Raw genomic sequence first — 236,272 nt, forward strand, 5'->3', positions numbered from 1 at the left:
CACCACTGTCTGCACCATTGTCCTGTCCGAAGCAGTAATGCTTCCAAACCAGACAATAATGCCATATGATAGGATGCTCTCAATCATCCCTCTATAGAAAGCGGTAAGGGCAGGGAAAGGAAGATGTGCTTTTCTCATGCAAAGCCCGTTTCACCAGTGTCTTGCTGTTGAGCAACCAAACTTGTCCTGATTGGACAACCATTTATCTAGAGTAGTATAAGGCAGGGGTCTTCAAACTTGGCCCTTTTATGGCTTGTGGACTTCAACTCCCAGAATTCCTCAGCCAGCTTGAAGTCCACAAGTCATAAAAGGGCCAAGTTTGAAGACCCCTGGTACAAGGACTCTTGTTCAAGCAGGAGTTAGAAGATCCCTTAGGTCCCTTGCAACCCTTTTATTCTATGTTCTGTGATCTTGCTTACAGCTTATAACACCTGGTTGTAATTTTATTAAAGGCTAAGACAACCTGGTTGCAATATTCAGGTCAAACACTGGATGGCAGCAAAGCGATATCGAAACGGGTCGTGCTGCAATTTAATACTTGTCCAGATTTGTGCTGCTCGTATCCGCTCGGGCTATTTGCTTTTGCATCTTTCCCTTATTGCCAAGTTATTCTCATGCGAAGCGCCTGAAGCCACTTAACATAGAGTCTCCGAGGCAACAGCGGCTGGTACGCATAACACCCGGGGACTTGAAGGTCCTCCGTGGCGCCTTAAAACCAGCGAATTAAACTACAATTCCCATGAGCCTCTCACCCTAATCGATTTGAAGGAGGCGGGACCTTCAAGTCGCGGGGTTTCCAAGGGAATTTACCAGATGCCGGTGGAGCGATGACGCAGCTCTGCTTTCTTGCCCATCCTGTCGAATGATGAGGCGGTTTTATGCTAAGGCTGCCTAGGAGACGTGCCGCTGCGAGCAGGGCGGGGAAGAACAGCTATGGGCTGGGGAGAAGTTGAGGAGGAGGTGGGAGTACGACTCACTCGCCTTCTGGTGCAGTCGCTTGCTTGCTTGCCTGCCTGCCTGCCTGCCTCTTGCCTGCCTCCCTCCTCCTTTTCAGGATTCCTGGTTCATAGCCGTTGCTCCTGCTCTTGACAGGTGACTGTCAAATCACGGTCTGTGGGGTGGTTGCTCGGGAGAAACCCGCCTCGGCTTGATAATGTTAATAATAATAGCAGGGATAGTTAATCTGCCATGTTATTATCGGCACCAGTGTTGCTTTGCACAGCAATTGTACAAAATTGCTTGAAATCCTTTCCCCTATTCTCTGGAAAGGCTCTATAATTTTAAACGCATTTCTAGTTTATCCTGAACTAAACGGTTGTACAAGGGAGAGAAGTGGCCATACCCAGGGAGCTAATTTGGTGAGTCAGGAGGGCACAGCAAATCACCAGAAATAAGAATTTTATTATCACTATTTTTATTGCTAGGGAGATGGAGAGATACTACTTCGACAGCCAAGGGTGATGTGGACAGTGATGGGGGAAGGGTATTATTTGCTTTGCTATTCTGCTTGGAAAAGGGTTAATCCCAAGTCCCTCTCAGTGAATCTTACTCTCAAGCAAATATATAATGGGGAAGGAGACAGAGCATACATATACAAAAACTTGGTATGGTATGGTGGAACTTGACAGACATTTTCTCTCCTTTTCATAATATCTGACATAGACCAACTCTATACAACAAGACTAGAGAAAATCCCCCTTCATACCATATTTAGTTTGTGAAACTGAAAAAAAAATAGATTATGGCCACTAGCTCAGACAGCTTTCAGAGAAGATTACTCTTCTCCATAATGAAGGTGTTTGGTGTTTTTTTTTTTAAAAAATCAGACCAGATACTAGAGAGCTACAGCTGGGAAGAGCTAACGCTAACCCTTACTGCTCTACTTCTGGGCTTCCTGGAGAGCATGAAGTCAATAGCCTGTGGGTTTCTGTTAGACATCACATAAAGAAAAAAAATGGGTTTTGAACAAGGATAAGTATGGAACAATATTTATTTGTGGGTATTCCAGTTTCACAGGTGCTTAGGTTGTGCCTTTTATTCGATTTTAGTGGGCAAACAGTTGATTCAGGAATTGACAAAGGGGGGGGGACCTCGTTTTTACAAATTGAATTTATGCTCAAAATCTAGGAGCCTTACCCTCTAGACAGGGATAAATGTTAGAATATAGCCAGACTAAACCATTTCACATTAAATTCACCCAATATTTATTGATTCCTCTCAAGCTTCAATTATAGTATTACAGTCCTCAGACTATGGCAATAATGTGTACCACAGAGAGACTTTTAAAATGTTTAGAGTATTTCACTTGCATTAGTTCATCAAATTTCTTTCATCAATCTTGTAAAGATATTCAGTGCTGTTTTTCCTGCATAATATGTTGATATACATGAAGCTGTGGAGGGGCATTGCTCTCCTAAGGCCATTGAATAATTTCACGATTAAAATTATATTTGAATGGAAGACTTTGTTTGGCAAATAATTTTCTTCTAAACCTGGACTTTCATCCTATTCGTAAAACAAAACCCATTAATCCAAATTGATTTATTTAGTATAGGATTGTATTGACTATCAATAATAAAGAGAAAAGCCTCTGAGCAAATGCAGACTATGTGCTCATTATCACTGTATTTTCGTGTTGCAATTTGTCTCACTTTTCTACCTGGAAAGATTTCAAGCAGTAAAAGGGAAGTCTGCCAAAGCACTTTAAGCAATAAAATTTGAATTGCAGTATTGAAGAGTTGAGTTTATCTCCATCCTATAACAATTGATTATAATCTAAAGAGGAATCCTATACTGTATTTTATCTTGTGGGGGATACCAATGGGAGCCCACGTATCTGAGTTTAATTATGCATTGTTGTAGTTTACTTTGCAATTATCAGAACATAAAATATATCATTGAACTGTGTGGCAGTTTTCTGAAATGTATATTGAGTCTGTAAATCAGTCTAACAGCATTTGTACACATTCTTGTTGAACTCACTAGAACTTACCCCAACATTTATAAGTTGCAATCTGAGTCAAAAGGTATCCCAATTTTCATCCTTTGTATAAAGATGCATCTTACATCTGTTTGACTCATGGCACTTACATCACTGTATTAAGATATATAAAACAGTCAAAAGGAGTTAAAAGACTTAAGATCTGTGAGAAATTCATAACTTTCACTCTGGGACTGATATCTGTTCACAGCTATACTTCATCTGCTACTGCAAAATAAGAGTCTTGGCATTGAGGAAACCTGTTTTTGATATGTTGCCAGAGTATAACATCACTACTATTCCTCAGAAACTCCCAAAGGGATTTTTTCAGTGTGAAATTCAGTCAAATTACCTTGACTTCCCTTTAAATGCAGGAAGTTATTAAGCTCTTTTTTTCCCTTTGTGGCTAAAAAAAATATTTAAGAGTAGGTTCTCTTCCAGCTGCCTATTTTTCTGGTATGTCTGCCCAATATTAAATAACTGATCTTGTGTTTCTCAGATTTTGGGACTCAAGTTTCTTCTCTGTGGGTGTTTAATTGATTGCTTCTTTGCTTGTATAATTTATATCTAATGTCTCTGTTAAAAATGTTTGATGTTCATTACAGATTATTACTTAAAAGTTATATATTAAAATGAACAAAGTCTTTTCTTACTTCAAAAGAAAAGTAGGATTCAGTTCCCCACACTGGGCTCTCACTTTTATTACTGTTTTTTACCTTTGCACTGGAATAGAGAAGTGCAGAAAGCAGTAGTGATGCAGCTGGGGAAAATTTAAAATAGGCAGTGCATCTTACAGAGATGCCCATGCAGAATTGTGTATGTGGTCCTGGATTCCCCCTCCCCCTCCCAATATCCTTCTATTTTTGTCCTTTGATACAAATAATGAGTTTGTGAGGTATAATTTTATTGGTAGAGTGGATGTACAGTAAAATGAGGACAGAGAAAAAAATTACCTCATGTTGTGAAAAGAATGGGAAAAGCAAAATAATATATTGCTTTGATTTATAATGCATAGCCTTACAAAGGTTAATATACTAGTTTTATTTAAAAGGTAACTATTTAATGTTTCCTATTATTATATTTATGTTCTTCCTTTATTTTGTACAATTCAAGGCATTGCTTCTGCCTCCTATTTTCTCCATAACAACAGTCCTGTAAGGTGCATTGGTCTGAGAAAAACGCAGTTGCTCAAAGTCTCCCAGTCAGCTTTCATGCCTATGATTGATTGATTATGTGCCATTGAGTTAATTTCAACTCCTAGCAACCAATAAATCATCTTCAATTTCATGCCTAAGGAAAGACTAAAACTCACAGTTCCCAGTTTCTAATCCAGCATTTCAACCATTACACCAGATTCGCTCAAACTGTTATCTGTACAGTATTACAGTATTTTTTTAAATAGCAAATTATAAGACAAATGTATCTAGATATCATATATATATATATATATAAACATCTTTCTTTTTCCTTCCAGAAATATCTTGTCTTTACACTGAGTTGCAAATCTGTAGAAGACTACTTTCTTCATTACCCAGTCACAGAATGTGCTGAGATTTTTTTTTAAAAAAGAGCTATTTTTTATATCAGCTGCACTTTTTCCACAGTTGAGAACTATAACCATGTTTGAAAGGCAGTGACTTACTTTATTCAAGAGACTTAAAAAACATAATGAGATCCACAGCACCAGCGTTTTGCACTTGATGCAGAGAGGCTCATGCCTTCCGCCTTCCGTTGTATTTGATTTAGAATTTGCCTCAATGCTTGTGCTCCCCCCTCCAAGTTTTCTGGGTTGCAAAACTGGGAAAGCAGCAACGGCTGCTCATCATTGGCTGTAGAAGATTATGGTGGCAGCTCAGCACTAGGAATCCAGCTGCAGCAGAGCAGGACTCGATGCATTTTCACTAAAAAAATCCTTAGTATCAGGAAGGGCAGCTGAATGATTTGGCAGCTGAGCAAAAGTTGAGATCATTTTTAAAAAGGAAACAGGAAAAGCAAGAACGTGGGGCTGGGGGCAATAATTCCAGGGTTTTTTTCTCTGCTTCTAGGGAGGGGGGTTGATTATCATGGCAGATCGGACAGCTCCTAGATGCCGACTCCATCTGGAGTGGGTATATGGGTATAGGGGTCATCAGTGTCGCAACAACCTGTACTACACAGCAGGCAAAGAAGTGGTTTACTTTGTGGCTGGAGTCGGCGTGGTTTATAACACCAGAGAGCATACACAGAAATTTTTCTTGGGGCACAACGATGACATTATCAGGTAAGAAACGGGTGCAATGAGGAGGGAATGTTTGATTAAACAGCTATCCCCAACTTTACATGACTTAGCATACCTCTTTCATTTTTGAAAAAATGAATATGTCAAAATATGTATACAGGAGTGCTGCATGCACTTGGGTCCTACTTAGTTTTTTATTTATTTGTATTTATAACCCAAGATTTTGAAAGAAATTATATCCTAAAACTCAGATCTGGAGCTCATTCTTTGAAAAACTAAGGCAGTTTTTCAGATAGCTCATTATTATCTTCATTATCACCCCAATTATAATAGCTAAAACCTAAATAGGGTATATGTATGGGAGATGTAGGTTACATATGATATACAGTACCTACCGTATAATGTCTGGTATTCCAATAAAAGCAGCTTTTACTCTGATACTATAATTTTAGTATATGCTTATGTTTACTACAAAATACAACTTGTTCTCAGCTATGTGCTATATGTTCAGGATTCTGATATCAGTTGCATTTTGAAGGGGAGAGGAACTTATAATGTGATGCTATACAAAATGACTGAGAAGTAAATCCTAGAGTTCAGTGGAATTTATTTCCAAGAACGTGGCTACAATATTATAGCCACAATATCAGACAGCAGGAGCATAACACACCTTATTTTAAAGAAGAAACATACAAAAGTGAATTTTCCAGATTACCTGTTTTCTGTTTAAAACAACATACTTTATGATACTTTTCATTAATTTGGAAATAGAAATTATTCTGAAACTGGCTGCTGTGTTTTATAAAAGTAATGTCAAAAAACAGGTTCCTTTCTCAATCTGCTAATTTATGATGTTTAAGTATTATATGGTAGCTGTTTTACTTTAATTTTTTGATTAAAATTAATATCCTGTCTTAATTGTGCAGGCCTCTCTGCAAATCTATCATATAAATATATACAAATATTATATAATATTTAATTTATATAAACATGTATATGACATGATTTTATTTGCAACATACATTTGTTCCTTAATATGTTTTATCTAGCTTTGGTGAAATATAACATCAAATGCTGGAAATCTTATTGGGGAAAATGATACTTTCTGTACATTTCTTCTAACCATGGGGTAATACTTATGTTGTAGTTAAAAAATAGCTTCACCCAACTTTGTATGTCATGTTTCTTTATTATTTGTAATTCAGTCCTCAGGATATTTACTTGGATGTAGGTGCTGTTGAAATCTTTGAGATATATTTTCAGTTAAGCCAGATCAGGTTTGATTTTTTTCAGCCAAAAAATGGGACCTAATGTTTAATTGCAATTACTCTAAATTAACTAATTATTTGTGCCTTACTAAAAGGGAATTGATAGTGCACAAAGCTGAAGTTACAGCTGCTACTTCTGTAATAATATATCATGGCTTTTCATATTGGCTAAAAAAACCATTGGTACATTTTAACTCCTCTTTCTGGCACAGTGCATAATTGTACTTATATTCGGTGGTCGGAATGATTGCTCCCCCCCCCCATGATCACATGGTTGCATTTTGGGCACTTGGTAACCAGCCAACACTTAACACTTAATTTGCAGTGTCCTTTGACCATGATTTATGACATTTTTGCTGGATTTATGCCATTTTACTTACAGTTTCCAGCAAAAATCACTCTTCCTTAACAATGGGTTCACTTAATGATGGCTGTGTTCACTTAACTACCCTGTAATTGCAGGCTCAATTACAGAATAGGTTGAGGACTACCTGTAGGGGCTTTTCAAAAATAAAGATTTAAATGTGCTTTCGTCTGCTCCCTGTTCAGATATTAAGCTCCATGTGTTTAAAATTATATAGAAGCAAAGTATAGTCTGTGCATGTTTAGCTAGCTTGCTATCATGTACACGTGCATTCAGGAAGTATTCAGACCCCCTTCAATTTTGTCAATTTTGTTATGCTGCAGCCTGATTCTACAGTTGTTCAAATTCATTTTTTTCTCATTAATCTACACTCAGTACCCCATAACGACAAAATGAAAACAGAATTTTAGAAATGTCTATAAGTTTATTAAAAAGAAAAACCAGAAACAGCTGGGAATAGTGATCACATGTCCCTAGAACCATTGTAAATACCTGCTGCTTGCCAAGCACCCAAATTTTGACCACATGTCTGTGGGGATGAATAAAGTAAGAAAAAGAAGGTGTAGAGGCAGATTGATATAGGAAAGTAGAAGCCATTCAGTTTTAATTAAATGTAATTCAAAACAAAGAACAACAACTTTTACCTTTACTATTTATCAGTATAATTTGAGATGTCAGATCAAACAATCACAAATCCTTATGCTTTTCCTGTTCAATAACAGGTCAGTATGTGGTATTTCAAGAATTGTGATCTAGAATTGGCTGAACTGTTATATGTCAGAAACCTGGTAGAATGGAGCAGAGTTGTCTGGGCTCAGCTTCTGTCTCACAGGAACACAGTAATTTAAACATATCATCAGAGAAAAGATATACGGCATAATTTCCTTCATGAGTAGATGTGAAAAAAATCTGGGAAAAACCCTTGGAAGTCTTGATGACTAAGAAATCCTGAACAATGTCAGTCAAAAGAGCCATAGTATGAATGTTGGAATTTCTCAAGATCAAGAACCTACATCTGAAAACATGTGTGTCAGTTTGGTCACTGATCCTGTTGCAAAGTGCATTAGGCAATACTCCCCCAGAATCACTTGACCATTGAGAATAAGGTGAATAAAACTAGCAAAGTAGCAAACTCCCAGACAGGAGCTGGAAATGGAATCTTTATAGATTATACCATATATCTTTTCTCTGATGATATGTTTAAACTAAGCAATATTTTTTTTAAAATGATGATTTCATGGAATTTATTAAGAGGAATAATAATGTAATGATGACAGAATTACTCTTGGATACCCTCGAAACAAATATGCTGCATTGGAGTGAGACTTGTCAAACAAGAGTATGACAGAATCTTTTGTCTCCCATTTTGAAGAATTAAGAGTCCTTGAGCAAACTAAACCCAGCAGCTTCTCCTCTTTAAGCAGCTGCTGTTAGTGTTTACCACAAAAGACTGCCGGAACAAATTCTTAAAAATGAGAGTGCCACAGGTTGTCTACCTAGACAGCGTTAACCAACTGCATTGACTATAGTTTCAGTTCTTGAATATTCAACAGCAATTAAATAAGTGAATTCTTTGAACAAGCTTTTTGATGCATTCATCTGGTCTTTTCATGCAAAAATAGCAGGGATTGTGCAGTACAGAACTCTGGATTTCAACATGAGCAAAACTACAGAACATGATCTTAATATTAAATTTAACAAAACAATCAATAAGTCTTCCTCGCAGCACAAGAGAGATAAAGAAGATAAAGAGAACCTCATCCTACAAACTACCCAAATTTATGACACATTACTTTTCATGTTTTTCAATAGTGGCTGGCAGGGCTTGAAGAAAGCAGCCCGTATTTCTTTCTGCCAACTATTCTAGTGCTATTATTACTTGATTGATTTATTGGAAACATGCAATAATTTTTTTCAGCACACATCAATTTCAAACCAAATAGACCCTCCTCTTTCCTTTACCTCTTGTTAACACCTTACATTGTATTTAATTCATGTTTTTCTTGCCACACAAATTTAGATATATCCTTTTGCCATTGTTTAAATAGTGCATTGGTTGTGTAGAGCTGGTATTGTCTGAAACAAAAACATTATTTAAGATAAGACATTTATTTTTGTCACAAAAATTCTCCTCAGCAGTTTCAGTGTATGTGCTCCTATCTTAATATGTCTTTTTCATTCCATGTCTTAACATAGATATTTTTAAAAACATACAATTCGTGTTTGTGATAGTGATACTCAGATATTTTACCTCCTTCTCAGTCTTAAAATAATGTTCAAATATTTAAATGTTCAAATTATTTTATTTCAAATTTTCAAATCATCAGTTCTGTTTGATCTTCTAATTTCATATTTTTGTTAACATCTTCATCTATTTATTAAACTTTAAAGCTGCTGGTACATTAAATTCTCTTAATATTTCAATTCGCCTTAAAGAGTTTTCAAGAACCAACACCAAGTCATCTGCAAAAGCCATTACCTTATGAGTTTCCTTTTAAAATTTACTCCCATAGTCCTCTCATCTTGTCTTATATCTGTATTGAATATTTCAAAAGCCTAAATAAAGAGAGGTGACAGTGGGCATCTCTGTCTTGTTCCTTCTTGTATTTGAATGGGTTTTTATGTTCTGATTAAAAATTATTTTTGTTTTCTGTAAAATGCAGGTTGATCTTACCCATTATGTCAAGTTCTGTCCAAAATTCATATCGTCCAAAATTTTGAATTACAAAGCCCAGTTCAAATTGTCAAAGACATTCCCTACATCTAAGAAAATCAATACTGCTTGTTTCTATAGTTCCAAAATTTCTGAGCACTAAATCGCCTGCAACAGTTCATAACTAAAATATAATCTTGTTATTAAAGTTCTCCCATTGTATCTGAAAGTGCTTCTAGAAAGAAGAGTGAAAGAAATGAAAAGTGGATTGCTAAAAGACACTTGTAATGAGTAGGCCAAATGTGTTTTGAAAATCTCCTCAGTGGCCTTAGAGATATCCTGTCAGCTGTCTTTCCCTAGAATAATGTTACATTTATTTTGCATTCCTTTATGGTGTTAAAATTACTTTTCAACTACTACTAGAATCTGTTTATCCAATGAGTAATATTATGCTCTGGATAAAAGTAAAGGCTTTAAAGAGAACATCTCCTTTTACCTACACATTAGACTGTTATTTTCTTCTATAGAACCTAGTTATGTAAAACAGATTGCAATGGATAGCTTTTTCAATAATAGGAAGTTATACAATTGTACATTATTTTCCTGAGATACTTTTACTAAACACAGATGCACATGGTTATAAATAGGTTTTTGTCAATGAGCTAATGTTGCCTACTTAGCAAGGGAAGTTTAATCACCATAATGCTCCATTGCATCCTTTTTGTTTTCTTCACAAGCTCCATAAGTTACTTCCACCTAATAATATCATATCATCCTTGTGTTTTTCTTTGGAGACTTTTAAATCTTTCATAATCTAGTGTACTTTCCTGGCAAGCTTGTCAAATCTACTTATATATTTCCTAAAATAGATATCTCCAAAGTGATGCCTTCCAGATATGTTTAACAATATGTCTTAATGTCTCATGTTTTGACAGATCTGGATGGATAATGTTCATAAGGGGGCTTTTGCTGGCTATCATAACTTTCTTAGAGGGAAATGAGTGTGGATACGCTCACTAGTATAGTATTTTTGTGTTTATTGGCAATCAGAATGAAATCAGGAAAAGGAAATGCTTGTCTCATCCTTTAAGGTTGCAGACTAATGAAAGGATTTAAATTGATGGCAGATCATTTATCACTCTTTTGACCAATTTCTAATTGAACTAATTCTGAACTAAATCTAATATAAATAATCCCTTCCTCTCCTATATCTCTGTCAACTAAAGAGTTTTTTGCAAATAGGTAAACCAAAGAGAAATATTTCTGGACTCATACAATAATATAAAATGCATGGTCTAAAATTATTAAGTGTTTTTCAATCTGCATTTCATTATACATGTTTCATATCTAAAGAATCAAAGTCTCCAATTCAACTTATTAGTATTTTCCAGTTCTGCAAAATGTAACATTGAAAGGTACACTTATATATATCCTGTCTTACTTAAGATGGTACTTAAGCATCCAACATTTTTCATGACCTTATGTGCTATAACTGCATAATAGGAACTTAGTATTATGAGTTCATGTATATAGTTATTTCATAGGGAGAATCTTCTACTCCATACAATATCCAAAACTTGTTATTTGTATCAATGTTGAAAGTATATGCCAGATTAATGCTAACAAAGTATCTATATTGAAGAGATACACTTTAAGTTTGGCAAAAAAAGAAAACTTTTCTGGATCAATATGATTTAAGTAACATCCTATTTTTCATAACCACACAATAGCTCAATAGTTAAGATGCTGGGCTTGTCATCTTGAAAGCCATCAGCCCGGGTTCCCAAGCATCATGCAATGGGAAGAGCACCCATCTATGCCTAGTTCCTGCCTACCTACCAGTTAGCAGCTATGCCTAGCAACCCACCTAATGTGTGAAAGAAGAAAAAAAGTTCATATTTTCCATGTTGTTTTGTATATCTCTCTTAGTCTCCCTATACTCACCTTTTTTCTTAGCCCCAAAGGTCTAACTCCTGAAATATTTTTAATAGGAGAATGGAAGAGTTGCATCAGCAACAGTTGCATCAGCAACAGTTGCATTAGCAACATCCACCCCAAAATACATACTATTTAGAGCTGTGTGAATGATGGCCTAGTGATACAGGAACCTAATCCTAACAATCAATGGAGTGTCAGGAAACACAACAAAATAAGCTAATTCTACTTTATTGTAGGGCTATATTAACAGAAGGGACACGGTGGCTCAGTGGGTTAGGATGCTGAGCTTGTCGATCAGAAGATTGGCAGTTTGGCGGGTCGAATCCCGAGTGCCATGTAGCAGAGTGAGCGCCTGTTACTCATCCCAGTTTCTGCCAACCTAGCAGTTTGAAAGCACGTAAAAATGCAAGTAGAAAAATAGGGACCACTACAGTGGGAAGGTAGCAGTGTTCCGTGTGCCTTTGGCGTCTAGTCATGCCGGCCACATGACCACGGAGACGTCCTCGGACAAGCGCTGGCTCTTCAGCTTTGAAACGGAGATGAGCACCGGCCCCTAGAGTTGGAAACGACTAGCACACATGTGCGGGGGAACCTTTACCTTTACCTTTACCTTATATTAACAGAATTTTGCAAGTCTGAAAGTGCAAATCTACGGTCTCTTTTTACTGCCTGATAACTTAGGGGATATCCTTTCTATGTTTCTTTCCCCTTTATTCAGCTGCAGATTCCCCCTCCCTTTATGTGATCATTCTGTAAAGAGCAACTTTTCCCCTCCTTTTCCAAGGTCATTCCCACATACAGGTGACAGATGTCACAGGCAGATTGTCCTCACATATTGGCCATTAACTATAATTTAAAAAATTAAGATATAGTAAATCCTTTAGCTGACAGCTGAAATGGATTAGATAGCACCAGTGTGTGCTGAAAATGGACCAATCATCTGTCTATTCCATATCCAGAGTAAGGTTGGCTGGTAATTCTAAAAAGAAATGAGCAGTTTATAATAATAGGATTTGCAGGATGATGAATGAGACCAAGGGAAGACTCCCAAAGCATTCAAGGGTACTACCCAGGAGAAGTGCAAAAGAGGAAAAGTGAATTTAAAATGGCTGTTGTAGAAGTAAAACCATGCTACTTTAAAACAAAAAGTTAAATGATGCATTAAGACATAGTTTATTCCCTCAGAGCTGATAGAGATTGGGAAGTTACAAAATGCTGAAAGTCTGTAGAAGTTGCAAAAGAAGGTCAGAAGAATACAGTTCAAGAGATTGACATTTTCCATACTTGCTTACATACTGTGTAAAAAAACTGATTGAATTCAATTGTTTTAAAAATTTTGGTTGCCACCCCACCATAACATGGAGAAAATTCTGATAAGGATATTTTTCCATGTCAGTAAGAATATGTAGTTTTGTTTGTAACTCTGAGAATATAAGGATCTGAAGGAACAATCTCTGTCAGAGGTCAAGATTTGATTTAAAGTGGCCCTAATTAAACATAGATTCCATATTGACCTTAGTCAAATTTAAGAACTTTTCTAGCAGCAAATTATGTTTTCAAATCATTCTACCATAAAATTAGGCAAAAATTAGGCATTATTAGGCAATCCAGAATGTTGGAGTTGAGATGTTAAATGTATGAACATTGGAAGTCCACGCCCAGCCATACAGAAATAGGACAAACTGTCCTTCTTGACTGTTTGGGGAACAGTTGTTAGGTTTATCAATCTGAGAACTGGCTTTCTCAATTGTTATTATTTATTTATTTATTTATTTTAATCCCATTTATATCCCGCCCTTCTCCGAAGACTCAGGGCGGCTTACAATTTAAGCACAAACCAATGTGCTTAGCAATAGCCTTCATTCTATGTATATGCCTGCTTATTAGGGCTTTCCCCCCCCAAGCGGCATTATTACAAAGTCAGCTTATTGCCCCCAACAATCTGGGTCCTCATTTTATCTACCTCGGAAGGATGGAAGGCTGAGTCAACCTTGAGCCTGGTGGGACTCGAACCTGCACTAATTGCAGGCAGCTGGTGTTACGATTTAGGCTTGCAGATTAATTGATGGAAGAAGGAATACTAAGACACTCAGTCTGGTAGTTTAGAACCCTGAATAAAAAAGAAACAAATAAACATGCTATTGACTTATTATTGACTTTATAGTTACTTTAACATTTGTCTCAGATACTGATTTTAAATATTCAGTTATATTAATTAGAATTGACTTATTGCAGCAGCATGTTTTGTTATATAGTATTGGAATAGAATTGTTAATCATCAGATTTCAAAATAACTTCGCATTCTTGCTGTCCTCATAAAACCAGCCTGGACTCTTGAGGGGAAAAACTTTAATTGATTTATTTTTAATACTTAGATTCTCACATATTCTCAAGAAATAACTATTTTAATAGGTGATAACTTAATATTGTTCAGATGAACGTAATATAATAAGTGTGATTGTACGTTTCCTTTGATGGAAATATATATTGACGGACATTTTAAAGAATAGAATAGGATAGGATAGGATAGGATAGGATAGAATAGAATAGAATAGAATAGAATAGAATAGAATAGAATAGAATAGAATAGAATAGAATAGAATAGAATAGAATATCTTTATTGTCATTGTGTATCTCACAACAAAAGTAAGTACTGCCCACAGTGCACACTACACACAAGTAAAAACCACAAGTAGAAATATACATTATATACACACATCCTTCACATTCTATTCACCATTGCGCTGCCCCTAATATTGCACTTCAGTGTTGCACTATACAGTAGTATTTAATATGGTTACAGCTCTGGGATAAAAACTATTTTTCAGCCTATTTGCCTTTGTTTTTATTATCCTGTACTGTCTGCCAGATGGTAATAGTTCAAAAAAAAAGAATGTCTGGGATGAGATGAGTCTTTAAGAATGTTTTGAGCTTTCCTAAAACAGGAACTGTACAGTTCATCCGGGGGGGGGCAGGAGGAGAGGGTAGCCAATAATCCTCTGGACGATGGTAATGACCCTCTGGAGCGCTTTTCTATCTGCTACTGTGCAGTTGGCAAACCAAACACAAATGCAATAGGCTAGAATGCTCTGTATGGAGCAACGGTAGAAGGTCACCAGCAGTTTTTCATTCAGTTGTTGTTTCCTGAGAAGTCTCAAGAAATATAATCTCTGCTGGGCCTTCATGAGCATTCCAGGTCAAGTCCTCCTTTATGATAAGTTATTCACGATAAATTGATTACTGTTGTCTTTTCATTTGAAAATGCACACTTAAAAGGAAAGTGTTATTTTTAGGAAAAGAGCACTACTTTTCTCAATGAAATATGAATTGTGTTTTCACATATAGCTCTTTGTAAGTAACATATGGAAATAGAAAATTAATAGACTCAAAGATTTCTATTCATAAAACTGCTTTTGGATTTTTTTTGTCCTGCTGTCAAGTGAGTCTACTCTATAAGATATTGTTTAAAATTTCCATGAATTTCACTTTCAACATAACTTTACAAGTATAATTTTCACATCCTATGACACTGAATAGCATTATTCAATAAGCATTGACATTTTGAAGGACTTTTGTGCATAATAAGCACGCATTTACATCCATGTTTTTACTTTGTAATTTATTGTGAGAATAAAAATATAAGGAAGTACCTGAACAATACTTTTGATTTGTACAGTGTGTCAGTTCAGAAATATCATTGTATAAAAGCCATATAGGGTAGATACACCTTCAATGTCATTAAACATCATTTGAAAAACATGTATGAAGCAGTCGGAGATCATTAAATGATGGAAAAATAGAAGGCTTGAATAGAACTTTGGGAATTACAAGATCTTATTAAATACCTCAGTCATATAAGTCATGTGGAGACATATATTCCACTTATTATAAATAAGTAGGGATAGAGCACAAACCAGATCAGAACCCAGTTTGCACTTAAAGGTAAAGTAAATGTTCCCCCGCACATGCGTGCTAGTCGTTTCCAACTCTAGGGGTTCAGTAATCTTTTGCAAATGAAATATCAGTTGGAACTCATTCATTAAAAGGCAGAAAAAATGCTTTGCATGCATATGAACAGAAAATGAGTTTATATAGTAGCAGAATAATTGTAAAAGCATCCCTGAACATCTGTACATTAATATATGCACTCTGTAATAACCAAAATTGTGATAACAAACTCTTGAAATCTATTCCAGCCTAGCTTTGCATCCTGATAAAACACTTGTTGCTACAGGACAAGTTGGCAAGGACCCTTATATCTGCATCTGGGATTCCTACAATATACAGGCTGTCTCTGTCTTAAAAGATGCACATACCCATGGAATTGCATGCTTGGCTTTTGATTCAGATGGTCAGGTGTGTATCTATTGAATTTATATTTTTGTTGTATTTAATGCTCTAGTAGAGTGGAGCCAAAATATCAATTTTCCTGTTGTATTTTGGAGCTTCTCTTCTTATAAAATGAGTGCGTGACTATTTTCTGCTAATCCTTTTGGAAGAGAAATATTTATAAAATGTTTGTGTTACAGCATACTTAAACTTATGCAATAGCAACAAGATAACCTAAAATAATCTACATTTAAATTTGTTTTCCTGATAAGAGGGGTTAAGAACATAAAAAGAAGCTTGTAATACAGATTAGATGTAAAATTCAAAGAAGAATTTATCTTTTCCAATATACTATTAGAACGAGATTAGTGTAAGGCTTAACCAAATGGTATAATCATGTGATTCACTTGATGTCACATTTCAGAAATAAACACATTTCAGAAATAAAGCAATCAGATTCCAATCCCAACAAAATAATCAGTCAGGATCAGACACAAAGAAAGAACCAATCAGAGAGCAGCCCTCACCAACCTACACAAATAGGAAACCAGTTCATCTAAAGACCAATAAAAACAGCAACCCAATTAGTCCTTCCTTAGCTGCCACTTTATCTTTAAATATACTGGTGAAATTTTAGGAACTTTGGTGTCTAGCCTATGGTCACTAAACCCTGAAGCTCAATATTGCCCACCAGTAAAATATTTTAAAATTTCACCTGTATTAATTTTGCATCATTAGTGGTTGGTGACATTTTCAACATTCTAAAAGTATCAGCACTGAATACTTGGTGAAAATTCGACCCGACAGTGGTAGCAGGGAAAAAACAGCAATATATTCTAGAATCTAAGTTCATTTTAAGTGCCTCTGTCTCACAGCTGAATGTAATGTAAGAGAGAGAGACTGCTCTTTGAAGCCCTGATTCTAGCATTACTGACCTAGTTAGACCAATGGTTTGATTCAGCTAAAGAATCTTCTACCAGAAATAAAAAATAGTTTCCCAAGTGGTAAGTGACATATTCAACTGCCCATTTTTTGAAAAAGAGAAATTATCTTTCTGCATGAGAGAACCAGTTGTCTCTTTTTGGTTTACAAACTTGTGGTAAAGATTGCTTTGGTGGATGACTTATTTTAAGACATTTACCTTTTATATCAGCAAAGCAAGATGTATTATGTCTGTTGCCATGGGTATCTAAAATATGAAATTAACAAAAGGAAGATGCCATAGATTGTTCTGAAACACATTAAATTCAATTTGCAAACTTATTTGGGAGGAAGGAGTATTTGACTATGTTGGGTGGTGAAACCTATGCTGCATTTGAATCTTTTAGCATTCTCTATACAACCCTTTCAGCATCCCTTTTCAACCCCTTTATGCGTTGATGTATTGTAGAAAGTTACTCCTGAACTCATCTTCATTTAAAAACTGTTATGTATTATTTTTCCTAAGCGTTTATCTTCAGTGGGATTGGATGCCAAAAACACAGTCTGCATTTGGGATTGGAAGAAAGGAAAACTACTGGCATCAGCTACTGGCCACTCAGATAGGGTAATCAGCTAATGAATTTCCCATATATTTCTCTTGTAATGTATGAGTGTGCCTTTTTTTTGTATTAGGAATACAAATTAGCTTGTAAAAGTCTTTATGGGAAATGGTATTATTTCATATAATGGAGGGCTAATTTAACAGCTAGGATTTTTCTCTGGATTATGTCACTGAGAATTTAATATAATTTGGGAGTGATTTGTTGCTGCTGCTGCTGCTGCTGCTTCTGTTATTTTACTGAAAACAGTTGGCTAGGCTACTAATTTGATTGTAAAAGGTTAATGTCCCATCCTTTCTTAGTTTGATTCACTTTTTGGTTTCATACATTTTACTTCCAAGTTTTTACCAGCCTATTGGAAGAAAAATATGGTATATGATATGGATATATGGATTCCACCATCTCTTTTTTGCTCCATGGAGTTAAAGAAACTTGGAATTTTGTGATCAAGTGAATAGAATAGGGAAAGTTAAACTTCCCTCTCTGAGCACCTCTTCTTTGACCTTGTAGCTGTTTGAACTGAAGGGTGATCCCAACAATAATGAAATTGCGGTGAAAATTTTTACTCATGCAGTATATCTATTCCATAAATGGTGATTAAACAATTGTACATTTTCATGGGCATTTGTTGTCATATCCAACATACCAGGCTTCCTTCACATAAAGTGTCACTTAGAACAGAAAGAGAAAACTTGAGAGCCACTTAGGTGTAGTTGTGAAGGCAAAAGACTAGAAACCAGGGGCCTGAATTCTATTCCTACCTTGGGTACAAAGCCAGTTGGGTAACCTTGGGCCACCTGCTTTCTCTCAGCCCAGCCACTTCTGAAAAACTTTGCCAAGGACATGGGTAGGCAGTGAGAATCAGACACAATTGAATGGAAATAAAAACACATTGTGAGAGTTCAATATTTTAATATCACACATGGTTCCATGCATTAATGTGTGAGGTTTATGAGGGTGAGATTTCAAAAATCTTAGCAGTTTTGGACCACTTGAGAGTTTTAACCTATTTTTTATTGCATCTGTGCTATTGCAAAAAGGGCACAATATTATCTATGTTTGGAAAGATTTATTGATTGATAATTTCTCTGAAAGTCAGCTTGTCCATTACTATTGGTTTCTTCCTGTATACATATTGCTGAAGGAGTTCTTTGCAAAAATTCCTTTCATGAGACTCCCATTATATCAGTGGCTTTTTGGTTTTCTGTGGTGATTATTTTAGGAAATTAAAATGGAATTTTGAAGCAGTCCCCAGCAACTGTTTGATAATGTTACAGACTAAAGTTGCACCCAGTTCTGAATAATTCTGCTATCAATTTAAATTATGCAGAGCACAAATAATTGTATAATTTTCTAGGTGGATCAATTAAATAGTAATAGGTATGTGAGAAAAATACTGTAAAATCAGTTTTTTCAAGACGATATCTATACAGCAAGGATGTGATATAATAAATACAATCTTTTATAACAATACTGTTTTTTAAAAAAATCTCATCTAGTACCTTTCAGCCTGTATTATTTGGTATTTATTAATATTTCCAATTTTTTCTTATAATTGTTAACATTCCCATTATATATATAAATACTGTAAATTAAAGGCAAACATATATAATGAACCTTGTAAGGTGTTTGTTTTGCTGACTGTTTTTCAAATGCATTTGTCTTCTATAAAAAAAGAAGAGCTATGATGTAACTATTAACAGTCTTGATAATAGAGATATAGAACTTTTTTGAAATTGTATGAGAGAAATAGGCATTTCTAGGATTTAATGCATTTTATTTTTAATTTAGTGTAGCAGTTTTGAATGTGTTTTGACAGATTTTTGATATTTCCTGGGATCCATATCAACCTAACCGAGTGGCTAGCTGCGGAGTGAAACATATCAAGGTAACATAACATATCAAGGTAAATTGGTTTTGATGCTTTGCATTATCAGTGGAGAAAAATGTTATATTTACCAGACACATTTTCCCTTACTAACTTCTTTTAAGTTATAAATATTACATAGCCAGTGCAAGGTAGTAGGCAAATTCTTAACACATAGAGTTACTGTTGAGAGGAATAAGTTATCAAGATAAGTAGAAGGGACACATGATAAGAGTTTCAAATATGTGTAGCCTCACCCCCCATGTTTTTAATCAAAATAGATTTATTTAGAACAGGGGAAAACAAGTAAAAGTTGCTGAAATACAGTACAAGCTAACTATGCTATTGGGAATTATAATGTGGTGTCAACCTACAAACTCCTTATTTAGAATAAAGTTTTCCTAAATTAGACTCTTAAATGTAATATGCACATCATGGATTAAAAACAAAACTAAAAAGTTCCATATCTTATTTGAATTCTTGTTTAGCTCTTTCATTTTAATATGCATATTAGAAATAAAATGCACATACATACTCATGTAGACTGATAAAGAGATTTAAGTTCTTAAATAGGTATAAATAGATGATGAGATCGTAAGAGGACAATTTATAAAGACATACCGCATATATTTACATCAAAATGTCTTTTTCCATTTCATTTTGTTCTTTGTATACTTTCCTTTTTAAATTGAATTATTTTCAAATTAAAGAAAATTTAAATTAAAAACTCCTGTTTAATTTTGGCATTCTTTTTATTTAATTAAAAAAAATCCAAAATGTCTCATATACAAAAATATATAAATAAATCTGTCAGTTGGCTCTTCACCAAACAGCTCTTTTTTCAGTTCTGAAGATATTTAGCTCCAGATAAATGACATGATTTTTTAAAAGTTCAATAAATTTGCGAGTATCTAACACCTTATATATGTTTGTGTGTACGCCTAGTAGTTGTCACATGTAAAATTTTCCATACCAAAGACACCAAGCCTTTTTCTATATTGAAAAAAATGCCTATTTTTTCTGTTGGGAAAGGCTTTGTTCTTTAGATTGGGGAAGAAATTTGTTTCCCTTTCTTTTATACAGTATAGGCTACTCTTAATAAATAGTAAGTAGATGGACAAATATATTGGATAAGTAAAATCAATAATGAAATGATGCTCAAGGTAGCTTTCATTGTAAGATTTGCAAAAAGCTGTAGAAGAGAATGCAATCAAGCTCAGAGAACACCAAGGACTCCACATTTGCAAAATATCTGAATCAGAAAAATACAACAAAAGCTAGCAAATCAGAGCCAAAGTTTAACACAATTTAAAAGACCTGGTTTTGTTTACTAATGAAATAATTAAAAGCAAAGCTAACAAAAGAAGATATTGTTGGAAAATAAATTGTTGCATTCATTATCTTATTGCATCTTCTCATTTTATTGACTACCAGGATTAGCAGACAGACATTAAAGCAGTATTTCTCACTTTAAAATGTGTGGACTTCAGTCCACAGAATTCCTCAGCCAGTCCACACATCTTAAAATTGCCCAGTTTGAGGAACAGTGATTTAAAGTTAGGGTAGGGATTTCCTTTTTGGCTTTCCCTTGTTTGATATTAATTTGTTATATTTGTCATTGCTAAGCCTAGTATTCCCAAGGTGGTGGTCACTTCCAGTTCGTGCTCCTCAATCCCATAGCTTGTCTCCCTATTTTACAGTAGCAGAAAGAATGCAATGGAAGAGTTTGGCAGATTACATGGCTTTGTAATCCTTTACTTAAAATACAGCTAGATCATATGCTTTTCTAATCCCATTTTCTAATAAATAGTCTTTTTTTAAATATAAACATCTATCTCCAGAAATCTTTCTTTGTATTGCTGTACTATTATTTCTGATGTATGCATATTCTGCTGTTTAAAGCTATTTTCGCATCAAGTTAAACCTCAGAGTGAAATTTAAAAGTATGAATAATTTGTGTGTGTGTGTGTGTGTGTGTGTGTAAGAGAGAGAGGGAGAGTAGAGAGAGAATGTGAGTGTGTGCTGGTAGGTCTTCAAAAGAGGCAGATTGGTTTAGACAGGATGGCTAATTGTGATCCAGGTGTAGTTTCAGTTGAATTATACAAACTACAGAAAATGGGTCAGTTTGAGTGAAGATGCTGGTGCTTGATATATTTGGAATGAATCATGAGAAATAGAATTCTCCAAAAAAGAACACAATGGGATATATACCTCTAACTAAAAGTTCCAAAGGTACTTTTTCAAAAGGCACCTGGATTTTGTTTTTCCTTGAAGACATTTTCCTTAAACAGAGAGAACCGCTGATTTGAAAAAGGGGTCAAAGAGGACATCTACATTAAGATGGAACAGCTCTCTCTCTCTTAATTGGTGGGGGGAGGAATACAACACCACCTATCTTCTATTTACAACACAATCCTTTCAACAGCTCCAAGAAGATTCCACACCCATTTGCATTATTCAGGTGACCCTGAGGGCACAGATAAACCTCCAGGTAGCCTCAAAGACTTTCAGAAAGAGTGTTAATGACCAGATGACTGCAAAGAATATAAATCCTTTCATCCTCCGCCATTCAGTCAGAACTGAAGAAGCTTCTTGGATGACAAGTGAAATGTCTTCAAGGAAAAACGAAGTCCAGTTGCCTTTTGAAAAAGCATTTTTGAGACAACCAAGAACTGGATGACTAAGAATCTCCATAGACATCTAACTAAAAGTGAAATTTTATTTCTACCTTATTAAAATAAAGTAACTCTACAATCAGAGGTGTCCATAGAAGAGGTACATCACAAAATAAACCTTGCATTTGTGTATATGACAGATGAACAGAGTTTGTATAATGATGATGCAATGCTGATTTTAGAAATTGATGTATCATTTAATAAAGTTTAAAATATTAAGTCTTGTCCCTCTAAATCTAAATGTATTGAGGTTCTCAAGTAAAAGGCTAGACAGCCATTTGTCTTGGATGGTATAAAGATCTATACCTTGAGGAGGGGTTTGGACTGGAAGACTTCCAAGATGCCTTCCAACTCTAAAATTCTGACTTTATTAAAGCAAATGCAATTATAGCCACTAATTTACCAGTCACAGAAAACAATCAAAGTCTCTAAATTTCATCCACAGTGACCTTTGGTTTGGGAGCAATGGATACTGTCAAAGGAGACAAGGCATATCATCTGATATTTCCCTTTAATGTTTGATATTTGGACAACCACACTAGCAAATCAAAGAGCCCAGTCTGTTCCTTCTGTGCTGAAGGCACCCCCCAAAAAAATTCAACCTCAAATTACTACTCCACTGACACTGAAGTTAGTGGAAGAAATTGTACAAGGGGCTAGGAAGACATTCCAGGACCATTAAAGTACAATGGATCCACATGTGCTTTCACTATAATTGGAAATCTCTGATGAAAGCAGAAGGATGATCTATACAATTATGGGAAATGGTCCAATAAACTTGGCGTTCAACCTTTTATGAAGCCCATGTGGAGGAGGAAGATTCGATTGAAAATTAAACATGATTTTCAACTGTAAAGGGAAAGGCCTTGATTTCCACAATGCTGGCATGAAGTTCTGGCAAGAGCCGGATAATCCTTGATTTTAGAGAATGCTGGGTGCCTTTGGAATGGGGGAGAGCTGGGAAGCATGTAGCTACAGGCATGGATGTTTTTTAATTTTTTATTGTTGTGAGCCACCCTGAGTCCTTGGGGAGAAGGGCGGCATAATAAATCTAAATCTAAATGCAGACAGGCTGAAACTGCAACAGCTCAGTTATTGATAAAAACACATTTAATATAACATGGAAGGGTATTGCTCCAGAGTGGCATTTGTCTTTTATTTTAACATCCAATTGCAAATGATGAATAGAGGAGAGGAGGTGATTTTCATCTAATAACTGAAATGGAATGTTCCAAAAGATCTCTTATAAATTGTGTATTTCTGTCAGAAAGGAGATTAGGCAAGTCATGATTTCATAAATTTTGTTGAATAAACAGATCAGTTGCTTCAGAAGTAGAGGGGAAGCCATGACTAAAATGAAATAAATCCTCATAGCGGAAAAAAGTAAATTACAACCTGAATGTCAATTACAGTAGGTCTTTGACATGTAATAGGACAGTTATATAGTCCATGAAAAATCTGTCCCAAGGTTACTTGGGGAACAAGAATGTGTATGGGGGCGAGGTAATTCAATTTACTTGGTGGTGGCTTGATGACAACTGGTATAGCAAAAAAGTAGATAAGGCAAACTTTTCTAGATGCAAAAGAGAGTTGGGGGGAGGGCTATAAGGTTGAGGTCAGGTTAGGATGTTCTGTGGATTGGTCAATTCACAAAGTTGGCCCTATCAAGATTTAAGCTTAGCTACATTATGCTTGCTGTTGGAGGTATAGACAGATCATCTCCAAAGAGGTTACATCTTTGTGTTAGATAGACAGTGTTCGAAGACTTTTGTGTGGAAGGGGTCTATATGTTGTTTATAGTGCATTATGCTGGCCTCAAAGTACCTTATATATGTTTTCTATAAAGTGCTGAGTATAGGGTAGAATCAAGAATTTGTAATCCTTTGCCTCCTGCTCTGGGCGTGATTCTCATTAAAGGGCCCATACTGCAGATTTTATCACAAATAAAGGATTTATTAAAATACATTGATCCTTTAAGGCATTGTGGATTGCAGTTGGAAAGACTTCATTCAGTACTAGGATTATAGGAGGAATAAGAGATTACTAATATCCTTCTGTAAATTTCAACTTGCATTGGTTATTTCTAAAAACAAATTATTTTATTATTATTTAAGTTAATACATAATTATCTTGATTTATTTCCTTTTCTTTTTTGTCATTATTTTAAAAGCAATGAAAACATTTCACATCAACATTTTATCATATGATTTTATGTTAGCATCATGTACTCTAAGTACTTGTTCTACGCACTTTAAATCCTTTTGAATCTTTTGATAATGTAAACCATACATTTAAGGAGTTAAATGTAAATACCATAAACAACATAATCAGGGACCTAAACCATGTAAACTGCTAGGGGTTTTTCATACATCTTAAAGATATGATTCAGACACATATTGCAAATGCTGAAGGTACTCTGTTTGTCATTTTGTAGTTTTGGACACTGTGCGGAAATGCCTTGACTGCCAAAAGAGGAATATTTGGCAAAACAGGAGACTTGCAAACTATCCTTTGTTTGTCTTGTGCAAAAGATGATGTTACATTCTCTGGTGCTTTAAATGGAGACGTCTATGTCTGGAAAGGGCTCACCTTAGTACGCACAATCCAAGGAGCTCATGGTGTAAGTTACCACTTATATGCTACTGTACAAAAAGTAGGTTATTAACAGGTATGTTTCCTATTTTACTTTAGGACACACAACCAGTTCTCAAATGAGTTATATGCTGGTTGATTACTGGACTTGCCTAAAGTGTGAGTTGGACAGCTATATAAATTTGTTTGGTATATAAGTAATAACTAAATAAACTGCATCATACTTGCAGAAGCAATTCTTTGTTATTGATTTTGCTGTTCTCAGTAACATCTTGGCAGACATAAAAATATTTTGCAAGGACAAAAATAACTCATCAAATTTTAATTCATTTGATTTAAGAGTATGTTATACCATAACAATTTTGTGAACAGAAAAATAGTCTTGTACTATGATGTGGCAATAGCAAGGAATCTCAAATTCTAGTGAAGCATGCCAGGATATGTGATTTAGTTAGTGTTATTGTTTGGAGGAAGTTGAGCTTGTGAGTTTCATTAAAACATAATATAAGAAATATCTCAGGTAACATGAATAAGTACGGAACTCAATACTCATTATCACTAATCTGTCTATCATATAAGCTATGTCTCTGCAACAATACTTGAATCAATTAATTTCATGGTTACGTTATTTAAGGTGCAATGCCATGAATACAAGTAATTATTTTACTCACTTAACTACAGTAATTGGGTCCTGCAATTCTGTAGCTAAGTGATGCAGTTATAAAGTAGAAAATCCTGTGTCTTTACAATGGCAGCTGCAGCAGCTCCAGTACTGTTGTTAGGTGAATCCCACATGGTTGTAGCATCCTACAATCACATGATTGCCATTTGCTATCTTGTATGGCTTCCCCATTGACTTTGCTTGTTGAAGCCAACTGTGAAGGTCATAAGTGGTGATCTTCTGACTGCAGGATGCTGTGACCGTTGTAGCTGTAAGCCAGTTTCCATGTGCCTGAATTGTGTTCACATGACTACAGGGTCGCTGTGAAGGGCATAAGTGGTGAAGAAATAGTGAGTCACTAAATCAATGGTGTTGAATGAGGACTACCCATAGTGTGCCATGAGCATTTCTTAGTGAGGTGTACATATTTGGCATTCTAACATTTGTAATAGGAAATGATCAAAATAGAACTTTATGATTAACAAATATTTATTGCTTGTTCCAAAGATAAATCTTTTTCTATGCTGATGAAATGAATTCAATATTGCCTTGATTATCTTGGCAATTATTTTTTTTCTTCAGTTAGTTTACTGTGTTTAGGGTTCAACCAGTCATTTATGCAAGGAGCATCATAACTGCTTTAATCGTTCTTGTAAGCTTATCCATTTAATTTCTTCAACATATATATACACTATTGATAAACTCTATAATATGCTTGTATCTTTATGTTAATTGTATCTAAATATCTAAACCAATGTCTGTTTTACCTTTACACAAGATTAGGATGTGTCTGTCTCTGTGTGTGTGTGGGTGGGTGGGTGGGTGGTGTGTCTGTATGTGTGGTGTGTGTATACGTATATATGTCATGAAAACTGTTGCAACTGACCTAGATCTTAGCAATGACAAATAGAAATATGAAGTGCATGCATCATAGAAATAGGCTGATCAAGAAAAGTGTGCTAGAGTGGTAGATATGAACTCAAATTATAGAATTGTCACACAGTACTATTATTTTAATATGATTCAGTAGCGCACAAATGACTATATGCTTAATCTGGTTTTGCTGCCTAATATCTCTTGGCAAGGAAAAACATATTTCTGGTAGGCTGGTTTTGCTTTGTTTGTTTGTGTATGATGAAATGACTAAATCATCTGATTATATAAATGTTTGGAATCTCATAGGAAAAAACATTGTGATGTAATTCTGTTTGACAAGCAGTCCATTTTAACACTTTGCAAACAGCATTATCCTATGAAACAAATTTAAACCCAATTGTTTTATTGTGCAGGCTGGAATTTTTAGTATGTATGGATGTGAGGAAGGTTTTGCAACTGGTGGGAGAGATGGCTGCATTCGACTGTGGGATATTGATTTCAAGCCAATAACTAAAATTGATCTCAGGGAGACTGAGCAAGGATATAAAGGTAATAGTATTTTTTATTAAGGTTTTGCTCTTAATTTGTACAAATATTTTATTTGTAAATTGTTTGGTATAAAATAGGTATTCTAGAAAAATGTTTTTATACTTGTAGAATGTTTACTATGACCATAAGGAATTAACAGAACCAATGCATGTTTGGAGTAGATGAAACGGGTTCAGTGAAGTGCAGTTCACAATACTTGGAGAGATTGGCTGACAGAGGGGCACATCACAGGGTTGGTGATAGAAGGGACCTTGTCCCTCCTGACAGTGGCCTTAGGCCACATCTTCTTCCTGCCTTGGCACAACTTCTGACTATGTGTTACATAGTACTTGATGATACTATCATTCAATTTCCTGGCAAAGGGAACGCTTTAATGTCCAACTTCGTTTTGGTCTCAAGACTCTTTTGTCAGCAAGGATGGAGTTGAGGGGAACCCTTTGGGTAAAGCAAACAATTTTCTTCCTTCCATCACTCTTTTGAATCTTGAGTCTTGCAGTCAGTATATTCCCTCCTGCTTGTCTCCTTGAGCATCTGGGATAGGTAGACTGAGTGAATGTGGAATTTTGTCTTTATTAGGTGAATGGCTGAATGAGTGTACTATGCCTGAGTGAATGAGGATTTCAATTTGTCCATTTGCTATAGTATTATACCAGTTTGCTATTAAGTTACAATTATGTTACAATAGCAGTTTGTTGAATATTGCTACAGTAGCATTGGGAGGTAGTAGCATAAATGCATATTTGGGTTTACAAGGCATAGTTCTGGAGACTAATATTAGTATGGATGTGGACTTCCGGTTTTGCATCATAGTGATGTGGCCAAGGGATTGTGGAGCTCCACACCCCATGGCTGGTTTCGCCCTGCCTCGGGACCCTAAATGGATCTAATGTCACCCCGGAAAGGCAGCGAAGAAGGAGGGACACCCCAATGATCGCAGAATGATGGCAATCGATCCGTTTGATCCGGAGAAGCCCTCCAACCCAACAGGAGAAGGGCTAGCTGCACTCCAGTGACTAGCCCAAGCTACTGGCATCCGAAGTCCAAAAGTTGTAACTAAGAACAACTGTGAACAACATGTTGGAGTTGGGTGAGATTATCAGTCTTCTTTGTTTTGAAACTGATTTCCTGGAAAAGATCCCCAAGAAGCAAAAAATCCTTCGAAAGTGAAAAGGAAGGGGACTATAATCCTACTCTTCCATGGAAGGAAGTGGCAATTTAATTTTTATGGGGGACAGAAATACATTGAAATTAATTAATGTAAAGCTATAATTTGGATAAAACTGAAAATTATGGAAATTGTTAAGATTTTCTACTTAAAAGAATATTGATGGAATTACAAGAAAATAATTGTTTCGTATTAAAAGCAGGCAAATAAACAGACACTGACATCTAGTGATGGAAGAGAGTATAGAATTATAGCTGCCCTGTCTCAGAAACTGGCAAGATGTCCAGAAAGAGAGTACTTTTATCCCTTTGATCCTCAAGGACTCTTAGCCAAACAGAGAACAGCTGGAAATAGAAGAAAGAAAACACACTGGGCTATCCATTGCAGAATGAGAAATACAATTGTTTATGAAAACTGCTGACCTTCTTGGATTATAAATACTTACTGAGCTGTGATATTTAAGTTTAAAAATAGTCTGTAGAGAGAAAAACTTTGACCTTTTGGCTATTCTCCTAGAGGGGAAATTACTGGATTGTTTTTAAATGACTGAACATTTTGGATTATTTATAAAGATAAAAGATATATAAGACTATAGTGTTTGGAATTTAAGACTGGTTGGTTTGATGAAAATGGAGGTTGCATATACAACTAAAAGTGGTAAGAAACCACATGCAATATTCTTTTCTAAAATCCTCAGTCTGGAATATCAGAGATCTGCAGGAGAAATACTTCAAAATAAGACAAATATTTTTCAGGAAGAAATGTATGCTATGTTACAACTAATTCAAACAACAATGGCTTTAAATCATAATGAAATTAAAAATAACTTTGATGATATAAATGAACACATTTTTGACCTAAGCTCACAATTAAAAAATTCTCAGAAAATGGTGATAAAGAATGAACAAACAAATCAGATAATAGAACAAAAACTAGAGGAAAGTGATTCAAAGATGAAGGCTACAAATGAAGAAAACCACAACTTAACACAGACAAAGAAAAATTTACAAGATTTTGCTATAATATTGGAAATGGAAAAGACATTTCATTTTTCAGAACATCAAAACAAACCTGAAGACAAGAAAGAAGATTTGACAAAATGAATAATAGAGTTGTCAGGAGAACCACTAGAGTCTGGGAGACAAAAAATGGAAAGAGAAATTGAGGGAGAAGAAAAGTGGAAGCTTCTTTACGAGTATAAATGGGCAAAACTCCCCCTCAAAAACACCTTACTCAATTTGTCTTTCCCATTCTTAAGAACACCTATAAAAATTACAGGAAAAATTATATAGCAAGCTGAACACACTGACTTGGAAAGCTGCTAGGCAAGAGAAGAAGGCAAGAGCCAGACTCAAGAGACATGATTTGACTTACCAGATGGAGTACTACATGACTAAACACTTGTTTGATTATGGTTAAAAGAATACCGTATTTTCCGGCGTATAAGACGACTTTTTAACCCATGAAAATCATCTCAAAAGTTGGGGGGTCGTCTTATACGCCCAGTCGTCTTATACGCCGGAAAATAGTACATAAATCAATCGAGCACCCCCGTTCTTGCAAAGCAACTTCAAGCCTCCTTAGTCCAGTCCCCCCTCCAACATGACTCTCCCTTCCCACTCCCAAGAGCCTCTCAGCCCCTTCCCCTCCCCCTTGCAAACTCCAGACTCCGTGAGCTCTTGCGTCTATTCCAAAGGGTGGGTGGAAGGAAAAGCCCCTTTCGGCTCCGGCTTGGCTGCAAGTCAGCGAGCCCGGGAAGGCACGCCCTCCCCTCTCACTGTGGAGGAAGCAGGGAAGGCTGGCGTCTGGCTCCTAAGGAGTCCTTGGGGATGCTGCCTCAAGAGGGAAGAGCGTCGGGCGGGAGCCGGCAGGGCAGTCCTGCACACGCGCGCACTCCCCGGCTGCTAAGGAGCGCTCCTTAGCAGCCGGGGATTGTGCGCGTGTGCAGGACTGCCCTGCCGGCTCCCGCCCGACGCCGGACGGCTCCGCCGATGCTGCTTCAAGAGGGAAGAGCGTGAGGCACCTGCCATGGCTCCCCGAGGACTCCTTAGGAGCCGGGGAGCGTGCGCGTGCGCAGGACTGCCCTGCCGGCTCCCTCCAGACGCCAGCCTGCCCTGCTTCCTCCACAGTGAGAGGGGAAGGTGTGCCTTCCCGGGCTCGCTGATTTTCCAGCGTATAAGACGAAAAATCTTGAAAATCATCTCAAAAGTTGGGGGGTCGTCTTATACGCCCAGTCGTCTTATACGCCGGAAAATACGGTAGTTAAATTTTGGATACAAATGGGTTCTGTAGTAAGAGAGATGTTTATGTTTTAAAGCTTCTAGGAAACACTGAGCAAGAAATAGGCTACTGCACAATGTTGGTGCAGCGTAGCTTATTTGTTGTAAGTGGCATGTATTTGAGGGGACTGCTAGTAAATGAGTTAAGATTAATATCTGAAGCATACACTCTCAGCTAGTGTTTAAGAGCATTTAGAAGATTGTAAGAGTTTCTTTCCCATATGTCTTGAGGGCCCTCAACCAAAGCCAATAGGTATCAATATGGCTGTAGACCTTTCCATTAATGTCCTTCAGTTTTTTGCCCCTTCTTATTAAAAAAGGGGATTTCTTATTTTTTTAAAAAAACTCTAATTGGAAGCTAGTAGAAAGAAGAATGCTAAATGAAGAGCCATGTTTTCTTTATTTTCAATAATATTTTGGATATATTCTTTGATACTAATATAAAGCAAGACAGTGGATCATTCTGAAATATTGAAGAGTTGTTTTTTTTAAAAAAAATATATAGATTAGATAAAAATAGGAGATAAGGATAACATCCTCAAGTGCATCCCACCCCAGTTCCTGCCATATTTTCCTTTGCTAACAACCCATCTCAATGTTCCTGCCTGTCCTGTGCGCTCCCCTCTCCAGTCCAGTCCAATGTTACCCACTGTTCCTTCCTCCCAGACTATAGTACAGCGTAACCAATCATCTAACCATTCACTCAGTCCACACACACAATCCACTCAATAATCCACCCTACCCCACAAGGAACTCTGCCACCTTTTTGGACCCATTTTCCCTAGGTCTCTGCAGAGAAGGAACACCAGGCCTCACAGCTCACTCTCCAAAATGGGGAAGGTCTCACACTTCAAAAGGTAAAGAAGGCCAAGGAAATACAATCGTCCCAGGCCCAAGCAGGATCCCAGTCAGGCATCTCCATTCGGGGAGAAAAGAAGATGCCATCAACATCCCCAAAGTGGGGACCGGAAAATTAACAAAGTATCTTCCAAACCTGCATGGCCAGGCATAGGCCAATAGTCTTCAGCTCCATTTCAGAAATAACTGTTTGGATCTGAACAATCCAAAGAAATCATACATCCACAAGCCAAGTATTCTGGGGAGACACCAAGGCATATGTGGTCATCTACTGCAGGGCTTTTCAACCTTTTCACCCATTGTACCACTTTTAGGATATGGCAACATCCAAGTACCACCAGTCGCCTAGCAAGGTGTCAAAAACTTGATGACTAAAAAAAAAAAGGAAAAACGTGATGAAGTACAGGTAGTCCTCGACTTACAACAGTTCACCTAGTGACTGTTCGAAGTTACAATGACACTGAAAAAAAGTGCCCCCCAAGCCACAGACGAGCAATACATCTTGCTCGGCTGTGGCGCTCTTCCTCCAGTCCGAGGTTTTCATTGTTGTGAGCATTTCTGTTGAGGATTGGCAGTGTGGGTGGGGTGGGGGTGTGTTTGGTTTTTATTCCCCCCATCTGCTGGGTGGTTGCAGCAGGTTTTGGTCACTTCACATGACCCTGGGACACTGAGACTGTCATAAATATGAATCAGTTGCCAAGCATCTGAATGTAAATCACAAGACCCTGGAGATGCTGCAACATTCCAGCTGATCGACGGTTCTTCTGGGCTCAGAAGCGCCAGGATCAGTGTTGCTTTCCATCTGGAGCCTGATGCTGATACTGGCGCTTCCACTGAGCCCTGACAGCCCCGAAGAAGCGTTGATCCTGGCGCTTCCGCTGAGCCCTGACAGCCCTGCAGTTTCAGCCATCTCTTGCTCATGCTTGTGCAGTGCTGCCACCGGTTCAGCTCATTCCCCTCTCCCGCTACCACTTTTCTGGAATGGTCGCGTACCACCTGCCAGGTGCCAATGTACCACAGGTGGTACCCATACCACTGATTGAAAAGCCCTGGAATCTACTGTGTTTGCTCCATACAACAAAGACCAACGTATGTATGTACTTCTCTAACATTCACCCATGTGCTTTATTGGGACACATATTTGATTATCTATTGGGTAGTGTCTAATGTTCAGTATCTTGATCAAAATTTAGTCACAGCATGTATTTGTTATGAGATATAGATTCTGCAACCATTTCATGTTATATATACTTTGACATGGTCAGAAGAGTGAGAGAAAATTGACATGTTATATAGAAAGACCTCCTTTTTCCTTCAGAAGGCTAAGCAGATTATATTTTCATCATTTATTTATAAATGTCAATAACACCTAATGTGTCTGTACAATAGCACATCTTCCAAAGGGCAAAATGGATTCCTATTAGCGGAATAGTGGAGATAGTGGAAGTTTATTTCAAAAAGATATTCTTATGAGAGATTTATTAAATCAATGCCATTTTTATTGCTACGTCTGTATATAAAAGATGCTAAAAAAGCATAGACATTCAAAGAAACATGGAGATACATAACCTGTAAACCATTTATTCAAACTGGCTAATTAAACAGGATTATATTTGTGGGGTATATTGTACTAGAACTCTTTGGGTTCTTTTTATATCAAAAAAAGGGAAATAAGTGGGAAAGAGGAAACCTCCACCTCCCAACTTTTGAATTCATCTGTTCCATCCCTGCATATTCTTTGGATTATAAGTATAGTTGTCTACACATATACATTTTGTATAAAAGGTAAAGGTAAAGGTTCCCCCGCACATGCGTGCTAGTCGTTTCCGACTCTAGGGGCCGGTGCTCATCTCCGTTTCCAAGCCGAAGAGCCAGCGCTTGTCCAAGGACGTCTCCGTGGTCATGTGGCCGGCATGACTAGACGCCAAAGGCGCACGGAACGCTGTTACCTTCCCACCGTAGTGGTCCCTATTTTTCTACTTGCATTTTTACGTGCTTTCGAACTGCTAGGTTGGCAGAAGCTGGGACGAGTAACAGGCGCTCACTCTGCTACGCAGTATACATACACATAAATTGTATAAGCCACATTCCTAATTTTCTACTGCTAGACCACATATTTTTTTCTGAATTTTGGTAGCACTTTTTCGGACTAACAAATATTATTAAAATGCATAAGCTTTTATGAGCTACAGCTCACTTCATCAATGGCTAAATCAGTGTTGTATTTAAATTGAGGGAAAGCAGGAGAAAATAAGGTTTTGTCCAGATGAGTGGGATAGATGACAAGATTATCAAGTAACAATTGTAATGTATTGAAAACCCATTCTGTTTCCTGAGATCTTCTTTATTAGATCTTCTCTGAACTCTATATGAACATAGCAACTTCTCACTTCATTGTGCTAACAAAATCTGTTTGTTTCACCAAAATGGGTACTCATAATGAAGAGCCCTGGAAAGTTGCAATGCTCCCATATTACTTTTTTTTTGAGTCCTAATGTCAACTTTATGTCAATTTATTGTGCAAAATTTATTCCATTTGTCCAATGTAGAATCCAGAGGGATATTGCAGGCAGATGATGGTATATATTACTTTAGAGGAAAAGCATGCAAAAGCGCCTTTATGTGAAGTAGTTGGCGCCTATGATGGTACTGTTGGTATAAAGGTAGGAGCAAAGGAGACATCTAGATTTATTGCATATGTTAGCATAATTCTCCTGTTGCATCTTGTTGCTTGTAAATATCTGTTTCAGATTAGGTGGTTGTCTGTATCTAAGTATGGGCCTGCCATCTAGTGCCTAAAATGTAATGTAATTGTCCAGTATGTCCAGTCATCAATGGTGTGTTGATAAATGTGTATCAACCAGCTCTGCCAGCTCCATTGCTGTCACTGTACTGCACCATGAGCTACCAAACAATTGTTTGACATGCTAGGTGGTCTAGTCTCAAGCTTCTTGTAAAACTCCAGAAAATTTAACATTTGGCTTTTGCATGTTGACATGAGCTAGATCTAGCATATCACCCACTGTAGCATATTAATAATATATTGGTGTATAGCTCACATGATATGCACATACAACCTAGATTGTTAGTAATATAACTAAAGGAAACCGTGTTATTTATAAGTGATGTGCAGAAATATCAATGAAGGCAGATTTTTATTCATTTATTTATAATATTCTTACCCAATTCCCACTTTATTGTTTTTAATAATACATTTCCCAGAGCACAGAAACAATAACATATAGCAATGTTAAAATATTCTATTTAAGAAATATTAATTTTTTTACAAAACAGTGATAGAAAATAGCCAACATATTTTATCTCTTTTAAAGGTAACATGTGGAATTATAACTATTATTCTTCATTTTCAATATTTTTATAGTTCATAACTCAAAAATTCAAGGCAGATCACCACTATGCAAAGTACCTCAATCTTTATTATGGCTGTAAAATTTTGCAGATCTCCTCCATCTCTATAACTTCAGCAAAGCTTGGCCACCTCCAGGACGGTTTTCTCATGCCTTCTACACTTTCCCACTTGATTACCACTGCCCCCTTCAGTTTATAGGGGAATTGTCCCTGATCTGAGAACTACTTTGTATAATCAGAATCAACTCTTGAGTCTTAGAAATCTTCATTCTGGAATTTTTTTCATATGCTGCATGAATGAATGAATGAACCTTTATTGTCAAAGTACAACCATGTATACATTGAGATTGGCTGTGCCTCCCTTCGTGCCCCCACCCCCAACTCACAGTGACACAAACCCTCCATCTTATTACACCATGTGAGCTAATTGCACAACACACCGGCCTCGCAAGTCAATCATGCATAAAGTTTATAAAATTATCTCCCATTCAAAAGCCTAACAGCCCATGGATAAAAGCTGTTCCTCAGCCTGTTGGTATGGCTGGCTATACTCCTATATCTCCTATCCAATGGTAGGAGAGTAAAGAGATACCGTCCAGGGTGTGAGTCATCCCTGAGAATTTTCCTCACTCTTCCGAGGCAGCGAGCCCTGGCGATGTCATCCAGTAGTGTCAGGGGACAGCTCACAATGTCTTGTGCTGTGCTCAGCACCCTCTGTAATGCTTTCCTATCTGCGGCTATCAGACCAGCATACCAAACCACAATACAGTACAAGAGGACTCTCTCTATAATAGACCGATAAAAGAGGGTCATTAGCCGTTGTTCTACCCTGTTCTTCTGCAAGACCCTGAGAAAGTGAAGTCTCTGTTGGGTCTTTCTGGCCACCTGGGTTGTATTAACTTTCCAGGTACGATCTTCACAGAAGTAGACTCCCAGAAATTTAAAGGAGGAAACCTATCTGCATTAGCAGATATTTCCCAGAACATAATCTGTTGGTTTTGTAGCATAATTTGAATAGGTCTTATGTACTCTATCTTTCACACATGTTCACATATTCTTACATGGTACAGGTTATGTGTATGTGTTCATACATACCCATGCACACACATGTATCTGTTCATATATATGCACTTGGTTCTCAGTCCATGGAACAGAAACATTGTCTTCAGGCCTAAGTTAAGAAACCAACTCCTATTACTCTTGTGACCATTCTGGAAGCAATTTACAACTATGAGAACCAAAATATTGATAGTTACACTTTTGGATTGCTTCAAGGTGTGTATTTTTTATCTTTCTTCTGTCTTTTTCTGAGAAGGCTTTATTAGAATTTGATCTTAGAACTTATTAACTTATGAACTTATTAACTAATTCTCCGTGTAATACAAAAATTCATAGTTTTAGTAAAATATATTAAAATTGAGAGGGTTTTGCCTATTTTGTATGTCTACATATCTGTTTTTATATTTTAGGAGGCAGCTTGATATAATGAAACAGATTGCAAACCTGCCAGCAATAAGAATTAACACTTCTGTAGTATTTGTCCATATGCACTGTTAACATAGTTATTAATACTGTAACCAAGATACAGAAATGAGCACCTGCTTCATTATTACATAGAGATAATCAGCTATAATTCTTCTTCAGGAAAAAAAATGTTGTCTATGTATAAATAAGTATTTGCTGCTATAGAAACTGAAGATTGAAAAAATGTTATGAAAAGCTATAGACAACTGCATATTATTACATTTTAAATGTAATAAAATCATTGACTGCTGAAACAGTTACACATTTTCTAACATGAATGAGGTAGCCAGAAAACTGCTACAGCTCAGAGTAGACCTGTATCATCTACTCTGACTATCAACCAATTTCCAGGTTCAAGGCTTTTCCATTGGTTGCTACCTGATCCTTTAAATCTGGGATGTTTTATATCCAAAGAATGAATTCTGCCATCCAAACAGAATAAGATTCTTTCCCCAAAGTCCAATATAATCCATCAAGTTTGTTTTTTAACATCAGACGTCTACAAAACGAATAGGCAAATCATATTGAATCAGAAAATTAGCACTAGGTATTGTCTATGTCAGTTTGATTAGACTATCTATTATGTCCTTCTGGGTAATGTCTGATAGCCCTTCAAGTCTTCTTTCTTTGTTTTGTAGATGTCTGATGTTAAAAAACAAATTTGATGGGTTATGTTGGACAGTTTTCTGGCTACCTCATTGGTGTTAGAAAATGTGTAACTGTATCAGCAGTCAATGAATTTATTACATTTAAAAGGTAATTATCAAAATCTCCCTATTACTGACTTTAAAAGTATAGGATAACACAGTACATGCATATATACCATATAAACAAGCAAGAATGAACTTGAGTTAGCATGTCATGAGTAATGATTACCTTGAACAAATAGTTAAAGAGGACATGAGGTGGAAAGATTGTTTACTATCATATTATTCCTGCTACCAACTTTCATAAAAACCCATGCTCCAAAGAGGAAAGAGTGGAACAACAGTATCCATGGTGAATGTCAAAATTTTGCAAGATAGTGGGTCACTTGCAAGGTAATAATAATAATAATAATAATAATAATAATAATAATAATAATAATAATAATGATGATGATGATGATGATGATGATGATGATGAAGAAGAAGAAGAAGAAGAAGAAGAAGAAGAAGAAGAAGAAGAAGAAGAAGAAGAAGAAGAAGAAGAAGAAGAAGAAGAAGAAGAAGAAGAAGAAGAAGAAGTTGGAAGGGACCTTGGAGGTCATCTAGTCCAACCCCCTGCTCAGGCAGGAAACCCTATACCATTTCAGACAAATGGCTGGCCAGTCTCTTCTTAAAAACTTCCAGTGTTGGAGCATTCACAGCTTCTGGAGGCAGGTTGTTCCACTGGTTAGTTGTTCTAACTCAGGAAGTTTCTTCTTAGTTCTAGGTTGCTTCTCTCCTTGACTAGTTTCCATCCGTTGCTTCTTGTCCTGCTTTCAGGTGCTTTGGAGAATAGCTCAACTTCCTCTTCTTTGTGGCAGCCTCTGAGATATTGGAACACATGTCACCCCTCACCCTTCTCTTCATTAAACTACTGTACACATACCCAATTCCAGCAACCGTTCCCTATATGTTTTAGCCTCCAGTCCCCCAATCATCTTTGCTGCTCTTCTGTGTACTCTTTCTAGAGTCTCGACATCTTTTTTACATCGTGGTGACCAAAACTGGATGCAGTATTCCAGGTGTGGCCTTACCAAGGTATTGTAAAGTGGTATTAGTACTTCACATGATCTTGATTCTATCCCTCTGTTAATGCAGCCTAGCACTGTGTTGGCTTTTTGCAATGTTAATAACATTTTGCAATGTTAATAACAATAACAATAATAGAGTTGGAAGTGAGGTCTTCTAGTCCAACCATCTGCTCAGGCAAGAAACCCTATACCATTTCAGACAAATGGTTGTCCAATCTCTTCTTAAAAATTTCCAGTGTTGGAGCATTCACAATTTTTGGAGGCAGGTTGTTCCACTGGTTAATTGTTCTAACTGTCAGGAAATTTCTCCTTAGTTCTAGGTTGCTTCTTTCTTTGTTTAGTTTCCATCCATTGCTTCTTGTCTGGCCTTCAGGTGCTTTGGAGAATAGCTTGACTCTCTCTTCTTTGTGGCAACCCCTGAGATATTGGAACACTGCTATCATGTCACCCCTAATCCTTCTCTTCATTAAACTAGACATACCCAATTCCAGCAACCATTCCTTATATGTTTTAGCCTCCAGTCCCCTAATCATCTTTGTTACTCTTCTCTGTACTCTTTCTAGAGTCTTAACATCTTTTTTACATACTGGATGCAGTATTCCAAGTGTGGCCTTACCAAGGCATTATAAAGTCTTATTAACATTTCACATGATCTTGATTCTATCCCTCTTTAATGCAGCCTAACACTGTGTTGGCTTTTTAAGCAGCTGCAGCACACTGCTGGCTCATATTTAAATGATTGTCCACTAGGACTCCCCTTCATGGATTACTGCCTTGTCGTGGTGAAGGGGCTTGCGTAATTCAATGAAGCTATGAGCTATGCCGTGCAGGGCCACCCAAGACGGAAAGGTCATAGCAGAGAGTTCTGACAAAACGTGATCCACTGGAGAAGGAAATGGCAAACCACTCCAGTATCTTTGCCATGAAAACCCTATGGACAGTACCAAAAGGCAAAACGATATGACGCTGGAAGATGAGCCCCTCAGGTCGGAAGGCGTCCAATATGCTACTGGGGAAGAGCAGAGGGCTAGTACTAGTAGCGCCAGAAAGAATGAAGCGACTGGGCCAAAGCCGAAAGGACGCTCAGCTGTGGATGTGTCTGGTGGTGAAAGGAAAGTCCGATGCTGTAAAGATTTTTTCTCCATAGGAACCTGGAATGTAAGATCCATGAATCAAGGAAAGCTGGACGTGGTCAAACAAGAGATGACAAGACTAAACATCGACATCTTAGGTATCAGCGAACTAAATGGACAGGAATGGGTGAATTTAATTCAGATGACCATCAGGTATACTACTGCGGGCAAGAATCCCTCAGAAGAAATGGAGTAGCCTTCATAGTCAATAAAAGAGTAGGAAAAGCAATACTGGGATACAATCCTCAAAATGACAGAATGATCTCAGTTCGAATCCAAGGCAAACCATTCAATATCACAGTAGTTCAAGTCTATGCCCCAACCACCGGTGCTGAAGAGGATGAAATTGACCAGTTCTATGAAGCTCTACAGCACCTTATAGAATTAACACCAAAAAATGATGTCCTTATCATCATGGGGGATTGGAATGCTAAAGTAGGAAGCCAAAAGATAACTGGAATAACAGGCAAGTTTGGCCTTGGAGTACAAAATGAAGCAGGGCACAGGCTAATAGAATTTTGTCAAGAGAATACGATGGTCATAGCAAACACTCTTTTCCAACAACCCAAGAGACAGCTCTACACATGGACATCACCAGACGGTCAACACAGAAATCAGATTGACTATATGCTCTGCAGCCAAAGATGGAGAAGCTCTATACAGTCAGTAAAAACAAGACCAGGAGCTGACTGTGGCTCAGACCATGAGCTTCTTGTTGCAAAGTTTAGGCTTACATTAAAGAAAGTAGGGGAAAGCACTAGGCCAGTCAGGTATGAATTAAATCATATCCCTGTTCAATATACAGTAGAGGTGACAAATAAATTTAAGGAATTAGATCTGATAGACAGAGTGCCTGAAGAACTATGGACAGAGGTTCGCAACATTGTACAACAGGTAGCAACCAAAATCATCCCAAAGAAAAAGAAATGCAAGAAAGCAAAATGGCTGTCTGAGGAAGCTTTGCAAATAGCTGCGGAAAGGAGGGAAGCGAAAGGCAAGGGAGAAAAAGAAAGATATGCCCAATTAAATGCAGAATTCCAGAGAATAGCTAGAAGAGATAAGAATGCCTTCTTAAATGAACAATGCAAAGAAATAGAAGAAAACAATAGAATAGGGAGGACCAGAGATCTTTTCAAGAAAATTGGAGAGATGAAAGGAACGTTTAATGCAAAAATGGGCATGATAAAGGACCAAAATGGCAGGGACCTAACAGAGGCAGAAGAGATTAAGAAGAGGTGGCAAAATTACACAGAAGAACTATACAAAAGAATGAGCTTAACGTCCCTGATAATCACAATGAGGTGGTCACTGACCTCGAGCCAGACATCCTAGAATGTGAAGTGAAGTGGGCCTTAGAAAAGCTGAGCAACAACAAAGCTAGTGGAGGTGACAGTATTCCAGCTGAGCTATTCAAAATCTTAAAAGACGATGCAGTAAAAGTGCTACACACAATTTGCCAGCAAATTTGGAAAACTCAACAGTGGCCACAGGATTGGAAAAGATCAGTTTACATTCCAATTCCAAAGAAAGGCAGTGCCAAAGAATGTTCAAACTATCGCACCATTGCACTCATTTCTCATGCTAGTAAAGTTATGCTTAAAATCCTACAAGCTAGACTCCAGCAGTATGTGGATCGAGAACTACCAGAAGTACAGGCAGGATTTCGAAGAGGCAGAGGAACTAGAGATCAAATTGCCAACATACGCTGGATCATGGAGAAAGCTAGAGAGTTCCAGAAAAACATCTACTTCTGCTTCATTGACTATGCTAAAGCCTTTGATTGTGTGGATCATAACAAACTGTGGCAAGTTCTTAAAGAGATGGGAGTACCAGAACATCTTATTTGTCTCTTGAGAAACCTATATGCGGGCCAAGAAGCAACAGTGAGAACTGGACACGGAACCACTGATTGGTTCCAAATTGGGAAAGGAGTCCGGCAAGGCTGTATACTGTCGCCTTGCCTATTTAACTTATATGCAGAGCACATCATGAGAAAGGCAGGGCTAGATGAATCAAAAGTTGGAATTAAGATTGCTGGAAGAAATATCAACAACCTAAGATATGCAGATGATACCACTCTAATGGCAGAAAGTGAAGAGGAACTGAAGAGTCTCTTGTTGCGAGTGAAGAAGAAGAGTGCAAACGTTGGGTTGAAACTAAACATTAAGAAAACCAAGATCATGGCATCCGGCCCTCTCAATTCCTGGCAAATAGATGGGGAAGAAATGGAGGTAGTGACAGATTTTATTTTCCTGGGCTCCAAGATCACTGCAGATGGGGACTGTAGTCAAGAAATTAAAAGACGCTTGCTCCTAGGGAGGAAAGCCATGGCAAATCTAGACAGCACACTAAAAAGCAGAGACATCACCCTGTCAACAAAAGTGCGTATAGTCAAGGCTATGGTCTTCCCAGTTGCAATGTATGGCAGTGAAAGTTGGACCATAAGAAAGGCTGAGCGCCAAAGAATTGAGGCCTTTGAACTCTGGTGCTGGAGAAGACTCCTGCGAGTCCCTTGGACTACAAGGCGATCAAACCAGTCAGTCCTAGAGGAGATCAACCCTGACTGCTCTTTAGAAGGCCAGATCCTGAAGCTAAAACTCAGATACTTTGGCCACCTAATGAGGAGGAAGGGCTCACTGGAGAAGAGCCTAATGCTGGGAAAGTTTGAGGGCAATAGAAGAAGGGGACGACAGAGAATGAGGTGGCTGGATGGAGTCACTGAAGCAGTAGGCGTGAGCTTAAATGGACTCCAGAAGATGGTAGAGGACAGGAAAGCCTGGAGGAACATTGTCCATAGGGTCGTGGTGGGTCGGACACGACTTCGCAACTAACAACAACAAACCACTAGGACTCCAAGATCCCTCTCACAGTTACTATTATCGAGCAAGGTACCATTTGGTTTTTCTTGCCTAAATCTAAAACCTTATTTTTTCATCATTGAATTTCATTTTGTTAGATAGCACCCAATGTTTAAGTCTGTCAAATTCTGTATCTTAAACCTATCTTCTGGAGTGTTGGCTATTCCTGCCAACCTGGGGTCATCTGCAAATTTGAGGAATTCCCTCTCTATCCCCTCATCCAATTCATTGATAAAGATGTTGAAGAACACTGGGCCCAGAACAGAGCCCTGGGGCACCCGACTGCACACTTCCCTCCATGTAGATGCAGTTCTATTGAGGACCACACGCTATGTATGGCCGGTCAGCCAGCTACAAATCTATCTGGTGGTGATGCTGTCTAACCCACATTTTATCAAGTAGTAGGTTGTGGTCTACTTTATCAAATGCCTTGTTGAAGTCCAAGTAAATTATATCCACATCATTCCTGGTCCACTAATTTGGTCACCTGGTCAAAGAATGCAATAAGATTTGTCTGGCATGATCTGTTTTTGACAAACCTATGTTGGCTTTTGGTTATGACTTTGCCTCTAGGTGTTTGCTGATTCGTTGCTTGATTATCTTTTCCAGAATCTTCCCAGGTATTGAGGTCAGGCTGATAGGTCTGTAGTTTCCTGGATCTATTTTTTTCCATTTTTTGAAGATGGGAACTACATCAGCTCTTTTCCAGTTCTCTGGTAGTTCCCCAGTGCTCCAGGATCTTTCTTTTTGTACAAGTTTTATTATTTTTTTAATTTTACATTCAGATATTTGTGAAGCAATACGGTGGTTGGGTACAAAAGTAAACAATTGCAAATAACAAATTATTTGTAAATAGCTCAAGTTGCATCAACAAAGATTCCCTCTCTGATTCCCTTAGTTATGACATAATCAAATTAATTGAATTAATGCATTTCTAAGAATTTTCAATATATTTTCACTTATACATATCCATATCCTGTTTGTAAGTTTTACCTAATTGCAATAGAATATCCTGGAATAGCCTATGATATATAAAACAAAAAACAAAAAACTTAATTTTTGGGTAACCCACATTTCCCTATTTCAATAAAAAGTAATTATCCTGTGTACAGAACTTACATTATTCATTTCAATACATTCTTATTTTTACAAGTAAATTCTATTTGTCATCTTAATAATTCACCAATTATTAGAAAAATATATTTTGTTATATCCTTCCAAATTATATAATACAAATCAATTCTAATAGCCAACTTTCCTTTCCCCTAAACACCTAAGAGTTAAATATAGTCAATTTATATCTATATCATTACAACAAATATATTCTATATGTCATCTTAATAGTTCATCAATTATTAAAATAATGTCTTTTATTATATCATTCCAGATTCTATAATATAGTTCAGAGTTATGTTCTAATAGCTTAATTTTGTTTTCTCTTAACAATCTAAAACCTGTTTCCCGACACTCCCATGTTACACCTCTGCTCCGCGAGCTGCATTGGCTTCCAGTTGTCTTCCGGGTGAGATTCAAGGTGTTGGTAATGACCTACAAAGCCCTACATGGCATGGGTCCGGAATACCTTGGGGAGCACCTGCGGCCGGCATCAACTTCCCTCTGCCCAGTGTGCTCCCACAGAGAGGGCCTCCTCAGGATGCCACCGGTCAAAGAATGCTGACTGGTGGCCCCCAGGGGGAGGGCGTTCTCTGTGGGCACACCGGATTTATGGAACCATCTTCCGGTTGAGCTCCGGATGGCGCCTAACCTCCGCTCCTTCCGGCGCGATCTAAAAACTTACCTCTTCGAACAAGCTGGCCTGGCCTGATGGGATGGGGTTGGGTTTTATTAATGTGTTTTAACCTACTTTTTAATGTGTTTTAACTTATTGTAAGAGTTGTGGGCATTTTGTTTAATCTCTTTTAATTTTTGTATTTTGTCTTTTAACTTGTACTGCCCTGTTCACCGCCCTGAGTCCTTCGGGAGAAGGGCGGTATACAAATAAAATTAATAATAATAATAATAATAATAATAATAATAATAATAATAATAATAATAATAATAATAATAATAATAATAAAAAATATAAAATCAGTTTATATTTTTTAAGGATTCCCCTTAGCCCATTAAAAGAAATTTGTTAAGCTATATTCTTACAAATCCCAAGAAAGAGACAAGTCTAATTTTTTAAATCTAACTCTCGCCTTCTTTTTGTGCCAATCAGGCTTCCATATTGGTGCCTTTAGATTCTCAGATGTGTCTCCCTTTCTTCCTACACACATTGTTTGAATCCAGGGAGACCATCCAAATATCAGTTTTGCAAAGAAAATGTCCCCTTTGTAATCATTGAAGTGTTGCTTTAATAGCTCAGTTTTTGATGTTTGGTGTAATGTAATTGTCATTAGTTCAGTCTGGTCTTTTTCTTCTTCTGATTCCATTTGGCTTAGGTTAAAAGTAGTAACTGATGTTATGGTTAACATTTGATTGGCTGGGTCCTCAACTTACTGTATTTGAAGGCCTTTAATATCTTCCCTCTTAATGTTGCTTTCTTCGGGTACTATTGTTTTTTGAGTTGTAGGTTTTATAGTTGAGGTTGAGGTTTGGGCTTCAAAGTTTTCTGTAAATTGTATTTGTTGTTCTTTAAAGTCTCCTATTTTAATGTTAGTTTCCACTTCTTCTGTTTGTTTTTGGATTGTCAATTCATCATTTAAGGTCAAAGTTTGATTTGGTAGCTTTAAGCTGTCAGATTTATCTTGCAGTTTGGCTTTGATTTGCTCAGTCATTGCCAAGATTGTATCAAGTATCAGTTTGTAGTTAAGTGGTGGGATATATTCTTCCATTTCGTTGTTGTTTACAGATGAGTCTTTCATGGAGGCTATTTTAATAAGAGTCAATGATTGACCACCTCCAGTATTCCTAAAGATTGTTTTCAGTGCCAGGTGTTCCCAATTCTTATCTTTGAAGATAATATCAAGGAAAGCTCTGTTATTCAGTCAGCTCTCACAATAAAAAAAGGTTTACTTGCTATACCACGTTTCACCACAAGATGTCATCAATAGCATATAGAATAAGATGTAAAGTCATTTTCCAAATTAATAGAAATCTTTTGTTCAATTCATTTCCCCCACCCCCTTAATTCATAGCTTAAGCAGGAAATAGGGTGGTAGGTCCCCACAAAAATAGAAGCTTTTTAATAAGTACAAATAAGATTGCTTAATTTCTTTGCTTAGCCATTTGATTTTTTTTTAAGGCTTTAAGGCTTTAAAATTTATTCCCCAAGTATGCAGTCACCGGTCTCTCAAAATAGGGTTAGGAAATTTTTGGAAAAGTCCCACAGGAAGGTAGTTAGGGGAATAAGAAAGGTAAGGTCTCATCCAGGTCCTCCAGATTGCTTCGTTGTGCTAGATGGTGCTTTGGGCTTTCGGCAGGGAACAGCTTAATGATCGGCCATTTTGATGACCGATCTCTTCTTCTTTGGGCCAAAGGAGCTGCTCCGGATTCAAGTGGAGGGCTTCTGCCCTTCCGCAATCACAAGGAGGGCCTCCTCACGGTGGTCACCCCTCCAGGGCGACTTTCAACCCTTTTCAGGGTCCTCCAAGGAAGAAAGATCAGACGGCAGGCAGAGAGCTCTTCCTGCATGTCCACAAGCGCCGCGTACGCAAACCGGAAGCCCCCAGTGCTCCAGGATCTTTGAAAGATATAATGTGTTATGTCTACCTTCTTGTAGATTTTGGCAGTCCTCTGCAGATACTGCTGCATATCTGGCTGCCCTGATATCAACTCCCTGAAAAACTAGAGTGAAGTATTATGATTTAAATGCCATTCTAGAGTTCACATCTGGTGACTGTTTCTCTCTGAAGAGTGCTTAGAATTGAGTGTCTGCTATCCCATGACTGTCTGCCCATATGGATGGACCCACTGTTCTTTCCAATCTCTACCAATAGGCAAACAAATCTCTCTGAGTCCATCCATTTAGTCTTATTATTTTTGCTTAATATCTTTTTATGTGATTTTTAAATTACTTGTGAAGTACTTACCAATTATTGAGTAAGAATTTGCTAAAGACATGGTTCTGCTAAAGTGAAGCCTTTTGTTTCCTATTGCATTCCAAAGAAGACAAATTACAGACATGTTTAAATCTTCTACTGAAAAATAATAGGGCTTCACAATGTTTAAGCTGGATTGTGTCCACTACAGATAATTATTCATTAATATACAAAGATTATTCTATCCTTTTTCAGGTTTATCTATTCGAAGTGTGTGTTGGAAAGCAGATCGACTTCTAGCAGGAACACAAGACAGTGAAATATTTGAAATTATTGTGAGAGAAAGAGACAAGCCAATGCTCATCATGCAAGGTCACTGTGAAGGCGAGCTCTGGGCTCTGGCAGTCCATCCCAAAAAGCCATTAGTTGTTACTGGCAGTGATGATCGATCTGTGCGGTAAGGCAACAGCGTTTATCCCTAATGTTTCACCACAGCTGTGTTGGGAAATCCTCATGGCTTTGAAGATCATAATAAGGTAAAGGTAAAGGTTCCCCCGCACATGCATGGTAGTCGTTTCCGACTCTAGGAGCAGGTGCTCATCTCCGTTTCAAAGCCGAAGAGCCAGCGCTTGTCTGAGGACGTCTCCGTGGTCATGTGGCCGGCATGACTAGACGCCAAAGGCGCACGGAACGCTGTTACCTTCCCACCGGAGTGGTCCCTATTTTTCTACTTGCATTTTTACGTGCTTTCAAACTGCTAGGTTGGCAGAAGCTGGGACGAGTAACAGGCGCTCACTCTGTTATGCGGCACTCAGGATTCAATCTGCCAAACTGCCGACCTTCTGATCAACAAGCTCAGCATCCTAACCCACTGAGCCACCATGTCCCTTTAAGATCATAATGCTGGTGATCAATTAATTTGCAGAACAAAATAATCAACTAAATGTTTTATGTATGTTTTTTATTTATATATTATTTATTCCAGCATTTATATTCCAGTTTATAGCCAAAGAATCGGTACTTAAAGTGCAATAAATTTGTTAGCTAAATGAAAACCCAGCAATACACCAAGTAGTGTTAAAATATGTGAGATAGCTGTGAAAATTATTTTAGTTCTAATAATTTTTCTCAGAGCTACACTTGAGTTTTAAGCATCCTGAAACATCAGTACAGTAAAATTTCTAGCATCCTTTCTTGTCTAAGTGAGATTACTAAATACTTTTTTTGTGAGAGGTGGATTCATCATTATAAATGTTCAGTAAAGAAATACAAGGCGCGGGTGTCTGAATTGAAATTGCATCAACAATATATGATTTTCTTTCCAAAAATGGTTAATATAAAAAAATCTTAATTTCTGTTCAATAGAGTGAAAAATGATCCCAAAGAAAGTAGCCTTTCCAACTTTCTTGGACTAGGATTAAAATGGTTTTAATGAAACAGACAGGCAATGTAATTTGGCAATTAAAGGAATGGCATCAAGGAGATACAACCAGTCTCCCTTATATAGGAAAATTCATTGATTGACTTTGAATCTTTCTTTCTCTCTCTCCCTCTCTCCCTTCCTCCCCTCTCTTTCCCCAAACCTACCTCACATAATTGCTGTTGTGAGGAAAATTGGAGGTAGCATTCTATATGTTGCCTTGAGCTCCTGAACATAGGTGGGATATAAATCAACAAATAAATACAAATAGAATAATTAATGTGATTAATAATTAAGATACCGGTACTGTTTAGTGCCATTTTCAAATCTGATAAACATCCCCTGTACCTCTTCATTCCAGTTATTAATAAAAATATTGAAAAATCGAATCACATGGTAATGAGATGATATTTCATTCCATTCACATGTTGAACTACAAACCACCCTGTCCCTTTTTACTCTAATCTGTTCTGTGAGCCAGATAAGCAGAAAACAGAATGGGAGAGATGCACATAAAGTTTGGAGTAATGTCTCTCTGGCCAGAAAAACAATACATAAATGCCACATTGTAGTGATAAACAGACTTCTTTATCTTTTCTTTCTTGTGAAGCTTATGGAGTCTTGCTGATCATGCTTTGATTGCCCGATGCAATATGGAAGAAGCTGTGCGGAGTGTATCTTTCAATCCTGATGGATCTCAGCTGGCTCTGGGAATGAAAGATGGCTCTTTTATTGTTCTGAGAGTAAGGTGGGCTTGGCTCTTGCCTTAAAAAAATAATTCAGACCAAATCTGAAATGTATTAATGCAATTTTTGAGAATTCTTGTACATGTTGGCCTGAGTAAGACACAATAGTCTTGAGGATAAGTTTTCTAAAACAAATTACCTGGGTCTAGCACAATATATAAATCTAGCCATTGTGATCTGTATACAGTATTCATCACTTAGAGTTTATAGTAAACCAATGCAATTTTTCTAAATTATAACTTAATTTTAAATTAGAACAAAACCAGCTAACATGGTGAGTAAACCTAATCTTTATAACTGTATATATCTTTTTGCATCCCTAGCTTAGGTGCTTTAATTCTAGCTTATTAAATCATGGTTTTCTGTGACCAGATCTGATTTGTTAGTGGTACCTAAACTACATTTCAATTCTGGCAGTATAAGGAACTGTTTTAGCAAATTTATTTTTCTAAAAACTATATTCTTAAGAAAAAGAGAAAAAGGATATCTTTTTCCCATCTGAATTGGGCTGCTTTGGATTTCTGGGGAAGAAATGGCAGACTGAAGAGAACTCTGTAAAAAGTGGAGCCAATGACTGTGGGGAAATGAAGAGACAGCAGGTAAACCAGCTGGTTCATAATTCTTCTCCAGACAAAGAGAGAACTTGAGATCTCCCACAAGTAATCCAGACAGCTGCTCTTCACAAGGAGACCAAAAAGACATCGGTCTGCAGTGGGTTTAGCATTCTGGGGAATAGCTACTGTAACTTGCTCAGTCAAGAACTTTGAAAGGACTCTGGATTTGCATACTTCCTTTTCTAATCACTTTGGAAATTGCTTATTAATTGCTTTTCAACTATTAGGAATCTTTAGATCAACAACTTTTATAGCACTGGATTTTTTCCCCCAATCCTTAGTGAAGTTTTAATGGTAAGTTTAAAAACTTAAAAAAAAGAATCCTTCCCATAGGAAAATGCTTTTGATTTAAATTCTTTTTAAAAGATGTAAGATAAGACTTTAAAAATTGGAGACTAGAGAAAGATTATAATTAAAAGAGAAGAAAGCTCAAGCTAAACAATTATAAAATGAAGCAAATTATTTTAACATTGGTCCTATTTTTTTAACCAACTTTTAAGAATTTATTTTTAAAAAAATGTAAACATGGAATGATCCTATAGAACCAACAATAATAAAAAATGCCCACACTGTAGTAAGAGCCAGTACTTCATTTTTTATACTCGTTCCAGGGCTTCTAGCATAATGATGCTGTTTCCTCGTATTACCACCATCCCTATATTGTTCTGTTGTCTGACAGATGCCATTTCCACATACTCGTCTATCACCAAATTCATGAATGACTCAAAATCAATATCCCTTGAACATGCTGACCTCCATTTAGTTTTAATGATAGCTCCTTGTCCATAACTTCTTCAACTCTGGCTGGTGCACTTTGCTCATCCTTCCTTTTCCAAGCCGATCGCCTCGCAAAGCGTCTGTCGCTTGTCTCTGCTGTGGTCAGACATCACAACGGCACTCACTTCTCTCCTTAACATTGGTCCTATTAAAGGATAATTTTGAACAATGCAACCAGAATTTAATTTTCAAAGTGTCTACTTCTATAAATAGACTGTGTTTTAAAACATTATAGAAGAGGAACAAGTTTCACTGGACAATATCAAAACTGATTTTAAAGTGGACTTTAAACAGACAGTCTACAAGAACGATATGGAAAAAGATATTACATTGGACATATAAAATAAAAGGAATATATTATCAGGCACAAAGAATCAAGACCATACCTCAAGTTCCAATTAAGATTTATTGTTCAAATCTGTTCACAAGAATCCAGCCACCTAATGTTCATCACTAGATTAGCCCCAGACAAGAGTTAGTGGAATTCGGGGAAGGGGGTTATACTTGGGAACATTTGTGGACATGATTCTAGGCTGAGTCCTCTTGATTCCTCCCCCAAGCTCTGCATCTTTCTCTCCTACAAATATACAAATAACAGACCTGGATAATTTTCCTATATTGGATTTCTGTAAAAGGTTTGTTAACATTGAAAGATGTGAGAAAGGACAAAATAAAAATAAAAGGAAATCAGGCTCTACAACATTATTTGATGGGAGTAAATATCGAGATTTTAAATGTAGAAGAGAGGAAAATAAAGTTGGCTGATTTGATCAAAGTTAAAATAAATATGTTATCTCTGTTAAGAGAGTGCATAACTGGGCATTGCTGATACAGTGGCCAGGTTCTTTTTCTCTTTAATGATATATTCTTTATTTCTAAACTAATTACTGTACATAGTGAGGCTTATATATTGCTCTGATCCAGCAGAATTCTGTACAGGCAATATAGTATAGAAGGAAACCATGCTTGCTAATTCATTTGGAACAGCAATCCCTCTTGAACATTTTGGATTGTCTTTTAGCTTCTAACTTTACTGTTAAGTAATTATCTTATTTACCAGCTAAATAATTTTTCTGATGTATGATGGCAGATATTCATTCTAAGCAACAGTATGCCAAAGATTAAGATGGGTTATTTGTAAAACATAAAACTGTAAAATTCAAAGGGAGTGGCATGCAAAACAAAATCAGTGCTGTCTCTTTTTGAGATTGGGGGGGAAAAGTTTGAAAATATAATTTTAGATATTAATTTGAAACACTATTGTGTTCAAGTGACTTATTCCTGTGTGTGTTTGTGTGTGTGTGTGTGTGTGTGTGTGTGTGTATTTCCTGCTGCCAATCTTGTATTCATTTATAAGAAAACCAGTTGAATTTAGTGGGTTGTTTCTGAATAGACATAATATTTTGCTGCAAGGCTACTATTCTATACAATACTTTTGAAGAACAAATTCTGTTGAGCTTAATAGGACTTCTTAACTATATCTGTATTGGATTGCCCTTCAAGAGCATGATTGTGCAATACAGAATCTGTGTAGATAATACACATACTATCATCTTACCATTTTTCATTTGCACACCCACTGCTAACAATGTTTTCAATACTCTTTGCAGAGATATGACAGAAGTTGTTCATATCAAAGATCGGAAAGAAGTGATTCATGAAATGAAGTTTTCACCAGATGGCTGCTATCTTGCAGTAGGTTCTAATGATGGTCAGGTAGATATCTATGCAGTTGCTCAGCGGTATAAGAAAACTGGAGAATGCAACAAATCTTCTAGTTTTATCACTCATATTGACTGGTCTCTAGACAGTAAATTCTTGCAAACAAATGATGGTGCAGGAGCACGCTTCTTCTACAGGATGCCATGTAAGTAAATATTTCTTCATTACATGCATTTAATCTTAATGAGCAGTGCATAAAATTTTTGATCAATATGCTCCAGGGATAGGACTGTGTGATGAATTAAAATAAGCACTATTCCCCATTAACTTATCTATCTATCATCTATCTAGTGAAGGAACTTAGACCAGAGCATGGGGGAACATAAATATCCCTTTAACCTCCTTAGATGAACAGTAGTATATATATATGAAGTAAATACAAGATTTAAAAAATTAGCCAAAATAATTAGCTAAAACTCATCAGTTTCACTATGAATTTTGAATTTTCTTAATTTTAAAGTTGTAGATTATTATGTTTAAAATTATGCTAAAGTTTACATCATTGCATATTGATACAGTAAATAAATACAATAACACTATTACTAAAGTTAGAAATAATCACTGAATTCCTTCTTTTTGAAATTTATTGGAACTGGTGGCCATGACAATGGAAAATAATTTGACTATCAAGACTGGACTAGCTAATATTAGAATTTAGAATAATTCAGTGTCAAGTAATAAGTATTACATTTCTCTATACAATCGCGTCTTTTGATACCATCGACCATGGTATCTTGCTGCGACATCTTGCGGGGTTGGGAGTGGGAGGCACCGTTTTACGGTGGTTCTCCTCCTACCTCTCGGGCTGCTTGCAGACGGTGTTGACAGGAGGGCAGAGGTCAACCCATAGGCCCCTTAATTGTGGGGTGCCTCAGGGGTCGGTGCTCTCGCCCCTCCTGTTCAACATCTATATGAAGCCGCTGGGTGAGATCATCTGTGGTTTTGGGGTGAGGTATCATCAATATGCCGATGATACCCAGCTCTTTATCTCCACCCCGAACCAAGCCAGTGATGCCCTCGACGTGATGTCCCGTTGCCTGGAAGCGGTACGGATTTGGATGGGGAAGAACAGGCTCCAGCTCAACCCGGCCAAGACTGAGTGGCTTTACGTACCGGCATCTCGACTTGTCCAAGAGGTTCCATCTTTGGTTATGGGAGGAGAGGTGTTGCCTCCCGTTGATAGGGCGCGCAATTTAGGCGTCCTCCTGGACTCACAACTCAGTTTTGAAGATCATATTGGAGTGGCCAGGGGGGCATTTGCCCAGGTTCGCCTGGTGCGTCAGTTGCGCCCCTATCTGGACCGAGATGCCCTACGTACGGTCACTCATGCACTCGTTACCTCTCGGATAAATTACTGCAATGCTCTCTACATGGGGCTGCCCTTGAATACCACCCGGAGGCTTCAGCTGGTGCAGAATGCAGCCACGCGGGTAGTGATGGGAGCATCCCGATACTCCCATATTACACCCCTCCTGCGTGAGCTGCATTGGCTACCAGTTGTCTTCCGGGCGAGATTTAAGGTGCTGGTACTTACCTTTAAAGCCCTACATGGCTTAGGCCCGGGATACTTGCAGGACCGTCTGCTACCGGGGACGACTTCCCATCGCCCAGTGCGCTCACACAGAGAGGGCCTCCTCAGGGTGCCGTCGGCCAGACAATGTCGGCTGGCGACCCCCAGGGGGAGGGCCTTCTCTGTGGGAGCGCCAGCCCTTTGGAACCAACTTCCCCTTGAGCTTCGGATGGCCCCGGACCTCCGGTCCTTTTGCCGCGACCTCAAAACTTTTCTCTTCCATCAGGCTGACCTGGATTGATGATGGGTTTTTAAATATGTTTTAATTTTTAAGTGTAGTTAATTTATTTTGGGGCTGTTATTTAATTCTTTTTAATTTTTGTATTGTTTTTTATTGTTGTAAGCCGCCCTGAGTCCTTCGGGAGATAGGGCGGCATATAAGTCCCAAAAATAAATAAATAATAAATGTAATAATACAATACAATGAAACTTCATTTTAAAGCATCATTTATTATTTGTGCAATGATATCATTATGCAAATGGAAATTTCTGTAATTTCCTTAATGTTTCATTACACCAATAAGAGAAATCAGCATGAATATAACAAAATTAAGATAAAACTAGCATAAATATAACTGCCTCATCTGAATTACATTTGATATAATGGAGTTTAACTTGTATCCAAAGTCTGCTAAAATGGGCAACTTACAATATTTAAAATGCATAATTTAATAGACATGATTATCCAGACAAAATTGAACCAGTAACTTTCAAAGGAACAACTGGGCTCCACGTACACCCTCAACCCCAGAATTTAAGAGACTTCTGGAACACCTAGAGAATGAGAACCACAAGTATCTCTGGTAGGATGCTGTGTTAGAGAACAAAAGGCCATGACAGAGAAGGCACACTTCCTCAGGTGCACAAGATCATAATTTTTGCAGAAGGAACACGGAATGCACCAAGCATACCATATGGAATAATAGGAAACAGGAATAACAGGAAACAGACTATCCTACAAATAACTAGGTTTTATGCCATTAAAGACTTTATAGGTTTTAATCAGCATCTTGAACTGCAGCCAGAAGCCAACCAATAACTAATGCAGCTTGTGCAGTAGCAATGACTCATGAGCATAGTGAGGAGTTGCTGTTATTGCATGCATTCTTGCTTTTTAAACCAACTGTAGCTAAATAATAACAATAACAATAATTATTGGAAGGGACCTTGGGGGTCTTCTATTCCAACCCACTGCTCATGCAGGAAACCCTATACCATTTCAGACAATTGTTGTCCAATCTCTTCTTAAAAACTTCCGGTGTTCCAGAGCATTCACAACTTCTGGAGGCAGGTTGTTCCACTGATTAATTGCTCTCTGTCAGGAAATTTCTCCTTAGTTCTAGGTTGCTTCTCTCCTTGATTAGTTTCCATCCATTGCTTCTTGTCCTGCCTTCAGGTGCTTTGGAGAATAGCTTGACTCCCTCTTCTTTGTGGCAACCCCTGAGATATTGGAACACTGCTATCATGTCATCCCTAGTCCTTCTCTTCATTAAACTAGACCAGGGGTCAGCAACCTGAAACAGTGAAAGAGCCACTCAGAACTAGTTCCCTCACAAAAGGAAAAACTGGGAGCCGCAAAAAATGTGTGTGCATGTGCGTACATGCGCGCATGCGCAGAACAGGGTTTGACTGAAGAGTGGAGCCAAGGCGAGATATGCACCTACCCTGCATATTTGAATTGATTGGTTGAACTTTTTTAGTCCCACTTTTTTTTTTGGACTGCACATGGCAGAGGACTGGGAGCCGCAGGAGATGGCTGAAAGAGCCCCATGCGGCTCCAGAGCTGCGGGTTGCAGACCTGTGAACTAGACATACCCAATTCCAGTAGCCGTTCCTTATATGTTTTAGCCTCCAGTCCCCTAATCATCTTTGTTACTCTTCTCTGTACCCTTTCTAGAGTTTCAACATCTTTTTATATCATGGTGACCAAAACTGGATGTAATATTACAATTGTGGCCTTACAAGTGGTACTAACACTTCATGTGATCTTGATTCTGTCCCTCTGTTAATGCAGCCTGGCACTGTGTTGGCTTTTTGGCAGCTGCAACACACTGCTGGCTCATATTTAAATGATTGTCCACTAGGACTCTGAGATCCCTCTCACAGTTACTACTATTGAGCAAGTACCACCTATACTGCTATTCATCTATAGAGGGTATTCAAGACCAGTCCCATGTAGAATGTATTGTCATAGTTCACTTGTGAGGTGAGTAGCAGATAAATAATCATCTGAAGAGCCTCCTTGTTGAGGAAAGGGCACAACTGACAAGGTGAAACTGCATAAAGACCCTCCTGATCACAGCTATCATCTGCTCTTCATGCAATAGGTATGAGTCCAGTAGGACCTCCAAGTTGCACACTAGTCCATCCCACTCCAAAGATGAAAACATCCTCAACCCAGAGGCTCCAATCAGACATACAACTCAATCTCTTTGGGATCCTAGCTGAAGTGTTTCTTCCTATTCAGGCCTCCAACTTCACTTATACAGCCCAAGATTGAAATGCACAATTGATTATTAATAATACTGAAATCTGAATTAATGTCACCCAGCAGATCTATGTAGAAGTTAAAAAGTGGTTTGGTGGTGAAAGCATTAAATACTGAGGTACCCCATGTGAGTAGATGCAATTTCCTTCCTCTTGTCAACACAGACTGGGACTGACCATTGAGGAAGGAGGTGAACCACTGCAACTACTACAAATATATTGTATTTATTTATTAATCAAATATATATAGCCTCCCATCTCTGGGACTCTGGATTACTTGTATTGTACAGTGTGTGTGTGTGTGTGTATTTTACAGTGTGTATATATATACACACATTTAAAAATAGAAAAGTCAGCAATAGAAATAGAGATATTCAAAACTAAACATATATACAAATATTGAGTGGGGAGAGAAAGAAAGAAAGAAAGAGAGAACATCAAAAGGGGTGGAACCAACCTAATGTCCAGAAGGAAGGGAGAATGTTCTGTAAGATGGATACTGCAACAAAGAAGGAGATTTTTTTTAAAATCCCATTTATATCCTGCCCTTCTCCGAAGACTCAGGGCGGCTTACACTCTAAGCACAAATCAAATGTTTAGCAATAGCCTTCATTCTATGTATATGCCTGCTTATTAGGGCTTTTCCCCCCCCCCAGCGACATTATTACAAAGTCAGCTTATTGCCCCCAACAATCTGGGTCCTCATTTTATCTATCTCAGAAGGATGGAAGGCTGAGTCAACCTTTAATGTTATATGCATTTTAAAGAGATTGCATGTTATATATGTTTATTATGATTGTTTTATCCATACACTGTCACACAAGAGACACACAGATATGTAACACTCTAATAAATGGATAAATAAATTTTAGAATTACTGTTGTCTGATTATTACCTAAGTAATGGAAAGGGGATAATGCCAACCATTTCATAAGATCAATTCATTCCTTGAATTCCTAAACTGACCCATTTCACTTTAGTTATATAATAATAGGGAAATAATAAAATGTATTATTTTCAATCAAGAAAAGAACCATCATATTTAAACTTCCCCATGGATTGCCTGTTACTGAACATGGAAATGAGGATGCATAAGGCAAAACTTAAAAGATCTGTAAAAATAAATGTTGGACATCAAAACAACATACAGAAATAAATTAAAATTAATTTATTATAAAAATTAATTTTATTGTATTGTAAATCAAATGATTTGTTGTTACAAATACTGTATGGGGGGAAGATGGGAGAGAATTCATCTGCAAGTGAAAGATGATGAAATGTAATATCTAATAAAATTCCTTTTCCAGACTCACTGAGATCTTTTTTAATCAAATCTGATCTAAAAAACAAAATCCCCATTCTGGGTTTTATTTATATACCAAAGGCAGATTGTATAAGATTTTTGATACAGCAGTTTCTTTTTTCTCACAATAGTAATAGTGGTTACCAAGAGGTTCTCATTGTCTCACGATTGCTAAGACAGAGGCTTTTCTGCATTATAGACTTTGACCCAACTCAGTGTAGTTGGACTTTATCTGCTTCCCTGTGACTTCTTGATACAGATTTTTTTTAAAAAGAAGAGATTGGATAACCATTTCTCTGAATTGGTACAGGGCTTCCTGCTTGAGCAAGGGGTTGGACTAGAAGACCTCTAAGATCCCTTCCAATTCTGTTACTCTATTCTGTTCAGATTCAGCTCATTTTTCTCATGACATACTTTGTCTCTACTTTTTATTTTTTCATTGTCCAATGGTACAGGTGAAGTCTATAAAATTTGTTAGCCTTGTCACTAATTATCTTGGAGAGAAGTCAGGCATCATCTTTATTTGTAGTAGCTTGAAACAATCACTTGTGAAAGGGACCACCAATAGGTTCAACAAATTTATGTGGATTTGTTGTGCATTTAAAGATGAACAGATAGCCTTCCAACTCAGCAATGGCAAAAGGCCCAAGAGAAAAAATAATTTCTGATAAGAAATTGGAAAAGTATTAAATTTTGTGTTTAGCTGCTCCTGAAACAATATAATTAAATAACTTATTAATTTAAATTTATTTCAGCTGGAAAACATTTGGCAAACAAAGATGAGATCAAAGGAATTTGTTGGGCTTCATGGACCTGTGTAATAGGATCAGAAGTAAATGGAATCCGGACAAAGTACAGTGATGTTACAGATATTAACTCTGTAGATGGGAATTATAATAATACAGTTTTAGTGACTGGAGATGATTTTGGATTAGTTAAATTATTCAGATTTCCATGTCTTAAGAAAGGTAAGACATTGTGTCATGCATATATAAAGTCTTGCTTTATTTGTATTATGGATTATTTGATTTTTCCCCCAGTGGTTGAGATATATTCCTTTAATTTATTTAAACTTTTTATTAAAATAATGAGATGAGATAACAAATAAAAATGCTCAATCTCTAATATTACAAGAACAAGCAGAAAATTACCAGGAATCCTTTCTTTTTCATTTTAAAAATGTTAGTAAATATTTAGAAGCACATTCTAGAAAAATAAAAAAGAAATGAACTAGGAAAAAAACTGCAAGCAATACAAAACTAAGCAAAAAATTGAGGTAACTTTCAATTAATGCTATAAATGAAATTGAATAGTCAATAATAAAAGAAACAGGTGTAATAACTATCAAAAGCCAAAATGAATAATTTAGACCAATCTTCCAAATGACTCACTACTGTGTTTCCCCCCAAAAAAGACCCAACTGGAAAATAATCCCTAGCATGATTTTTCAGGACACTCGTATTATAAGCCCCACCCCAAAAATAAGCCCCAGTTAAGATTGTCAGCCAGACGGATGCATTTAGTACCGTATTTCCCCCAAAATAAGACCTAACCAGAAAATAAGCCCTAATGCATCTTTTGGAGCAAAAATTAATATAAGTCCTGGTCTTATTTTCAGGGAAACATGGTATTTGAATGATAAAGACATTGACTGGTTTTTACTGGTTATATAATTGTATAAAAAAGATAATGAGAGGGGGTTTTGAAAAAAAATATTCTGTCTTTTTAGACATTGGGTTAGTTCATCACATGCCTTAGTGGGTCTGTTGGAATAAAAAATAGAGTTTCCACCTAAGTGTTTGCTATAAGTAACATCAGAAGGCACCCCTTTAGAAATTGGGTAGGTTGCATCTGAGGAACAGGCCATTTTCAGTAGTTGTATTATGGTTTTGGAGCAGCCTTCTCCAGTTGCCTTACCCTTTTTTTAATAGTCAAGCAAATGAAGATTGCCTTCTCATTTTTCTGATATTGTTATTGTTTAATAGCGGGTTCTTTGACGCAGGAATGAAGACGAGGTAACTGAGTACAGGGAAACTCATATTTTATTTCGTGCAGAATCTGTACTGGCAAATGGCTGCAACTAGCCGCAATATATAGTCTAGCCCACAGGTCTGCAACCCGCGGCTCCGGAGCCACATGCGGCTCTTTCAGCCGTCTCCTGCGGCTCCCAGTCCTCTGCCATGTGCAGTCCCCCCCAAAAAAAGTGGGACTAAAAAAGTTCAAACAATCAATTCAAATATGCAGGGTAGGTGCATATCTTGCCTTGGCTCCACTCTTCAGTCAAACCCTGTTCTGCGCATGCGCGCATGTACGCACATGCGCACACATTTTTTGCGGCTCCCAGTTTTTCCTTTTGTGAGGGAACCGGTTCCGAGTGGCTCTTTCACTGTTTCAGGTTGCTGACCCCTGGTCTAGCCCCTAGGCGGCAGCCAATAGATTTGAAGCAACCATTGCTGCCTAGGGAGCACTGGAGACTTGTAGTCTGGGTTGCTGGAGAGCCGTTAGCTGCTGCAGCAACCCACGTGCTATTACTAATGAGCCCAGTACATAACAGTTATATTCTCACTTATATAGTTAGTTTTATCTGACAGAGACCATTATTCAGTTTATTCTTATCAATCTGCAAGATGGAACTGAAAGAAAAACAGGGAAAGAATTGTTCAATTCAGATAAAAATAGTATTCCCTCAAGGCTCCAGAAATACTGAATAGCAATATTCTGTCTTAGCTTTGTGGCAGTTGGATCTCCATTAGGTGACATAAAATGGTAGATTCTGCTTCAGTAGAAAAATGTACTCGAAATTTATTTATTTTTTATATCCCACTTATTATTTTTTCAAATAACTCAAGGCGGTGAATATATCCACTACACTTTCCTCCTTCTATTTTCCCCACAACCCTGTGCAGTGATTTGGGCTGAAAGAGAGAGTGACTGGCCCAAAGTCACCTAACTGACTTGCATGGCTAAGGTGGGACTTGAACTCATGATCTGCTTTCTAGCCTGGTGCCTTAACCACTAACCAAACTCTTTACATTCATGAACTTTATCTTGCAGGATATTTTGTTACTCATGTTTTTATAATTTTAATAATTTTTAATTTGAGTTTATGAAGGCTTATTTCAAATTTTATAAATTACATCTTGTTGGGAATCAATTATTTTATAAATACCAGGATGTGAAAAACTAAGATGATATATACAGTAGCATCTTGGAAAATGACTGTACAAGTCCTTGCAAGGCTGAAATAAGAGCTTTGTATTTAGTACATTACAAGAATCCTTGTGGCTGCCTCACGTAGCAATTTTTTGAAGTTATGAAAATATAGAACAGCTTTGTAACCAAAGCTTGCATTTACGAGTGTCACAGCATTCCATGGTGATATGATCACCATTTGCATACTTTGCAATCTGCTTGTGACAAGCAGAGTTAATGGAGAACCTATAGGTTGCAGTAATGTGGTTTTTCCATTTAACAACCATGGTGCTTAGAGATAGAGTTGCCAGTTCCAATTGTAGTTACTAAGCAAAGACTACCTCTAGAATAGGTCACAGGATTGGAAAAAATCAGTTTACATTCCAATTCCAAAGAAAGGCAGTGCCAAAGAATGTTCAAACTATCGCACCATTGCACTCATTTCACATGCTAGTAAAGTTATGCTTAAAATCCTACAAGCTAGACTCCAGAAGTATGTGGATCGAGAACTACCAGAAGTACAGGCAGGATTTCGAAGAGGCAGAGGAACTAGAGATCAAATTGCCAACATACGCTGGATCATGGAGAAAGCTAGGGAGTTCCAGAAAAACATCTACTTCTGCTTCATTGACTATGCTAAAGCATTTGATTGTGTGGCTCACAACAAACTGTGGCAAGTTCTTAAAGAGATGGGAGTACCAGACCATCTTATTTATCTCTTGAGAAACCCATATGCGGGCCAAGAAGCAACAGTGAGAACTGGACACGGAACCACTGATTGGTTCAGAATTGGAAAGGAGTCCGGCAAGGCTGTATACTGTCACCCTGCCTATTTAACTTATATGCAGAGCACATCATGAGAAAGGCAGGGCTAGACAAATCAAAAGTTGGAATTAAGATTGCCGGGAGAAATATCAACAACCTAAGATATGCAGATGATATGACTCTAATGACAGAAAGTGAAGAGCAACTAAAGAGCCTCTTATTGCGGGTGAAGGAGAGTGCAAAAGTTGGCTTAAAACTTAACATTAAGAAAACCAAGATCATGGCATCCGACCCTCTCAATTCCTGGCAAATAGATGGGGAAGAAATGGAGGTAGTGACAGATTTTATTTTCCTGGGCTCCAAGATCACCGCAGATGTGGACTGCAGCCAAGAACTTAAAAGACGCTTGCTCCTCGGGAGGAAAGCCATCGCAAATCTAGACAGCACACTAAAAAGCAGAGACATCACCCTGCCAACAAAAGTGCGTGTAGTCAAGGCTATGGTCTTCCCAGTTGCAATGTATGGATGTGAAAGGTGGACCAGAAGAAAGGCTGAGCGCCAAAGAATTGAGGCCTTTGAATTATGGTGCTGGAGAAGACTCCTGCGAGTCCCTTGGACTGCAAGGTGATCAAACCAGCCAGTCCTAGAGAAGATCAACCCTGACTGCTCTTTAGAAGGCCAGATCCTGAAGTTGAAACTCAAATACTTTGGCCACCTAATGAGAAGGAAGGACTCACTGGAGAAGAGCCTAATGCTGGGAAAGATTGAGGGCAATAGAAGAAGGGGACGACAGAGAATGAGGTGGCTGGATGGAGTCACTGAAGCAGTAGGCGTGAGCTTAAATGGACTCCAGAAGATGGTAGAGGACAGGAAGGCCTGGAGGATCGTTGTCCATGGGGTCGCAATGCATTGGACACAGCTTCGCAACTAACAACAACAACAAAGCAAAGATTACCTGTAGAATAATAATAATGATCCTTATAGTATTTTTGAATTAGTATTGATCTAAATCTGTTGTTCAACAAATGAAGAAGGATTAAGTAACATAGGTGACTAAATATGTATTTTACCCAAACTACTAACTATTGGGAAATAAAGAACATTTCTGTATATATGGATCGGTTGCATCATGTTTTGAAATTTCATGCAGAACATAGTTAAAAAGTGATTTTATAAAATTTGCAATATCTTTTGTGCACATCTGTGTATGTGTTGTGTGTGTCTTGCTTCTGTATGGCGACTTTTTAGACAGATTTGGTTTCAATTATCTTTATTTTTTAATTTTAGGTGCAAAATTCAGAAAATATGTTGGCCATTCTGCTCATGTTACAAATGTCCGCTGGTCACATGACTTCCAATGGGTAATCAGTACGGGAGGTGCAGATCATTCTGTTTTTCAATGGCGGTTTATTCCAGAAGGTGTAACAACTGGAATCCTTGAAGCAGCCCGTATAGGTAAGATTTTCAGAATTTTGAAATAAGATTGAACTAAAAGGTCCTAATTTCCTTAAATTGAAATTTTTAATCATTAATCCTCCAGAATACAGGTAGTCCTTGACTTACAACCATAATTAAATCCACAATTTCTATTGCTAAGCGAGACAGTTGTTAAGAGTTTTTCCCCACTTTATGACCTTACTTGTCACAGTTGTTAAGTGAGTCGCTGCAGTTGTTAAGTGAGTAGCATGATTGTTAAGCTAATCTGCCCCCCCCAATTGACTTTGCTTGTCAGAAGGTCAGACAAGGTGATCACATGCAGGGGCACAGCAACTGTCATAAATATGAATCAGTTGCCAACTGTCCGAATTTTGATCACGTGACCATGGCGGTTGCTGCAATGATCATGAGTATGAAAAATGGTCGTAAGTCACTTTTTCAGTGCCGTGGTAACATTGAACGGTCACTAAATGAACTGTTTTAAGTCAAGGACTACCTGTACTCAAGTCTAACATGTACATTGCCTTTTATTTTAATCTCTACTCCCAACTTGGAAAGTTATGGAAAGGTTCACTGAAAAGAAAATGTGCTTATTTAATGTTGCGCTTTGTTTTCATTTTTGGCTTAGTTCTGTATACTTCACTGTCAAGTCAGAAACGTTCACTATGTCCAAGGTCATTTGAAAATGTTTTAACATGTCAGAACTGAGATTTTACATATCTTTCCAGGCACTGAGAATTATTTTTAAAGAATTACTAAATAATTAATATTATTTCACCCATTCTGCAGAATGTGGCATAGATTCCTACAGTGAAGAATCAGATTCTGATTTATCTGATGTGCCAGAATTAGATTCAGATATTGAGCAAGAAGCTCAAATCAATTATGTTCGACAGGTGAGTAACATTGCAGTATCATATCATTAGATCAGGAACAGTTGAAATACTAAAAATAAATATCTGGAAAAAATACAGCTGTTGATTCAGTGACATCTGTAGGGAAGATAAAATAGCCAAGATGGTATTTACACTATTGTAATTGAAGTCTTGTCTTTTTTAAGTGCATGCATCATCCATACCAAAAATATAGGGCTTTGATTATGATGCTACATCCTCCAACTTGTTTCCATTGTTTTCACACATAAACATACACTCGGACACTATGGTTACAGGGCAGATTCTTACTGCCCCCTCCTGTGCACATTTGTTCAGCATTGTCAATGGGCAGAGAAATATGTTAAATAAATGCATTCTATGTAATTTAAATCAGGAGTTCCCAACCTTTTTGGTTCCAGAGAACGGCAGAGGCTTTGGCAGTTTCAGTGGCAGGTGGGATGTTTTTGCATGTGCAACCTAAATCCCACACATGCACAAATGAAGCAATCCATGATCCAGGGGTTGGGGAACCCTGATTTAAATAATTATTTAAATTATTTGATAAGGACTGTTGCAACATATTTGTGTTAATTAGATGTTGGGACATCTTTTTTAATGTAAATAAAGGATAAACATGTATCAAGAAATCAGATAGGAATCGTGGTCCTTTATCAGTGAAAAGCTCAAATTATTTGAACAAAGTTCCTAGAAGGAAGCAAAAGTGATCTTAAGGTTAATTATAATCCAATTATTCACAATGATCCTAAATGCCTTTTTCCCAGTATATTTGGTGAACTAGAAATATATTGTTTGAACATCCCCTGCTGCATATTTTATGTAAAAAGTTTTGAAGGATATAAGAAAATATATAGATAATGTTTATCAATAATAATAATAATAATGATGATGATAATGATGATAATAATAATAATAATAATAAAGTTGGAAGGGACCTTGGAGGTCATCTAGTTCAACCCCCTGCTCAGGCAGGAAACCCTATACCATTTCAGACAAATGGCTGTCCAGTCTTTTCTTAAAAACTTCCAGTGTTGGAGCATTCACAGCTTCTGGAGGCAGGTTGTTCCACTGGTTAATTGTTCTAACTGCCAGGAAGTTTCTCCTTAGTTCTAGGTTGCTTCTCTCCTTGACTAGTTTCCATCCATTGCTTCTTGTCCTGCTTTCAGGTGCTTTGGAGAATAGCTTGACTCCCTCTTCTTCGTGGCAACCCCTGAGATATTGGAATACTGTTATCATGTCACCCCTCACCCTTCTCTTCGTTAAACTAGGCATACCCAATTCCAGCAACTGTTCCTTATGTTTTAGCCTCCAGTCCCCTAATCATGTTTGTTGCTCTTCTCTGTACTCTTTCTAGAGTCTCGACATCTTTTTTACATCGTGGTGACCAAAACTGGATGCAGTATTCCAAGTTATTCTTATGCACATTTTTGTGTGTAGTTTTGTCTAGCTATGTTTCATTTTTTATTTTTTTCCTTTTTTGGAGTTTGTATTTTAATGTTTCACAGAAAATAAAAAATTGAAAAAAATAACCCAATTTCTTCTTTTGTCTCTAACTATATGCTTGATACAAGACAAGAGCTTCAACTTTTTATTTTGTTTTGTTTTGTTTTTTTCTCCCTAGCTAAACATTTGGGTTACAAGTTTCATTAAATAGTTTCAAGCGGAAACTGGTTTTTATATTAATGAAAATTTAGTGTCTGTACATGACCCTTTGGAAATCACAGCGTTGTTGCTTGGAAGAGGACTTCTTTGATATACAAATGACACTATTCCCCAAAAGCTGTCCACTCCATAAAAACCTCTTGTTCCCCTTCTCCAGAATTCTAAGGGATAGGTTCACTATTTGCAGAAATAATAATAATAATAATAATAATAATAATAATAATAATTATTATTATTATTATTATTATTATTATTATTATTATTATTATTATTATTATTATTATTATAATTATAATTATAATTATAATTTTATTTATATACCGCCCTTCTCCCGAAGGACTCAGGGCGGTGAACAGGGCAAATATATAAAAATACAAAAATACAAAAGTTAAAAAAGAATTAAATACAATGCCCAAACTAAAACAGTAAATACATATATTAAAAAACAACAATAAAATCCCAAACCCATCCCCCATCAGGCCAGGCCGGCTTGTTCGAATAAGTGCGTCTTCAGATCGCGTCGGAAGGAGCGAAGGTCGGGCGCCATATAGATTATTGCTTACCATTTCCAATTAGAAAATTATAGAATTATTTTTTCAAACAAGCTGATTACATAGTATAGCAGCCTTCGCCAATTTGGGCAAATTCTATCCTAGAAATATTAGACTACAACACAATACAGGATGAGAATTATGAAAATTGTCATCTAATACTTTTCAGTCATTAGAGTAGAAAAAGATATGATACAGGACAATGACATAGATCTTTCAAATTACCAGCAATGATACCAGCAAACAATAAGAAGCAATTTGAATTACTTATTATGAGCTTATAATTAAAAAGTAATTTTTCTTTCTTTTTTGCAGGTTTACAAAGAAGATCTACCTCAACTGAAACAGCAACGTAAAGAGAAAAGCCACTCAGTGCCCTTCCTTAAGAGAGAGAGAGCTCCTGATGACAGTTTAAAGCTGCAATTTATACACGGGTATAATAAATTTTCAACAGTACCTTTTTTGGTAGTTTGGTAGTTTACAGAAAGAAAGAGATAACCCATTCTTAAACAAAAATAGCCTTTAGATTTAAAGTCTATGCCTGGAGTTAAGAGATGAAATGAGTAACATGAGACACTCTGATTCTTACATTGGAGAAAGCTATTTAGTAATCAAGGATAGAGAGCTTCAGGGCTGAAAACAGAGCAGCCACAAATGCATTAACTCAAAAAGGAGGGAGGAAGAGTGCCAGGATTTGAACCTACAGAGCACTGTATATCAGGCAGGTTTTCTGCATGCTGATTCATGCAGATCTTCGTTGTGGATAAGGCTTCCTAATTCTCTATAATAACATTAAAAAGGTAAAGGTTCCCCGCACATGCGTGCTAGTCGTTTCCGACTCTAGGGGCCGGTGCTCATCTCCGTTTCAAAGCCGAAGAGCCAGCGCTTGTCTGAGGACGTCTCCGTGGTCATGTGGCCGGCATGACTAGACGCCAAAGGCGCACGGAACGCTGTTACCTTCCCACCGTAGTGGTCCCTATTTTTCTACTTGCATTTTTACGTGCTTTTGAACTGCTAGGTTGGCAGAAGCTGGGACGAGTAACAGGAGCTCACTCTGTTACGCGGCACTCGGGATTCGACCCGCCAAACTGCCGACCATCTGATCGACAAGCTCAGCGTCCTAACCCACTGAGCCACCACGTCCCTATATAATAACATTACCTATGTAATTTTTGTGCCTGCTTGGGAATGCAGGACTGAGAGAAAGATGGATATATTATGCCAGCTGTAAAACCTTGTTGATAATTATCAATCAAGGAATACTGATTTTCTGTTCAGATCTCTGCCTTTGGTTATGGCTTTCCTCCTTCCTCTTTCTTACACAACACCAAATCTGCTGTTGACTTTGAAATAAAGGTAAGTATGACTGCAACACAGTGTTAACATCTGAAATGGTGTAGTCTCCTGTTTGAGCAGTTGGTTGGACTAGAAGACCTCCAAGGTCCCTTTCAGCTATATTCTGATTAAAATTGAAGAGTTAATCTGTTAACACAGTGTTCATCTGTTGTGTTATTAGCCAACTACTGTACATATTTTCCCCAATACCCTTTTCGTTCACTCTCCAGCAATGTATATTTCCTTAGAATGTTTTTTACAAGGCTGTATTTGAGGTTCTCCCTTTAAGATTTGTTTCTCATTTTAATGAAATGATTGTCATAATCCTTCCAAGTTTGATAATTTCCCTTATGCAAAAGGACTGTATCATTCTCAGTACAAAGTTGTTACTATTTGGTCATTGACCACTGTTTATTTCTTTTATTTCTGGGATTTATTTATCACCTCTGTCAGCTAGGATATTAGATAGTATCTAACATCTAAAACTGATAAAGCAAATCTCAGGCATATTGAAATTGAAATCAAAGTTCGAACACCCGGATAAGGTAAAAACTAAAGCAGTTTTAATAAAATCGAGCTTTCATTGGCCAACTGCCAACATCGTCAGGATAGAATTGCTGGAGAGGTGAAATTACATTTATATCATTGGCGGTTTTGCGCTCCACTCATGGAGTGCATCACTGGTCTGTTTGTCCATCAGCTGTATTATCTCGAACTGCTTTTCACTCGTTCTCGTGGAGTGCAATTGCCTCTGGGTGCTCGCTGTCAGTGGGAAATCGCTGTCTGTTCTTCTGGTCGTGATCAATGCCCTTGTCATTGTGCGTGTCCTCATGCCAAACGTCCTTGGGGATTGTTCCTCCCCCTTCTTGCTTTTTGTGATGCAGTGTTGCTGTGTGACTGTGCGATCTTGATCTTGGTTCAGTGGTATACTCCGTGAGTGTTCGCGTTGTCTGCACCGTTCCTCTTCCTAACTCCTAAGGGCTTAGTATGCAGAGAGGAGTTCTATATGACGGTTAATTGAGGAACGGTCCGAAAACCAGGCCTCTTTAAATAATCGGCCGCCCTTGGTGTTGTCTTGGGCAATCACCTCAGTCCCCACCAAATCAAAGGTATGGTTGTGTGTAACCATGCGTGCCCACACCTGCGAATGTTGTTCCTGTCTTTTAACTGCAAGCTCGTGTTCATGTATCCTAGTCCCCAACTGTTTTGCTGTCTCCCCAATATAATTACAGTGACAGTTCTCACATGGCATCTTGATTGGGGAGTGTATCCTTTGGATGCATGACACGAAGGAAACCTCTTGTGGATTCTGTAGAATGCCAACTTGCGGTCTGCTGTTTTCAACACCGAACCATACATGAGCTAATTAACAACCATCATAGGATTAGCGCCATGACAACAAGAGTTCACGATTGCCAGTACAGTGAGCACCCAGAGGCAATCGCACTCCACAAAAACGTGTGCAAAGCAGTTTGAGTTAATACAGTCAATGGAAACAAACAGACTAGTGTTGCGCTCCATGAGTGGAGCGCAAAAGCGCCAATGATATAAATGTAGTTTCACCTCTCCAGCAATTCTATCCTGATGACGTTGGCAGTTGGCCAACGAAAGCTCGATTTTATTAAAACTGCTTTGGTTTTTACCTTATCCCGGTGTTCGAACTTTTGTTTCTATCTATCTATCTATCTATCTATCTATCTATCTATCTATCTATCTATCTATCTATCTAGATATATACATTTTAATACAAATAATACAGTTAATACATTTTAATACAAATAATGCAGACTTCATATTAACTTCATATTATTTAAATATAAACTTAAATAAATTCTGTTTTTTTTAATACTATTCAAACACCAAGTATGTCACTCTGCTACTTTGAGCTTATATCATAATATAAAATAGTTTATATCCTAATATATGGAGCATCATCCCTGCAAAGAAAAGATCGATCATCATTTGATAGACATTGAAGTTATGGTTTTGCCATCAGATCTGGGAATGCCAGAGTGATATAGAGTGCATTAAGTGGTTGTTTGATTGTTGTCAGCAAGGGGATGAGGGTTTATTGGGTTTTGTATCTGAGGTTATACTTCTGCAAGCTGCTTGGAGTCACTGTGAGTGAATTGGCTGTATAATTTCTAGATAGATAGATAGATAGATAGATAGATAGATAGATAGATAGATAGATAGATAGATAGATGATAGATAGATATTTTTATTTTTTTATTTTATTTTAATTCCATTTATATCCCGCCCTTCTCCGAAGACTCAGGGCGGCTTACAAGCTTAGCAGTAGCCTTCATTCTATGTATATGCCTGCTTATTAGGGCTTTCACACACACACCCCAAGCGGCATTATTACAAAGTCAGCTTATTGCCCCCAACAATGTGGGTCCTCATTTTACCTACCTCGGAAGGATGGAAGGCTGAGTCAACCTTGAGCCTGGTGGGATGCGAAGCTGCACTAATTGCAGGCAGCTGGTGTTACTTAAGGAGGCATTAGCCCACTGCTCCACCAAGGCTCTGATATTGATTAGAAATAAGCCCTTTTAATTTCAGCAAAATATGATTCAGTATAAATGATAACACTAGGATCACAGTACATGTTCCTTTGCTTCCTCAACTAACAAGATTCTTGTTGACTTATTTACCTGTTGATTTTTTTCTACTGATTTCAGTTATAGAGGCTATGATTGTCGAAACAATTTATTCTACACTCAGACTGGAGAAGTGGTTTATCATATTGCTGCTGTTGCTGTGGTGTATAATAGACAGCAGCACACCCAAAGACTATATCTTGGTCATGATGATGACATTCTCAGCCTTGCCATCCATCCTATGAAAGATTATGTTGCTACTGGACAAGTGAGTATGTAAGAAACATGATCACTGGCAAATTAATGTTAAAAATACAGATTTTCTCACTTACAGGATTCAATCCAGGAAACGGAATGTTTGGCACATATTTATAACAATCCAAATTTTGTGGACTGTAGTTCAATTAGTTAGATTAATAATGGGTTTCCAAGCAATTCACTTAACCTTGGGAGGGGTTGTAAACAAAGACTGAAGAATAATGAATGCCAAAAATACAGAATGCAGAAATACAAAACAGTATTCACAAATTGCACTGTGTTATTTTCCGGTTGTGATGTGTTGTTGATAATTTGTAGCTACCAGTTTTGCCCTCCTCCCTATTCCTCTCTGGAGTGAATACATCCAGAATCAAAAGAATTCCTAAATTAAATTTTCCAGTTGTGAATCGCTACATAGTGAGATAGACTATGGATTTTATAGCCTATATTGTCATAAGCATATTCGTATTTAAATAGTGTGAGATTGATAAAATAATATGAGGAAACTAAACATGTTCAAAATAGGTTTCATAAATTTTTTAGAACTCATATAAAGTCTCTTTTCAATCACATTCAATTGCAATAGATATATCCATGTATATTTTTTAAAAAGAATGCAGATGTGATTTGGCATTATTTCTTAAGCTATAGCACTGGGATTTTCTTATCGTTTTATATCCCAAGACTAACTTTGTTTTGTCAGAGATAACATAGCTATGACATACATTTTAAAAAATGTTCAAATTATTTAGTATATGTTCTGATTCAAATGAACTCAAAAATGTTTTGAAGATTTTTGTGGTAGTGAGAAAATTCAACCATGTAATAGGGAAAATATAATTTCTGTAGTTTCAATAAATGAAAAAATAGGAAATTTTTGAAATAAAATAAAATAAAATAAAAGACAGTAATGCAGTTCAAAGAAACTTAAAATCTATGGCTGGCCCGATACATACTCAATTTGGTTATAAAAAGATAGGCAGTAAATTTGGATATTGCCTTCAGCAGCATTGGTGATGTCAAGTACTTTTTCTATGTTTTTCTTAGATAAAATTAAGGTTGGGAAATTAAGTAGAAATTTCCAACTCTAATTTTCATTCTTAGAGCCCCCCCCCCCAAAAAAAGAAGAAGATCTGAATTGCCATTTTTCAGATTGATTTTGGATTCTGCTTCAACTTTGGAGGTCATGGAAGGTAATCAGGAGGGTTTGCTCTTTGTAGCTTCCCAATTCTATTCTAACCCTTAAAATCTTTTTCTGAAAGCAAAAATATAAATGCTGATTTTCACACCAATTTCAGTCTCAAGCTGTTTTCAGAGACAGTGAAAACACATTTATTTCTGGAAAAAGAAAAATTATGCATTCAAAATTCCATGGCAAAATGGCTGGATTTTGGCACTATAGTATCAGGGAGCCAGGATGCTACAACAGGCTGATACCATTCAAGTATATCTGGGGAAGAATATATAGGCAATCAGAAAACCCTTTGTACTGTATATGCACAACTATTGATAAAGAATTGATTTAAAGGAGTTACCTTTACAAATCTAGAAGCACTAACTGTTTGCTAAGAAAGATTTGCTTTTTTAGAGGTTTCATTCCCAAACCATTTGGGATTTTTGAAGATAACTTTGGATTGATATATATTGATATAATTCAATATGGTTGAATCAGTGTATTGTGATACCATTCTATTGCACCAACTGCAGTTATGGCAATCTATTCCTCATTGAAAAAGACACCTATCAACTATTTATTTATAGTCTCAGACTAATAAAAATATAATACAAAATTGTAAATATAAAAATATCCCCATTTTCACCACGTGGCGCCCTGTTTCCACTGCATAGTGCCCCATTTTCACCGTGCGGCACCCTGTTTGCATAGCGATGGGACATGCGCGGGTGGGGGTGAGTGCACGCACATGTGTGCATGTGTGTGCACTGGGTAGCTGTCCTGCGGCCCGGTGGCCAGCAGGCCATGGCCCGGTAGTGGGCCATGGCTCACAGATTGAGGACCCCTGTGATAAAATACTGTTAGGATGAGCAAAGCTATCTCAGTCATGAGATCAGATCTGTATTTAGATAGAAGTAGATTTAAACAATTTGCTTTAACCCAAAATATCTAATATCATATCTATGCCCCCTTGGTTCAGAGAAGATATTAGCAATTATGTAGCAGTTTTCTGAATCTCCTATAACCAAAGAAAACCTATTGAGAAGAAATATCCTAGTCATTTCTTCCAAGCAGCCACTATCACTATCACCTAGATATATCCATACAGAGTTACTAAGATACTGGTGGCATCTAGATATCAGCTCTCATTTTATTTGTTTTATAAATTTTAGCCCTTTGGTAAATCAAATAATTAATTGAGCCCAAGTATGACTTCTACGGAAATATTTTATATTTGATTGAACATAATAGATTGAAGGAATAAAACAGAAGGGAATCCAGATGACAGCTCTTAGAATGGAAAAAGTGCATTAAATTAGAAAAGGCAGTCAGCAAGGTGAGTAGCAAACTTCAGTCAGGCCCCTAGAAATCAAATCAAACAACTTGTAAGAAACATCAAATTAAAGAAACTAGAACTTTGTTTATGAAATGAGACCTTTGTTTATAGAAACTAGACCTTTGTTTCTTTATGATTAAAGAAACTAGACCTTTATGAACAAAAGCTCTTTTGACTGAAAGTACTTATTGCATTGGGTTTTTATTTAATGGCAACTGAAATAATTGCTCTCATTTAGGTTGGGAGAGATGCTGCTATTCACATTTGGGATATACAGATGCTCAAATGTTTGTCACTGCTAAGAGGCCAGCATCAAACGGGAATATGTGCACTTGACTTTTCAGGTAAGCTGCTATGTAATGAATGTTGCTTTAGAATGAGAAATAATGTTGTTTAATCATATGGTAACTCAAATAATTTTTGTCCATAAAAGATCATATCCCTCTCCTCTCATCTTCCAAGATAGCATTCCAAAATATTCAAAGTAAAACTTTTTTCTGAACTAGGAAGCAGAATCTTTTCCTTCAAATGCATGAAGCTACTCTAGCTTCCCAGACAAATTCTACCTAGTAACCATGCAGCAAGGCTGCTTGTGATCTGTCCAGAGATCACATTTTTTTTATTTAAAACTATGGGTCCCCCCCTGATTTTCACTTATAGGAAGCATTCAGTTCTATTAAGTAGGGTTAAGCCTCTGTCACAAAACATAACAAGACAATCACTTTCCCACATATCAAGCTCACAACTGTGGGATTCTTAACTTCATATCTGTGGGCACCATTCCTTGACTTGATTTCTCACCTAAACTTCATGTGTGTGTCTGTGTATATGAATGAGCAGAACTGGCAATGGCAGCCATAATGTTTTCATTATGCTCTCCAATTATGAAAAAAATGGGGCTCTCTGTCATAGGCAACTGTTAAGTCCTTTTCTACAATAATTATAGTTAGGAGAAGAAGGAGGAAGAAATAAGTATAAATTAAGTCATTGTGAAAGTTTGATTATTGTAGAACATCCAACTTGCTTATTCCTGGCACCATAACATAGAAATTTGCAATGAATATTACATTTGTCACATTTCATTTCAAGATATCTCATGATGTACTATGAATTGGTTTTGTACAGCTGATGGGAAATGCTTAGCTTCAATTGGATTAGATGACAATCATACCATTGTACTGTGGGACTGGAAAAAAGGAGAAAAGATGGCAGTAACCAGGTAAGAATACTATCATATTGCATCCATTGTTGTACATATTTTATATAATGTAAATATTCTATGATGCTGTTCCAGGAGTTTTTAAAAAAAAACATATTGTTGACCAATATAGAAAGAGAGATGATGATGATTACATCAATTATTCCAATTATGCCTTTGTAGCAGTTCTTCCTCCCGTCCTTCAAAACCATTCCCTTTTCCCTCAGCAGGCGTCAAGAAAACAAAATGCATTTGTTCATCTAGCCAAGAAAGTCTTACATTTATGACAACTTTTTATGACAATTTCTGTACTTATTATATGTTATTGTTGTTAGCCGCCCTGAGTCCTTCGGGAGATAGGGCGGGATATAAGTCCCATTAATAAATAAATAAATAAATAAATAAATAAATAAATAAATAAATAAATAAATAAATTTTTCAAATGGTTGTAGTTTTCCTGTGCTGTTACTGTACCTTTTGTGCTTCAGTTCAGCATACCTCTTAATCAGTGTTTAACCTATAGCATTAGAAGTGTCCATCCAGATATCAATTATTTTAAAAAAATAGTCTTAAATGGTTCTGCAGAGAAAATACTTAGATTTTGGGAGACTGAACTGAATCACAAAGCACAAATCTAGCAACTGGAAATGGCCGCTTATTCTCCTAGTTCTCCTACAATGGCTGTACTATAGGTAACACCTACCATTTGCTCATACAGTACTAGAAATGTAAATGATGAACAACTTTGCAACTGTTTACTGCCCATTTTATATGTAGCACTAAATTGTGTAATAAATAGCTTCTAACAGCACTGCATTCATTAATAGGTTTTCAGCAATAATTGTATAGAGAAAAATACCAGAATATCTGTGTGTCAGAAATTATAGGGTCTTTAAACCTTTCAGTGATTATGGAACTGATCTGTGATATACTGTGGTTCCCTTCCTTATGCATCTCATCGAAATCTGCCCCTATTGTTTGGGGGACTAATTGAAAGAATCTAAGTCACAGTACAAGGAGAAACTGAGCAAACTGAGACATAATGAAAATTATTGTGCCCTTTCTTATAGTGTACAACTGTAACATGGAATCTAAATTACTATGACATTCAAAAATTACTTTGCTGTTTCTTGAGTCAAAATCATTTAAATCAAACTATTCTACACATGTGTTCTTTTGTTGAATTCAGTGGTGTATTAAAGGGGAAGACTATTCTCTGAAAATATTTGCCATGCAGTTTTTGTGATATAAATGGATCTGCAAATCATTTTTTCTTTCTGTTAAATCACTTTTGTGCCCCAGGTTTATCTTTTTTTCACCCTAATTTTGAATAAGCGTTTCCTTGGCATTCTTTGATTTCATTCACTTTTGGAAGCTTAATAGTTTACCTAGTAATTGCATGCACGAACAAAGCATTTGGGGAAAACTGGGTCATGTATTTCACTGGTTTTCTAATGGATGTGTTCTCTTTTTAGGAAGTAGCATTTTTTTTATATAAGTCTGTGGCAGTTTCTGATTTTTTTATTCTATTCTAATATGCAGTATAGGAGGCTGTCTTTTAACTGAGACTGCTTACATTTTTAATAGTTTCTTATTTATTGCCTGATGGGTTAAAATGATACTTAGGTCTCTTAAATAATGTGTCCTATGTCACATTTCTGATAATATGTCTTGACCTTATTCAAATAGACCTATATATTTGTACCTTACAAGTTATTTATTAATGGATTTCTATTGTTGGTGTGATATATAAAATTAGATTCCCTAGCTTTTCACTTGTTTGGGAATCTCTATTCCTCTGATGTTTAGATGCATTTAGGATATCAGCCAGAGACATTCCAAGCACTGGCTGTTATAGCTTCTCACCTCCAAAATAGTTGGCTAACAATTGCATCCAATGAGTATATTAAAAAACTTTTTTAATCAAATCACAAAATCAGATAAGGTCATATAAATATAAACTCTACAATATTAAGTATGATAAAATTAGTCCATCATAATAAAATTGAAGGTATACTCAATACATTCTTATAAAGATTTAATCCAGTTTGTGTAGTTTGGACAGTGGTGGGATTCAAATATGTGAACAACCGGTTCTCTGTGTGGATGCCGCTTCCAGAAGTCCATTCTGGGCCTGGGCAACAAAAAATTAGCTACCAGATCTGCGGAAGTGGTGCGAACTGGCTGAATCCCCCCAATATAATTGGACCTCTTTGCAAATAAGCAATAAATTATTCAAAAGAATTGCAATGAATCAGTCCATGATTAGTTTCCTAATTCCTGTTCAACATGCAGATTAAGATTTTGTTAAAATTAATTGGATATGAGAGCATGAATTGCAATTGAGCACTCCTTCACTGAACTACATCTCTACTAACACATCAGTATGTAACTATGTACTTTCCCATTTACTAATTTTATTACTTAGATAAAAATACCAAGACTGGATAGATTTAACTAAGGAATGATACCTTCAAAAATTTACTACACAATTAAAATAAAACTGATTCGTTTATATGAGAATCTTACTGGATTTGACGAGGATCTTGGAGTCCTAGTGGACAATCACTTAAATATGAGCCAACAGTGTGCTGCAGCTGCCAAGAAACCCAACACAGTGCTAGGCTGCATTAACAGAGGAGTAGAATCAAGATCACGTGAAGATAGGGTTAAGATACAGGAGGATCTGGACAGACTCGAACACTGGGCACTATCTAACAAAATGAAATTCAATTGTGAAAAAAGTAAGGTTCTACATTTAGGCAGGAAAAATCAAATGCACAGGTATAGTATAGGTGGTACCTTGCTCAATAATAGTAACTGTGAGAGAGATCTCGAAGTCCTAGTGGACAATCACTTAAATATGAGCCAGCAGTGAGCTGCAGCTGCCAAAAAAGCCAACACAGTGCTAGGCTGCATTAACAGAGGGATAGAATCAAGATCACGTGAAGTACTAATACCACTTTACAATGCCTTGGTAAGGCCACACCTAGAATACTGCATCCAGTTTTGGTCACCACGATGTAAAAAAGATGTCGAGACTCTAGAAAGAGTACAGAGAAGAGCAACAAAGATGATTGGGGGACTGGAGGCTAAAACATATAGGGAACGGTTGCTGGAATTGGGTATGTGTAGTTTAATGAAGAGAAGGGTGATGGGTGACATGATAGCAGTGTTCCAATATCTCAGGGGCTGCCACAAAGAAGAGGGAGTCAAGCTATTCTCCAAAGCTCCTGAAAGCAGGACAAGAGGCAATGGATGGAAACTAGTCAAGGAGAGAAGCAACCTAGAACTAAGGAGAAACTTCCTGACAGTTAGAACAATTAACCAGTGGAACAACCTGCCTCCAGAGGTGGTGAATGCTCCAACACTGGAGGTTTTTAAGAAGAGACTGGACAGCCATTTGCCTGAAATGGTATAGGGTTTCCTGCCTGAGCAGGGGGTTGGACTAGATGACCTCCAAGGTCCCTTCTAACATCATCATCATCATCATTATTATTATTATTATTATTATTATTATTATTATTATTATTATTATTTCCAAGGTCGCTTCCAACAACAACATCAGCATCATCATCATCATCATCATCATCATCATTATTATTATTATTATTATTATTATTATTATTATTATTATTATCATTATCATTATTATTATTATATTGATAATATTAAGAGAAACCTCTGTTAATTCTATTGTTTGTTAAAAATGCTAATGGTGATAGAACCATTTGAACTTTTTAACCCCCACAATTAGTCAAAACAGCTTTTAATTTATAGTTTTAAAATCCTTCTGTATCAAAATCATCAATAATATATAAGTGAAAATACTAAATGTCTTCTCTATTTTGTTCAGTAATAGCACTGTAAGACATGGTTACTACTGTTAAAGGATCCACATCCTCTTTTTAAAAAAGTAGGATGTTACTGTTACAATAGTACAAAAAATCTATTCATTTATTCTTTATTTTTTAATGTGATGCAGGGGTCATAAAGATAAGCTCTTTGTAGTGAAGTGCAACCCTCATCGTGCTGATAAACTGGTGACTGTTGGAATAAAGCACATCAAATTTTGGCAACAAACAGGTAGTAGAATTTATCTTATTTCTTCACCAAAAAGTTGATTCAGATAGTTTAGTTTCATTACAGACACAGCAAAATTTTCCTATGAGTATTCTGTTTTTTACCACTCTTGCTTGAAGACTTACATACTTGTTGTACAACTAAATGTCTTGTTGATGTTTTGATTTATGGTGAGGGCTTGAATCTTTCAGGAGCAAAAAAATGGGGGAAAAGGAAAAATTAGTGGGATATGAAGGAAATTTTTAGTAGCCCTTGATTCTATTCCTACTGGAGGATTGGATGTGGCAATCCAATAGTAAAGTTAGGGTTAGGGTTAGTAAATGCATCTAGAATTGCTTTGAAATGAGATGGGTGGCAAATAAATTTAATAATAATAAAGTTTATTTATAATTTAAATTAATAATTAGAGATAGACAGACAGACAGTTGGAGAATCGGTTTGGTCTAGTGATCAAGGCACCAGGCTTGAAAGCAGAAGACCATGAGTTCAAGCCCCCCCTTTAGCTATGAAGGCCAGCTAAGTGACTTTTGGACAGTTCTGTCTGCAGCCCAACCCACTTTACAAGGTTGTCATGGGGAAAACAGAAGGAGGAAATTGTGTTGAATATATTCACCACCTGGAATTATATGTAAAAATCACAAAAATGCCCTGGAAGCATGACATCAGATTTTGGCAGTCCATTTCCTGTGATGCAAATTTTAGTGATTTTTTTCTCTAAAAAATAAGAGCCCTGTAATAATGTTTATGCTGAATTAATTTATTTTGTCTTTGGAAAAACCCAGACACCCTGAACCATAAATCATCCTTCATTTTGAAGATGTGATCATATTATTGTCGTATCCTCTGCAGCTCAGAAAAACCAAAAACATTATAAAAAAATAAGTAATGCCTCCCCCCAGTAATGGATGGTATAATTATACTTGGCAATTTCCCACATATTCTGCCTATCAATTTAACATTGTTTCCTTCAAAATATGCAATTCAAACATACTAGGATTTTCTTTGTCTTCCCCCCCCACACACACACACACTTTTTGTTTTACCCTATCGGTTTTTAGTAATAGATAATTGAAATTTATATAGTCCTTGATAACAATCCTTATTGATCTATCATGACTATCCAGGTGGTGGTTTTACCTCAAAATGTGGCAAGTTTGGAAATATCGGGAAACAGGAAACCATGATGAGTATTTCGTATGGAAAGATAGAAGATCTCGTTTTCTCTGGATCTGCAACTGGAGATATTTACATCTGGAAAGATGTTTTGTTGGTTAAGACAGTAAAATCTCACGATGGGCCTGTATTTGCTATGCATGCTTTAGATAAGGTAAAAATTGTCTTGTCGTGCAACTCTGTAAATCAGCTGCATCTTTTCATGGGATTGTGCAGCTATTTCCAGCTACTGCAGTGTTAGCTCAGGAAACAAAATATTTGGTTTAAGGAGTTGCACACAGGTATTCTGTATGTTCTAAAGCAGAGGTCCCCAACCTTTGGGGCACCAGAGACCGGTTCCATGGAGAAATGTTTTTGCATGTACCAGAGAATGCGTGGTTTTGTGTGCTGGCTGCATCCCATGGATGGGGCTTTGCTTGTTTGTGCGGACCAGTTGCTAGCATGTCACGGCCCAGTACCAGTCTACGGACCAGGGGTTGGGAACCTCTGCTCTAAAGTATCATTTTACCTACAAAACTAAAGTGCCACAGAGCTTAAGTATGCATACATAGTTTGTGTAAATTTTGGCTTTAAATATCCCAGAATGATATTTGAATTGGATAAGTGCTATAAATTTCTCATCCTTGTTTCTAGTAAGACAATTTAGGATAGATGGGTTACTCAGTTGTTGCATTTGGAACTAAATAAATGCTCCTTTGAACATGAAAATAGTAATCTTAATTAATGTAGCCACTAGACACAATGTATTACCTATTATTTTACCTATTTTTTCATTCTTTCAATATTTGATATTCAGATTGAATACCATAGCCAAAAGATCATCATTCATAGACAGGAGGCAAATATCAGCAAGCTTGGGGAGACAAGATTAGCAGAAGCATATGAATAAATGTGTTTCGTTTTGTAATTCAGTGACATTCATTTTTTTGCCACCTAACTTTATATTGTCAATGCATTAAGAAGATTTATAAATCTGTTTCTGTACAGGGCTTTGTGACAGGTGGGAAGGATGGCGTTGTGGCACTTTGGGATGATACATTTGAGAGATGCTTGAAGACATATGCCATCAAAAGAGCAGCTCTCTCACCTGGGTCTAAAGGTATAACTACTCTAAGTTACAATAGGCAGGAATAAAGACTGCTTATAATAAAACATAAAGAGACATTGCAAAATTCTAGTAAATCTGTAATAACTCTTTCAAGGCCACCAGTTTTGCACTGTTCTATGAAAGGTAAGAAGTCCACGGAAATTATGCTATAGCTTTTTGACATAAGTAATGTCATGAAAATAAAGAGCAAGAGGTAACAAGGAATTAAAGGCAGGAGGTGAAAGAAAAGAAATCTAATTAAATCTAATTTATAGTAACACTATTATACCTCTTCCTACCTTTCTATTCCTGTAAATTATATATGCTTCCTGTGTATACATATGCTGCATTAGTTTCTTTAAATATTATGAAAACTTCATCAACTTCTTCCAACAATTTCCTTGGCCTTCCTCTTCCTCTTGAACCACTCATTCTTTTCTTCATATATTTGTTTTGCAATTTAGTCCTCGTTCATTCTCATTATAAAATCAAACAACCTAAAGATACTTCTTTTTGCACTCGTCTTTCATTTTTTGTTCAATCAATGTTTATTAAGAATTCATTTATTCTTGAAACAATCTCTTCTTATTTGTCTGGAACAGTGTTTGGCAGAATTCTGACTGAAAGGATACAAGAGGTTATAAAGGACTAAAATTTGAGAAATGCAATTCAACTTTAGCTAACTTGGGAGTATGATGGCCAGATTTTTGATCCTCAACAGGTTGTTAAGATATATATGAATGGAACAAAGAAATTGTACTGTATGCCTACTGATGTAAAGAGTAGAGGTAGTCCTCAACTTACAACAGTTCGTTTAGTGACCATTCAATGTTACAACGGCACTGAAAAATGTTAATTTTTCATAGTTACGACCTCTGCAGCATCCCCATGATCATGTGAACAAAATTCAGATGCTTGGCAACTGGTTCATGACCGTTGCAGTGTCCCAGGATCATGTGATCACCTTTGCAACCTTCTGACAAGGCAAAGCCAATGGGGAAGCCAGATTCACTTAACAACTAGATTACTAACTTATCAACTGCAGTGATTCACTTAACTACTGTGGCAAGAAGGGTCATAAAATGGGGCAAAACTCGCTTAACAAATGTCTCACTTAACAACAGAAATTTTGGACTGAATTGTGGTTGTAAGTAAAGGACTACCTATATACAAGATAGTGAGTTAATGTTTATGGAATGTTTTGTATGTATATATGATACCAGTGATATATAAAGGCACTAAAGCATGAGAGAATAAGTGCAATGCTTAGCAAATGGGTCAAAACTGAGGTTATATGAGGTTTAATGTAGTTACATATAAATGTGACATTAGAGGTGTGTTAATTACAGATATCAATATGTAGGCACTTTTGTATACATGATTATCATATTGTTAGATGAGAACCTAAATAGTTTTCATGATTTGCAAAGAATGTTAGATTGATGGGATTTTTTTCTTTTTGTTGTTAGTATTGGATGTTTATTAGACTGTTTTTTTTCTTTTTTTCCTTTTCTTTATTTTGTAGTTTATCTTTGGTGATATAAAATAAATAAACATGTTTAAAAATGTTAGATTGATGAGGTAATCAGAAATATGTATCTGAAAATTGAGGTATCAAAGACAAAAGTTGTTTTGCTTGACATAGAAAATAGAATAAACGATTGCAAGTTATAATCACTGAATTAATGCAGAGTTCCCTAACCTTTCAGGGTTGGTGGCCCAGAGTGGGAGGGGGGGAAAGAAGGGATGGTTTTTTGGGGGGGTTGAATGCATGTTCTCCGATTGCTCATGCAAGTGGGGCTATGAGCACTCACACAAGTGGAGCTACAACCGCCCATGCAAGTGGGTCCACGAACACCTGCAGTGCTCACAGCAACCCACAGTGCTTGCGCAACAATGCTCATGGTGACACTCATGCAAGTGGAGCCGTGAATGCTTGCAACACTCACAGTGACACACAAGTGGGGCTGTGTGCATATGCGCATTGGCCACCCATTTGTGCTGCCTGGTGGCCAATGGGCCACAGCCCAGTAGTACGCCACGGCCTACAGGTTGGGGGGCCCTGAATTAATGTACTTAATTATTTACTTAATAATGTGAATTTAGAATAGAATTGTTCTGAACCAGCCCTCTTCTCACAACCCCTAATTAAAAGAAGAGTCTGGAAAGCGTCCAAGGCTAAAAGGCTTCTGCCAAGATTTAATTACGCAGTTAACAAAAACACAAGAGCTTGTCTTCTCAAGCGGAAAAGTTGCTTTCAGCAACCAGCCCCTCCCCAAACACTTCTTTTATAGAGAGCTCAGGGCGTGGTCTCTCTGTGCCTCCTCCCGAGGAGTCCCATAGTCTTTCTTTGTTTGTCCCTGCTCGTCTGCCTCCTGCGTCGGGCGTCCTTGAACAGGGCCAGCTGTGGGTCATCATCCTCCGCACTCTCGGGCTCACACAGCTGAGAAGAGGTCCCCGGCTGAGGACTCTGCAAAGCCTCCAAATCATCATCAGCCGGTTCGTTTCCCTCCTCCCCCACATCTGAGTCCTCCGATACATCGGAGCCGGCTGTCGGACCCACAGGCTGGCCCTGAGTCACAACAAGAATAAAGCTGGAAGGGACCTTGGAGGTCTTCTAGTCCAGCCACCTGCTCAAGCAGGAGAACCTATACCATCTCAGACAAGTGACAGTCTAGCCTCTTCTTAAAAATTTCCAGTGATGGAGCACCCACTATTTCTGGAGGCAAGCTATTCCACTGGTTAATTGTCCTCACTGTCAGGAAGTTTCTCTTTAATTCCAGGTTGCTTCTCTCATTGAAAATGAAGAAATGATTGAGGAAATTTAAAACATAAGCATTTGTAGAAAGATAGTGAGTAGAAGGTGGTTTCATGTGAAGAATAAAAGTATAAAAATTGCTATGTATGAAATCATTTTGTCTACTTTCATAGATGTGTGTGTGTATACACACACACACACACGTATATATATCAATATAAAATGAACACAGTATGAGATATTTAAGAAGTGCAGATGGGAAAACAAAAAAAGATAATTTGAAGAATGAATGAGTGTTGAACCATATTTTTATTATTTGATTAGTAATTAGTACACTTTCTTGAAATATAAGATTTATTGTTTTGGGATATGAATATTCTGTAACATAGTGGTGATTAGTATATTTGTCCTGTTTATAACAAAACAAATATATGAAAAGTCAATAGGAAGAGAAAAACTAAAAACTCATGATTGGATAGAGTTAATGAGATTCCCCCAAAAAAGAGTAGTGAGAAGTTGTTTTAAAAACAGTATTCAAACCAGAACATTGTAGAAACAAGGATGATTTCCATGTTAGAGACATATGAAGAAATATAATGAATGATATTGTTATAAATTAGATTTAGCCATATTTCCTTTTTCTCTTTTCTTTCTTATGCCTTTAATATTGTGGCTTACTATTTCTTACCCTTTTTCCGCCCTTTTCATATTGATGCTTATCGTGAAAGGCAATAGCATAATGAGTATTTATGTAAGTATGCAATATATTCATTTTATGTAAACTTTCATGGAGATAACTTGTAGTGCAAAACTGCAGCAATACAATCAAATAAATTCATGCTATCATATGGAACTTCATTGCTGCATAATATATTAAGGCCTTCAATTTAATATATTACTAATAATTTATGCTCAAACTTAAATTTTAGACATTAATGTACCTGGAAAAAATAAATAATGTAGTTCCACATTGTATGAACTCCTAAAAGAGAAAGAAACACCATTCCCATTTGACCATGGTGCTGTGTGATGGCTTTGGGACTGGCAATATCTTTCAACTCAGCTTAAATCTATAAGTTATTGTGGGGATAAAATAAGGTGGTCTACTGCGTTCACTGGAGCTATCACTAAGAAAACTTGGACTCTAAGTACAATAATCGCTTTTTAAATGTATTGATTTATTTTATTTATATAGCTAACAGAAACAATAAAAATCATGGAAACCATCAGAAAAATGCCTTAGCTCTCCCTCCCTCCAAAAGCAAGATATTCCTCGCACCCAACAAACAACTTTTCTGAATTCCAACCACACGCTACCCCAATGCTTGTGGGAAAAGTCAGATCCTCAAGGTTTTTCAGGAGTGTTATGTACAGGGCTCATTAGTAAGACCACGTGGGTTGCTGGAGCAGCTAACGGCTCTCCAGCAACCCAGACTACAAGTCTCCAGTTCCCCCCCTCAAGGTCAGCTAGCAAGCTACGCTAGCGACCTCGTGCTCAGTGGACCCATTCCCTGAGCCTGGGAAGCAGGATTCTGAAGGAAATGCAGGAACCAGCAAGAAAGAATGCTGAAGGTCGGGAAACTTCAAGAATTCGACGTGAAACACCCGGAGGAATGGCCATCATATTTATCCCAGGTAGAAAACTATCTCAGGGCAAATCAGATCGTGGAAGAACGACTGAAGGCCGCAACGCTACTCTGCGTGTGCGGCCCCGCAACGTTTGATTTGGCCGACAACCTTTTCGCGCTGACTCCAATTGAAGCAGTCTCCTACGCAGACCTCAAAAAGAAGCTAACCAGACAATTCCAGCCCAAGATGTCTGAAATGGCTTGGTGGTTCAGGTTCGACCAAAGAGTGCAGCAACCTGGTGAATCAGCTTCTGAGTTCATAGCGGGCCTGAGGCAGGCAGCATGCCTTTGCAGATTTTCAAATTTAGAAGAGCGACTACGAGACCAGCTCGTCTGCGGCCTACGGGACCAAACGCTTCAGCAGAGACTCTTTGCTAGACCAAACGTAACATTTTCTGAAGCACAAGACAAAGTGATGGCCAACGAAGCCGCGGGGGCGCAGTTCAAACAGAACAGCCTGCCAAAACGACAAAGTTTGAAGAAACGGTCCACCTTGAGGACGCCAAACGCACCGTGGAATCTTCCGAGGAAGAAGAGCCCGAAATCAACAGACTCCAAAAGCAACCCAACGTGCAACACTGCAACAGCTTGCAGCGTGAGAACAATTACAAGGCAGTTCTTTTACCGAGATGTAAGGGGTGCGGCAGCAACCATGTTCATGCCGATTGCAGATTCTGATCAGCCTCGTGCAAAGTTTGCAGAAGGACAGGCCACATCGCAGTGGTTTGCAGAGCCCACCTGAGAGACCGGCCACCCAAATATCAGTCGGAAGAACCGTCTAGGAGAGGTACTGGGGCCCAGGGTCCAGGTAGTGTGGGGGTTTTCAGAAGCCGTAGAAGCGTGTGCCGCACCGGGGCTCGACGTCCCCTCAAACCTAAACTTGGTAGAGCTACAAGGAGTTCCATGTAAGATGGAATTGGACTCTGACTCTGCAGTCTCAATTATTTCTCAAGACACTTTTAACTTCATGTGTAGGCGCAGTAACAATTGGGCCAAACTAAGGCCCTCAGATATAATCCTAACCAACTTTCAAAATGTGCAAGTTAAAGTTAAGGGAGAAGCCACTTTGACGGTAAAATTTAAGGGGTTTCTTGGGCACCTGGATGTCATTGTAGTAGGGTGCCAAAGAACGAGTCTCATTGGACTCGATTGGTTTGATGCCTTAGGTGTTCAGATTACTGGCATAAACCAGACAGAAACCGCAAACCTCGCATCAGTATGTGAGGACTCTGCAGATGTTTTTGATTCAGCCCTAGGAACATACACAGGCCCGCCTATCTCATTTAAGCTAGATCCCAATGTAGTTCCAATCAGGGTTAAGCCTCACAGGGTCCCCTTTGCCTTAAAACATAAAATTGATTCTGAAATCGATACACTTGTTGAACAGGGCGTGTTACAGCCTGTTGATGGTGGGGAGTGGGAAACTCCTATAGTCACTCCACTTAAAGCAAATGGGGAAATTCGCATTTGCGCTGACTATAAATGTGCACTAAATAAGGCCCTCAAGCAACACGCTTACCCAGTCCCAGTGGTCACATTTTAGCCTCCTTGCAAGGGGGTACTATTTTTGCTAAACTTGATTTAGCACAGGCCTATCAGCAATTGCTGGTTGATGAGGCCACAGCTGCGGCTCAGATGATCGTGACTCACAAGGGGGCTTTCAAAGTTAAACGCTTACAGTTTGGAGTCAGTTTTGCACCTGGCATTTTCCAGGAAATCATGGAGTGCACACTTAAGGGTATTCAGGGCGTCTGCCCTTATTTTGATGATGTTCTTATTGCAGGGGAATCCCCAGAAGTGTTATCCAGTAGGCTCAGGGCTGTTTTGCAGAGGCTTCGCAAAGCAGGCCTCAAATTAAAAAAGAGCAAGTGTAGTATTGGGGTTCCTTCAACAGAATTCCTGGGTTTCCAAATTGATGCTAATGGCATTCACCCTGCTGATTCTGAAGTGAAGGCCATTAAAATGGCTCCTAGGCCCAAATCCAAAGGAGAGCTACAAGCATTCTTGGGCCTCCTAAACTTCTATCACACATTTCTACCTCATAAGGCCGCACTAGCAGAGCCCCTCCACAGGCTTCTAGATAAGAAAGCTCCATGGAAATGGACTAACTTACATGAAAAAAGTTTCCAGGATTTAAAAGCATTATTGTCAGAAAAGTCCACTGTAACTCACTACAAAGAGTCTAAACCAGTATGTCTTGCATGTGATGCAACTCCCTATGAGATGGGGGCAGTTTTAAGTCTGTAGAAAAAAAATGGAAGTGTAGAAAAAAAATGGAACACAGGTTCCTATAGCATTTTACTCAAGGACATTGTCTTCTGCTGAGCGCAGCTATGCTCAGATTGACAAAGAAGCCCTAGCCATCGTTGCTGGAATAAAAAAAATCCATGACTATTTATATAGCAGGGACTTCACGGTCTTTACAGACCACAAACCTCTGTTGGGACTTTTCACAACAGACAAACAAACCCCCCACATACTTTCTCCAAGAATGCTGAGATGGTCTATTTTTCTATCTGTATACAATTTTAAATTGATTCACAAACCGGGCAAAGAAATGGGCCATGCTGATGGCCTCAGCAGACTACCACTGCCACTAATGATACCAGATCCAGCTCCAGCTGCTAAATACTGTCCATACAGGACATACCTGAATTTCCCCTCCATGCAGGGGACATCGCTGCTGAAACTGCCACAGATAAAATACTTAGTAGAGTATTGTCATGGGTATACACGGGCTGGTTGGATAAAAGCCCAGGTTCTGAATTTCAGAACTATTTTGTCAGAAGGTATGAGTTATCTGCCCACAAGGGGTGCATTTTTTGGGGAAACAGAGTCATAATTCCCACTTCACTAAGAGACAGGGTTTTACAGTCATTACATGAAGGCCATCCAGGCATTGTCAGAATGAAAGCTTTAGCTAGAAGCTACCTTTGGTGGCCTGGCCTTGATAAGGACATTGAGGAACAAGTCCATGGTTGTTATACATGCCAGCAATCTAGGCCTGAAATGCCACAGGCTCCAATTCACAGGTGGGAGGAAACATACACTCCTTGGTCTAGGATTCACATAGACTACGCTGGGCCCTTTCAGGGACAGTTCTTCCTTATAGTAGTGGATAGCCATTCCAAATGGCTGGAAGTAATTCCAGTTCCTAACATGACTACTGCTAGGACCATCCAGGTGCTGAGAAAACTCTTTGCCACACGTGGGCTGCCAGATGTCTTAATTTCAGACAATGGGGCCCAATTCACTGCTGCTGAATTTCAGGCCTTTCTTAGAGCTAATCTCATCAGACATGCAACGTTTGCGCCTTTTCATCCGTCTTCTAATGGTCAAGCTGAACGCATGGTGAGGACAATGAAGGAAGCACTCAAGCGCATTGTCACAGGTGACTGGCATCACAGATTGGCAGATTTTCTACTCTGCCAGCATTCCACGCCCTACACTGCTACAGGCAAAAGTCCTGCAGAACTACGTTGGGGGAGGCGTTTGATCACTAAACTAGACAGGTTGCATCCAGATAGAGTGGCAGCAGAAGCCTCTCGACCAAAACCCCCGAGGGGGCTGCACATGGGCGATTGGGTTTGGGCCAGGAACTATGGTCATGGGAATCTGTGGGTTCCTGGTCAAATTACCAAAGCATCCGGACCCCTGTCTTATGAAGTGGGGTTGGAGGGAGAGTGAGTTGTCAGACAGCACATTGATCAGCTCAGGAAATGGTTTCCAGAACGGCCACTAAGTGAGGACTGCATCTTAAGTCCCTCCCAAGGTCCTCAAACTTGCAGCCAAGCCAGCCCTCACATGGACTCTCAGGACTTTTCCTTCATAACTAAGGTGGAACCAGAGGGAGAAGTGGGGAGTCCTGGAATGCAACATGGATCCCCTGATGGAGCAAGCCATCTGAACTTCAGCAACCGCTGTGCCTACTCTGCTGACCAGTCTGACTCTAGGGTGAGCCAATCTGGAGAGGCCAGCCAGAGAGCATCTAATCCCCCTGACTCAGGAGCACAAAGGGACACAAGTCTACCCAGCCCACTGGGTAAGCTGGTAGACCACAAGGTGATTGGAACTCCGAGATGTTCCACTAGGGCACACAAGCCTCCTTCATATCTTGCTGATTACGTTGTAAAATAAAGAGCTATAATATTGTTTTATTGCTGTATGCCACTATACTACAGAAACTAGTGCTATGTTGTAACTGTCTAAGTGTGCTATTCATGAAGCCTATTCATTCAGACGTTGTTTAATAACGTTGAACCTATATGGTTTTTTTTGTTCTATTACTTTTATTTTAGTGTGTTTTGATAATCAGTCTTGATAATTGCATTGAGACTAACTTGTGTTAATATTGTCCAATCTAAGAGGGGAGGGGTGTTATGTACTGGGCTCATTAGTAAGACCACATGGGTTGCTGGAGCAGCTAACGGCTCTCAAGCAACCCAGACTACAAGTCTCCAGCACTATAATTGGCTATCCCTAGGCAGCAATAGGGACGCGGTGGCTCAGTGGGTTGAGACGCTGAGCTTGTCGATCAGAAGGTCGGCAGTTTGGTGGGTCGAATCCCGAGTGCCGTGTAACAGAGTGAGCACCTGTTACTCGTCCCAGCTTCTGCCAACCTAGCAGTTCAAAAGCACGTAAAAATGCAAGTAGAAAAATAGGGAGCACTATGGTGGGAAGGTAACAGTGTTCCGTGCGCCTTTGGCGTCTAGTCATGCTGGCCACATGACCATGGAGACATCTTCGGACAAGCGCTGGCTCTTCAGCTTTGAAACAGAGATGAGCACCGGCGCCTAGAGTCGGAAACGACTAGCATGCATGTGCGGGGAAACCTTTACCTTTACCTTTTTAGGTGGCAATGGTTGTTTCAAACCTATTGGCTGCCACCTAGGGGCTAAACTATATATTGCAGTTAGTTGCAGCCATTTGCTCAGTACAGATACTGCACGAAATAAACCATGAGTTCCCTGTACTCAGTTACCTCGTCTTCATTCCTATGCCAAAGAACCCGCTATTTAACAAGGAGATTAGCTGGTTAGGGTCCTGCCAGATCTCAGAAGGAAGGTTATTTCAAAGGGCAGGGGCCACTACCAAAAAGGCACACTATTTAGATCTTGCTAGATGGCAACATTTAAGGAAAGGAACCTGAAACACATCCATCCTGTTGGATGTGGTGTAGCAGGCAGATACCCTCGGAGACAGGTGGTCCTGCAAATATTTTGTGTGCTTTATCTGGAATAGGGCTTTCAAAATGACCACAGGGCTCAGGTAGAAATGTGTGCAGAATATTTCCTCAGATACTTCAGATTCAAACCATTAAAAGTTTTACAAATTAGTACAGGACTTAGAACTAAGCCTGGCACCAAGTAGAGTCAGTAAGAAGTAATGCTAACATAATATAATCACAATGCCTAGTTCTAATAAATAGGCCAGCTGCTGTATTTTGTACTGTCTGAAGTTTATGAACTATCTTAAGACATTCCTCAATACACAGTAATAATATGTGTATGTGGCCCAAGTCTTATGTTATTATATGAATTTCTTTCAAAATGTTTAACAAAAGATAATCTAAATCAAGATAAATTCTAGCAAATGAGAAGCTCTATTAAAGTTTAGAAAATTAAATGAAAGTAGGTCTATTTATTTTTCTTTCTTTCAGGGTTGCTGCTGGAAGATAATCCATCAATCCGTGCAATCATTTTAGGACATGGACATATACTGGTGGGAACAAAAAATGGAGAGATTCTTGAAATTGATAAAACTGGTCCCATGACTCTACTTGTGCAGGTATAATTGCTTATTTTATGTACCAAAAGCTATATCAAAGAGCATAACCAGCATGTCTACATTTGCTCTTAATTTAATTCATTTGCTACTTAATTTCATTGTAGCCTTCTGTACTTTTTTTGCAGTTCAGTTAATTTAACAAAGAAGCTATTCAGGATGTTATTGGATTGGATATTGTTTATGTATATTGACAAGTAAACTAATTAATTGCTGTGTCAGGAATGCAGAGAAAAATCAGAACCAGTGCAGAAATATAGAAAATAGGTGTATGAATTATGACAGCCTTAAAGAATGTACAAACACATATAAAAATATATACAGGAGCAGTGGTATTTTTTAAGAGTAGCAAAATGCTGTCTAGAAATCAGTCTTAGGTTGGAATTGGAAACAGTTGCACAGCATCTGCTTTTCTTTAGGAATATTTTCCCTATTTATAAACAGGGCCATATGGAAGGAGAGGTCTGGGGTCTGGCAGCACATCCCCACTTGCCCGTCTGTGCAACAGTGAGTGATGATAAAACTCTAAGGATCTGGGAGCTTTCCTCCCAACATCGTATGCTGGCAGTGCGAAAACTTAAAAAAGGTAACAACTGTTCTTATGTATAGTGTCTTGTTTATGAGGGATTTTTAATATCAGGTATACATAATCAGTTAAGCCAAATATAACCATTTGCATGATTAGTAGTCCACCAGAAATTTAGCTGAGCTCCTGATTTTATTGTACGTATAGGTTTGTATTCCTGTACATGCCTGGAAAATTATATGTCGCTTAATAGTTCAAATTTGTGCAAACCTCTGCAATTTGTATGAATTACAATAAGGAGGATTTGACTTGAAACCAGTAATAAACCCAATTATCATTAAACCTCTCCTTCAAAATGTGAAGATGGAGACATGTTCCTATCATACATCTGGATTGTTAATTAGCATTGAACATTGTATTCAAGTACAATTCCTATCTTACTCAGTACGAATGGCCATTGTTCATGACTGTAAAGATGGGAATTGTAATATTTGTAATATTTAGAACCAACAGATTTGAGAAGTCTGAATTACATCACCAATTACTATTTTTCCTTACGAAATGTTTATCTTGACTATCCAAATTAAGAGAGACTGTCTTATAATCAGAAAACTAGAATATTACATTGTGAGCACTGTTTGATCTTCAATAGAGCTACTAGATACTACAGTGATACCTTGGTATTTAACTGCTTTGAAACTCATCGAATATGGTACTTAACACATTTTAACATAAACATTTTGTTCCGGTACTCATCGTTTGTTTGGTACTCAATGCACAAGGTAAACATGTCAGTGTCAACTTCCTTATTACTCACTACATTATTTCTTATGGAAAAAATTGTTTAGTACTCATGGTTTTTTATATTCATCGCACCTCTCATAACCAATTAATGGTGGGTACCAAGGTGGCAGGTAGATCTGCACATATCTTTTTTATATTTTCCTTCACTTAATCAGCATTTATTTCTGGTTATGGTGTGAAACTGCTGTGAAGCTAGAGGGTTTTTTATTATTTTATATTTGAGACATTATGATTTTGTTTCCCCATTTGTGGGAAATGACCCCTCCTCCTGACTTCTGAGCTTTAGGTAATGTAAGAAAAATCCTAGCTTCTGTGTGATGCTAATTCATGTAAAACCAGCAATTTTGTCAATTTTCCCTTCTCTTGGACTTCTGGAGTGGTATGGCAAATTGAAGATGGTTTCAAAAAAGCAGAGCTATGACAAAGATCAAAGAGTAGTCAGGTTCTTGGGACCTCTACAGATAAAGAGATCATCAATATGTGCTCCAGATGGTTGCTCCTTACAAGGAAACTTCAGGACAGTGGTTCTCTGCACGTTTGAGTGATGGGAGATGATAAAATCAGCAGTCTTGTTCATAACCATGGCAGAGCTATTTAAGAGACACTAAGTTTTCAAACTTCACTTTTTAATTACTTTTGGAAATTGCCTACTAACTATTTTAAATCTATTAGAGAACTTTGAATTTGAAAAAACTTCATTGGGTAAGTTTATCTTCAGCTCTGAACAAAAGAAAAGATAATTATATGCTTAAGGATTTAAAGAATTTGAAACAACAAAAAACTAAATAAGATTTTGATCTAAGAAAGTTATAAATGGAATAATGGTCCAGATAACTTTGTAAAATTGACTTTTACCATAAGATTTTGGGGTTAACTATAAAAAAATAAACAACAAATTGTGAGGAATAGACTTATTTTGGCTATCCTGCTTTTTGCAAGTCATAACAAAAGATAACAAAAGAGAAGTTATGACATTAGAGGGGACTAAAGATTTTAAGCAGAAGACAAAAATACAAGTTTAGTCTTAATGTCAGTTAATACTGAACTTACAAAACAAAACAAACTATTATAATGTCACAAATACTAAAAGACATCATTGAAAAATGGACTCAAAAATTAGTAACTATAATATTAACACTGTCAGTAATGCTGCCTGCTTCTATGGATAGACTGTGTAAAAGCTGTTAATGAAGGAATGACAGATGTGGAAAAATTTATCTGACAAGACAAACTACAGAATGTGGAATAACAAATGACACACCAAAAGAATGCTTTGGAAAAGGATATTTTAATAGATAAACAGTACTGAAGAAAGTGGGTGAAATTTTAAAAAGTATATGAGTAATACAAATGATAAACCACAATGATGGAAACCACAAGTATGACCTGGAAAAAGTTTTTTTTTATTAAAGCTACAAAAGAGGCTTGTTAAAGCATTGAAGAAATATGTGCAAATGAAATAAAATAGAAGTGAAGAGAAATCAAATCCTGCAATATTATGTACGTTCATCATTTTGATTTACCTATAAAGTAATAAAGGAGGGATACAAATCTAATAAATATTTGAATGGATTAAAGATTTAAGACTGTTAGAAGTAAAAGAATTTAAACTTGGTTTATTTGATCAAGGTAAAATAAGACATTTTTGCCAAGTTCTAGCAAACTTTTATGGACTTGGTCACCACGATGTAGAAAAGATGTTGAGACTACAGAGAAGAGCAACAAAGATGATTAGGGGACTGGAGGCTAAAACATACAAGGAACAGTTGCTAGAATTGGGTATGTCTAGTTTAATGAAGAGAAGGACGAGAGGGGGACATGATATCAGAGTTCCAATATCTCAGGGGTTGCTACAAAGAAGAGGGAGTCAAGCTATTCTCCAAAGTGCCTGAAGGCAGGACAAGAAGCAATGGATGGAAACTAACCAAAGAGAGAAGCAACCTAGAACTAAGGAAAAACTTCCTGACAATTAATCAGTGGAACAACCTGCCTCCATAAACTGTGAATGCTCCAACACTGGAAATCTTAAGCCATTTGCCTGAAATGGTATAGGGTTTCCTGCCTGAGCAGGGAGTTGGACTAGATGACCTCCAAGGTCCCTTCCAACTTCTTCTTCTTCTTCTTCTTCTTCTTCTTCTTCTTCTTCTTCTTCTTCTTCTTCTTCTTCTTCTTCTTCTTCTTCTTCTTCTTCTTCTTCTTCTTCGTATTATTATTATTATTATTATTATTAGTAGTAGTATTAGTATTAGTATTAGTATTAGTATTAGTATTAGTATTAGTATTAGTATTAGTATCTGTCCAACTTTGTTATTAATGACCTGAGATACCATTTGTCACCATGGGAAAGCAGATACCAATAGATACCAATAGAAGCTACTAGACGCTAGATGATCAATCGTTCTAATACATTGAGAAACAGGAAGGAGACTAGGGTTTGCTTATAAATAAGGAATGGGATATGGGATGGAGAAATATTTGTTTAACTTTATGTTTTATACTTGTGATGAATTTTGGAAATCATTTATTTTTATATTTTTCTTCTTATTCTTTATTCTTTATTATTTCTTTGTTTTTTCTTTTTTCCCTGCATTTTTATTTTATTTTTATTTTCTTCTCCTTCTCTAATTTAGTTTTTATTAGTTTTTACTATTGCAATTAAAATTCTTAATAACAATTATATTTTTAAAAAATGTCCCCCCTTTTTTTTAGCATGGGAACTTGACTATGACTCCATCACCACCGCCATTTGTGTGGGGTGGGATTGAGGAGCTCTTTGTTGCCCCAAAATTTCACTCCCTGATCTCTAAGATTTAGCCACAGACTTTCTCTGAACTTTTTTAGGTGGACGATGCTGTGCCTTCTCCCCTGATGGGAAAGCCTTGGCAGTTGGATTGAATGATGGAAGCTTTCTGGTAGTGAATGCTGATACTTTGGAAGATATGCTTTCTTTCCATCACAGAAAAGAAATGATCTCTGACATCAAGTTTTCTCGAGGTCAAAGTGAATTTTTTATTATTATTTTAAGATTCTTTAAAATGGAAATATTGAGGGGGTGGGCAAGGGATATTTATAAGCATTAATATACCACATATACTATATATGTTTGTATGTGAGGTTAAATTTGCTTTCTAAAAGATATGTCAACCTATGATAAGACATTATTTCATGATACAGAGAAACTAAGCAAGCTTAAACAGCCATCTCTTACTCCATTAGCACGCGGGCAATCAACTCCCATTCTATAGTCCCAAAGGATCCATAGATTACAGTACCAAAATTTGGTAGCAGTGTAATGTAGCAAACTTTCACTGTAGTGTAGCAAAACAGGTATGTTACAACCCTGCGGTCATGGTTCCGATGAATAAGACAAATCAAACATTTGTCTTCATTTTGTAATTAAAACTGCTTACCTTGACCTGAACATTTAAAAAGTATAAAGTATGCCCCTTGCATCATCCATAGGCTTAAAAATACTGTTTTTTTTAAAAAAATTAAATGAGTCTCAAGTGAAAAAAAAAGAAAAGAAAAAGACCTATTTCCATTTCTTAAACTATTTTCAGGCAATTTATGGACCTTCAGATGATGTTAACATCATCTTTTGTCGCCCCAGCTTTACTAAGGCTGAAGGATGCTGGGAACTGTAATTCAGCACCATACACAAAGCCCACTTTCTAATATACTCATTTTTCAAATGAGGCTCTTTCTACAACTTCACCTATTTCTATCACAACATTTCTATCATAACATCACCACATATAGAAAAAAAATTAATTCTTTTTTTCTGCACCAGCCCCTATCGCTAAAGACCCTCCACCTGAGACCCGGCAGGCCCTCACTCTCTTAAATTTTCAGAAGGCCTTAGAAAACTGGCTTTCTCCCAGGCTTTGGGATAGGGTGGGTTACAGCCCAGTATCAGAAAGGGTTGTTTTGGGGCAGCAGAAGTAGTTTCTTTTGGATGCTGGTTTTTATTGATTTGTAGATTCTCATTAGCATTGCTGTGAGCAGCCCAGAGTTATGGCACATGAAATAAATGTCTTTATCAGTCTCATAAGTAAATAAATATTGACAGACCTGAGGGAAACTGAGAGTTATAATAAAACTTGAAGAGTAAAAAAATTATCATTGGTTTCTTTACTACAAGCTATACTCCATTACTTAGGCTTCTTTAACAATTTTTCCCTCAATGTGTTTTTGTCTTTTATAATGACAGTTTCTATCTCCCACTGTCATATTTCCTTCTAATTTAAGCAGACATACAATGTTGTAAGGAAGGCATAATAGCAGCAATGAATCTTATAACTTGGGTCTCTAGAGCAAGAGATGTGACTGTGGTACTAAACTGATCTATTAGAGTCTCTCCATCTGCTTGCTGCTTTTTTCCATAATATCTGATCTCAATTCCATAGAGATGTTTTGATGTATTCCTTGCAAATGTCTGGATTTACTTGAATATATTTTTCAGATTCAGGAAAATACCTGGCGGTGGCTTCCCACGATAACTTTGTAGATATTTACAATGTACTTACCAGCAAAAGAGTTGGAATCTGCAAAGGAGCATCTAGCTATATCACACACATAGATTGGGATTCAAGAGGTAAAACACAGCAAAACAAAACATTTTATTTATTACTGGTCTCTTTGTGATTGATAAGACTCTGAAACATTGTAGAAGATTGTGCATTTTCCTTGACTAGTGATGAGAAATAGAAAAGAGTAGTTCTATGACAGTTTTAAAATCTAAAACTGTAAAAATGCTCATCTATATTTCAGCTTATAGTAATCAGACTAGAGTTCTGTGGATTGTTTATTCTAAACAGAAGGCTATAATTAATAAAAAAAATTGGATGAGTATGTCAAGATTCCAACTGATGATCCCAACGAAGTAAGCACAGCTGAGACATTCCAACCTCTAATACAAAACTTTATTCAGCACACCATTTCAGCACAGATGAATAGAAAACCAGCTCTGGCTAATTGGCACCAAAATCAGTATATTAAAAGTATAAAGTCTCCCTCCCTCTCCAACAGTGCAGATCACATTATCCAATTATGTGTCAGACAATTATCATGAGAGAGTTTCTTCAGGCCTCAGTAAACAGCTCTTGCATGACTTTGGTTCTCATGGCTTGGCAGTTCAATGTCTGAAGCCTGCATTCCATTCTTCCCCCCTCTCCCCCAACGTCTGTAGGCAAGCTAAGAAGCAGTGATAGATGAAAGCAACATAAGCATTCTTCTCAGCTTGACAGACTATTTATTAAAATAATACAAGATAAAGACTGTACTCCTTATTTCCCAAAACTATGAAATAGGCTTGGCTTTGCCAGTTAATTAGTCAACTCTTGAATACCTTGTGTTCATCAGGCTTATAACTTCTCTCTTTTTAAAAACAACTGATTTTCCAACTCAGTTGGAAAAGCAATTATTTTTTTCCCCTATAAGCAATTATTTTATCCCTGTTAGTAAGGAAAATCTTTCAAATGCAAAACTGCTCTGAAAATATGAAGTGCAGATTCTTTAGGTCTCAATAGGACAGCAATTATCAGTTGTTTGTTGAGTTGGATGGTTATAGAAATCAAATAAATAAGTAAATAGCTAGACAGGCAGGCAGGCATTATAAATATGTGTCTTCTGCTATAAATTTGCAGTACTCCCTCACCCTCCTGTTTTTGCTTAAAATGTAGAATGAAGCAAGGAGCATTGTCCATTGTTCTAAAAATGTTACTTTTAGTGTTACCATTATCCCCTCTTGCTGACAGTCTTTAGCATCATAAGCCTTCAGTAGATAGCTTGTAGCCAAAAGTAAGTAAAAGTTCTCCTTCTGTGTCAGAAAAATCTGTTGAGTCTAATTTCTGTAAACTCCTTCATGTTCAAGGGAAGCTACTACAAGTCAATTCTGGTGCCAAAGAACAATTCTTCTTTGAAGCTCCAAGAGGAAAGAGGCATATAATAAGATCCACAGAGGTAGGGAAAAATGAAATGAATTTCTGTATTTTACGTGTTATTTCACTACTGTCTGTTAGAAAAAGAGTGGTCTAATGTGCAGTTTGTTTTCTGCTTGGTATACTTTCTTAAGTCTGATAAAGGCTCTGTTTCATTCAATAACCCAACATATTTACATAAATACTGTATAGGTTTTTGTAGAGATGGGCTAAAGAACTCTTCCTCTTTTTTATCATAATGCATTCATTTTATATCAACATGACTTTCTTCCTGCTAAGCATAATTGCATTAATCTGTAATTATCATTCAAGGCAGGGGCAGTATTTTAGCTTGGTAAGTGCAGTTGAATATTGAAAGCATGCTGTAGGAATTCTCACTAAATGGCTACCATAGATAAGGGTCAATTTACAAAAATAACTAGACAATTATTTTTAACTCAGATGATAAAGAGCACCCTGCAAGTACTTCTTGTCTAATTTGTGGAAAAAATATCAATATTTCCTTATCACATGGAGATAAGCATTCGATGTACTATCAAGATATGTGGACAATCATATTATGAAGCAGGGAATCTAAAACTCATATTGGGCTGTTCTCCTGTTAACTGGAGATCAGTTGTTTGTGCAGTTGACAAGATATTGGGGGAAAAATAGTTCCATAAAGTGTGCTTGCAATTTATAATGTTGGATTTTTAAAAAAAATGTTTGATTCCAGATTGAAAAGATTGAATGGGATACCTGGACATGTGTTCTTGGTCCTACTTGTGAAGGAATTTGGCCAATGCATAGTGATGTCACTGTTATCAACGCAGCTTCCCTTACTAAAGATAATGCTCTCTTAGCTACAGGGGATGACTTTGGGTTTGTAAAACTCTTCAGATATCCAGTAAAGGTAATTGAAATATTTTTCAAAAGTGACAATGAAAGAATTATGTATACCAAGGAAAAATAGAAAATAGGAATTTTATACATTTGGGATTGCTCAATTAAACTTGATGGCTTTTATCTAAAGTATCTGTAAGGAAGAGCTAATACATGTACTCCAAGACAAAAATTTTAAAAAGGCAGTTTAATGGACAGAAGCATTCCGGTAATATGTTTTTAGTAGGAGTTGAGAATCTGGGTGAAGGGTTTGTTTCTTCATTTGGTTTTCAAAAACATGTGAGAGGATCTCCTTGAGTATCAAAAAATCAGTTTGGGCTATATTTATTTATTTGGCTTGATGCTGCCCAACTCCAACTGACATGGATGGCTGAAACTAAAAAGAAGGCAAATAACTGATTTGGATTTTGCAGGAATTCCTATAGCATTATATGTAGTAATCAGTTTACAACCATTTGCTTAATGATGTTTCAAATTACTGAGAGTTTTAGAAAGGGTGCTTGATAGCCCATAAAGCACATCTGACGGTCACAAAATTTCACACCACCACCATCCTGTGGACATGTGATTGCAATCTGGAGGTTTGGCAACCTGCTCACACAAGTGCATTATGATCATGTGATCACACTTGCAATACTCTCTGTCACCTTTTCCAGACAGTCAATAGGGAAACCAGCAGGGTTGGCTGCAAGTTGGGGCTGTCTGCTGAGAAGACTCTTCTTGAAGGATTTCAGCTTCATACCTGCTTGGATTTCGGCACCCTCTTAAATTTCTTAGAAACAGAATGCATGGGCCCATATCAGGAAAAAGAGACTGCTGACCATATGATGTGCCTATGTTACAGGGTCAGCATGCCAAGTTGGGTCATAGTTCCCATGTCACCAATGTCCGGTGGTTACATAATGATTCTGTGCTATTGACAGTGGGTGGTGCTGACACCGCCCTGATGATCTGGACTCGAGAATTTGTTGGAACCCAGGAAAGCAAGCTAGTTGACAGTGAGGAATCAGATACAGATGCAGAAGAAGATGGAGGTAACGACCCTTGCTTTTATCTATAAAAATCATTCTGTACAGGAGGCCTGCTGAATAACTACAGTATTTTTGTACTTTGGGCAAAATTCCATTAATCTATTAGAACTGATTCATACATTTCTGTATACAATAGAACCTGATGTAGTAGATATATATAGTCCTATTTACAAATGGCTGCTACAGTGTGCATGGCAGTCTGAAAACATCATTTTACTTGAAAGTGGATTAGCTTTCCAGCATGCTTTCCTACTATGTCAGGGAAAGCTATGTGCAGCCCGAAGATATTCCTACAAATAAATATTATGTTACAGGCCAATGTTTCAAACATGACAGCTTCATGTTGAATTTTATTTATTAAATACATGTTTTTAAATGAGTGAGATTGAGAGAGCTGGCAAGTACAAAGAAACGTAACAAGTTCTAGTGATATCAGCAGACAAAATATTGTCTATCTCAGCACCACAGAGTTGGCATTGGGGAATACAGAAGAAGATCTTATTTACAAGGAGCATATCATTTTCCTCCAAATTTCTCCATATTTGGGAATATCCCAGGTTATTTCAAAACGTTTAAATAATTTTTCAAATGCCTCACATAAGTAATGAGTTTCATTACACTGTAATTTTCCACTTTCTTTAAATACATTTACATATTACTTGTTGCTGGAAATGTAAAAGGATGTTATCTTAAAAGCAAATAAGATCATGGAAACAAATTAATTTATATATATATATATATATATATATATATATATATATATATATATATATATATATATATATATGTATGTATGTATGTATGTATGTATGTATGTATATATATATATATATATATATATATATATATATATATATATATATATATATATGTATATATATATATATATATATATATATATATATATATATATATATATATATATGTATGTATATATATATATGAAGAACTAATTTTTCTTATATAGATAGTATATACAAAATAACTCTATAAAGCAAGGGTTTTTTTAAGAAATCACTTTTTCTGCAAGTGTAATATTTTAAAGCTGTCAAAACACTGGCTCAGGATACCATAATCCATATTTAACTAATTCATATATAATTACCACATTGAAAAATTGAAAGTTCTTAAACAAGTATTATTATTATTCTGCAGTGCCTGGAGGCTGTTAGGGGCTGGATGGGGAGCAATGGGTTGAAAGTGAACCCCCCAGCAAGGGGGGTTTGGGGCTCTGGGTTTGGGGTTTTTTGGCCCATGGAGAATTGCCACCTTTGGTCTTGGATGGGGTGGCACTGCCCCAAACAGACTTTGTGCATAATCTGGGTGTACTCCTGAACTCACAACTCCTGCTCAAAGAGCAGGTGGCAGTCGTGGCCAGGAGGGCCTTTGCACAACTGCAGAATGTGCACCAGTTACACCTTTTCCTGGACCAGCAATCCTTCTCAAAGTCACTCATGCCCTAGTCACCTCCCTTCTTGACTATTGCAACATGCTAAACATAGGGCAGAGGGACGCGGTGGCTTAAGAGGGACGCGGTGGCTCAGTGGGTTAGGACGCTGAGCTTGTCGATCAGAAGGTCGGCAGTTTGGCGGGTCGAATCCCGAGTGCCGCGTAGCAGAGTGAGCGCCTGTTACTCGTCCCAGCTTCTGCCAACCTAGCAGTTCGAAAGCACGTAAAAACACAAGTAGAAAAATAGGGACCACTCCGGTGGGAAGGTAACAGCGTTCCGTGCGCCTTTGGCGTCTAGTCATGCCGGCCACATGACCATGGAGATGTCCTCGGACAAGTGCTGGCTCTTTGGCTTTGAAACGGAGATGAGCACCGGCCCCTAGAGTTGGAAACGACTAGCATGCGTGTGCGGGGGAACCTTTACCTTTAAACATAGGGCTGAACCTGAAGAGCATCTGGAAGCTCCAGTTTGTGCAAAATGCAGCAACCCGCATGTTTTTGTGCATATCTTGGTGTGCGTATGTGTCACCTCTCCTGCGGGAACCGCATTGGTTGCCAATTTGCTTCCAGGTGTAATTCAAGGTGCTGGTTGTCATGTTTAAAGCTCTTCATGGCTTTATTTGAGGGACCATCTCTTGTCAGTCACATCTACCTGACCCACTAGAGTGGGGAAGCAAGGAATGTTGCAGGTCGTGTCCCCTAAGGAGATACATGTGGTGGGATCCAGAAGAAGGGCCTTCTCCATGGTGGCTCCCTCTCTCTGGAACATTGTTCCCCCAGAGATTAGACTGGCCCCCACTCTAACTCTCTTTCAGAAAGTGCGGAAGACCTGGTTCTGCCAGCAGGCCTGGGGAACCCAGAGCAGGATGGAGCCAATTGAATGGCTAGTATGAATGTGTGTTGTCACTGGTGTGTGTGTGTTATTACTTTGTTATTTTTTATTATTATTATTTGTATTTCTTTTATATGGTGTTTTTATATCCATGTAAGCCGCCTTGAGTCGCCATGTGCTAGTATGCGGCAATATAATATAAATTTTCTAAATAAAATAAATAAATGATCTATTTCACACTTATCAAAGGTTATGACAGTGATGTTGCACGAGAAAAAGCAATTGATTACACTACAAAAATCTATGCAGTGAGCATCCGAGAGATGGAAGGCACAAAGCCACACCAACAATTAAAGGAAGTTTCAGTAGAAGAAAGGTATGTTATGGGGAATGTCTCCTTGGGTGCAACGAGTCAACAAGTGCATTTGGGAAAAAGATACACACTTCAGGAAACACCTTTGAGTCAGTGTTGAGCAAATGCCTGAACTAGCCCCTGTAATCTTGGCAAGATTTCAGGAGTAGTTTGCCATTGCCTGCTTCTTAGAACTGAGAACATGTGAGTGACCCAAGATCACCCAGCTGGCTAATATGGCTGAGGCAGGTCTAGAATTCACAGTTTTTAGCTAGTTGTCTTGACCACTACTATTCCATTTAATAGTCTTCAGAAAACCTGTACTAATGCTTCCACAATACTCTGAATCAGAGTTCATTTCTCTTCCCAAGTATTTCAAGAGAGTATGTTCAGAGTGCTAAACTGCAACCTCCAGTTTTCAAAAAAATCTCTATGCATCTATTTTATATTTTATAATGAATTGTTGATCCTGAAATACATGGCTGATCTGTTCGCTTGAAGTCAGTACAATAGCCAGTTGTCTTTTGGGGTAATTTACCTAACTTTAAATCTATAGTGTTACTTTACCTCAATATTGTTAGGCAATATTATTAATATTTAGGTGAAAGAAAATAGCTTCTGGTGACAACTTTAAGAGTACTAATATAACAAATGTTAAAAAAACTGGAAAAAAACATTTCCTCTGTAAATGATTGGCATTTCTAATGTTACATTTACACTCTTGTTTTTAACCTTTTACATTATATTGTAGATCTTTTCCTCAGCTCATGAGGGTTACAGCTAACACTTTGTAGGATTGTGAGAATTTGTTCTGAAGTATTCTTTTAACAATTCAAGGGCCCCAAAATTCTAGCATTGGTTCTGTAGCAACCTGTTTGCTTGTGCTTTCTACTCCACCTGGAATTCTCTTTGTTTTAGCAGGACAGGGAGGGCAGAGGTAAAAACAGACATGTCTTTGAATTTAAACCGATCACTCCTCCTCAAAAAAAGCAAATCTTAGTTATCCTTAAAAGTATATGTTTCAAGGATGACAAAGATTGTTTCAAACCATATTTGAAATGAATATTATAAATGTTAACATTTTAACAAAAATCAGTGAAGAAGGAATATGCTGTCTGCTTTGAGTAGGCTGCAAGAGTTGACAGTGAAATTAGAGAGATGTAATTGGATTGTGAAATGGCTGTCCTTTCAACTGTATGTGAAGATTGCATCTGTGCCTGATCATCTGCAAAACAAAACGTTGCAAAAGGATACCTCACAAATTTAGCTTGAATTATTCGTGAATGTGTTTCGTATAGTTCTGATTGAAATGATAGAAAAGGCAATAATGAGTAAAATTTGGGAAGTACAGCATTGCATTAGCCAGGCATAATACAAAAACCAGGGGATTTTTTTCAGTTAATCACAAGAAATGTATAATGTGTGATTAATTTATGGAAAAAGTTTATTTTATTTTATTTTTTTTTTGCTTTAGAGCAAATATGTGATAAAGGAAATACTGTATGCGGGACTATGGAACATTTTACATGTATATGGAGCTCCTTGTTGCTGAATGAAATAAGTACAAGATTGAAATAAAGGCACTGAGATTAACTGTTTCACAGATGTTTGAACATTGAGTAGGAGCTAAGACAAAGATACACAGGCAGTCCTTGTTTAGCAACTACCTTGTTTAGAGACTCCACACAGTTACAATACTGAAAAAAATTACAACCAATCCTTGCATTTACAAACTTCATAGTTCTTTAAAGCAAATGGAAGCTGAAGTAGGATTGTAAGCAGAGTTACAGTTTCATTTAGCAATCACTTTACTTAATAACTAAGTTGCCAGTCTTAATTATGGTCGCTAAACGAGGACTACCTATATGATGTACCCTTACTTATTTAATTTATTCATAGGTAAATGTAAAAGAAATACTTGTGATAATGTTACACATATATTGTTTGGAATTATTAAAATGCATGTCCTTTGTTATGCATACAATGCCATTTATTGGTTGAGATCCTGATTCATTTGCACCGAATGTCAGATTGTATTACGCAATGAGCAGTTCAGATCTGAAAATTATTGCATTAAACATCAAGGTAGTTGTGCTTGACAATGAAAATGCAATGAATAATTGCAAGTCATGCAAGTAGGTCAATTTATGTAGTTTGGTGGATAGTTTCTTAAAGGTGGGGAATGGATGGAGAAAATGTAAGATATGGAGGATGTGGTCTGTTACAAAGAATGGATGTTTGTTGAAAAATATGAAAATGGTTATGTATGGGAAAGCGTCCACTTTGTTAAATGGAAATTTAGTGAAAATTGCACATCAGGAGAAACGTAAAAACACTAGTAATTGATAGTTTAAGAAGAAGGGATTGACTTATTCTCCAAAACACCAGCGGGCAGGGCAAGAAGTAATGGGTGGAAGCTTGTTAAAGAGAGATTCAACCTAGCAAGAGAAACTTTTGACAGTGAGAACAATTAATGAATGGAATAGTTTGCCTCCCAGAGTTGTAAGTGCTCCATCACTGAAGGTTTTCAAAACTGGACTGACAACAATTTGATCAAAATGGTATAAGGTCTCCTGCCTTGAGCAGGGGATTGATCTCTATGTTTTTAATTATTTTTGTTTACCATTGCCTACTTTTTATGGCATTTGCATAATGTGAGATCATACAATAGATGAGTTTTCCTTCTGATAAGTGTTTAGTTATTGGCCATACTCACTACAGTAAACAAGAACCAAGAATGCTCATTTCATGCTCTCATAACTCCAAATCTGCATTCCAGCCTAAAATAATGGCGACCTGGTGCTACAAATGCAGTAAACAAAGTACAGCAATTTATTCTTCAGTTTCTTTTGATTCTTTGTTACCTGATAAACATCATTTCACAATAATTGTCTGCCAAGGCAGACTTGGCAAGACAAAAGTAACTAAAAGCAAAAAAGTAAGCCATTTTATTTCTGGTATATGCAAACTGAGACTATTTCATGTATGCTCACTCAAGAAACAATGGTTAAAGTAAACCACTGGTAAATATTTAATTGAATTGAATTTATTCAATTTGATATGGTTGCTATTGGAAGAATTTCTTCACTATTGTTTTTTGCTCAGGTCAAAACACCAAAAGTCTTTATCCAGAGTTCAAAATATAATTAGCATCCAAGGCAAAAGTGTTAAGTGCAGCCAGCCCCTTGCAAGGGTGCAAAGTCATTTTATAGTCAGATGTAAACAGCTAATCTGTGGGTATTTAGTTCCAGAATTTTCAAACTGTAGTCTGTATTCTGGATACTTTATAGAACTTTGTCTTCTCCAGGATTGTTTATGCAAAATAGTAATTCATTCCAGTGTCAAGTAAAAATACATTTTTATGGATTGAGGTTTTATTGAAAGTATACTTGAATTGCTTAATTCTGAATTTTTATGTAATGTTTTGTCGCTCTGAGTTGCAGGAGATGTATGCACAAATATGCACCATTTACACTTGGCAAGGAACAACACATTTCTAAGACTTTATTACAGACTGCACATGCTGATTTAAACCTGTTTTCATGATGTGTTGTTGTGTGCCCTAGCTGAGATTCCAGATTAATTCCACACAACACCACTGTTGCTTACGGCATAAATGTATTTCAACTTTACCTCCTCTAGAAGTAAAATCCAATTATGAACTGGAAAGACTTAAGTAAAGGAGATATAATTACACCAAAGGATCTGAATGCTAGCTGAATTGTGAAAATATTTTTTCAAAAGGTACATCAAGCAAGTGATGTATCTTAAGATGATTGTAACTGGGGCAAAAGTTCAATAAGCATAATGGTTCAGCAGAAATTTGAATTCAAAATTTTCTCATTCAGATACAGCACTGTGACCAGTACTCCAGCTTTCTCCAGTCTGGTTCCCACATCTAATAAGCCACAGTATAGTGCACGGGTCTGCAACCCGCGGCTCCGGAGCCGCATGCGGCTCTTTCAGCCATCTCCTGCGGCTCCCAGTCCTCTGCCATGTGCAGTCACCCCCCCCAAAAAAGTGGAAGTAAAGACGTTCAACCAATCAATTCAAATATGCAGGGTAGGTGCATATCTTGCCTTGTCTCCACTCTTCAGTCAAACCCTGTTCTGCGCATGCACGTATGTACGCGCATGCACACACATTTTTTGCAGCTCCTAGTTTTTCCTTTTGTGAGGGAACCGGTTCTGAGTGGCTCTTTCACTGTTTCAGGTTGCTGACCCCTGGTATAGTGGGATGGTTTCTGATTTCTTTGTTACTATGTATCCAAATATGTTTCATATTTTTTTCTGTTAAGGATGTCCTCTTCCAATAACAATTCCTTACATCCCTTATCTGATATGACACATGTATTGTCAGGCTGGGTCTAGGCACAGATTATAAGCTATGAAATAATGTACATTTATTTAAGATAATTAACAGCTGTTTTTCTCTCCTTTCCCCATCCTTGTTGTTTTTCTTCTTTCCCTCTTTTTTTGGCCTGTATCTCCATTCTCTCCATTCTCTGTTTTTTCTTCCTTTTTTCTTGTTCTTATTGGTTCTCGGCCCCTTGCTTTTCCATGTAATTTAGGAAAAGGGCATTTATCAGAGGAGCCACAGGAACTATCTTGTGTTGTGGGAATCCTAAGAAAAGTGCTCCCACACTGTGGGGTAATTTGATCAGTGGAGGGACTATCTCAGAGAATTCAGGACAATTGTAAGCCATATAATCTTATGTTTGGCAAATTTGAATGAATTGGGTCTTGGATGAGAAGGAGTGCTTTGCACTGGACTTCAGTTCTTTTAACCCAAGCACGCTAGAATGGTGATAGTGCTTCTGGTGTCTATAGCTGTTTCATATTATTAAAATGTGAACATTGCAGATGCCTGCATTCTGTCTTTTACTAACACCTGAATTATATGCTATGCCTGCAGCATCTGTTTGTTTGATCTGCATGACTGAACGGATGAGTGATTTGTATCACAATTAATATAATAAGGACCTTTAAACAGAATGTTAAATATATCAGCAAAATACAAGTCTTTTTCTCCCATCTCCCTGAAAGCATGACTGCAGTGAATTTTTATTTTTTGGCAAGTGTGCCGTAAATCTGTACCTCTCAGAATACTGTATATGTAACCCTACTCAGTGCTTTGGCATGGTTTTGCCTCTAACCAATTGTTCTGGGAAGCCAGGAATTTTGAGAAACACCCAAGTGCATTATTGCCAGCTCCTACTGTAAATCTTCCTGTTTCGTTTCAGGAGCGATCCAGATTGTCTATATTTGGTTCATTTGTAAAATGCACGGTAATCACATTATCATCAGAGACTATACAATGCTCTGTTGTGTTGCCTGAAGATAAAAGGGCTATCCCACTTTTTGATATCTTTTCTGCTGTTTCTGATCCTAGCCCCTAATTTATTGGCTGATCTGTCAAAGTGATTCCTACTTTATTACTTTGCCTCACAGCTTGAATGCTGAAGGTGGACTGAACTGTGCAGAGTTGTTTCATTTGCATATGAATTCTACATGCAGAAGATGCTTTCATGGGAGATCTTATTTTTTTCCATGTTTCCAGACTAATCTACTTTGTAGATATTCACAAGTTGTCTACCCTTTTTTGAAATGAATTTGCACTGGAGAAAGAATTCCACTCCAAAACAAATATTTGACCAGCTATTTTCCTCTGTGAATATCCTGATTGATAGTGCAGCAATATGGGTCTGCTCACTTGATGCTTTCTAGAAAGGAATGTTAATCTAGTGTAGGTACAAACTTTGGTAATAGCCTTTTCCTGCCATGACCTTCAAAAGATAACAATCCATGTTATATTAATTGTCCTGTTCTATTGTTAGGAAGAGTAAGATGCATCAAACTGCAGGTCAAAGAACACCTGTCTTTTGTCTGTTTATCTTCATTTTAATATGAAGTTCTCCTTCTTTCAGTAATCCTTTCAGTAATTACCTGGTGCAGAACAGAGATGTGTTGGATATACACTCCTTTTGACATATGGAATAAACACAAGGCACATTAGGATCTTTCAGTCTCACCATTCACTGTGTAGATATTGAGAGCACTGAAGATATTTTTCAACACCATAACAGGAAGAAAGACAAAATATCTGAGGAAGGACAGCTGATTGTTGCTGGGTGTTTTAGATGAATGTAGAAGGAAAAAGAGATGGGTAGCAAACAAGTCAAATAGAGAGACAGACGGACAGATGGACAAAAGGACAAACAAGTTAAGGGAAAGATTATAAAAACAATAATTCCCGGCAGGTTAGAGGTTGCTGCTGGGTGGGGGAGGGAGCAAGTGGTTGGAAAATGGTTACAGGATGTTGAAAATGAGGCAGTGCTGGAACTTCCGCTGGCGGCGCGGCGCTGAAGACAGCCTCCCCTGGCTGCCCGCAGCTCAGCTGTTTGTTTTTTCGCCCGAAACAGCGCCGATCAGCTGTTCGGGCGAAATTGAAGCCCCCTCCTCGGGAGAAGAGGAGGGGGTGAGGCCCCAGGTAGGGGTAGAGTTCTCCGAGGCCGCCTGAGCTTCGAGCTTGGGCGGCTGAAGGATTGAACTCCCCCGAAGCCTGGGTTGCTCCCAGCTGGCCGTCGTCTCTGCTCCGAACTTCCTGGAGCAGAGCCAGGCGTCTGCGAACCATCCCTGCCTGAAGAAAGGACTATGATTTAAAGGAGCAGGCAGAGCGGTACAAGAGGAAAAGGTGAAGAGGACTATTTTACTGTACTCTCTAACTTGTTGGACTTTTTAAACTTTAATTGAAAGTGCGTCATAATTGAGGATTAAAAGATGGCGGCTAAACCTCCCTCTAAAACTCTTCGGAGTGGAGGATCCTCGCCGGTGCAACAATCATCACTACAGGCATTGCACCCTCCTGAAGTGCTGACATCGAAGGATTTGCGAGATGCCTTGGATAAACATGCCCAGGTACTTTTGGAATCAATTAATCAATCAATTGCTGATAAATTTGCACAGATGGAGGAGAAATTGGAGAAATTTGAGGAAAGAATGGAAGAGAGGATGGAACAGAAGTACAGCGTGATGAAGGTAGACATTTTGACTTCAGTGCATAAAGTGGCGGAATGTGTGGAAGATTTAGATGAAAAAGTGGATGATTTGGCTCAAAGGAATGCTATACTAGAAGTAAAAGCACGGGAGAATGAAATTGAAAGAGGCAAGTTGGAAAGGGAGTTAAGCCATGCCCAATATTACCAGATGCAGTTTGCTGTCAGAATTAGAGGCTTAAAAGAGAATGTTAAAGAAGATTTAAAGCAGCTGATCTCTGAGGCTCTCGAAGGGGTATTGAACCAGCCAGCATCTGAAATAAGAGCAGCTATGGATAAAGTGTTTCGGGTGAATTCATGGATTGCCAGACAGAGAAAGTTGCCTAGAGATGTGGTGGTTTATTTTGCAAAAAGAGAAATTAGAGATCAAGTTATACAAGCTGCCTATGATGCTAAGGTTGTGATTGCTGAACAAGAAGTCTTGGTTTTAAAAGAAATTCCTCCAAGGATTTTAAGGGGAAGAAAGGACTATACATTTCTTGTGCAAGAGCTCAAGCAAAGAGATATAAGGTTCAGATGGGAGATTCCAGAGGGGCTGATGGTGATGTATGAAGGTAAAAGGTATAGGCTGATTACTGTGAAACAAGCACGTGATTTCTACAATAATGTCTTAAAAGCAACCCCATTAACGCTCCTGGAAGCTGGAAAGGGATCTGGAGAAGAAGAACAACAAGAGGAGGAAACAGAGGAAAATGGTGCTGGAGGAGATCAAGCTACAATCTCTTTGGATGATCCTAGAGAGCAAAGAGTGACGCGTGCTGCTTTAAAACGAGCAAAGAAAATAAAAGAACAAGATCAGCAAAAGTCTTCAGATTCTTCACATCGCATTCATAGCCAAGCTGTGGGAGGAGCACGGCCTAAAGTAACCAGTCCTATCAAAGCTGTGGTCCAAGAGCTTCTTGAGGATATACATGGCAACTAAATTTTTAACCTGGAATGTTAATGGACTAAACTCACCGCAGAAGAGGAAGAAAGTTTTTCAATATTTAAAACAATTTAAGATAGATGTTATATGCCTGCAAGAAACGCATATTAGAGTTTTGGATCAAAAGTATTTATTGAACTCGAGGCTGGGTACGCAATTTGTTGCTTCTGCAGAGAATAAGAAAAATGGAGTGGTTGTTTATGTTAAAAGTGCCTTAACAGCGGACCTAATTGAAGCAGATAAGCATGGAAGATATGTTATGATCGAGCTGTTGTTTGAAGGTAAAAAGACGCTTTTAGTTGGATTATATGCTCCAAACCAACAACAAGCTGACTTTTTTAGTTTACTTCATACAAAGCTTACCCAGTTGGATTATAAATCCTTTATTTTTATGGGGGACTGGAATGGAGTTATGGATGTACAGTTGGATAAGGCTGGAGCCTTTAAACGCATTCCAAGTCACGCTAGACTGCCTAAATCTTTTTTTGAAATGAAGGATGACCTGGAATTGCGAGATATTTGGCGTGAGAGACATTTGCGGGAGAAGGATTATACATTTTATTCTGATAGACACCAATCTTTTTCGAGGATTGATTTTATTTTGTTGACTAATGATCTTCTTTTGAGAACTAAAAAGGTGAAAATCTGCGCAAGAATTATCTCTGATCACAGTCCAGTGTGGTTGGAGATTGATAAGGAAAGAGGAGATAGACGCTCATGGCGCGTAAATGAGAATTTGTTTAGAAATCAGAGAAATGTGGAAGAATGCAAACAGCGGATGAAGGATTTTTTTGAGATGAATATGAATAAGGGTACCTCTATGGATATGGTTTGGGATGCTAGCAAGGCCTATATGAGAGGGGTGTTGATATATATGAATAATAGACATAGACGTGCAGTGGAAACTAGAAGGAAAGAACTGGAGAATGAAATAAAGGAAAAAGAAAAGGCTTTGATTTTGAACCCAGAGGAGGTGAAGATCAAGGAGGCTATTAGACTGTTACGAGGACAATTTGATAAATTAATGGCTGATCAAGTGGCGACCAATCTGCGGTTTGCTAGGCATAATACTTTTTGCAATGCTAATAAGCCAGGCAGATGGTTGGCTTATAGACTGAGGAAAAAACAAAGGGCATCTAATATAGATAAGATTGAGCATAAAGGTAGGGTTGTGTATCAACAGAATCTTATTAAGGATGCCTTTGTGGATTTTTATTCGAAATTATATACTAAAGAGGACATTAATGCAAAAGATATTGATACGTATTTGGAGAAGGCTAGCATCCCGGTTCTTACGCAAGTACAAAAAGAGGGGATTAACCAACTGATTACAGAAGAAGAAATTTTTACAGCTATTAAGGAATTGAAGGTGGATAAAGCACCAGGCACTGATGGCTTGACTGCGGCCTATTATAAAAACTTACAATTAGAGATGATAAAACCGTTAAAGGAACTGTTCCAGACAATCCAGAGGGGGGGAAAGGTGCCCCCGTCTTGGAGAACAGCTTTTATCTCTTTGATTCCGAAGGAAGACCAGGATGCTACTTTAGTTAAAAATTACAGACCGATATCGCTTTTAAATACAGATTATAAGATATTTGCTAAGGTTTTGGCTAATAGACTGATGAGGGTTCTGCAACAGGTGATTCATGGGGACCAAACGGGGTTTATTAGTGGAAGACAAATGAAAACTAATGTGAGACATATAGTTGATGTGTTAGAGTTTTTGGAAAGGCACAACCAGATCTCTGCTGCGCTAATCTTTTTAGATGCTGAAAAGGCTTTTGATCAATTGAACTGGCAATTTTTGTTGAAAGTTTTAGACAAAATGGATTTTGGGGAAAAATTTTTACAACCGATTAGGGCATTATACCAAAAACAAACTGCCCGAATTATAGTTAACAATAGTTTGACAACAGTATGTAATATTGAGAAGGGCACAAGGCAAGGGTGTCCGCTATCGCCCTTGTTATTTATATTAACATTAGAGATATTATTGGTTAAGATTCGGAATTCGGAAAAAATTAAGGGGATACAAGTTAGAGATCAGGATTACAGATTGAGAGCATTTGCAGATGATCTGGTTGTTACAGTGACCCAGCCAGAGAACTCTGTTGTGGACCTGATGGAGATAATAACACAATATGGGAAGGTTTCTGGATTTAAAGTAAATATACAGAAAACTAAAATTTTGGCTAGAAATATGACAGTTTCGCAGAAGGCTCTCCTAGAAGGATTAACTGGATTTGAGATTGTTAAAAGGGTTAAATATTTGGGGGTGATTTTGTCGCCCTCTAATACAAAGCTATATAAAAATAATTATGAAAAGTTATGGGGGAAAATTCAAAAAGAACTGGAGAGTTGGGAAAAATTGCAATTGTCTTTGTTGGGACGGATTGCAGCAGTGAAAATGAATGTCCTGCCCAAATTTTTATTCTTATTTCAAATGATACCGATTCTTAAGAAAGACTCTAACTTGGAGGAATGGCAGCGTGGTATCAATAAATTTGTGTGGGCAGGGAAAAAGCCACGAGTTAAACTTAAGATTATGCAGGATACTCGTGAGAGAGGTGGCCTTAAAATGCCTAATTTTAAATTATATTATGAAGCTGCTGCACTAGTAGGAATAAGTGATTGGATTAATTTGACACAATCGAGGTTATTAAATCTTGAGGGCCATGATCTGTTGTTTGGCTGGCATGCATATTTGTTGTATGATAAGAAGGTAGATACTGTGTTTAGGATGCATATTTTAAGACAGGCATTGCTGAGAGTTCGGAAGAAGTATAGACATAAGTTAAGCAGCAAGATACCATTGTGGGCAATCCCAAAACACGCAATAGAAAATATACATGCTGGTTTCAAACATGATGAGACTACTTACAAGGAAATTTTAAGTTTGGAAAGGAATATTTGGTGCTTGAAATCATATAGTTTCTTGCGAGAAGAGAAGGTTGTTCAGACTTGGTTTCAATATATTCAGTTACAGGCCAGGTGGAAAGAAGACCAAAAAAATGGATTTGCAACGACTGATGAAAATTTGATAAAGCAAATTAGAAATCAAGGACCAGCACATATTAAACGGATATATCTTGCATTGATAGAGATCGATTCAGAAACAGAGCTTGTTAAGGATTGTATGATAAAATGGGCCCAAAACATTCAGGAAGTTATTACAATGGACACGTGGGAAAAGATCTGGGTGAGGAATGTAAAATTCACTCAAGCTCAAAGTTTAAGAGAGAACTTTTACAAAATGTTTTATAGATGGCATCTAGATCCTAAAAAGCTTGCAAGTATGTATCCGAATTATCAGCCTAAATGTTGGAGGTGTGGTGATGAAGAGGCAACATATTTTCACATATGGTGGACATGTAAAAAGGTCAAGGCTTTTTGGATAAAAGTCTGGTGGAATATGCAGAAGATTTTTAAACGGAGGATAAAGTTTTGTCCGCAATTTTTTTTGTTGGGAATAATTGTTGACGCTACAGTTGTGGACTCTAAGTTGATGTTGAATTTAGTTACGGCAGCAAGACTTTTGATAGGTCAATATTGGAAGAAAGAGGAACTGCCGACTATACAAGAGTGGATTTTAAAGGTTTCCGACTTGGCAGAGATGGCGAAGATTTCGGCCTATTTGAAAGATTACTCGCAAGAACATTATATTATGGAATGGAGAAAATGGATTGAGTTTATCCAGAATAAGTATAGGGTCAAGAAGTTTTATCTAGCATTTGAATAAGTCTTCTTTCGTTTTCTTTTTTCTTTTTTTATTTTGTCTTCTATATATATTTAATAATGTTAAGTTTTGTTTGATCCTATATAAGTTAGAGAGTGATGGATTTTAGAATTTATAGTTGTTAGTATATGGTTGTTTATGATTGCTTTTTTATATATATATACCTTGTATTTAGCTCTGGGAAGTCCGGGGGGGGGGAGGGGGGTTGGGGGGAGGTGGGGGGGGAGGAGGGAGGGGGGGAGGGGGGGGAAGGGGGGAGGTAGGGAGGGGAGGAGGGAGGGGGAAGGGGGTTTCTTAAAGGAAAACTGTATTTTTAAAACTTTTCAATAAAAAAAAAAAAAAAAGAAAATGAGGCAGTGCTGAAGCAGCAGCAGCCCAGCAGTGCTGAAGCAGGCACGACTTACCCAAATTTTAATTCCCTCAGGAGCAATGGATCCTGGCATTCTGTAGGTTAGCATATTTGAGGTACCTGTGTTAACAAAGTTTTGCTTTGATCCTAAAGATTGTTTCTGTTGTACCAGAAAAAAAATTGATTAACCCCTTGCCAGAAAAAAGGGCTGGGAGTAAGAGGTATCAAGACAAGGATGGAGATGAGAGATGGGTTGTTTAAGGTTTGTTAAATCACTTCAGAGTCACGAGCAGAATCTCAGAAATGTTGTATTGTGAAAAATTTCAACTCTCCAGTTGAGGTTCATGGCACTGTCTTAAGTTAGTTATATTAGCAACATAAAGAAGTAGGACCTTACAACCTAAAATAAAAAATAGAAACAGTCAGAAATAAAAACTTATATGAACGAAGGCAAATATACCGTACATATCCCAGGATAATGTTACAGGATTATCTATTGCTAAACATTCTGAAGAGAGTGAAGTTCCCTGAGGATGGACTCCAGCATGAGTCCAAAAGCTTGGAAGACTAAATCTCTGGTCCTGGTGACAACTCAAATTGGACTCTGCACAAACCTATACTTTCAAGGATAACAAAGTTGTCTTTTTTTCTTCTGACACATTATCAGTGTTGTTGAAAAAGCAGTACCAGTGGTGGGATTCAAATATGTGAACAAGCGGTTGTTCTCTGTGTGGATGCCACTTCCGGAAGTCCATTCTGGGCCTGGGCAACAAAAAATTGGCTACCGGTTCTGCCGAACTGGGGCAAGCTGGCTGAATCTCACCACTGAGCAGTACCATTCCTCTGGGGAGGGATCTTTAGGTTCAAGATATATCTGAGGGCTTCCTACAGCTTTGTCACATGATTGGTGTGGACTAAGGCAGGCTGCAAGAAATCATAAAGCAGCTATCTAAGGCTCATTCCTAGAGAAAATAATTCTTCTATCTTCTATTGGAATACTAAAACCAGTGTTGAACAGTTTGTTTGATCAGGTTGTTTTTCAAACACATTATAGTTTTACTGTAGCCAGAAAAGTATTAATGTATTTGCAGTTTTGTAACCTGGGTCTGTCTGGAGATTCTGAAGAGTGTACAGTAAAATCATAGTTAAATTATAAACAAGCATTCTGTTTTGCCATCTACAAAAGCAAGGCATATTCATATGTTGGGTAATAAATGTTATCCAACATCTATTTCTATATCAGTTCATAAGCATCTTCTCCATTAAAAAGTTTCTTTTCTTTAAGTCTTCCTAAAAATATTTTACGTAATGTTAGCATTCAGGAAAAATAATCACAGTCTACAGTAATTAGGATGATAGAATTTGGGGTTTTGTTTTGTTTAGATGACTTGATTAGAATGTTGTTTCATGTTCTGTCCTTGTCTAATAAAGTCACTCCCCTAGGGGATTATAAGGAGATACGATCTTCCCATCTTGCATAATTTAAGTTGTCAGGCCCTCATACCAGGCTATATACTGTAGTCACTGAATCTACATTCTCATATGTGAGAGATGCCTTCTCAAGTTCAGTTACAGATTTTCCCACCTCCTCTCTCTTCTGGATGTAAAACAATTTGGAACATTTGGGGGAAGTGATTGGTTTACTCTATGCTGCACTGGTCATACCACACTTGCAATATTGTTTGAATATTATGTCAAACACAATTAGACAACATTTTTGGCTGGCAATAGTTTTGGAATTTTGGGAGCATGTGATAAGCATATTTCCAGAGTAATTGCCATAGGAGACCTGCCTGTTCACAATCAGTGAATATTGATTTCATAAATAGAAGCTGGTTCTCAGTGTGCAGTTAATCATTCCTGTAAATGCATTTCTGCAAATAAAAATGCAATAATTCCTACAAGACATTCCTGCAAATAAATATGACACTACAGATTGTTGTTTGGTCTGCAGCTTGCCAATTTTCTCTTAACTTATTATTTTTAGTTAGAAGAGTCAACAAGTAGAACAGAGATACTCAAGGCTGTATCTGGTGAATATACCTTTCTCTCCAGGCATTCCAATGTGAAATCTGTACATCTCTTGAAATATGTTTGGTGAATTTATGAAGTCATGGTACATAACCTATCCCCACAAACAACAATCTTCTTCAGTTCAGATGGCAGTTTGAATTAATCTGCTTTTCTGCTTATTTGTGTTGAATTTGAAGCATAATGATACATGGATGAAGTAAGCATTTTTTTAAAAAATAAACTATACCTAATATCAGCATACATTAATTTCACTTTTTATTTTCTGTTAAATTGAATGATGGCTACTAGGATGGATTATTTGAAATGGGATTAATCACATTCATGGAGGAAGAGTTTAATACATTAGTTACAATGATTAGGAAGTATATTTCCTCCAATGCCAGATTCAGTAGCAAGCATCCTTCTGAATTTTAGTTGCTAGGGAAACAACCAGGAACTCATTGTTAAATATATGTCCTTCTTTGTGGAATTTCTGAAGAAATATGGCTTGCTATTGCAGAAATATATAGGCTTGTAATATGGTCCAGGCTTCTTCTATGATGTTTATTCACAAATTATTATCTCTGTAATATAGAGAATGAAGTAGCTTGCAGAAGATTCTTTATCATTTTGAGTGGTATTTTTGTACACATAGTATTTTAAGGAAATTAATGGAATAAGCTTCTCTTATAATTTGTATCACTGCAGTGTTCATCCTGAGGAGAACTCTCATCTTTACAGCTCAGTAGAGTTGTAGTGATCCTGGCTTAGCTGGAGTAGTGTGTATGCTAAGGGTTTTTTCACCATTCTGCTTCTATATGCTAGGAACAGACGCAAATGTTGGTCAAATGAAAATGAATAAGCTGAACATAACAAATCATCATCACACAAGTAGCCAGTGTTAGCAGCAGATCATTCCTGATATTTGTGCTTAATGCTTGGGCTGGAAAGAATTACGTAGATGATTTCAAGTGATTTCGTTTAATGGCAAGCTTTGATACAATAGGAACTTTTATGTATGTGCGTGTGCTTGTGTATTCAGATCTATGGCCTGAAATATTACAATTAAATTTTTATTTTGATCTTATGATCATTGGCTACTGATTGTCTCCTCTCATGACCTTGTAAGGGCTTCCAAAGTGTCATTCAAGAGGATAAGTGTCAAGTAAAAATCAAAATATAGTTCAGGTGGAGAGCAACAAACGAAAGTCAGGAGGCCCAAAGTCAGCTATATGTTAAATCAGACTCAAGATAGATCCCATAGCAATGGGTTCAAGGTCAGGAATATAATCTGATTCCAAAAGACAGTGAAAGGGAGAGGGAAGTGTAAAGAATAAAGTCCGAAGCAATTGTTCTGTGGAGAGTCAGTCTCTTGTTGAATCAAGGGAACAGCTAGTTACCCTAGATGGCTTGGTTCTTCTAGTTGATGACTTAACTACACTAAGTGTATAAAGATTATGCCAATAATGTCCTTTCCTTTTGAAAAGTGCTAAAGCAAAGCATTGTATCCCATTTGTAATATTTTTATGCTTGCATTTTTCTTTGAATGACATTAATGTTACATTCAAACATGTTTATGCATTACTGAAAGGAAACATTAATAATTCTATTATGTTTTAACTTGCTTTCCTTTGGAGGCAGGGAATTGTCAAGTAAGTATGAATCATATTTGCAGTGAGAAAAAAAAGACTAATTCTGTTATAATATTATTAAATTATTTTCTGATGTTCTTTGGGAAGGAGAAGCAGCTGATCCAGCCATGTGGTGCCATCTCAGGAGTAGGTGCCATTTTGGAAGATGGCACCTACCCTGGAATGGCACAAAACAGCTTCTGTATAGGAAGCATGCATGGCAGATCATCCACTTCTCTTTCCCAAAGGCGATCTCAGAAATAAAAGTGGACTGAAGAGACCCAGGGGGCGGTAAGCAGAGCACAGGGTGGAGAAAGCTCTAGGAGACCCTGGGCAGGTCATGTGTGAGCTAGAGAGATGCTGCAGTGAGGGCCCAGGGCTGAGCAGGCCTCCCAGGGCCCTCCCCAACCCCTTGCTCAACTTAACAATTGTAACAGAGAGAGCACAGATTGTAGTTGTTAAGTGAGGCAATTGCATGGGCACTTCAGTTAAAGACCACCATGACTTACCATCATAATTCTGGGCTCAATTGTAATTGTAGGTCAAGGACTACTTGTAAAGGGGACAGTAATTTTGAAAGATTAAATTTTGGTGAAAGTGATTTTGAAAATATTGGAATTAAACAGACAAATGGACCTGACATTTTACATTAGTGAAGGAATATTATTTGTTTAGCATTTAAAAGGATAAACAATTGGTGGATGTTACAAAATAAAGATAAAAGTACAGGTAGTCCTCGACTTACAACAGTTCATTTACTGACCATTCAAAGTTACAACGGCATTGAAAAAAGGGACTTATGAACATTTTTTACACTTATAGCCATTGCAGCATCCCCCATGGTCCGGTGATTTACATTCGGACGATTGGCAACTGACTCACATTTATGACAGTTGCAGTGTCCTGGAATCATGTGATCCCCTTTTATGACCTTCTGACAAGCAAAGTCAATGGGGAAGCCAGATTCACTTAACAACTGTGTTACTAACTTAACAGCTGGAGTGATTTACTTAACATCTGTCACAAGAAAAGTCATAAAATGAGGCAAAACTCACTTAACCAATTTCTCACTTAGTGACATAAATTCTGTGCTCAATTGTGGTTGTAAGTCAAGGATTACCTGTAATATGAGCCAGATTGTGACAGTAACTGTAACTATGGAGTCTGGTGACTGCATTCCCCCTTGGTTAGCTGTGAAAACGAAGTTTATTTTTAAACGTAAATATAGTTTTTCATAATTTCATAGACACTTGTGTAAATGTGCAGTGAAAATAGCCTTCTAAGCAAATCAATATTTATATATTTCTTTTAAATCATTTTCCTTTCCCCTTTTTGAGATGAGAAGAGGGTAGGATAACATTTGCATGAAGACAAGAAATATATATCCACTGGAACATATGAAATTTAACTGCACACAGAAAATAAGCATATATGGGGAAATGATAAAAGATGAGAAATAAAAAAGAATAAAGACAGAAAAAATATATCAGAACAATAGCTTAGAGCTCTCATTTTGTACTATGTTAGTGAGCCTGGTGTCAAATGGAGGAAGAAAATTACTGTTGAAGACAAAGATTCTGGATAACCTTGTGATGAAAGACATAGTCTGACCCATCTGAATGGCACTGGATTGGGGAAGGCACTACAGCATGACAGTTAAAAATTGACTTTCTTGATGCTATTAACGTGTTACAGTAGTGTCCTATACACATTTATTCAGAAATAAGTCTGAGTAACTTGTATAAGACTTCAGCCACTTTCCACACAGGACATTTTCTAGTCAAAGGAAAAATAATCCTGGGAATTTTCTTTTGTAAGTCCTAAGTGCTTGTAATATTTTTTTTTATTCATTTGGAATTAAAATGAAACCATAATATAAACATAGCCTTCAGGAACAATGAGGCTTATTGAATGAGCGCTCTTGTTCAATGTATGGCATTTTATGAGGAATTGGTGGTTTTAGGACTAAGCATAAGCCACCATTTCCTTTGTTTTATCAAACTGATTTCTTAAAATAATGTAAGGCACTGGACAGTAGAGACCATATAATGGGAGAGGTGCTTCCTTCGACTATTCACTTAAAAAACACACCTTCACCTGAAGCAATACACTGGAAAAATATTCCTGTTTTGTTCCGTTGCATTGAATTTAACATTCCTTAAAGATCATTTCATCCATTCCTTATTTAACATCCAGCCATAAAGTCTTAAGCATTCTCCTGAATGTCTCAAAAACAGTTGTGGCAAATATACGTTTGAAAATGCTTGTTTCATATATTCTCCATGAGTTATGATTTGCTTCATTACCTTACCTAGTGCCTGTTTAGGTTTCCCTCTGTCTAATATGTGAAATTATTTTGAAGAGAAAGCAAATTTTGATATATTTTGAATCATTTCTATAAACTGTATTATTTATGCAATATACTAGAAGTATATGGGAAGCATTGATGAAGCTTCCTTTCTTCTCCTTTTCCTTTTTTTTTTCCTTTTTCCTTTTTCCTTCTCCCTGCCCTATTGGATCCTTAGTGCAGACTTTGCCCCCAAGATGTCAGGGTATGACCTTTCTGTGTTTATGGATTGATGCATTCTTTTAATTTTTGTTTTACCTTTTGCTGGCATGCTTCAATAGCATGGCTGTGTGTTACAAGGAATGAACAGTCAGCTCAAAAGAAGCTTGTGCATGAATTACTCTAATGGTCTCATTCTGTTTTTCTGAACTATACTAAGTTTCTTACTTGGCTTTATTTGCTGCTTACAAGGGGATCAAGGTAATTCTTTCAGTGTTGAAGTATTTTGCTAATGCTTGAAGTGAATACGTTTATCTTGCCCGAGTTGTAATTGTTTGGTTTGCTGTTGTTTTTGGTATACTATTGTTGCACTTCTAGTAATTAACCAGCATAAAAATATTACCTGTCGTATTTACAATTGAGGTTTATAATAGTTTTGGATTTTCAAAACTAACTTCTCTATTCAAGTTTATTATTTAAAAAATGTTGTTATCCCTAGGGACTGTAGTCATAAACTATTACTTTTACCTAGCCATGTATATGAAGACTGCCAGACCTCAGATGCAAAAATCTGGACAACTCAAAATGTCAGCAAAGGGGTACCGGCTTGTTGCAGTTTTGATATAGGTTATACTATTTGCAATAACCTATTTAACTAATATAATTTGTTTATTCCAATCATTCATTTATTGACTGTTTGAAGTAACAATGGCATTGAAAAAAGTGACTTATGACTGATTTTCACACTAACATCTGTTGCAGCATCTCCATGATCACATGATCAAAATTTGAGCACTTGGCAACTGGCAGGTATTTATGACAGTTGCACTGTCCCAAGGTCATCTGATCACCATTTGTAACCTTCCCTATCAGCTTCTGACAAGCAAAGTCAATAGGGGAAGACAGATTTGCTTAATGACCACATGATTCACTTAAAACTATAATGTTTTGCTTAACTTTCAAAAAACAGTCATAAAATGGGGCAAAACTCAATAGCTCCCTTGCTTAGCAACAGAAATACGGGGGCTCTACTGTGGTTGTAAGTCAAGGATGAAACATTTATAATGAAACCGGTTTTGCTGCACATTAAGAATCTCATAGAATTTGGTTTAAATACGGTAATATATTAAAACATTTTAGATATATGTTTATTTATATAAAATAGCTTATGCATTATAAAATAGCTTGAACAACTGAGTAACAAAATTGAACAGGCACTGATAGAATTCACAAACTCTCTTTACAACCAAACACGTTTAAAGCTAACCAGATAGTTTATGCCTTTATAATTAATTTTATGGTTGAATGGGTAGGTATAATTATTATTTGAATTACTCCCAGAACAATATTGATATTTCTTTTTTCTATAATTTGTAATTTGTCCCTACTAGTACTCTTGCTAATAATAATTACCATTTTATCAACATCAAAATAAAAAATTAAATACTCTGAATACTCTGAATAGATACTATATTAAAAATAAATATTAATATTATTACTACAATTATTAGTTTTTAAAAAGATGAACCAATTGGTATTATTTAGACATAATTAGGATTACTAGAACTGGATGACTACAGAAGACAATATAAGTCAGGGGTCCCCAACCTGTGGGCCACAGCCCACTACCAGGCCATAGCCTGCTGACCACCGGGCTGCAGGACAGGCTGGCCAGTGCGTGCACTCACCCCTACTCGTGTTAGTGCCACTGCTATGCAAATGGGGCACACGTGAAAACAGAGCATGGCGAAAATGGTGCCGCACAATGAAAATGGAGCACGATGTGGCAAAAACGGGTGGTGCTAGCAAATGTCACAAGGGCTCTAGCATTGCCCTATTTGCGTCGTGCATGCTTGCAGCCCCGTTTGTGTGTGCGCATGTACGTAAAATGTTTTCCCCTCCCTTTCCCTCTGGTCCGCCAACCGAGAAAGGTTGGAGACTTTGATATAAGTGACCTGCCATCCTTAATCAGTATTTGCATGGCTTTAATTTCAAAATAAGGTGGTGGCAACAATGGCTGTAAAATTTAGGACTAAATCCCTCAAAACCTTCAGTAGAAATTCAGATAATATGAAAGGCAACTATGATCCGACATGCAATCCTCAGCATTATTAAAATATAATATACTTACACACAAACCTAAAAAGTTACTTATACAAATTGGAAAATGTCGCTTATATTACTTTCTAACAAAACAATCAAGTAAAGTACATTTTTGGCAGGAAAAAATACTCAGACTCATACTTTAAAATAAATTCTACCTAGAGGAAAAAACATTCTGGGACTGCATGAAGACACATACAGTAGGTGACAAGGAATCTGTTTTTAAGCAAAATTGGTTTCTATCTGATCTAGTAGTAGGTTGTGGTCTACTTTATCAAATGCCTTACTGAAGTCCAAGTAAATTATACCCACAGCATTTCTCTGGTCCATTAATTTTGTCACATTGTCAAAGAATGAAATAAGATTTGTCTGGCATGATCTGTTTTTGAATATTTGGAATAGTTTGAACATCTACAAGTTCATTTCAGATTCAGTGATCCTGTCATTCTATTCTAAATGCTTGACAATACCAGTACGGACACAGATGCTCATATCACCAAGGATGTACCTTGTTACTATTCCCCAATTACCGTACTCGGAATGAATCCTATTTACACTTAACACTAACAGCAAGCCTCCAGTGTTAGTATTCTTTTTCTCTTGTGTCCCGGTGACATCATCTCTTCTCAACCCATTAGTAAAACTGGTTTAAATCATCCTTAGCAGCACTGAAATTAAAATTGTATTTTCCCCATTATATTAACCCCATCTGAAGGCATGTTCCAGATCTTAAATTTCTCATTTAATGAGAGGGAAGTCATTTAACTACAATACAGGAACGAGAATCAGTTAAGGCAGGCTAGGAGGCTGCAGTGGGGAAATGCTAGGAACAAATTTCATACTGGGACATTTCCCAGCAGATTCAAGAATGGGTAGATCAACTCAGAGATAAGGAATGACCCACAAAAGGCATTTCTTTTCATTCACAGGTGATTGATTATTCATTATTTTGTTATGCTTTTTTTCAGGCCACCAGTCAGCAGAGCTGCTCCTCAACCTGAGAAACTGCAAAAGAATAATATCAACAAAAAAAAGAAAGTGGTTGAGGTCCGGTTAATACTTTGATATTTTAATACTCCCCCTAATATGGGTTTATTTTTAATTTATTTATATCTTGCCTTTGTTATTTTTACAAATAATTCATCTGTTATTTATTGCTCCAGTCTTTACCAATTTTATAGTGTTTAAAACTTTATCAGTTTTAATGCATGTTGGTATGTCAGCAAGCTACCCAAATCTGTTAATTGGCACAGCCTGTTAATACTTGTGTTGCCTGGTACATGGGATTAGATTTAATCCCATACCTGGTACATGGGATTAAATGTAGGTATATACTGTAAAGGTAAATATAGGTAAATTATATAAATATATGTATATAAGATATAACCAGAACGATACAACCAAGGAACAATTTATTTTCAGAAAAGTAAATTCTGTTGTAAATTAATGTAGCATTGTCATCTAAGTAATCAATTTTTTCTGATATTCTGCTATCTGTATTGTGATATAAATATGCTTCATAAGGGAATATTTGAAATTAATGCTTTGAAACTTATATCTTTAAACTGGGGTTTTAAATATAGCCTTTGCCTTTCTTTGTTTATTGATTCAAATTACCATGTTCACATTCTACATATACCTATACATATTTGCTGCATCAAAACTGTTTAGAATTTAACTGTTTTTTTAAGCAATTGCATGCCTCATCAGCAAAAATGAATACACTTAAATGTGTCTATGTCCCTTCCTTCCTTCCTTCCTTCCTTCCTTCCTTCCTTCCTTCCTTCCTTCCTTCCTTCCTTCCTTCCTTCCTTCCTTCCTTCCTTCCTTCTATTTCTAGGAACTGTGCTTAGATCATGTCTTTGGATATCGTGGATTTGATTGCCGCAATAACCTTCATTACCTCAATGATGGTGCTGATATTATTTTCCATACTGCAGCAGCATGCATAATTCAAAATCTCTCAACAGGTAATTAAATTAAATAATAAATATTTCTGCCAATTGTCTTGAATGAAAGCACTGTGTGTATTCCCTTGAATACGTAAAGCACTTGCAAGAATAGCCTTCACTCCTTTCTTCAGCATTGTGTATGTATTTGTAATAGAAGTAAACAGAATGGCCTGCAAGCACCAGGCATCAGTTATGGGATCAGAATAAAAATCAAGAGATACAGGTAGCTCTCAACTTACAACCTTTCATTTAGGGACCATTCAAAGTTACAACAGTGCTGAAAATGGTGACTTACAATGAATCCTCACACTTAAGCCTGTTACAGCATCTCCACAGTTGTGTGATTAAAATTGGGGGATTTGGCATGTATTTATGGTGGCTGCAGTGTCCCAGAGTCACGTGATAGTCATTTGCTACCTTCCCAGCCAGCTTCCGATAGGCAAAGTCAATGGGGAAAACCAAATTCATTTAATGACCATGTGATTCTCTTAACAATTTTGTTTAGCAAAAAAGGTTATAAAATTAGGCATGACTCACTTAATAGTCACCTTGCTTAATAATGGAAATTCTGGTCCCAACTGTGGCTGTAATTTGAAGACTATCTGCATATGTTCCTTTTCATCTGCTATCATGTTGGATGATATTATTAATCCATTGTGGTTTAGTATTGTCACATCTCAATGGCAATATCTATCAAGTTGTTTGCCTGAAATCCTGTTATGAATATATAGCACAGTCCTGCTTTGGAACTCAATTGTTAAGGAAATAATGGAAGTACAGTATATTGGTGTCTGGCATGAGCAGATGGTTAGCAAAACCTTAAGCAGTTTTTTTATTTTAAGAATCTAACACTGTCTTTACATTACATTTCAGCTACTTTGTACAAATGGGATTTACTATTACCACTCCTAGATGAATTGATTTTGTGAAATAGACAGATCTGAAAATGTACTGTTTTTATAGTTTCTGTTTATTGGATATTTAAAAATGAATCTTTTTTTTTGTTTTGAACTGCACAGGAAGTCAGAGTTTCTACCTGGAACATACAGATGACATCCTCTGCCTAACAGTCAACCAACACCCAAAATATAAAAATATTGTGGCCACCAGCCAGATTGGTAGGTCCATAGTCAGTTTAAGCTAAAAGATTTTAAATAGCTTCACTCATTCTCTGTTTGCATGCTGAAATGTGAAATTGGGCAGTGGAACATTTACTAATTTTTCTTCTTGTTGTGCTGTTTAAGTGTTAAGCTATTTTGAATATCTACTTAATTAGAAACACAAGAAACAAATGAAGTAATGTATGAATTTATTATAAATCAATATAAGGAAATCACGTAAAGCAGAAGCATCTACACTGAAATATACCGTATTTTCCGGCGTATAAGATGACTGGGCGTATAAGACGACCCCCTACATTTCCTGTTAAATTATAGGGTTTGGGCTATACTCGCCGTATAAGACTACCCCTCTTCCAACGCACACCAAATAAAAATTAAAAAACATCAGATTTGATTTTAATATGGTAATTTTAATTCAAATGCTTATGACATGCAGGTGCTTAGTAGGAAAACTGTCACTTATAAACATAAGGCTGTTTGTCATCAAACATGTAAACATAAATCAGTGCAAGTGGATTAAACTATAATAATAATAATAATAATAATAATAATAATAATAATAATAATAATAATAATAATAATAATAATAAGTTGGAGGGGACCTTGGAGGTCATCTAGTCCAACCCCCTGCTCAGGCAGGAAACCCTATACCATTTCAGACAAATGGCTGTCCAGTCTCTTCTTAAAAACTTCCAGTGTTGGAGCATTCACCACTTCTGGAGGCAGGTTGTTCCACTGGTTAATTGTTCTAACTGTCAGGAAGTTTCTCCTTAGTTCTAGGTTGCTTCTCTCCTTGACTAGTTTCCATCCATTGCTTCTTGTCCTGCTTTCAGGTGCTTTGGAGAATAGCTTGGCTCCCTCTGCTTTGTGGCAGCCCCTGAGATATTGGATCACTGCTATCATGTCACCCCTCACCCTTCTCTTCGTTAAACTACACATACCCAATTCCAGCAACCGTTCCCTATTTTCCAAATTCACTTTTTCACTTTTCCTAATTCACTCTAAAGCTTTCCCTGTGCAGAGCCTTAAGTTACACCAGCTGCCTGCAATTAGTGCAGGTTCGCATCCCACCAGGCTCAAGGTTGACTCAGCTTTCCATCCTTCCAAGGTAGGTAAAATGAGGACCCAGATTGTTGGGGGCAATAAGCTGACTTTGTAATAATGCTGCTTGGGGGGGGGTGAAAGCCCTAATAAACAGGCATATACACAGAATGAAGGCTATTGCTAAGCACATTGATTTGTGCTTTAAATTGTAAGCCACCCTGAGTCTTCGGAGAAGGGCAGGATATAAATGGGATTTTTTAAAAAAAAAAGACCAAATGGGAGATCCGCTCCAGGTTTTCCAGCCCGCTCGCCCAGTTCCTGAGTCAAATGTGTCCTTAGAGCTAAGCCGCTGCTCTGGCTGCTGCCTTCCCCACCTGCCTTTCAAGTTGGGATATACTACAGCTGCTCTTCAACTTTAGAAGGAAAGACGCCCAGACCCCAGCCTGTAAAAAATCACAGACTGCAGCTTCTTCTCCAATTGGTCCCGCTTTCCCTGCGCAGACTAAATGGGACATCCGCTCCAGGTTTTCCAGCCAGCCCTATCCCTAAATTTTCAGCACCCGGCGTATAAGACGACCCCTGACTTTTGAGAAGATTTTCATGGGTTAAAAAGTAGTCTTATACGCGGGAAAATACAGTAGCCTTTTCTAAGGTCTCAGGAAGCATTTTTGCTAAAATTGTTAACAAATTTGAGGAGCGATAATAATATGGGTATACATTTTGACAATATTAATTTAAGGAGCATGCTCTGTTTCTAAGCTATTATTCAGGAAAGGCTTTTGTGACGATGCCTATTTGAAACTCTGAGTAGCTCTTAATAAGGTCCCCTATGCTAGATATTTCTCAAATAGTTGTTCTCATTAAACTCTTACAATATAGGATACATTTCAGTTAAATAGGAACCCTGGTTGGTATGACCACCATTAAGGGGAGTGCTAATGTTTTCTTTTATTGATTTAATTGATTGATATGTTTAAGTAAAATAATGGAATTGATTACTAAGAAAAGAGGTGATGGGGGGGAAATCATCCCTATTCTCAAAATAATGTCCTTAATTCTTAAGCAGATAGAAGCGGTAAACACTGTTCCATATGCATTTCCATTGGAATTCTTATTTCTATAATAGGATACAACATCAGCACAAACCTTGCTTTTTTTCCTATTACAAGCATTATATTGGACACCTAATTCAACAATATTTTTGCTTGTTTTTTTATATCCATACTCATGTTGTTGTTATTGTTTTTTTAACTTCAGTATATTTTTCTGGTGCTGATGTTGAGAACTTCAGCATTAGAAATCTAAACTTATTTCAGCTATTGTTTTTCCCTGATGCTTCCATATTTGTCATATCCCTCATCATGCAGGTAATATGGCAGAATTTCCAGGTAAGGATTTCTCCTTTTTAAGGTCTTGTCAATACAGTTACCATTTTCATGCTCATTTGTTGTATCTGTGTCACTTAGAGATACAAGATGAACATCAACAAATCAACCCTTTCTTTGTGCATTTATCCATAAATATTTCATTTTATCTTACAATTTATCATTTCATAGAATCTAATAATTCTGTCTAACCTTAAGTCCCATGCTATTGTTACAATTCTGGACTACCTTTAATGTTTTGTCTATATTTGTGTTAGAGTATAGCTAGCCAGATTCCCAGGAGGGGGTGGTGCATTCCAGAGGAGTAAGAGGTAACTCAGTTCAGATAGTTTATCTGAGAAAAAGAGGATGAAGCGAGTTCCTCCATAATAGTCTCAAAATATATGCTTTATGTAAATAATAGGATGCTTCAGTTTGTGAGAATTTTGTCTATAAGTATAGAACAATAAATGCCCATGGAGAGTCTTAGTCATCCAGATCATGGTTATCCTAAAGGTGCTATTTCAAAAGACAACTGGACTTTCTTTGTTTTCTGTTGAAGATATTTCACTTCTCATCCAAGAAGCTTCTTCATTTGTGACTGAATGGTGAGGAATGGAAGGATTTATATTCCTTGCAGTCATCTGGTTGTTAGCACTCTCTCTGAGAGTCATTTAGGCCACATGGAGGTTTATCCGTGCCTTCAGGGTCACCTAAATAGGTGTGGAATTTTCTTGGAATTACTGAAAGAACAGTTATGACACCACCTATTTCCTGTTTACAACACAGTCCTTTCAGCAGTTCCAAGAAGCTTCCACACCCATTTGCATTATTCAGGTGACCCTGAGGATACAGACAAACCAATGACTCCCAGAAAGAGTGCCAACAACCAAGTGACTGCTCAAGGTTGACTCAGCCTTCCATCCTGAAGCTTCTTGGATGAGAAGTGAAATGTCCTCAAGGGAAAACAAAAGAAAGTCCAGTTGCCTTGGGATATGGTACAATAAAGAAACCTACTTGGAGGAATCACCACCTGTCATTGTTGATTTTGGGAGCCTGACAATACTGCATAATTGCTTTTTTTTAAAGAAGATGTACTTTCATTTGAAGAGTTATAAACTTAAATAATGTTTTCTTAATTCTCCCTCATTAAAAACAATTAGGTACCACACCGTCTATTCACATATGGGATGCAATGACTAAGCAGACTCTCTCTATGCTGCGTTGCTTCCATTCTAAAGGAGTGAACTATGTCAACTTCAGTGCAACTGGCAAACTTCTGGTGTCTCTAGGAGTTGATCCAGAGCATACAATCACAGTATGGAGATGGCAGGATGGTATGTTTCCAATCTTCATTCTTATTAATTTTATATCCAAATTGCACATTAAATACACAGTAGCATAATTGTTGTTTTTTTATTAGAAAAAAATATTTCTGTTTTTGTACTTTTCTCTCTGTCTTTTCACTACCTAATGTCAATTAAGGTTTAAGCACATTACATTGATATATACCGTATATACTTGAGTATAAGCCGAATTTTTCAGCCCACTTTTTGGGCTGAAAAATTCCACTTCGGCTTATACTCCAGTCAACAAAAAAACTTACCGAGGACTTGTGCGCAGCCGAGGCTTTGGTGCTTCCGGGATCGCGCGCACCTCTCCCAAGCCACCGCCGTCCGGAGACCTGCCGACGTTTGGGGAGGTTTGGGGAGGTGCGCGCCTCCCCAAACCTCCCCAAACGTCGGCAGGTCTCCGGACCCCCGCGCCCTGCCTGCCTGCTTCTTTCCGCAGCGGAAAGAAGCAGGCAGGCAGGGCGCGGAGGTCCGGAGACCTGCCGAAGTTTGGGGAGGTTTGGGGAGGTGCGCGCGCACCTCCCCAAACCTCCCCAAACTTCGGCAGGTCTCCGGACGGCGGCGGCTTGGGAGAGGTGCGCGCAATCCTGGAAGCACCGAAGCCTCGGCCGCGCGCAAGTCCCTCGCGTCTCCTGAGGGAAGGGGGGGCGACTGGAGCGGGCGTGTTTCCTCGCCTGCTGGGCGCCGCGATTTGCCCGGGGAACGCGCAGGCCCCGAATGGCAGCGTGGAGCGAGGAAGCGGACAGCCAGGGCTTCCCCGAGAGCCGCGGCCACACAGGGTATTCCTGTGTATTCAGGCTTGCAAAATGGCGGATCGAGCCTCTGCTGGCGGCAGAGGCTTGCAGAGCACGGATCCAGCCTCCGCCGGCGGCGGAGGCTTGCAGAACGGCGGATCGGCTTATACTCGAGTCAATAACTTTTTCCAGTTTTTGGGGGTGAAATTGGGGGTCTCGGCTTATACTCGAGTCGGCTTATACTCAAGTAAATACGGTATCTAACTAGCTATATATTTATTGATAGTATTTTGGATCATCAACTATCTGTAAGGAAGATATAGTAACAACAATGATAATACAACCATATCCAACAGAATATTTTAAAAAAATAATGTAGCATAAAAGATTGAATACCAAAGAATAAAATCACTCTGCACTTTTTCGGAAACATCACAAAGAAATAAGAATATAAAAAGAATTGTGCTGGATCATATAAAAGGCCAGTGATCCCACAATCCCTTGAGTATTCTTTCCCATTTAGTTGCCCAGGAAATTTATTCATCCATGCACCTTTCAGAATAACAATCTTTTTGAAACTTCTTATAACAAGCATTATAAAGAAAAATACTACAATATATACACTACATTTGATTTAGCTAAAAAGCAAAAATATATATATTAAATTTCTAGAATCTTCCTCACCCGCCAATGTCTGTGGTGATGACATGATGGGAAAGGGAAGGAAGACTCCTGCTAAGCAGTATTTTCCAGGACTTGTTACCTGCTTCCCTTTATAACATGAGTAGAATAGCCTCTCCCACTTACGTACCAGCAGTTGGTTTTGAAAGGATGATTCTTCTGAAGCTGGAATGAATGGAGAACTACCATAACTGGGATGGCAAGTAGCTATTGACAGGACCACTTTTAAAATAGAAGTTCCCCCAATAGCCATGTGCACCCTAAGAATGGGATCCCAAGGTCTAGACTGATGGCAGATTGCAGTTGTGACCTACTTACGTTTCTGAAACATTAAAATGTCTTCTCTCATTTCGACAGGTGCTAAAATTGCAAGCAGAGGAGGTCACCTAGAGAGGATCTTTGTTGTAGAGTTTCGTCCAGATTCTGATACCCAGTTTGTTTCTGTTGGAGTAAAACACATGAAGTTCTGGACTCTTGCTGGAAGTGCTTTGCTCTATAAAAAAGGAGTAATAGGTTCGTTGGATGATTCCAAAATGCAAACTATGCTTTCAGTGGCATTTGGAGCAGTAAGTAATTTTCATCCTCCTCCTCCTTGTTTTATGTGATTTGTGCAGAGAAAAATTAAACCAATTTCATGAGAAAGGATTTCAGTGGTCAACATGTTGTATTCGGGAGCAAATGTAAATGAACATAAAGAGATAATACGATGTTTTCTTTACAGAATAATGCCAATAAAACCAGTATTCGGTTTTTTAATTCATCCTAGATACAAAGTCTTTATTGCTGGAATATGTCTGTTTCAGTACCGAAGCTTGAATAGCAATCACATTAGTTCTGAGGAGCCATCTCTATTTTAAAAACTGGATATGAAGCAAAGAATTGATAATATATCAAAAGGTAGTAAGACCCAATAATTCATAGCATTTACAAAGCAGATTATTGTGGTTTCTTTCAGAATAATCTCACTTTCACCGGTGCCATCAATGGAGATGTTTATGTGTGGAAAGATCACTTTCTAATTCGACTTGTAGCAAAAGCTCACACTGGCCCAGTCTTTACGATGTACACCACTCTTCGCGATGGGCTCATAGTTACTGGAGGGAAAGAGAGACCGTAAGGATTTATAACTCTTTTCTATGTGCAGTTACTTATATAGCTAAGTATCCTTCAGAAGGAAATCCAAATAAGAATAAGGAGTGTGAGGGTTTATGGCAGACTGAAAAAAATATTACTTAAATATCCTTCGCTTCCTGAGCAGTCCAAGTATGCACTGCAAAAAACAGTAGTTGGGCTGAGAAAAAGAATATGTTTTGGTAGTTCTATATTGGGTTCTAATTACGATCCAGCTATCTAAAAGCGAATGCTTCTGTAGCCAAATTGGCAACCTCACATGATACAGATTGAACAACTTAGGTCAGCAAAACTAAAAGACCTGAAATGAAACTTCAGACTGACCATTGAGAAAAAGAACTGAAAACAAGATAGGAAGAATAGAATGAAGTGATTGGGGAAAAAACATAGATGTATTTATGTATATATTAAAGTTATAGTTATTAGAAGGATATGTGAAGATATATTCTTCTTTTTTCACATTGAGAACTGTTTTGAATGCTCCAGAATAGAAGTGAAAGTTTTCTTTCACAGATGGCTATGTTTAAATTTTTATATTAAAAAATACTGGCATCCATCTATTTGAAACCATCGTTTCCAAGGGCGGTATGCTATATACATCATCTATTTACAGTCAGGCATTTCCACCATACATCATCTGTATTTGCTACCTCCATCTGAAAACATAGAGTAAATTCCCTTATTTACCGCTTGGTATCAGACATCTATGTAGATGTAAGGGAAACTGTATGGTCAATGTATTACAGGATTGTAAGGATTTGAGGAGAATGGAATATTTCTTATTTTTCTTCTATTTTCAGAACTAAAGAAGGAGGGGCTGTAAAACTATGGGATCAAGAGATGAAGCGCTGCCGAGCCTTTCAACTTGAGACCGGACAGATTGTGGAATGTGTACGCTCAGTGTGCCGAGGAAAGGTACCTGAAACACACAAAATGTACTACCTGTTCCTCTCCTTACCAGAGTCTTATGTTAATACTGAGTATTAAATGAATCTAAAGAGATTGAACAGGTGATTGTCACTTAAAAAGAGGAAGCTGAATAGCTGCAGTGGATAGAGACGATCAGAAATGCAAGAAAGATACTTACAAACACCAATCAAGCAAGGATATTTCAAGAAAAATTTGAAAAATGCAATCTTTTTGTCCCAGTGCTGTCATGTTATCATTTCAATACTATCTTGGTGGAATATCTGGTAATTCTGAGTGAATATTTATGCCCAGTCACCTTCAGGTAGTTGTGTATAAACTCAATATAATATAGGTTAAGGTAAAGGTTCCCCCGCACATGCGTGCTAGTCGTTTCCGACTCTAGGGGCCGGTGCTCATCTCCGTTTCAAAGCCGAAGAGCCAGCGCTTGTCCGAGGACGTCTCCGTGGTCATGTGGCCGGCATGACTAGACGCCAAAGGCGCACGGAACGCTGTTACCTTCCCACCGTAGCGGTCCCTATTTTTCTACTTGCATTTTTACGTGCTTTCGAACTGCTAGGTTGGCAGAAGCTGGGACGAGTAACAGGTGCTCACTCTGTTACGCGGCACTCGGGATTCGACCCGCCAAACTGCCGACCTTCTGATCGACAAGCTCAGCATCCTAACCCACTGAGCCACTGCGTCCCTTCAATATAATATAAAGATATATAAAAACAAATAGCAAGAGAAGAGCATTCATCCTACAGAATCCACATATGCTACCATTTTATTATTATTTTATTTATTTGTATCCCAGTTTTATAATTTTTATCAATAACTCAAGTTGGCAAACATATCCGACACACCTTCCTCCTACTATTTTCCATCACCATAAATTTGTGAGGTTTGTTGGGCTGAGAGTGAGTGACTGGCCCAAGGTCACTCTTTCATGGCATTTATGGCTAAAGCAGGACTAGAGCTCATGGCCTCCCACTTTTTAGCCTGGTGCCTTAATCCCTAGACCAAACTGACTTTACCATGGTCCCACTACAGATTTGAAATTGCTTTTGAGAAATGCATGCATCACAAAGTGGAAAATAGAGAAAGATTACTAAATAAAACAATCATTCTGCATAACGGAAATATAATGTTTGCTGTTCTCACTGATATTGTCCCATGTAATTCCAGAAATTGACCAAGTGAGTGGCCTTTGATATGATTATACCCATATTGCCTGTTAACCACTGACACCAAAGTGTATTCTCTGAATTGTGTCCAATATGCTACCCCAATCATAGTTTCCAGGAAGCTTACAGTAAAAAATATAAAAAATATATAATCATATAAACTTAATGTTCCAGATATAACATAAAACCAACAACCTTAACATCACAAGTACTGAAAGAATACTGTATGTAATAGCCCTCAGATTGCACAAGCTATTCTTCAAAATCCTGGTGGAAAAGATACAGTAATGTTATACTCTTTCTAGAATAATAACAATATAGTGATCGTCTTGGCCTTGTGCTAAAACATTCCATAGAACTGGGGCAGCCCCTGAAAAAAGCCTCTTGTCTGAAAGTATCTTATACAGTAAATCTTCTGTTAATCGCAATAATTCTGTGCAGAGTATGCAGTTTTTTCTAGTCCCACGTTTTGACTGGCATAATGAGGGCAAAACACCACTCCAAAAACTAGCAGGCAGAACCAGGACAATTTTCTATATAGTTACATATAAATGTAATTTCATTACAACTTACTATAATTAATACTCTCCCATTCAGTGATATTAAAATTTGGCAACAGTTTTTAGAAGACTTTTAACCCTCTGGCCATTATCTTATGCATTTTTATTATTATATGTTTCTTTATAAGAGAAAAAATCTATTGCAGTTATTGCAGTGTAATTCCCATTCCCTTGAAAATTCTGGGAACTATTTTTGAGGAAGAGATTTCACATCATCTTTGAGATAAACTGATCCAATACCATTAGAATTGTATAGGATAAATTTACCTAAGGTTATGTGGTCATAGCATGAGAGGTAAGCAAGAAAAACAATTACAAATTAAACATTTGTAAATTGTGTCAGAAAATCCAATTCACAGACTGCTGTCCTTGTACTCTTTTGCTTCTTCCCTCCTATTCTCCCCGCTTTTAATTGAACAACAAAAATATTGAACAAAGAATCCTCTGTATGTTGTTTTTCTAATCCAACGTGCCTTTGAAATGTCTACAGGGTAAAATTTTAGTGGGGACCAAAGATGGAGAAATCCTTGAAGTTGGAGAAAAAAATGGTGCATCTAATCTTCTAATTGATAGCCACATGGAAGGAGAAATTTGGGGCCTGGCAACTCATCCATCCAAAGATATCTTTATATCTGCTAGTAATGATGGAACTGCACGGATCTGGGACCTTTGTGATAAAGTAAGAAGTCCTTGTCCAGAGTACAGAATAAGCTTGCAATCTATCAGAATTCTTGGCTGCTGCTACACTTTATCACTGCACATTCCCAGAGGAATTTTATATATTCATACTCAGAATATGTTCACTGTAATTATGCTTAGGATTTCAACCTCAATGTCCATTGTATTTCATAGGTTTTTCTGTTTGCGGTGAAATTTATGAAGTGTATAAATTCAAAATAGATCCTCAATATCTATTATTGCAGCTAATAATGATTACTTACACGGTACGTGTAAAAATACTTAAAGCACATTATGAATATTAAAAGCATTTAATTGAACATTATTGACATTAATAAAACATCAATCAAAGTTGATTCTTCCATCAACCATACTTTCAGTATTGAGAAAATTGGATTTGCTGTTTATGAAAAATCATTATTTCCAGTCTTATCTTAGAGGAAAAGACATTACATGTTATTACATTATTCTGGCTCTAGACAACTTACAAAATCTAAAATTCAACTTAAAATTGAATATACTATAACAATTAAAAACTATCACTATAAAACACTTCATAGACCATTGTGGGTACCTTAAACAGTAAGAAACAGCTGTTTGAACCTGTGGGAGCAATATGACTTGTCCGCACAGCTGCATTCTGGACCAATTGCAGTTTCCAAATCATGTTGTGTGATCAGTGCATTTGCTACATCTCTGAACTCTAGGAATGGGTGCACCAAATCTATCACTAAAGCTAATAAATGTCTCCTGCTGGCATCAATTTACTATGACTGACCAGTACCAATGCTGGATCCAAAAGGACTCCCAAATTATGAATCTGATCCTGAAGGGGAAATACAACCTTGTCTTAATAAGTCAAAACTCCCAATCATCAAGCCTAGGCTGCAAATTCAGTGGCAATACCATCTCATCCAAAGTGAGTTTCAGTTCTCCCACTGTTAACTCCAAGACACAGGGAGGATCTTAGTTTCATACTCATGCCCAATCCTTTATAGTCGTTTCAAACATTTACAATATAGCCACTCCCCCTTGCATTTAGCTTCTCTTTCTCTCCCTCCCTCCTTCCCTCCCTCCCTCTCTCTCTCTCTCCCTCTCTCTCTCTCCCTCTGTGTGTGTGTGTGTGTGTGTGTGTGTGTGTGTGTGTGTGTGTGTGTGTGTGAGAGAGAGAGAGAGAGAGAGAGAGAGAGAGAGAGAGAGTGAGTGCTATGAGACGTTTTAATTCTAAAGCAAAAGAATACAAATTATAAATAATGTGAGCCACTGTAACCAAATACCATCATTTCTGTCCTGCAGAAACTTCTGAATAAAGTTAATCTGGGCCACGCTGCAAGATGTGCTGCCTACAGTCCAGATGGCGAGATGGTTGCTATTGGCATGAAGAATGGAGAGTTTATTATTTTACTTGTCAACAGTCTTAAAGTTTGGGGCAAAAAAAGGGATAGAAAATCTGCTATCCAGGATATCAGGTATTTTAGCAGGCAAAGTAGATAATGCTTGAAAGAGAAAGAGCAGAAGTGTGTCTATTTATTCCATCACTGCTGATGTTCTTGGCTTCGTGCCATTTGATAGTGGCTTGCAGCTTAATGGCTGAAGTGGCTGCACTGAAAATATTCTAGCTGAGATTACATCAGCAAGAAAAGATAACTCACACAGAGAACAAGGTCTTAAGAGTACTTCTCTTCCCCCAGAATTCTAAGCAGTGAGCCAAACTCATCCAACGTGAGCCTGGAGACATATTGTTTGAACTGCATAGCCTTATGATTCTATCTATAAATGGAGGAAGGGAGGGAAATCTTCAGGCAATGTAAAAGATGAAAAAAAATCCCCATCCTGTCCTTTGCAATAGCAAATCTTGGAACTTTAATTTAATTTAATTTATTAATATTTGTATACCGCCCTTCTCCCGAAGGACTCAGGGCGGTGTACAGGGCAAGAATAAAACACAAAGCTACAAAAATTAAAAAGTAATTAAATACATGCCCAACAATAAATACATTAATAAAACCCCAATAAAGTGATAGTAAAAACCCCACCAATCCCCCCTCAGGCCAGGCCGGCTTGTTCGAACAGGTATGTTTTCAGATCGCGGCGAAAGGAGCGAAGATCGGGCGCCGTCCGGAGCTCAACCGGTAACTGGTTCCATAGCTCCGGGGCGCCCACAGAGAAAGATCTCCCCCTGGGGGCCACCAATCTACATTCTCTGACCGGTGGCACCCTGAGGAGGCCCTCTCTGTGGGAACGTACAGGGCGGAGGGAAGTTGACGCCGGCAGCAGGTGTTCCCTGAGGTACTCCGGACCCCTGCCATGTAGGGCTTTAAACACCATGACTAGTACCTTGAATCTCACCCGGAAGACAACTGGCAACCAATGCAGCTCACAGAGCAGAGGTGTAACATGGGAGTATCGGGAAACTCCCAACACAACTCTCGCGGCTGCATTCTGTGCCAGTTGGAGCTTCCGGGTGGTCCTCAAGGGCAGCCCCATGTAGAGAGCGTTGCAGTAGTCTACTCGAGAGGTCACGAGCGCGTGAGTGACTGTGCATAGATCATCCCGGCTTAGATAGGGCCGCAACTGGCGCACCAGGCGAACCTGGGCGAAAGCCCCCCTAGTCACAGCTCCTATGTGGTCTTCCAGAGTGAGCCGTGAATCCAGGAGGACTCCCAAGTTGCGAGCCCTATCTACGGGGGGTAATAATTCGCCCCCCATAGAAAGAGATGGAATGTCCGAATAAACCCGGGATGAAGGTTTGCAAAGCCACTCGGTCTTGTCAGGGTTGAGTTGAAGTCTGTTCCTCCCCATCCAGACCCGAACCGCCTCCAGGCAACGGGACATCACGGTGAGGGCATCACTGGGGTGGTTTGGGGTCGAAAAGAAAAGCTGGGTATCATCAGCATACTGATGATACCCAACTCCAAAACCACGAATGATCTCACCCAGCGGTTTCATATAGATGTTGAACAGGAGAGGCGAGAGGACCGACCCCTGAGGAACTCCACAAATGAGAGACCTCGCGGTCGACCTCTGCCCTCCTGCCAACACCGACTGCAAGCGTCCCTGGAGATAGGAGGAGAACCACTGTAAAACCGTGCCTCCCACTCCCAATCCCCTAAGACGCCGCAGCAAGATACCATGGTCGATGGTATCGAAAGCCGCTGAGAGGTCTAATAGGACCAGAACAGAGGAATGCCCCCTGTCCCGGGCCCTCCAGAGATCATTCACCAGCGCGACCAATGCCGTCTCCGTGCTGTACCCGGGCCTGAAACCCGATTGGTACGGGTCTAGATAATCCGCTTCATCCAGGACCAGAGGGAGCTGATGTGCCACCACACTCTCAACAACCTTCGCAAGAAAGCGAAGGTTGGAGACAGGACGAAAGTTGTTCAATACAGCTGGGTCCAAGGCAGGCTTCTTGAGGAGAGGCCTCACCACCGCCTCTTTCAAGACGGCGGGGAAGCTACCCTCACTCAAAGAAGCCGATATAACTGCCTGGAACCAGCTGCGTGTCCTCTCCCGGGCTGCATAGACCAGCCAGGAAGGGCACGGGTCCAATAAACATGTGGTGGTGCTCAGCCTCCCCATGATCCTGTCCACTTCCTCCGGAGTCACAGAATCAAACTCCTCCCAGGTGATATCGACAAGACCACCCGTGTCCTGCTCGACAGACTCTGCCCAGTCAGAGTCCAGACCGATCCGAATCCGAGCGATTTTGTCCGACAGATGCTGGTTAAACTCCTCGGCACGACCCTGCAAGGGATCCTCCCTCACCTCCTGATTCAGGAGGGAGCGAGTCACCCTAAACAGGGCGGCCGGGCGATTATCTGCGGACGCGATAAGGGTGGCGAAGTGGTTAGACCTCGCCTCCCTTATCGCAGCGAGATAAGACCTAGTGTAGGTTCTTAGTCGCAATCGATCGGATTCGGATCGGCTGGATCTCCAACCGCTCTCTAGGCCCCGTCTCCGACGCGTCATCTCCCGGAGCTCCACGGAGAACCATGGGGCTCGACGGGATCTGCACCGGGTCAGGGGCCGCAGGGGTACAACTCGGTCAAGAGCCTCAGTGGCCGCCCTTTCCCAGGCTTCCACTAAGGCGTCTGCCGAGCTGTGAGCAAGGGAGGCAGGTGGGGACCCCAGCGCCGCCTGGAACCTCTGGGGATCCATTAAGCGTCTGGGGCGGTACCATTTGATAGGTTCCACACACCCACGGCGGGGGGTGGCAAAACGGAAGACCAGCCGCAGGAGATGATGATCGGTCCATGACAGGGGCATAACAATTGGGGAGCCCCCACCAAGATCATCTAACCACCGTCCAGATAAGAAAACTAGGTCAAGGGTGTGGCCTCCCTCATGAGTCGGTCCCGAAATTACTTGCGTCAGGTCCATGGCCGTCATGGAAGCCATGAACTCCCGAGCCAACTCAGATGATCCTCCCAGAGATGGTAGATTGAAGTCCCCCAAAACTATAAGTTTCGGGAACTCAATCACCAACCCAGAGCGGACATCGAGAAGCTCAGGCAGGGCTGCTGCTGCGTGACTAGGCGAAAGGTACACCAGCAGCAAGCCCAACTGCGCACCAGGGCCGCAGCTCAAGAAGAGAGACTCACACCCGACTATCTGGGGAACGGTGGCCTCCCGTGGACACAAGGTCTCCCTCATAACAACAGCCACTCCCCCACCCCTACCCTGAGCCCGAGGCCGGTGTAGCACCCGGAAACCTGGTGGGCAAAGATCAACCAGAGGAATACCGCCCTCTGGGCCCAACCAAGTTTCCGTGATGCAAGCCAGGTCCGCCTGCTCACCCTCGACCAAGTCACGGACGAGAGGAGCTTTATTAACGACAGACCTGGCATTCAAGTACACCAGCCGGAGCTCAGGAGGCTGCACATCCTCACTCCCGGGACCTCGGGACGGAGCCAGAGGGTCGGAGTGCCTCACCGCTTGTAAGCAGCGGAGAGACCTTCCCAGAGATCGATACGGCCCTCTGTTCCTACACCTGCTGCCATTCCCTAACGTCGTGGGAATAGGTAATCCCACGACTGGCCCTGGAGCCCCAGAAGCAACCGACCCCCGCTCCTCCCCCCCGCAATCCGCCTCAGCACTGGCCTGAACAGAGGTTGTTGGACTGCCCCCCTCGTCCAAACAACCAAAAGAAGTACCCTCCCTCCTCCCTAACCCCCGAAAAAATTTCGACAAAAAACAAACCAGGGGCCTCTTATTAGGTTTACGTCGGAGGCCCCTACCCGTGCCCAGCCATCTCTCAACTGCAAAGAACTGCAAAGAACTGTGGAGAAAAGCACAAAGTTGTATACTATCAGGGTTAGGGTTAGGGTTAGGGGGAGGGGGAGGACTGTAAAAAAATAAAACCCTCTCACTTCAGTAGTAGAATTTCAAAATAAGCATATTTTGGGTTGAATAAATAAAAGTTCTAGATTGATAATGGGTATTAAAATTACATTTGGATATTTCCCAGTTATCCTGCCTATGGATAAGAAACATTCTCCTCAGTGTCATTTGTACAGCCCTTTGCTAGTTCCACAAGCTTATGTGAAGCTTTCTGGGCTGTTTGGAACAGCAGTGGTGGGAAAGCCTGCATTAGAACAGAGGCAAAACTACTATTTGGCGGCAAGCGTTGCCCTTTTTTATTGTATTTCTTTTTAGCAAAGACTGTAATGGCCTTATGGTTGGAAAGACAAGATTAGACTCTGCAGCCTATGAGAGGGCAGGATTGAGAGATTAACAGTAAAAACAGCAAAACAATTGAATTGCCATGATTTAGTGGTACAATCTTGGGGAGCTCCAAGAGGTGGCAAAAAAAAAATGTGCTGAAAGTCCAGATCCATTGGCACTGACTTCTCACTCATCATGCCTTACTAACCAGAAAGGGGCAGTGGGGTGTAGCTTTTTCTTTTCAGGAACACAGAGATGCTCTTTGACTCTTATCTACTTCTAAAAATTCAGAGCATTACATGAAATGCTTTCAGAATGAACGTACAGCTATGGCTCATTTCGTGTAATGGTTAATGATTACCTGAAGAAGTGTTTTCTTCTGTGTGTACCTAAATAGAACTTAAGATACTAAATGAGGCCCTCCTCCAGGCTTCTTCATAAACATGAGGTGATGTGAGCTTCTACACATTGAAGAGCATTTTCTATGGTGGTGCCCCATTAATGGAATGGCTTCCCCATTGAGACTTATACCCATTAGCACCTTCATTTTGGTACCACGTGAAAACCTTTCTATTTTCCCACAATTTTTAATTGACTTTTAACTGTAATTTAATTCTTATGTTTTGCATGACCACTGTGCTACTGCCTATTTATATGGTGTTTTAAATTTGTATTTTATATGATTTTATCAGATATGATTTTATCCAGATTGTATTTTAGTGAATTGCATTTTAATTTTTTTAATATCACTGTCATCTCAGAAAGCTCTAGTCTAGAACCTTCTTTTTGTTTTGTTGTTTTCTAGAATCAGCCTGGATAACCAGTTTTTGGCAGTGGGTTCACAAGAACATACTGTCGACTTTTATGACCTCACACAAGGCACCACCTTGAATAGAATTGGCTATTGCAAAGACATCCCAAGTTTTGTCATTCAGATGGATTTTTCAGCAGATGGCAAATACATTCAGGTAAAGTTTTTTCTTTCAGTTAACAAACAACCTTCCTGATCCAAACAAAAATTCATACCTCAGGTCGAGAAGAGCAGGAGGTACACATCTTAAATTTCATAACCCCTTCCTATTCCTCTCGTTTATGATACTGATATTCCAGAACAGTAAGCATCAGGAAGGAAGAACTGGCAGAGACAGAAATGAACTTAAATTGAGATATAAAGTGCCATAACTATTATGTTTAGATTGACTTATAAACTGACTCAGATTTTTAAAATGTCAAATGAGACAAATTTATAGGCTCTGATTTGCTGGAAGTATGAGAAGTAGTTTCATAAATCAAGCATATATATTCTAAATTTGCCATGAATATTTATGAACAGTCTAACACTGTTCAGTTAGACCTTTTAACATTTTATATAATAAAATATGCAGGGAGAACCAAAAATTATCACTCTGGAATGATTTTGGAAGAACTATATACAGTATTTCAGCACTGTCCATATGATCATTTTGATTCATTTCCTTTCTTAGGTATCAACTGGTGCCTACAAACGGCAAGTCCATGAGGTGCCACTAGGAAAGCAAGTGACAGATACATCATTTATTGGAAAGATCACCTGGGCCACCTGGACAAGGTGATGTAGCACAAAGCTCTATTCAAGGAGCATAAACGTACATCATCATATCAGAATTGGGAGAGGCTACTTAGGCCATTGAGTCTGATCATCTGCTTAGGTTGGAATCCAAATGAATCAGTTCCTGACAGATGACTGTCTATCTTCCACTAGAGCACATCCCTTAAAGGGGAGACCACCACCTCTTGAGAGATGAAAAAAAACAGCAGGCAATGACAAGAATGCAGGTTAAGTGAGCAGATAGTGAGAGACTAATCCACTTAGAATAGTGACACTTAGAAAATGCCCCTCTCCTCTTGAATTTGCTACAGGCATTCCATTCCATTCTTTCAACAGCGCCCAAAGTATGTTATTTAAAAATACTTTTTATATAGCCTATACTCCCAAAGACATTTTACTGAAATGTCCTCACTAATTAGTTGATTTTTCTCCTTTGGAGCAGCATCCTTGGGGATGAAGTCATTGGTATTTGGCCCCGAAACGCAGATAAGGCAGATGTCAACTGTGCCTGTGTGACCCATGCTGGCTTGAACATTGTCTCTGGAGATGACTTCGGGCTAGTCAAACTCTTTGATTTTCCATGTACTGAAAAATTTGTAAGTGAGCTTGTTTTGCCTTTTTGGTATATGTTTGTCAGTGTGCCTTACCTTGAAAACCATTTGGTTGATCGGTAGCTGAGATCAACCTGTATCTTCTAGTGCAGGGGGCGGCCTGGGCAGCTGAGAGAAGGGGGCGGCAGAGGCTGCATCCCCCGAAAGAAGTCTCTGCCGAGAAAATGGGCGGCAAGCCTCCACTGCCCCATTCTCCCAGTGGAGCGCTCCATCGCCGCATTCTCTCGGCGGCTTGCCGCCCCATTCTCTCGTCTCGGCAGAGCCCAGCTGAGAGAAGGCGGCAGAGGCTGCATCCCCCGAAAGAAGTCTCCACCGAAAGAATGGGCAGCAAGCCTCCACTGCCCCATACTTGGCGGAGCGCTCCACCGCCTCATTCTCTCGTCTCAGTGGAGACTTCTTTCGGGGGATCCAGCCTCTGTCACCCCCTTCTCTCAGCTGGGCAGCTGAGAGAAGGGGGCGGCAGAGGCTGGATCCCCCGAAAGAAGTCTTCGCCGAGAAAATGGGCGGCAAGCTTCCACTGCCCCATTCTCTCAGCGGAGCGCTCCACCACCCCATTCTCTCAGCGGAGGCTTGCAGAGGTGGCGGCGGAGCTGCGCATGCAGCTCTCCAAACCACCGTCACCTGTTTGGAGAACTGCTGCCTTGTCAAACATGGACGAAGGCAGCAGCTCTCCAAATGGGGCGGTGGAGGTTTGGGGAGCTGCACACGCAGCTCTCCAGCCCGCCGCTCTCCAAACCTCTACCGCCTCTTTAAGCCGTCTCCTGCGGCTCCCAGTCCTCCTCTGCCATTCTGGAAAAAAAGTGGGAATAAAAAAGTCCCATTGAGAGAATGGGGTGGTGGAGGTTTGGGGAGCTGTGCGCGCAGCTCTCCAAACCGCCGCCGCCCGTTTGGAGAGCTGCTGCCTTCGTCCATGTTTGACGAAAGCAGCAGCTCTCCAAACTGGGGGGTGGAAGTTTGGAGAGCTGCGCACGCAGCTCCCCAAACCTCCACCACCCCATTCTCTCAATGGGACTTTTTTATTCCCACTTTTTTCCGGAATGGCAGAGGAGGACTGGGAGCAGATAAGGCAGATGTCAACTGTGCCTGTGTGACCCATGCTGGCTTGAACATTGTCTCTGGAGATGACTTCGGGCTAGTCAAACTCTTTGATTTTCCATGTACTGAAAAATTTGTAAGTGAGCTTGTTTTGCCTTTTTGGTATATGTTTGTCAGTGTGCCTTACCTTGGAAACCATTTGGTTGATCGGTAGCTGAGATCAACCTGTATCTTCTAGTGCAGGGGTCGGCCTGGGCAGCTGAGAGAAGGGGGCAGCAGAGGCTGCATCCCCCGAAAGAAGTCTCCGCCGAGAAAATGGGCGGCAAGCCTCCACTGCCCCATTCTCCCAGTGGAGCGCTCCATCGCCGCATTCTCTCGGCGGCTTGCCGCCCCATTCTCTCGTCTCGGCAGAGCCCAGCTGAGAGAAGGCGGCAGAGGCTGCATCCCCCGAAAGAAGTCTCCACCGAAAGAATGGGCAGCAAGCCTCCACTGCCCCATACTTGGCGGAGCGCTCTACCGCCTCATTCTCTCGTCTCAGCGGAGACTTCTTTCGGGGGATCCAGCCTCTGTCACCCCCTTCTCTCAGCTGGGCAGCTGAGAGAAGGGGGCGGCAGAGGCTGGATCCCCCGAAAGAAGTCTTCGCCGAGAAAATGGGCGGCAAGCTTCCACTGCCCCATTCTCTCAGCGGAGCGCTCCACCACCCCATTCTCTCAGCGGAGGCTTGCAGAGGTGGCGGCGGAGCTGCGCATGCAGCTCTCCAAACCACCGTCACCTGTTTGGAGAACTGCTGCCTTGTCAAACATGGACGAAGGCAGCAGCTCTCCAAATGGGGCGGTGGAGGTTTGGGGAGCTGCACACGCAGCTCTCCAGCCCGCCACTCTCCAAACCTCTACCGCCTCTTTAAGCCGTCTCCTGCGGCTCCCAGTCCTCCTCTGCCATTCTGGAAAAAAAGTGGGAATAAAAAAGTCCCATTGAGAGAATGGGGTGGTGGAGGTTTGGGGAGCTGTGCGCGCAGCTCTCCAAACCGCCGCCGCCCGTTTGGAGAGCTGCTGCCTTGTCAAACATGGATGAAGGCAGCAGCTCTCCAAATGGGGCGGTGGAGGTTTGGGGAGCTGCACACGCAGCTCTCCAGCCCGCCACTCTCCAAACCTCTACCGCCTCTTTAAGCCGTCTCCTGCGGCTCCCAGTCCTCCTCTGCCATTCTGGAAAAAAAGTGGGAATAAAAAAGTCCCATTGAGAGAATGGGGTGGTGGAGGTTTGGGGAGCTGTGCGCGCAGCTCTCCAAACCGCCGCCGCCCGTTTGGAGAGCTGCTGCCTTCGTCCATGTTTGACGAAAGCAGCAGCTCTCCAAACTGGGGGGTGGAAGTTTGGAGAGCTGCGCACGCAGCTCCCCAAACCTCCACCACCCCATTCTCTCAATGGGACTTTTTTATTCCCACTTTTTTCCGGAATGGCAGAGGAGGACTGGGAGCAGATAAGGCAGATGTCAACTGTGCCTGTGTGACCCATGCTGGCTTGAACATTGTCTCTGGAGATGACTTCGGGCTAGTCAAACTCTTTGATTTTCCATGTACTGAAAAATTTGTAAGTGAGCTTGTTTTGCCTTTTTGGTATATGTTTGTCAGTGTGCCTTACCTTGGAAACCATTTGGTTGATCGGTAGCTGAGATCAACCTGTATCTTCTAGTGCAGGGGTCGGCCTGGGCAGCTGAGAGAAGGGGGCAGCAGAGGCTGCATCCCCCGAAAGAAGTCTCCGCCGAGAAAATGGGCGGCAAGCCTCCACTGCCCCATTCTCCCAGTGGAGTGCTCCATCGCCGCATTCTCTCGGCGGCTTGCCGCCCCATTCTCTCGTCTCGGCAGAGCCCAGCTGAGAGAAGGCGGCAGAGGCTGCATCCCCCGAAAGAAGTCTCCACCGAAAGAATGGGCAGCAAGCCTCCACTGCCCCATACTTGGCGGAGCGCTCTACCGCCTCATTCTCTCGTCTCAGCGGAGACTTCTTTCGGGGGATCCAGCCTCTGTCACCCCCTTCTCTCAGCTGGGCAGCTGAGAGAAGGGGGCGGCAGAGGCTGGATCCCCCGAAAGAAGTCTTCGCCGAGAAAATGGGCGGCAAGCTTCCACTGCCCCATTCTCTCAGCGGAGCGCTCCACCACCCCATTCTCTCAGCGGAGGCTTGCAGAGGTGGCGGCGGAGCTGCGCATGCAGCTCTCCAAACCACCGTCACCTGTTTGGAGAACTGCTGCCTTGTCAAACATGGACGAAGGCAGCAGCTCTCCAAATGGGGCGGTGGAGGTTTGGGGAGCTGCACACGCAGCTCTCCAGCCCGCCACTCTCCAAACCTCTACCGCCTCTTTAAGCCGTCTCCTGCGGCTCCCAGTCCTCCTCTGCCATTCTGGAAAAAAAGTGGGAATAAAAAAGTCCCATTGAGAGAATGGGGTGGTGGAGGTTTGGGGAGCTGTGCGCGCAGCTCTCCAAACCGCCGCCGCCCGTTTGGAGAGCTGCTGCCTTGTCAAACATGGATGAAGGCAGCAGCTCTCCAAATGGGGCGGTGGAGGTTTGGGGAGCTGCACACGCAGCTCTCCAGCCCGCCACTCTCCAAACCTCTACCGCCTCTTTAAGCCGTCTCCTGCGGCTCCCAGTCCTCCTCTGCCATTCTGGAAAAAAAGTGGGAATAAAAAAGTCCCATTGAGAGAATGGGGTGGTGGAGGTTTGGGGAGCTGTGCGCGCAGCTCTCCAAACCGCCGCCGCCCGTTTGGAGAGCTGCTGCCTTCGTCCATGTTTGACGAAAGCAGCAGCTCTCCAAACTGGGGGGTGGAAGTTTGGAGAGCTGCGCACGCAGCTCCCCAAACCTCCACCACCCCATTCTCTCAATGGGACTTTTTTATTCCCACTTTTTTTCCAGAATGGCAGAGGAGGACTGGGAGCTGCAGGAGACGGCTTAAAGAGCCGCATGCGGCTCCGGAGCCGCGGGTTGCCGACCCGTGTTCTAGTGGCAAGAAGATATGGCTGGCTATTTGTAAGTGAAGTAACACTGTGTCCAGTGCCAGAAATTGTTTCTTTTCCTGACAGGCCAAACATAAGCGTTACTTTGGTCATTCTGCACACATCACCAACATACGCTTTTCTCATGATGACAAGTATGTTATCAGCACAGGAGGAAATGACTGCAGGTAAGATTTTGCATTGTGTAACATTTAGTTAGTTAAGTGGTGTGACTGGAGATTTTGAGCTGAATGGGAGAAAGCCAAGCTCTGGTTCACCTTCATCTGCACCTAACTGAGAAGTCTTAATAATATCATCATGTCATTCTCCTGAGGGCTGTTATGATGCTGAGTTCAGTCATAACTTGAGTTCCTTAAGGGAAAAGCGCAAAATCAAAATATAGCCAAATATAAATATAGTTAGAAGTGATTTTAAAAAAGATACGCAGATTCTTCTGAATCTTTGCTGTGAAAAGTCTGCAACTTTTTTCTGTAAACTGTGGTGGTTCAAAGAAAACCACCGTAGTAAAACCTTTCTGGGTAATGTGTAATGGGTTACAGAGAATATGGGTTGTCAACTGCTTCTGCTGGATTGCTAGCAAGGCAGTATCCCCCATATATTTTTATTTTCTTCGTGGTTTGTTACCAAATAAAAAGTCTGATTCACTCATCTTTTTGAACAACTACTTACAACTAGGTCCTTTTTGTACTTTTCAGAAGACTAGTTTGACAACTAAATGACTGCTATAATAGAGCATGGTTAGTTACAGAAGAGCTGAAGCTATTCATCTTTTAGAACACCTCCTCATAGCTTCTGTGAGAAAAAAGAGAACAAATAGGGTGGGGAAAATAAGTGAGAGGCATGTATTTTATTCAACCAAGTGAATGGAATACTGCACTGCCCCCAAAATTACAGAATTGAGGCTCACTTGCATCAAGGACCCTGTTATACAGAATCCATCGGGATACATAGCCCATGCACTTGTTTTGGCAGACGGCGGTTAGTTTTTCCTCTCTGTTCAGTGATCTACATACAGTAGAATAGAAGGTTGCACCCACCATGGCATGTAAACCCAAATAAATTAAAGGTATCCCCTCTTTCATTTACCAATTCTTAGTCTATAAAATGGCAGTTTGCTTAATCTGGTTTATTACAGGGGGTCTCCAGATCAAGAATATGTAAAACGCAAGCAATTAATACCATCTATTTACAATAGAAAACCTCCATTTACTCCATGTATTTTAGCTTCTCTAGCTGTCTTTTATTAAGCTGCAATAGATGCTTAAAGAATTCTGATGGGGGCAGGCACACGCATTTGACATTATGTTCATGTCATGGTCTTTGTAAAAATTATCTGTGTGTGGCAGTAGTGGGAAACTAATTCTTGTTAGTTGGCATTTCTTGTTTTAAATGTGGTGAATTATGGGGGTGGATGGGTGGAGAACAAGCTTGCAATACAATTTTAGCCACATCTGTGTTTATTTGTAATAACATGTTATTTTTCTTCTTCTTCAGTATATTTGTATGGCGATGTCTTTAAAGGTCACAACTCTACTGGATCATTCTTGTCACCACTGCCATTTCAGTGCCAAACAGTAATGCATGGAAACCGTTCAAGATCTCAGTATGGCTGGGATTACAAACTATTTATTATTTATGAAAGACACAATTAGACTATGTAATATATCCCAATATATGCAACCATGGGGAAATCAAATATTACATAATTTGGTACTGACTTTAATTATTCTAATATATACTAAAATCTCTCTTGCCAAATTAAATATTCAGGAATACAATGCCAAGATCAGGGTCTCAAACTCAAATTGTCACAAGTGCCATGTGAGTCTTAGGCTGACGGCCACAAGACTAAAAACTTTCTGTGCATGAATTAAGTCCAAAATGAAAAGTATCACATATGTCATATGACATAAATATAATGTGCTTTTAAATCAAACTTTATTACAAAGCAAAGTTACTTGCAAGACAGCTATTTTAAGAACAGTATCAGCTAGGGCTAGCCCCATCCCACTAAAGGCTTAAGGTTTAAAGGTTCCCCCTGTCCAGTCATGACTGACTCAAAGGGGCGATGCTGATCTTTGCTGAGGGAGCCTGCATTGCATGAGAGACACTTTCCTCATCATGTGGCCAGCATGAAAATACTGAACGCAGTAACGTTTGTGCTGAAGCAGTACCTATTTACCTATTTATGTACTCTCATTTGCATGCTTTCAAACTACTAGGCTGGCAGGAGTTGGGGTGACGGGAGCTCATCCCATTGTGCGGCACTCGGGTCTCAAACTGTCAGCTTTCCAGCTGATAAGCCCAGTGTCTTAATCCCTGAGCCGTCATGCCCCCTCCCATCAAGAGCAGCCAAAATTCTTCTTTTCTTTTTATTGAGCAGGCTTCTCTTTCTTTCAGCTTTTCTTCATTCACCACCACTTTTGTCCTATTGCCTGTTTGTCTTTCAACTGGCCAAACTCTCCTCCACTTGTTGGTTGATGCCTTGCTTGGCATAGGAACTCACAGCAAGGCAGCCAGACCAGGCCCCCTTCTCCAACCTTCTCCATTCCAGGCCCCTGGAGATCTCAGTGCTGCCTCAGACCATGTGTTCTTGGAGCCAGTGCTGCCAGTGTAATAGGCATTGGAGCACGGATTGCACAGCCCAACCAACCAGGCTCAGTTGTTGCCAAGAAAACTGTAAGGTTGGTTTGAAATGAGTCGTTTTGGTGCCTGCATACCCATCTGTACATAGGTCCCTGACCTCGGGTTGCAAGGTCTTAAGTAATGGGACACACCGAATTATTTCAAGAGCCATGGATTTGGGACCCCTGACTCAGTCTATTGTAGAGATAAGGCTTCAGCAGTCTTAAAAAATGAGAGTTCAGTGTGAAAATAGGGAAGACAAGCTTTCTTATTTCTTAAACTTGTTCTGTCATTCCTAAAGCATATTAGAGACAGGATACATTATGATAAAGTAGGCTTTGGTTTGTGGCTATTTTTTTTTTAAAATGAATTAATTAGCAATGCTTTCTCCCCTCTTCCATTTTTCTCCCCTCTTCCATTAAGTGTATTAGATGGAATTCTTTTTGCCATTTTTCTACAAAGTGCCTTTTGAAAACTTTTCAGATACTGCAGGATATAACATCGTCTCCTGCCATTGCCTACTTTCTGCTCATGGTGCTAAAATCTACAGACGAGGGCTGACAAAGTCAACTTTTTCCCCTAAATGTCACCATGTTCATTTTTTTATTTATTTTTACTAAATTTCAGCCTTCTCTCTTAATATCAACAGCAAAGAGTAAAGATACAAGGCAGAAATTAAAAATAATGGTCAAGTCAGTTTGACACTCCATTTGGAAATTAGGACTTCAGAGAAGTGATAGAATGAAATAAAAAATGAATAAATACCCTTCCTTTCCTTCCCATTAGGTACATTTTTCAAAACCTTTTATCCAGCCAAGCAATAGCCAAGATGGCATTTTAACTTCAAGGGGGGAAAAATCCTTCAGGGGCATGTTTTTCTTACAGTCCAGTGATAGATTGGCAACCATACACCTCTGTGGTGGTAGGGGACCATATAACTGTGGAACTTGAGGAGCTTATTGAAATTGCTGAAGCCTGCAGTTTTTCACTAGCTAATGATCAGGATGATACTTTTAATTTCAATATCACAGGCAACCTGCCTCACACTTGAATGCAACTACTGACGGTAGGCAGGAATGTACTATTGAGTTTATATCCTGCTTGTGGTTCTCAAAGACCATGGGAAATAGATGCTGGACTAAGATGGCTTTTGATCTTGTCCAGTACAACTTAGTTAACTCATGCAGTAAAACAATCCTAGATTCAGTTCTTTGTAGCATTAGTTTATTGCACAATAGTCTGCATTGAAGGTTAAAGGAATTGGATTGAAGATACTGATTAAAATGTTATTTAAAAGGGAACAAATTCATTGTAGAACTGATAAAAAGGGGAAAGGGGGCATGTTTCTGGTGTAATAATCTCAATGTATACAACACAAAAGTGCTTCTGTAAATTTAATGGACTGCTTGTGCGTGTGTGTGTTATTTGATTAATGCAATATGTTAAATGCCTTATACTCCTTTATTTCATACATATGTCTTATGCAGTCTTATTTCTTTGTTCTTCATAAGGAAAGTTTCCAGTTTTAGCCAATGTAACCATATCCATCTGGTGATGTCAGGTGGTCACCTTGTTTGCCTCTGTTGGTCTTTCATATGGAGTGCATCTTGAATCTGTAACAGAATGAGCTGTTGTAGTCAAATTGTGCAAGAATATTGAAGATAATATATGTGTGTGTGGAAGAAATTTTGTTTATGCTTAAATTAGATGCTGTATTATAATGTAAATTAAAATAGTACTGCATGAATTTATTTTTGAAATGATTCAGTAAAAGTTTTATTTGAAAACTGATGCCAGATTTTCTTTGGGAACATCCAGCATACTGGAAAGAACAGTATACTTCTTGCGGAAAAGAGCAAAATATTAGTGGTTGAGTTATTCCAGGGAAAAGCTTTTAAAATACCTTAATGTTTTACCATTTTCCTTAGAATTGTTATTAAAAAAACCAGCATGACAGTAATATTAGATACATATTAATATAGTTGAATAAGTTCCCCAAATGGATAAAATTGCATCATGTAAAACTACACTTAGTTTGCTGCTTCATTTTGGTTGGGATACTACATTTGGTGTGTCATACTAAAATTTATACATAGCAAAATCCATTAAGAATTAAGGTGGTATTAAACTAGACTATAACTATGGCTTAAACTAGAAAATCAAGCAGTAATGTGTGTATGCATGTCAATCACATCAACAAAATTCCTAATGTTGGGTATAAATCACAACCATTTTTAGTGATAATTGTTCATACGCTGAGTTGTGAAGCATGATGATAAACCATGTTAAGTGCAATCACATTTACACATCATATGAGTCCATACACTTTATTGATAACTCAAAATTTTCTTTTTACATTTCACAATGCATCCCACAAACGTAGTTCAATACAGCTTAAACCCCCACATGTATTTGAAATATCCAAATGGCATTTGCAGCATCGGGGTACAATCCACTGACCCATGCACAGATGCTGAGGATTCCAAGCACAATGGAAAACAAGCATGCTGGGGGTTCCTTGTTCTGCCTGTAAGGATCTGAGGATCACACCATCAGAAATTCATTCCACAGATTCAAAGTTTGAGAACTGTAAACTTGTTTACTTAAAATAGACTATAGGAGTTTGTGCAGCAAAGGATATGGCAGAAACTGTAATGTGCAGAGTTGGTTTTATTTAATAGGTACTAGTTTTCAGAATTTAAGCTTATATATTAAGGAGCTCAAAAAAACTTCATTTATCTAGTATTTCAATCACTATGGAGGAGCTGGACATCCTAAGCAGCTGTGACACACTATATATTTAATTTTATATTGGCAATTGATAAAATAGTAGAATTAAAAGCACAGTACAGCTAAACTTGATACCAAAAAGGCAAGACATTTCAAGCTTGCATTAATGGCATATTCTAAACATTTCATTTTAGAAAATCTGCAATCAATCAACACAAACCAGAGACAGTGCTAAAGGAAATGTTTTCCATACACTAACCCCTCTTGAAACACGACAAGACTATCTTGGCCAAAGCATAAAATGTACAGCTCTCCAACTCGTTATGTTAACCTGTGCTGCATATGGGAGAAGCAAACAGGATTAGATCTAAATCCATATGTAGCAGCTTACAATACTTAGGATGGACATACACAGCAGTCAAGAACAGGTTATTTTCCTCCCTCTGAAACACTGTTCCTAATAATAAAGATCTGTGAAACTGCACTGCAGTGTCAAGGCTTGCTATTCCGACCCTCCCTATGTAATCCAAATGAATATGCCCCCCATCCCCATTTAAAAGATGATTTGTTTTAATAAAAGTTGCTTCTTGATTTCATTCAGTCTTGCGCTTCAGTCCAGGAATTTTAGCTTGAACCCTGTAGGGAAAAAACCCAGAGTTCAAAAAAAAGTCACACCTTGTTTTCCAAACAACTGTACAAGAAAAGCCAACTGCTTACAATCTAATGCATTAATTATCCCCTTGATAACACTTCAAAGTGCTTTACATGTCAAAGAAGTATTCCGTTGGCATCTCTTGTTCCCAACTTAGTGACTGCAAAGAAAATGGATCCAGGCAGATCACGTGATCATAGTCACGACTATATATGAATATACTTACTATTTTATAGTCTTGTCTAAGGCTATCAATTACTTTGGAAACTACAGGTGGTCCCGGAGTTGCAACCACTTGCTCAATAACCAAAGTTGCAATGAAGCTGAACGAGTGGTACCTGCAACCACTCCCTGAAGTTCCAGCCATCGTAGCACCACTACGGTCACTTGATTGTGATTTGGGCACTTAGCAACTGGCTTGCACTTACATTGGTTGTAGTGTCCTGCAATCATGTGGTCATTTGCAATCTTCCCTCCTGTCCCACAGCAAAGTCAATGAGAAAGCCAGAAGGGAAGCCAGTTGCAAGTCATTCCCATAAGTCATCCCCACCTTTTCTCCAAAGAAGCCCTGCTAAAGTGTAAGAGATCTCAGGGAATTCCTATACTCTATAGCACCACCTGCCTACCCTCCACAGTGTGCACCCACCCACAGCACAACCACCTGCCAATGTCCCCCCACCTGCCACAACTATGTAGCACCTGTTGATGGCTACACCTGCACACCTCCCCTACCTGCACCCACGGCACACCTCCAAACACACCCTTCCACAGTCCTTACGTGGGGCTCTTCCTGCTTTAAGACTCACCAAGTTCTGGGATTTACGACAGCAATTGGGCTGTCGTTGCTTAAACAATGTGGTCATATTTATTTATTTATTTTATTTTATTCCATTTATATACCGCCCTTTCCCGGAGGACTCAGGGCGGTTTACAGGGTAATTAAAAACCAAAAATACAAAAGTTAAAAAACCAAGTTTAAAAAAGATTAAATTTATCCCTGTATAAGTAAAACCCCAATTAAAATAAATTAATCCTCAGCCTGGGCCAGAGAGCTCGAAGAGCCAGGTCTTCAGGTCCTGGCGGAATGAACGGAGGTCGGGGGCAGTCCTCAGCTCCACTGGCAGCTGGTTCCAAAGGGCTGATGTTGCTCTTTATGACCACACTGTTTTGCAATGAAAATTCTGGTTCCAATTTGCTACTGTAACCTGTGAACTACCTGTAGCTCCAAGAATGCAGTAAACTTACTTTGCCATTCCATCTTTGACATTCTTGTTTACAAGTTCCACATAATGGTCAATTTGAGTCTGAAATACAAGTTAAAAAATCATTTAAAATACTTGGCTTCTACATCATGAAAAACCATGAAATGGTTAGCATCACATTAAGTTGAAATCAAGCAAACCACAAGAAGTTACACAAGTGGAAACAATACAGTATCTGGGGTGCCCTACAGCAGGGGTGTCAAATTGCCGGCCCACAGGCCGGACGCGTCATCAGGAAACTGCGCCCATCCCATTTCTGGCAATGGAGAAAAAGCTCCGATACGTTGTGCGACATCACATGACATGAGTTTGACATGTCTGCCCTAGAGTCAATCTTGATTTATGGTAACCACCTAGACTGTCCCTGCAGTTTTCTTGGAAACATTTTCATAAGTGTTTGCCCCTGCCTGCTTCCTAGGACTAAGAAAGAGTGATTGGTCCAAAGTCATCCACATGGCTTTATGCATAAAGTGGAACCAGAACAGTCTCCCAGTTTCTAGTCTTATGCCTTAACCACTATGCCAAACTGGGTCTCTGCACTTCATCTACCAAAGACTGAGGTGTAAGCCCTAGAATAGATTTAGCATGTTTATAGCTTAAAAATCTTCAATACATTACCCACAATAGAAAAATAGCTGAGCCCACCTTGAACACCCAAAAATTATGGATTCCTGGTCATTAGAAGGTTTACCACAACTGCCTTAGTTTATTCAATCCCAGTCATTCACATTTGAACTCTGGCATATTAACCCTTGGTTGCTCCTCAACTGTGATGTTTTGACATTTGAAAAAAATATTGAATAGATTTTCCAAAGAAAAAAAATGATGCTATTTCATCAGCCTTTTCCATTTTAAAGGCATGGAATTATTGTGATATTTTAACTATTTATTTAATATTTTGTACAAAAATATTTAGGTTTATGGCTGTGCAAAATCTTGTTATAAATATACATTTGAAATAATGCCTGAAGATATTTAGATATTTTCATTTACACACACACACACACACACACACACTATATATATATATATATATATATATATATATATATATATATATATATATATATATGTATATATATGTATGTATATATATGTATGTATATATATATATATGTATATATATATGTGTATATATATGTGTGTGTGTATATATATATATATATATATATATATATATATATATATATATATATATATATATATATATATATATATATATATATATATATATATATATATATATATATATATATATATATATATATATATATATATATATATATATATATATATATATATATATATATTACTGGAAAAAATAGGGTTCTTGGGGAAAAGTATTCTTGCTCTTATTTTGTAAAGTTCTGACGTAAAACATGTCAACTAGTTACAAAATACTTTAAGTTCACTTAAGAAAGGAGTGCCATCATTTCTCAGCTATAATAAACTATAATGCAAAGGGATCCCTAATGTTGAAAGAAGAAATCCAAACCAGATGAATTTCCCAAATGATTCAAGCTGTTCTCAGATCAAAGGAATATGGCCTCTTTACTTTTAATATCAATCCTAGGGCTACCACATCCGAGGCACAAAACTCAAGATGCCTAGATAATAGCAGTGGGTTATGGTTTGTTTGTTTTAAATAGTGGCTGCTTGGATTTCTGCAGCCCAGATAGGATAATCCTATTTAGGAAGGCCTTTCACATCTTTTGCTAAAACTAGAACAGTGATGCAAGCACTGTCCTTTAGAATAGTAGAGGCCACTGTCCTCTAAGAATCCTCTTCATCCTTTCACATACAATGTATTTTTTGTATCCTTAATATACTAGTTATTTTATTATCATATTGTCAATAAACATGCCACAACTGCATACTCACCTGATGCTTCTCATAAATAATAGGAATACTGAAAAGTGATATCAGTGCTGGAAGAACAGAAATAGATTTAAACTTAAAAATATGAAAAACATCTGAAAGTTATAAATTAGGAATCAGATAATTTACGTGAAGTACTAATCATAGCTGTAACTACAGATGGATAGATGTGAAAAAATATGTATACCCCATATCAATATTTTATCTTCATTCAAAATGGACTTTCAATAATTTATTCAACAAAAATTAACATAAATGCCATATCCTTTTGGGAAAAAGGAGGTGCACCCTTGGCTCCAATACAACAACAAACTGAGTAAGGGTTTCTAGTAACAGTCTAGATATATCTGACACCAACCAAGAGGAATTTTCTCCCACTCCATGCAGATTTTTTTTCCAGCTGTGCAACGTTTGAGGGATTCCTTGAATGTAGAGCCTGTTTCAAATCACCCCACAGCATCTTGGTGAATCTAGATCTGGGTTTGACTTGGCTATTCCAGAACCCTCCATTTCATTTACAGGTGGATTTACTGGAATGTTTAGGCCCATTACCATATTGACCTTTGGAAAAGATCACACATTTCAGTGGGGTGTACTTATTTTTTCAGAAGACAATAAACAGATATATACATATTAATCACTATGTTCACATCAAAAGTTGATGTGCTTCTGGAGTCTGTATTTTTCCTGTTCATGCTGATTGTACCCTTTCCTTACTATTTACAGTCTGAGGGCAATAACTTTTGTAAGCCCAGGACACCATCATATGATGACAGAGCACCAATAATAATAGGTTTCAGTTATTCTTCCTTAAATTTCTAAAGTGTTAACAAGTACTTTTATGGGATTTCAAGTTTTAACTTCAAAATCTTACAAAAATTTAGCATCTTCACTTGAGATCTTAACAGGAGCTGGCAACCTTATACAATCTCAGCTATATTTTTTAAAATTGTTTTTAGGTGTTGCTGTTTAGGTGATTGCTGTTTTGCTTTTATCTTATCTTTAACTATACACGTTCCTCATTTTGGCAAACTCACCTAATATCAGCAATGTCAAACCATTGAACAAGGCACCAACATAGGTAAACACCCACATCAATACTGCAAACTGAAAGAAAAAATAATAATGAAACTACACCATATGGAATATCTGCTTAAAGCACAAAGCAGTTCTGCAACTTGACCATATTAGCAGTACAAAGTTAAGGTGCTTTGGTGGGCTGCAAGCTATCCCAACTCACAAATTGCCTAACTTGGTATAAATAACATATTATACAATTCTGGTTTATCTTCAAAAGTATTTTGATCCAGCCAGGTCCATAAATGTCCATATTTAAATTTATTTAATGCAAAAGCTATCATCTTCCCAAAAGAGCATAATGTTTCTTTGTCTTTTAATTCCATATAGAGCAAGTTGCAAGAAAGCCATAAACAGCGGAACTGCTTGCTAATTTATCTCAGAGCCAGTTTCACATTTTAGGTTGTCTGACATAAGGCATGTGTATTTTTAAAAAAAGTCAAGAGCTTAATATTATTTTAAAGTCAAGAATCTATTATTTATGTTTGAGCGTAGCTGAGTGATACTTTTTCAGGACTAGTCAGATGAGTTTTATCCAAGAGCTTGCTTGGTTCTCCTTACTTTCAGATGGCTCCTCAAGCCCATCTGTTTCTCCATCTTATACAATTCTTAAGCTAAGATTTTACCTTTAGAGAATCCACCAAATCATCCACGAGGAAGAGGTGCCTGAGTTCCTTAATTGTGCTGTTGAGATGACCAAGCACAACATGGCTGTATTTTTGAACAAGCTCCTCAGACACAGCAACATCTTTATTCAAGTAAGCTCTGGAAGAGGAAATATGTTATTTTCAATACACTTAAAAATAGAGTTTTTAAGCTCTTCAAATTCTCAAGCAGAGCACAGTGAAAATGAAATGTTTTTTATACATTAATTGAACCAGGGTGGATAATAATCAATGATTTTTTAAAAAAAAATTAATTTTTTTTTAATTTAAATCATTTTTTTTTATTTTTATCAAATTTATTTTAATAAAATGCTTTTGGAGTAAAAATCTATCTAGCCTTGGTGGAGCAGTGGGGTAATGCCTCCTTAAGTAACACCAGCTGCCTGCAATTAGTGCAGGTTCGCATCCCACCAGGCTCAAGGTTGACTCAGCCTTCCATCCTTCCGAGGTAGGTAAAATGAGGACCCAGATTGTTGGGGGCAATAAGCTGACTTTGTAATAATGACGCTGGGGTGTGTGTGTGAAAGCCCTAATAAGCAGGCATATACATAGAATGAAGGCTACTGCTAAGTTTGTAAGCCGCCCTGAGACTTCGGAGAAGGGCGGGATATAAATGGAATTAAAATAAAAATAAAATAAAAAAATAAATATAGTTTTCTATTTACTCTACATTAATAATTTAGTTTATTCAGCATGAAATGGAGCTTAGTTATGTAGCATGAGGCTAAATATTCTGCAATATTTACATTTTTGGTAAACTCATTCAATGAATCCAAACTTTGCAAACTGAGATAACATGCACTGCATTGATGCTTTCACACAATTTCACAGTAACCATGAGATAAATCATAAAACTAAGTTCAGGAGCATTCTTTTATCCTATTGTTTTGCAAATCTACGTAGACTACAAACTGTAAGAAAAATGCATCTATACCAGGCTCTAAGTGTTTTAATTAAATAAAAGAATTTGAGTAGTTCTCCAACTATCGTGTTTTCCCAAAAGTAAGAGCCAGTCTTATATTATTTTTGCCTCCAAAAGAGGCATTAGCTCTTATTTTGGAGGGATGTCTTGTATTTTTTTGTGACACCTGCCTTGCCTTGCAGTGGCAGCACCAACAGTCCCGTCCAGCAGGTGCACATGTGGCTGCCAGCCCACTTCTGCTGTGGCCACTTGCGGCAGGAGGCTGCGCGGAACATTGCGCTGCTGTCACCACAATGAGGCAAGGCAGGTGGGGAGGGGGTGGAGCTGCCCCACATGCCCCCGCAGCCGCTTACTTCAGGCCCCACCAGCCAGGTGATTCATTGCTTGGTGACCTTCTCTTTTCCTGAACCGGACTGCCATGCTATGGAGGATGGGCAGAGTAAGCAGTCCCATTAAAGTGAATCAGACTATCGGTGAGCCAACAGCAGATAGAGGAGGAGCTGCGGCTGGACAGATATAACAGTTGCTCTTTAAAAATTATGATTTAAATCGAGCTGATTTAAATCAAGCCTTTTTTTACTAGTGATTTAAATCATGATTTAAATCGTGATTTAAATTGACTTGATTTAAATCAAATCCACCCTGAATTGAAGATTAACAATTGAAATAAAAAAAACATTTCTAGTTTTCCATTTTTGCAAGAATAATGTTAAGGTTGTTAAAGATAACTCTTCATGCTATCCCTTATCTATAAGCAAATCCATAAAACATTAACTTTTCAATCCTAGTGTCAGCAAAGTCAATAAAAATCTTTGCAAAAAAATGTCTTTAGTCAAATAAAGCCACTATATATTCCTTCCTTTTACTTCCAACAATCTTAATATTTAATTCAATCAACTATTGTCATAGGATTTGATTTCCCTTCAATTTTTCTACATCCCATTGCACCAAAGTCTCCAAAGATTTAACTAGAAAACATTTTGTGTAATGTAGATCCAATAAGAAAAACATTTTCCATTTTCTCTTCTCATTTGTATTTCCCCCTTTAATTTTTAAAACTTCAGTTTCTTTTCTATATCCAATTTGTTGTTGTTAGTTGCAAAGTCGTGTCCGACCCATCGCGACCCAATGGACGACGTTTCTCCAGGCCTTCCTGTTCTCTACCATCTTCTAGAGTCCATTTAAGCTCACGCCTACTGCTTCAGTGACTCCATCCAGCCACCTCATTCTCTGTCGTCCCTTTCTTCTCTTGCCCTCAACCTTTCCCAGCATTAGGCTCTTCTCCAGTGAGTCCTTCCTTCTCATTAGGTGGCCAAAGTATTTCAGTTTCAACTTCAGGATCTGGCCTTCTAAAGAGCAGTCAGGGTTGATCTCCTCTAGGACTGACCGGTTTCATCACCTTGCAGTCCAAGGGACTTCGCAGGAGTCTTCTCCAGCACCATAATTCAAAGGCCTCAATTCTTTGGCGCTCAGCCTTTCTTATGGTCCACCTTTCACATCCATACATTGCAACTGGGAGGACCATAGCCTTGACTATACGCACTTTTGTTGGCAGGGTGATGTCTCTGCTTTTTAGTGTGCTGCCTAGATTTGCCATGGCTTTCCTCCACAGGAGCGTCTTTTAATTGCTTGGCTGCAGTCCCCATCTGCGGTGATCTTGGAGCCCAGGAAAATAAAATCTGTCACTACCTCAATTTCTTCCCCATCTATTTGCCAGGAATTGAGAGGACCAGATGCCATGATCTTGGTTTTCTTAATGTTAAGTTTCAAGCCAACTTTTGCACTCTCCTTCTTCACCCGCAACAAGAGGCTATACAACATTCTTTGGTCTGCTAGTTGTTGGCTGTGCCTTGGTGAAGATGACTTCAGTCCACCACGCTTCTTCTGGAAGTCACTAATATTATTTATTTCTTCCAATCACCATTAAGCATGGTAACCAGACTGCATGTACCCATCTACTTATCTTTTATGCAATCTTCTTAATTTATTGAACAAATCACTTTCAAAATAACCTTGGGCAATTTTCATTTTTTTACTAGGCAATGATATCAAAAAGGGTGATTGACATCAAGTCTCAAGACATGCTCCTCAAGTCATATGACTTTTACCAAAAAAAACTGAAGCTGGGTCCTACCCACCTCCCTCCCAATTTTGCAGCCCGTAACACAAACCTCTTATTTTAAAAGGAAGGAAAATTAAGTTTCCTACCTGAAATTTGCCTTAGGGATATTACATCATTTAAGAGCCTATCATCCAATTTATAGCACTGCATCATTGATTAATTATTCAGGTTCTTGTTACAAATGAATAATTATTCAGGTTCTTGTTACAAATATAGTTGGAGATGTTAATATAAACTGCATAATAAACTTGAAGTTATAAGAAAAGTATCTTTAAGGGATTAAGCGTATAGATGGTCACAAAATTACCGTATATACTTGAGTATAAGCCGAATTTTTCAGCCCACTTTTTGGGCTGAAAAATTCCACTTCGGCTTATACTCCAGTCAACAAAAAAACTTACTGAGGACTTGTGCGCGGCCGAGGCTTTGGAGCTTCCGGGATCGCGCTCACCTCTCCCAAGCCACCGCCGTCCGGAGACCTGCCGAAGTTTGGGGAGGTTTGGGGAGGTGCGCGCGCACCTCCCCAAAAGTCCCCAAACGAAGCCGGGTCTCCGTTCCTCCGCCCCCTGCCTCCCTGCTTCTTTCTGCTGTGGAAAGAAGCAGGCAGGCAGGGCACAGAGGAACGGAGACCCGGCGACGTTTGGGGATATTTGGAGAGGCGCCCAAACCTCCCCAAACGTCGCCGGGTCTCCGTTCCTCCGCCCCCTGCCTCCCTGCTTCTTTCTGCTGTGGAAAGAAGCAGGCAGGCAGGGCACAGAGGAACGGAGACCCGGCGACGTTTGGGGATATTTGGAGAGGCGCCCAAACCTCCCCAAACGTCGCCGGGTCTCCGTTCCTCCGCCCCCTGCCTCCCTGCTTCTTTCTGCTGTGGAAAGAAGCAGGCAGGCAGGGCACAGAGGAACGGAGACCCGGCGACGTTTGGGGATATTTGGAGAGGCGCCCAAACCTCCCCAAACGTCGCCGGGTCTCCGTTCCTCCGCCCCCTGCCTCCCTGCTTCTTTCTGCTGTGGAAAGAAGCAGGCAGGCAGGGCACAGAGGAACGGAGACCCGGCGACGTTTGGGGATATTTGGAGAGGCGCCCAAACCTCCCCAAACGTCGCCGGGTCTCCGTTCCTCCGCCCCCTGCCTGCCTGCTTCTTTCCGCTGTGGAAAGAAGCAGGCAGGCAGGGCACAGAGGAACGGAGACCCGGCGACGTTTGGGGATATTTGGAGAGGCGCCCAAACCTCCCCAAACGTCGCCGGGTCTCCGTTCCTCCGCCCCCTGCCTGCCTGCTTCTTTCCGCTGTGGAAAGAAGCAGGCAGGCAGGGCACAGAGGAACGGAGACCCGGCGACGTTTGGGGATATTTGGAGAGGCGCCCAAACCTCCCCAAACGTCGCCGGGTCTCCGTTCCTCCGCCCCCTGCCTCCCTGCTTCTTTCTGCTGTGGAAAGAAGCAGGCAGGCAGGGCACAGAGGAACGGAGACCCGGCGACGTTTGGGGATATTTGGAGAGGCGCCCAAACCTCCCCAAACGTCGCCGGGTCTCCGTTCCTCCGCCCCCTGCCTGCCTGCTTCTTTCCGCTGTGGAACGAAGCAGCCTGAACGAAGCAGGCTGCTTCTTTCCACTGCGGAACGAAGCAGCCTGCCTGCTTCTTTCCGCTGCGGAACGAAGCAGCCGGCGGCGGAGGCTTGCAGAACGGCGGATCGGCTTATACTCAAGTCACCAACTTTTTCCAGTTTTTGGGGGTGAAATTGGGGGTCTCGGCTTATACTCGAGTCGGCTTATACTCAAGTATATACGGTAAGCTGTTATTCTATCACATCTGATCACTTAAATGGCTGTTTGCTCCCTAGATAGTTGTTATGTAAGTCTTGTTATAAGGAGTTCAAGGTAGGGCAGCAAGGGAAGCAAACAACTTTGTATATTAATCATTAAGATCTGAAACAGCAGTCAGCAATCTTTAAGCCCAAAATGTCACTGCATCCCCACTCGATTACTTGAAATATTATGAAAATTGAGACATCTATAAATACATACCTAAATTTTAATTTTTAGACCTTGAGGACAGCTTGACAGACTATCTTAAAACTCCCATCTCTTGACATTAAAAGAATTAGCTAAGCTACCAAGGTAACTGAAATTTGGGGGAAACCAATAGACTCAAAACATTATTTCCATTCTTTCATTATAAAATACATTCATTTATTTAATAAAATCAAATCAAAATGATTTGCAGAGTGGATCACTGACAAACAAAGCTGTCTAAAGCAATGAAAAAAAGTTCCAGACAGTACTGGCAAAGCAACAGACCCATTTAAAAATATAGAAGATAGTGCTCATTCAATAAATAATCTGCAAAATTCATGGGAACTATGTATGCACAATCCTTGGAACTGCACAATCCTAGATTACCTATTGACATCACAAATCACTGTGCCTCTGACATATGTTGGAATGTAAGCTTTTATCATTATCATTATTCATTAAATTTTTATGCCACCCATTTCCCCCGTAAAATAACTCTGGGCAGTTTAGGAGTTATAAAACAAATAATTAATTACAAATATGGAAAAGCACAAATATTTACCTAAAGGGATGGCCTTCATCTGACTTCTGGACTGCTTGGATAACTCCTTTGTATATTCTAAAACTGATGGTCACTGACAGGAGGAACAAGGCAATATAAGCAATCACACTCACGATACTAAACACTGTTAAAGAAAGAAGCAGGAACAAGCTGGCTCCAAACACCACACCAGTCTTCTTAACGTCTCGCCAGTATAGGAGGTCAACCACTAAGAGAAAGTTAAAGGACAGGAGATTAGAATGCAGTCTTCAGTATTACAGCATAGCAACGAAACCTGAATGTGTTATAAACTGAAATGTAACAATAACAAACACACACCCACACTTTATTCATGCATTAAAACTTGTACAATATTTTCCAATATGATGACCAAAAAAATGATAATCTGAGAAATGTAAAACCATTTGCTTTGTTTCCTTCAAACCCTGTTGAGATAAAAGAGAATAATCAAACACCATATTTGCTATCTACCAGAAATACAAATGCTTACTCAACTATTTTTTTTTCCAAATTGAGGTCTAAAACAGCATACATAGAAACTCCCCCTGTACATTCCCTGCCTCACTTTATCCTGCACATTTAACAATGCAATGGGAAATGGCATATTGCAAAGCAAAATCATTAGCTTCTGTCATCACTTTTACATCCCAGAATGTGGTTGGTCCCACGATTCGGCTCCATAAATTTTCTTAGAAAATGAAAATGATGTGAAGCATGCCTAATCTGCCCAGGAAAAAAAACAACAGCAAGCTGCAAACAGGATACAGAGATAGAATTCTCGTAAACAAACTACAAAGAGCCAGTTTGGTTTAATGACAAAGGCAACAGGCTAGAAAGCAGACTATTCTAATCCCACTTTAACAATGAAAGCCAGCTGGGTGATAAATGGGTCAGTCACTCTCTCTTAGTCCAACCCACCTAATAAGGTTGTTGAGGGGGAAAAGGGAAGGTGTGTTGGGTATGTTTACCGCCTTGAGTTATTTGTAGAAAGTAATAAAAGTGGGATACAAACAAGCAATCAAATAAGTACTGTCTTCCATGGCTTCAAAATTCAGAATGAGCAAGCACCTCTCTGGGCCACCAGTTTTGTGAGCAACTACATCTTGTTTGCAAAATTGCATATGTGCTCACCAGCATAGAACAACTGGAGATCTTTATTTTAGGAAAAGAATGCTTAAATTCTAAAAGAACATTAACCTGCTTCTCCATGATTTGTGAAAAGCACTACCAACATAGTAGTATTCCCAGAAAATGTGGAACTAGAAAAACGCTAATGACGATAACAAGGCTGCTTCTTTTTTTCTCCTTTAAAATACTTTGATCAAGGCAAACTTACAATGAAGACTGTATTAGATAGTAAATGTTGGAAACATTACATATAGACTACAGTATGCAAAATATATTAAGTTTAATAAAAATGTTAATTAAGTTTTGGACTCTTTCCTAAAACATAAAAAGTATTGACAGTTGCTTATCTTTCTGAATCCTTCTATTTTTGCTGTTTAACTTCATAATCATTTCTTTCTTTACAAAAAAACGGCCTTAAAGGGCCTATTCCATGCCTGGTGTACATATTGAAAAATAAAATTATATCTCATAGGTTATGCATGTACACATTATATAGATAGGGTTTTTTTTCAACTTTATACTCAACACTAAAACTTACAGGAAAGCTATTTCCAAATTTATGACGACATATAATTAAAATATACACTTAAGCTACATAGCAGAAAAAAAGCATCATTTTTCATTTCAAAACGGAAGCTAAATGCGCCCCTGAAAATGAGACCTGCTTAGATTATTACTGACTCAGAGGCTACTTTTTAAAATAAAAACATGCAAAACAACAAGTATTTTATTCCTTCAGGAGATAAAGCAATCAGGCCTTCTCTGAAATAAAGATTGCTCGCTACATTTGATAAGCAAGAATAGTCATATGGTATACAGTATTTAAAAATAGTACTGCTACAATTGTGCCTCACATACATTCTTATTTATTTAGCTTTTTTTTTACTTTTCAAAGAAGTGTCTTGGCAAAACATAAATCTCTTTATACAAAACTTTAAAAAATGACTATACTCTCAACTGCAATGCTATTGCCTATCCCATTGGTTATCCCTGACAATATAAATTTACACCCCTATGAAATCCCTTAATACTCAAAAGTTCATTTCACACAAGCCAGAACCTCACATGCTCACCACTCCTGGCATCCATTTTAGGACCATTGCCTGGGCTTCTACAGTAGATTAGCAAATCTTTCTACTTCCTGCTAGGGCACACAAAGGTCTTCCAATAAATGCAACTGCCTCACACCTACAGTGAGAAAACTCCAGACTATTAGAAAATATGTTAAGCTATCGTACAATGGCTGATGCCACTGTAATTCTTTGGAATGCAGAACATCATTTTTGCAACTATATATTATGGAACACAATTTGATTTTAGAAACAAGCAAAACAATCACTGGGTATTCCATTTCAAAAAGGAATCATACAATCCTCCCTATACAAGATCAAAACTATATAGAAGGATATGGGGTGCTGAACTCCCCCTGCCTTCATCCTAATTCTTGAGGCCCCTCTTTCAAACATTATAGTTGAAGGGGGAAGTTAGCATTTCACAATTTCATCTCTCTTTTACTTCACTAAAGCAAGCAGATGATGTCTGCAGGAATTCTTTCAACCTCAGTAATAATGTCACACACTGGGTCACATGACAAGTAGCTTCAAATGGAGAAGCTGGCAACATATTTAGATACTACCCAACTGTGGGCAGAGATGTATTGGAAGAATTTTTACTGCTATGTTTTCCCCCCTCTGCAGTCCCCTGCTAGACCCAATCCATTTTTAATGTTTCTTTTGCCAATTTCTCCTTTTACCAAATCTGATTCTCTTGGGTTGGGGGTGGGGAGAAGTAGACTCATTGGAGTCAAGCTCATTTCCTAGGGACTTTAAAGACACCTTCATGTTGTTTCCTTGACAATGTACTGTAATTTGCCAATGCCCCCTTTCAATTTTTTATTTTCCTGTAAAATTTATAGCCAGATTTTCCAAGGGTACTCCTCAAAGCACTAACCAGATCCAAACCAACTTAGCTTTTTAAGATCAATCAAGATTAGTTATCTACTGCATAATCAGAATTTAAAGCTATATGCATTCTAAATGAAATATACAATTTTTTTCTTAGTCAAGTCTTGACTTGATCTTCAATGCATACAAAAGGGCACACATTTCAAAAACTGGACAGGGTCAGGACAAAGATTAAATCAGATTTAATTTTAATTTTGGTAATACCATTAATGTATATATTCTTCTGTCACAATCAAAATTGGTGGCAATTTTTGAAGATCATCTGATTGCCATTTTCAAGGCTTTATGCTCTAATAATGCGTCATTATTCTAGAACAAAACTGAACAGCAAATTTCACTGTGGATATACAGAATTAATGCAATCTTGCATAAAATAACTGGCTGGCTAAAACAGAAAGCATTAGCCTCTCAGTCCATAAGTTAAAGTCAGCAGCAGCAGACATTTCAAATTAACAAAGAATTTTGCAAGGACAGTGTGTTCTCCCTTCCACTCTGTATATGCTTTCTTCCAAATGCTGTGGCTTGATTAAGTTATATGATACATACCATCACCAATTTCCTGATTCTGACATGTTTGTCACTGTTGTGCAGTTCTTTTGCCACAGAAAAACCCCAAGATTTGAGGTATGAATAACTGAAATCAATACATTTACATGAACTGCCTCAATAAATAATGAAAATGTTTTTATTATTTACCCTCACTCCAAAACCTAATGTGGTCATCCCCATTTTAGTATGGAAGGAGCAATCTTCTTGTTTTTGCTGTTAATTATGGATAAAGGCAACTAGAGAATGGTAAATTAACAACCTCAGGCAATTGCCTTGAATTTAGAGTTTAGAGTTGGCTACTCTTTTTGTATCCAGGATCTAAAAAGTTTACACATAGTCCTCGATCTATAACCAATTGTTTAATGGCCATTCAAAGTCACAGCACGTTTGAAAAAAATTACTTCTGACCAATCCTCAAAGTTATGACCGCCACACAGACATGGCGGTAGTGATCACATTTCGGATGCTTGCATCTACAATAGGCTGCAGCATCTTGCAGTCATATGATTGCATTTTCTGGCAAAAAATGCCCATTGAATAAAATGGGTTGTACTTACAACCATGTGGCTTGCTTAATAACCCCAGTGACTTGCTTAATAACTACTGTAAAAACGCTTGTAAAATAGTCTGATCACATGGTATTTTGACTCATGACAATTTATGACCAAAATTCCAATCCCAATTATGATTGTAAATTGACAACAATCTACATTATCTCCTTGAGCAATAGCTAGCAGAGCAGACAGCTTTGCAAGTATGATTATTTAAAAACAGTATGTCTAGAAATTCATTACAGAAAGCAGAGAATCACAGAACAGTAATCTCTTGTGTCATATGCAATACTAATCTACATTAAGATTAAATTTAAAACCAATCAAAGTTGAGAGATTAGAACTTCAACTTTCTTTAGTAAAGTTAGTGACCCACATTTAAGAATCTGAAAGTGTATTTTCTGTTGCCCGCATAAGCATGAAATCCCAGAGTCTGCATAAACTGAAAGCCCAGAACAAATTCAATATCATGAACGAAGTTCTAGGTTATGAATAGCAGCAAAGCAACATGATATATTATGATATCAATGAATGCACTACTATATTCTTATAGCATTTTACAAATAGTAAGACACCACCCAAGCTAGTAAAGATTTGGTATTAGTAACCAACAACAACAACAATAATAATAATAATAATAATAATAATAATAATAATAATAATAATAATAATAATAATAATAATAATAATAATAATAATTAGAAGAAGAAGAAGAAGAAGAAGAAGAAGAAGAAGAAGAAGAAGAAGAAGAAGAAGAAGAAGAAGAAGAAGAAGAAGAAGAAGAAGAAGAAGAAGAAGAAGAAGAAGAAGAAGAAGAATTGGAAGGGACCTTGGAGGTCATCTAGTCCAACCCCCTGCTCAGGCAGGAAACCCTATACCATTTCAGGCAAATGGCTGTCCAGTCTCTTCTTAAAAACCTCCAGTGTTGGCGCATTCACCATTTCAAGTACAAGGACTATTTTCTACTGCCTATGTTATTTCTTATTAGAGCTATATTTGATAGGGTCTGGGGAACATGCTCTTAGCATGCCATTACATATTGCAAACGTTTTAGGTAGAAGTTTCAAGGTAAGAGATACAGTTCAAAGGTTTACAGCACAAAGGTTTACAACATTGCAAACTGACCTTGTAGGTCATCACCTACCATAGCTGTGACTCATATATATACCAGCTATAAACAGCTACCATAGCTGTGACTCATATATACCAGGCTAAGTCAAATAATTAGTTAACAGAACTTTTCCAAAAGTTGTCAGCAAACTGAAGCTTTGGAATACAATAAAAGGCACAAATGAACATTATTCCTTAATTCAAATTATAAGTAAATTGGTGCCATGTATATCTTTCTCTTGATCTTACCATTTATGATCCTTAAAAATATTATACAATCCTGGTCTACATCAATCATTTCTCAGGCTTTCAGCAAATATATAATGCAGAGTCAGAATCTCCTATGGGTAAAAATCCCAACCACACATGTATGATTCATTTTTTGACAGATAAGAAAAAACAAACCCTAGCTGCCCAGTATTTTTAACTATAAGTACCCTCTACTATCAAAATCTAAATGTAAATCAAACAAAACCCAACCAAAAAATAAGGCCTACTGCCAGTGCCTCAGAAAAATGCATTTAACTTGGAGGCATGCCTAGCTTATCTTTGCAGTGTCAATAATACCAAAGATGTTCCTACACTATATAACACATATTCCCTTTATGCAGCAGTTTTAGTAACATCACAGTACACACACTGGCAAATTTTAGATCAGCACTTTTTGAATACTAGAAAATGCTAATCCCTTGAGTTCTCTATTACTCACTCTTTTTGATGGCAGAAAAGAACAAGATTTGTTAAAATATATTTAACTGATCATCTTGTGCATATAGTTAATGAGTAAATGTTCATCCCCTGGAGTTTTCTTGCAAATAAAATTTTGGGAAAGTGGTGTAGCCCTTATTGCCTTAGAATGCATTAATCATACTTGGACTTTGTAAGTTTTTTTCCTAGTACATGCAAGTATGTCTTGAAGTTGATTAATGGCTAAAACATAATTCTAGTCATTTTTGTTCAAGCCCACTAATAAATATCTAAAGCTTTGGTGATTTTTACACAAAATGGTAGCCGCAGTAACAATATCTAGAAAACATCCTGCAGCCAGAAGGCTCCACACAGATTTGCACTACTCAGGTAACTCTGAGGACATAGAAAACCTCCAAATGGTCCCAACAACTCTCTAAAAGAATGCAAATGAACAGCTGTTTGCAAGGAATATAAATCCTTCCATTCCCCACCATCTGGTTAGAGTTGAAGAAGCTTCTTGGATGAGAAGCGAAACATCTTCAAAGAAAAACAAGAAAGTCCATTTGCCTCCTGAAAATGGACCTTTGGGAAAAACAGATACTTCTATTTTGTTTCAGACTGATTTATGTCCAAGTGTAAAAGTCCAAGCACCTTAAATGATTTAAATAATTTCACCTGAAACCAGAAATGTGCATGGAAGCATCATAACTGAGGTAATATATAGAATTGTATGCAACAATCACTCCCCTGGCAACCACTTCATTGGATCAAGGCACTTTACTGGTTCTAATCTGGCTTTCAACATTTCTGACTGTAAAAATTGCACAATCTTCACACAGATGATAGATATCATGTACAATGGAACTATGTGGCAATATAATAAAAATATGTAACATTTCATTTTAATAGAAAAAGTCTGCAATATAATTCATCAGTAAAATAATCCTTTACAACATTTAGAATTATATATTTTATGTTTCGATGTTGTTCATCACACTAAATAAGCATCTAAAAGATTACCACCAACTTGCCACATTTGAAAGCATTAACTTATCAGAAAAGATAAAAATTGTTTTACTATGTTTGATATCATGTCCAATTTGATGAACTGAAAACATCAGGCAGAAGAAAAAAGTATAACTAAAGCAAATAAAAAACAATGCGTTTATTCAAGCTTTGTATATTTCTGAAACCATAGCTATGAACTTTAGACTCCCTACCATCTTGGCTAGGATTCTCCATTATCCACATACCCAAACCATCCCAGAAAGTTCTGCTTAAAACAAACATACTTAAAAAGTAAGTTTTTGTCTGGCCACTTGAACTGAAGCTAAAATTTGAGGCCCAGACTTAAAATTAACATTTTCACAACACAGATATTTACAAGAACGGAGATTGAAGGGACAAAGGTCAGTGATTTACCTGGAGTTACTTCTTTATAGCAGATTGCTAGAGATTTGAAACACTGAATATTAAACTAGATCGTTTTGTAAATCAAGGAGACCTCAAATAACATTAGCATCTAAAAATAGCCAGGAGACCTAGGAAACAGAGAAGGAAGGAAACTAGGGAAGGAACAGTTAGTTCTTTATTGACTTTACATGTTTTCTTAAAAAGAGTGGAGATGGTTATGCTGTATGGGAAAAATAAAAACCCACAAGACAAGTATTACCTTAAACACCACCATTTAATAGGCAAAAAAACCCAGAGCTAATGTATCAGCTAAACTGAAGCTGGCCCTGACATTTGCTCAGCCAGGGCATACCAAAGACAAGCTGTTCAATGCTGTCAGATGACAAGGCTTAATCCACTATAACATTTGCAGTCAGACAAATAATCTCTCCCCCATATTTAGCATGTTTCTTAAATGATTTTTATTCCACCAAAATTTACCATCACATATGCTACAAATTTACCCCTACACCATGCATACTATAAGTTTTTTGTATAGAAGTCAACCCGTAGCACCATAAAGACTGACAATAAAAGTAAAAATGCAAATACCCTTATCCTTCCAACTGTTCGGCTGACTGTCCATCTCTCTTCACAGTGGATCTGCCCTTTCAACTCGGTTTATCAATTATGCATATCAATGCTGCAGTTGAAGAAATAAAACACTGAGACATGAAACATCGAGCTTCCTCCAGCAGAGGTCTGCAGTCTCTCGCTTGCTGCACAACTGCTGCAGGACTTAAATCACCTGACTGTCTTCTGGGTGTGAGGCAAACTGACGCAGTACAATCTGTAACTAGGCTACTGATTCCTCAGTTCAATCTGCAACCATTTACTTGTTGATTGTACAAAAATCCAGTGGTGTGGGGGAGAGGGACACGTTGATGTTGTAATACATAGGACAGAACTTTCCTGAGAATGTTTGGAATCTTGTGGAAAATACATGAGACAGTATATGTATTAATAGAAATATTTTTAAAGAAAAATATAATCCATACTGAGGATGAACATTTAAACATTTAGAAATATGTGTTAGCATATTTCTAACACACAAAACCTCACTGCACAATTATTTTAGTATTATTTCTTCTATGCCTGAAAAGTAGTGTATGTATTATATAAGTACAGTGAATCAACTGAAGAGAAAAAGGCCAAGAGAAAGGCAAACTGCTCATAAATCTTAACATTAAGCTTCATCAGACCTCAGCTTAGACTTTTTTGTTAGACACTTTTGTGTGTGTGTGTGTGTGTGTGTGTGTGTGTGTGTGTACAGTCATCTTGTGGATATGTAATTAATTAGTAGCACTAACATATATGTAAAAAGGGCATTTTATAAAAATAAATGTTGAACTACTCAACAGTAAAGAAAAAAATTAAAAGATGACTTTTCATTTATAAACAGAAGGTGGCATCAGTTGTCTACTTTAGATTTTTGTAACTTTCTAAAGTAATTGGAATTTCAGAATTCTAGGTGAACTACTTAAGTATTTGTAGCCTGCTTTTAAATAGTTTCAAAGTAAGGCACAACCAAATTAATGGATCAAATTAATAATCACCCAGTGGAAATCTGGAATAGGAACACATATGTGAAATAATTTCCAAACCTGAAAAGCCTATATAAAGGTTGCACTTGTCCAAGTTGCCCAAAAGCACATGATACCTAGTTTCAAACCAGATTCTATACTGAAATCCAATTAAGATTCAGTGCCTTCTTTTACATGTAAATCCATTAATTTGTACATGCATTCTGAAACAATGGAGGACACTTCTTGTCAACTTCTAGGTGATAACATCGTTTTAGACACCTGAAGAGTATTATCATAAACCCTCTTCGCAATCTTTTCAAGAATAAACATTTCCAATTCCTTCAATCATTCTTCATAACATTTCAATTTAAATCTCCTCATCATCTTTCTTTGACACCGTTCTGGTTTCTCTAAATCCTTTCTAAACTATGGTGCTCAAAGCGAGACAGAATACATGTTAGAATACAATAAAAGGGCTATATAAAGTAAATTAAAGCTTGTGAAATCTCTTTTGCTTTAAATATTTTAATAATATGTATAAAATATATTGTCTACCTGTAAACTATAGCAAAACTGGAATTATAAATAGTTTTAAATTATTATATTGCTGATCTTGGTCTATATTGCATTATATTTTTATGATTTACATTGCACTTAGATATTAAGTGCATTTCAAATAAAAATATTAAAACTATTTAACCCCACTGATGAACTCTAAACAAAGTTAAACATCTTCTAATGATCTTGTAGCAACTAATAAGTAATTAATGAGTTCTTTATCCTTGCAAAGAAAAGATGGCAATAACATTAATTAGAAGTGAGATCATGCTGATTTTTTTGTATTTTTGAACAAAATATAGTGCTTTATAAGCCAGGCTTCTATATCCTTGTGAGAGCTCTTTCTTCATTCTCTGTAATTATGATCTTAATAGCCCATTTTTAACTAGGGCAATGATATTCTCCAGCTAACAGTGATCCCTTCACATTTTAAATGCATTGTTCTACAAAACTGATATGCCCAGTTTATAGTAGACATAAAATTAGTTTCAATCAGGCACTATAAGCAAAATTTATTTGAAAATATAACTGGGTTTCAGGTTTCCATGGCTCAACATATAAGACAAGTTTTAAAAATAGCAATCCTCTTACTACATATATTAATGTTTTTGTTCTAAGAGCCTAATTGATACTTTTTAAATATTAATTAAGAAGGGCCTAAATTATACATTGGTACTGAAATGAATCTAACTGGTTGACATTTTTACTGAAGTAAAAAAAACATAGCTACCATTTTAACTAAAATTAACTGTGAAGATAATCTATTCTTTTTTCAAGAAGGCCAGAAGGATAATTATACACAGTACGAAAGCTAAATATCAAGGCAAAATATAACACCTGGCAGCACATTTTGATCAATTAATCAGTTGAACTATCAGTTATCTTAAGAAAATTCATTACCAAAACTTAGAATAACTACTATTATAGACAAATGATACTCAATTGTTCACATTTTTAAAATTTTAATTTTACAAGCTGCCTAGAGTCATATATTTGAGAAGGACGACTATATAAATCTAATAAATAAATGAATAATTTTTCTTTACAAGAATTAGCCATTTAATTGCCAAGTTTCGGGCACACAACTTCAGGATACTGTTCATTATAAAATTTTCAGATAATTGAAAATACTTTTTTTAAAGCACACATATGCACTTAACAGAAATCAGACATTAAAATGGTATTATGGAACAATGTAAAGAACCATTTCTGGTGAATTCACAGGACTTTTCACCTAATGCATATGCACCATAGGGTTTAGCAATGGAAAATTTTACATTGTGGCAAAAAAATCAACGCAACAACAGAAATAGGTAGAAGTCCCTGCTGAACAGGACCAGGTAAGGACTGTGCATAGACAAAATACCTTCAAAATACCTACAATAATTTCTTGAGGCAACTGGCCTACAGAGTAACACCTAAGTTTTTAAATATCAATACATCTTCTGAAAAACTTCTTTCTTATGGTTTTATTCTAATTAGATTTTAATTCAAGTTTTCCCCCCTAAATCTGCAGTATGCTACCCACTCTTGGTGAGATGGGCATAACAACAGCCTTTGGTTAGTTTCAGCACATTCAACATTTGCAACCTTTTTGGATCAAGGAGACAATGACTACACTAATTCATGCCATTGTCATCTTCTGATTATACAATTGTAATTTGTTTTATATGGGCTGCCCTTGCCAAACCTACAGATAGTATAGAATGCAGCTGCCTCCTTATGGCTGATAGAAACCAGTATAACAAAGTGGTATTGATATTGTGAGGGGTGCACTGGTTGCAAATTAGTTCTAAGTCCAAGTTAAAGTGCAGGTAAAATCCTACAACATCCTTATGGCACCAATTGTAACTACGTCAAATTCTAGATAAATTTTGCAGCCCAATATATCATGCTAAAAAGACATGCTACATATTCTCACCCCCTGACCTTCTTTGGTTGCATTCCCCTTACCTTGGAATAGCTTGCCCAAAAAGTTAGGATGATTCCTCCTTCATTATTATTAAAAAAAACTAGTAGAGATTGAAGAGCATCCTTTTCCATATAGTCTTTGAAGGACACAGTGTTACATAAAGTTTAGTGACAGCCGACAGCAGAAGCCGCAGGGTGTATGTGTGTGAGAGCTAGTAGGTTGACCAATGTAATGCAATTCAGGAAAAACAGCATTCCCCCTAAAATTAAATTGGTTCCAACCTTTAGAAAGGCCATTAAAAGACAGCTATTTCAGGAGACCTTGTGGGGAAATTGTATGTTTTTTTTCTACATTAAGTTTTAATTTTCTCAAGGCAAATGAAATGGTCATAGTGGCATATTTTTCCTTTGTTTTCATTTTTACTGTTTTAATCCAGGTCACATGCTGAAGTTGTAGAATCTCAAATGAGCATGTTGTGTCTAAGGCAGGGGTTCCCAACCAGGGGCGCGAGACGATATTCCAGTGGGTGCAAAAACGTGGGTTTTCAAAATTACAGTGTATATGCATAATTCATTGCCATTATTTTGAACTTTTGTAAGGGGTGTGAGAATATATCAGAAGCGTTCTAGGGGTGCAAGGTATAGAAAAGGTTGAGAGCCACTGGTCTAAGGTATGTTGTTACTAATATTTAAAAAGTTGCATAAAATGTGTTTAAATAAAAATTTAAAAAACAGGACCTTGCCACACAGTAAACACTAGCACTTAGCACTTAGATTTATATAGTGCTTCATAGTGCTTTTCAGCTCTCTCTAAGCGGTTTTACAGAGTCAGCATATTGCCCCCAACAATCTGGGTCCTCATTTTACCAACTTCAGAAGGATAGAAGGCTGAGTCAACCTTGAGCCGCTCAGAATTGAACTCCTAGAATGAGCAGTGTTAGCCTGCAGTACTGCATTCTAACCATTGTGCCACCACGGCTCTTAATAAGGCACATGAAAATGCAGAACCTGTCCTATCTGTTCTCCTGAAAAGCTGTACATCAGCTGTATCATGAGAATATTTCACCTTACTTGTTATGTGTAGTGAAATGGTATATGCATGTGTTTTAAAGATTTTTAAAGCCACCTGAAAGGGTTTGTATTCTAAGAGTCAGGATATAGCTGGTTTTAATAACAGATGTAAAAGAGTACTTAACTTGATATTGTTTCACTGAATACCATACTGTGTAGCTGTGGTTTTCATTTTATATTGCTTAATGCTAAAATAGGTTCTGTCAGAATCCATTTATATCACATTCATAAATGTATGTTTAAAATATTATCCCCCCCCCCCATGGATTCTGCCATCTCCCAAGGAAGGAGGAGCGGATGTGGATTCAGCCTGCCTTAGGTTATTTCAAAGACCAAGGGAAACCTTTTGAACTGGGGGAACAAAGGGGAGGGTTAGGGAAGAAGGCATCTGTGGCCTGTGTCTCCATTTGAATCTGTAAAGGAAGAAGGCAATAACCATAAAGATTTGAAGTTCCCTTTTTCCCACGAAAGGGATGACATGAAGTAAAATGATGGGGGGCTGACCAAATGGAAGGGGGGTTGAATCGGGAACTCTTTATAAAGTTTCAATCTGTAAAACAATACCAAGTCCTGTCTTGTATTTCCACAACCAAGCATGTCCTAGTAAAAATTCCTTTTGGACTAGAACTGACTCCAAGTTTTTTGTTTTCCTAAGATTTGGATTGGGGTGGGTCCTGACAGGTTCTGAATTTCATGTTGGATGAGGAACCAAATAGCCAACAAAATAAAATGTGTAATGCCATCAATACAGCTTGAACAATTAGTCCAATAATGGTCAACCAATTCTACTCACATCTAAAAATGTCAAAAAGATGGTTGCTTCTTTAATTTATGGAATGATCATAATTCTGCTGGAAAATATAAAATTAAAAAAGCTCCAGTTCTCAAACTTAATATAATGTATAATCCTCAGGATAACCATCTAAATTGCACATAAGCAAATACAAAGGAAAGAAGCTAAACCACCCTTCTTGTTAACTAAATTACCCTCTTGTTAGAAACAAATCACATATGGACTGTCAGGTACAATTTCTCAAACCTCTTCCAAAATAAGATCTAATAGAAGCAAATTCTTGAACATAAGAAATGAACAAATAAGGCTTAAAAAGGCTAATCTTACTAAACCATCATCTTTACCCTTTACTTGTAAAATGCCCAAAAGTTTCATTTTAGCTAAGCTTCAGTACTCTACTTTTTCTGTTTTCCAACTGTGAGGTACTTTTTCTGAAACAACACAACCAGGCCTGTATAAGTATGCCAGACAAAGCCACACTACCAATTTATATAAAGACCTTAACAATAGCTGTTTTAAATCTTATTCCAAACCAAGGGTCTTGCCTTTTGCACTGCTACTACATATCTTTTCTCTAATGAACTACTCAACATGATCTGAAAAATGGAAGAGCTAAACACACTATATAAAAATGAGATTGCAGTAAGTAGGCCAGAAGCTTCAATAATAAATAAAATGTAGTTGCATTTGAGCACTGCACTAACGCCCACCAGCATCTCAATAAATTCGTATTTAAAACTCACATAATTCCCTGTAAGAATATTGGGATTTCAGGTACCAGATTTCCCAGCCATTATACTCAAGCAGAATTCTGGAAGTTGGAAGCATGCAGAGAGAATCGAGCTGGGAAAAGTTCACAAAGACAGTTTAAGCTGCAGCATCTACTTTCTGTTATGATCAGAACAAGGGCAAGCAAAGAACATAGTTGTTTTCTCAGAAGATTTGTATAATATGAATACACACACAACAGAAACATAACATGCAGAAGAAATGTAAATAGTTAATGATATGCAAAAGAAGTTAAAGCAAATTACCTGAAGGCTCACTCAGCTTTGATGAAAACATAGAAAGGGATTTCTCCTTTTCTTTAACAGAAACATCTTGGCTCTCAGCTTCCTTTCTCACACTGACTACTTTTTTCTCTGAGGGCAAAGGAGTAACATCAGTTGGGGGAAAATGCTCCCTGGCTGCTTCATGTACTTCTCTGTCCAGGTGTTCAGAGGATTTTTCTAAAGGAGGATCCTGCTCTTCAAATTTGATATGTATATTTTTTAGAGACAAATCCTGTGCTACTTCTTGGTAAGCAGGTGGTATCAGCTCAGCTTGAAGATTTTCATAAAGTTTTTTACTTTCATTCTCCTTTAATGTATCTTCGGTACTTCTCATCAGCTTGTCAACTTGATAAGGGACTGTGCTATCTGCCTCTGGAGAGGACTGTACAGGCAGCACAATTTTTTCTTTCACTATGGGTTCCTTAAAAACAGAAAACCCATCAGTATACACACCAAGTTCTTCCATATGTTGCTGTGGAGTCTTTTCTTTCTTAACTAGATCTGCAGCCTCTGCTTCCAAACACCAAGTAGTTGGTTCAGTTTTTGAAGTTTCCAGTTGAGGCTGGAATGACTCCAAGTATGGTTCAGTAACAGAAGATTGTACTTCTTTATATGTCTCTTTCTGGCCTCCATTTGGTATAATATTGGTAGTTGTTTCAAATAATGATCCTTTCATAGCTTCTTCTTTCGGCACAAGATTAATTTCTGGTTGATCACTAAATGAATAGCTTTTGTCAGATGGCAATGAGGACCTTTCAGGATGCTCACTGTATTCCGGCACAGGTTGTGATATGTACTCCGCGATCTTCGCTTTCGAATAATCTGTGAACTCTGAAGATACTTTGGTCTCTTTAACTAAATCACATGCAATTGATATATATGAAGTATCTAAATCTTCTAGAGGTGGTTTACTCTCATTGTCAGGTTTCTTAGCAGCTTCAACTGTGACTTCTTTTGCCTGGATTTTTGGTACATTTGTTGCTTCCTGATAAGATGGAGGCTTCTCAAATTTCTGTATTACTTTCTCATAATCGTTCTCATATTCATCAGCAGATTCAAGAGGGGATATTTCAAGCTGCACAAGAGACCCTCCAACCACAGCAGAGTTTGCAGTTAATGGTGCTTCCATAACAATATCTGGTAAGACAGGGGATGGAGATGCTTCAGACCCTCCTTCAAAGGAAGGACAGAGCTGTACAGCAACATTCAAAGACTCTTGTGTTGACTCAGATGTTTGAACCAAATCAATCTTTGTTTCATAAGCAAGCTTGGGACTAATTACATCATGAAGTTCACTCTCAAAAGCTTCTTGAACCAAATCTGGAGTTAGACCTTCAGGGACATTAGTATCAGAGACCTTCTTCAACAAAATCTCTTCTTTCTTTGAATCAACTTTCTGCTCTTGGCCACTTGTCAAATCAATATGGGTACTGCCAAATTGGTCCATCATTTCTGCTATCTTTTTCTCATCTGTTTTATTTTCATATGTCTTTTCTTCTGTTAGAGAGAGAGATGTAATCATGTTGCTCTCAATTTTCTCTGATGATTCAAATTCTGTGCAAGTAATGTAAGACTGTGAAGATTCCTTTGAGGCCTCTGGAGTGTTGGGGAAAGAAATATCTTCATTGCTGCTTTCATTCTCTTTTTCAGTGACTTTGTGGGCAGGCAGAGCCTTAGCTTCCTCAACGTATTTGTCTGCAATACTTCCTAATTTATCCTCATTCTCAGATACATCCTTAAAATCATTACTAACCCAGGAGAGTTCAAAAGGCTTTAAATCTGCATATTCATCTCTTGAATAATGATTATCAACTAAAGTTATATTTTCACCATGATCATAGATAGCATGCTTCCCCTCTTCAAGACACTCTTTTTTATCTTGCTCTACAAATAATTCAATAGGTGATTCTAGAGACAAATCCTGTTGGCATATGGATAATTCTTCTGTATCAGGAATTCTTTTAGCATCCAATGGTTCCTTAGTCTGAAATGGGCAGAATGAATGATCCCCGGCATATGAAGATTTTACATTTGCAAATTCATTGTCATCATCTGCAAGGAATGGGTTTTGTGCAGTTTGGGTAGTAAGTTTAAACACACCACTTCCAATTTGACTGTAACTATGTTTTGCAGATAGTTCATCTGATAATGTATCAAGAGCTGCATACTCTTTAAAAGGATTGACTGAAAGAGTAGAGAGGGAGGGAAGAGAAGCAGTAGCATCAAGAGAGGCAGCAGCAAAATCTTCTTGCCTGGCTGAGCATGCATGACCCAGTTGTTCTTGCAAGTCCATACCTTTGTCTGTGGCCGTGGACAGAAAGGACAGTTAGCAGCAATGCAAGTAACCTCAAAAGTTAAAGCAATGCTAATGACATGTTCCAAAACAATGGCTAGCCCAAATCTTATTGTAGAATGATTAACAGAAAAAGCATGCAAGATTAAGAAAATAGAATCAAAGTTAATGAAGCTGTGAACACTATGCAAAACAATAAAACCCTGGAAGAATTCAGAATAGTACTAAGTGTACAAGCTTCATAACACAGACATGAGTAGTGGTTCTCCTTTCTCTTAATCCTCCCCTTTTTTAAAAAAAAAAAGTTACCAATATATAAATACTATCTCTGAACAATAATTCAGAGACTGGCTAGTGGCTACAGACAAGACATTTCTTTTTTCCTCCCCTGCTTTTTCTGTTATGTGCATTACATTAGCTATGTTCAGTACTAATCAGCTTCAGGGGAAATCTTATTCAGCATTAACCAGAGTAAGTACTAACAATATGAAAAGTAAACCCTAGGAAAAAGAAAATTAATGCTAGGGAAATGGAAGAAAACACAAGCCTGTAGCCTATTTCCAGTTCTAAAAACTGATAACCATTACACTTGTACTAGTCCATATAACATGTCTGATAAAAGGGGAGAAAAAACTTATTACAATTATAGTAACAAGCAGTACTAACACTAATACGTCATTACTTCTACATAATTAATGCTAACTATGTCAGCAACAGGAACTACATTAAAAACAGTTTATCAGCACCTAAATCATCTTGTAGAGTAGGGTCCAAGAATTCACAAAGTGTGGTTTGAATTTAAAAGCATTCACTCTGAATTTGTATTTTATGGCATTAAAAAAACAAAGTTATGTTTATTAAATTTAGAAGATTTAACATTCTTGGATCCAAACCAAATTTTAGTAAATACACAAAGATGCTATTAGTGGGAAGGGAATACAAAGGACACTGGGCGTACTCTAATGCAAAAGGCTAGCTGAAATGACTTGCCTGCAGAAGAATGCATCAGAGGTTCAGATGCAACAGGAAGAGCAAAAAGTGTCTCATCTGAAAAACAAATACAGTATGACCTCAGCAGAAATAAGTATGGAAAGCAAAATATTTTTCAAAAAAAGAAATAAGGGAAGGAAATATTCAGTTTACAATCTTTTAACAGATCTTTTTCACAAGAGAAATGAAGGAAAAATATGAATATGGAAGTTACATACTATGTCTCCAGTTCTGTACTACAAACAACATCTTTATAGCAGATGGAAGTGTAAATGATATCAATTATATAAGAGGGAGATCTGGGATCACCAGTCAGGTAGAACTCTCACAAAGCACATTACATTAAACAAAATCAAATGTAAGCATTTTTAGAGCATCTAGTGACTTCACAAATGCAAATAAATATTTCAGTTCCTTTTATCAGTCACAAGGAGTTTTATGGGATGGAGTTGTATGTGCCTCTGGTAAGAGATAAGGACTCCTTTTACTAGCCTTCTACCTTTTCCAATTAATATGTAAATAACGTATTAAATAATAATTGTATCTCTGGTAAAATTAAATACCATACTGAATTTAGCAATGCAAAAATTTTAGGAATAACTGTGTTATTGAACAATCAAGAATGTTAATATAAAGTCATAAAACTGCAAGATAAGCAAAATGCAATAAGCTAGATTGAAATTTCATATCTGTAATGATAAATCCTTTTTCTTCTTTCACAAATCTAGCAAGTTCTGGCTGCATTTTCATTTAATTCAACATTTCAATATTTAGTAGTATACAATAATACTGAAGGATTCACACTGAATCAAATAGTAAAACAACATCAATTCAGATACTGAAAAGAAAAATCAGTTTCCCCCCAGCTGTTAGTTCACATCTTTGAACAATTCTGACAAGCAACTATTTCACAAATAGAAAACTGAAGAAATACAAGAGTGCATACTAGTTTGGATAACTCAGTGCAGTCCTTTGACTGTGTCAAAGCAGCTTCAATTTTCCAAATCATTTTTTTTTTAAAATATACATATATAAAAGCTCTTCCACAGTATCAAATCAATTTAGACAGATTTGATTCAATCCAACTACTCAATTTTATTTGGAATGTCAAACCCATTCATATACTGTATTTAACTGAACTGTCTTCTTTCTAATCCAAGAATAGATACTAGAGGTATATAGATATAAAACAGAAATGCTTCGGATTTGGTATGGGCACCTCACTATGCCTTTCATGAGTTCCTTGGAGAAGTGTACCATTCAGACCACAAAAGGCATGACCTGTGTTGGATCCGATTACTACATTGCTTTATGCTTTCCAAGATACACCTGTTAACTATTTGTGTTAAGGTAAAATAAATTTGACCTTTAAAAACTATTTAGAAAGTGAGCAAACCAGACCATTTTTAAGTGAGGCAATGCACATTATTGCTGAATACCAATAAAGGTAGACAGCTAACATGAGCCCACTAAGTACTTTTGTAAATGGTTTGCTGCCAGAAGTTAGTACAAGTAAAATACCTGAAGATCTCTGTAGTGCGGCGGAAACAGAAAAAAAATGAAGGGGCTACTGGCAGATCATTTTATGCAGTTATAAGTGCTCATAACTGCAGGCATATATCTGCTGGGAGTGTTGTGGCAAGGGACCCTAACATAATGTAGAGGAAATTCCTTTTGAACATTATTTTGGTATTTAATATTCAATTGGAAGGTTTGGCTACATGTTCGCTATTGGATTTTGGACTGCTGCACATTAACTCCTGTATCCCTAAAGGTTATACACATGATAAAAGGATCAACAATCTTATATGGGCTGCAGCAAGTGAGAATACAATTGACATAGTAATTAATTTGAACAAATGGCATGTCAGTGACTGCTTCTAGAAGCTAAAAGCTCTCAGTCATTACAAGCATTACAGGTAGTCCTCAACCTATCACAATTAGAACCAGAACTTCCATCACTAAGCAATATGGTTAAGTGAGTCATTCTGAATCATTACCTTGGAAACCAAACAAGCCATACCCTCTATGAGAAGAGTGCCTTTTTTAGTCCAGTGTGGCAGAAATCTGTGGTCCTCTGTGAAATGAAGGGCTACTACTGCATAAGTAGAGAAGTTACACTGGCAGTATTTCCTTTTGTGAATACTGGCAGTATTCTTAAAGCAGCTGCCTGGTTGCATAGGTTAAGTCTCATCGTTCTCACGCAATGCTGGAAAGGAATTCTAGGCCAACTAGGACAATCCTTTGCACTGCGGATGAATGCTACAAGTGGTGCTAGAAAATGTGATCAGGCAAGTGTTGTGGGTGGTGGGAGTGTGGATGGCGAGAATGGCAGCAGAAGTAAATTTGGCCTGAAGATTTATCACACAACCAGGGGATGCTTCAACATTTTTTCAGCAGTTTTCACACTTACAATTTCGAATGGTCACTGAATAGTTGCTGAACAAATGCATGCTAAGCAAGGACTAAGTGTAACTGGGTTTTTTCTATATTGTGTTACTTTGAATATTATGGTTTTAGTTTTTAATGTATTTCCAAGGTCAATTTTGACTTTTGTCAAAATGATATGAGGCTATGACATAAAAGTATTTTTATTGGTTATGAATTTAAGTAAATCTTATTGCCAATAGCTAGACAAGAAAGGCTAACCTAATGGGTATCAGAAAAGAGATAGGTACCACCACTCCAACTATATAATTCAAGGAGTAGAGAAACACACAAATGTTGCTCCATTATTGCAGTAGAAAATTGCTCTTTTTTATTCTCTAAACATTTACATTTTTGTTTCTGCTTATAGATATTTCATTCATCTCCACAGATTCTGAACTAAAATATTTTTTACTCTCTTACACATAGTATGTGCTACTTCGTTTAGAAAAGCATCTGAAAAACATTTGTTTTAAAAAAAAATTATCTATGTCATTAATGGTTTATGTTATATTGAACACTCCTTCATATATAACATTCTGTACAATACACATCTAAAATATCAGCTCTTTTGGAATTTTCCCTCAACTTCTAAAAACCAAATTTTATTTAGCCTTTGATTTCTTAATATTTAATTAAGCAAAGGAACTAATTCTAGTTTTATTCTGAGCAGCCCTCCCTACACTTATTCAACAGAAGGATCTGATAGTGAAAATAAAGAAGCACATTATGAAATGATTTTTAAATAAATGTGGTGATTAAGGCACATGTGACTTATAGTCCTTCCTTAGGCAGTGAATCCAGATGAGTGACTTAGGGCCAGTGACTTTGTCAGTCCTAGGAAGAATGATAAATCACTCTGAAAATCTTGCCAATAAAACTCAGTCAGGAATAACTTGGAGTCCACCCCTCAAGTTGCTAAGTAATTTATCATTAGAATAAAATATTACCATTTGTTATTGCACTATGGCTTGAAAATATATACAAAAAACATGTCTACATACAGACTTTATTACTTTATATTACTGTGTAAATTTTTATAGTTTTAACTACTGTATTACTACAAGAAAGTTTTTGAAGAAATACAAACCAAGAAGCAGTTAGACAGAATGTTGGGAATAGCTGGTAAACATTATATATCAATTAGATCAGTGATTCTCACCTTTTCTATACCACGGACCTCCTTTAAATACCTTTTGTTGTCACAGTTCCCCCCTCCCAAGACTTAACTCAAGATTTAAATCACAACATTTCTTCAAGCCTTCAAAGACCTCCTGTGATGACATCATGCCCCACAGGGGTCCCAGACCACAGGTTGAGAACCACTGGAGTAGACCACTGTTGAAAGAAACACACATAAAAAACTTGTCTTTCTACATTCATATTTCTTTGAATTTTGCAAATCAGTTTGCCAATTAAAAAGGGAAGAATACCTGGACAAAAGTGCAAACAAGCATGAATATATACTAAAAATATACCCAAATGAACTGCATCCACAAATGTTTGCAAAATTAAATGGGTTATACAGAACTACAAATATAAACTAGTATCATAGAATGTGCAAAACCAAATTTTAATGAATTCGTATTTCAAAAAAAACCACCATAAATGATTTACCAAAATGAGAAATTAAAAGAAACCTACAACAGGTAAGTTTCCCAAAACTTAATAATCTACAAATTTTAACAGATTTTCATCTGACAGGTTTTTGCACTGTTGTAGTATCATGTGCAATTTAAATAGGATCAATTCCCCAAAGGAAGATATTCCCAAAATATTGTTTGAGAATCACTAATAGATCAGAGAAAAGGTACTATTTCACATTAAAAATGAAAAAGTTTTAAGTACGTAAGTAAGAAGATATTTAAAATATTTATTGGTGCTATCATTATGTCTCTTCTTCAGCCCAAACAAAATCAACTCAGAAGTATAGGCAAATTGTGACAGGCGTGTAACTTGCCATGATGATCTACTTGCTAGGAATGAAATCTTGTTAGCTGCCTAAATATACTACGGGGCAAGCAAATCACCCAGTCAAAAGTCTTCAGCTTCCAAGGATAAGAGTTCATCATCAAAAATTGGATCTCAGCGTATCCTCCTATGAAAACATTTCCCTCAGTTTTGAAATGATCTCTTCCTTCCACAAGACTCTCATTTTCTGACACTGAGGAAGCTACCCTCAGGAGCAGGACAAATGTCTAATTCCAGGTCTTGTCCAAATGTCTTAGTGCGTTTATGGGCATCTGCAATCCAACCATCTTTATTTCAGTGGAAGAGGTTTGTTTTTTGAAAGCAGCAGCTCAACCCCACTGAACAAGTACTTTTTATACCTAACAGGCAGACCATCAGTTGTTGAGAATAGGAGAGCATACAAGTCTTGCTATCGTATATTATTAGACTCTCCTGAAATAAATCAGAAAACATTCGCTTTCTACTTTCATATACTATTTATTGGCAAATTGGGCATTCTTGCCATTGTTTTACGTAAAAGCTAGTTTTATTGTATACTTTTACAGCATTTTGAATGTTTTCCCACTAAAGGTGAGAGGACAATGCGCTCCTCCCTTCTTTTGCTTAGAAAGCTCCCTTCTTCCTGTTTGTTCACTCTGCTTATGAGTGGCTAATTGTTTCCTCTTTCCAGAGTCCTAGCTATAGTTTGAGGAACAGGGTGAAAAACAAAATGCTGCAAATTTCTTTAATGAAGTATATTCACTGGAGGAATGTGTGCTCATAAAAAATCTTATTACATGTAATTAGCTTCTCCCACAGGACTTAATAATGGTTATGTTGTAAACTTATATACTTCTTGTGGAGAGGAACTCAAAAGACTAACTTTGGTGTTTATGTCAGTAGCACTACATGACACAGTATCAAACTGTGATTTCCCCAATTTTAGACATTGTTGCAACACTATATGAACTTGCATTCTGAACCAACAGATTTCAAGAGAAGTGTCTGCTATTGCTTGCTTTAAGAAATCATTGGGAATATACCTAAGAAGTGGCAAGAAGTTGCATAAATTTAAATATTACTACAGCATAATATAGTTGCTACAGAAACTGATGTAATGGTTCACTTGTGTATGAGAAATATCAAAACTGTTGTTAGTTGCGAAGTCGTGTCCGACCCATCGCAACCCTATGGACAACGTTCCTCCAGGCTTTCCTGTCCTCTACCATCTTCTGGAGTCCATTTAAGCTCACGCCTACTGCTTCAGTAACTCCATCCAGCCACCTCATTCTCTGTCGTAGCCTTCTTCTATTGCCCTCAATCTTTCCCAGCATTAGGCTCTTCTCCAGTGAGTCCTTCCTTCTCATTAGATGGCCAAAGTATTTGAGTTTTAGCTTCAGGATCTGGCCTTCTAAAGAGCAGTCAGGGTTGATATCCTCTAGGACTGACCGGTTTGATCGCCTTGCAGTCCAAGGGACTCGCAGGAGTCTTCTCCAGCACCAGAGTTCAAAGGCCTCAATTCTTTGGCGCTCAGCCTTTTTCATGGTCCAACTTTCACTGCCATACATTGCAACTGGGAAGTCCATAGCCTTGACTATACACACTTTTGTTGACAGGGTGATGTCTCTGCTTTTTAGAATATCAAAATAGTATTTTTTTTAAAAATGCAAAGTATGAGGCAATTTAGGAAGAGCTATTCTGCTCACCCTAATTATACAATGCATTGTCAATAATTATAGATTTAATGCAGGGGAGCATTGTAACAATTTTGAAAGATGACTAAAGAGATAATCTTGAAAATATGTATATTTTGTTGAGTTATTGAAGCTTCCGTATGTGACTATTCTACCATACCCACAATTTAGGGAAATACTGATCTTATTTTATGCCTTCTTGTACTGTAATTTGTAAAGCTCATTACATATTATATCCTAGAGAATGTGAGACTGATACAACTGGCAAATTGCCATGTAAATTTCATGAAGTGTTATTTAGGGAAAATTAACATTATCTTTCAAGTGATACAAAATGAAGGTTAAGGTTGGATACAATGTTCAAAATAAGTGTTCTGTTACACATTTATAAGCATTATATTAAATCATATTAACTAACAAATGTCTAAAGAACTCTATTAAAAATATAAAAGTACAAACTTCTGTGTCTATCCATAAACCAAATTTACAAGGACTGATCTTAGATTTACTGTCTCCAAGTACTATGCATAATAAATACAATGTTAACTCTGTACTAGAATTTCATATTTATATATAACATAGTCAATAATCTTGTCCAAAAAGGGAGACTCTTAGAACATATAAAGTACCATTTTGCTGTCCATCCCTATTATGCCAAGATTAGACACAGGGCATAGAAAAACTGTTGTATATTCTAACAAATGTGTTTAGTGTAGCCAAGAAGTGATATTTGGAATTCTTGAGTGTAATCCTTTATTAAAGTTATCAATGAAGCCGTAAGACAGCTGTGTAATATTGTTTTTAAAATGATTTCTCTAATTCTTTCCATAAAGATGGCTAGAGAAATATATTCATTTCTTAATATTATTCATGATGAACATCCTGCAATTATCTTTCACATAAAACTTCCACTCTTGCAAACATTTACATTATCGTAAAAGAGAGCTTTAAAATAAGCCTACAAATATTTATTACTCCATTTGACTAGCCATTACAGGAAAAAATAGTGTAATTTGGAAAATTTCAAAGAAAATTTCAAATCTGGGACTGTAAAATTTGCAATGAAAAGTTAGAAGTTAGAACTCTTATATAATATTTAATTTTACACTTACACTATATTTATTAAATAAGCATATAAATCTTTTCAATGGCTTTTGGGATAGGGTCCCATCCCAAAAGACTGGAATGCTATGATAAAACTCAAAAAAATCTTCAACAAAATATTAGGTTTCTTCTTGCTTTTTCATCTATTTTGGAGACATCCAGTGTTTGGTAATGTTAATGTTGTGCCATATTTTTTCCACTTGTTGACTGTCTTCACTGTGTTCCATAGTATATCCAATGCCTTGGAAATATTTTTGTACCATTCTCCTGACTGATACTTTTCAACAAAGAGATCCCTTTGATGCTTTCTAAGCTCTTTACAGACCATGGCTTTTGCTGTAATTGCTGAATAAATATCGGAAAAATCCTAGTAGAACCACTGAAGTTTATATCGGCTTGATCAGATTCTCTTTAATTGATGGCAGGTGTGCTGCCTATTTTACTTCAGTTTGAATGAGATTGGTTAATTCTGAACACAGCCAGATCCCTACTTCTAAGGTGGGGGGGAGGAGGAGAAAGGAATCACATTGTAAATTTATTTTTATTTTCCCCTAAAAGATGTTAAGTTTTTCAATTGTACTGTACAATTTATGTTATATTAAAAGTGGAAAAATTCTGAAATGATTTATCTTTCTCTAATTTTTTTTACCTCTCAGAAACCTGACATTTTAACGTGGTGCGTAGACTTTTTATATATACTATATATAGTAGCAAATAGACATGCATTTGATGGAAAACCAAAATAACAATAATAATAATAATATAAAGTTGGAAGGGACCTTGGAGGTCATTTAGTCCAACCCCCTGCTCAGGCAGGAAACCCTATACCATTTCAGGCAAATGGCTGTCCAGTCTCTTCTTAAAAACCTCCAGTGTTGGAGCATTCACCACCTCTGGAGGCAGGTTGTTCCACTGGTTAATTGTTCTAACTGTCAGGAAGTTTCTCCTTAGTTCTAGGTTGCTTCTCTCCTTGACTAGTTTCCATCTGTTGCTTCTTGTCCTGCCTTCAGGTGCTTTGGAGAATAGCTTGACTCCCTCTTCTCTGTGGCAGCCCGAGATATTGGAACACTGCTATCATGTCACCCCTCACCCTTCTCTTCATTAAACTACACATACCCAATTCCAGCAAATAAATGGTATAAACTAAACAAAAGTAGTAGAAACTGAGTCTACCTCCATAAATGTAAAAGAAAAAAAAGAATGAATTTTGGAGGTTCAGGAAAAACATACAGATCTCAGGCTGTCATTCTCCCTGTATATAGCATCGTTCAGGGATACCTTGGAAAGACAGCCTTGTCAGAAAGTCAAGTGAAACAGTTCATTTTGAAAATCTTTCAATCAGGAATACATTGAGAAATTCTGTGAGATTATGACGTTGAAGCTTTCAAACAAGGGTTAAAAATATCCTGTAAAAGAAGCTCCTCTTGGGATTAATTTTCTAGAAACTGGAGCTTCAGCTTTGCATCCTCAGGAACAAATGTAAGGAAGTAAGCAAAGCTTGACCCATATGGCTATGAGGGATTCTCAATAGCAAGCTCTATACACAAATATCTAGAAAATATTATCAAGACAACAATTAGAATCAAATTCTTTACAGATTCGAGGGCTAGTCTGCATATTTGCTATCAACCATTGAAAGACCAGTACAAAATTCATATGGATTTGTATAGTAATAACTATTTTGGCATTGTGGACATTATATATATCAAGGAAAAAAATCCTCACCTAAACACTCAAAGTTGCTACAGAAACGTTCAACTGTCCCCAGGAGGATACAGTCTTATGAGAGCAAAGCACCTATGTTATCCAACACATTGAATTTGCTAGTTAGATAGCCATTAAAGTCTTCAAGAGAATGAAAGCTTTTCCCTCCAATGCTATTCCAAGATTACTAGCATTGTTTTTCACTACATTGCAAGTTATACTTCCAAATATTTCTTGTTAATAAACTAAAAGAATATTTTCTATTTGCTCTGAATTTGAAATACCGGTAGCTTGTTTTCTCTTACACTTTTGTTCCCAGAATATCTCATCCTAATGCATTCACAAAATAACATAAGATTTATCCTAACAAATTGTTCCATCATAATGAAAACATGACTCATAAAAAGCATTAGCTCAAATCCCTAATTTTAAATGTAAAGGGGAAGTGTAATAAAATGATCTGACCAAAATTGTACAAAGGGAAGCCTGTTGTATGATAGACTTAATCCTGACTGATAGTTGTAACTGACAACTGAGAAGCTGTATAAGCATGCTTCTATCTTCATTTAAATCAAGGTGAGTGTGACTATTTGTCTCAGCAAGGGACACCTGGTCAAAGTTATCTGAAATCTAAGATGGATTATGCCTGATGAATACCTAATACTTGGACAGGTGACCACTGAAAAATACAAGGGTGGAGGCTAAATAGAGAAGTAAAATATAATCTTAGCATATTAAGTTTGAGTTTGACCCTGTATCTTTGGATGATGTGGACAGGATTATGCGCAGACTGAGCACTACAACCTGTTTACTGGACCCATGTCCCTCCTGGCTAGTTTCGGCCGCCGGGGAGGTGACAGGGGGCTGGCTCCAGGCAGTTGTCAAAGCTTCATTGACAGAGGGTGTCTTCCCCTCCGCCTTAAAAGAGGCAGTGGTGAGGCCTCTCCTCAAGAAGCCTGCCTTGGACCCGGCCTCGTTGAATAACTATCGTCCTGTCTCCAACCTTCGCTTTGTAGCGAAGGTTGTTGAGTGTTGTGGCGCGTCAGCTTCCACAGTTCCTGGATGAAGTGGACTATCTGGACCCATACCAGTCCGGTTTCAGACCCAGTTACAGCACGGAAACGGCATTGGTCGCACTGGTAGATGATCTCTGGCGGGCCCGGGACAGGGGCTGTTCCGGTGTCCTGTTCCTACTTGACCTCTCAGCGGCTTTTGATACCATTGACCATGGTATCTTGCTGCGACGGCTCGAGGGGTTGGGAGTGGGAGGCACTGCTGTTCGCAGTTTGTATTGGTAGGGGGGCAGAGATCTACCCTTGTGGTGGTCTCTCATGAAAAAAAGACAGAGTCTTTCCTGCCTCGGGATGAGAGCCCAGAGCAATGTCCAAAGCTCTCTTTTATTCACAAGGAAAAACACTCATTGGATTGAGCTCGTGTATAACAAAGAATCCCACTTCCCATTGGCTCTGAACCTGCAAGATACTCCCCCTGGCTTGGTTATGTCAGCTGTATTTTAATAACCAACAATTAGCTGATTCACCTTGTGCTGAACAGGTGGTTTATCATGGCTTGTTTCAGGAGATTGAAAAACAATTGTTTCAGCTGCGCTTCTGCAGCCTGCAATAATTTCCCTACAACCCTGAGGCCCCTTTCCTGTGGGGTACCTCAGGGGTCGGTTCTCTCCCCCCTCCTGTTTAACATCTATATGAAGCCGCTGGGTGAGATCATTCGTGGTTTTGGGGTGAGGTATCATCAATATGCGGATGATACCCAGTTGTTCATCTCCACCCCAAACCAACCCAGTGATGCCCTTGACGTGATGTCCCGGTGCTTGGAGGCGGTACGGGTCTGGATGGGAAGGAACAGGCTCAGGCTCAACCCCTCCAAGACCGAGTGGCTGTGGATACCGGCATCTCGTATTGTCCAACATGTTCCATCTCTTTTGATGGGGGGGAAGTATTGCCCCCCTCAGAAAGGGCTTGCAACTTGGGTGTCGTCCTGGATTCACGGCTTAATTTGGAAGAACATTTAACTGCTGTGACCAGGGGGGCCTTTTTACAGGTTCACTTGGTGCGCCAGTTGCGCCCCTTTTTGGACTGAGATGCCCTATGCACGGTCACCCATGCCCTTGTCACTTCTCGCCTGGATTACTGTAACGCTCTCTACATGGGGCTGCCCTTGAAGTACACCCGGAGGCTTCAGCTGGTGCAAAATGCGGCTGCGCAGGTACTTATGGGAGTTCCTCGATACTCCCATGTTACTCCACTCCTGCGCGAGCTTCATTGGTTTCTGGTTGTCCTCCGGGTACGATTCAAGGTGCTAGTAATTACCTTTAAAGCCCTACATGGCTTAGGCCTGGGGTATTTGCGAGACCACCTGCTGCCATTGTCAACCTCCCATCGCCCGGTTTGCTCCCACAGAGTCAGCCTCCTCAGAGTTCCGTCGGTTAAACAATGCCGGCTGGTGACCCCTAGGGGGAGAGCCTTCTCTGTGGGCACGCCGACCCTCTGGAATGAGTTGCCTCTGGAGCTGCAGATGGCCCCTGACCTTCGGTCCTTTCGCCGTGACCTGAAGACATGGATGTTTCAACAATCGGGCCTGGACTGACTATGGTTTTAAATTTGGTTTTATGGGGTTAAATTACTATGTACTGAACATATCTACTGTTTAATTCTTTTTTAAATTTTGTATTTTCATGTTTTTTTTAGTTTTTATTGTTGTGAGCCGCCCTGAGTCCTTAGGGAGAAGGGCGGCATATAAATATAATAAATCAATCAAATCAAAAGCCATTTATATACTATTTCCAAGAAATTACATGGCTATGAAATTACGATCGAAGGAAATATTTTGCCTAATCGTTTGACTTATAAATTTCACACACAGCTCAAAAAAGTTGCCATTCTGTTAAGCAGCTAAAGAATCTGACAACTTCCATCCATATTGTGCAAATACAGATTTTTATTCAGTTTTCCATTGACTATATAGAAAAATCTGCAACAAATATTTATGTTATCAGTATATTTGCTACTGTGTTTCATTTCAGGTTGTCAAGTTTATAACTAAGAGAAGTTAATTTCATTTGTTTGAGATTTTAATAACTATAGTGCTGCAAATATACATAGTATACCTTGAAAACTGAACTTTGAAACAAGTATTTTGCAATTATGATTTCTGATCATTAAGACATTCTAACCAAAAACATATGTAAAACATCAGGTATTTGTCTATCACTTTTAAAATGCCCTTGGAATGGCTGAACATTACATTTTAGGCTATTATTAAATAGCTATTAATTCTTGCTCAATTTAATTGCTAGTATTTAACACTTATCTTTGGAAGTTTCTTCCATTTGTTAATAGTGTCACAGTATGATATGCTTTTTGATGTTCATGTGTACATATTTACATTCTATTTAGTATAGTTTTTTAATTAAATTAAAAGCATCTTTTAAAGAAGCAAACAGAAAATACTGCGTAGTGGTCTGTTTAGGGCCAAGACAATGACAAAAAATGGGCTAATTTACTAGCTTTTTATATAGAAAGGGAAGTTTTCATTCCAAATACTGCTTGCTATAGGAGAACTAGAGCCATCATTCATTGATTCTTAATCCAGTGTATGCGCAGAGAAGGCGGGCTTTCAGTAACAATAGTCTGGTGAAGCCTGAAGCTTCGGTCAGCCTGCAAAAGCTTCCCCCTTGCAGAGCTACATACAGTAGCCTACACAGGACAGTAGGGAGTTCACATACAGACTCTAAAAAAAAGAAAAGTTTTCTAGAATCTAGAAAGATCATCTAATCCAAGAGTGAGGAGGGGGGAAGGAGAAATAAGAATTAAAAAAAGAATTTGGGGGGGGGTGATTCAGCCTTTTTCATTTGTGACCATTAAAATGGTTAAGCATCAAAAGGTCAGAGGGGGGGAAAAAAAAGCAATTACTCCACCTTCCCTCTTTGTGAACATTCTTCCAGCATGCTGCATTACATCACTGTGGCAGACAGAACTAGTCCTATAACATCATTATTTTCTGCAACGCTGACATATACATTCCTGGAGACTGCATACATTATCTCTGGCAGGAAAAAACGTTAAAAGACTCTAGACACAAAGGAAAAGCTGCCATTTGGTGTAATAAATAACAAGAATTACAACAGCCTCTAACTATACTTCAAGCAGAACAGTAACATATACCAGCAAATCCTCCCTTGCATCAGACTGCTTTGACAAAGCACACTGCCCACCAAGTCTCCTGCCACACCCATCTTCTCACTGCAGAATCTCCACAATACAAACCTTGATACACTTCCAGCAAATCATCTACAAACCTCACAACGCCCTATCCAAATTCCAACATTCCTTTTTTTTTTAAAAAAAAAGGTCTCTTCTCCTTCTCAGAGGATCCTTTCCTAGGCAATTAGGAAATTAGGTAACTAGGACCCACTTCCAATTTCTACTAATTCCTTGCACGGTCACAAGCTTAAACCACATCCTAACAACTACTTGAAACCACCCCCACCCCCCAAAAAAAACCCTTTACGCCCACAAAGCATGCTTCCCCTTTTTTTTTCTTTCCTTTCAGATCTCTTATCTTTCTCCACTTCTTAAACCCTTTTCTGAATCACACTGCTAGCCAATCCCCCCCTCGTTTATAAGCTGCTTTGCCCAGTTCGGCTGACGGCGACGATCCCCTCTGCCCCAACAACACAAAGAAAAGGGTACTTTCCGAAGACCACCTCCCCGATACTCACATCCCCGGCCGTTTTCTTTCGAAGTCGTTTATTCCCACCGCACGTACTTCAGGGCCTTGGAAAGCCACGCCAACTGACTGGGTCCCCGCCCTGTACGCGCACACAGACACACACACACACACACACTTTGGCCTGAAACGCCTTACGCGACCATCCCTTCATCACAAAGCCCCCAGCCACGCCCCTCGGACATCTTCCGGGAATGCTTTTTCCGTGCTGGCGCTCCTCCAGATACGTTGGGTGCCTTTCTCAGCGGGCTAGACGGGGCTGGGCGATGCCGAAAAAAGGGGCGCCAGCGTCCGGAAGCCGCCTCTGGATCGCTCCCCTCGCCCGCCGTCCACTCACCGGGAGAGGCTGGGGCGGCGTCCTTCTTGGCGACCGAGGGCTCCTCTCGCTTGGGCGGCGGCGGCGGGGCGCTCCGGGGAGGGATGGCGGGTGCGCGGGGCTCTTCCCAATGCGGAGGTGGCGGCGGCGGGGCGCTGCGCGGCGGCTCCCTCTCCTTCTCCCCCGCAGGGACGCCCGCGGCGGCGGCGGCGGCGGCAGGGCTGGTGCTGGTGGAGACGACGGGGGGAGCGGCCCAAGCGGGCTGGGGAAACGGGGGCGGCCTGGGCGGCTGCTCCCCCGAGGCGCCCCGATCCACCAGCGGTGGGGAGGAAGTCGGGGCCGGCGGCGCAGAGGCTGGCTTCCTCTCCCTCACTTCCAGCTGCTCGTCATCCAGCTCTTCGTCCTCGTCGTCTTCGTCCCCCTCTTCTTCGTTCTCCGGGTCCCTCACAAACTGGTACTGGAAAAGGGGCTGCTGCGGTTGCCGCCGGTCCTGCTCTGGGGCGGCCGTGGTAGAAGAGATCAAGGGGGATTGGTCCGGGTCATCCATGCTGGTCTCCTCCGGGCTCTTTGCTCAGGAACAATGAGCGAGCGATAACAACTGCCCAGCGATAAAAATTAAAAGAAAAAAAAAGCAGAGGGAGGAAAGGGTTGGAGCTTGGCGCGCGAGGATGGGCGGAGGCGAAGGAGGAGAGAGCCAGGCGAGGCGGGCGGCTGCGCAGCCACCGCCGCTGGGAGAGATGCTGCTGCTGCTGCTGCTGCTGCTGCTGCTGCTGCTGCTGCTGCGACGCCGCGGGAGAAGAGAGCGAGCCGCGCCAAACACGCCGCCGCCGCCGCCTCCACGCCCTACTGAGTCACCGAAGGCGGTTACAGGCGCGCGCGCAAAGTTGCAAGTTCTGCGCGAGGCGCGGAGAACGCACGCCCGGTTCCCTTCGCCCCACCCTCTCTGCCTCCAGCCTATCCGAACAAAGAAAGATAACCAGTGGACCAATGGGAGGAGAGAACTGCTGTTCCTGGAGGAGGAAGCCCTGCCCGCTTTTCTTCTCTAGTGTATTACTTGCCAAAGAAAAGCGGTTGGGGCTGGGCGAGATGAGGGTAGCGTTGCTGGTAGGATATAAAGATAAGGTGGAAGACGGAAGTTCGGAGCCAGGCTCGGAAGGGTTCTACGCGCTCACAGTTGCACGCGGGGTGGGGGGGGGGGGCAGGAAGAATTTGGAGACTGCACGTGCAAGCCAGGGCCAGCTGTATTCATTTGCAATTTTGCCATCACTGCTGAGTGCTTCACGAGGTGCCATAAAGCTAAAGGATTTCGTATATACATGCACATTCACAGTTAACACCATACTGCAGAGTCACGCTTGAACAATAAAATTTACGACTCAGATGTAACGCTGTGCGGTATCGTAGTGTACAGGTAGTCCTTGACTTATGACCACAATTGAGCCCAACGTTTATTTTGCTAAGTGTGACATTTGTTAAGTGAGCTTTGTCCCATTTTACAACTCTTCTTGCCACAGTTGCTAAGTGAATCACTGCAGTTAAGTTAGTAACATGTTTAAGTGAACTAGCTTCCCCACAGTGCTTGTCAGAAGACCACAAAAGGTAATCATATAACCCCAGGACTGCAACGGTCATAAATATGAGTCAGTTGCCAGGTCTCTGAATTTTGATCACATGACCATGGGGATACTGCAAAGGTCAGTAAGTGTGGAAATGGTCATAAGTGCCTTTTTTCAGTGCCCTTGCTTTGTAACTGAACAGTCACTAAATGAGCTGTTGTAAGTCAAGGGCTTGTAGTTACTGTGACGGAGGCTGCATGCTGATGGGCAAATATAATTATTAAAATTTAGGGAAGATAAACATATGTGAGAGTGGTGGACTCCCCTTAGATCAGTGTTTGTCAAATTTGGCAACTTTTAAGATGTGGAATTCTGGAAGTTGAAGTTCACCCAGTTCCCAAGTTTGAGACAGTCTGAAACTTGAGATTGAAATTGTGCTGAGCCAGAAGGTTTCCTATGAACTGAAGATTTCACCAAAGCAATATGAATCAAACTTTTAATCCATTCTCTATATTCAACTAACATTTGTTGTATAACATGAGAAGCAGCATTAACTCAGATGAGCCAAGATATGAAATGAACCTTTATTGTCAAAGTACAACTATGTGTACACTGAGATTAGCTGAGCCTCCCTTTCTGCTCCCACCCCCCAACACACAGTGACAACAAACCCTCCATCTTACTACACCATGTGAACCAACTACACCACACACCGGCCTCCCAAGTCAATTCTGCATAAAATTCACAAAAGTTATTTCTCATTCAAAAGCCTAACAGCCCACGGATAAAAGCTGTTTTTTCAGCCTGTTGGTGCAGCTGGCTATCCCTGAGAATTTTCCTCACTCTTCCAAGGCAACGAGCCCTGGCGATGTCATCCAGTGGTGTCAGGAGAGAGCCCACAATGTCTTGTGCTGTACTCACCACCCTCTGTAATACTTTCCTATCCACGGCTGTCAGACCAGCATACCAAACCACAATACCAAACAGAGGATGCTCTCTATAGTAGACCGGTAAAAGAGGGTCATTAGCCGTTGTTCTACCCTGTTCTTCCGCAAGACCCTGAGAAAGTGAAGCCTCTGTTGGGCCTTTCTGGCCACCTGGGTTGTATTAACTTTCCAGGTCAGATCTTCACAGAGGTAGACTCCCAGAAATTTAAAGGAGGAAACTCTCTCCACACAGTCCTCCCTGACGTAAAGTGGGGCAGGTTCCTCCTTTTTTCTCTGGAAGTCTAGCACCATCTCTTATATTCTTATTATCTTCATATTATCTTATATTCCAAATTTAAAGTGTTGATTTTAGCACAACTTGCAAAAATATAAAAAAATTACAATAGCATTTGTGCTGAATTCATCTTTTTCCAATATATATTTAATAGCACCAGAGGCTATGATATAAAGAGTTGATTATCTTGCTATTCCAAAGTGGATTTTCCACCTTGAAAATATCTGTCACAAAGGACATAGGAACCTGCACTGAATGTTGGAGCTCAACAGTGCAAAGCTGCAGATTTATCATAAGGAAGTATATTCTATTAAACACAATGGAACCAACTTTATAAATACAAAAACAAAGCAGTTTAGGGCCAGGTACCATTAATATGCTGGCATATTTCTCCATAACAACTGAAATAGGCACAGGGATACTCTGAATCAGTGTCTGGATATAGTTATAAATTGCTGATAAACCTGACAGGATTAAAAACCTTATGAGTGAGTGGAGCCAAGCTATGGAAACTAAGAAATCTGTTCTATACTTACTATAGCTTACTATAATCCCACAGAAGGTATAGGTACATATTTTAAAATACTCTTAACAGTTATTGTCACTGGCAGTGCAAGTAATCTTTGGGCCTATGACTATTATCAGCTTTAGCTGGTTGCACTTTTTTAAGCAGATTGTCTAGCTACAGTTGTCTTTACGGCTAAATGTAGGTTTGAATTACTGTGATTCTATGTGTTCCTGGTTTTAATGCTTCACCTCCAGATATCTGCACAATAACTTAATTACTAAAATTGAAACTTTTTTGTGAATTCAACTGTTTGGGGATTGTCACTTCATGACTACCATAGATTGGCTTCTCAACAATATTTCCCACTTTTGACCTATTTTCTTCCCATCTCCCTAAATACATTATTTAGATGCCTACTGAAATTTCATCTTTTTACTCAGGCCATTCTAGTATGAATGAGGGAGGCATCCTTTTTAATCTTTCTCCAGTGCATTTTTAATATATGTATTTTCTACTAAAGATTAACTGCTTCAGTTTATGTTTTAAAATTGGTAAACTGTGATCCTTGTGGAAAAGGTATATAAATATTTAAGTACATAAATAAGAATGGAAATTTGAATGAAGAAAAGTCAAGTGTTAACCAGTGGTTCAAAATAATCAGTGTTAAACACATTCACAAATGGTACTATACTGCTATCACATGAGATGAAATAAAAGCACGTAAAAATGCAAGTAGAAAAATAGGGACCACTATTTGTCCTTTCTCACAACATCTTTCAATGTTAACAAACCTTTTACAGAAATCCAATATAGGAAAATTATCCAGGTCTGTTATTTGTATATTTGTAGGAGAGAAAGAAAGGGACGCGGTGGCTCAGTGGGTTAGGACGCTGAGCTTGTCGATCAGAAGGTCGGCAGTTTGGCGGGTCGAATCCCGAGTGCCGCGTAACAGAGTGAGCTCCTGTTACTCGTCCCAGCTTCTGCCCACCTAGCAGTTCAAAAGCACGTAAAAATGCAAGTAGAAAAATAGGGACCACTCCGGTGGGAAGGTAACAGCGTTCCGTGCGCCTTTGGCGTCTAGTCATGCCGGCCACATGACCACGGAGACGTCCTCGGACAAACGCTGGCTCTTCGGCTATGAAACGGAGATGAGCACCGGCCCCTAGAGTCGGAAACGACTAGCATGCATGTTGGAGAAAGAGTAAGATATAAAGCAATTATATAGATTAGCGATTATAGGTAAAAGAATTTCCTAAAATATCTCAAATGATATATTTGATTTTTCAATTTATTTAATGATTTTATCTATTTCTGAAAATTCAAAATTGTATCTTTCACAAAAAACTTATCTTGTTATTATGTCACAGATTGCAAACAGTTTTCATGATATACACAGGCTATTTGAATGCATTGCTGGTCTGCCTGAGCCTAGTGCTCTCAGAAAAACTGCCCCATCATGCCAGTGAGTCAGAAGCAATGCTAAGCAATACTTTATTTTATTGGCTTTCCAGCCGCTGGGAATGCTTTAATTAGTATTTCTGCACTGCGTAGAGTTGGATTTGATAGCAAAATGGCCATATTTTTTGAAACCTGGTTTCCATTCTGGCAGGAGCTTTTTTAGAGAGGCAATGGTAAGGGGAAGTTGTAAGCTAAGTATGGTCTTTGAAATTATAAAACGAATCAATACCGTTAGGACTACTAGATCTGGGCTGTAAAAGTCTGGATTACAACTAGATGGCAACAAATTGTAACCTAAAGTTGCTATCATCTAATAGTTGCCCAAATTTTTCCTACATAAATCTGATAGGCATGCCTATGTTTAAATTCAAAATAGTAACATTTAGTTGTCAAAACAATCCCAAAAGCTACTGACATGTTTTGAGTTCTTTTTTAGTGAGACATTGGATTCAGTGGATGAACAATTGACCAAAAATTGTATTGCCATAGGAAGTAAAGAGAAGAAAGAGGGCAGGGAAATAAATTAACATTCCGCTCCTGAATCTTTCCGATTTTTTTTAAAAAAACCCTCAACATTTTGATCTTCTGTGAGTAAATGAGACCTTTAGTCTATCCATAACTCATAATAATTTCTAGAGAAATGTGCTATTTGAAGATCTTTGTTGTGATACAGATTAGGAAAGCTGCTTCTTTAACAATCATTTAACAATGATACTGAAAATAAATACATTACTACCACTATTCCTCTGTCAGGCCCCAAAGAAATGTATCATTTATTTTAGCTTTGTACTTTCTTTGTTGCCTGCCATTCTGTTGGGAGGGGGGAGCTTTTGGGGATGCTTTGCACTGTCTGCTTTGTTGCCTTGTTGCCCTTTCCCCCCCCCCCAGGGGATTGAATGTCTCACCCTTACCTGAGAGACAGTTTGTGCCTAGAGCCAGAAGAAATCAAAAAACGAGAGAGACCTTGAACAGCTGATTACCTCTAGATTGGCTGGGATTCAAATGAACACTGGGACACTGGGAAGAGGAGTACGGTATTGAATGCTACTTTTAATATATCGCTTTGCGGGTTTTTCTCTTAGATCTCGCCTTGATTCCCTGCTGTCACTAGCCACTAATAAAATTTCCTTTTTGAGACAATGCTTGTTTCAAGAGTTCTGCTTTCTTGGGTGGCTTAGCTGAGGTGGGTCCTTACATAAGGTGAGATCTGCATAGTGCCCAGTCCGGAGAGGCAGCTGCCCTACCGAGGTGGGTCACAACCAACATGCCTCTTCCTACCGGCGATATGGAAGAAGGTGCACTGGAGAGCTGGAGTGGAGATATTGCCCTGGCAGACCCATGGGAGTAGCAGAATGTGGTGGTCTCTCATGAAAATAAGACAGAGTCTTTCCTTCCTCGGGATGAGAGCCCAGAGCAATGTCCAAAGCTCCCTTTTATTTACAAGGAAATTCACTCATTGGATTGAGCTCGTGTACAACAAAAAATCCTACTTTCCCATTGGCTCTCAACCTGCATGATATTCCCTTGGTTATGTCAGCTGCATTTTAATAGCTAACAATTAACTGATTGACCTTGTGCTGAACAGGTGGTTTCATTATGGCTCATCTTCAGGACACTGAAAAACAATTGTTTCAGCTGCGCTTATTCTAATGGCTGCAGCCTGCAATAATTTCCCTACACAGAACCCATGGCAGAAGGCGACCGAGCAAGGTGGTCCCTCGGGGTTGGAACAAAAGAGGACTGGGAAGGAAAGTTTCCAAAAGTAACTCTCACACGAGGTGGAGGAAAGAAGAAGGTAAAGAAGAAAGCTCCAGAGCCGGCCCCTCCTGAAAGGGGACTGGTGGATCCGAATTCCGAGATGATGAAAGTCATCTTAAAGCACACAATGGAATACATGCAAGACTCCTATGAGGAACTGAAAGCCCAGCTGTAAGAGCCATCGGAATTGGGGGGAGAAGTAGAGGAGGAAATGGAGGAAGAAGAGTTGACAGCGCCTGATATGGTGGCAGCAGCCCCCCCTGCAGCAGCGGCACAATGGGCCAGACCGCCCCAAAGACCCAGAGCAGTCATACCCCAACCAGCAGAGGTGAAGCCAGTTTCATTGGGGGTGAAATTTGATGGAACTCCCAAAAGATTGGGGTTCTTCCTGGCCCAAGTGTTCACATACATGCAGATATATGGAAGAACACTACCTACAGATGGAGAGAAAGTTAGAGTGGGTGGCTTAGCTGAGGTAGGTCCTTACATCCTCCTTGGAAGTGATAAAAGAAAATAACAATACTGACATTGATTCAGCATAATAGGTCCAGCTTCTGAGTGCATTCATTAGCCTGATGAGAGCTGGCAAACTGTTTAGAAAATGTAGCTTCTGAGTGCAGGAACTGGACTGATTAGCATCTCTGCTACATTTTCTAAACAGTTTGCCAGCTCTCACCAGGCCAATGAATGCCTTCCTTAACTGTTGTTGCTAATAAGTTGTTTTACAGTTTGCTTCCCACCATAAACCTGTATTGTTGCTTACTGTTCAAGGATGTTATTATTAAAACAGAAGCAAATATTCAATGGCCTGGAAGCTAAGGAGTTTCTTTAAAAAAATAATCCTATCTTCTCTTTCTTGACATGCCCACCAGAGTCCAGCAAAAATCCTATGCTGAGCTTCAGTTGGGAGTAATTAGAATGGAACATTCAGCAGCAGAAGAATCAGCCCACACAGGACTTGGTTCCTAAAATTTTAACTTAAGGAACTTGATGCTCATCCCTCAGTTTTCAGGATAGCTGCTGAGGGAAGAAAGGAAACAAAACAGGATGGAGATTAGACAATGGGAGTAAAGGTTGTGTGGAGAATGAAAGAAAAGCCCTGCTTAGGTTTTGCAAAAGGGTTAAATTCAACAGGCAAGTAGCCTTCCCAAGGAATGACTAATCTCTGCATTCAAACATTGAGAGAGCAGCTCTGTGGTCTTTTGTTCCTCAAACTGCTCCTTTGTGATCAATAGTTATTTCTACTCTTCTCAGGAAGGTATGGGGAATGTCTCCATTTACCTTGCCCTATAATTTTTGGGGAGTGACCACGATGTTCACAAGGAGAGAGTCAAAGAACTCAAGATGGTAGCCATAGCCATGCAGTCAAAGCCCCACCCTTTTTTTACATGTGTCAAGATGGAGCTTTAATTGCATGGCTATGCCCACTATCCTGATATTTTTGTACCCTCCCACCCACCCCCGAGAGCATTAGGGAATGTAAGAGAGTTATTATGCAATCGTATTCATTTCAACATTTTAATTATGACTGCCAACACAATATATTAAATACCATCTATTAATTTCAGACTAGGATGTAGTAAACATGTTTTTTGATCTGGCAGACTATGTCATCCATCAACTTGTTACATAAATTAATTAAGTAAATATTGGCTAACATCCACTTTAATTTGTTTTAAAACAGATGTATATCTCCCTAGTTTTGTTGCTATTCAAATGTCTTGCTTATTGTGCTGGCTATTTCAAAAGTAACAATATCATCTGTAGCTGCAATATGAGAATAGTTTCCCATATGCTTTTGCAACAAAAGCTTTCATAAATAAAGGTAGAGAAAAGATTATAAGAGTACCTAGAGGAGATCCGAAAGATAAATTCTAACATTAAAGAATATAAAAGAGATCATTGAGATAAATGCTAACATTTAAGAAGGTATATATTTATATTAGGGACGCGGTGGCTCAGTGGGTTAGGACGCTGAGCTTGTCGATCTGAAGGTCGGCAGTTCGGCGGGTCGAATCCCGAGTGCCGCGTGACAGAGTGAGCGCCTGTTACTCGTCCCAGCTTCTGCCAACCTAGCAGTTCAAAAGCATGTAAAAATGCAAGTAGAAAAATAGGGACCACTCCGGTGGGAAGGTAACAGCGTTCCGTGCGCCTTTGGCGTCTAGTCATGCCGGCCACATGACCACGGAGACGTCCTCGGACAAGCGCTGGCTCTTCGGCTTTGAAACGGAGATGAGCACCGGCCCCTAGAGTCGGAAACGACTAGCACGCATGTGCGGGGGAACCTTTACCTTTATATTTATATTAGTACTTTAATGATTCTGTGTAGAGTTTTGAAAGATTATAAAGTGAGTCTGTTTATACAACTGAAATTATTTAACTATTATTTTTTAAAATATGGTACATCTGTAATCACAATTTTGACACTTCCTCCATCACATGGATACTCCTTTGGAGGGATAGCTCCTCCCTCCAAGTTTTACTTTACTATAGATTAGGACATGTACAATATTTAGTCCTGAAGCATCCAAATACTTGAATATCTGTCTCTTGCACCAAAATAAAATTTTATGATGCCAAACATATGTATGGTTTTGCAAGCTTATAAAAGTGCAGAGCAGAAAAACCTTTTTGTTTTTCCACAGTGACCATCCTATACTTTTTCAGGCAGTCTTTTCACTTTACACAAAAACCACAGATTCTCAAGACAGTCTGAGAGACCCTTGCCCACTTTTGTTTCTCCAGTATTTTCTTTCCTGAAAGAATGACAGATACTTTACTCAGATGGACCATTTCTATGGGGCAGCCCCAGGGCACCTGTGATCATTCAAGATGGTGGTGAATTGAAGCTCCACCTATTCTTTTTAGTGTATTGGGTGGAGTTTCAGTTACATGATCACAGCTTCCTCCTTGATTTTTTGAACATATCCTGCAGATATCCCTGTCCTTTGTTCTACTGACACCATTTCTCATTATCTGCCACCTTGCATCCCATCCTGTGTTGCCAATTGCAAAATTAGTAAGTTTTCCCTCATCCCCTTTAAAAATTCAGTAGAAAGCATCAATGGTATATTTCTGGTTTAATACAAAAGCATTGACTTTCTGTGGAGTGGAAATGTTGGTTATTGTTTTATTTCTGATATCTTTTCTAAAGCACTATTTTATTAACAGTCATGTTCATGACCTGACTTGTTAAACTTTTTTAAAAGTATCATTATGAAACCAGAAAGATGCAAGTTCTCATTACAGTATTTCATTTCCAGTTCTAGGAGAAGCTGCACCCACTTGTCAACATCTGCCAAAGAGGCATAGCTTGAAGTGTTTCTTCACTTTGATATGCTTGATCTCTCAACTTTATGTGCAAATTATCATTGAAACCAAATCCCCTTTTGCTAGAATTTAAGTGAGGTTGGAAAGATTGCATGTGGTGTGTGAAAAAGAGAAAATTAATGTATTTAATAAATAAATAAAAATGTTGTTTAGCCTCTTTACTAATTTTGAAAGTTGTTTGGTTGCAATCTACTTTCAGAAGATTTTTTTTCCAAGAATAAAGTAAATTATCTTCAGTAATTCATTATTGGAAAATGTTTGAAACATATTCCCAGCTGTTCATCTTTACCAGAAATTTGTAGTGTCTATTTAATATGAATAGTTACTTCAGTTTTCCCTCTTTATCCGTAATAATGCATCATTCTACATCATTATTACTGTCATCATCATCTTCTTCTCATTCTTTGTGAGACTTTAAAGGTGTTTATTAAAGAGAGCAAGCATGACATTAAAGTTCTTCAGGTTTATGTCCCCAGGAATTTCTCCTGGATCAAGTGGAGAAAATTGACTGCAGTGCACATGAAAGAAAATGGAAAGATGCTGATCCAAATTCTAAAACTGTGATTCTGTCACTGCCCATAAGGACAATAAGCTTCCTTAAATATTTTGAACTGCTTAAGGACATCTGAGAAATTCAAGCTTTGCAAATCCCCATACAAACTGACTTGATGAGACTGCTCTGTCTGTCATGTAGATCAGGGGTCCCCAACATGAGTGGCTGACTAGAATGTGCATGCAGATCAACTTGCACAAGTGGAGGTCTGATGGGCACTCCCGCACATGTGCGCCAGCCTGCCGGTGGTGTAAGAGCTGCATGTGCACATGTGCCAGCCCACCATTCACAAGGCCCAGTTCCCCTTTCTCCCCCCAGCCGGGCCGCCAAGCCACAAAAGTTGGGGACCACTGATGTAAATAAAACTGATATAACTGTTGGCTTTTGCTCTTTTCAAACATTGCAATACAGATCTTGGCTTCAAATACACATAAAAATGCACACCAATAAAGAAAAGGTGATTTAGAAACATATATTTATATAAATTCACATTTTAAAATATATTTGATGGGAAATTTGAACTGGAAAACAATTTTTTTCAAAAGGTTTGCTTTCTGAAAAACCTTTGGTGATTATGGTAGACCCCTTCAAACTGAACATAAATATAATTTCAGAATTATTTTATCATGTAGGAATCTTGAGAAATGTGAAATTAACTCTTAATGATTATAACATATGTAACTGAATAATGTTTCTGACATGCTGCATGAGTTCAACAGGGCTAAAAAGGTTTAGCTGCCAATTTTTGTTTGTACTTAGTGTCCTATGCCAGGGGTCCCCAATCCCTGGTCAGTGGACCAGCCATGGGCCACAGCAAGTGAAGCTCATCCGCAGGATGCAGACAGTACACGAAACCACGCCGCCTCCAGTCCGAGAAAAAACCTTTCTCCATGGAACTGGTCCCTGGTGCCCCAAAGGTTGGAGGCCACGTGTCCAACAATAGTCAGATTACATTTGATGTTTTCCAGTTACTCTGATTTTCCATTGTGTCTTAGTGAAAACTTTCCCCATGTTCATAAATGACTGCATCTAGATTTTCAGAAATGTTATCCAAATATACGAATGCAGAAAAGGAATCTTCAGTCACATGTTGTTCTTCATGGTCTCGTGTGCTGAAATAAGGTGTTTGTCAACCAGCTGAATGTAGGTTGGTGCTCTGTAGTTGTCAAGAAAATTCTCAGCAACATCCTTCAATGCCTTCCAGGCAATTTTCTCTGACCTCACTAACCGATCTTTGAACCTCTTCTTATTGATGATGTAGCTTATCTGTGGACCCACTAAATATCTTCCCTAATCTTGGCATCAATTATTTTTGGAAACATCTGTCTCACATAACAAAAACCTTCACCTTCCTTGTTTATCACTTTCACAAAATTTTTCATCAATCCAACTGTTAAGTAAAGCAAAGGCAAAAACATCTTTGTTGGGTCAACAAGTGGTTGATATGCCACTTTTTTGTGTCCTGGAACCAAATTCTTTTGGCGTGGCCATTTCTTTTTAATGTAATGCGACTCCCTTGCCCAGCTGTTCCATTCGCATATGTAACAACAGTACTTGGTATATCCGAGCTGCATTCCAAGCAGCAGAGCCACTACTTTTAGATCTCCATAGATATTCCAGTTGGTGTACTGGATATGCTTCAATAACAGTTCCATATTTTCATATTTCTTTCATTTGTGCTGCATTGCCAACAGATACTGAAGGACGTACATTGCCTTTGTGTAAAAAAAGAGATTTCTATAAAACAATACACGATCAATGAAATTAAAGGTTATTTTCATGATTAGCAGCCAAAAATCTACAAGATACACCCAAAAGTGTTCAGGAAGCAACATCTTTATTGTCCAATGCAATTGATCAGGAGGAGGTTCATTTGCTCGTTCAAACCTGCATCTGAGTTATAAATGGAACCAGGTCCATTGTGAAATTAAATTTTAAAAATGCCAATTTCTATTTCTATACTGTAATCATAGTGTTTTAGCAATAATACAGAAGAATTCTATCACTACTTCTTGTAGGGTATTTCTTAAATTTTCAGACTCACACTTTTAGGATACACTACAAGTATATATACCCAATGTGTGCGTTTGTAGGCATACTGTAGACATGTTCACATTTTATATTTTGAAATCATTGTCATTTCATTGTTCCTTCATCTCAAAAGAATATGGGAGAATGCTAGATGAGGCTGATAAATCCTGCTACAGACCGTTAGAGGTGCAAAGATATCCTCACTGAATGTTTGAAGTGAACCTTAAACTATTCTAACTTCCATTTGGAGTATTCCCAAAGGGATCCATGCTTAATATGATCCTAAGGTCAGCATTTTTAAAATAGAGCCATTATGAAGTTGGATCACTTCTGCAATTTTATAAATAACTCATTTTAAATCCTGTTTTAAATTTATTCATTAGATTTTTTTTAATCCTGCCTTTATTACTTTTATAAGTAATTCAAGGCAGCCAACGTATCTAATACTACTACTACTTCCTCTTATTTTCCCCACAACAACCCTGTGAAATGAATTGGGTTAGGAATAAGCGACTGTCCCAAAATCACCCAATCAGCTTTCATGTCTAAGGCAGGGCTAAAGCACATAGTTTTTTGGTTTCTAAGCAGGCATCTTAATCATTATACCAAATTGGCCACCTTTCTATATAGAAAAAACAGACTCATGCAAACATGTACAATACAAAAGCACCCTTTCTGTGCTCTGCTACTTTCCAATTCCATTTTGTTTTTTGTTGCACCATCTCACTGCTCTTTTCTGATTTCTCCCACCTCCCTTCCTCAAATTCTACAAGTTTCCTGAATTAATTTATCCAGAAACCAGTACCAGGTGCTCTTTTTAATTCCTCTTTTCTCTGCTTGACTCTACTTGTCATATGTACTTCAAAACAAAGAGCCAGGTTCAAGTCATCTTTATCTGGAAGTAATGCCACTTTGTATGCTTGGATCTCAGAGATATTAAAAGGAAATTAGAATGGTGATTGAGAACAATTGCTTTCCTTCAAAGCAATTCCAACTCCAGTAATATGAGACAATTAGAATACCCCAGGAGCCTCTATAGTGCAGCCAACTTAACTTGAAGCCTGAAGTAGCAATCAAACAAGATTCTATTGGGAAGGAGCTCATACAGAAAAGGAGGCCTGCGGGAGGGAAAGTTTATTCTTTTATTCTTATTATTATTATTCTTATTATTCTTATTCTTATTATTATTATTATTATTATTATTATTATTATTATTATTATTATTATTATTATTATTATTATTATTTCAATTTGTATACCGCCCTATTCCCGAAGGACTCAGGGCGGTTTACAGGGCAAAATTTAAAAACAATACAGTATAAAATTAAGTTAAAATTAAATTAAATTAAATATGGCCCCAAGAATTAAAATCCCAGTTTAAAATCATTAAAACCCCTCAGTCCAGGCCTGATAGCTCAAAGAGCCAGGTTTTTAGGTCCCGGCGAAATGAACAAAGGTCAGGGGCAATCCGGAGTTCCATTGGCAATTGGTTCCATAGGGCAGGTGCGCCCACAGGTGCGCCCACAGGTGCGCCCTGGGGACCGCCAGCCGACAATCCTTGACCGGCGGTACCCTGAGGAGGCCCTCCCTGTGGGAGCGCACAGGACGATGGGAAATTGACACTGGCAGCAGGTGCTCCCTCAGATAATCCGGGCCCATGCCATTTAGGGCTTTATAGGTCATCACCAGCACCTTGAATCTCACCCGGAGGGCAACTGGAAGCTTGTCATACTTTCATTTATTTTCTGAGAAAAATTGTGTTTCCTGGTTAATTGCATTTTAAACTATATAACACATTCTCTCTAGATCCTTTCTCTATTCCAGTCATTGCAAATTGCCGGACTGTGGGCTGGATGCGTCACAACGAAACTGCATCCACCCCATTGCCGGCAATGGGGAAAAAGTCGCGAACGTTGTGCAATGTCATGTGACATCGCGAGTTTGACATGTCTGCAGTCTATTCCCAACATCCCTAAGACGCACAGTCAGTGAAGAGGGATGGAGGGAGTCATAGTTGAATATGATCTGTAGTGGAATGAATCATAATGTATTCCATGAGGCTTATTCTTCAAAAAATGTGGGCACACTAAGAGGCTGTTTAATTACTGCTCAATAGTCATTAACATAATATAGCCTCCTCCTTTAAAGCAAACAAACCAAACCAGTTTGCTCACATGTCTTATAAACAGAGGCCTCATCCAGGTTTTTGTTTCTTTCCCTGGATACATTATTTTGGGATATGTAAAGGATCATAAGTGATCCACCTAATTATTAAAACCATGTTAAGACTGCAGAACATTGATTCCTGTATGAAGGTTTGATATGGCGCTAATAGATAGGGTGCAACAGCTACTAAAGATTAGTTGCCGCCAGTTTAGATATCTGTGTTTATGAGTAACTTAGGTGCTCAGTCAGTTGTAATGCTTATGGCATATGCATAAGTAAAGGGAAATACTTAGTGTGGGCTACAAAACTTCAGGATCACAGCAGAGTTAGAACTGTCTTTCTTTCCTGCCATTTAATGGCTCACTGGGTTTTTGCATCTCAGACACAGTAGCCCTAAGTGCAGCAAGAACAGATTACAAGTACCTGAGAGTAAAAAAAAAAGTGACCTCATAATTTTCAGATAATGACCCATACTTCAAGAGATCATCTTGAAATTCAAGGTGCTAGTGATGACATACAAAGCCCTACATGGCATGGGTCCGGATTACCTACGGGAGCACCTACTGCCAGCATCAACATCTCTCCGTCCTGTGCGCTCCCACAGAGAGGGCCTCCTCAGGGTGCCACCGGTCAGAGAATGTCGGCTGGTGACCCCCAGGGGGAGAGCATTCTCGGTGGGTGCGCCAATCCTTTGGAACCGCTTACCAGCTGAAATCCGGATGGCCCCCGACCTTTGCTCCTTCCGGCGTAATCTAAAAACTTATCTATTCCAACAAGCCGGCCTGGCCTGATGGATTTGGGTTTTAAAATTTTCTCACTTTATTGCTTTATTGTATTCTTACTTTATTGTTCTGTACACCGCCCTGAGTCCTCCGGGAGAAGGGCGGTATATTAAATAAATAAATAAATAAATAAATAAATAAATAAATAAATAAATAAATAAATAAATAAATAATAGACTTCTGGAAATATTGGAACACACAATCATAGAACATAAGTGAGGAATGGCAAAGGACCTTGGAGAGAATCTGCTGAAATTTAACAGACAGGCAGCACTGAGTCCACAGATGATGATGATGTGATGATGATGATGATGATGATGATAATGTTTTATCAGATTTAATATAGCTGAGCACTCCAGTGGATTATGGAAATTCTATCCATTGATTGTGATTGCTCATTTCAATCTTCCCTCTGGAAATAGTGTAGAATTAGCTGACCAGAAGAGTGGTGGGATTCAGCTGGTTCGCACCACTTCGGCAGAACCGGTAGCTAATTTTTTGTTGCCCAGGCCCAGAATGGACTTCCGGAAGTGCCATCCACACAGAGAACCGGTTTTTCACATATCTGAATCTCACCACTAACCAGAAGTATTAGTAGTGGATACTCAGTGCAATAAATCAGGCTAGATGGGGTTAGGAGCAGATAAGCCTGGCTGTGTTTGACGGTTTAGGGCAGGGGTGTCAAACTCAATTTCATTGAGAGCCACATCAGCACTGCGGTTGCCCTTGGGGGACTGGGTGGGTGTGGCCAGGGTGGGCACAGCCTAGTGGGTGGGCATGGCTGGAGTGCGTGTGGCCTATTGTGTGGGCATGGCCAGCTCTACATCATTTGCATCAAGGGTGCCTATGGGAGCCTGGGCAGGAGTGGGACAGATCTGAGGGTCTCTGGCAGAAGGAGATGGGACCAGGGCAAGTGCCAAGGCATGGTCCACTGGAGGAGCCTCACTGTTCCTCTCAGGCCATGCAGTGGGAGGGGGGCTGGACGATGGCACGGAGGTCAAATGCCCATGCCCAGCTCAAGCACCCACGGCACTAAGCCCAGCCCCACTTCTCCAAGGTGGCGCCCAGCTGCAATTACCTCCTCCTCAAGGCGGCTGCTGCTCTGCTTGCTCTCCTTAGCCAGGTTGCTCATGATGGGTACAAGGGCAAAGTCAAGAGAGAAGCCCACTCCCTCTCCTTGTGAGGAGACCTGGCTTTGTATCCAAAGCTTCCTTAGCAATAGGATGGGAGACCCCCCCAAGATAGGCCAAGAGGAGGGTGCAAGGGGATGGTAAAAGGGCAGCAGGGAAGGTCTAAGGCAGGACTTCCCTCAGACCCTCCCTCTCCTTCCTTCCTTCCTTCCTTCCTTCCTTCCTTCCTTCCTTCCTTCCTTCCTTCCTTCCTTCCTTCCTTTCAAGAGTGGTGGGAAAATATTTGAGATTAGGGAGGGAGAAAAACAGGCAAGAAACGCAGCTGGGGAAGTGTCATACTTTGTGAGGAATGAAGAAATGCACCATTGCCTGGAAGTGGCCAGCACATGGCCCTTGCCTGCTACACATATCCGGCTTGGTGGGCTCTTGGGGAGGGGATGCCATGAACAGCATGAGAGTCGATGTTACCTGCGCAATGTTGCCCAGCCCCCAGCCTGCCCGATTTTGGCAGGCAGCGGGGCGCTCTCCACACAGTGCCAAGAGGCTGAGCCGGGTGGCATGAATCTGAAGAGAAGCGCAACGCTGCCCAGGCCCTAGCCTGCCCGAAGTAGGCAGGGCTATATGCTGGCCACTTCCAGGCAATGGTGCATTTCTTCATTCCTCACAAAGGGTGATACCTCCCCAGCGTGCGCCCAGGGGGCAGTGCTGTTGCGGCAGGGGCTGGTCCCTCGCTGTTTCCAGACAGCCTTGTGGAGCTAAGACTGAATGTATTTCAGCATAGATGGCCACCATAAAATTGTACATTGGCCCCCAGCTGGCCTAGGCTGGGGCCAAGGCAGTGGGGGCCGTTACCTCACTGTTTCCAGGATGGGTTCGCGGGCCACATGAAACCACTTTGCGGGCCGGATCCAGCCCCCGGGCCTTGTGTTTGACATGTCTGGTTTAGGGGATCAATGAAGATGATTAGGGGACTGGAGGTTAAAACATATAAAGAACGGTTGCTGGAATTGGGTATGCCTAGTTTAATGAAGAGAAGGACTAGGGGTGACATGATAGCAGTGTTCCAATATCTCAGGGGCTGCCACAAAGAAGAGGGAGTCAAGCTATTCTCCAAAGCACCTGAAGGCAGGACAAGATGCAACGGATGGAAACTAATCAAGGAGAGAACCAGCCTAGAACTAAGGAGAAATTTCCTGACAGAATAATTAATTGCCTCCAGAAGTTATGAAAGTTTTTAAGAAGAGATTGGACAGCCATTTGTTTGAAATGGTATAGGGTTTCCTGCCTGAGCAGGGGGTTGGACTAGAAGACCTCCAAGGTTCCTTCCAACTCTGTTATTCTATTGTGTTATACAAGGCATACCTGTTATAGTTCAAATAAATATTACAAACAATTCAGTAATTCTTTGAACAACTGCAGAAACATGTTTTGACCAGCCTTCTGTTTATGATTTTGAGTCCTAGTTGGCAGGAATACATACATTATAATATTCGACTATGTCCTAATCCATTTGTACAACCTATTTTACACAGAAGAGATAAATACCGGTACATTGAAGCCATGAAATTGGATACTCATAAGTTATAAACTATCAGCTCAAATACTATAAGCTATTAAATAGATCAGCTAACCAAATAAAGAATACACTGCAGATACTCCTCCTTTGAAACAGTGGTTTAGTAGACCAATCTTTTCCATCCGAGTGCTCTTAAGCTTTATTGGGATCACATCTTCCAGAGTTCTCAGCTGCCCAGAAATTGTAGTCACAACAAATTTGGAAAGCACTAGATTGTGGAAAATTGGTTTTAGTCTACTGTACAGTAGTACTTCCTTTAAATTGTTCTATTTATATTTTTCAAAAGTCTCTGCTTTGACACATTTTGTGAATTATTTAAAATAAGAAAGAGTCTGATAGTATCTTAAATAAATAAATAAATAGAGCAGTGGTGGAGCAGTGGGCTAATGCCTCCTTAAGTAACACCAGCTGCCTGCAATTAGTGCAGGTTCGCATCCCACCAGGCTCAAGGTTGACTCAGCCTTCCATCCTTCCGAGGTAGGTAAAATGAGGACCCAGATTGTTGGGGGCAATAAGCTGACTTTGTAATAATGCCGCTGGGGGGGGGGGGGCGAAAGCCCTAACAAGCAGGCATATACATAGAATGAAGGCTACTGCTAAGCTTGTAAGCCGCCCTGAGTCTTCGGAGAAGGGCAGGATATAAATGTAATAAAAAATAAATAAATAAATAAATAAATATAAGCAGACTTAAGTGGAGATGATCATGGACTAAAAGTGCCTTCATCAAATGTATAAAATAGTATCTTCATAATAAAAGGAATAAAGTAGCATTTAACATAGATGAAATGCATCTCCCATTGATTATGTAAAAAGGATTGGGAATTACATATATTCTGTACAAAACATCTGGTTCAGTAGCACCAGAGGTAAGAAAAACAAAGACATTACAGAGGTTTATAAAGAGACATGACTGAACAGAATCTGCCACCATAATAGTAAGTAAGGGACTGTTTTGAGATGGATCAGCTGAAGACCTGTTTCAGAAGAATACTTCTAGCAGAATTAAACTGTTCGTGGAAAATTTTGCTCATTGAGCAACACATTTTGAGACAGATGGCTACAAACTATGGCAAGTTCAATGGAATATTCTATTATTCTTACATATGTTAGAGATACCATCAAAACATAGTAAGATAAAGCTATTCAGAACAAACCAAAGCCCTTTGTTCATTTGGCTTGGCACAATTAATGTGACTTTCAGTGGTATTCCAGATCCTTAATCAGCACTGGCTATGTTGAAGACATACTCACTCCATTAACAGTTTATTGGGACAAAGAAATAAGGCTGACCTTCCTTAGCTTATCATTAGCCTAGGCCTTCAAATGTTGCTCTTTCAAGTTTACTCCTTGTCATTTGGAGTAAATGCAAGGATTTAGTTATTTAACTTCCAGTCTACAATTTGATTCATTTGTCAAGATAAGACTGCAGACAACAGTTCATTTCCTCTCCTTAGAAGATGGGAAAAGTAAATGAGTTATTCTATTGCAATAAAATTAAAATATCTTGTGCCGTATTAAAGTATAATAACGTACTTCATATGTAGAACAGCCAAATGCAAAGGAAGACAGAGTTTCCTTTGAATGTTATGCAGAAGTACAGCTTTTACCAGATTTTTTATTTAATTCTTTTCCTCTACAACATTCTAAAAGATGCAGTAAACTTACTTCTATTAGCCATTTGGAAATATCCCCTTTTGTGCCTGACCACCATAGTCATAAATCACAGGATTAAAGAGAAAGAAATAGAAGAAACTTTTACTGTATCTCAAACTAAACTAGTAAATTTATAAACTAGTAAATCTCCTGTGGTTGGGCCTCCGTCATGCCACCCCCCACTGCTGGGAGGCGGAACCGACCAGGTGGTTCTGCCCCAGGTGCCTGATGGACCCAGATAGGTTGGCGCTTGGATTGATTCCTACCTCTCTTTCCCACAGCCCGGTTGAGACCTTAGTTGACGCCTGGCAACGGGCTGCTTCGGAGGCTCTCGACCGTGTTGTGCCTTTGCGGCCTCTGACCTGGCACAGATCCCGGCTCGCTCCTTGGTTTTCCGTGGACCTGTGGGAGATGAAGCGCCGGAGAAGGGGCCTAGAGAGCATTTGGAGATCCAGTCGGTCCGAGTCTGACCGAACATAGTTAAGATCCTTTTCTAGATCTTATCTTGTGGCAACGGAGGTGGCGAAGTGTGCTTACTTCACCACCCTCATTGCGTCCACAGACAACAGCCCAGCCGCCCTGTTTATGGTGACCCGCTCCCTTTTAAATCAAGGGATGGGAGAGGACCCCTTGTAGGGACGGGCCGAGGAATTTAGTGAGTATCTGGTGGATAAAATCGCTTAGATTCGGACTGGTCTGGACTCTGACGGGGCAGTATCTGACGAGGGGGAAGCGATGGGTTTGGCCGAGAACATTTGGGAAGAGTTTGATCCTGTGACTCCAGATGAAGTGGACAGGATCATGGGGAAATTAAGTGCCGCCACGTGTTTGTTGGAGTCGTGTCCCTCCTGGCTGGTTTATGCGGCTTGGGAGGTTACACGAGGCTGGCTCCTAACAGTTATTAATGCTTCCTTGAGTGAGGGGTGCTTCCCTGCCACCTTGAAAGAGGCGGTGGTAAGGCCCCTGCTTTGGATCCAGCTATTTTAATGCTAAAATCAGAGTTTAGCAGTGCTCGAGCTCCTGATCAATAGTCTCCTTAGAAATTGAAAAGTCATCAAAATGTTATTTTCAAAGGAAGAATTTTGAACTAAATTACTGGAAAGAATCACACTTAGTACTTAGTTTAAATATAAATGAAATTAAATCAATTACAGTTTTTTGGAGTGTGATCCTTAGGATGTCACTCCAAACCTAGATGCAGTTTGCAATCCCCCAAAAGTTACACACCTTCACATTAAGAAAGATAATAGTGATTGCATTTGTACATCATGCTAACCCATAAAATTGTGTTTATAATTACAATAGTTGTGTTTTTGTAACACATTTGGCTGAAACAGAGCAATCACATTTGGCTGCAAAAACCTAGAGGCCATTAGAGGCAGCAAAGATAAATAGAATATTCTAATCCTTTGCTGCTGCCTAGCATTTGCCCAAATTTTTGCAACCAAGATATGGTCACATTAGACAAGAGTGATTACACTCTATTACACAAAGTAATTCTCCTTTCAGTGTTTGATTCTTCAATGTTTATGTCTATTGCTAGCCAATAGTGTGTCACTTCCTAATTAATATATTTGTGGAATCAGAATTATTCTTGTGCTGTTTGGCTTTTCTCTGTTCTCACTTTTTAACATAAATAAAGTAACACATCATGCTAGTATTTGTCCCTTTTATATTTTCCCTCCCATAGTTACCTGATAAAGAGATCTGGGAAACCTGAAAAGTTGCTTAATATTGTATGAAATTTTGGATGGTCCTAATGAAGCTTGTGTCTCCTTGTAGATGTGTTTTCATACTTGCTCACAATGCTTACTCTCCTTCCCAGTATTTAACACTGGATTTAATTTCTAAGTCACCAACTCTTGTTTTTGGTAATCATGGTTCTTCCACACTCATGTTTGATTCCATTTAGATCAGATTATTTTTCTCTGTTTTTAACATGAATATCAGCCATGTAAAAAGTGTGGATTTTAGATGCTTGATTTGTCATTACTGCAAAAAATAAAAAAGGATTCCGCCAAGATTGTTGTTTGTAGTAGCTGTGCTGAGATGTATTTCCCTTTCTGGCTCTGGCAGTTTCTACATACCTTCATCAAAATTTATTTAACTGCAGAATCTTGAGCTCCATCAGGTTTTGTATTATTACCATCTGAACCATGAAATTTTGTACTGTGTTGTCCTCTGCAATAATTAAAAGTTGGATGACTGAATCATCAAATAATGTAGCATGGCACCTTGATCTCTAAAATATAAGGATTGGAAGTCACTTGGAGATCATCTAGTCCGCTGTGTGAATCTACTACTACAATGTCAGCAGCCTTGACAGCATGCAGTCTTTGTTTAGACACCTCCAACAAAGGAAAATCAAGTACCTTGAAGCAGGCAGTTTCTTTGCTGAATAGCATTCATCAGTTTTTGTCTGAAGTCAGAGTCATTATTGCTACATGTCCTTTTGTTGTTCTTTTTTATCACCAACACAATAATAGATAGGTTCATTCCAAAATTTGTAGTTTGTTGACAGTCATTCATCCAACTTGTTTTGGTCAAGAACTGCCCTGGGTTTTGTACATGTCCAAGGGCATGCTGGACCCGGGCCTGGCTTTGAATGGGCTGAGGTGTGTATTTGAAGTAACTGCAAGATTCAAAGGCAACCATGTTTTTCTGCTAAAGAAAAAAAATCCAAAGAGAAAATACGAGAACTGTTTAGCTCACCCAACCTGAGGAGAACTTGGGGTTGCAAAAGGGATGCTGAACAGCATTGTATAAGACCCCTGTACGTCTGCATTAAATCAGCAATGACAATTGCTGGAGTCAATTGAAATAAAACAGCATGGGGAAACGTCTCTTTTTTCTCCAGTACAATTATTGCTACCCTCACTAGCTCAATTTCAGTTATCTCTTCATTTAACGATACCAAATAAACCATCAAGTTTCTCTCTTAGATAACCAATTAATTCCTATTATGAGAAATGCTCTTTTCCATTTCTGCTGGGATCTCTGTTTCTCATGTGTCCTCATCACAGAAGAGATTTTCATTAGGGCAACACTGTGATATAGATTCAAAATGAATCTCAGAAGGAGCAGAAGCTACAAAGGAGGTCTTATAAAAATTGTTGCTACACCATAGAATAAATCTGCAGTTGCCAGCAATCACATAGAAATGCCCAATAGAATGTGATATAATTTGATTTGTCAGAGGTTCCAATGTTTTGTTCTTTGCAATGTTAGGAAACTCTACAGGATATGTATTTTTAGGGATGGGTTGCCTTTAAGCAGTCATATTTCAAGGATGAGGTCATGAATTCAAACTGGCCTAATGCAAAAAATGTGCCAAGACGGTCAGTCAGACTCTGCAAGATAAGAAGAGCTGTACGAGAGCTCTTTATTTATCAAAGGCATGCAGAGTGCAAAGGCAATGCCTATTCCTATTAGAAAGCTGTGTTCCCTACAAGTTATTCTGATGGTTTTGAGCAAGGTTCAGCTTCAGAAAAACAACTTAATACAATTGGTTTGGCAAGTAAAAGTAGCTACATAGAAATAATGCTTTGATTGGAGTTGAATTTTGCTGCCAGGACTACAATCTCAGGATGAAAAACATAAACAAAGAGACATTGGAAATGTTATTCAGACCAGTGTTTTTTCCATCTTACCAACTTTAAGATGTGTGGACCAACACATGCTGACTGAGGAATTCTGTGAATTGAAGTCCAGACATCCTAAAGTTATTGAGACTAAGAAATGTAGATTTAGAGTTTCTCCTTAAGGAAGATACCGTATTTTCCAGTGTATAAGATGACTGGGCGTATAAGACGACCCCCGACTTTTGAGAAGATTTTCATGGGTTAAAATGTCGTCTTATACGCCGGAAACCCTATACCATTTCAGATAAATGGCTGTCCAGTCTTTTCTTAAAAACCTCTAGTGCTGCAGCATTCACCACTTCTGGAGGCAGGTTGTTCCACTGGTTAATTGTCCTCACTGTCAGGAAGTTTCTCCTTAGTTCCAGGTTGCTTCTCTCTTTGGTTAGTTTCCATCTGTTGCTTCTTGTCCAGCCTTGTGGTGCTTTGGAGAATAGCTTGACTCCCTCTTCTTTGGGGCAGCCCCTGAGATATTGGAACACGGCTATGTGGACTTCAACTCCCAAAATTCCTGGCTGGCTCAGGAATTCTGGGAGTTTAAGTCCACGATCCATAAAAGAACCAAGGTTGCCTACCCCTTGACTAGACATACCCAATTCCAGCAACTGTTCTTTGTATGTTTTATCCTCTGGCTAAATCCGGCTGCAACACAAGCTCGATTCAGCCCGGTCTGATGCAGATGGTGCAAAGCTGCCCTTTTGAAGTCCAAAAGGGCTTTTCCTTCCACCCACCCTTTGGAATACACGCAAGAGCTGTGTTCACATGACACGCTCTTCCAGGCCAGACTCTGCAAACGGCACGCCAGAAGCTGCAACCACTGCGGGAACTCTGAGTCCCTGCCTTTCGGCAGCCTGCACGGCCGAGCACGATCCAGCTTTGAGAGCGCATTTGCAGATGGAGCAGCTGCCGCGTCTGGAGCCAAGCCAGGCCGGCTGGCGAGGGCCACTGCGTGGTCTGCGGGCAAGAGGGGCACCAGGCCGCCAGGTACCGCTGTCCGGGCTGCTGGGAGAGATAGTGGGTAGCAGGGCATGCTCTGCTTATGCTCAGATGCCGCTTGGGCAAGGGGGAGGGGCTTCCTGCCACTCCCGGGGTCTGGCATTTGCAAGGGGGAGGAGAAGGGGCTTAGAGGCTCTTGGGGGTGGGAAGGGAGGGTCACGTTGGAGGGGGGACTGGACTAAGGAGGCTTGAAGTTGCTTTGCAAGAACGGGGGTGCTCGATTGATTTATGTACCTGTATTTTCCGATGTATACTGGGCGTATAAGACGACCCCCGACTTTTGAGAACATTTTCATGGGTTAAAAAGTCATCTTATACGCCGGAAAATACGGTAACTAGTTTGAGAGCTCTGAATATTGTTAAATTGGCTATTACAATGAATAAACACAAACTGTAGTCTTTCTTAAAGAGGCACGTTATTCCATTTTTTAAAAAATTCCAATTTTAACTTCAATATATTAAAATGAAGGCCATAATCCATTTATCATCATGCTCTGATTCTTTAAATGGGGAAATTTAAAGAGTTCCTCAGCTTCTTTGGGGTTAGTTTTGTAAGGATATAAATAGTGCAGAGGGGATTTCATTTTTCAACCTTTCACTTTATTTAAATTTATTCAATTAATCACTTAAAGGTCTGTGTCATTAATGCTCTACCACAGGGGTGTCAAACTGCTGGCCCGCAGGCCAGATGCGTCATGCTGAAACTGCGCCCACCCCATTGCCGGCAATGGAAAAAAAGTTGTGATACGTTGCGACACGTCATGTGATGTTGCGAGTTTGACACCCCTGCTCTAGCAGATACTCTCATTTGCTCATCAATATTTGTTCTGCCCTGTGATCCTCATCCATTCTCAGTACCTTCCTATCACACTTTTGCCTTACTTCAATATTATCAGCTTCCTGAGATCCATAGCTGTAATAAGATTTCTATTTGTGACTTGCAAAGCTGGATAGCATGCTGTAGCATGTAGCTCTTCTCAATTTGTTTCAGCAGCTTCAGCACTATAGTACATGCTTCATACACATACAGCACATTTATTTTCTTTCATTAATCCCTTCCCTTTAACCTTTAGTCTTTTTATATTTCAAATTGCAAGTTTCCATATGCCATGGTAGTGACCAGATGGGCCCACAGATTGGCCTTGTCACACATTATGACTATGGTGAACTGAAGCCTCAGTGTAAAGCTTTGTAATACAATAGTGAAAGATTAGATTACCAAGGTTACTTAGGTGCATGTGTGCCACAGCAGCATTCCCTGAAAATGATAAGAACAGTACCGGTCAGTTTTGGGACATTCTGGCCCAATTTCAGCACATACAAACAAACCCAGTTTTGCCTCAAGCAGACTCACACTATTCAATGTGTGTCAGGATATTTAAACTGGAGACTAAGTTGCAAGGCAACAGCAACATAATACGCCCCACATTCCATCAATGTCCAAGATAAGTTATTAAGCCATAACTTAATGTAGGATGGGAATAAAGTTAGTGACTTTGCTTGTCAGAAGCTTGCATCAGTTGATCACATAGCACTGGGACACTACAACCATCATAAATACAAGTCAGTTGCCAAACAACTGAATTTTGATCATGTGACCATGGGATGGTGCAACGGTCATAAGTGTGAAAAACGATCATAAGAAACTTTTTCAGTGCTGTTGTAACTTTGAATGGTCACTAAATGAATTGTTGTAAGTTGAGGACTACCTATACTTGGAGGTCTTCATCAGAAAGTCTAGCACAGCTCTGTCTAATATGCCAGCTGAGGGTCTTTTTGGTCTGAAAAGTCCTTGAAGCAATGACTTATGCTTTCTTCCCCACACAGTTAGACTCTACATGGTATTGGCTTTTAGATTATTGCAGTAATAATCTGTTGAAAGGAAGGCAAGGTTCATCAGTGAGACCCATATATTACAATTGCTACATTACTTGCTGATAGATTTTTGAGTCCAATTCAAGGTGCTGGTTTTAACCGTTAAAGCCCTTCAAGGCCGCATACCCAGATACTTACAAGATTGTCTGGCAATAAAATTCAGGTGACTGTTCAACTTAGATTTCTTGAAACAACTGATAGCCAGTAGCATCTGGATTGGATAATATTAAAAATAATGGTGAAAAGCCCACTGGAATGTTTCTCTTTGAGCTATTCATAGAACTTCTTTGTTGCTGGCATTCCTCTTCTGTTGGAAAGCCCACAAGAGAGTGGTGATGTCAGGTTTTAACAACAGCTCCAAAACGGCTGCTGGTAGTGTTGGGAATGATTCAGCATTATCATGAAAACTCTCCTGGGTTATTTATACTGTCCTCCTACCTTATATGCCAAGATGTCTTGCTTTTACATTTGCCAAGGGATAATTCTTCCTATTTATAATTTCTGCCTTTCTTCTGCAGTCCATTAGAAGCAATTTGATTGCATATTCCAGGGTATGAGTCTTGATGCTTTCCAGATGTTTTGACTCTTAAGTTGCAAAATACTTGATTATTGGCTGCCCATTCATCTGGCTCAAAGTTATCAAATTAGGGAAACTTCTCGTACATTCTTCTCTTTGATGGAAAAATGCAGATGTCTATATCTGAATGTCTAATTCCAGTTTCTCTCTTTCTCTCTTAACTAGTTCCGGCACCTTTTTTGGATGGAACCTTGTAGGGTAGGCAAGGCAGGTTGTATGACATGTGTGAGTTCTGGCACCTTTTTCTTTTACAAAAAAAGCACTGGTTTTTACAAGGAAGATGAACACTATGCTCATTGAGGGGCAATTTGCCCATTACAAGCAAATTTTGAGGGTTGAGGTTTCTTCTCATGTCTTTTGAAAAGCAGCCTCAAAAACTGCATAGCCCACGTTGTTTCCCATCAACGGTGTGCATGATAAAAAGTAGTGAAGGCTAAGCCATACTCCATCATTGAATAAATATTGAATAATCTTTTATAGTCTTCATAGTGAGCAGCATTGGTTTAGATGCTTTCCAGATGTGTTGAATTACAAGTGCTATAATCCTAAGTCAGCCATTTTAAAGGGTTATTTCAAAATCTTTGGTCTCCCTTTTGTTGCCTCTTATGTCCAGTAATAATAATGGAATTGAATTGCTCCCCAGATACCGCTTTTTGTAAATTAGACCTTATGAGCTGAGTTCGCAAAAACGCTAAGTTCATAACCTGGCATAAATAAAGACAATTCCTATGTACACGTAACATGTTTGTGCCCTGACAAATAAAATCAGCCAGCAGTTTCCACATCAAACCTCAATGTTATCAGAATGACAACCTGCATGATGACACCCATCACACAAACTCTACAGTTATTGATTGCATTTGTATGCCTGATACAGTTTTGTCAAATCATGGCCTTGGTGTGATTATATCATTATGCATATGTCATCATTTGCCTTCACCTGATTCCCATCTGTGGACATCAGTGATTATAGTGTAAAGCATAGGTGTCAAATTCGCCATGTCACGTGACGTGTTGCGACGTATCACGATGTTTTTTACATTGCTGGAGCTGGGGTGGGCGCGGTCTCCATATGATGCAACTGGCCCATGGGCCGGCAGTTTGACGCCCCCGGTGTAAAGTGATGACTTGCTTAATACTGCCTGCTTAGAATGCAAGGGCTGAATTCTTGTGACATATTAAACCAAACCCACAAATGAAGCAAATGTACATGTCCGAGGATAATGTTGCAGGATCCAATCTGGGTTGGTCACTAGTATCAGAGATTTAGTTGTCTGAGCTTTTGGACTGGTACTGGAGCCCATCTTCAGGGAACTTCTCTCTACTGGAATGTTCTCTCTACATTCTGGTACAGAGAAGTTCCCTAAGGGTGGGCTCCAGCATGAGTCCAAAAGCTCAGACAACTAAATCTCTGGTCCCGGTGATTGACCCAGATTAGATCCTAAACCAACCCTTTAACTTAGTCTAGCATATAGTTGAGACCTACCCAGAATATTTTAATCGCAGCTGAGGGGAGAGGTGAAAGAGGAATAAACAATGAGGTCAAAAGGAAATTAAATACAAGCTACAGATGAGACAAGTATTCTGTTGTCCAACTCTAAGAAGTGGGGAAAGTTTTGAAACAGCCTCCTGTTAACAAGAGAGGAAGAAAAGTTGGCATTCAGATACCAAGTCAACCACATGAAGTCATAGGCTGGCATAACAACAGCCAATGTTGATAGTTTTCAATAGCCATCTGTGAACAGCCAACTTGCTAGAAAAATATGCAAGCAAACATAATGGCCTTGTGCATTAGATTCTCCCTGGTATTCAAAGAAACTACGCTTCCTTCCTGAATGGAAAAATAATACAAAGGACATATTCTTTAACAGACGCTACTGATATAATAAATGTTTATTTAAAAGTGAGCTTAAATAAACAATTATTGTTGTTTAAAAAGAAGGAAAAACAGTTTTTTCTCTTTTTCTTTTGTAGTATGCACCACTAAATTAAATGCTACAATCCAGTCAGATGTTTTCTTTTCAATTTAAAATTGAAATTTAGACATCTGGCATACTTAAAATATTATTTTTCCTCCAACACTTGTTTTATCTAATATTTCATCTTCTCTAGCAGCAAAATTAAAAGAAAATAAATACGCATGAATTATGATTAAAGTAGGTCTGTATGGGGTTTTCCAGCTATAAAAAAACGCACATGTTCTTACTGTTTACTGATTGAATTGCTGAAAACTATATAGTACATTAAGAGCTGGACCAGGGTCTCTAAAGTTCAAATATTATTAGAAGATGTTGATTGACACCTTCACCAATATATTATTATCCATGACAAAAGGGAGTATAATGATAGTCTTCTATTGATTCTTGCAGCCAGCAATTAAACTACTAACAGGTCAGCTAAAGGGGCAGGATAAAGAACAATGAAGAGAGGGGGGGGTGGATTCTTGGGATCCGTGCCTAGCACTGATACAAACAAACATGTAACACAATCAGTTCATTCATAACTCATTCATTAACTGGATTTTTTTCCCTTTGTAGCCAAGAAAAACAGCTTCCCCTCTCCTGTTCCTTTTAAATGTATGATAACCAAAGAGGATTAGAAAACAACTTTTTAGTTGGCAGCTACAGAAGATGTCTGTTCGAGTATTCTTTTTCATTTTTTAAGAACGGAAGTGCATACCATAAGCATTAAACAGAATAACTCACACTATATAGCTCTGTTAAATCAGCATTTTAAAAATTCCAGCCCAACACCAAGTGAGTGTGATGTCAGTGGCATGCCAAAGAAGGGAAGGTGGATAGATGAAATGGTTGAACAGAAATACATTTTGTAATATTGTGGCCGTCTTCAGTTTAGGATGATTCATTTAATGACCATTCAAAGTTAAGATGGCACTGAAACAGATGACCTATGACCTGTCCTCTCACGTATGACCACTGTAGCATCTCCCCAAGATCAGAATTTGGGTGCTTGGCAGCCAGCATGTATTTATGATGGTTGCAGTGTCCTGGGGTCATGTGATCTCCATTTACATCCTTCTCAGAGGACTTCCAACAAATCAATGGGGAAAGCTAGATTTGCTTAAAAACCATGTGAGTTGCTTAATGACCACAACAAAATGGGCATATCTTGCATAATGACCTCTTCATTTAGTAACAGGAGTTCCAGTCCAAGTTGAGGTCATAAGCTGAAGATTGCCAATAAATAACACCATATATATAGAGATACAATAGCATGCAAAGACTGATCCAAATGTATTTATTATAAGATTCATTATTAGAGTTCTATCTGTCTTATACCCTTGTTGGAGGATTCTATTGGAGTGAGATATAACTTGCTGAAACCATTTCCTCGCTCTTCCTGCAACCTTTGTATACTCTATTATTTTGTTGCTGGAGGTGTTTCAATAGTAGAAATAGCAATAACAGGAACAAATTTGTTTGCAAAACTTTATAGAAATTTGATACTATAGAAGTACATTTTGGTATCTCTACATCTATATTTGAAATAGTAATAGTTCAGCAATAGGAGTTTTAATTTTATATAGGTCCCAATACAATTCTGAACTTCACTATTTTAAAAAGGACTGCAAGACAAAAGAACTGTAATGACAAGCACAAAGAATCAGAACCAAACATTAAGATTTATTGCTTAAGCCTATACACAAGAATCTAGTCATCTAATGTTCAGTGCTAAATTGGACTTAGACCATTTGCGGAACATAATGATTCTAGGCTGATGACTTGTTTAACTTAGCCCCTCAGCTCTGCCTGTTCATCTCCTACATTGAAGAAGAATCTAAGATTTTAGAGAATTCTTACCAAAACAAATTACAGTCACTTAGTTAGCTCATGGCCCTTCTCCATAAAGTGAGAGTAACATTCATGAATTCTTGTTTATCAATGAAGACAAGCTTGGTTAATGAAGGGGTAGCAGACAATTCACATTCTGGCTGAAAAACTATAAATCTAAATGAAACATGGTTTGACAAAAATCATTTCCTACAATAATATAAAACAGGGGTGTCAAACTCGCAATGTCACATGATGTGTCGTAATGTATCATGACTTTTTTGCCATTGCCGGCAATGGGGTGAGAGGAAAGACAGGAAGAAAGGAGGAGGGGGAAGGAAGGAAGGAAGGAAGGAAGGAAGGAAGGAAGGAAGGAAGGAAGGAAGGAAGGAAGGAAGGAAGGAAGGAAGGAAGATTTCTGATGCTCCCTTCCATTTTCCCCACAAGGAAACTTGATGGGGAAGCCAGCAGGAAGTCAGAAGTTGCTCCCACTCCCACTACCTTTTTGCCTACCCATTGTTATTCTGTTTCTCTCTATTTAGATAAGGAAATAAGTCTGAAATGATGATACAATGGGGCTCAGGTTGTCTGGTATTTTATCTGAAATTGCTCCCCTCTCTTTAAGGAGCAGCCCTAGTTGAGCATATCTCTGAATAAAGATAAAAATATTTAGTTTGCACTCAAGAGAAAAGATTTTTTTCATATAAATCAAATCATGTCCCCATGGAATTTTTGCAACAAGTTACATTCAGTTTTCAACCTATCTGATCTTAGGATATCAACAGTATCTAGGAGACAAGCTGATTTATTTCTGGCTCAGCTGCATTGCAACAAAGCTTGTCTTTTTGGTTGAACTGCTATAGCTCTGCCAAAATAGTGAACTCAGTTCTCTCATTGGTGGGAAACTCTGTTCCAAATGAAATTCCAGCTACTGAAACATGGTTGTCAGCATTTCAAAGTTGATGAAAGTGAGGATAATGACTTGGCTTCAACCTACTTTTGAAAGACTGGAAGGTAGAAACAGTAGTGGTATGAAAGTGCCAGAGATTGATTTTAGACATTTTTCATATTATATACTGCATTATTATACATCTAGATCTTGGGATGACTTTGCTCAAAATCCTTATTCCATCTATAAATAAGGCCACTCATTTCTGTATGATTTTACATTGTTTCCCCTGACGCTACAATTAATAAAGTTCCCCCCCTCAAAGGATATTGATGGTAATCAAGTTGAGAATTCCCAGTCATAAAAAAATGTGCTGGATTTGACCTTTAACTCCTTGGGACCAAGGTCTATCTTCTCTAACAAGTTTTGACCTATCCTATACAGGTAGTCCTCAACTTACAACCACAATTGAGCCCAAACTTTATGTTGCTAAGTGAAATATTTGTTAAATGAATTTTTCCCCATTTTATGACCTTTCTTGCCCCAGTTGTTAAGTGAATCACTGCAGTTGTTAAGTTAGTAACACAGTTGTTAAATGAATCTGGCTTCCTATTGACTTTGCTTATCAGAAAGTCACAAAAGGTAATCACATGACCCGGTACACTGCAACAGTCATAAATATGAACTAGGAGCCAAGTGTCCAAATTCTGTTCATGTGATTATGGATATGCTGCAATGGTCGTAAGTGTGAAAAATTGTCATAAATAACTTTTTGCAGGGCTGTTGCAGCTTTGAACAGTCACTAAATGAACTGATGTAAGTCGAGGACTACCTGTATAGCAGTTTCAAGAGAATCTGTTAACAGTTCCTTACTTTTTGTGGTAAATGAGATAGAGGCCCAGAGGATATTTATTTTTAAATTGAGGAATACATGCCCATGGAATGCCTTTGCTCATCATCAGCTCTTTGCAAACATACCAGTAAAAATGCAGATGTTGGGGAGATGGTACAGATTCCATGATAGTGTCAATGACTTGCAGGGCCATTCAGAGATTTCTCAGACTTGGGAAGACATAATGTTATCAGTCCTCCTGTTTTTATGTGTGACACTTTAGCCAGCCACGTGTCATGATCACAGTAGAGGATCTGAATAAATGTGACATCTAATATTCATTTTGCATAGTCTTTTCCCATCTAGCTTTGAACTTTGTTGCTAAACAAAGGAATCATGTAGTACATTCACATTAACCATAATCACCATATGTGTACGTCTATAAGGGCAAATACCATCTCAGTATCAACTGACATGATTTATATTTCTTACTTTTAGCAGATGGGATCTATTTTAGCAAACCAGCTGCCTTGTTCTTTGTTAATACTTTGACAGATTCAAGCTATAAAAGGTGTGTGTGTGTGTGTGTGTGTGTGTGTGTGTGTGTGTGTGTGTGTGTGTATTCATTTACTTCTCTGGTATTTTAGGTTTTTGTTTCAAACCCTTTTGAGTTGTTTGAATTTGAGAGAAAGTGCCTTGTCCATCATATCTTATGAACTTTATGATTGAGTGGAGATTTGAATTTAGGATGCTAGAGTTGGTCTGATTTCTACATTTCTTAACAAAAATGGAAATATCTCTAGCATTTCAGTAACACATTAACTATCTACAGAAATGGCATATGAAAGATGTAGCATCTGTTTTAGAAAGTAATATCCACATTGCAAATATCTAGCAGGTTGAAATCTGATTAAATACAGGCAGGCAGGCAGGTAACAGCTGTGATGGCACAATGGTTAGAATGCAGTATTACAGGCAAATTCTGCCCATAGGAATTTGATCAAGGTTGATTCAGCCTTGCATCCTTCTGAGGTCAGTAAAATGAGGACCCAGATTGTTAGGGGCAGTATCCTGATTCTGTAAACTGCTTAGAGAGTGCTGTAAAACATTATGAAGCGGTCTATAAGTCTAAGTGCTATTGCTAAAGCAGGCAGGCAAGCAGGCATGTCATTCTGCTTCTGTTAAGGAGCAAAACCGTATTCAAAAAGCCATGCCAATTACATATGTATTCTATTGAGCTTTAGAAGGAGCAACTTAATAACATGCCTATTTCTTTAGAAGCAAGTCCCCATTGTGCTCAGTGCAATCTATTTATTGCAGTTTCATAGGATTTCAGCTAAAAGGACAGTTCATGGCAATTTCTGCAATAAGATGTTTGAAAGAAAATGAAAAAGTCAAACAAAGAAACAAAATTCCTGGAGTCCCAACAGGATGGCTGCAGGAAGAAAAAGTGTATGGAAATGCATTAGAATACAGATTACGTCTCCAGCATAGGGCAGGCCACATGCAAAGTTTGCCCCAGCTTGAATACAGGTCAGTGACCGTTTCTCAAGGACAGGAACACGTAAGATTGTGTTCTACCTATCCCTAATCCACTTGGAAAGCAATATCAGACTATCCTTTTATAATAATAATAATAATAATAATAATAATAATAATAATAACAACAACAACAACAACAACAACAACAACAACAACAACAACAACAATAAAGTTGGAAGGGACCTTGGAGGTCATCTAGTCCAACCCCCTGCTCAGGCAGGAAACCTTATACCATTTCAGGCAAATGGCTGTCCAGTCTCTTCTTAAAAACCTCCAGTGTTGGAGCATTCACCACCTCTGGAGGCAGGTTGTTCCACTGGTTAATTGTTCTAACTGTCAGGAAGTTTCTCCTTAGTTCTAGGTTGCTTCTCTCCTTGACTAGTTTCCATCCGTTGCTTCTTGTCCTGCTTTCAGGTGCTTTGGAGAATAGCTTGACTCCCTCTTCTTTGTGGTAGCCCCTGAGATATTGGAACACTGCTATCATGTCACCCCTCACCCTTCTCTTCATTAAACTACACATACCCAATTCCAGCAACCGTTCCCTATATGTTTTAGCCTCCAGCCCCCTAATCATCTTTGTTGCTCTTCTCTGTACCCTTTCTAGAGTCTCGACATCTTTTTTACATCGTGGTGACCAAAACTGGATGCAGTATTCCAGGTGTGGCCTTACCAAAGCATTGTAAAGTGGTATTAGTACTTCACTTGATTTTGATTCTATCCCTCTGTTAATGCAGCCTAGCACTGTGTTGGCTTTTTTGGCAGCTGCAGCACACTGCTGGCTCATATTGAAGTGATTGTCTACTAAGACTCCGAGATCCCTCTCACAGTTACTACTATTGAGCAAGGTACCACCTATACTATACCTATGCATTTGATTTTTCCTGCCTAAGTGTAGAACCTTACTTTTTTCACCATTGAATTTCATTTTGTTAGATAGTGCCCAGTGTTCGAGTCTGTCCAGATCCTTCTGTATCTTAAGCCTATCTTCTGGAGTATTGGCTATTCCTGCCAGCTTGGTGTCGTCTGCAAATTTGATGAGTTCCCCATCTATCCCCTCATCCAAATCATTAATGAAGATATTGAAGAGCACTGGGCCCAGAACAGAGCCCTGGGGCACCCCACTACACACTTCCTTCCATGTAGATGCGGTTCCATTGAGGACCACACGCTGAGTACGGCCTGTCAGCCAGCTACGAATCCATCTGGTGGTAATGCTATCTAACCCACATTTTTCTATCTTATCAAGTAGTAGGTTGTGATCTACTTTATCGAATGCCTTACTGAAGTCCAAGTAAATTATATCAACAGCCTCTGGTCCACTAGTTTTGTCACTTGGTCAAAGAATGTAATAAGATTTGTCTGGCATGATCTGTTTTTGACAAACCCATGTTGACTTTTAGTGATGACTTTGTTTGCATCAAGGTGTTCGCTGATTTGTTGTTTGATTATCTTTTCCAGAATCTTCCCAGGTATTGAGGTCAGGCTGATAGGTCTGTAGTTTCCTGGATCTATTTTTTTCCCTTTTTTGAAGATGGGAACTACATCAGCTCTCTTCCAGTCCTCTGGTAGTTCCCCAGTGCTCCAGGATCTTTGAAAAATATAGTTCAGTGGTTCTGAGATCACGTCTGCCAGTTCCTTGAGAACCTTGGGTTGTAATCCATCTGGTCCTGGTGATTTGAACTCGTCTAGGCTGGACAGGTGCTCACGTACCATTTTCTTGCCTATCTTAACTTGCGTTTCTATTCTTTTTTTATGGCACTGGTTTGGGTAGGTTGGACTGTTTTTTCCCTTTGTGTAAAGACAGATGCAAAAAACGAATTAAATAGTTCTGCTTTCTCCCTATTGTTTGTCACCTTCTTGCCACTTTCCCCCACTAATGGACCAATCATTTCCTTAACTTTTTTCTTGTTTTTTATATGTTGAAAGAAGCATTTTTGTTATTTTTGACTTTGGTCGCAAGCCTTAGTTCATTTTGAGCCTTAGCTTTCCTCACTTCATCTTTGCAGGCACGGACCATTTGCTGATATTCTGACTTAGTTATGTGCCCCTCTTTCCAATTCTTATACTTGTCCTTTTTATCTTTCAATTTATCAGAGAGTTCTTTATGCAGCCATGCTGGTTTCTTTTGATAGCTGTTATTTTTCTTCTTCTTTTCTGCTAACAGTACTGTTGATAGTACTGACCTATGGAACCATTTACCGGTTGAGCTCCGGATGGCTCCCGACCTTCGCTCCTTCCGACGCGATCTAAAAACATATCTATTTAAGCAATCCGGTCTGGTCTGACGGGTTTAATTTTAATTGTGGTTTTAACTTATCTTCTACATTTGGGCAGTAGGGCTTAATTTATTCTCAATTTTCTGTATTTGTGCATTTTGACATTTATGTCACTGTTCACCGCCCTGAGTCCTTAGGGAGAAGGACGGTATACAAATCAAATAAATAAATAAAAAATAAATAAATATTTTCTGCAGTTGTGACAGGAAAAGTGGTACTGCCCAGTTCACTTGCTGTGATTCATTTCATTACAAACACCTCCACTCCAAAAGGTTGTTGGGCCCTGTGGCTTGAATGTCCTTTCCCTTTAAGTTGCTGTCCTGCATGGGTTTTGCTTTCTCACAAGTTTATCAGTAAAATAATAAAAATATGGGTTTTATTTTTATAAGTTTGCTGATAGAAAAAAAATGATAAAATTCTGACATTTCCTTTTGATAAATACTATCCAGACAGAATCAGTCTATCAACCCAGCAAAATGAAGGAAGGGATTGCAATGCAAAAAGGATTTTTAAAACTGGCTTCATTTCCAGCCAGTTTACATATGTCATTTTAATTTCTCTCAAGGACAAGATGCTGAGCATCCTCTCCCCGTATGTGCACATGAGCCAGACCGATTTTATGTGGGACAGACAGTCCCTTGATGATGTTACCTAGTTTGGTAATGAAACGTCTGTAAAATAATAACCAAACTCAGAGAGCACCAAGGACCCCACAATTCACCCGAGCCACAAATATTTTCTTCCATCAGTCCCTAAAGTCAAAACTACCACTTTGAATTAGATTTGTTGCAATGATTAAAGAATAAATGTTAAGTGACACAGATTTCACTCCCTAGCAATCTGGTGATGAATTTTGGACCAACTGTAGCTTCCAGATTGTTTTCATAGGTTGTTCTCTTTTTTTCCAAGAGAACCTCCAAGGTGCAGGACTTCTCCTTCAGGTGAGCCTCTATTCATAGCTTATACTAGGACTGTTCATGGACAAACAACTCTACCTTGCTAGGATTTAATTTGAGCTTGTTTCTATCCACCCAAACACTAGGTGAAGACTTCCACAGCATCCCAGACTCAATCATAAGTGGCAATGTACTTTTGACCTTGTGCAAGAGAATTGCTTCAACCACTGGGTTTTTGCCTTGATCACATCTTTTTTTCTCATACCCCTAGATATATTATCTAAATTAGGGGACAATTCCCTGAATGATGATGAGTGGGGAAAGCTAAGTGGCAGTCCACTCTCCTGTGTGGCTTTCTGGATAATGCAGATCGTAGCACTTTCCTGTTTAGTCCTCAAGAGGATTCTGTAATAGCATTGTCACATGTTTTTGCTGGGGAAGTGCCACTCCCCCTGTTGTCCTGTGAAGTATTCTGTCTTTTTGTGCCTCCCTGTGTCTAAGGAAAATAGTTGACATTTGAAGTTTTGCCTGTATGATTCAAAATCACTACAGTACCATATCATTGACAAGGATCTATGGAGATTTTGTCATCCATGGCTGTCCCAAAGGTGATTTTTCAAAAGGCAACTGGACTTTGTTTTTCCTTGAAGATGTTTTGCTTCTCATCCAAGAAGGTTTTTCAGTTCAGTTCCATAGAGATTCCTTGATAAGGCATTTATCTTTGATAAGACATTTATCCATAGAAATTCTTAAATGATAAGGCATTTATCTAACCCTGCATATCTAAAAAAATAAGCTGCTGGAGGGATATTCTCCCATTCTATGAAATGATATATTATGTGTTTATGTTATATAATGTCTATTTGATTATTATATATGGAATTGCTATTCACTATAATAATGATATTTCCCAGTGAATGGCAAAGAAAGCAGTCATTTTTTTTGGCAGTAACCTTTTGAATTTCCCCAATTTAACTACTCTTTGGGTAAAACAAAATAACAGTTACTTCAATTGTTTACTTAAATTCTCAACCGTTGATTCATCACAAAAGGTTTGATGTTGACAAACAAAATGGCTGATAAATGCCCAAGTTCAATCAAAGCCTCATAAGTCCATTCCTTTATTCATTCCTGCCTGCTGAATTTTAAATTATAAGCTTCTTGCAGCAATCATGTGCCTTTTGTTCTCTGTAAAGCACTATGCACACTGATAGCAATAAATAAATAATTGAAAATGGTAAGCTGAATTTAATGACCTCAGATAACCAGAATCAAAATTTAAGTCTTAATAATATTCATGTAAAATCTATTGCTTTAATTTCAGGTTGAAATCAATAGCAAAGCACACGCAAAGAAAACTCATAAAAACATACCATTGTTCACACATGAAACATATACCTTCCAGCATATTTTAAAAATGTATCAAGATGTATAATTTATTAACAAAGATCTGCTGATGATGGGCTAATAAAAGAACCTAAATTGAAAAATCAATAACAGTTCTAGAAGGGAAAGCAGCTAATACACATAAACACAGATAGACAGACAGAGAGATAGGCAGACAGTTCTTGGAAGGAAACCTGGTAAAAGATGGCCTTTTTTGGTTTATTTGAAATTTGTAAGTCATAAGATAGATTTGAGAAAGAGAGTCAGAGACAGAGAGAGACAGAGAGAGCTAGACAGAACCATCTCTATATTGTGTGAATAAGAAATGATTGCTCTGACTTGTATTTCTTAAAAAAAAAAGTGGGAGAGAGGACAGCATGCTATTTGGATCTTAGCATCCTGGAAAAAAAATAAAATGTTATATTCAATGAACTATGTTGGGTGATGCAGCACTTTAGTCTTTGAAGAAAAACCGAATTTCTCTCTCTCTCCCTCCCTCCCTCCCTCTTTTCAAAAGGGAAACCAAGAAAATAAATTGAATACATCTGAAGGATAGCTTTCTGAAATAAAGAATTGTCTTTTATAATAAGGACATATAGTCACTATAATTATGGACCATTGTAGAAAGGTGCAAAGGAACCTGCCATTTTTCTGTTTGATTGGATTCAAGTTGCCACTGATTTCCATGGATATCCACCTTGCAACCCGCCCCCCCCCTTTGTGCATGCACACTGTAAAGATAACAGACAACATTTCCTCCAACTGAAGACAGAGCGGTAACCGAGGACAGAGGTCAACTGTAAGATTCCAAAGACCTCAAGGCTGCTTTCAGTTGCTGTGATATTTCTGCTAAGCAGCCTTCCTGCTAGCCCAGAAATTGCCTTGCATTTAGACTTAGCCGATAACAAAGTAAGTAAACAAGCAAGCCATTTCAACAATCCAGGCTGCATGGAACTGTTGGACTCGGGCAGTAGACTTAATAAAACCTTTACAAGCTGAAAAAAAGATGGGGAGATTTCCTCAACTGTATGGTAGCCAGCAGTAGAACTGCAGCTATCAAGATGCTTTCTACTTTTTGCAGCATAACGGATGTGGGAAAGGGAGGACAGGGCAGAGCAGGGCAAAGTGTATGTAAGTGTAAGAAAGAAAACCTGGCTCCTACAAAGATATTCTTAAATTAGCTTCCACTTAAAGAGAAGATGAGCGCACACAAATTACAGAGATATAAAAGAAAATGTAAGCCTGCTTTACTCAGCTACTCCCCCACCTTCAAAACCCAGGGTCAGACCTATCATTAAGGCTGTTATTTCTGGCAGCAAACTCACTGCCTTTCCCATCTTTATGAGACAGGTTATTTCCTTACCTTATTGTGCCTTCGAGCATCAATCCCCCTTTACTGGACTGGTATGACTGTGATGAGGCCAGGCACTTCAACTCACAATGGCAATTGAGACCAGAATTTCCATTGCTAAATCAGGTAGTCATAAAACGTGACTGCATCACTTAGTGACAGCAATGCTGCAATCATGGTTGTCTTTATTAACCAAATCCCATGGTCATTAGACAGGACGAAAAAGTGAGACCACATTACTTAGTTACAGCAATCCCTATAGCCCTGGTTGCCGTGAATCCCATGGCTGTTAGATGAGGCAACTTCCAGCCAGATTATCACAACCAGGTTAATGTCTAGGGTATGCAGATCTTGGAAGGTGTATGAGGGTGCAAGGGATGTGAGATTTAGGGAAGGTACTCATGGGTACACAGAGATGAGAGAGAGGCTTGGGGAGGGTGTGTAGGGTACACAAGGGTGTGAGGGAGGCATGACGAGAGTCCAATAGGGTGCATGGGGGAAACTTACCCTAGTGACTTTCAACCCTTCTCCCTGCCTGCTTCCCCACTGACTTTCTGGTGAAGCCAGCAGGGAAAGTCCCAAATGGCGATCATGTGATCATGGAGTGCTGCAACTGGTTGTAAGTGCAAGTTAGTGCCAAGTATCCAGATCATGATTATGTCATCATCAAGTTGCTGGGACATCCAAAACTCCAAGTGCAGGTCACAACACCATTCACTCAGCACCATTGTAACTTCAAACAGTTGCTGAATGAATGGTCATAAGTCAAAGGCTATCTGTATTACCTTAAAGATGCTATAAACCAGAGCTTTTCAACCTTTTCACCCATTATACCACTTTTAGGATATGGCAACATCCAAGTACCACCAGTTGCCTAACAAGGCGTCAAAAACTTGATGACCAAAAAAAAAGAGGAAAAAAGTGATGAAGTACAGGTAGTCCTCAACTTACAAAGTTCGCTTATTGACTGTTTGAAGTTACAATGGCACTAAAAAAAGTGACACCCCCCCAAGCCACAGCCAAGCAAGACACCTGCCTGCCCGCCCAGCGGCACTCTTCCTCTTGTCTGAGGTTTTCATTGTTGTGAGCATTTCTGTTGAGGATTAGCAGCGGGGGTGGGGGGTGTTTGGTTTTTATTTCCCCCCCCCCCGTCTGCTGGGTGGTTGCAGAGGTTTTGGTCACTTCACATGACCCTGGGACACTGTAACCATCATAAATATGAATCAGTTGCCAAGCATCTGAATGTAAATCACAAGACACTGGAGATGCTGCAACATTCCAGCCGATCGGTGTTTCTTCTGGGCTCAGAAGTGACAGGATCAGCGCCGAGCTTCAGCTGGAGACTGGCACTGATCCTGGCGCTTCTACTGAGCCCTGACAGCCCTGAAGAAGCGCTGATCCTGGCGCTTCCGCTGAGCCCTGACAGCCCTGCAGCTCCAGCCATCTCTCGCTCATGCTTGTGCAGTGCTGCCACCAATTCAGCTCATTCCCCTCCCCCGGTACCACTTTTCTAGGATGGTTGTGTGCCACCTGTCAAGTGCCAATGTACTACAGGTGGTATTCGTACCACTGGTTGAAAAGCCCTGCTATAAACCTTTAATGAGAAAGAGTAGCTTACTTCTTGCTTTTCTGGCCTGGCTGGTAGAAAGTGCTAGCTGAACAACCATCATATTCCAGATGGCATAGTGCAGCATCCTGAATTGCTTTGCTTTTAAGGTGCACTGGTGCTCTCACTGCTGTGCTGCATCAATTGTTGGGATGAGAAACAAGAAGCATGAAAGAAGTGATGGGTGGGCAATTTCAAGGGGTTGAAGGATAGATCAATGTGCACCACGTGGTTCATGTCCCTACTAAGACAGCTTCCCTTCCCTCCCAAGTCAAGGTGGATATCAAAGATTTTGATACCTCAGATCAGTGGGTTTTTTAACCTTGGCAACTTGAAGATATATGGACTTCAACTCCCAGAATTCATGGCCAGTTGAAGCATTTTAAAAATGCTGCCTCAGATAAAAGATTCCGCCATCAGTTCTTCTTGAATAATAATATATTCAGTATTGCAAATTGCTTCCTTTTCATAATCTTCTATAAATCACTTGAAGCTATCAGTATTATTTAGACATTCAGCTGGGCTTGTTTCCATATAGATAAAGTTGGAATGTCACTTAAAAATTGTGTTTCTGTTCTGATTTGTACTGGCTTTCTCATGCCGTCTGCAATGGAAGATCCCAGACTACGTTTATTTCTCCTCTGCCCTAATTCTGTAGCTGTGAAATTGTTCAGCATCTTGCTTTACTTGCAAATGGAGGAAAAGCTGTTTCCTCTGGCCTAAGCCCACAAGCTATGTTCCAAAGCTTGGGTGGAAGAGAGAAAGATATTCTCTGAGGTAAAAAAAGACAGAAAAAACAAAAGAAGGAGTGTAGCAATAGAAGAATATTGTATGATGCAAAGAAAATCTTTCATCCTAATCTGTTAAAGGTATTATTAATCATTGACCACATGAAATAATATTTTATCAATATTTTCATTTATATCAATAGCTCATAAATAAAAAATAAACATTTCTCCATGATCCAAGGAGCTAAATTTGGAGTTGCATTTTTTTAAATGAAACAGCCTCCTTAGAATGCAATTGCAGAGTTTAAGTGAAGTCACTAACAAGGCCTTCTTTGCAGCCTGCTGGAACAGGTGGAAGCCAAGGCCAAGAAAGCCTTCAGCCAGCTA

The 236,272-nt window shown here is 38.7% G+C and overlaps 2 protein-coding genes and 1 pseudogene across 6 annotated transcripts; 1 reads left to right on the forward strand and 2 right to left on the reverse strand.

Moving 5' to 3' along the window:
- Positions 1–5,043: 5,043 nt before the first annotated feature.
- EML6 (EMAP like 6) lies at positions 5,044–147,552 on the forward strand (the record flags this gene model as incomplete). Its single annotated transcript, XM_081320691.1, has 42 exons — positions 5,044–5,240; positions 15,618–15,777; positions 17,198–17,296; positions 19,111–19,179; positions 24,268–24,453; positions 26,376–26,511; positions 45,653–45,854; positions 47,428–47,565; positions 50,565–50,821; positions 56,792–57,004; positions 61,281–61,448; positions 62,220–62,326; positions 64,852–64,970; positions 68,556–68,742; positions 71,481–71,586; positions 72,368–72,461; positions 76,426–76,526; positions 77,648–77,850; positions 78,684–78,795; positions 88,829–88,956; positions 89,398–89,539; positions 93,125–93,277; positions 94,746–94,877; positions 96,156–96,244; positions 96,938–97,114; positions 97,949–98,138; positions 100,666–100,792; positions 122,057–122,135; positions 122,929–123,058; positions 124,060–124,158; positions 126,573–126,593; positions 127,733–127,906; positions 129,694–129,902; positions 130,292–130,449; positions 131,268–131,382; positions 133,611–133,799; positions 135,095–135,267; positions 140,271–140,433; positions 140,950–141,053; positions 141,496–141,649; positions 145,765–145,865; positions 147,193–147,552. 42 exons carry the CDS (start codon positions 5,044–5,046, stop codon positions 147,215–147,217), a joined length of 5,886 nt encoding a protein of 1,961 aa, XP_081176817.1. The 3' UTR covers positions 147,218–147,552.
- LOC308660832 (small nuclear ribonucleoprotein G-like) lies at positions 48,712–48,999 on the reverse strand (annotated as a pseudogene). Its single transcript has one exon. The product of its transcript is annotated as a small nuclear ribonucleoprotein G-like (transcript).
- A 3,082-nt stretch (positions 147,553–150,634) lies between the features above and the next one.
- RTN4 (reticulon 4) lies at positions 150,635–194,854 on the reverse strand. Of its 4 annotated transcripts, XM_081317244.1 has the most exons (9): positions 193,802–194,854; positions 179,837–179,893; positions 176,536–178,854; positions 162,199–162,406; positions 156,549–156,687; positions 155,883–155,952; positions 154,849–154,895; positions 152,951–153,009; positions 150,635–151,689 (listed from the first exon to the last, which is right to left on the reverse strand). In XM_081317244.1, the coding sequence occupies exons 1-9, from the start codon at positions 194,325–194,327 to the stop codon at positions 151,647–151,649; spliced, it is 3,468 nt and encodes a 1,155-aa protein (XP_081173370.1). In that variant the 5' UTR covers positions 194,328–194,854; the 3' UTR covers positions 150,635–151,646. The 4 variants fall into 4 exon arrangements, with proteins under 4 accessions (XP_081173370.1, XP_081173367.1, XP_081173368.1 ...); XM_081317241.1 differs by lacking the exon at positions 176,536–178,854 and having other exon boundaries at positions 193,802–194,851; XM_081317242.1 differs by lacking the exons at positions 176,536–178,854; positions 179,837–179,893 and having other exon boundaries at positions 193,802–194,847.
- Positions 194,855–236,272: the final 41,418 nt, after the last annotated feature.

Source organism: Vipera berus, assembly GCF_964194415.1.
Source record: "Vipera berus genome assembly, chromosome: 1".
Lineage (NCBI taxonomy): Eukaryota > Metazoa > Chordata > Lepidosauria > Squamata > Viperidae > Vipera > Vipera berus.

Excerpts from the sequence above, each read along its gene's own strand:
- RTN4 (XM_081317244.1), bottom strand. The coding sequence starts at position 194,327 with ATGGATGACCCGGACCAATCCCCCTTGATCTCTTCTACCACGGCCGCC. Across the intron at positions 178,855-179,836 it reads TCTGATGCATTCTTCTGCAG|ACAAAGGTATGGACTTGCAA; the intron begins GCAAGTCATTTC and ends CCACGGCCACAG. Across the intron at positions 155,953-156,548 it reads ATTTGGTGGATTCTCTAAAG|TTTGCAGTATTGATGTGGGT; the intron begins GTAAAATCTTAG and ends TTTTTCTTTCAG.